The 249,026-nt window shown below is 42.5% G+C and overlaps 2 protein-coding genes and 3 long non-coding RNA genes across 12 annotated transcripts; 2 read left to right on the top strand and 3 right to left on the bottom strand.

Moving 5' to 3' along the window:
- Window positions 1-41,400: 41,400 nt before the first annotated feature.
- Window positions 41,401-71,548, bottom strand: LOC127044097 (uncharacterized). 3 transcript variants are annotated; one of them, XR_007772394.1, is made up of 6 exons: window positions 71,062-71,548; window positions 65,142-65,290; window positions 53,490-53,624; window positions 48,063-48,301; window positions 42,707-44,351; window positions 41,401-41,646 (listed from the first exon to the last, which is right to left on the bottom strand). It is a non-coding gene; the product is annotated as an uncharacterized LOC127044097 (long non-coding RNA). The 3 variants fall into 3 exon arrangements; XR_007772396.1 differs by lacking the exon at window positions 48,063-48,301; XR_007772395.1 differs by lacking the exons at window positions 48,063-48,301; window positions 53,490-53,624.
- Window positions 71,549-71,660: 112 nt separating this feature from the next.
- CMC1 (C-X9-C motif containing 1) lies at window positions 71,661-152,521 on the top strand. Of its 4 annotated transcripts, none has more exons than XM_050938560.1 (6): window positions 71,661-72,009; window positions 78,175-78,323; window positions 88,018-88,104; window positions 96,766-96,858; window positions 149,727-149,817; window positions 150,332-150,415. In XM_050938560.1, coding segments are annotated over exons 2-6 (357 nt in total). In that variant the 5' UTR covers window positions 71,661-72,009; window positions 78,175-78,238; the 3' UTR covers window positions 150,333-150,415. The 4 variants fall into 4 exon arrangements, with proteins under 4 accessions (XP_050794517.1, XP_050794515.1, XP_050794516.1 ...); XM_050938558.1 differs by lacking the exon at window positions 150,332-150,415 and adding an exon at window positions 151,964-152,521 and having other exon boundaries at window positions 71,682-72,009; XM_050938559.1 differs by lacking the exons at window positions 78,175-78,323; window positions 150,332-150,415 and adding an exon at window positions 151,964-152,521 and having other exon boundaries at window positions 71,689-72,009.
- LOC127044106 (uncharacterized) lies at window positions 125,906-141,268 on the bottom strand. The gene is made up of 3 exons (XR_007772409.1): window positions 140,602-141,268; window positions 130,511-130,584; window positions 125,906-127,149 (listed from the first exon to the last, which is right to left on the bottom strand). It is a non-coding gene; the product is annotated as an uncharacterized LOC127044106 (long non-coding RNA).
- Window positions 148,159-217,257, bottom strand: AZI2 (5-azacytidine induced 2). 3 transcript variants are annotated; one of them, XR_007772391.1, is made up of 9 exons: window positions 217,014-217,257; window positions 206,739-206,968; window positions 201,260-201,385; window positions 200,794-200,893; window positions 192,869-193,005; window positions 185,082-185,143; window positions 168,038-168,156; window positions 162,100-162,943; window positions 148,159-150,398 (listed from the first exon to the last, which is right to left on the bottom strand). XR_007772391.1 is itself a non-coding variant. In XM_050938486.1 (8 exons), the coding sequence occupies exons 2-8, from the start codon at window positions 206,961-206,963 to the stop codon at window positions 162,537-162,539; spliced, it is 1,176 nt and encodes a 391-aa protein (XP_050794443.1). In that variant the 5' UTR covers window positions 206,964-206,968; window positions 217,014-217,257; the 3' UTR covers window positions 159,631-162,536. The 3 variants fall into 3 exon arrangements, 2 of the variants coding, with proteins under 2 accessions (XP_050794443.1, XP_050794444.1); XM_050938486.1 differs by lacking the exon at window positions 148,159-150,398 and having other exon boundaries at window positions 159,631-162,943; XM_050938487.1 differs by lacking the exons at window positions 148,159-150,398; window positions 217,014-217,257 and adding an exon at window positions 216,667-216,792 and having other exon boundaries at window positions 159,631-162,943.
- LOC127044103 (uncharacterized) lies at window positions 174,161-189,817 on the top strand. The gene is made up of 3 exons (XR_007772404.1): window positions 174,161-175,221; window positions 175,355-175,434; window positions 188,650-189,817. It is a non-coding gene; the product is annotated as an uncharacterized LOC127044103 (long non-coding RNA).
- Window positions 217,258-249,026: the final 31,769 nt, after the last annotated feature.

Consider the following 249,026-nt stretch of genomic DNA (forward strand, 5'->3'; position numbering starts at 1 on the left):
TGTTCTCTGCCTTGGTCTCTGATTAGTTCCTGAGGTAGAGTTTTTCTCTGGGAGTCCAACACTGGTGTTGAGCTGAGATTCCTGAAAGAAGGGATTGCCTTGCATGCTGTTTGAACACCTTGTTCCAGGACTGGTGTATGTGTGTAAATAAAGCAAGTTACATTTAGAATATACCCAGACTCTACATCTCTGATTTCTCCTCCACTGGGATTTCAGGGTTGCCAACTTTCTAATGGCATAAAACCAAACACCCTTGCCCTGCCTCTTCCCTGAGGCTTCACCCCCACCCTACTCATTGCATTCCCCTTCCTTCTGCGCTCACTGCAGGGGCGGCTCCAGGCACCTGCACACCAAGCGCGTGCCTGGGGCGGCAAGCCACGGGGGACGCTCTGCTGGTCGCCAAGAGGGTGGCAGGCAGGTTGCTGTCGGCGGCATGCCTGTGGAGGATCCGCTGGTCCCACATAGCTTCGGCGGACCTCCTGCAGGCGTGCCGCGGAATCCGTGGGACTGGGGACCTCCCGCAGGCAAGCCGCTGAAGGCAACCTGCCTGCCGTGCTGGGGGCAGCAAAATACCTAGAGCTGCCCCTGGCTCACTGTCCCCCACCGTCACTCACTTGCTCATTTTCATCAGCCTGGGGCAGGGGGTTGAGGTGTGGGAAGGGATCCGGCTGGGGGTATGGGCTCCAGGGTGGGTCCAGAAATGAGAGCTTCAGGGTACAGGAGGGGGCTCCAGGCTGGGGCAGGGGATTGGAGTGTGTGTGGGGGGGTGAGGACTCTGGCTGGGGGTGCGGGCTCTGGGGTGGGGCTGGGACTGAGGAGTTCGGAGTGTAGGAGGGGGCTGAGGGCTGGGGCAGGGGGTTGGGATGCAGGAGGGGGTTTGGGGTGTAGGCTCTATGAGGGAGTTTGAGTGTGGAAGGGGGCTCAGGGCTGGGGCAGAGGGTTGAGGTGCAGGAGGGGGTTTGGGTTGCGGGCTCTGGATGGCACATACCTCGGGCGGCTCCCTGGAAGCGGCAACACATCCCTTGGCTCCTAGGCATAGGGGCGCTAGGCAACTCTGCACACTGCCTCCACCCACAGGCAGTGCCCCCATAGCTCCCATTGGCCACTGTTCCTGGCCAATGGGAGCTGTGGAGCTGGTGCTCGGGGCGGGGACAGTGCATAGAGCCCCCTCCCCCAGCCAAACCTATGCCTAGGAGCTGAGGGACAAGTTACCGCTTCCCGGGAGCCATGCGGAGCCAGGTAAGGAGCCAGCCAGCCCCACGACAGCCAGACTTTTAATGACCCGGTCAGTGGTGCTGACTGGAGCTTCTTGGATCCCTTTTCAGCCATATGTTCCGGTCAAAAACCAGACACATGGCAACCCTAACTGACTTGGGAAGCTGACCTGAAAGGCCCCATACATCTGTCAAACTTCTCACAGAAGGGCGACATCAGAATCAGAACAAGACACTGGTGTTGAATGAAAGCATAACAATATGTTGGTGCAATTATGTAGGCTGAAATGTTGATTCATATGCAAGGAGGACACCACAAACTTTCAGTCTGAATGATTTCTTTTAGACTCAGAGGAAACAAGCTGAAACAAACAAAGGTAATGAGAGAACACTCTATAACAGAGTGTATCCAACCAGAATACAAAATGGCAGCTTCCTCCAGCAGACTCCTAGAAATTTAAAAGCATTGTATGCAAAAAATATTCATATCCATAACATAGCTACATATATTGCATTTTGTCATCTTTCCAGGGCACGATGGCATTATATCAGCAATGTCAGTCTGTATTCACATTAGTCGAAGAATATTCCAAGTTGGAAGGTCCACAGATATAAGAAAAGATCCTGTACTGTATTAAAGATTGACAAGTGGGCTGCATCTAGCACAAGGCGGGAAAAAATGTTCTTTTGACCTTTAATGTCTACACCAGTCATACTGAACTCAGGCTTTTAAGGTTTCATCTCAAAGCATCCGCATACGGTTAACTTTATGAAACTCAATTTCTCTGTCACAGAAGAAGTTGAACTAGAGTCTAGGCATCACATATTTGACATGTGAACTAAGTTATCTGTATATAAGTCCCATAACAGAGTCATCTGTACTACATGTCAATTGCTTGACAAATAGTGGGTGAGGTAGGGGATCCAAACTATGGTAGGAGAAAAATTCACGCGGTTAAGAACTAGGAACTTGATCCAAAGCTTATCAAAGTTTGACAGAACAAGAAGCAATGGTTTCAAGTTGCAGTGGGGGAGGTCTATGTTGGATATTAGGAAAAACTATTTCACCAGGAGGATGGTGAAGCACTGGAATGGGTTACCTAGGGAGGTGGTGGACCTCCCTTAGTGGTTTTAAGGCCTGGCTTGACAAAGTCCTGACTGGGATTATTTAGCTGGGGTTGGTCCTGCTTTGAGCAGTGGATTGGACTAGATGACCTCCTGAGGTCTCTTCCAACCCTAATCTTCTATGATTCTATGAAAGTTAACAAGACTATGTTCATTGATTTCTGTAGGCTTTGGATCAGGCCCTATGTTTTTCTTCTGTCTATCCTTTTATCTTCTCTCCCTTTCAGGTTTGTTTTTTTCTCCTTTATTTCTTACAAGAGCAGTAGTGACTGCTGAATCAGACAATGCTTCACTGACTGTCGTTCTCAGATAATTAGACTGAGTCTCAAACACCTGCCCTGCACATCTTTGGATACCAACCAGAGACCAAAGTACCCAATTACCCAGGAGTATTAAGGGGAAGGGTGGGAGGAGGAGCAAATGATTTGACTCTTGAACTCCTATCTGGCTGATGCTGTACCTGCTGCTTCTTCCCCCTAGCTTTTAAGACCCAAAGAGGGATCAAAGGACAAATCCTGTCTGAGCTAGCATACAATTTCTTCATACTGCTTGAGATCTTTGACCTTTAGAAAGTCTGCAGCATTCATAATTATATCTAAAGCAGGTCTGATGGTGTCCCCTTCTATAAAGGATTCAGAGACATGAATAAAACTCCTTAATTTTCAAGTATTACTTTTTTCTTTCAGATATTAATTTTAAAAAAGAATCTTGCAAAGAAAAAGATTTTTTTTAGGGTTGTAGCACTTGCATAGGAGGATACAGTTTGGTGGCCTCTCTTGTTAAAAATGTTCTAGTACCCAGCTGATGCCCACTTATTTATGGATTTTAGACTAAAAGCTCTTTTTTGCCAGTTTTCTTCACAAGCACTTATCTCAACATCCTCATTAGATGGTTTTTCTCTTTTCTTTTTTTCAAGGCCTATCCATGCCCTTGGTACTTTCCTTTGTTCCATTCTGCAAAAGGAATGGCTTTAAAGGATCTCTTTCCAGCAGTTCCAACTTTTTTTTTTCTTTTGTAATTAGCCTTATTTGAGGACTAGGAAAGTAGAAGACTTGGGGAGAGGGGGAGGGAAATCATCTGTTGAACAAAGGAGATGTTCTTCATTTCAGCCATATGCTGTACAGCCTGGGTCAGATAACTTGCATATCTGGTTTTAAAATTATTTTTAAAAGAATCTGAGTCTCACAGTAGCCACAAATAAATGTAAATGGGGATGGAGGAAATTTTACAGCTAAGGGAGAGAAATACTTTATACAATTGTTAAATAATTCCAAAATAGTAATAGCTAACAATTTTAATTAAAGAATATTTTAAATTATTTCTGATAGTTGTATTTTTCTTGAAGTGAAAGACTTTATGAACAGCTTCCATTAAAAAATATTAACAGTATTAACTGATGTGTGTATAAATATGGATATTTACAAGACAGACTGGAAAACTGGCAGAGATGGCACCAAGCTATGCATTATTGCAATGACACTGTTTAACTTCTCAATATCATTACTCCTCTAATGTTAATTTTTGGCAAAAAAATACTAGGTAGAATGTTTAACCTCTATATTTTCTGTTATTTAGTTTTAAATGAAGATAAATACCCAGAAATATTGGAGTTCCTGAAGGATCCTAAAACCTACGTTTTTACTGCACACCTGCAGCTTCTATGGAGAGAGCATGTATCTGAAGCAGCGATGGCTCAGGGAGTTATTTTAATGGTGAATTACAAAGGAAGAAAAATCCTTTTGTGCCCTCCTTTGGTGATTTTTTATTCATTATGGAAGTTTATTTGTTTTTACATTTTTCTGGCTTTTTTATTTACCTTAGTCTTGCTTTCCTCTTTTTGCTAAAGGATTGCTTGGAGGATGAGAGCACGGGCAGGGGGAGAATTCTCTGCCATCAACTGAAGGGTGTTTGGTACTTTGGCAGCACTTGTCTAACAAATATTTGTCAGACACTTGAACTAAATAGGTTTAAATAATTTTACACAGATCCTGTCTTCTTACTAATCGCGGTCTAGATTTCAGAAATTCTTAACTTTTTCTGTCAAATGTTTAAAGGATATTTGACTACTAGTGTCACTATAATTAAATGCATTAAAAATATTTTGACAGCAACCAACTTCTACATATTCGAAGATGAGATTGAAGATAGTGGACCAAATTCATGCCTTCTGTAAAGTCACTGAGTTCAGTGTTTAAATTGAACCGAGTAGAATTAAATCAGAGCTGAATTTCCCCCATATTTTATAATCTTCTCAAACATATACTGTAGGGAGAATCTTGCAGAGATATGGAGTGGACCAGATTATTTACTTTGTGTTTACATTTCTAATTTTTATGATGTCATCCAAAATTAGGAAATAATAGTGACAGATGCTTCTCAGAAAACTCTGCTTTTCAGTTCAGTTAAACACCCAGAAGCCAAGGTGTTTCTGTAAACTTTGTTCAAACTGCATAAACCTCTTGTATCTACAAAACTGGACTGAAATTTGTATGGGAACAGCAGCAAAGAATCCTGTGGCACCTTATAGACTAACAGACGTTTTGGAGCATGAGCTTTCGTGGGTGAAAGGATTCTTTGCTGCTTTTACAGATCCAGACTAACACGGCTACCCCTCTGATACTTGTATAGGAACAGGCAGTCTAGCAAGACTGAAAGTACTTCCTGCTTCTGTTCAAGTAAGACATATTACAAGAACAGCCTTGCTTCCACTTCCAGTCCTGACCAGATCTAAGAAGAGTTATAGGAAATTAAAAGTTTAATTTGAAAAGATTGGCATATATTTTTTGAACCTCAAAAATGTTTGGTTCAGGTTTACTTATAATTTTGGCAAGGATTTCAGACATGTTATCTGTATAGGTTCATCCTTCCCTGCTCTTCATATCATAAACCCAATCAACCCACTGATTTTATGCATCCTCAAGATGAGCAGTTCCATACATAATGTGGGCTGATTTATCAGTGTGTGTGCTGTTTCACACACAAAGTCTAAGATGGCTAAACCTCACATTATCTCTGTAACACAGCCAGATGTCTTCCTGTGGTCTCTGCTCATTTACAAAACTCTTTGCTTCAGTTTATGCAAAAACATTATGTAATTCATTCGCATAGGAGAACTATCAGATTTAGAAGTTTGTGGCTTCTCTTGTTTAAGAAAACAAGTTCATTACAGTGTATTAGTTACACCAAATATATATTTATTAAATGCTTTTCAGCATAATCCAAAAATCAAGGACATTTTAAAGCTGTCAACAACAAAAATAATGCACCATAAACCTCAGTCATAAGAAAGGAAGAGCATTCTAGAGAGCAGAGCTGTTCAGATCTCAGAAAGTTTAATGTGAACAGTTCAAGTCTGGATAAAATTAAATTAGAATGAATTCTTGAAGGACAGGTTTCCATGGAAAAAAAGGGAAAAAAGGGAATTAAGGCTATATGATATTTATTTATATTTGGCAATTTGTCTCATTTGTTTACTGGGAAAGGACATTATTTAAATAGAGACGGATGTTCAAAACTAATACATTGAGTGCAAACATTTTTATATGCCAGATGAATCATGGAAAAGACATTTGCATTGGGAAGACAGTTTAAGAATATAAAACCATAGGAATGGCTATGTCAGAACAAGTCAACAAACAGTGTATTTCTGACATTAGCTAATGCTGAATGCCTAAGACACCTGATTGCACAATACTATAGCAAGTAAAATACTTCCTTCCTAGCCCTATATCGAGAATAAGGGAGATAATAATAAAAACTATTATAGCTATTATATGTGCCTCAGTTTAGCTACTCAATTTTGTATAGCTATCTATCCACGCTCCAAGGGTTAAATCAGACCTGAGCTGGGTATGGCCATATGCAAGAAGTGAAGACAATGATCTTAGATAAGCCCAGTCATTATATTGTAAATACAATACACAGTGGATTCTTTTGAAGTTCACCTCCAGCTGAAGTCTGGCGAACAACCCCAGGGGCCGTTGAAAATTTCTCTAATGCAGAGGAATAAACCAGTTCTGCCCAGACCAAAAGCAAACCATGGGACTTGGGGAGTGGAGTCTTGGGGGAAATAAGGAACAAAGATATTGGAACTGGATAAAAGGTGGGTCCCTGGCATATGGGAAAAAGAGAGACTCAGACGGACACAGAGAGCATTCTGCAGGAGAGCAGTCTGCATCTCCCAGCTCAGAGATGGAGGTAATTGGTCTGAGTGGGAGTCAATAAAGCTGGCAAAGAAACATTAAAGTTTAAAGTAAGAGGAAATATGTGTACAGACCTTTATTGTTTTTACCTGTTGCTATGTGTGCTATGTACCTTTGTGCGAATAAATAACACTTAGTTTTGAAGAAGCTGTGTTTAAGCCTCTTCAATCATCTCACTGGTCACAGATCTCTCCAAGAAAAGGGTTTACAGATGCCAAATCTGGTTGGGTTTGTCGTGTTAGCATGGTTGGTAAACTGGGGGGCTGCAGCCTAGAGACGCAGTCAAAAAGTGGGAGGACCACATGGTTCTATCCAGAGAAGATTAAAGGTAGCAGCAAAACCTTTCCCCAAAAGGTGCACTCAGGAGAGACTGTAACCATAACCTTAGCACTATATACTATCTTATATTCTGAAGTATGAGGTTTAGCTAGCCATTGTAAATTTATCCTGGAAACATAACAGGATAGGACTTATTCCCATGACTGTGTAATTTAAGTCACTTCAGTTATATGCCACAAATAAAAATCCTGTGGAAATTAATTTGTTCCTCTAATTAATATGTTGCATAAAAAGTATTTTTATTCATTTTAGACTTGCTTCTAATTTCTTTCAATGGTGAGTTGCCTTTTGTATAATGGAAGAGGGGAAACACCAGACTGACATTTTTAACAACTTATTTATACCACTATCACATCCTTCTTACTCGCCTCCTTTCCAAACTCTAGTTCTAGTTTTCCTTCAGATATATAATTAGGACATTGGAGAGAGTGTTAGGTAACAAAGCAAGTCCTCACTTACCTCTCCAGCACCCGAGTTCATGCGGAGTTGGTATGGGGCACACAATTCTGTCAGAGACCAGACACCAATGCGTTGATCAACGGGCTCACACTATCCTTAGCTCTCAAAGCTTTAGATTAAGTGTGGCCCCTTTATTAGGGGTGAGCATCAATATTTATACACAGAAGTAAACAAAGTGATTAACAAAAGATAATGGTCATGCATAATCAATTAAGATTTTACAGGAAAAGCAAGTTTAACAAGTAAATGCATAGAGATAAAGGCTAATGGCTACTTGAGAAAGGGGGTGTCATGAGTAGTTTGCAGGTCAGTGCTTTGTTCGATAAAGGGTTCAGAAAGGATTATGCAGAGACGGCCAGTCTGGGTGTGTTTTGGCTCCCCAAAGTTCACCAAAAGTTTAGACCCAACATTCCTCCATTTGTAGCTTTGAGATAACTATTAATCAAAAAGCTACACCCTATTTCAAGATCTCAAGGGCCGCTTGGCAATTTCAGCCTGGGCCAATTCGAAGAGAGTAAGGCTTTTAGCTGAAGTGGGAAAAGAATAAACTGACTTACATGAGTTTATGAGGGAGGGGACACACTGAATACAGCAACACAGTATTATAAGGACTACTATGGCCCCAACAACACCCACCAAGAGGTTTTTAACCCACCCAAGTCCAGGCAGCCAATTTCATAAGGCTCCCCACCAATTATAAGGTGGCTGGCCAGAGGAGTAGTTTTTAGCCATTTCCCTTAGGTGTTTGGTACGTTGAAAAGTGTCAGAGTAGGTGTCATTTACAAAAACACAGCATTCTTCATTTATGAGGGCGCAAGTTCCTCCTTGGGCTGCTAACATTATATCTAAAGCCATTCTGTTTTGCAAAGCTAACTGGCGCAGCTGGGACATTTCCCCGGCCTGATTTTCAAATAGGGTTGCAGTTTCATTTGTCAAAGATTCTAATAGTCCCTGTAGGCGGATGATAGCACCCTTCAAGCTAGTGTGACCAGCCCACCGCTGCCAGGACAAACCATCACGGAGATTAATATCTCTGTCAGTTTCACGGATGTTACGAACGTGGGGAAAATGAGGGGGAGTGAGGGAGATGCGAGAAGGCGGTGCTAGCCATGCCAAATAACATGACCCTGCCCAATCAGGGGAGAGAAAATAATAAGCCTTGGGCCCGCACACCCAGTATGTTCCATATAATGCGTTTTGGGTATTCCATTTCTCAAAGTAGGAGGTAACCCACCACCCGTTGTACCACTGTTCCCCTGGTAACGCAGAGGGGTCGTTGTGTGAACTGCAGAGGCACAATTTGGTAGTGTTGTTCTCAAAGGGCAGTGTAGTACTGCTTGTGCAGTTGTAGAAGGCAATTGTGTATCCTTTAACAATTAGTTGGACACCCTCGAGATCTGAGCAGGGCTTTTTAAAAACTGACTCTGAAAACCTGCCCCTCCATGAAAAAGTTGAAAAGGTTGGATCGGGGTGAGGGATCCACATATGGGATAAGTGGGATGCGCAAGGCTTGAAGCCAAGATTTTTACTAAAGGCGGTGCCATTAAAATATATGTTGCATTTACTTGTTCCCACAAAAGTTGACCCTTTTTCTTTAACAAAACACAGTGATCCTGTTTGATTGGTTACCCTGAGATATTTGTTAATTGGCACTCCTGTTTTGTCCCATGTAAGACTGGGTTGGACTGGATCTTTTATTTTAGTCGGTGGCATCCAAGTCATATTAGCAGTGGTTAGGGGAATGGGTGTGAAGGGGAGTCCCTGTGCTGCATTTACTGGAAATTGAGTACATACCCAGCAATCACTTCTATTTCCTAAAATACGAGTTTTAACCTCGTGGGAATATCTAATAAAAGCATTATCTTCATAAGCAGAAAATAAACTAAAAAAGCATAAAAAAAAACATACAGTTGTCAGAATAAAGGGTCCTCTTATTTTTTTCGAGTCAATTTAAGTCTAATGTCTGAGAGAGGTAAGCTGGTCCACTGGTCGAAGGCAGTGTCCTCAGTGGTGACAAGAGCTGCTGGTCCGTCACTGTGGTCCACTACGGCTGGCTTGACGTGGGAGTGGTGGATCCAAGATTTGCGTCCTTCCAGGAACACTGCAGTCTGGGTTGTCAAAAGAACCTGGTGGGGTCCAGTAAACCTTGGCTGGAGGGTGTCGTCACGAACGAACTTTTTGGCCCAGACGAAGTTCCCTGGTTGGAACGGGTGGATTTGTTCCTCCAGCGGCACGGTCTGGGAAAACTGCGAGGCTTTCCAAAGGGTACGAAGGCGAGCCTGTAGGGAGAGAAACTGACACGCGGTCATATGATCCCCTCCCAATAGTGAAACATCAGCACGTGGTAGCGCCCCGCCTTTGAAAGGGGGGTGTCCATAGAGCAGTTCAAAGGGGGATAATCCCAATGCGCGGGTTGGGTGAGTACGAAGGTGAAACAGGACCAAGGGAAGTACCTGAGGCCACTTTAATCCTGTTTCCTGACAGTATTTAGCCAATGTAAACTTAAGTTCCCTATTCATACGCTCAACTTTCCCGCTAGACTGGGGGTGGTAGGGTGTATGAAAGGAGTGTGAAATGCCCAGTCCTTGTTCTAAACGGCCAAGGACATGACCAGTAAAGTGAGGTCCGCGATCTGAGTCGAGCACAAGAGGGATGCCAAAACGGGGTACAATTTCTCTAAGGAGAATCTTCGCCACTGTGGCAGCAGTACAATTAGCAGTAGGAAAAGCTTCGACCCAGGAAGTCAGAGGGCAAACCAAAACAAGGAGGTGCTTTTTCCCAAAAGCCTTTGGCATATCTGCAAAGTCAATTTGAAGATGTTGAAATGGAGCAGCAGGCGGAGGTTTTCCACCCTTAATTTTGTTAAGAGGCGGAGCAGGTCCATTACGCTGACATGTGCTGCATGCTTTCACTATTGATAGGCAATAGGGTTGAATGCCTGGAGCATACCAAAAGCGAGCGATAGTGTCCACGAGGGCGTGCGTGCCGTAGTGACCCCCTTTATTATGGTGCCAGCGAACTGCCACGGGGTATGTGGAGCGAGGGAGGCAGGCTCGGCCATCTGGCATAAGCCAGGTCCCTTTGACCAGAGTGGCCCCGAGGCTTTCCCACGATTGTAGTTCAGCAGCGGGTACTGGTACGGGGTGCGGTGGAGTAAAGGAGGAGGTTGCAATAGCCAATGTGGGCATGGCTAAAGGTAAGGTGGCAGCCTTTTTGGCGGAGGCGTCAGCCAGGGCATTTCCACGGGTAACGGGGCTACTATCTTTAGTATGGGCCCGGCAATGAACTACAGCCAGGACAGAGGGTTTTTGGAGGGCGTCCAAAAGCTTGTGGATGAGGGGGAGGTGCTGAATGGGTTTACCGGCAGCTGTCTGGAAACCTCGAAACTTCCAGAGGTGGATATGACAATGCACAACTCCAAAAGCATATTTGCTATCAGTAAAAATGGTAACGGTCTTACCAGCGGCCAACTGGCAAGCTCGGGCCAGGGCATAGAGTTCAGCGGCTTGGGCTTTCCAGTTGCCTGGCAGTGAGGCGGCCTCTTGAATGTCCCATTCAGAGGTGACAGCATAACCAGTGAAACGCTTGCCATCAACATAGAAGGAGCTTCCGTCCGAGAAGAGGATGCAATCGGGGTTGTCCAGTGGCACGTCAAACAGGTTGTCTTTTATCTGTAAGATGCTGTAAACTACTTTCACACAGTCGTGCTGATCCTGGAGGACTGGCAGGTCAGGAAGCAAGGTAGCTGGATTAAGGGGTCCACACCTTTTAAAAATTAGGTTAGTGTCTTCTAAGAGTTCGGCCTCTAGCTGTTGCTGACGATGGGCCGAAAAGACTTGGGTTGTGCCCCTACGCAGAAGGGCTGACAAGGCATGAGAGGTCCAAACCGTGGTAAAATGACCCAGGGTTAGGCTCTTTGCCTTTGTGATCAGCAGGGCAGCTGCTGCCAGAGTCCGGGTGCAGGATGGGGTTCCCTGAGCGACAGGGTCGATTTGCTGAGAGTAAAAAGCAAGCGGGAAATGGTGGGGCCCGCTCAGCTGGGTAAGGACACCACTAGCAATTTCGCCCCTCTCGTGGACAAAAAGGTGAAAGGGTTTGCTGTAATTGGGGGGGCGGAGAGACATGGAGGAGGCCACACTGTCCTTGAGTAACTGAAAGGCTTGAATAGTGTCCGGGGACCACTGCAAAGGGTCAGGAGCAAGGTTAGCAGTGAGTCGGTGGAGCGGTTTGCTTAACTCCCCGCAGGACGGCAACCAGGGGCGACAGAAGCCAATTAATCCTAAGAAACCTCGAAGTTGTTTCTTGGTGTTCGGTAGAGGGCAGTTTTGAATAGTCTTTATGCGGGCTGGGTCCATCTGTCTTCCCTCTGGGGTTAACAGGAAGCCCAGATATCGGACCTTCTGTGAGACCCACTGAATTTTTTTAGGGTCTACCTTGTGGCCTCTGGTGTGTAGGTATAATAAAAGTGCCTTACCATCGATGCGGAGGGCAGCTTCTTCGCGATTACCTAATAGGATGTTATCTACGTATAGGACCAATGTGGATCCCTGCGGACTGGTGAAACCTTCCAAGTCGTGGCGGAGGCACTGGCTGAAAATTGTGGGGCTGTCTCTGTAGCCTTGAGGAAGTCGTTGCCAGACATAACTTTGTTCCTCCCAGGTGAAACCAAAGAGATACTGAGAGTCTGGGTGCACAGGAATGCTGAAAAAAGCTGATTTTAAGTCAATAACAGTGAACCACTCAGCATCCCAGGGGATTTGGCTGATGATAGTAGCTGGGTCAGGAACTACTGCATGAAGAGGGACCACATACTGATTAACAACTCGTAGATCCTGTACAAAGCGCCAACGAACAGGGTCTCCGTTCTTTTTAGGAGGCTTTTTGACAGGCAGTATAGGGGTGTTACAGGGAGTGCGCTGAGGGCGGACTAGCTTTTGTGCAATGAATCCCTCGATAATGGGGCGGATGCCCTCCCGGGCTTCCAGCGACAGGGGGTATTGAGGGACTGACGGGGGGGTTAAGGAAGGCTTCACCTGAATCCTTACGGGCTCTGCCGAAAGGAGCAGGCCAACATCAGTGTCAGAAATTCCCCAGAGGGTTGAAGGCAAGTCAGTGAGGTCAGGGGAGAGAGAGGGGGGTGTTTTCCAATTACCCTGAGTAGGGGCCGAATCTCCTAACACAGTCATCAATAATCCTACCCCTTCAGGAGTGCAGGTTAAAGTAGCCTCAAGCTTACAGAGTAAATCCCAGCCCATCAAAGGGATCGGACAAGCTGGGGAAAAAAGAAAACGGTGAGGAAAACATTTATCAGCATAAACAACATTCAAAGGCAAAGTGAGTTCCAGAGACTGTGGGTTGCCCTCCACCCCAGTCGCAGTTTTAACCTCAGAGGATAGCCAGGGAGAGGGGGCATGATTTAAAAGAGAGAAAGTAGCCCCAGTATCATTAAAAGAGAGAAAGTAGCCCCAGTATCAATGAGGAAAGAGACAGGCAGTCCCTGGACTGAAAGGGTTAAACGAGGCTCTTTGCTGGGAGGGGAGAAAGTGAGAAAGGAGCCGGCTAAAGACATTAAGGAAATAAGACCATCACATTGTTTGCCTTCGCCCCCGGGGTACCGTCATTGAGGAGGCTGAGTTTGCTGCAGCTGCTGCTGTTTCCCGTAGTTGATCCAGGCCTGGGGAATGGGCTGAGCTGGTGGTGCAGGGGTGTATTCCTCACTTGTGTAAGCATCTGCGGATGCAACCAGACCCTCTGGGCGTCCCCAGGGGCATTTACGTTTAAAGTGACCGGGCTGTCCGCACTGAAAACAATTTCCTGATGGCTGGGGTCGCCAGGACCCTCTTCCCCGAGCACCCTGGAATCCCCTGCCACGGCCACGGCCTTTGCCTCGAACACCGCCGTGAAAAGCTAAAGCCATCAGCTTATATTCTTCCTTTTTCTCTTTCTTTTTACTACTTTCCCTTTCTTTCTCCCAGGCAAAATCAGCTACATCCAACACTGAAGTGACTGACTCACCTCCCCAACCAGGGCGAAACTTTAAGAAGTAATTCCTTACAGGGGGCACCGACTGATTTACAAAAAATGAAATAAGAGTAGGGTGGTCTGCTTCTCTCTCAGGATCCATCTGAGTGAACATTCGGGCCCCCTCCAATAGCCTCGACCAGAACTTTCTGGGCGGCTCATCAGATTCCTGCCGAATCTGCATGAACTTAGCCTGATTAGGCGAGCGGCGAGCCATTTCCTTGAGTCTTTCTAACAATCGCTCTTGATCTGTTCGCAGCTGAGTCAGCCTTGGCTGAGTCCAGTCTAGGGGATTCCAGCCAGCAGCCAGATCCCGGCTATCCATCCAAGTACAATTAACTGCATTGCTATTTCCCCATGTCCTTTCTGCCATCCACAATCTACTACGTTCCTCTCCGGTCAAAACTCTACTTAACAACTGATCCACATCCGTATAAGTAGGATTATAACTTAAAAACAATCTTTCTAGAAGTTCTATGATCTTTCGGGGATTTTCCCCAAAAGACCCTGACAACTGTCCCCACTCTTTCAAGTCCCATTCTAGCCATCCTTTATATTTCACAATATTAGCATGTTGTAACCGTCCATCATTGCCCATATAAGGTTGATCGTGCACCTGTAAAGGCATCTCTCTAACTATACTTTTATTACTCGCAAGAGATTTGACGGGGACATCCTCTGGGCTATCCTCAGGGGGGGGGCATGCACCCTGCCGTACCTGCTTGGACATTAGCCTAGTAACCACTCCTCCCGAGGTTTGCCCCTCCATTTCCTCCTCATCCTTCTGCAGACATTCCAATCTGGTATCCTGCAGATTCCCCTCTGCTACAAGGAGAGAGTCCCCCTGCGGAGGAATAGGGGCAGGTGCAGAGGGGACCAGCTGACGAGTCAAAACACGCCGTGGTCTACACCCTTCATCGAAATAACCTGGAGGGGGTTCACTCTCGGGAGAGTACCTGACTGCCATAATTTTTAAAGATTTCCACAGCTCTGCTGCTGTGTCCCAACAAAACCAGTAACATAACTGTCCCGGATGGTCTTTTTCGATCTGGCTCTTTACTCCTCTTAAGGCAGCCTGTTCGAAAGAGCCATACGAAGGCCACCTCATCTCCCGGTCGGCCAATACCGCGGTATACCCAGTCCAATTCCTTACACATAGTGTGTACAACTTCTTCCTAGACATTCCTGTCTGTACTGGGAGTTTCCCTTTGTTCCATAACTTATTTACAATCCCCAACGGACTCTCAAGAGGCACGCTAGTCCCTTGACCCATGGTGTCTGACAGGAGCCCTCCAACTGGCGTTTACCCTGCTGTCCAGTACACGACCCCTCAATATTGAATTGGCTGGGAGAAATCTCCTGTGGCGCCTTGCCAATTCATATATGAGTGGTCTGACCACTGGACAGAGGTACCGCACCAGAAGGAATCCCGGACGAGCCCCCAAATTGTTAGGTAACAAAGCAAGTCCTCACTTACCTCTCCAGCACCCGAGTTCATGCGGAGTTGGTATGGGGCACACAATTCTGTCAGAGACCAGACACCAATGCGTTGATCAACGGGCTCACACTATCCTTAGCTCTCAAAGCTTTAGATTAAGTGTGGCCCCTTTATTAGGGGTGAGCATCAATATTTATACACAGAAGTAAACAAAGTGATTAACAAAAGATAATGGTCATGCATAATCAATCAAGATTTTACAGGAAAAGCAAGTTTAACAAGTAAATGCATAGAAATAAAGGCTAATGGCTACTTGAGAAAGGGGGTGTCATGAGTAGTTTGCAGGTCAGTGCTTTGTTCGATAAAGGGTTCAAAAAGGATTATGCAGAGACGGCCAGTCTGGGTGTGTTTTGGCTCCCCAAAGTTCACCAAAAGTTTAGACCCAACAAGAGCAAGTAAAAAAGCAGTATCAAAAATCAATTGCTTGGTAAACTACTACACTTCAAAGTACTCCATAAAAATCAAAGTTACATGGGAAAGATTTAGGTGAAAGCATTTTATAATCAGAATCTGAAGACATTTGCTCAGTAACACAGCTTTAATTTGTGCACATCATATTCATATGCTATATAAAAGCATTCAGAGGTTATATTATACGCCATCTAAGAAACAGAATAGATTTCATAAATAACCTAAATTGCCCTGAGTGTACAACGAATCAACACACACTACTATACACTCTCTGGAGCTGAGCATATTTAAAGAAGTTTGGATTAAGAAATCATGCAGCTATTGAAGCTATTTGACAAAAACAAGATCAACACATTCCCTGTCTGAAATTTAGTAGGATTTAATAATAATTCCATGCTAAAAAAGCTAGTGTCAGTACACAGAGATCCCACACAAGGAGCCAAGATTTGGCCACTGGGGATACGATTTGCTTCTTGAGGAAGCAAGAGACCAAAGTTATCTTTTTGTTTCTTTTTTTCAATTTAGAACAAACAGAAAGCACTCATTCTGAGCACCCTATCAACTATTTAAAATCTCAAAGAAAAAATGCAATCATCCCTTCTAGCCAGCATCAGCACATAATCAAATACTTACCAGCTCAACAGTACTAGTATTTAACATGTAAAAATGTAGATGTGGACCATAAAGCAGCAGGGAAGATAGAAATTCTGCTCCTCAGTTTTGGTTTGGGGCTGACTGAGAAGAGGCGGAGGGCTATTCATTGCCCAGTATAGTCAGTGCCTATCAGTTTCAACTTCAGCCCTGGGTGTTAGGTACCATTGGTCCTGAGTACTATATATATTACTGAGAAATCCTTAATGCCAGCTGCATTGTCATTGTCAAGAAACTGGAATGGAGTAAACCATTTGCAAGAAGTTTGAGATAAATATGGCCGTTACCAATTGGGGCTCACCTCAACTTTAGAAACCTGGTAGGCATCTAAAAGGTTTACCTCAAATCTTCCTCTCAGTAAATAAAATATTCTTTAAAAGGCTTTTGGGGATCCTCAGGGCATTCCAGTATTGCTAGTAAGATGCTTTATCCTACCTAGCAGAGAAATACATAACAATGTTCTTTAAAAATTAAAAATTCAACAGAATCTGAATATATGCCCCCTGTCGATCCTCTAGGATGGCCTCATGTTAGTCTTGAGTGCACCATCAGAGTGAATTCATTTTGAAATGTCTACATAGCCTGTGGAAAAGCTGTTTGCGTGTACAAGATACAGCACATAATGAAGATTACACTAGCATTTGGTTTGTCCTGGGGAAGATACCCTTTCAGAATTATTGTATCTGTCAATGTTACTAGTCAGAGTATGCAGCCATCTCCTATTCTAAGGCTAGAACAAAGATTTGAATTAAAAAGGGATGCTGTCAAAGTTGATGGACCCAAATTTTAGTCATTCATCTCCATAAAAATTACTTGTTAATCTGTTCTTCAGATAAAGGAATTAACAGGTTAACCACTATTTTTATTCCAGTTGCAGACCTGGACAAACCATAAACTTAGGTTTTTATTCTATTTTGAGTACAGGCATATGTCATATTGTCTTATTCTCCCTTGCTGCTCTGACCTTATGAGTCAATGGGGATCAAGCTGAGAGGGATCTAGTTTTCTGAAGCACTCAAAGAGCCTTCAGTTACATGTCTGCAACATGGAGTTGCTAACTGGGGTTAAATTTAGCTGAAAGAGAGCAAGAATCTTGTCTATTTCAATACCTCATGGTTCTTAAGAATAGAAGAGACAAAGGAAATGGAAGCATGGCACAATTTACATGCATAATGTAATGAAATTTTCATAAGCATGTGTGAACTACAATTTGCAGAGACTTATAATGTGACCAATTTTGGGTGAATACTTTTACAGGCACAACACATCCCTACTGAGAGGGTGATCCCCCTGCCAAATTTCAAGTTCCTGCTCCAAAACATGGAGGCACTGGAACTTCTTAGTGAAAAACTTTTTTTAACATAGACAAAACATTTTTATTCTCTAACTTCATTCTAGAATAGCTGGACTGGTTTGGCTACCAATTAAAAAATAAATAAATAAATAAAAATCAGCCTGAGGCAGGCACCCAGCACAGAAAATTTCACGAGGAATGGTTTAAGTTCGGCAAAGTTATAAACAACTGAAAACAAAGTCTTATCATATAAACTGTCAGGCAACCTTAACTATAGACATCACTATCAGTGGAATCTATGTATGATACATATAGCACGTAGCATAATAGAGCCACAATGGAACCTCTTGGCACTACTATATTATAAATAACAATGACAAGAACTTCAAAGACTGGATAGAGAATACTACAATTCAAATTCAATATGGAAAAATACAGTTATACACATGAGGACAAGAGTGTAGCCATTTAAAATGTGAATGCATTCTATCAGATCCGTTGTCCCCTTCTTCAGTATGGTCAGTCTCCCAGCATAGATGTTTCACGAATTTGTTCCCACTGGGGACATAACTTCCATTATTAGCATAGATTCAAATAGATTTTAAGGACAGACGGCACCATTTTGATAATCTAGTCTGACCTCCTGCATGATATGCCTAGAAAGACCTACAGTTTTGATTTACGTACCAAGCCTATGTTTATACCACAAGCACTACAGTATGGAGCTGTAGCGTAGATGCTTTCTACATCCACAGAAGGGGGGTTTCTGTAGACGTAGATCAGGGAGGGCAAACTACGGCCCATGGGCCAGATCCGGCCTGTCAGGGCTTTTAATCGGCCCACAGGACTGCCAGCCCCATGGCACAGCGGGGCTAAGGCAGGCTCCCTGCCTGTCCTGGCCCGCGCCGCTCCCGGAAGCGGCCGGCACCACGTCCCTGCAGACCCTGGGGGAGAGTAGGGCAGAAGGCTCCATGCACTGCCCTCATCTGCAGGCACCGCCCTCCCCCCCCCGCAGCTCCCATTGGCCAGGAACGGGGAACCACAGCCAATGGGAGCTTCGGGGGGTGGTACCCACAGACAAGGGCAGTGCACTGCTGAGCTGCCTGCCCCACCCCACCCCCAGGAGCCACTGCTGAACATGCTGACCACTTCTGGGAGCAGCACGGGGCCAGGGTAGGCAGGGAGCCTGCCTTAGCCCCGCTGTGCACCAGAGCTTCTCAAGGTAAGCAGCACTGGGCTGGACCCCACACCAAACCCCCTGCCTTGAGCCCTCTAATCCCCTGGCTTAAGCTCCCTGCCACACCCCTCCAGCACCCCAACCCCCTGCCCTGAGCCCCCCCCCAGTCTGCACCTTCTCCTGCACCTCAACCCCCTGCCCTTAGCCCTCTGCTGCACCCCGCACTCCTCCTGCGCCTTGCTCCCCTTCTGCACCCCAACCCCTTGCCCTGAGCCTCTTCCTGCACACTGCACTCCCTCCTGCACCTCAACCCTACATTTATGGCCCTGCATACAATTTCCCCACCCCGATGTGGCCCTTGGGCCAAAAAGTTTGCCCACCCCTGATGTACATAGTCCACCTCTCCGAGAAGCAGTAGCTAAGTTAATGAAAGAAAGCAGTCTTCTACCCCAGGGATAGTTCAACCTAACCATGACACGTTTTTCACATTGCTAAATTAATCTAATTTTTAAGTGTAGACCAGCCCTAAGTGATAGGAAAAAAGACCACTTTCCTTGGTAAATTGGTCCAGTAATTAGTTATCCTTATTATTAAAATATGAGCCTTATTTCCAGTTTGAATTTGTCCAGCTTCAACTGGATCTTTTTCTGCATGTATCTGCTAAGTTAAAAAGCTCTCTCACATCAGATACCTTCTCCCCACATAGGCATGTATGAGCCATGAAAAAACCATTTGTTACCTCTTCTTTTGACAAACTAAACTGATTGAGCTTCTTAAGACTCATTGTAAAGCAGGTTTTCCTAACCTCAAGTCATTCCTGTGACTCTTTTTTGAACTCTGTCCAATTTTTCAACAATCTTTTAAGATCTCTGACACCAGAACTGGACACATTATTCTAGTAATGCTCTCAGTAATACTAAGACCACCGCTTCCCTACTCCTACTAAATATTCCCTGTTTAAACATCATTGAAGGATTGTGTTAGCTGACCCATGTGAACTCATATTCAGTTGTTGATTTACCATGAACCCTAAGTCCATTTCAGATTCAGGAGTAAGGATTGTAGGATTTGGCCCAATGTGATTTTCTAACTGGACTGCTATGGTAGCAGAGATATTGGGCCAGATTCTGATTCCTGATTCATCCTCTATTTGCTACCCTATTTTTAAAATTAAGGCAGGAAAATATAACCCATGAAATCCCTTCCACTCTACTTCTATGAATATATTATCCTGATCTATTTATTTCAAGCTTTTACTTTTTGTTTCCCCCTGTTTTGTGACTGCTTCTTAGCAGACAGGAGAGCAGGATGTTTCCCAGAACTCAGCATAAAACTGACTAGAGGTCAAAATATCCCCACAGATCTTCATGCAGCAAGCTGGCTGTATAAAGTATGCTTCATTCAGAAAAGACAGCCCCCTCAACCTGAAGCAAATACTCACCAGCAACTACACACCACACAACAAAAACACCAACCCAGGAACCAAACCCCGCAACAAATCCCGATGCCAACTCTGTCCACATATCTATTCTAGGGACACCATCATAGGACCTAATCACATCAGCCACACTGTCAGGGGCTCATTCACCTGCACATCTACCAATGTGATATATGCCACCACGCGTCAGCAGTGCCCCTCTGCCATGTACATTGGCCAAACCGGACAGTCTCTATGCAAAAGAATAAATGGACACAAATCTGCCATCAGGAATCATAACATTCAAAAGCCAGTAGGAAAACACTTCAGTCTCTCTCTAGTCACTCAATAACAGATCTAAAAGTGGCAATTTTTCAACAAAAAAACTTCAAAAACAGACTCCAATGTGAAACTGCAGAACTGGAATTAACTTGCAAACTGGATACCATCAGATTAGACCTGAATAAAGACTGGGAGTGGTTGGGACATTACAAAACCTAAACCTATTTTCCCCAATACTAATTTCCCCCTACTGTTACTCACAGTGAACTGTCTGAAATCGACCACTGTCATTACCACTTCAAAAGTTATCTTTCCTCTCTTTGTATCCTGCTGTTAAGTGAATTGTCTCATTAGACTGACCTCACACTTGGTAAGGCAACTCCCATCCTTTCATGTATTTATATCTGCTCCTGTATTTTCAACTTCATGCATCTGATGAAGTGGGTTCTAGCCCACAAAAGCTTATGCCTAAATCAATTTTTTAGTCTCTAAGGTGCTACAAGGACTCCTCATTGTTTTTGCTGATACAGACTAACACGGCTATCACTCTGAAACTTTTCAGGTGACATTTTCCTTCTTAAAGCGCTTTGACATAAAAATCAGAAGCAACACTTAAGAGTCAGTATAAGTGTCACAGAGGGTTTTAAAAATGGGTTATAAACATTCCAAAAAGTGTAAGAGGTTTTGAATAAAGAATGTTATCTTTAAATAATCTCCAGCTCATAACTTTACATCTTGATGTTGCTGTTTGCTAGGTTAATTCTAGGTCCATAAAAGGGATAATGCTAACTAAGGGGCAGGAAGTAGGGAGGGAGAGGAAACTACTTTTTATGAGCCAGATTATCCTCTCTGATTTTGTGGGAAGAGGGAATGAAACCCCAGAGAGACCTTTGCTGGGGAACAGCAAAAGAACATTGTTCCCACCTTGTTCTTTGGCCTCACAGAAGCATTTCAGAAGGGTGCAGGATTCCTGGATACAGAGCATCATCATCTTTCGCCAACAAATCTTGGGGAAAAAAACCTATTAATAGTGCCTGAGTCAGTATTACTTTAGACCTTTCCCCAGTATTGCAGAACCCCTCCTTACTTAGGAGGATAGTTCTGCAGTACCAGCTGGCGTTAGAGTTCCATTAGACCAGTGCTGTTGGTGAGCTGGCCACTGGGGAGGCAGTTCATATAGAAGCACTGTACATCTTTGTGAGGAGGCTGGTATTTCCCCAGATTCCCCATGATCCACTGGTTTTAGAGTCAAACTTTCATCTTGCAATTCCTCTGCAACGGACAAAATTGAAGTCATTATCAGGTCTAAATCTATGAGCCTGATTCTGAGCTCACTTATACCAGTGTAACTCCATTGACTTCAGTGGAATAACTTCTGGTTCACACTTGTGAGAGAGAAGAATCAGGCCAAAAGTGATTAAATGTTAGCATACGCGCACACAGCCATGTGTATTTTATCAATCTGGAATTCTTCCTAGAGTACGTTATGAGTCACAGTTAGTGTTATTTGGGTTATTCCCACGTAGGGGAGAGCTGAGACCTGAGAAAAGACCTCAAGATTTAGGACCAATTCAAGGGAGTACTTATGCCTGTGCTTAATTTTGACAAGGCTGCTGAGGTGCTGAGACAACGGCCTGTCATGCTAACCAACACTGTCTCATTTTGTTGTACACTTCCCCATCTGTCTGACTCTGTATTCATTTGTTGTGTCCTGTTTTATATTTAGATGGTAAGCTCTTTAGGGCAGGGACTATCTTTTTGTTCTGTGATTGTACAGCACCTAGCACAATGTAGTCCTAGGCACTATGGTAACACAAATAGTAAATGATAATAAATAATAATAATAATACTTAAGTACATGATTAAGCAATATCCTGAACAGGGATTCTTTCTTGAATCAGGGCATATGTTCCCAGACAGTAAGGCCAGAAGTGGAAAAAGCTGATAGACTTCCAGCAGATTTAAACAAAATTTCAAAAAAAATTTTTAAAACACAACAAAATTCAAGTTTAATTATCCGCTTTGGGGGGAATAGTCTGAAAAACCAGTGTAGCTCAATATATTTGAAACTTCATGCAGACAGAAAAAACTTGAGACAATACCTCTTCCAGAGCTTATAAAAAGTGAAGTGTTAAGGTCTGATTTTGAACTATATCTATATACTTTAGCAGATCAGAGGACATGGCTTGACAAAAAGACAGTTACTCACCTTTGTAACTGTTGTTCTTCGAGATGTGTTGCTCATATCCATTCCAATTAGGTGTGCGCGCGCCGCGTGCACGTTCGTCGGAAGATTTTTACCCTAGCAACACTCAGTGGGTCGGCCGGGTTGCCCCCTGGAGTGGCGCTGTTATGGCACCGGATATATAACCCTGCCGACCCAACGGCCCTTCTGTTTCTTTTTGCCGGCTACTCCGACATGGGAAGGAGGGCGGGTTTGGAATGGATATGAGCAACACATCTCGAAGAACAACAGTTACAAAGGTGAGTAACTGTCTTTTCTTCTTCGAGTGCTTGCTCATATCGATTCCAATGAAGTGATTCCCAAGCCTTACCTAGGCGGTGGGGTCGGAGTGAGATGTTGCAGAATGCAAAACTGCTGAGCCAAATGCTGCATCATCTCTGGACTGTTGAACCAATGCGTAATGTGAGGCAAAGGTGTGAATCGATGACCAGGTAACTGCCCGACATATTTCCTGGATGGGAACATAGGCCAGGAAGGCAGCAGATGAAGCTTGAGCCCGAGTAGAATGGGCAGTGGGGTGGCTAGCCGGAACGCGAGCCAAATCAAAAAAGGCACGGATGCAAGACGTCACCCAAGATGAAATTCGCTGGGAGGAAACCGGCAGATGTCTAGGGAGTGCAGCTGTTGTTCCTGATGTGATGTGTGCGGCTTCGGGAAGAAGACCGGAAGGAAGATGTCTTGATTGACATGAAAGGCAGACACCACCTTAGGGAGGAAGGGTGTGTGTGGTCGCAGCTGTACCTTGTCCTTATGAAACACCGTATATGGGGGGTCCGCTGTCAGGGCCCAAAGCTCAGATACTTGCCTTGCCAAAGTAATAGCGACAAGGAAGGCCTTCCAGGAGAGGTACAGCAGCGAGCAGGTGGCTAGCGGTTCAGAAGGAGGACCCATAAGCTTGGCTAGAACCAGATTGAGGTCCCAGGTAGTGGTAGGGCATCTAACCTGCAGGTACAAACATTCCAAGCCCTTGAGGAACCTCGAAACCATGGGGTGAGAGAAGACTGATCGCCCGTCCTCCTCTGGGTGGGAGGTGGAGATGGCTGCCAGATGCACTTTTATGGAAGAGACCGCTAGGCTGTGTTCTTTCAGGGACCAGAGGTAGTGCAGGACAGTAGGAGCTGGTACCTGCGTGGAGACAGTGTTACGTTGAGTGCACCAGCAGGAGAAACGCTTCCACTTGGCCAGATATGTCAACTTAGTGGAAGGCTTCCTACTGCCCAAGAGCACTTGTTGGACTGAGACAGAGCAACGTAACTCAGACCGGCTTAACCATGCAGCAACCATGCTGTGAGGTGAAGAGACTGTAGGTCTGGATGGTGAAGTCTGCCGAAGTCCTGAGTTACGAGATCCGACCAGAATGGTAGGGGAATTGGGTCTGCCACTGATAGGTCGAACAACATGGTGTACCAGTGCTGCCTCGGCCACGCTGGAGCGATCATGATCAGGTGGGTGCTGTCCTTGCGGAGCTGGAGAAGGACCCTGTGGACCAGCGGGAACGGTGGAAAGGCATAGAGTAGATGGTTCGTCCACAGTAGCAGGAATGCATCTGAGAGGGAGCCTGGGGAGCGCCCCTGGAAGGAGCAGAACACATGGCATTTCCTGTTCTCACGAGAGGCGAAGAGATCTATGTGGGAAAACCCAGAGATGACGCGTCCGTGGTTCGGGCCATCGAAGGTTGCTGTGGGTTGAATGGCATCCCTGCACAAACTAGGGTGAGAGTCAGCCACCAGGTTAGAGAACCTAAAACATTCGGGGGAACAGTGAGTATCGAGTCCAGGCTGTCCTGGCCCAGCCAGTATACTGAGGCAAGCCAGGTTTGAAATGGACAGAGACCTACCCTGGTGTGTTTGGTCACGAAGGTGCAGGTGGCCATGTGACCGAGTAGGCTGAGATAAGTGCGAGCCGATGTTGTCGGGAAGGTTTGGAGGCCTTGAATAATTGTAGCCAACGCCTGAAAACGAGGCTGCGGCAGGCAGGCTCTGGCCAGAGTGGAGTCTAGAATCGTCCCGATGAAGTCTATTCTCTGCGTGGGTATCAGAGTAGACTTCTCTATGTTGATCATTAGGCCTAGGCTTCTGAAGAGGTCTTTGACGATGTACAGGTGATGTCTCACTTGTGACTCGGAGGTCCCTTGAATGAGCCAATCGTCGAGATACGGGTAAACATGCACCCGACGACGCTGGAGAGACGCGACAACTATGGCCATGTATTTTGTGAATACTCGCGGAGCCGTAGAAAGGCCAAATGGAAGGACCGTGAACTGAAAATGTTGATGGTTGACCACAAAACAGAGGTATCATCTGTGTGGTGGGTAAATCGCGATGTGGAAATACGCATCCTTCATATTGAGGGAGGTGTACCAGTCTCCGGGATCCAAAGACGGGATAATGGTCCCCAGGGATACCATGCGGAACTTCAACTTTATCATGAATTTGTTGAGTCCTCGCAGGTCTAGGATCGGTCGTAGACCTCCCTTTGCCTTGGGGATTAGGAAGTATCGGGAATAAAAACCCCTTGCCCCTCAGGTCTTTTGGTACCTCCTCTATGGCTCCAATGGTTAGGAGCGACTGGACCTCTTGTAAGATGAATTGCTTGTGAGAGGGGTCCCTGAAGATGGACGATGAGGGAGGGTGGGAAAGTGGAGTTGAAACAAACTGAAGGTGGTATCCCAACTCCACCATGCGCAGGACTCAATGATCCAAAGTTAGGTGAGACCACGCAGGGAGGAAATGGGAGAGGCGGTTGTAAAAGGGAGAAGGATCCAGGAAAACAACTGGTGGGCCGTCCTCAGGTGTCCCATCAAAAGTTCTGTTTGGGCCCCGCCGGTGGTTTGGGGGGGGGCTGATTTTGCTCCCCTTGGGGGCCAGACGGCCTCCGTTGACTCCCTCGGCCACGCCTTCTGTTGAAGTCCTGTTGTAGCCTAGGCGGGGGGTAAGTACGGTGAGACTGGGGCCGGAAGGTCCTGCGTTGGGTCACTGGTGTGTGCATCCCCAGCAAGTGCATTATTACGCGACTGTCCTTCAGACTTTGTAATCTGGGATCAGTCTTGTCTGAGAAGAGACCCTGGCCTTCAAAGGGCAAGTCCTGAATAGTTTGTTGTAATTCAGGAGGGAAGGCTTGATACCTGGAGCCAGGAGATACGCCTCATCATCACTCCTGATGCCAGAGTCCTGGCCGCAGAGTCTGCTGCGTCCAGAGAACCTTGGAGGGAGGTTCTCGCCACCTTCTTACCCTCCTCAAGTAGGGCCTAAATTCCTGGCGGGACGTCCATGTGTTATAGTTATACCTACTTAGGAGGGCTTGCTGGTTTGCCACCCTAAGTTGAAGGCCCCCAGCCGAATATATTTTGCGGCCTAGCAGGTCCATGCGCCTAGCATCCTTGGGAGCAGGAGCTTGCTGGCCATGATGCTCCCTCTCATTTACCGATTGAACTACTAGGGAGCAAGGAGGTGGGTGTATGTAGAGATACTCATACTCCTTGGAGGGTACCATGTATTTTCTCAATACTCCCCTGGCTGTTGGGGGGGATCGAGGCTGGGGATTGCCAAATGGTGTCCGCGTTTGCTTGAATAGTGCGAATAAATGGCAGGGCCACTCTACTAGGTGCATCTGCAGATAGGATGTCCACTATAGGGTCCTCTATTTCAGGGACCTCCTCCACATGCAGATTCATATTCTGCGCCACGCGTCTCAAGAGGTCTTGATGTGCCCTTAGGTCAATTGGGGGAGGGCCGGAGGAGGATGTTCCTGCTACAGCCTCGTCTGGGGAGGAGGAAGAGAAGAGGCCAGGGACAAGAGGGCCCTGTGGGGGGTCCTGTTCTTGAGGAGTGGCGTCAGACTTCGATGGGACCTGGGTGTCTGCAGGTGGTACCAAAGCCTCATCTGTACTCATGGGGGGCAGGGCTTATGGTTGCCTCTGGTGCCCAGTGTTCTGACAGGGCAGACCGTGGTGCAACTGAGGGAACACCTTGGGCTTGGTGGTAGGCCCACGGTGTCCAGAAAGACCACTGATGGGGTCCTTGCTCGTGGCTCTAGCTCTCAGGAAACATATGGCTGGGGACATCCAAGTCACGATCCTGTGGATAGGAAATGTACCAGCCTGTGATGACACTGAGGTGTGTCTCGACGGCCAAGGCAGCGCTGATAGACCCTGAGAGGGAGCCACGTCTCAGGTTGGTCTTTCCCGGGATGGTACCCGGGAGCGGTACCGGGAGCTGTAACGGTACCGTGAGGGAGACCGGGACCTATGACCGAAACTGTGCTGGGAGGTCGACCGGGATCTTGAGTTCCTTCACCTGGAGCGGCTGCGAGATGCACAGTGCCGTGAATGGTGCCAAGAGTCTGATCGGTACCGTGAGTATCTGGCAGGTGAACAGGAGGTTGAGCGATGCCGTGAGTGCTACTGGTACCGTGATGGAGAGCGGTGCCGGGACTGCGAGCGGCGTCGGGACTGGGATCGTTGGCGGGACCGAGATCTTGAATGATGCCTCTCAGCAGCTCCCACGGAGGGCGGCCTCAGCAAGGCAGGCTTGCCAATAGATTGGATGACCCGCACCGGCGGTGCCGGGGGTTGAGGCAGCACGGTCTCCGTCATCGCGATCAAATCCCGTGCCGTGGAGAAGGTCTCCGGCGTGTATGGGAGAGCGAGCTCGACCACGGCGTGAGCCGGGGAGCTTTCGGGCACTGGACTCAACGGCCCTTGCGGGACCGGGATCAATGGTGCCGCACTCGGCAGTGCTGCGGCAGATGACGGTGCTGGGCGATCCGTCATTGACGGGCGCTCTTTCTGTGGTGCTGAAGCAGCCAGAGCGCTGTGTTGCTTCCTGGGCCGCGGAGACAGGGAGCAGTGCCGAGCAGACGTCGGTGCCGGTGAGGGTCAGTGCCATGGCTCCTTCATGGTACCGGACCAGTCCGGAGCCGAAGGGGTGCTCCTCACAGATGCAGGTTGAGCGCTTGGTACCGACGTCGCAGGGCTAAGTGCCGCCTCCATAAGGAGCTGTTTCAGTCAAAAGTCCCACTCCTTCTTCGTCTTCGGTTTAAATGACTTACAGATGCGGCACTTTTCAGGAAGGTGGGATTTCCCTAGGCACTTGAGGTAGGAGTCGTGGGGATTCCCTATTGGCATCGGCTTTTGGCAGGCCAAGCACAGTTTGAATCTCGGTGACCTGGGCATGAGCCCAGCACCGGGGTGGAGGAAAGGGGCTAATCCCCGATCTCCCCTCAACTAAATACACTAACTGTACATATGCACAACAACTAACACTAACTACAACTGTAAAACTCGAACTATAAACACAATTAACAGTAAAGAACAACGAGTAAGCTAGGGAAGTGGAGATCAGCAAAGCCGCGCTCCACAGTTCCAACGACCGTCACGGGTGGTAAGAAGGAACTGAAGGGCCATTGGGTCAGCAGGGGTACATATCTGGTGCCATAATGGCACCATTCCAGGGGGCGACCCAGCCGACCCACCGAGTGTTGCTAGGGTAAAAATCTTCCGATGAACGTGCACGCGGCGCGCGCACACCTAATTGGAATCGATATGAGCAAGCACTCGAAGAAGAACTGGAATATTTATCCAGACTAAAATAGTCACTCATCTGTGCTTTAGTGCCATTTTCTGTCGCACCAGCATGACAGCACTAAGTGTTTAGTTCAAATAAGTGGTTCCATGTCCTCTGATAATACAACATAGTTCCAGCATTCTGTTCACTACAATTTCAGCTCCATTGGGGTGGCATAAGGCAGCTCAGTATTCCCAGAGATTTTCAAACCATAGTGCATGTGTTCTATTATGCACTCAACCCGTCTGGTCCATTTGGATTGGATTCACCAGGGAATACAATTAGCTGGCCATTTTATTTACACACTGTCGCCTGCCAACTGGTTTTGAGTCTCAATTATTTTGATTCCCCTCCACCCTTCCTGTGATTTAAAATTACTTCTGATTTGGTACTTAACTGTAGTCTGGATTTTTTTGCACTTCACACTAGTGTATAATATAGCCAATGGTCCCAATATGAGTCTTCAACAATTAGGTTCTTAAAATAATTGCAAGTTATTTATTTACTGAACAAGCAAAAGGATATTTTCACTACAAACAAGTCATCAATCATGTCTTCATATTATGCTCTGAAAATACAAATAATAAAAAATGTGGAATGAAATAATAAAGTGGGGTTCTACTGCTGTTATGGAGAACAGAATTTGACCCAGTGTATTTGTCATTTTGGGACATAAGGCTAATGATTCAAAGAATAGTTTAGAAAGCAACTTGTCCAAGAATGGTTCAACATTTACAATATAAGGCTTAGTATGCATCATAGAACCTCCTTTGATCTTGATCACACTTAAAGTATGTGGGCACAGTAAAAAATATATTTCACATCAAGAACTGTGGATGAATACAGCCACAGGACATACACATAGGTCATCCTTGTTAAATGCCATATATTTCAAACAACTGTAAACCTAAAACAACATTTTGTGCCTATCAAGATTGAGTCACAAATATTATCAGTCTTAACATGCCAGATGTTATCTGTTTCCAATGCCTTCATTATTCGTGGTATACCCTCACTACCTCATTGTCCTTCCTCATTTATTTTTCCCAGTAAACTTTTCTCAGGTTGAGAATCTATGAAAAGATGTTTTCTGTCTTAATTTCACCATTAGTTTGGCTGATACAACAAAGTACTGTAAACAAATTCACTCATCCCTATGCAGCACCCTCCTCCCCCCCCCATTTCTTGGTGGCCAGGTATGGAGAAGCACAGCGGTGGGCAAACTGCGGCCCGCAGGCCACATCTGGCCCCCCAGCTGTTTTAAGCTGGCCCTTAAGCTCCTGGTGGGGAGCAGGATCTGGGGCTTGCCCTGCTCTGGCGATCCAGCTGGGGCTCAGGGTCAGGGGCTGCTCCACACAGCTCCAAGAAGCTGCAGCAATGGCCCCCTCTGGTGCTTCAAAGGGAGGTGCAGGGGTGGTGCCTGAGGATGGAGCAGTGTGCAGAGCCGTCTGGCTGCACATTCACGTAGGAGCTGGAGAAGGGACATGCCACTGCTTTTGGGAACTGCTTGAGGTAAGCGCCACCTGGAGCCTGCACCCCTAAGCCTCTCCCCATGCCCCAAACCCCTGCCCAGCCCTGATCCCCCTCTCGCCCTCCAAACTCCTTGATCCGAGCCCGGAGCACCCTCCTGAACCACAAACCCCTCATCCCCAGCCCCATCCCGGAGTTTGTACCCCTTCTTGCAGCCCAACTCACTGCCCCAGCCCTGATTCCCCTCCTGCCCTCCAAACCCCTCAGTCCCAGTCCAGAGCACCCTCCTATACCCCAAACTCTTCATCCCCAGCCCCACAGCCAAAGCCCTCACCTCCCCCACACACCTTCAGCCGGAGCTCCCGCCAACACCCTGGACTCCGCATTTCTGTCCCCACCCCAGAGCACACACCCAGAGCCCTCACCCTCTCCTGCACCCTAATCTCAATTTTGTGAGCATTCATGGTCTGCCATACAATTTCTATTCCCAGATGTGGCACTCAGGCCAAAAAGTTTGCCTAATCCTGCTGTATCATTTCTTTTGGTGGGCTAGTGCCCTCTGTTCATGGTCACATCGGAGGTTCCTCTTCTAGTGACTCACTGCTCCAGCTGAGTCACCATCTTAAATCCACCACAGCGAGGGTCACAATTATCTAAATTAAAAGTCCCCAAAATATCTTTAACACAAATAAAAATCTTCCCCCCGTTTTGGGGCTCTTCCTCAGCCTATCTTAGGTTCAGCCTCTACCTCCCTTGCTGGGCTCGATAACCCTTGTGGTGGGTTTGTATGCTTCCTTCCTTGGAGTCGGAAATGAAACCCAGTCCCACCCTCTACTCTGGGTTCTGGCCCAGGGCCTTTACTGAACAGCTACACTGTAGTTTTCCCTGGACTGCCCTGTCCAGCCTCTTAAGTTTTCCTGAGGGTCTCTCTGTCTCTTCCCAGCATTAGACAGGGTCTCTCCCAGGCCTCTGTGCCTGCTGAGGTTTTCAATCCCCTTCTACTTAGACAAGGACTCTCTCAGGCCCCACTGCCTGGAGATCTTTCCTTCCAGGCTCTCTCTCCAGCTCCTTCCCCAGATGGGTTTTCTCACCACTTAAACCAGGCTCTCCCCCATTCACTGCAGCCACCTTCTGCTCTTTATGAGGAATTACCTGATGCCTCTCAGGTGGGATTTATTCTGAAATCAGGTTGGCTTAGCCTCGGGCTTTTCAGCTCTTTGGGCAACCTGCCCTGTTACAGGTATCTTCAACGTTCCCCATTTGGAAGGTATATTTCACAAGGATAAAGGCCAAGAGGCAATGCGTGAAAGGAGTATGCGGGGTCATGTCGTCCCCTTTCCCCTGCCCCGACCCTGATTTGCTGCTTGGCTTGTAGTGAGCATGTAACATCTGCTGAATTTGCTGCTCTCACCCTGCCACCCGCCCTCCCCTTGCTATCTTCAGGTACAGTTCATTTCTGGCCCATCTCTTCATAAGAGTAGTGAGACACACATCAGGAAAAACTGCATGTGTTCCCATAAGAGAGTGTTGTTTCTCCTGTGTTGTTTTCAACATAAGGAGCGTGGTTTACTAATAATCTTCCTAATTAACCTGATTTATCCAAAACATCCTACCTCTGCGCAAGTCCATAAAATAAATTCTAAACAACCCTCCTGCCAAAAGTCCCTCCAACAAGCTTTGCTAGTAAATTAATTTTGTGTTAGTTTTTTGCAACATTATTTAATTAGATTTTTGTAAGGTGTTCAAATGCCTTTGGCCATAAGACGCTGCGCAATACAACTTATTAAAATTATATTATTATTATGTAGTACATTGAAAAAAGAAGGGACTGATCACATGCACTACATCTTTCATAACTCTGAATACCTCAAAGAAGAGCCATCTCGTTCTTCTCTTTTCCAGGTTAAATAATCCTAATTTTTGAATCTTTCATAATAGCTAAACCCAGCCATATCTCTGACAAATTTTGTTGCCCTTCTCTGGACCTTTTTATTCTCAGATACAGGCCCAAGTAAAGAATTTTGGGGCACAGTGCACTATGGAAATTACAGTCCGCCCCCATCCTTAAATCACCCCCACTGCACACAGACCCCCAAATGCCTTTCCCAGGCCAACAACCCTCCACCAGCCCCATCACTCACCCTGACAGCCTCCCCAGCAGCCCTGACATATAGCCCAGTCACTGCAGCCCGCATCAACCCCCATTCACCTGTAACATTGCAGCCTCCAACCCCACTGTCCCCAACATCACCATTCCCCCCACAGCTTCTCCAACTCACCCCACCCCATCTCCCACTTACCCTCATATCCTCCCATTGTAGCCCCAATGTTCCCCGATCACCCCATAGTCCACCAACAATGCACCCTCAGCCCCCTCAACCATTACTCCCAGGATCTTCCTGGCTACTCACTGATGCCCCCATGGCCCAATGCTCCACTCCCATCCTGGGCTAGGTCAGCTCCTCCCTATCCCAGCCACTCAGCTCCAGTCTCTCTCAGTACCCACCCTGTACTTACACAGTCCCGCACCACTCAGTTTTGGTTCAGCCACCCGTCTATCACAACAGAGAGGCAGCCATACTAAATTTTAGTGACATTGTGACCTGCTGCACTGAGTTATAGCACCACCACCCAGTTTTTTTTCTGGTAGTTGGGGGCCTCCCTCGAGATGGGGGCCCTTTTTAAGTGCGCCGAATGCTCAGATATTTTTTGTTAAGGCAAGAAAATCAATTTTACATGGTACTCTAAACTAAGGTGTTCCTTCACTCAGTATAGGATCCCAGGAATTGCCATACTGGATCAGATCAGTGTACCATCTAGCTGAGTATCCTGATGGAGCAATACCAGTTGCTTCAAAGTAGCATGCAAGAAACCCTGCAGCAGGCAGTTATGTTATAACCTGCCTATAGAAAAAGTTTCTTCCTAACCCCCATTAGTAAGAGTCTCTTGTTTTTTGCCCTGAATCATGGGGGTTTATAGAACTTCCAAATCTCTAGTTTTAATATCTTTATTATAACTCTGGATACTTGTTACTCATCGAAGTGTCCAATATTTTAAATCCTCTAAATTTGTGGACCCATCCCCCTCCCTCTCTGCACTTATATTGCTCCCAAGCCCCTCCTCCTGTGCTGCCCACCCCTGGCCCCTGTAGGCCCCTCTCCCCCTACTTCTGTTCTCCCCACGTACTGCAAATGTTATTCCTCTTCCTTCCATATTCAAATCCGGCTGCTTCTCCACCTTCTCCTCCTCCTCCTCCTCCATGAGGCCTGGGTGCCTACAGTGGGGTCACTGACACAGCAGAGGAGACAGCCATCCTGCTCTCAGTTCGTATGCCTGTCAGCACAGCAGCCACTGGGAACTCGGAAGAGCAATTACTGGGAAACTTCTATTCAGACCCTGCAGCTCCAGGAAGAAGCATGCATGCTCATTGCAGATGGACCCTGGAGAATTTAGCTGCCAAATTCTAACAAGTCTCTATTGAGCATGTGTGAACTGAGATTTTTCAGCTGCTCAAAACTTGGCCAAGTTTGAGAACATTTTCACAGGGATAGTAAACCACAGTTGCCTTACACTAGGGTGAACTTCTGTTAAAGGTAAAGTTTCTGTTCCAGAGCATGGAGATGCTACAGCCTCATTTTCTCAAGAAAAGGGTTTTAATATTTTTTTTTACATGGGCAAAATATATTTTCCCCTAATCTTATTCTCAAAAGTGGCGAAACCACTTCCACTGAAACTTTCCCAAAACAATTCAGCCTGAGGTAGACAACCGGCATGGGAAATTTTAGCCCAGTTAAAGTTTTTGCAAAGATTTAAGATATTCAGATCAGGGTCTTATAATGGAAAGTGTTGAGCAAACTTAGCATAGCAACACTACCATCTCCACCTATGATGCAGGCTAGGATTTTTAAAACAGGCTGAAGAAGTTAGTTGACAAAGCCCATTACAATTCCCTTGAAAATTCTAGCTATATACAATAACGTCATCACAGGACTTTTCATGTAATTTTATTTCCATTTTTAAATGCATCCAGTCTTCAGCTGCTGCTGTACACTGATAGATCTCTTCAGTGAGCTAATCACTGTAGGTATGTCTACATTGCAATTGGAGATGTGATTGCAGCATGTGTAGACATACCTAAGCACTTTAATCTAGCTAGCACATGTAGTAATACCGGCAAAGCTGCAACAGCACAGATTTCAGTGCAGGCTCTATAAGCTCACCCAGCATTCTGGTACTTACTTAAGCGGCTAGTCTGCTCTAAAGTCAGCGCTGCTGCAGCTTCACTGCTACTGGTACTCACACTAGCTAGATTAACACTAGCTGAGGTATGTCTATGCATGCTGCAATAGCACCTCAGATAGCACTCTAGACATACCCTGTAACTCTTAAGGATGAAATCCTGGCTCCATTGATGTCAGTGGCAAAACTTCCAGTGACTTCAATGAGGCAATGAGATTTCATCCTTAGTCTTTTTTTACAAGAATCCTGCAGGTTCAGAGCCCACCAATATATAGGAGATAATGAACCTATTTTTACAATGTGAAGTAATTACTTGCAACTTAGTCAAGTTGAACTGCCACCAAATTGTCTTAACACAATTTTAAATCCATTTGGAGTGTCTTACAATTCTCCATAATTTTTTCTAACCAAAATATTGTATAAGATTTACAATTCAATAAAAGATAGTACCATTTTCTAGTAATATTAAGATATCAAAAATTTTAGTAAGTGAAAAATCAAGCTCCTTCTTTGAAAATACATGTTTTCCAAAACTGGGCTCATCCTGTGCAATCAAGGCTGGGCAGGAATCAGAGGCAGTTCTTTGAAGATTCTCATATTACTGGATGATTACTCAAAAATGTATTATTGCTGAGTATTCTTGTTTCAGATTTATACAGTTTTGTGCATATCTGGAAGACATTTTGTATCATCATTTCTACGTGACGGGGTTTCCTACAAGAATATTTGGCTGCCTCTCTTTCTTTCTATTTTTATGTCTGATATTGGTGACCTCGATTTTAAAATTCCAGGAGTCCATCTGATCAGGTTCTTACCAAAATAGTACAGGAAATACCTTCTTTATAGGGCTTCTATTAGAAATACTAAACAAAACAAACAACAAAAACAAAAAAATCTCCAAACCTTTGAATTAACATTTTAAAGATATTCTATCACCATTATGACATTGGAAAATTAAAGCAATAGGGCATTTCCGATCCCTCCGTTACTTGATACTCAAACAAGCATAGGTAAAATTACCTGAGTTTGTCCCTATATAACAAAAGTACTTTTTAACCTCAATTCATTATCAATACCAACATAAGAAAAGACCAAAAACTGGGCAGTTAAACAGAGATTGTGTGATAGGCCCACAGAAATCAATTAGAGCAGTGACCTGCTTTCACATGAAATGCATGAAGAATCTCTCCCAGGGGCCCAAAAGTCTTATGTGGTCTCTTTACTAATCATCACAACACCAGAAGAATGCTACAGAATGGAAAGAACTAAAGAAACTTATTTTAAAGAAGTACTGTTCATGTTTTACATAAAGCACAAAACTATCACATGATCAGATATCAAATCAAAGTTGTTGAAATTGTTGATGGAAAAGCTGAGAACAGTAAGAAAAGCTAGGCGTAGGGGGGCTCATGCCAAGGCAACATTTCCAGAGCAGTGCAGCACTCTAGAGTTCTAATCAGAAGAGACTACAATTTGGGGAAAAAAGGGAGGGTTTCTGAGGCAGATTAAAGCCAGTCAGAACTAGAGACCACCAATCTCATTTTTCCTTATCACCCTAATGAGGACAGAAATTCAGGTCTGCAGAAATAAAACCACTATATCATCTATCTCTTCCCCTGAGGAGGGTCTTACGACACATTTCCTAGTTCAAGTTCTTTTACCACAGCACAACCTTTACCCGTTATGAACTGTGACAAACATGTAGTTGTAAAATAAAATATAACACTTTCTTATTTTTTCCCATTAGCAGACTATAACTCCTGCCCTGAATCAGAAGGGATGTGTGACAGGTTAGATCCCCTTTCCGGGGTGCCACCTGATGTGCTGGGATCCCACCTGATGTGCTGGGATCCCACTGAGCCCGCCTGCACCACCAGCCTGGGTTCCCCTTACTCAGTGCTGCTGCGAAAGGCTCTCAAGCTCCCTTCCAGCACACACACAGCTAGGGACACACCTAGCTGCAGAATCACACAGAGTCTGCAATCAGCTCTGAGTCTGCAATCAGCTCTGTGTGGGAGGACTTAGCTCAGGGATTGCCCAGCACTCTGATGCACATACCCTCTGGAGGGTAAACCCAAAATTATATTGTTTTGTATTCTATAGAGATCTATACAGCACAAGCTCATGAAATTCGCCAGCTCCATCAACATGGAGGGAGATATGCACAGTTTTTTGCCTCCCCTTGCCCCCCAGTTATGAAATATAAAGGAGCATAAACTCTGGCAAGTCAAGTGTCAGAGTATAATTAGGCAGGCCAAAAAAGAATTTGAAGAGCAACTAGCAAAGACTCAAAAACTAACAGCAAAAAATTTTGTAAGTATATCAGAAGCAGGAAGCCAGCCAAACAATCTGTGCGGCCACTGGACGATCAAGGTGCTAAAGGAGCACTCTAGGAACATAAGGTCATTGTAGAGAAACTAAATTAATTATTTGCATCAGTCTTCACTGCAGAGGAAGTGAGGGAGATTCCACACCTGAGCCATTCTTTTCAGGTGACAAATCTAAGGAACTATTCCCAGCTTGTGGTGTCAATAGAGGAGGTTTTGGAACAAACTGATAAATTAAACAGTAATACGTAATAAGGACAAGATGGTATTCACCCCAGAGTTCTGAAGGAACTCAAATATGAAAAGCTACTAACTGTAGTATGTAATCTATCACTTAAATCAGTCTCTGTACCAGATGACAGGAGGATGGCTAATGTGACACCAATTTTTTAAAAAAAGCGACAGAGGTGATCCTAGCAATTATAGCCAGTAAGCCTAATTTTAGTACCAGGCAAATTGGTTGAAACTATAGTAAAGAACAGAATTATCAGACACATAGATTAACACAATTTGTTGTGGAAGAGACAAAAAGTCTTTTGTAACGGGAAATATTTGATTGGGTTAACAAATATGTGGACAAGAGTGATCCTGTGGATATAGTATATACAGTATATTGCAGAAGGCCTTTGACAAGGTCCATCACCAAAGGCTTTTAAACAAAGTAAGCAGTCATGGGATAAGAGGGAAGATCCTCTCATGATTCAGTAACTGGCTAAAAGATGGGAAACAAAGGGTGGGAATAAATGGTCAGTTTTCAGAATGGAGAGAGGTATATAGTGGTGTCCCCCAGAAATCTGTACTGGGACCAGTGCTGTTCAACATATTTATAAATGATCTGGGAAAAGGGGTAATCACTGAGGTAGCAAAACTTGCAGACAGTGCAAAATTATTCAAGATAGTTAAGTCCAAAGCAGACTCCAAAGAGTTACAAAAGGATCTCACAAAATTGGGTGACTGGGCAACAAAATGGCAGATGAAACTCAATGTTGATATATGTAAAGTAATGCACATTGGAAAACATAATTCAAATTACCCATACAAAATGATGGGATCTAAATTAGGTGTTACCACTCAAAGAAAGAGATTTTGGAGTCATTGTGGACAGTTCTTTGAAAACATCATTGAAAACAATGTGCAACAGCAACAGTCAAGAAAGCTAACAGAATGTTAGTAATCATTAGGAAAGGGACAGATGAAGAAGACAGAAAAAATGATAATTCCTCTATACAAATCAATGGTTTGAACCACATCTTGAATACAGTGTGCTATTCTGGTTACCCCATGTCAAAACAGATACATTAGAAATGGGAAAGGTACAGAGATGGGCAACAAAAATGATTAAAGATACAGAACAGCTTCCATATAAGGAGAGAAAAAAGACTGGGATTTTCAGGTTGGAAAAAAGATGCCTTAGGGGGGATATGATAGAGGTATATAAAATCATGATTGGTGTGGAGAAAGTAAATAAGGAAATGTTATTTACTCCTTCACATAATGCAAGAACCAGGGGCCACCCAATGAAATTAATAGGCAGCACGTTTAAAACAAACAAAAGAAGTATTTCTTCACACAATGCACAGTCAACATGTAGAACTGATTGCCAGATGTTGTAAAGGCCAATATTATAATAGAGTTCAAAAAAGAATTAGATGAGATCATGGAGGATAAGTCCATCATTTGCTATTAGTCAAGATGGGCAGGGATGCAACTCCATGCTCCGATATCCCTAGCCTCTGACTGCCAGAAGCTGAGAGTGGACGACAGATGATGGATCACTCAATAATTGCCTGTTCCGTTCACTCCCTTTGAAGCACCTGGCATTGGCCACTGACAGAAGACAGGATAGTGGGCTAGATGGACCACTGATTTGACCTCATATGGCCATTCTTATGTTCACACTGTTGCTGTTCCATTTGCGGATGGCAGTTTCTGATCACATCTCCTCTCACAGTTACTCCTAACCAAACTGAGTGGAAGACATGGAGCAATAGGAGGATGATGTGGTTCTGCTCCTGCTCTTTATTGTGGGACAAATGATTATGCTGTGGAGTAGGTGATCAGCAAGAAGCTGGATGGAATTTGGACAGAACTTTCTGACACATCAAATATGGCTGACCCTGAGGGTCAATGACAATTCATTCAGCTCACATGGTACATATATGGTGAATGCCAATTTTGCCATGATATAACCTTCGGTGGACTGTCATTTTCATGCAGGAGAGCCAGTATGATGTTGTGGGATTGCACTGTTTTGGAAACCTGGGGTGACATTAGTGGCTTGAGAACTGCTGAATGAGGAAACAGACCTTCATGGAGCTGTGTGAGGAGTCTCCACCAAACTTCCAGTCCCACAACATTCAATTCAGGGAAGCTATGCCGGTGCAGAAGCAGGTGATTATTGCACTGTGGAAGCTGGAAAGCTGTGGAAGCTCCAGACATTTGCAGGTCCACTGCAAACTACTTTGGGACTGGAATTGTCCATAGCTGGAATCACAGTTGTGCAGGTTTGTGAGGCAATTAACACTGTGATCTATCTGCAGCTGGTGTCATAAGAAAAGTCCCAAAAGTAACAACTGGATCTGAGAGGATGGGAGGTTTCCAAACTGCGCAGGGACCACTGATGGCTTCCATATCTTAATACTTTGCCCCCTGCAATGGCCAATTGAGTATGCGAACCAAAAAGGTCACTCACTATTCACTCATTCTGAAAGGATTAGTGGGCCACAGAGAGAGATTCATTAATATAGATGTGGGAAACACTGGAAAGATTCATGATGCCAGGTTGTTGATTGTACTTAAAGAGGGAAGAAGAGACTTTATACCCAGAAACAATACTGGTCTGTTTGTTGTGTCTGTGCCCACTGTTATTTTGGGAGACTCCATATACCTGCTCCTAACTTGGCTCATGAAACTGTATCCCAACATCAATGACCCTGGAAAAAAGAGAATTCAACAGCTGCAGAACTGTCATGCAGTGAGTATTTGATAGATTTCTTGTTGGTGCTACCTATGCACTGGTCGGGATGCTAATGTGGCAAATGCCATTCATATAATCATCTCCTGCTGCATACTCCATAACATTTATGAGGGTAAAGGGGGAGTGCTTCCATCATGAGTAGGCACTCTGTACAGACAGCCATATACCCCCCATTGCACACTGGTCCTGGTTCCCAGCAGGCAAGGGAAATCAGGGATGCCATATTCTGATACTCAGGCTCCAGGCACCCTAGGGGAGGGGAAAAACACGGGGGAGCTGAACCCCAAAGAACAAGCAACTGAATCAACTGATTGTATAAAACTATAAAAGTGTATTTAATACGGTATTTTATGAAAGCAGATGACACTGGTGATTAATATCATTGTTAAATATATATATTAAAATTATATGAGAAAATATAGATACTAATTGATATTATGCTTTAAAGTTTGTGACCAAACAAAAGGAGAAACAAGTTTTTTCCCAGATAAGAGACAGACAGATTGCTACCTTCCCTCTTATGTATATTAAGCAGTGTGGAATCAAAACAATGGAAGTCTAATTTACATACCAATCAGCAGGGGAACAATAAATCCACAGGAAGGAAAGAACAGCAGGAAGCCTTCCTGGCTCTTGAAACAGACACAATAAAGTTTGGGGTGATATAAGGGAGGTAAAAAGACATTTGAGCTGTCTGTGACTTGGGGTATTCAAGGGGCCAGAGATCAAGCTTGCTGAAATTAATTTTCAGTCTTAAGGGTATGTCTATACTACCTGCCAAATCAGTGAGTAGTGTTCGATGTATCGGTGATCGATTTATCACGTCTCGTCTGGATGCGATAAATCAATCCACTAATCGATGCCCATACTCCACCTCAGCAGGAAAAGTAAGCGCAGTCAATGGAGGCGCTGTGGAAGTCGACTCGCTGCCGTGAGGATGGCCAGGTAAGTCAAACTAAGATACTTCGACTTCAGCTATGCAAATAGTGTAGCTGAACTTGCATATCTTAGTTCAAACCCACCCCCCCACTGTAGACCAGCTTAGACCAGCAAATTAGAAGCTTATTTTTATTTCCTTATAACTATTTCTATCATTTTTCCTTATACTTGGTATCACTTAATCCTATGTTATTTTGTTAAATAAACTTGTTTAACTTTTACTATAAACAAAATCAATGCTGTGATTGAAATAAGAATGTTTGTAATACCCCAGTTACATTATAAGCTGAAGTGTCTTGTCTCTTTAAAGGAGCAGCAAGCTTAATAACTTCTGTGACTGTTCCAGGAGAGGGCTGGATGCTACAGGGAGATGTATCTGGGGAACTCAGAAGTTGGAGTTTACTGTTTATGACCCACAAGGCAAGGTTTGGACTGGCAAAGCCCTGAGGAGTTTGCTGGCAAGGCAGACAACCTGGTGAATTGTCTCACAGAGTAGCAGTAGCAAAACTCTCACCAGTTGAGGCTGAGAGGGGTGGGTGACGCAGTAACTCACAATTCTGGGAACCCTAAAAGATGGTTTTGGGAAATTTGGCAGTCAGAGGGCATTGGAGTCACCTTGTAAAGAGTAAGTAGGCAGTGGAACCCAGGGAGTGACCTGCATGCTAGTAGGCTGGCTGTTGGTCAAGGTATAGGGATTCCAAGTGACACTGACCCCCTAGTTTCACCAAGTACAAAAATATTTTAGTTCTTCTGTTAAAACTTGTAAGCTCCTGTCTGCAGAAACTATTGATTGTATCTGTCCTGTGAAAGATACTCCATTACTATGTAAAACTTACAAACAAGTTAATTGACTTTGTTCTTGAAGTAAACAGTATGCTAGCCTTAAGCTGTAATTGATACAATGTAAACAGACCCCCACCCTCTGTGATTACAGGGCCGGGAATCTCATAGGAATTAAAACACACCCCAAAAGTGGTGGAGACAGTAAATTAAAATATGGTTAAGATATGGAATGTATGTTGATAAATGTTTGATGTATGTGAATGGTTAGGGAGGTGCCAGCCTAGAAAGGATCCATTGGCCGAAGAATGTGTCAAGTGGACCACCAGACAACCCCCGGAGGGTAAACTGGGATCCACCCCAAACACCTGGAAGGAACGCGCCACTTTAAACAGTGTGGAGCCACCAGGAATGTGCCATCTGCTGATTGAGCCAACAACAGCAGGATGAAACGGTTCCCATAGACTAACACAGGAATTAATTCCTATAAATATGGACTCTAAAAACTGAGGGCTTTGAGTCCCTGGTTCTGCTGCCAACCTCTAGGAGCATTAGGTGCATCTGACTCAGACTCAGCTCCATCCTCATGACCAAGATACCTGGCCAGTAAGTTGGCATGAGCAACCTCTAGGCTGGTAACTATAACACCTATTCAGAACTTGAATGGTTTGTGTGAATAAATTGTGTGTGTGTGTGTGTGTGTGTGTGTGTAAGGAATAAACAGTAATAGAAATTAGTCAAACAATGTTGTTTACTTTTGTCTTTTGCTTTATTACTATATTTACAATAAATGTAGCATCTTTGCCTTATCCCTCTTAATAAGATCCTGCTGGTTTTTATTATATTGGTATAACAAAGGCTGTTAGCAACAGCAGAATAGCATTTAAAACACTCAGGGCAGGTACAGATCCCTTATTAACTCCTTACCAGTCCGGATTAAACCCCAAAGCCTCACACATACATGCACATCCTGGCACAGTAAGGAGGCAGATGATATTTGCCCATGCTGAGTCACCTTCTGTCATAAACAGATAGCTAAGGGTTAATGTCTCTTTCACCTGAAGCACCTGACCAGAGGACCAATCAGGAAACCGGATTTTTTCAACTTGGGGTGGAGGGAGTTTTGTGTCTGAGTCTTTTGTCTGTCTGCCTGCTTTCTCTGAGCTTTGGAGAAGTAGTTTCTACTTTCTAGTCTTCTAAGTGTAAGGACAAAGAGATCAGATAGTAAGTTATATGGTTTCTTTTCTTTGGTATTTGCATGAATATAAGTGCTGGAGTACTTTGATTTGTATTCTTTTTGAATAAGGCTGTTTATTCAATATTCTTTTAAGCAATTGACCCTGTATTGTATCATCTTAATACAGAGAGACCATTTGTATGTATTTTTCTTTCTTTTTTTTTATATAAAGCTTTCTTTTTAGACCTGTTGGAGTTTTTCTGTACTCACCAGGGAATTGGTGGGAGGAAGAAATCAGGGGAGATCTGTGTGTTGGATTTGCTAGCCTGATTTTGCATTCCCTCTGGGGGAATAGGAAAGTACTTTTTGTTTCCAGGATTGGGAACAGAGAGGGGGAGTCACTCTGTTTGGATTCACAGGGCTTGTGTCTGTGTATCTCTCCAGGAGCACCTGGAGGGGGGAAGGGAAAAAAGATTATTTCCCTCTGTTTTGAGACTCAAGGGATTTGGGTCTTGGGGTCCCCAGGGAAGGTTTTTCAGGGGGACCAGAGTGCCCCAAAACACTCTAATTTTTTGGGTGGTGGCAGCAGGTACCAGGTCCAAGCTGGTAACTAAGCTTGGAGGTTTTCATGCTAACCCCCAGATTTGGACCTTAGCGTCCAAAATAAAAGAAACCATATAACTTACTATCTGATCTCTTTGTCCTTACACTTAGAAACAGAAGACTAGAAAGTAGAAACTACTTCTCCAAAGCTCAGAGAAAGCAGGCAGACAGACAAAAGACTCAGACACAAAACTCCCTCCACCCCAAGTTGAAAAAATCCGGTTTCCTGATTGGTCCTCTGGTCAGGTGCTTCAGGTGAAAGAGACATTAACCCTTAGCTATCTGTTTATGACACCTTCACACTGTGCAACTGTTGGAAAAGCACAGGAGGGAACACTGGTACCAACTTGTGCATCTACATATCTTTGTCAGTGTTTTGTTCCTGTGTAGCCAAGGGTCGTTATACCCATTTGTTCCTGTGATAAGTGACACATTACAGACAATTATAACAGGGCGCTTCCTCTGGGTTATCATTTTAGGGTTGGGTTTTTGTGGTAGGTGGTGGTGGCCGAGTTGTGATTTGGTCATTGTGGAATGTTTTAATCTTCACTGTTCACACTTGTATACAAACCAATGTTATCAGGAGCATTCAATCTCTTTTAGTCACCTTATCAACATTTGATTGGGTGAGGGGGATGCAGCCATTTTAAAAAATTGTTTATTGTCAGCAGTGCTAGCTGCACTTAGTGGCTGTTACAAAGAACTAATACCTACTACTACTGAAAATGATCAAGGTTTTTTGGGGGAAGGATGGGCTGTTTAATCCCAGGGTAATGGCAGATGCCTGTGTTGCTACTTGAATTGGGTTTTGATTTTCTGCATGAGACTTAAGCTATAAAGATGTTTATCTGCCCATTTTCTATCTTGTGAGTTCTGCTGCATTTAGAACTAGCAGTGTTTTCTGTTTGCATACATCACTAACTGCACTTTCCCCATCCATCCCACGTATTGTGGGGAATTTTGATATTTCTGAACCTCAGGGGGGAAGGGGGGGAGGGAAGGGAAGGGAAGGAGGTTATGGGTGTAGGACAAAAAAGTGTTTGAAGTAAGATGGCACTAGACAGTTGCACCATTCCAATTCATGTGCTCTGAATTGTGGGGCCCAATCCCGAACCTGAAAAACATCTTATATTCATCGCATTTATATTCATCACACAAGTCAAGGAAACTATAATATTTATTAAAAGTACTACATAGAACTCAAAAGTAAAATATTTTTTAAAGAAATGTAAAGCAACAATATTTAAAACATAATGGGTCTGAATCCATCAACCAGGGCAAATGTTAATGTCTCTGCACCCATCTCCTTGCCCACCTCCTGATAAAGAGGAATAACATGGTAAAATCGTTCTTGAGGACAAAGAAAGATGTCACCTAGATGGGGCTTGGAGGGTGGGCACTTAGTTGGATTCAGAGATTCCGCAGGCTCACTGTTCCCTGCCTGGGAGCTCAGGGAGGCCCCTCCAGCAAAGGGTATTGGGCATCAGCGGAACGTCTAGTCTGGGGAGTACTGCAGGCTCCATGTTCTCCTCCCAGTCAGTTGGGAGTGTTGGCTCCCTCACCTCGGCAGTGCCCTTGGCAGCAGATGGAGGAGGAGCAGATGTGGTAGTGATGGCAGTTCATTGACAGGTGTAGTTGTCATGGCAGCAGGCAGACTCCCAACCTGTTTGGCCACCAGTTCTTTGAGCCTCTCCATTAGGGAAGGCTCCCATTCCCTAAGACATGCCTCTTGCTTCAGGAACCATTTCATCAGTGTCTCTTTCTGAATCCTCCCTTTCCCTGAGGAATTCAAACTGATCCTGGTTCCTCCTGTGCAATGAGCAGATTCCCCCACGCAATGAGCAGATCCTCCAGGATTCTTCTCTGTCTGCCTCAGCTGTCTCTGGGGTGTTGCTACTGTCCTCCCAATGGAAAGGTTTCCCTCTCAGGAGCTGAAGGTCCTGTCAATTCAAAGACAAGGGTAGAGCTTTATATACTTTTTTCTTTTGTAAGAAGCCAAGAAATCCCCTCTGATAACCACTTTGCTGTAAAAGTTTTGAAACTTTTCAGTTTTTCACCAGTGACACTGTTAGATTAGCCTTGGTTTTTGGACAACTTTTGCGGCCCATGGGGAAGGACCAGAGGCTATTAATGATAAGATAAATGTACTCACGTTTTTAAGAATTTAAAATGTTCATTGTATTACAAAGGGGGTGGCAGTTCTTTTCATGGTCTATGATACCAGTTTGCAATTTCTTCTTTAAAGGCTGGACAACATATATTTTCAAGATAGCAGAATGGAAAAGAATGGAGGATATTCAGCAGTCGATGCCAGAGAAATGTTTCCGCTAATCGTCACTCCTCTTAATACTGCTGAATGGAGGGGTTTGGACCAAAGCAATCAATAGGAGGACAAAAAGAATGCCACCATGTCCAAACAGCAGAGCGATGGGGGTCATTACAGGCAAAAAGGCATTCTTTAAAATTAGGAAGTCAAATCCTAATGAGGAAAATAGGAAGAAGCACACACTCTGGAAAGTAACATGTAAAAATAAGGCAGGCCAAGAAATAAATTAACAGTAATTTTTTAAAGAAAAGCTGGAAGTCTGCCACAAGGCAGTAGGGCTACCAGATAATAAAGGCATTAAAGGAGCACTCAAGGAAGACAAGGCCATTGCAGAGAAGCCAAATGTTTTTTTCCATCAGTCTCCACTGCAGAGGATGTGGAAGAGATTCCCACTTTAGAGCTACTGTTTTTAGGTGACAAATCTGAAGTAACATCCCAGATTGATGTGTCAGTAAAACAGGTTTTAGAATAAACTGATAAATTAAGCAGTAATAAGTTACCAGGACCAGATGGTATACACCATCTTCACTGAGTCCTGCCCAAGTGGAAACTTCTATACTGCTATTTTTAGCCCTATACCAAAACAGCTGACCTGGACTCTACTTGCTGCTATGCTGTGTATGTGTACCCTATGTGGCCATGGGATAAGAGGGAAGGTCCTCTCACGGATCAGTAGCTGGCTGAAAGATAGTAAACAAAGGGTAGGAATAAATGGTCAGTTGTCACAATGGAGAGATGTGAACAGCAGGGTCCCCCAAGGATCTGTACTGGGACCTCTGCTGTTCCAATATGTTCATCAATGCTCTGGAAAAGGGGGTAAACAGTGAGGCGGCAAAGTTTGCAGATGATATAAAATTATTCTAGATAGTTAAGTCCAAAGCAGGCTACAAGAAGTTGCAGAGGGATCTCACAAAACTGTGTAATGGGGCAACAAACAGATGAAATTCAACGTTGATAAGTGCAAAGTTATACATATTGGAAAAAATAATCTCAACCAATCTCAGTCTATATATATATAGATGGGTTCTACATTAGCTGTTACCACCCAAGAAAGAGATCTTGGAGTCATCATGGATAATTCTCTGAAAACTTCTGCTCAAATGAGAAGCAGTGGTCAAAAAGCTAAAAGTGCATTAGGAACTAATAGGAAAGGGATAGAATATAGGAGAAAATATCATAATCCTACTATATAAAGCCATGGTGCACTTACACTTAAATACTGTGTCCAGTTCTGGTTACTGGATCTCAAAAAGGATATAGCGCTGTGGTCCCCAAACTTTTTACCTTGTGCCCCCCTTACCTCTGTCCATGGCTCCTGGAGTGCGTGTGTGTGGGGGGGGAGGGGGGTAGGGCACGATGTAGACAGGAGTAAGGCCAGGGCCCAAGGCTGGGGCAGGGTGGAGGGGAGTGAAGTGAAGTGAAGATCAGGGGCTAAGGTTGGCAGCCAGGGCTGGGGCAGGAGTGGAGCTTGGTGGTGCTCCCTCCCCACCCCGTTGGGGCTGGCTTAGGCCCCAGCTATGTCCCCCAAATATTCCTCCATACCCCCCAGTGGAGGTGTGCCCCACAGTTTGGGACCTCATATATAGTGGAATTGGAAAAGATTGAATGAAACTAAAATGATCAGAGGTATTAAAAAAGCTTCCATACAAGGACAGGCTAAAAACATCAGGGTTGGTCATCTTAGAGGACTATAAAATCATGAATGGTTTGTAAAAAGTCAATAGAGAAATGTTATTTACCCTTTCACATAATACAAAAATGAGGGATCACTCAGCAGGTTTAATATAAACAAGTACTTTTTCACATAATGCACAACTAACCCATGGAACTCATTGTCATGGGATGTTGTGATGCCCAATAGCATTACTGGGTTCAAAAAAGAGCTAGAAAAGTTAATGGAGGATAGGTCCATCAATGGCTATTAGCCAAGATGGTCAGGGATGCAACCCCTTGATTCAGGATGACCTTAAACCTCTGACTATTAGAAGGCATGAGTGGAAGACAGAGGTGGATCACTCCATAATTGCCCCATTCTGCACACTCCCACTGAAGCTCTGATAGAGGCCACTGTCAGAGACAGGATACCAGGCAAAATGGACCATGGTCTGACCCAGTATGGCAGCTGTTATGTTCTTATGACCAATCAAAATTGCACTTCCACTGAACCTCAAGACCCAGCTGAAGTTGTTGCTACACCAAAATTTGCTGAAATATGCTTACAGGACTGGGAGGCAATTTGACTGGAAATTTATTACATCCTCAACTCACATACAGAGTTTCCGTGTAAAGGGAGATGTGAACCACAAAAATCACCCACCCACTCCCAGCATCATGAGAAAATCCTGCCCCTGTGCCTGCCTAACAACAGTGCAATGAGAGGGAAAGACACATTTGTCATAAACAGATAGCTAAGGGTTAATGTCTCTTTCACCTGAAGCACCTGAGCAGAGGACCAATCAGGAAACCGGATTTTTTCAACTTTGGGTGGAGGGAATTTTGTGTCTGAGGTCTCTGTCTGTCTGCCTGCTTTCTCTGAGCTTTGGAGAAGTAGTTCTGCTTTCTAATCTTCTGTTTCTAAGTGTAAGGACAAAGAGATCAGATAGTAAGTTATATGGTTTCTTTTCTTTGGTATTTGCATGAATATAAGTGCTGGAGTGCTTTGATTTGTATTCTTTTTGAATAAGGCTGTTTATTCAATATTCTTTTAAGCAATTGACCCTGTATTTTGTCACCTTAATACAGAGAGACCATTTGTATGTATTTTTCTTTCTTTTTTATATAAAGCTTTCTTTTAAGACCTGTTGGAGTTTTCTTTTCTGGGAAATTTCAGGGAAATTGAGTCTGTACTCACCAGGGAATTGGTGGGAGGAAGAAATCAGGGGGAGATCTGTGTGTGTTGAATTTGCTAGCCTGATTTTGCATTTCCTCTGGGTGAAGAGGAAAGTGCTATTGTTTCCAGGACTGGGAACGGAGAGGGGGAGTCACTCTGTTTGGATTCACAGAGCTTGTGTCTGTGTATCTCTCCAGGAGCACCTGGAGGGGGGAAGGGAAAAAGGATTATTTCCCTTTGTTGTGAGACTCAAGGGATTTGGGTCTTGGGGTCCCCAGGGAAGGTTTTTCAGGGGGACCAGAGTGCCCCAAAACACTCTAATTTTTTGGGTGGTGGCAGCAAGTACCAGGTCCAAGCTGGTAACTAAGCTTGGAGGTTTTCATGCTAACCCCCATATTTTGGACGCTAAGGTCCAAATCTGGGACTAAGGTTATGATAACATTACAACCTTATTTCATTCCCTGAAGTTTTAGATCAGCACCACAAAACCCTCACCTCTCCATTGCAAAGGGACGTGGCACTGTTTATCCAGCCACCAGATTGTATCCTTCTCCCACCTTCTTCCACCCAGCTTGTGCAGCATGGCTCAGTGCTGGGACAAGCCAGACACCATGGACAGAGATGGTAATAATTTTGTAATCTTCCAAGGGAGAAAGGATTGCTGTGACTAACTTTTCCTCAGACAGCCAAAGTGTTCCTTTCCCAGATCTAACCTCCTCCATTCCATGTGGCTCCTATTTGTAAGGGGATGATAAGATCAGAGATGTGTAGTAGAAGCACTGAAACAGTATAATTTTCCAAGGGACAAAAGGCAGCTGTTACTAACATTAAACAAACAACTATAAGGTTTTGTTGTTGTTGTTGTTTTTACAACTGTGCCATCCTCAGCCGGAAGCTTTTTAAATCTGGACTCTCCCTTCCTCTGGTCTATGTGGTCTTGCAACCATTGTTGTCTCCTGGCTAAGAAATGCACAAACACAGGGATATAATGATTTTTCATCAATAATCTGTTTTTAAGCCAAAGCATCTGCTAAATGAGTAATAGTGCTTCATCAGAAAGCAACAAAATCAGTGATTTGTAATTGCGTCATGCTCAGGGACCATTTTGTTGAGGAGCAGAGTGGGGGCTGGATGGAGGGGAAGGAATACTGGAAGAGCTTGGTAAGGGACGGTGCATGACAACGGTGTGGATTCAGCACTGCAGTTCAAACTCAGGGAGACATAGCAAGATACAGCATATTATCCCTAGAGGAAAATCAGTGCACAGTATTTTAAATGCCCTGGGGATCTTAAAATCAGGAATGTAGTGCCAAAGCAAGAGGCGATATTTTCAGGGAGGGTGGGGGTCCTTTTGTACTTACCAGCCTGGGGTTTTGGCTCCTGCTGTGGCTTAGGGGCCTCCATGCAAAACCACATATTCTGCATCCTCTGCAGTCCCTGCTGCCTTCTTGCCCTGGCCCTCACTGGCATCCTGATAGACAATGAGCCAGTGGTGCTGAGGATAGAGTCATGACTTGTGAGCCATGTCTCTGAATGTCTTGACATGACCTGTTCCAGCTCACTGTTGAAGGTGCATGTATGATTAGCCCTTTTACAGCAAGAATTCTACCACCTCTTTGTTTTCAGAATCCTGACACTCCTTATAAATCAGCATTGCTACAGACTGAACTGCTTTATTGGGCACTATTGGTTTATCAAAACAAATGTGATAGTTTCACCTTAACAGCACCATATTTATCTAATCCTTATTGTTACGCAAGTCAGCAGCCACTGATAGTTCTTTTAATGACTGTATCCTTTGTTCTCTTTGCAGGACCCACAAGGACTTGAATGACAGGAAGTTCATTTTCCCCCTCACTGAACATCTGATCAGAGTAGCCCATATATTACTCCCTTTAGTAGCCATGCTGCCAGCAACCAAAGCCACTGTTGTGGTAACTATCACTATATATCCAACAGCTGCTCTGTTACACATTCCCTAACCTGCCAATGACCCTGCCACTGAGGTTCTGCCCCTTTTATCAGAGCTCCCACTTTCTTCCTCCCAGGCTCTCTGCTGCCATAGTACCCCACCTCCAGCTTGGCAGGTTGGCGAGCAGCATTCTCTGCAGCTGCTTTCTATGTCTGGTTCACAGAGTAGCCATTACTAGGTGTCTTTAATGTACCATTTGTGGCCCCCCCTATCCAGGGACTGAGAATGTCACCTCTGCGATGGAACCAGATCTCACTGGCAGGAAATCTGCAGTGGCCTAATCTGATTTGTGTTCAGGACTTCCAGATGGCTGTGCACTGCACTGCTGCTGTACCCAGAGAGCTAAATTACAACTAATAGTGATGCCTTAAGAATTACCTATGGACATTATTTTCCACATGTGAAATATCTGGGCTCAAAGACGGACTTTGAACTTTGTCTACTGTATTTAACTTGAGCAATAAAATGACTAGTTTATGTTCCAGTGGTAGAAACACAGTTATGTCTGGAAATTCATGATTTCCAGCTGAGTTTAAAGCAATCAGAACTAAGGCTACATAAAGTCTAATTTAATGTAAATAATGTTTAATGTTGTTATAAGTCTTTTCCTTTGAGCGGATATGCATGTTTGTTAAAAAACAGGTTATTTTAAATTCAGCTAAGTATCATTTATCCTAGTTTTAACTGACATGTGAAGGAACCTGAAGCTGGGATTTTTGGTTTTAGAACATCTTTAATACGCCTACTCTTGTCAAAAACATTTTGGGAATAAATGGTGCCTGAATTAGACGTGTGTTGTAGCAGCTAGTTGCACCTTCATTAAAAAAGTATGCAACAAACCTCTTCCTCTTCATTTAAGTTGGTCCTGCTATGAACTAGATTCTAATTCCCTTACTCCCACTGAGTAGCCCTTGTCATGGTATAATTCCCCACTCTGAACCTTAGCGTCCAAAAGATGGGGTACCAGCATGAATTCCTCTAAGCTCAATTACCAGCTTAGAACCTGTAGCGCTGCCACCAACCAGGAATTCCAGTGCCTGGTACACTCTGGTCCCCCCAAAACCCAGACCCTCTGGATCTTAACACAAGGAAAGTAAACCCTTTCCCTCACCGTTGTCTCTCCCAGGCTTCCCCTCCCTGGGTTACCCTGGAAGATCACTGTGGTTCAAACTCCTTGAATCTTAAAACAGAGAGGAAAATGCACCTTCCCATGCACCTTCCCCTCTCCTTCTCTCTTCCCCTCCCAGATTCTCCCTGAGAGAGACAGTAATCCTAACACAGAGAGAAATTAGCTTCTCTCTCCCCCTTCCCTCCTTTCTCCCCACCAATTCCCTGGTGAATCCAGACCCCATTCCCTGGGGTCTCAGACCAGAATAAAAAAACAATCAGATTCTTAAACAAGAAAAGCTTTTAATTAAAGAAAGAAAACACAGTAAACATTATCTTTGTAAATTTAAGATGGAATATGTTACAGGGTCTTTCAGCTATAGACACTGGGAATACCCTCCCAGCCTAAGTATACAAGTACAAATTAAAATCCTTTCAGCAAAATACAAATTTGAACTCCTTCCAGCCAAATGCACATTTGAACTCCTCCCAGCCAAATATACATTTGCAAATAAAGAAAACAACTATAAGCCTAACTCACTTTATTTACCTAGTACTCACTCTTCTGAACTTATAAGAGCCTGTATCAGAGAGATTGGAGAGAAACCTGGTTGCACGTCTGATCCCTCTGAGCCCCCAAAGTGAACAACCACCAAAAACTAACAGCACACACAAAAACTTCCCTCCCTCAAGACTTGAAAGTATCCTGTCCCTTGATTGGTCTTCTGGTCAGGTGACAGCCTGGCTCACTGATCTTGTTAACCCTTTACAGGCTAAAGAGAGATGAAGTACTTCTGTTCTATTAACTCTTACTTATCTGTTTATGACAGCCCTATACTCCACAAATAGTCTAACTGAATTCAGAGGGCCACTTTGTGGAGTCAGGTGCTGTTCACTGTGCCTCAGGGTATAACAATCTGGCCCTAAATGGGGAATTTTTTAAACTAGTGTATATTTCTCTTTTATGTAAATGAAGAAAAATCCTCAAAATTTCCCATTTTTTGTCAAAACATCTGACATTTTCCAATCAGCTCAAGGAATAAAAGAATAGCAGTATGTGGGTTTTTATTTGCGGTAGAACTAAGGATAAATTTTGCCATCATTGTCACGAGTGTCCAGATTCTGTGATATTCATAGAATCATAGGGTTAGAAGGGACCATAACAGTCATCCAGCCAAATACCTACCAAGATGCAGGATTTGTTGTGTCTAAGCCATCCAAGACAGATGGCGATCCAGCCTCCTTTTGAAAAACTCCAATGAAGAAGCCTTCATATCCTCCTGAAGCAGACTTTTCCATTATCCTACTGTTCTTACAGTTAGGAAGCTTTTCCTGAGATTTAATCTAAATTGGCTATGCTGCAGTTTGAACCCATTGCCTCTTGTCGTGCCCTCTGTGACAAAAGAGAACAACTTTTCTCCATCTTTTTTATGGCAGCCTTTCAAATATCTAAAGACTGCTATTAATTCCCTCTTAATCTCTTCTTTTCCAAATTAAAGGTACCCAGTTCTTTCAGCCTTTGCTCATATAGCTTACATTTCAGCCCTTTGATCATCTTTGTTGCTTGCATCTCTGGATCCTTTCTATACATTAGTGACCAAAACTGGACACAGTACTCCAGCTGCAGCCTTACCAGCACAGAGCAGAGCTGTACTATCGTCACCTGTGACTTGAATGCTATGCCTCTGTTAATGTCACTTAAAATTGCATTTGCTTTTTTTGCAACAGTATCACATTGCTGACTCACCTGGAAGTTGTGATCCAACAGAACCCCCAGATCCTTCTTTGCAGTGCTGATGCCAAGCCAGTTTTACCCCCATTCTGTATTTATACATTTGGTTTTTCTCCTCTAAGTGTAGCACTTAACATTTGTCTTTGTTGAATTTCATTTGGTTGTCTATAGTCCAGTTCTCCAATTTATCTAGATCCCTCTGAATTTTAGCTCAATTCTCCAAAGTACTGGCAATCCCTCTAGCTTTGTGTCATCTGCAAACTTGATCAGTATGCTCTCTATACCTACACCCAAGTCATTAATGAAGATGTTAAACAAGACCAGAGCCAGAACAGATTCCTGTGGAACTTCACTTGAGACCTCCCTCCAACTTGATATCATTCCATTAATAGTTACTCTTTCTTTGCAGTTGTTTAACCAATTATTTATCCACTTAATGGTAGTTCTGTTGAGCCTGCATTTCCCCAGCTTATAGGAATGTCATGTGGCACTGTGTCAAAAGTCTTGCTGTAGTCCAGGTATATTATGTCCACCGCATTCCCCTTATCCACCAAATCAATTACCCTGTGAAAGAAGGAAATCAAGCTGGTCTGGCATGATTTGTTTTTGGTAAATCCATGCTGGCTGCTAGCAATTACCCTTCATCCTCCAGGTACTCGCAAATTGAATATTTTATAGATTGCTCTAGTAGCTTCCCAGGTATTGAAGTGAGGTTGACTGGTCTGTAGTTTCACAGCTTCTCCTTTTCCCCCTTTTTAAGATGGGCACTATGTTAGTCCTTCTCCAGTCTTCTGGGACCTCTCCTGTCATCCATTGAATTTCTAAATATTATTGCCAGTGGCTCTGAGATTTCTTCAGATAATTCTTCCAGGACCCTTGGGCGAATAGCCTCCGGCCTTGCTGATCTGAATGCATTCAAATTGGTCAGAATATCTCTGATGTGTTTTTTACTTATGATCTGCATCCCTTCCCCTTTATTGTCTATGGTAACTTTGTATTAATGTGTATAATCATTATATGTTAATGACTTTTTGACATATTAGGATTTTTTTTTGGGGGGGGGGCGTAATAAGCAAGTTGTAAGTAAATGAGTATGGTGGATTAAACTTACCTCTTGAATACACCCTTGCCATCCAGTTGCAGTGCTGTCATTCTCTTTGGCTACCAACACCTCCTGCAGGCTGTCAGTAAGCCTCTGTGGGTCTTCTGTATCTCAGCCTTCCACCAGGTCACACAATCCAAAACCCTTTCCGGAGTATAACAAGCAAAACCTGAAATTGTTTCTTGCCCTTCAGGGTCAATTATAAACAAAATAATCTCTTACCCTTTCTGGGTTAAATTTTCTCTCTGGGATAGAAACAGCAGAGGTTCCCCTTCTTAGTCTCTGCCACTGAAGGTGGCCAGTGATAGGTGCTGGCTCAGCCTGGGTCCTCTGGCTACAGCATAGGGAGCTCCCTCCTCACTCCTCTGGCTCCAGTTAAGAACTGACTCACCTGTATGCTGGGGCTTGATTGGCTGTTGCTTGTCCCCAGCCCTTCTGGCTGCTGGACAACCACACCTTGCTAGTTTTCAAAATGGCTGCTCTTTTCTTCACAGATAATTATTTCCTGGACTGGGGTAAAGCAGAACAGTGGGGCTTCAAGCAAGGGGCCATGAAGACCCGATATACTCCATCATAATGGGTGAGTGAGAACGCAGGTGTATGTGAAGGTGAAGAGCTGGACACACAATGTATGGGTGTAGACAACAGTGTGGTTGGGCGGGGACTTTAGTCACCCAAAAATGTAGAGATTGCATTAAGAAAAAAGACACTGATCTTGGAATAGAAGCTCATTTATCTCATCTTATGGAAGGTGGACAAATTTAATCATCACTAAAGGAATATTCAACAGCTATCATTTTATTATTTTTTAACTCTATCCCCTCTCCCCATAAAAAAAAAAAGTTGTCTATGCCACTGCACTGGACCAGATTTTCAAAAGCAAGTGAGAAAAAGTACACATACAGAAACTCCAATGCATTGACATAAACTTATTTGCATGCATACATCTTTATATACCCATGCAGATCAGGGGTTTTGCATGTGCACTTTTGGAAATCCGTTCCTTTGTTTAAAATCTTATGACATCTACAAACTTATAAAGCAGGTGTGGCCAAAATGTGGCTTGTGAGCCTCACGTGGCTCTTACAGTTCAAGTGCGGCTCCCGGAGGCCCCCATCACCCTCCCCCTGATCCTCCGCCTACAAAACTGGGCAGAGGTCACTCGGGGCTTCTGCCCGGCAGGGAGGGGGGGAATCTAAGGACTTTAGCCCTGTGGGCGGGCATCGGGGCAGAAGCCCACACCCTGGCAGGCGCTGCCCTGTGGGACAAGTTGTGCAAGTCTTGCGGCTCTCGAACTTCTGAAAATTACTGTATGTGTCTTGGAGGGTCAGTAAGTTTGGCCACTCCTGCTGTAAAGGATGGCGGAGGAGGACAACAAATAGGGCAAATTCAGAGAAGATGTAAATTGTGGGGTAAGTTTTACATTGGTAAATCACTGTAGGTGTAAATTAGTGTAATTAACAGGACAAAGGTGGAAAGGTGGGGTGATAGCAGGAAAAATAATTGTCAAGAGACTAATAAATCATAAGATAAAGCATTGAGCCTGAACACCACTGACTTAGTGATGTGTAGGTTTACACTTTCTTTGAATTTGACACAATGTAAAAAGTAAAGACAAAAAGGGCCAGACCATGAGGCTAGTAATGGAGGGTAAAGCACTGACAAATATAAGACTACAGAAGTTTTGGTGAAAGAAATATATAGTGGCAAGGTATTCCACAAAATTGTCACAAAATATTTGTGGAATGAAAAATTAGAAACCTGAGCACAAAAGAAAAGAGGGAAACAGCACTTGGATACTGAAAAGAACCCCCAAACCATCTTCAAAAATATCTTTACAAGTGTGATTCTGCAAAGGTAATTAGATTTCTCCAAAAGGTCTGAGTTTTTTCCATTATTTTTACCATGGTTTTTGTGACTTGCGACACCAATGCCTCCGAACTACTTTCCAATCCCTAACCCTCTAGTTTATTGGCACGTACACAGAGAAAGTTTTCTCAGAACAAAGGCCCTACTCCTAAACTTTCAAAGCAGTGATGAGTTAGGTAACTCGCCTTAAAGTGAAAGGGAGCTACTTGGTTACAAAGCCAAATGTCACTTTTAAAAAACATAGGGGTTAGAATCTGGATGTTATCCATAATCTGATGTTACATATCAGACACTGATGAAATTCAGGCATCAGCTTCCCCATTCTGCAGCTTAGGTCTCATCAAGGGAATTGATTCATCACACTGCAATCAGTCCTTTTGGTACTTATCTGAATACAAATTAACATACTGAAAGAGATTTACATGTTTGTGTTGTAGAAGACAGCGCTCAGGAAAAACTGATTTATCATGTGCAGTGGATTTAGTACAATACAGACTTCCCTTAAAGTTGAACTAAGAAGGAGTTTTTAAAAATTGAGCTCATGCTCTTCTTTACTTCTTTATGCTGCATACAAAGGATAAACACTAAGAGGGATTGTTTGTTTGGTTTGTTGTAATTTTTTTTTGTTTCCCTCCCCCGCTTGTTTTTTACCTTCCAATTATCAGGAATATCAAATTTGGTCTTCCCTAGTTCTGCTGAAGAACCTGTAATAGGTCTTGGAGATGTTATTATCAGCTCTAACATCTTCACCGAAGGGGTGACGGTGTTAAGCTTTCCTTTCTCTAGAATATTAATTAGTTATTGTAATTAATTAAAAAAAACAAGAAACAAAATATAAATAGTCCAATACTTTTAGTTAGACTGAAAATCTCTTCCCCTCTTAATTTTCATTCTCTTAGCTCTTTCATGTAAAAACATTTCAAAAAAGCAAAGCCTCAGTTATACATCAAGAGCAAAAAAGGGCAAATGCTCAATCATTTTTTTCTGGTACACATCACTTTTAAATGATAGAACTTTGGGTCCTTTGCTCCTTTCCATTCTGTGGTGTGGAGGGGAAAAGAGGAGGGCTAATTACACCTTCAAACATATATATGATATAACAATAGCTAGGCAGTGGGTATACTGTGACTGCTCCTTATTATACCAGATATGATCATTTAAGTGTTACCTTGCCCTCCTTTCCATTTGTTTAACTCCATTGTGTCTTGTTACATGATTAAACTGTAAGATCTTTGGAAAAGAGATGTTCTTTTGTGCATAGCAAAAAGGGGCCTTGATCCCTTACCGCAGTCAATACCATAATATAATTAATGTATTTATTTATTTCTAACATACAATGATTGAATTGAGGAAAGCTGAAGTGAATTAGTGTCTATGTCAAATCTTCAGCCTTCACAATGCTGCTAGTTGGCTAAAAAGGAGAACATTTTGAGTATACCATCACTTTTCCACTCCTATTTAAGTACTATTTATTTACTGAGAGACACCAAGTCACAGTATCTTTACTTATCCCCTAATTTCAGTTTGTCACAGATTAAGTTTTTGTCACCATGACTCAAGATACAAAACTGTTTGGGCCCTTCCAAAACCTCATAATATTCTTTCAATAATTCCTACAAGGATTTCCAAACGGTATTGATTTAGTTAGCTTCATTCAAATACGCTTCTTGATGCATAGTTCTGGGTAGAAGTAGAAGTGGATTTTACCCATTACCCATTTAAAGCAAAACACTTGATGAATTAAAGAATGTAACCGTGATTTAAGCATTACAGCAGCTAGGATCTTAAGACCTTATTTAAAGCCCACTGAAATCAATGGGAATTTTTCCATTGAGTTCTTTTGGGCTTTGGATTAAGCTCTTAATAATGCAATATGCCTTTAATGGGCTACGGCGGGGTGGACAACCTAAGCCTGAGGAGGAGCCAGAATTTACCAATGGACGTTGCCAAAGAGCCACAGTAATACGCCAGCAGCACCCATCAGCTCCCCCTCCCCACCGCTCCCAGTGCCTCCCACCCAGCAGCCCTGATGATCAGTGCCTTCCCTTCCCTCCCCGCACCGCCTGATCAGCTGTTTTGCAGTGTGCAGGAGGCTCAGGGGGAGGGAGGAGCGAGGGCATAGCAGGCTCAGAGGAGGGCGCGGGAAGGGGTGGAGTGGGAGCAGGGCCTGTGGCAGAGCCAGGGGTTGAGCAATGAGCATCCACTGGCACACTGGAAAGTTGGCGCCTGTAGCTCCAGCCCCAGAGTTGTTGCCTATACAAGGAGCTGCATATTAACTTCTGAAGAGCTGCATGTGGCTCCAGAGCCACACATTGGCCACCCCTGGGCTAAGGTAAGAAGGCAAAACAGCTTAATTTGTCTGAGCTTTCTTTAGAAATAAATAAAGTAATAAATACTACTACTACTAAAATAAATCTAAAGGCTTATAACCTAGAGGTCCTCGGGCCCCAAAGAAGCTTTGAATTTTTAGATACAGTTAAAAGTAATCTGAACAGTATCTTGATATCTGTTTTTCCAAACAGTACCATTGTTTACAACACTAGTAACAACAACTAAAGACAGTAATAATAATATTAATTGGGTTTACATAGCACCTACATTAATTTTCAGAACATCCTTATGAAGTAAGTAATTAGAAATGGGCCCAACGCTCTGAGGAAATACAGATTCTGATCTGAGTTTAACAGCTCAGGCACATCTGTATCATGGATCACTTTACTTATTGCTCAAATGCAGCAGCTGCTAGAGTGGAACACAGCAGCAGTTTTAACAGCACAGGGCAACACTAAATAAAATGTTGAGATGAGAAAAAATAGAAATCATATTCAGCTGAAGATACAGGGGGAATTTAGTCCCCAGTGCAGCAAGGTACTTAAACACTTGGCTAGCTTTAGGCTCATGAGGAGTCTCATTGACTTCAACAACATTAGTCATGTGCTTAAAGCTAGAGTGCTTCAGTACCTTACTGAAAATGGGGTCTTAGGTATGCAGAAAATAAAACATCCTAGCCAGTGAAACCTCAATAGGTTCATTTCAAAAGCAAAGGTTGAAATGTTCTCCTCAACAGAGAAGTACACAGAAGCAGAAATTATTTTGCCTAGCTGTGACTAAAATGATGTGGTTTTATGATTATCAGTACTGTCTCTTGATGAGATTCATGTTCTAGTACGCAAATATGCAGAAATTATTGCTGATCAGCAAAGGGTCATAGGCAGAAAGATGCTGAATTTAAGTCAGACTAAATTTTCCAGACTGGTGAATGTGAAGAAAATAGGTTATTGTTATTGTTGTATCACTTTTTGATACACCCAAAGAAAATAGAGGTGGGAGGGAAGGCTTTATAAAAACAACATGTTTTGATCAACCACAGTAGGAAAAGAGTCTTCCCCTGCTCACATCCTGTTTGTTACTTTTCTATCTCGGTATCGGGTTTAAATATGGAACACATAAGATGCAGTGAGTATATCTAATCAAATGTATAAATAAATAAATAAACGAACAAGGGAAACCAAACCATAGATTGTTCTTTTGATGATAGGAATGAAGGAAACAGCAATATCTTTTTTTCAAATATTAAATCTACTGAGATGTGCATAGGATGAATTATATGATGCCACAACCACTAACCTACTGTAAGATCAGATGTGGATAACAGTGGAGATTTGCTAGATAAAAGGCTCCCTGAAGTTCTACACACTAGGAAAAGATATGGTGTAAATTTGTATTCATTCATCCATCCAAAAATTCACTTGATATAAAAGAAGTCATAAGGTAATGGAAAGAAAGAGACTTTTGAGGAATACATCAGAGAAATATCCAATTACTGAAATCACCAAGTCACTGGACTTGTGATAGCTTCCTCAAAATTCTCTTGCAATCAACCAATGAGCTGCTTCTGTTTTATCACATTTATTTTCTGTTACTGATAGCTGATATTTACACCACCATTCCTCTCTTCCAGGGATAGTAAACCACCCTTCAGAACCATATTCAATGGCCAAGATCACACTAAATTAGGCTTTTTCGGTCTTAAACATAGAGAGGTGGTATTGCCTAGTTGCTATTGCAGCAGCCTATAAATCAGAACACCTAGATTTGATTTCTGCCTCTGCCACTGACATGCTCTGTGACCTAGGACAAGTTATTCACTATGAACTCTTTGTTCCGTAGTTTACTTAGTGTAAAATGAGGAAAACAGTGCTTACTTCTTTGTAAAGCACTTAGAGATCTACAGATGAAAAGATTATTATTAATAATATTATTAAAATCAAGGGACAGCAACTATTCCAGACAATGGGGGCTCCATGTTAATTATACATCTAAATAAACTGCAAATAATCCTCAGAAAACCATTCAGCAATAAAACAGAATTTAAAGCTCTAAAGAGGGATGTACTGCTTTTAAAAAAGTCTGTTTGTTTTGTTGCTGATGAACTCTGTTGTGTCTGTTTTTTTTTTCCATTCAAGGAGGAGTCACTATACCCTGTGTTAGTCATTCAGGACGGTACCCTGCACCGACCTCTATGATTACAGAGATTCTTGACCCAGAGAAATTAGAGCAGTTCCACTGCAGAATGGGTGCAGAGACCATGGTGTGTTCCTCAGATCTATGCTTCATTGGGATTTTCGGTGTCCCAGTACAAAGGAGGTTTTTGAGGAGTGGCTTGGCAAGGGAAATAGTATGGATGATGCCAGTGGATTCTTCTTTAAGTGGCTCCATCAGTCATTCTCCCATACTGAGGGGGTGTGGATCAGCCAGACAGATAGGAATAAATATTTGTAGGAAAGAGCTTACAAATATTTATCAGAAACTGGCCCCTTTCAAGACTGTGCTGTCACCTAGGAAAGAACAAAATAAAGGAATAGCTAGGGGGTCTATTACATGAGAGCATGTTGTAAGATGGGAGAAGTTTGGGGACTTCATTAGGGGCAGGAAGTAGGGAAATTCTAAAAGTTTGGAGCTCCAATAATGGTTCAGATACATTTCCAAAACGAACCTCCAAAGTGAGATTCACCCATCATTACTCTAATTACTTGTATAACAAGAGTCCTCACTATGAAGAACAATTTCTTTTGTAAGCAGAGGAAATCAAATTATTGTTGGTGGTTAGGTTTGTTTCTTTTCAGAGCAGGGAGAGAGAGTGGTTAGTAGTGGCCTGACCTCCTCTCATTTGCATTAATGAACTACTACAATTTTTAAAGCCTAATTTTACCCCTTTTTCCTGGATGCCCTAGTATTGAAGTAAATATGTGTAACTCTGTTGGGGTTCAGAGAACACAGCCCTTTAAATATTTTTCCTGAAGGGGGAAGTGCTGAATGTTCCAAAAGGAAGAAGTGCTGTTGGGGAGAGGGGGAGCAGATATGCCAAACCCTCGGACAAAATGCAGAAATTGGGTTTGGTTTTGGCTTAACTGGCTTGTGAGTTGCTTGTTGGCTAGTTTCTGGCTTGTAGCTTGTTTGACTTGCAGCTTGTTGCTTCTTTTTTTTGATTGGCTCCCAACAAGCAGGGGCAAAGGGGGGAGAGTGTCAGGGTGCACAGTGGGGCCAGTCCCAGATGCACACCAGAGGGGGGATCTAGTCACAGAGTGTTGGGGTTCTTAGGGAATGGCTTGTTTTGAAATGGGATTAGCTTGATTTTGGGTTTATTGTGAAAGATGAGGTGCTTATTTACCACGTGACAGTTGGTAACTGTGAGGGGAAGCAGAGAGAGAGGGGAGAACAAGAGGGTGTGTGTCAGGAGCTCCAGACAGAAGGGCTGCAGCAAGCAGGCCATCGCAGAGCGAAGCAGCCAAGAACATGCCTGAAGCCTGGGAGGGACAGAGCGATTGATCTTGGAAACCCCAGGACAGGAGTCAGGAGGAGCACTGTGCCAGGGAGGAATCGCCCAAGAAGGACAGACCTAGTATCACTTCTGCCCAGAGCTGCATGGGGCGGTGAGTACTAGGGCTTGTGACTTTGCATTGGGAATAAGGAGGGACGCTATTAGCTAATTAAGTGGGGAGGCTGTTGCTCTGAGTGGCTTTGCCGAGAGCACCAGAAGAGGGCACCAGAGGGGTTTGTTGGAGAAAGTTTACTGGAGCCAAAGATGACCAGGAGCACCCAAGACTCACCACTGGACTGGAATTTTGCCCAGGATTCTTGATCTCTGTGTGCAGACATATTGCTCGGTGCCTGCCCTTTCAAATTGTGGTACCACTGGGCCTGTGGGGCCTTGTTTTGAATGCAACCCTGTTTTACTGCTCCCCCTATATTTCCCTTGTTGTTTTTCCCTCATCCCTCTGTGAATGAATATTTCCCTTTCCTATATTCAGTGTACTCTTCCAGTGCTTGTGTGTTCACTCGGGGTGGGGGTGTTGGAACAGGTGCCCCTGGGGTGGAAGAGACTTTCCCTGCTGCATTCCTGCATGCACTTTCTCTTGGCCAGAGCTGCCTGCAGAGCAGATTCCACCTTGCCCATGAGGGCACTAAAGTTACATATGAAAATATTTGAAATGAAGAGGGAAATGTCAGGGAATCAAAAGCCAGTGACAGATTGTTCCTGAGCTGTAGGCTGGGGTGACGGGGTGGGGGGAGATGGGGGTTAAGTCCCCATGAGTTCCATATCTTCTCTGTGACATGGTCTGTGTTGGTGGACCACAGACTATGATTTAAGAACTATTACACTAGATGTTTCATTTTAATTGGTTATGCCCCGATACACAATATTCAGGTGGGCTTCTGAAAACATATTCAAAATGGGCCCCCTACAGAACTCTGTAGGGCCACTCCACTCCATGCTTGTTTTGTCCCCCACTCAAGATGTCCTTATTCTCTCCTTTACCCCATATGATGTACCTGGTAGCTCTGCATTCCTCACTTCTTCTTAAGCTTCTGACTCCCTTATACAGTAACTCTTCACTTAACGTTGTAGTTACATTACTGAAAAATGTGACTTTAAGTGAAACAATTTTAAGTGAATTCAATTTCCCCATAAGAATTAATGTAAAGGGGAGGAGGGTTATGATTCAGGGACATTTTTTTCACCAGACAAAAAACTATATATGTTATAGATATACAAACAGTATACGTTTTAAACAAACAATTTAATACTGTTCACAGCTATGATGATTGTGAAGCTTGGCTGAGGTGGTGAAGTTAGAGGGTGGAAGAGGATGGGATATTTCCCAGGGAACGCCTTGCTGCTAAATCAGTGGTTCTCAAACTTTTGTACTGGTGACTCCTTTCACAGAGCAAGCCTCTGAGTGTGACCCCCTCACAATTAAAAATACTGTTTTATATATTTAACACCATTATAAATTCTGGAGGCAAAGCAGGGTTTGGGGTGGAGGCTGACAGTGCACGACCCCCTATGTAGTAACCTCATGACCCCCTAAGGGGTCCCAACCCCCAGTTTGAGAACCCCTGTGCTAAATGATGAACCAGCACATTTTTGTTAATGTAGCCTCTCACTCTACAAGACAGCAGGAATGGAGGGGAGAGGAGATAGCATAGCAGACAGAGACAGACACACACCTTATGTGTGGGAGGGAGAGAGAGAGAAATGCACACTGCCTCTTTAAGTAAGCTGACCCACTCTTAAATGCACTGTCTTTTTAAGTGGATCAGGAAGTTGAGACAGCAGCTGCTGCCCCAGGCTCTCTGTCTCTCCGTGGGTGTCCCCACCCAGCTCTATATGGAGAAGAAGGGGTAAGCAAGGTGTAGGAGCAGCAGGGAGGGGGACACCTTGACATTAGCAGACAGCAAGCAGGAGGCTCGGGGAGCAGCTCCAAGGCAGAGGGCAGGAGCAGCACATGGCAGTGGCGGGGAGGGATAGCTGCAATTGCTAGTCTGCTGGGTGGCTGCAGCACAGGGAACTTAGGGGAGCGGGGAGCTGATACGGGGGCTGCCGGTCCACCCTGGTTCCAAGCCCCCATCAGCTAGCTGCAACAGGCTGCTCTTTCTGCAAGCAGTGGGCAAAGCAGGCAGCTGCCAAACGACATTAGAAGGGAGCATTCCACAACTTTAAACGAGCACGTTCCCTAATTGATCAGCAACATAACAATGAAACAACGTTAACCGGGATAACTAAGTGAGGAGATACTGTAATCCTCAATGTCCCAGGTGATGTAGACCTTCTATCTCGCACCTCCCATTTATCACATCTGCTGGTGGTCGACACAATTGACTGTTATTTGGGGCTACCTACCTAAATGAGCAGAAAGCTGCTTCCCCATGTGCTGCCTACAAGGATGACTAGTACAGGGGCTGCTTTTGGAACTCAGGGCAGCAGGTAGACACAGAGATCAGTGGCTTCAGGGAATCACAAAGCATTTTTACTCTCTCCTCAACACATACAGCAACTTCTTGCAGTGACGACGGATCATCTGCTCTCCCGTCTGGTGACCCTGTTTCTCCTAACTACACGTTAATCAGACAAGGGAGACCCAGCTCTTCAAGCCTGACTTCTTCCACCACTAACAACAATTTCTCCTGTAAAGACCCTGAACTTGTGGGCCTCCAAGAACCAGAGGCAGTTGGGTTAGGATTTATTCTCATCTGGGTGGGTAAATATTTCGTGACATGGACAGCATAAGAGACTAGCTACTAACTCAGTTTTCTTCTTTTGAAAAGGGCATCTCCAGAAATCTCAGAGGAAAGTGCAATAGCCCCATGAGCAATTTTAGAGTGGCTTCACAGCAGTTTTTCCTCCCTTAAAAGAGAGAAGCCATCATTCTTCTTTGATTCCATTAAATGTTAATTCTCATTTTGCTCCCTCACATGTCACCTATGAGTGGATATACTTCACACAAGTAGGCTTAGTCAAGAATCACAGCCTTTAACTGGAAATCAAATATTTTATGAAACAAGATCAAAAGGTGTCAAACATAGTTTACATTTTGAAGAGATGACATTTGAAAATATTCCTTTGAACTCATTTGACCAAGGTTATTTGGGGTTTTCTAAAAATCACACTTGTGTACAGACATACTCTCTCTCCCTTTATCTGGTAAGAACAAGGTGTGGAGACTTGTGCAATAGATAATTAATCTCTATTGCTATCTATAGTTTCATAGTTAACACTGTCTTGATAGAAGTGTGAAAACACATTCACACCTTAGAAAATGGGTGATTAATCAAATGACAATATGAATCTCAGACAGAAACACAGAAATGACTGCAAGCTAGAGCTATTTATGACTATATTTTTCTTTGTAACGTTTAGGAAAAAAACTCTAAAACCTGCACTTTTAAGTCATCTCAAGCAGTTTCTCAAACTTTTTGAACAGCACAGTTCCTCAAACATATGGGGAAAATTAGCAGGTTTTTCCCACTGTAATCTACACAAAAGTGCTGAAAATCAGGGCAACAGCCAGCTGCCTATCTATACTAGTGTTCCTAACATTGCTCCACCAGAGGAGCTAAACTGGTGTTAGAAAACATTTTTCTACCATAGATGAGTGCCACGAGACAGATGATCTCAGCACCGTCAGACCACCAGCAGACGAATGCTATTAAGCAGCAGTCATTGCCCCATAGAGACTCTGTTAAAACAGTTGTGCTATTAAGTATCATTGATCTTAAATCAGTTGCCTGGGAGATTTCCCAGTTAAGCGGCTTTCCTGGAAAAGTATGTTCCAGTTAAGTGGAGCATACCGTAATACCTTTACATATGAGTTTAATGCAGCTAGAACCCTACAGCTTTTAACAGGGCTCCACATGGGTGCAGAGCTCGTTGGCGGATTCACATTCAAATAATTATTTACTACATTTAAAATATATACTTCAAATATGATTTTCAAAACAATTTCTTACCTAATAATGTTCCAGTAGCTCCATACAAATGAATAGTGCTGATCTCTCTTAGCAAGAGTTGCCAATTTTACTGATAATTTCCAGCATGAAGTCTGGGCTGACGAGATAGTTTGAAACACCGGAAATGCAAGTCACCATTTGGATGCACGCTAAAAGCAAGAAAATTACAAAAAACGGTTTTAAGATAAGTTCTGCAACAATTCAGAAATAAATTTTGGTTAACAGTTGTTAAGCTATATAATCAGATTGTCAAGATAGCAGCTTGCTGTTTGATAATTATTTCTTTTTATACATAATTATTTCTTTTACATACATTTACATTTCAGAAAGTGACTGCGTGAATTTTTGATTTTGTGAAAGCAAAGGATCATAATGCTTTGCAACTTTACATCTGACTGCAACCAAGCACCTGGTATAATTGAAACACTAGGATCACACTATTACAAACATTATGCTGATGGTGGGGAGAAGTTACAGTTGCTGTGGAAAGCATCTGCTGAGCATATAAAATCTCTTCCATTAATGTAGATTTTTTGTACTTATAGTATTTAAGGAGACATTGTCAAATTGATTTTTTTTTAATTCCATTTTCTAATAGTTCATCCTTTAAATATGATGCATTGGTATTTGTAATCCTTACAATAAAAATTGTAGGTGTTTTTCAGTCCCCTTGTTATTTTTTGTAAAGCTCATTAACAGAGGGAGAAACTGACTCACTATATAGGAGAAACAGTAAAAAGTAATACACATGGGGTTCTGTCAAACAGTACAAAACCTGTAGAAAAATATTTTTTCTTGCTAAATTCTTTATGGTAATTTTAGGTGTTACTTGTAACTCTAGTATGCACAACAGCATAAGTTTTCAAAATGGTGAATAATTTGGGTGCTGAAAGGCTTCCAAAAGGACTTGGTTTCAGATAGGGTGACCAGACAGCAAATGTGAAAAATCGGACCGGGGGTGGGGGGGTAATAGGAGCCTATATAAGGAAAAGACTCAAAAATCGGGACTGTCCCTATAAAATCCGGACATCTAGTCACCCTAGGTTTCAGAAAGTGCTGAGTATACACACTCTGAAAATCAATCTCTGCTAAGGCATCTCAAATTGGACACACAAGAATGAGGGAATCCAAAATAACCTGACACTTTGAAAATGGTGGGCCAACATTTTCAGACCAAAATCTGATTTTTTCAAATTAATGTCCCTTTAACCTACCACAGTGGAAATTCCAGTAGAATCCATTAGATCCTTCAACTAGACTCTTTTGGTTTCTTTTAGTACAGGGATTCTCAAGCTTCATTGCACTATGACCCCCTTTTGACAACAAAAATTACTACACAATCCCAGGAAGGAGGACTGAAGCCTGAGCCTGCCAGAGCCCCGCTGCAAAGTCCAAGCCAGGGCTGAAACCAAAGCCCAAGCCCTCCACCTCCCAGGACTGAAGTCTTTAGGCTTTGGCCCCGAGGGGTGCAGCTCAGACTTCAGCCCCAGGCAGCAAGGCTCAGGCTTTGGCCCCAGGCTCCAGCAAGTCTAAACACCAGCCCTGGTGACCCCATTAAAATGGGGTCCCAACCCACTTTGGGCTCCTGACCCACAGTTTGAGAACCGCTGTTTTAGTCTCTGCTGGTCTCTCCAAGGTCTATGAGTCTTCCAACAGAAATGAGCAATCAGTGGACCAATAGAACAATGTATTTATCCAAAATGTAAGTGCCAGCTGGAGACAATAGGAACCAGTTGGAAATTTTCATCTAGGGTTACCACTAGTGTACAGTTGACAATTATTACAATTAACAAGAGAATTCCAATGTGAGCCACCTTGTCATGTGATTCAAAAAGACCTATTGGGTATTTGTAGGGAATTTAGATGTGATAATTCTGAAATGGAGTATTACAATATTATCTTATAACTTTCATATACCTGAGGTGATTATTTGAATTCAGAATGCAATTATTAAGACACAGCCTATTGTCATTTCCAAATATATTTAGTTGGATGTTATCAGCAAGTAGTCTTTAAGCAGTGCTTATCTTAAAAAGATAAAAAGAAAAAGACCTTCACTAAAGCAATCATGTTTTAATCAATGACACAAATTTCTTGTAATTAATTTGTCTACCAGGAAATATTGTAAATGCTGACAAAATAATCACAGTTCAGTTAACTTTCATGTTTTAGTGAGGTGTCTCAATGGATTCAATTAAAAGCTTCCCCCAATCCTGATTATGTGAATCATCATCGGTGCTCATATGGGTTTCACTGCAAGTCAGATTTTATCAAACATGGGTAGTGCTAAAACTTTTTACTATGTTCTTTATCTGGTTCATCAGAAGTTGGCAACCGTTATTTGACCTACTTAGCTTAGAGGATAATACACCTGTCATGCTCCAGTTTTTGTATTGCTATTTGAGCCAAAACTGGTAAGTCACATGTTGCTAAAGCCTTGGCTAAGCTATAACTTAACCAGTACGGAGTCTGTTAGTGACATCTCATTATCCCTAAGCATGGTTCGTGACCACACACAATATAGTTAATACTCAATTAATTATAGCACCTAATAGTGTTTCATCCTTGCTAGTGACACTGGCTGGCATGTGGTTGATTCTGGCAAAAAGCTGAGCACACTCACTTTTTGCAGTGTAGATGTGACCATTTAATCATGCCTGTGTACATAATGTAGCTGTTTTCTTTCCACCCACTGAACTGTAGGACATTCACCTTTCTCCTATCCAAATTAACATTTTGGTCTGTCTTTCTCATACCAGCCTAAGGATATCAAGTTTATCTGTTTATGCTTAAAAACAGAGCTCTTATTCTTTTCCGCCTAAGCCTGCCCCATCTTGCTTTTCATGGTCACTATGTACAACATCACTCTCCTTTGGGTCACCTGGGCCCGTAACCTGGATATCCTCTTTGACTCAGACCTCTCTCTAGACCCCTGCATCCAGGCCATGTCTAAACCTTGCTGCTTCTCCCTACAAATATCTCAAAGGACTGGCCTTTCCTCTCTGTCTAGGCAGCTAAAATGCTTGTTTAGGCCCTCACCCTCTCATGTCATGATTATAGCTACCTCCTCCTCTCTGACCATGAGAAATGCCATATTATCTTATAGCATCCATTCAAAATGCTGCTGCAATTGTCATGTTCCTGGCTTACTGCTTCAACCATTGCACTTCACTGGCTGCCCCATCTACAGCAAAAACATACTACTTATCTTCATTTTTAAGGCCCTTTCTGGCCAATCCTCAACCTATTGTCTCATATACATTATCAAGATGTCAACCCCATGACTCTGCTCCCCAAGTGATGTCAATCTTGACTGCTCATTTGTCAAATTTGCTGTTGAGCACCTTTGTACACTTTCTCCCATACTGTCCCTTATGCATAGAAGGAGCGCATAGTTAAGTATCTGCAAAGCTGCTTACTCCTGAGGGCAGTTTGCACAAAAAAAGTTTAAAATTTTGTTCCAAAAATGTTAAAATTCTGCAAATTTTACATGTCAAATAAATGTGGAGGCTCCAGCATGGAAATGGGAAGCACAGGCCATTGGCTGCAGACGTGGGAGATCGCTGTGCAGTTCTCCCCCACCCCAGGACATGGATTCAGCAGTGAGGCTGCACCCAACCCTGACATAATGCAAGGACCCTCCTGCCCTAGAAACACCTAAGGGCCCTGCCACTCTGTGTGGGTAGATAGGCTCAGCAAGGCAGGATCCAGGTCGCGGAGAGACTTAATGTGGGGGAATCCAGGTGTGGGTTGAGAGGGTTCTGTGTGCGGCAATCGGGGTGCAGGCAGCTCAGTGGGGGAATCCAGGTGTGGGGGGAATCTGAATGCATAGGGGCTTGTTGGGGGGTTCTGGGTGCAACAATAATGGGGCTCTGCAGGGGGTTCAGGTGAAGGTGGTTGGGGCTCAGTGGTGGTGGGCTTTGGGTATGTGGGGGGGTAGAGGTTGGTAGCGGGGTCTAGGTGTGTGTGGCTCAGTGGGGGTGGGTTCAGATGCTGGGGAAGTGCTGCTCAATGGGATGGGGATCCAGGTGTAGCTGATTGGGGCTCAGACAGGTGGGGATCTGGGTGGCTCATCTGGGTGGTGCAGGGGGAGTTGGGCTCATCAGGGGGATTCTGAGTGCAAGGTGGTGGTGGTACCATTCTTGGTGGGAAATTCATATTTTACAGAGACACATGAAAAAGTCTATTCTACTCAACTTAAAGGACTATGCTCAAATTTGTGGATGTAGAAAGTGTCAGGGAACATAACAGTCTTAAAAGAAATGCTCTAGACCATCAAGGCCATGCGCAATCAGCTGGAAGATTTTGTCTACCTCATGCTCTGCTAATTACTGTGAATGCATAAGCATGAGGAATTTGATCCTCAATGTGGCCACAAAAGTTGAAAATCTACTTCCAAATAAAAGGACTTGATTTCTCATAAGAGGAGAATGAAGTGGGTCTGGAAAAAAATAAGCTGTTCCATGCCTCAGATCTTTTTTTCCTTAATGAACATTAACGTACAGAATAGATAACCCTAACCTTGTGTTCTATTTTTCCCACATGATTCCTCAATCAAACATGATTCCCCAATCATCTGCTCCCAGATCCCTTTCAGAAGCACACAAGGCCTCTAATCAGGATGTTTAAAGAAACAGAAACGGCTGGATTCTCCCAGCTGTGACAAGGATGGAGTGGATCCTCCACAGCAAAGATAAAACAAAACAAAAACCTCTGAAAACACAGGTTGTCACAAAAATGATCCTTCATCTTCATCTATTTTGGAAACTTTTTGTTGGGAAGACGCTTAGATTTCCTGTTTACCTCAAATGTAAAGCCTTCAGAAATACAGTTCTTCAGCTTGGACTTTCTATGTGGATAAGCAACCAAAATAATGGAAAAGTTGCTAAGCGAAAATCCACTTTTGAAGCACTCCCCAAGTACTGTATAGTATTTTTTCCTGCCAATTGGTCTATTTGCTATTGGGTGGGGTGAGATGGGGGTCACGTAGGATGGAAGGAAAGTGACCTGTTTTTTCTAAGTGGCCAGGATTTTATATGTTGCAACAATTCCTGAAGTTTCAACTCTTGCCCTGTATCCCTAATATCTAATTTTTCTGAATGTTGGGGGTGTTATGTTCATGCCATGGATAGAGAAGTTGGACAAAAACATAAAATACTCTTGCAGGCAGGTTGCAAAATAAGTTGTGTAGAATTCTGACTGATAACACACAAGAACCCAAAACAGAGACACACAAAGCAGGCTTCTCCCTAAGGCCGAGGGGCACAGCTCACCCTGCCTTGTTTTAGGCAGGCACTTTCTGAACTGCTGAGACTCTGATCACATGCTTCTCTATAGAAGGTAAGCAGCCTACCAGCAGGACCCGGGAAAATGATAGCTTGCAATTCCAGCACACTCTAGGGTCCGGGCCATTCTTGCCCTTAAATGTTATATTTTATAACAGCTTATTGTTCCACATTTCATTCTCCAAAAGTTGGCAATCCTAACTCATGCTTTCAGTAACTAAAGAGCAGTTTTTGACACTAGTGAGGTCCCTTTCAATCCTACAATTCTATTATTCTGATTCTGTGAAGACAACCTAGCATCACTTTTGTTTTGTGTGCTACCCACTGCGTCAAAATCATTCATTTCTCAAAAAACTATGGACTATCCCAAAGATACTTTTAAAAGGCACACGGGGCCAAACTCAGCCCACACAAGATACAAGAGAGTTTGAACAACTGTCTATGCTTTTTAAATAACCTAATTTTGAGCTCTTGTAAGGGTTAATTAATTAATTTTTTCCAACAAGCCTTTTAGTACTATTTTTATATGCCTTCCAAAATGCATGGAAGAATTCCCTTCAAATATGCACATGCTCCACCTCAAATCTTGCCTTAAAACTCACCTATGCTATAATGCATACAAAAATGGTTCTGACCTCTGCTTGAGACATATCTTGATCATCTCCATTTCCTTGTTATCATCTGTGCATCCATGGCTCAGCGTATCCTTAAACTGTAAACTCATTGATCCTTTCTCTTTCCATTGTGAGACCAGTGCTCAGTACAGTGGGACCCCAACCCCTAATAGTACAGGTACTAAATAATAAGGGGGAGGGTGCTCCCAGGCTTTTGTGCTCAAGTGCATGCATTTGAGAGTATCTCTTAAACTCTGACTAGTCATAAGTGGTAATAATTAAACACGCTTCAGTAACTCCCTCTAGCTGGCATCGCCACCCTCAGGGGAGCTGTGTTATTATCCCACGGTACAGATGGGGTACTGAGGCACAGAAAGGATAAGTGACTTGTCCAGGCTCAGATGGGGAATTGGTGGCTGTTGTGGGATCAGCTCCCTAAGGCCCAGGCATTACTCAGCGACACCCCGCTCCAAGACACCACCGGGGCCACAAGTCCCTGGTACTTTACTGATTCGGATTGGGCGACCTTCCTAACGGGCTGAGTCCCCCTCAGCGGCGCACAGCAACCGCCTGGCTCCAGACGCCGCCCGCCTCCTCACCGCACGCGCCCCCGCACCCGCCTTCGGCGCCTCGGGGGCTGTCGGCGCTTGCGCCCTTCTCGCGTCTCGCTGGCTAGGTGCTGGCACACACGCGCTCTTCCCCATCTCCCTTCACCCGCCAGGGCGCGCGCGTCTACGCGCTGCCGTTCTCGCGCGCGCTGCTCCGCTCTCTCCGCGCCGCCGCTGGAGGCCAAGTGTCTTGCGCGCGCCCGCTTCTGGGTTCTTCTGCCCCCCCGCGCTTCGGCGGCCTGCAGCTTTCTCGTAGTCTTCTGCGCCTGCGCAAAGAGCGTGGGCTCTCGGGAGTGGTTATTTTGTGGCGGCGGTTGCTGTAGTGAGAAGCCCCACATGGAGCCTCCCTCAGGCACAGCAGGTAGGGGCGGTTGCCCCCCTCCCCCTCCTGGTGCGTGCGGGGAGCAATAACAGCAAGCGCCTGGTGTCGCCGCCCGCCCGCCCGTGCCGCTCCGCTCCGCTCTCACCGCCCCAAGGTGTGCTGTGGCACTGGGAAAGCCCCGCGCCTGCCCTGCGCGCCTCGGGGGTCGGCGGTGGTGGGAGGGAAACGTGCAGGTAGGCTGGCCTGTGGTGCTGCCAGCTGACGTTAAAGGTCACGCTGAAGGGCGCCCTGGGGAGTGAAAGTAACCTTGCCGTTTGCCCCGCCCTGGGGCCATGTGGCCCAAGCTGGGTGGTGGTATGAGCTTGCTCCCTCTCCCTGCCTGGGATTTTGATGCAATCGTTGACCCTGGTTATGCTAGACATAGTGATTCACAACCTGTTCTACAGCAGGACCCCCTCCCCAGCCTAGAAATGCGGGGAAGGCAACTCTGGCATGACCTCCTGATACCAGCCTGTGAGTCTCCTGCTGCCACCCTGCTGGACTTTCACTTGCCACTGCCAACAATAACAACTGGGGTCAAGTTTTACCGTAGACAAGGTGCTGGCAGCGGCCAGCCTCTTAACCACTGTGTTGTGTAAACCAGCTTTGGGTGGGATTTGATGACATTTCAGCCACCTAGTCATCATCTGATCTATGTTAGCATTCCTATTGCTCCACCAGAGGCAGGGATACTGGGGAACGTGAGGGGGGATATTGAATGTAAACACAGTTGATGACTAAGTGCTTGTCTACATAGGAAAATTATGTTGGTACAAGTTAAGGTGTGAATTTAAACCTGTATTGATATATTTAAACCAATATAGTTATACCATAATAAGCCCCCATGTGGATGCTCTTATTCTGGCATAAGAGGGCCTTTTCTCAGTTTAGTTTATATTGCTTGGGAAGGGGTTTAAGCTAAACAAACACAAAGCCATTTCTTATACTGGAATAATAACTTTCACATGGGTTTATTTTGGCATAACTATATTGGTTTAACTATATCCATATAAAGCTATGCCTACAGTAGGAGTGCTTTACCAGCATTGTGTGTGTATATATATTGGCTTATACTGGCAAAGCACTCCTAGAGTAGACACAGCTAAACCAGCAAATCTACACTTTTTACTAGTATAGTAAGGCAATTCTCCACAAGTAAAATAAGTAATACTGATAAAAGTGTAGAATTGCTGGCGTAACTGTGTTTTCAGTACGAATGTCTATCAGCATAGCTGTGTTGGTCAGGAATCACACTTCTTCACACCCTGCCCTGACTGATGTAGCTATGCTGGAAGAAGTCTGTAATGTAGACATAGCTTCTTTGGCAAAATTTTCCTGTGTAGAAAAGCCCTAAGGCCTTGTCCATGCAACAGAGTTCATAGTTCTTGCTAGAAGTCTGACTTCCAATGCCCTACTTTTGGTAAACACATAGCTATAAATCAAGTTTAAACTCAGCAGAAAGCACAGAGTAAATGGGTTTTAAGCATGTTATAAAAATTGCTGTACCCTTCTAGGTGGTGGTAGTATTTGGTGGTAGAATAATGCTCAGGAAAAAAACACCTTTGTCACTCATTGATCATAGAAAATGTTTTAGAAACTAGGTAGGAATGCCCATGTTTAAGCATTGTTGCTGGCTCAGTTTCAACTATGGTATGATCGATGTATGTGAAACAAGGCCAGTCCCAGGAGTTAGCATTCAGCAGCACTCCACTGCTATTTATATACATAGACACATAATTTTTAAAATGAAGAATCAATGAAAATGGTGATATACAACTATATCTTCATTGTTAGATTAATAAAATTGTTTCTTTGCATTCATCAGTAATGAAAACCTGCATTTGATCTATCCTTATTCTACAGTTACACAGATTGGATGACAATTAACGCATTTTAGAATGCCTCAGGCTGCAGTTGGGGAATTGCTATGCTGTAGGAGGCTGGGTCCTGGATTCAGCTGTTATGCAATGTCACCACATATTGCTACCTCTCAGTTTATTGCTATTTTGTTTTCTAGTATCTCTGCTTTACTTTTTTTTAAATAAAACTCAGGCTTTATCTACACTACTCTGCAGTGTGGACTACAGGGGTGTGAATAGCAATGTGGACTAAAATGCTGCAGTGGAACTCCCCTGTGTGGACACTGTGGGCTTGGCTACACTTGAGTTGCAGTGCAATAAAGGAGCCTCGGCTCACTACACATCCACACTGGCAAGGCACATAGAATGCTCTGACTCTGCGGCTACAGCACTGTTGGTACTCCACCTCGGTGAGTGGAATAAAGTTTGCTGTGCCCCTACTGGAGCGCCATGGCGTCAGTGTGGATGAGGTGTTGCATTAATGTGCTCTGATCAGCCTCCAGAAATGTCTCATAATCCTCTTAAGTCAAGTGGCCACTCTTCTCATTGTTTTGAACTTGCTGTTGGAATACGGATATGCTGTTTGAAAGCTCTGTTTCTGACAGCCAGCTGCTTATCTGCTCTGAGACAGATAAGTGTGGAATGCGGTGTGTGAGAGAGGCGGGGCGGGGAGTCCTGCTGCTGTCTGAATTTACAAGTTAGCATGCTGACCTGCTCTCTCCCCAGGGCCAGCTTTAGGGCATGCAGGGCCCAATTGAAAAGAGCTGCCTCCGAAGATAGCGGCGGCAGTTTGGCAGCAGATCAGTCGGTTGCCGCTGGTTCCGGTGGCACTTCGGCAGAGGGTGCAGGGCCCGATTCCCATGAATCAGTGGAATCGCCCTAAAGTCAGCCCTGTCTCTCCCCCCACATACACACAACACACTCCCTGTCACCCTCCACTCCCATTTGAAAAGCATGTTGCAGTCACTTGCATGCTGGGATAGCTGCCCATAATGCACTGCTCTCAATGCCGCTGTAAGTGCCTTAAATGTGGCCGTGCAAGCAGCTGTTGATGTGGAGAGACTACAACGCTTTCCCTACTGTGCTCTCTGGAAACGGATTTAACACACAGCGCTCTACATCTGCAAGTGTAGCCATGCCCTATGGGTGTGAATTAAAAGGTTTCTACTTCGTATTAATGTGGTACTATTTGAAGAGGACTGTGTTAACATGAACTAATAAGTCTAGTTCTTGTCCACATGGGGAAGTTACAGGGCAGCACTTTGATCTACACTGCTGTTCATTCTCCTGTAGTCCAAAATGCAGGCAACATAGGCAAGCCTTGAGTCGCTGTTTGTTAGGTTGCGAAGAGAACCTCAAAATGTGAACCAGATGTAACCAGAGCAGAGATATCTCTGTGAGTTTGAAGAGAGACTGGAGCAATAGCTGTGAGAGGTGTGAATTGCCCCATTCATTTCAGTGTGTTAACTCAGATCCCAATGTGGTACTTTAAATGTCAACATAGTTAATTATTTAATTTTCCATGTAAAAACGGAGATGAATGTTTTTATGAGCGATGTCTTGTTTTAGTGCCACAAGTGCTGGTTGTGGTCTGTCTATATCACTGTATACTGCATTTTCCCCTATTAAGAAGAAACTAAGTCCAACTTGCCCAGCAGAACCCACAGATGTATTGAAGCCCTTCTGAGGGGGAGAAAATAGGCAGCAGGTTTAAAACAAATAAAAGGAAGTTCTTCACACAGCGCACAGTCAACTTGTGGAACTCCTTACCTGAGGAGGTTGTGAAGGCTAGGACTATAACAGTGTTTATAAGAAAACTGGATAAATTCATGGTGGTTAAGTCCATAAATGGCTATTAGCCAGGATGGGTAAAGAATGATGTCCCTAGCCTCTGTTCATCAGAGGATAGAGATGGATGGTAGGAGGGAGATCACTTGATCATTGCCTGTTAGGTTCACACCCTGTGGGACACCTGGCATTGGCCACTGTCGATAGACAGATACTGGGCTAGATGGACCTTTGGTCAGACCCGGTACGGCTGTTTTTATGTTCTTAAAAGCTCAAGGAGACAAGTAGAGATCCGATTGCAGCACAATCATATTTTGAACAACTGCATAATTTGTTGTGAGCAGTGTCTCATTATGGTGACTTGGAGGGGTGGAGTTTGTTTTGTATGCGGAGCTTGAAAGAATATCATTGCCATTTTTTCCCTAGTTCAACCACTATGTGAAGTGATCTGCTTACACAGAAATTTTTCAAGGGAGCCTCTTGCCTTTGTTGATAGTCATGCTGCACTTCAGTATTAGGTTCTGTTAGCAAGTCTCTTTTTAGGGACTCAGTTTCTCACTATACACTTGCAACCAGCCCTCTACAAATCAGATTTTGTAAACACTCTAGTACGGGGGTGGCCAAACTGTGGCTCACGAACCACGTATGGCTCTTTTACCGTTAAAGTGTGGCTCGCAAGCTCCCCCATGCCGCCACCCACTACTCCACCTGCCAGACTGGGGGAGAGGAGCTCAGGACCACTGCCTTGCAGTGGGGTGGTGGGTTTGGGAACCTGCTGGAAGGGATGGTTTTGATTAGCTGAAGTGGTGTTTCATGGACTGTTTTGGGAACTGCCCTGGGAAGTAAGAGAACAAACAAATGATATAAACACCAGGGACAGAGACTACAATGGTTTGGAATGCTGAATAGTTTAAAAAGATTCTTCACAGGTGAAAATAATGTAACCCAGAATTCTCAACCTTTTCTATCTTGGAATCATTTCCCATGTAGCAATATGTGAAGAGTAGGCTGGTCACAACCAAGTGTGTTTTGAGCATTTAAATATTGTTATATAAATAGTACATATTTACTGTGGGCAGCCTTGATTTTTAATTTTTTTGTGTGTGGCTTGTAATCGGCTATTCAAGGTGGTTGTGCTTTATTGAAAATGGAAGTCTGTGTAGGTGCAAGCAAAGTTAAGTATGAACTAGTTAGGCACATAGCTAAGAATTTCCTCTCTTAGGCCTTTCTCTTGTTTCTAGGCAAAAATAACAGGATTAGGTTCCTCAGTACTCGCTTCCTTGCTCTTAATTTTTAAAATGCATGCACAGCACTCCTTATCTGTGCTGTGAAAGAATATGCTGTAAGAGGGCTCTCTCATTAAGCAGCATCTTACTGGATCTTCAAAGAAATATATTAGTGACAAAACTATTTAAAAAAATAAAGTATCCTTGAGGTTTTGGACTTAAAGGGTCTAGCACTCAAATAGTTCTTCAGACGGGATTTCTTTGTACAAAAAAGTATTTGGAATTTGGATTAAAAAGTCATCAATAAAAGCCACCAATAAAATAAATGGCATAAATCATAAATAATTATGTATGTTAGGAATGAAGTGCATACAACATTACACTCAGTCACTGATTGGATTTATTGTGTGGTGATACCTAATCCAACAATACCCCATCTTATTTATATTTCTGATTTAGTGCTGATGCCGTTAAATAGTTTGGTTTCTGTTTCCTGCAAGTTAGTTTTTCTATTTATCCAGATGCTGTTTGTTTTTTGCTTTTCACTGGGATGTTAATTTTATGCTGCATTCTCATTTTGTTCCTATTTTCTTTGTTTTTCATAAACATATAGCCTTTCTCTTGAAGAGTTAGTCACTGATTTAAAAGGCTGTATTCCAGGTTTTTCTGTTAGTTTCCATGCCTGTTAGGAGCAGAATGGCTTCATGTTTTATGTACACCAATGAATTCATATGACTTGCATACCTCCTTTTTTCCCCAGTTATGCTGTCATACTTGGGATGTAGAGCATCTTGTTCATATTTTCAGTTGCACTATCAAACCATTGTCTTGTCTTTGGGGAGTTCTAAATGCCATGTTCTGCCAAGAATTTCTCATCTGGGCCTGGTGATGAGCTAATAAATGCAACAGTAACTGTGGCAAGTGTATCAAGGGTATATGGGTAATAGGGAGGTTGCTCTTGGGACTGCTGTTCTGGCAAGAGAAGCTGAAGTGTTCAGGTTTGACTTCAGGAATGTTAAATAGTGTTGCACTTGGGACCTGGTCTGCACTGTTGCTGTCATTTTATTCTTGCTGTTGTATTTGTGTATATCTGTTGACTGTAATATCACCTATGTAGAGTGTGTGTGTCATACATATAACACAAAATATATGTTAAAAGAATTTTAAGTTACAAAGACAAAAGTTATCAAATGTCAGAATTAAGTTGCCCATGCTACCTTAATTCTGTCTCATTGTGAATATTCATTATGATAGTATATGATCATGTAATTAAAGATTGGTTTTTTCCACAGGATACCTGCCTCATTTGATGGATCTGTTAGCATTTGAGATTTTCTTCTGGTCCCAGTGTACTCCATGGTCCTGCTGTCCAGCCTGTCTCTCTGCTCCCTGTCGCTGCTCCTCATAGAGGCAAGAAGAGCAGAGGGGCCAAGGAGGCAGTGTGAGAATGGAATTATATGGTGGAGACCTGTTCCAGTGCTGTACTCCCCATAGGTTCCCTGCCATATATGTGTGGCTTGTAGGCTGGATGGGCAGTCTTTTTCCAGGCTGCTCATGCAAACTTCAGCCAGCCACTTGACACTCCTCATCACCTCTCAGCCTTCAGGAGGGAGTCCTGACCTGACAGATCTGAGCAACTCCATCAGCCTAGGACAGCTGTTGATGAATCTGATCAGATGGGACTACTCACAGTAGTAACCATTATGCTGTGTAGTAAATGCTTGCTGGATGAGGCCCTTAATTATTTCCTCTCTGTTAATAAGAAGCAAATAGAGAATGGCTTCAGCTCTGGCAGTTCTGTAATCTCTGGATTATAAAGCTGTCTTGTCTTTTTAGAATCTTCTTTGAAATATGTTTGGCTGTATTAGTTATTAAGCAGATACCTGGGTATCTGAAATCCACATAATTAACAAAAATATGGCACTTTGCCTTATCTGCCTTTCCTTTTCTTTCCAAGTGTTATAGTATTGCTGAAACTGATTTCTGATTTACTGCAGTGTAGCCATTGTGGATTACTAGGAAACATGCTTGTCAGTATTCTTATAATCCAGTACTGCCATATTGCAAGAACACATGAGCCCCAAAGCAAAATGTAAGATAACAAATTCAGCCAGTGAAAAAGGTGAAAATTGACTTCGAGGTGATGATAGAATAGTGAGAAGTTAGAGCTTCAGAAATTTTCCCTGGAGTTGTCATCCTTGTACTCTATCTTAATTTGAATTGATGTGAATATAGGATAGAGAAATCTCAAAATCTGTAACTTTTTTAATACAAATATATATACTACCATCGGTTTTAAGAAAATCCTAAATATACTGCTGTATAGAGCACTAACCAGACTGTTGTTTAATTAGGATTTCAGGGTTTTCATGTCAAATTTACTGTTAAGAACTTAAGCATGGCCATACTGGTTGAGACCAAGGGTCTGTCCAGCCCAGCATCCTGTCTGCTGACAGTGGCCAATGCCAGGTGCCCCAGAGGGAGTAAACCTAACAGGTAGTGATCAAGTGATCTCTCCTGCCATCCATCTCCACCCTCTGACAAACAGAGAGGCTGGGGACACCATTGCTTACCCATTCTGGCTAACAGCCATTAATGGACTTAACTTCCATGAATTTATCAAGTTCTCTTTTAAATCCTGTTATAGTCCTAGCCTTTACCACCTCCTCAGGCAAGGAGTTCCGCAGGTTGACTGTGTGCTATGTGAAGAAGAAATTCCGTTTATTTGTTTAAAACCTGTTGCCCATTAGTTTCATTTGGTGGTCCCTAGTTCTTGTATTATGGGAACAAGTAAATAACTTTTCCTTATTCACTTTCTCCACACCACTCATGATTTTATATACCTCTATCATATCCCTCTTTAGTCTCCTCTTTTCCAAGCTGAAAAGTCCTAGCCTCTTTAATCGCTCCTCATGTGGGACCCATTCCACCCCCCGAATCATTTTAGTTGCCTTTTTCTGAACCTTTTTTAATGCCAGTATATCTTTTTTGAGATGAGGAGACCACGTCCGTATGCAGTATTCAAGGTGTGGGCGTACCATGGATTTATATAACGGCAATAAGATATTCTCCGTCTTATTCTCTATCCCTTTTTTAATGATTCCTAACATCCTGTTTGCTTTTTTGACTGTTGCTGCACACTGCGTAGACATCTTCAGAGAGCTATCCACGATGACTCCAAGATCTCTTTCCTGATTAGTTGTAGCTAAATTAATCCCCCTCATATTGTATGTACAGTTGGTGTTGTTTTTGTTCGTTTTGTTTTTATATTTTTAGGTAATGAAATCATCAACATTTAATTAGTAAAGAGCAAGCTACTTAGGAGCCCAGTCCTGCAACATTTATATATAAGTGGGCCCTCTGAACTCCATAGGATTACTCACATGCCTAAAGTTGCTCACTTAGTAAGTGTCTGCAGAATCAGATCCTAAGATCCCAGTTCTGCAATGAGCTCTTCACAAGTAGACTTCTGTACTCAATGGAGCCCCACCACCTTCAGTGGGACTGCGGGTAGAGTTCACTGCAGAATTGGGGTCAAAGGCCCCAGCCTTGCAGCCGATAGCACATCGGAGGACCTTTGCACTCACATGGAGCCCTTCTGACTTCTGGCTCTCTGGGGATACACCAATCCTCCCACAGACTGTAGGATTGGGGCCTTGGTGTGTCAACTGTGTATTCAACTAATGTTCAAACATAAATGGTTTTTTATGATTATCTATTGTGGGGTGAAAAAAATCCTAACTTTAGAAATGTCATTTTCATATTCCATATCTTTTAGAAATCTGTGTAGTCTATTCAACATACTCATTTAAAAAATCTATTGTACCTTATTTTTCGCAACATTAATTACTATCAGTAGCAGAGATTTTTTTAATACAACAATTTACATGTTTTTAAATCGTGTGTGTGTGTATGTATGCACATACATACATATACAAATTACATGAAAATTATAATTTCATAACACCATCGTGCAGTTCCCCTCCAATATTTTAAAGCAATTAAATATGGTAAATTCTCCAACATAAGATCTGACACACAAATTGGTAATTTTAAGACTATAGGCATAAAATAGTAAGCAGGAGATTAGGATTTTGGAGGAACGCATTATTTCCCTTGAGGGATAGCAAGGCATACTCCTCCTTGTATATTCATAAACACTGTAATGAGAATATTAAAAGAAATCTGAGTTTGGTAGCTTTAAAATCCCCTCCCCCTAAATTTAAATATGTTAATACTGCAGATTATGTGTTTTAATAAAAATAGAACATGAAGGACGTACCCACTAGTATGTCTGTATTTAACGTGCTATCATTTTTATCAACAAACCATGTATTAAAAGATTTTTAACTAGAGTATAGTAGCAGTGGTTAAAAAAGCAACAAACAAAGCTTTGGGCTGAAACACAATATTGAGTCTTATGATTCAGGAATTATTTTAACTGAGTCAGTTTTCTAATAATGCAAAAGCAAAAATTTATCTAAAAAGCTTGTGTAACTCAGCTAAAAATGGAACAATTTTAACATAAGTAGTTACTATATTTCATAATTTAATCATTTTAAATGATGTATATACTATGTATTCTTATATAATATATGAGATGCAAACACAATTAAGGGAAATGGCATGGGAGGAAGATGAAGTCAAGCCCTTCCTCCCAGCTTTATAATCTAGAGTTTAAAATGTGATATGTGTTTGTCGGGACTTTTTCCATTTTTGTTTGTAACAGGTAAGCAGGAAAATGAATCTTACTTCTTTTAATGCAGCCGTTTTTAAAGTCTGTCACTTTGTAATTAACCTATTTAGCATGCTTTGATTCTTGGATGGCTGCAAGAACTGGATGAAATGCAGTTTGTCCTCTGGAAAACTAGCTACTAGCAGATGTACATCTTGGATGCCAGTTGATAGGCAGCAGGGAATGGAAAGGTGTGGAAACAGTGTCACTTACCTTTGTGCTACAGTATTGCCAAGCCCAGGCATTCAGCAATCCTGACCCAGGTCCCCAAAAATAATGAAATTGACATAAAAACAGATTTTGTAATACAAATAATGGTGGGTTTCTTTATTACTCTTATTGCTTTTTTAACATTTTAAGGTTCATGTTATCAAGCTTTTCTCTGCAACCCCAAATATTAGAAACTTACTTATTTTTAAAAAATGAAAACTGAAATTCGCACATCATCAAATGAGTTCAGGAACTGGGGCTTCAAGAAAAGCCTCAAATATTAAGACTCATGAGAAAATCATGAGAGTTGACAACACTGGCATTCTCTTTCCTCATTCCTCTTACCATGATACAAAGTCATCTGAAATATTCAAAACACCTCTCTGGTCCTCTTGTTTCCTCCTAGAGATTAATTGATTTAGTTTTCTCCATTCTGTTTATCTTTGTCAGCCATTTTTGGCTGATGCTGTGAACTCTTAATTTCATTGTGAGTGAGTGTTGTTAGAATTTCCCCCCTCTTTCTTCCTTCCTCCCCCGCCCCTTTTACTTTTCGATACTCCAGTAATGAGGACCATATAAATACTTGCATAGACGGATCAATATTTTCTTCTCATTTGTCCTTTATAGGAGCAAAGGAAAGAAAGATGTGAGGTTACTTAAACAGCAGCCCATGAAGCCAGTTTTAACTAAGCAGGAAGAAGACAACAATTAACAAGATGTATTTCCAATAACACACCTTCTCTTCCACCCCCAAAACCCTGCCAGCCAGAGGTTGATAAGAAAGGCAGTAGTAGGTTGGGGGGCCATCAGCAAGGTCCAGGGTCCACACCCTGGTGAGTTGCTCCAATGCAACCGCAACAGCCATGAAATGGGGTCAGGTATTGACGTTTATTAGGATGCTGTTCTTGCAGGGTCTTCATTGTCATAACCAAGGGGAGTAGTGGGGGCAAAAGACATATCTGGCTTTAAGACTAAGCTTGATAAGTTTATGGAGGGGATGGTATTATGAGATAATTGCCAAAATCAGGTTAATCAAAGATCAGTTGCCAGATAATCAGCAGGTAAGTATGCCCAGTGGTCTGGAATGGGATGTTAGATGGGATGGGATCTGAGTTACTACAGAGAATTCTTTCCTGTGTGCTGGCTGGTGAGTCTTGCTCACATGCTCATGATTTAACTGTTTGCCATATTTGGGGTCGGGAAGAAATTTTCCTCCAGGGCAGATTGGCAGAGGCCCTGGAGGTTTTTCGCCTTCCTCTGCAGCATGGGGCACAGGTCACTTGCTGGAGGATTCTCTGCAGTTTGAGGTCTTCAAACCACAATTTGAGGACTTCAATAACTCACACATAGGTTAGGAGTTTGTTATAGAAGTGGATGGGTGAGATTGTATGGCCTGCATTGTGCAGGTCAGACTAGATGATCATAATGATCCTTTCTGACCTTAAGGTCGAGTCTATGAGTCTATAACAGCCTTTGGCTAGTAGTAGTTGTCTAAAGTCCCCTTTACTTTAGCTGCTAGAAGCAAAAAGAAGCTTTATTTTGTCTCCTCTTCCCCCCTCAAGAGCCTTCTGACTGTTGCAAAGGTCCCCTCTACAGTATTCTTTCCTTCGTAGCTTCCTGGCTTCTGTGAGGAGGGAGGGTGGGGGATGTTACCAGTATGCCATGTTTTGTGAATTCCATGTGGTTTCTATTCTTCTCTAGAATTTAGTCCTGATACTCTGGTTCTTGTTGATGTATCTATTTCCTCTCCCGTCCCCCTCCTTCATAAAAATAATGAAAACCGTTAAACCAAATGGCTATGGCTCTTTGCCATCCAAAGCAATAAATAGTTTTTGCAGCTGAGGCTTTTAATCAGCCACAGAAAATTATTATAAATGTTGTCTTGTGCATATGACAAGAGAACCGTTTCGAGCAATGAGATTTGACAAAACTGATGGCTTTTCTTTTGTGAAGAAAGTTATGTGCCTGCTTAGGTGTTTTGCTGAATAAAGTTAGGCCCTGACTCAGCAGTACATCTGCTTTCCCCCTCTAGAATTAAAGGAGGGGAGTCCCTTTCTTTAATTCCTTACATTGTATTCTCTTCCAGTCTAGGCTATAGTTTCTGTGTCTCCTTTCTCCCCTCTACACATTGACTTTATTTTTCTTTGTCTCCCTTCTTTCGTTTACCTCTTTACTTTTATGCCCTTGCTCTCTCCTCTCTCTTTCTCTTACCATCTCTCTAGGTGAAGTAGTAGTGCTTGGGTCCTCTGTTGAAAGGAGCCAACACAGTTTCCCTCAGGTGAGGGAGGCAATGGTGCCACTCACCCTGTTTTTGAAGCTCTAGTATTAGTTTTCTTAGTTTCTGAGTACGTATGGTTAGCTTTCTGCAGTTTGTTTCATTGACACTATTGTGGGATTTCCCATGTCCCTTTGCAAAGGAAACATGTAATGCAAAACAATAATATGTTGTCATAGTTATGAACGGACTCTTCTCTAATGAACTTCTTAGAATAAAAAGTGATGTCTGGCTCTCAGTGTTGAACGGTAAACTCATAAAATAGTGAACGTTTTGTTTGAGAAAGTGTAATACTGTTGGAAATGGCAAAAGACACTGCGGACTTAACAGCATGGGTTGTGATTCTACCTTCAGGTATCCCCTTATGAAATCCTGCATTTGATACGTGGCAGCAGTTGTCACTGACTTTCTGGATGTTAATGGTCTTCTGAGTAAACAAGGCTTAGCGAGAGAGTGGCTACAATGTGGGGGAAGAGGTGAAAGGAGTGGAAATGAAGTGATCTCAGAGGGCATAACCTTTTTGATGGTAAAGCTCACTGTAGTTATTGCTGGCTATTCTATGTGGTAACTTGTGACCAAGATCACAATCTATATTTTTATTGTATTTGTCAGACTTGAAGTGGAAAAACTATTTACATTATATATCAGTGAATATTTTTTCTAAGCATTGTTCAACTGATTTTTATTTTCTTAACTGCTATCTTGGTTGATACTAAAGTGGTTAGTATTGCCTTTTGGTCACTAACTTGTCTAGAAGTGCACACTGTATCACACATTGGGGCAGATCCTCAACTGGTGTAAATGATCATAGTTGATTTAGGACACCTTATACCAGCTGAGGATCTGCCCCAATAGGTTTACTGTGTTGAAGGATGTACTGTATAATGGGGTAGAACTGGAGACAGAGGTCTGTGTTGTATGTCTAGCTCTGCTACTGACTTGCTGCGTGACATTTGCAAAGTTACTGAATGCCTGGTTTGAAGATCCTGCTGGGCTTAGGAATGAGAGAGACAGCTGTGTCCATGCCCACTGTCAGAAACAGAGGCACTTAGGGGACTTTTAACAGTGGAAATTTGGACACCTCAGGACTTTAGGCACTTCCATGGTTAGGTGGCAGATGAGTGGAGGTTTAAGGTGCCTAAAATGGTGGTTACGCATGTAGGTCTTTTTGCAGATATAGCCATGTCTATTTACCAGAGTCCAATCCAGAGTGACAAGGGTTACAGCTGGGGAGATATGTGCACAATTTTTTCTGTCAATTTACTGGGAAGGACTTGTTGATCAGTGTTGTCACACTGTTCATTTCCTGTTCAAAGAAAACAACTTCATTTTCTAATAGAACAAAGAGCTAAATATTATGGCATAATGTGTGTAAGATTGGAGTAACGTGAACAAATTATTCTTTTGAGTAAAAACAGTTTTTCAAGTGTAATAGTTATGACAATCCTTTCTCTTAGACCCTGTCACAAAATATGAATTAGGTGTGTTCTCTCAGATACTTTAAACTGCAACCTTTTCTACCTTTATACTCTAACTTAGGCCGTCCTTGATATACACTCAATTTGAGCACCAAAACTAAAATGGTTTAGGAACTAGTTTAGGGAAATCAATGCGATTCCTTGGTGCAGACACTCAAATTATGGGTTAAGAGTCTCCAGATCTAAGGCTATGTCTGTACTACCGCAGTAAGTCGACCTACGCTATGCAACTCCAGCTATAAATAACATATACCTTAGATCGAGTTACCGCAGGGTCTACACCGCAGGGGGTTGACAGGAGAAACTCTCCCGTTGACTTATTTTTACTCTTCTCTGGGGTGGATTTGATTAAATCATGATTTAAATCACTAGTCAGGAAGACTCGACTTAATCATGGATTTCTAGATAAAAGTGCATTCTTGTTGTTATAATCTTAATATTTATTCTTCACAACTCAGAGATAGATGTAGGTTTCATTTTTAGAAGATACACACTATCCATTTTTAAAGTGATTTATTTTGACAACTTTTCAGGTTAGTTTTACAGCTATATCAGAAAATGAATGATTGTTTGGTTATGTCATTTACCAAAGATAACTGAAGCAGATATTTATGAAGTCATTGGGAGGTGAACTATCTCCAATTCAACAGGTTAATCTTTAATATTTGGAGGATTTTCTTGCCATGCTGTATTAGGAGGCGAACATCATCAGACAGACATTTAAATTGTTGTATTTAACTAAAACGACGTTATGTATTCTAGATTTTTTCTTTAACAGTAAACATATAATATTTTAACTCAACAAGCATATGAATTTTTTAATTAAATATTCAAGTTTTTTAAAATAGGTTTGTTCTTGTTAAAATTGTTTTTAACTAAAATATTTAAATGAAATAGTGTTTTTTAAAAAAAACAAAAATTAAATTGACTGTTTCAGCCTGGTCAACGTGAGAAACTTAAAATATTGGCTTCTGCAGCTAACTCAGTCATCTTCACCTTCATTTTCCTGTTTGTTCATAATCTGGAAAAGAAAAACAAGCTTTCCTGCGTTTTCAGGTCCCAAACAATTTCTCAATTTGGAATGAATTAGTCCAAAGGAAGAAATTCTTCTTTCTAAACTGCAGAAGAAGCTGCTGCTGTTAAAAGTGAAATTATCACTTCAACAGTCTCTGAATCTAAGTGCTTAAGTGACTTCTAGTTCACTGGTGTGACTTCCTTTAAAACATCATCAGCAAACATATTTCTTGAATGGTTCACCATTAGCTCTGAAGTTTATTATAGTTGGCATTATGGAGGGATGACTGCTGGACCTCCATGTCATAGTCAACTCCTCTTCTTCAGCAGTTAAGGTTTGAGCCTGGTACCGAGTATTGGGAATATTTGCAAGAAAATGAGCTGGAGATAGTGCTTCTCCAATTCATTTTTTTAATGCTTGTAATTTAATTCTGTCATTGCATATTTCTCTTTTTAAGATCTCCCTCAGTTCCTTCCACATTTCAGCAGCGTCAGCAATAAAACAGCAATTTCCCTACATTTTGTTCAAGGCTACAGAAATAGGCTTCAGGGTACTCGGCACGTGTTCAACTTTTCTCTTAAGCACAATGTTGAGAACTTTGGCTGTGGCAGTGCCATCTATTTTTTCACGATTTTGTTCACAAACTGTCATCAGATTAGGCCAGTTCTTGATGTAATGCTCAAAAGTGTTCACTACTGAGTTCCATTGCATTGTGGAGAGTTAACTTGGTTCCTCCCACTATTTTCAGAGCAGCTGCTGCAAAATAGTTGTTATGGAAGTATTTAGCAGTTTCAACAATATTGGCCTTTATTTCTGGAACACTGAAGTCTTTGGCTAGGAGGTGCATCAAATGAGCATTGCAACCTTATGTTATTAGCTTGGGACTGTCTTCTAAATTTCTTCTCATCTTGGACACATTTGTAGCATTGTCTATAGTACACAGGTTGGTCAGACATTTGAATTTTTTTTCACAGTTTGTTATAGCTTTTACTGCTACTTCTTGTAAGTATTCCCCTGTGTGTGTATTTCCTAATATATCAGTTGTTTCTGTAAGGAAGACATTCCCTTCATTTGTTCTCACACAAGTACATACAACAGGATCATTGTGGACATTGCTCCACCCGTCAAGATTCAGGTTAACAATTTCACCCTCTAGACCTTTTGCACACTGCTCAATTTCTCTTTCATACACTTTATCCAGCAATTTGCCTGCAACATCTGCTCTGTTGGGTGAACTGTATCCTGGTCTTAATGACTGAACAATGTTAATGAAGTGTGAGTTCTCAGTCATACAGAAAGAAGAGTTTGTTGCAAAAACAAACAGGGCAATTTTTTCATCATTTTTTGTAATCGGCTGGTTTTTATCACAAACTTATCAGGTTGTTTCTGGATGATGGAGATTTTTTTCTCCTTTTGCTACAGGGTGGCTATGTGACATACATGATGTGACTGAAACACTATCATTGGCAGATAACTCTGAAACTATAGAAAATGATGGCGATCTTGAAGGTGCACAGTCTTCAGAATCCTGTATGTTGAGGATGGATGCTCCTAAACAAAATAAGTCAATGCAATTATTTTATTATTATTACCATACTGCTCATTTAATATTACTCATTGCCTTCACTGACACTCAGTGTGTCTACACTACGGGATTATTCCAATTTTACATAAACCGGTTTTGTAAAACAGATTGTATAAAGTCGAGTGCACGCAGCCACACTAAGCACATTAATTCAATGGTGTGCGTCCATGATCCGAGGCTAGCGTCGATTTCTGGAGCGTTGCACTGTGGGTAGCTACTCCGTAGCTATCCTATAGTTCCCGCAGTCTCCCCCGCCCCTTGGAATTCTGGGTTGAGAGCCCAGTGGCTGATGGGGCAAAAATCAGTGTCGCGGGTGGTTCTGGGTACAGCCTCACCCCTCCCTTCCTGAAAGCAGCAGACAACCATTTCACGCCTTTTTTCCTGGGTGAACTGTGCAAACGCCATAGCACAGCAAGCATGGACCCTGCCCAGATCAATACCGCAGTAGTGGACGTTGTAAACACCTCGTGCATTCTCGTGCAGTCTATGCTGAACCGGGACCTGCAAAGCCAGGTGAGGAGGCGACGGCTACGGCAGCGCGGCGACGAGAGTGATGAGGACATGGGCATAGAATTATCTCAAACCGCGGGCCCCTGCGCTTTGGAGATCCTGCTGGTAATGGGGCAGGTTCTAGCCATTGAACGTCGATTTTGGGCCTGGGAAAGAAGCACAGACTGGTGGGACTGCATAGTTTTGCGGGTTTGGGACGATTCCCAGTGGCTGCGAAACTTTCGCATGCATAAGGGCACTTTCATGGAACTTTGTGACTTGCTTTCCCCTGCCCTGAAACGCCAGAATACCAAGATGAGAGCAGCCGTCACAGCGGAGAAGCGAGTGGCAATAGCCCTCTAGAAGCTTCCAACGCCAGACAGCTACCGGTCAGTCGAGAATCAGTTTGGAGTGGGAAAATCTACTATGGGGGCTACTGTGATGCAAGGAGCCAAAGCAATAATTAAGCTGCTGCTACGAAAGGTTGTGACTCTGGGAAACGTGCAGGTCATAGCGGATGGCTTTGCTGCAATGGGATTCCCTAACTGTAGGGGGGCAATAGATGGAACCCATATCCCTATCTTGGCACCGGAGCACCAGGGCACCCAGTACGTAAACCACAAGGGGTACTTTTCAGTGGTGCTGCAAGCACTGGTGGATCACAAGGGACTTTTCACCAACATCCACGTGGGATGGCCAGGAAGGGTTCATGATGCTTGTGTCTTCAGAAGCACTGCTCTGTTTAAACTGCTGCAGCAAGGGAATTACTTCCCAGACCAGAAAATAACAGTTGGGGACGTTGAAATGCCTATAGTTATCCTGGGGGACCCAGCATACTCCTTGATGCCATGGCTCATGAAGCCATACACAGGCAGCCTGGACAGTGGTCAGGAGCTGTTCAACTACAGGCTGAGCAAGTGCAGGATGGTGGTAGAATGTGCATTTGGCCATTTAAAGGCGCGCTGGCGCACATTACTGACTTGCTCAGACCTCAGCCAACCAATGTCCCCTTTGTTATTGCTGCTTGCTGTGTGCTCCACAATCTCTGTGAGAGTAAGGGGGAGACCTTTATGGCGGGGTGGGAGGCTGAGGCACATCACCTGGCCGCTGATTACGCGCAGCCAAACACCAGGGCGATTAAAAGAGCACACCACGAAGTGGTGCACATCAGAGAAGCTTTGAAAATGAGTTTCATCCTGGGCCAAGGTATGGTGTGACTGCTGTGTTTGTTTCCCCTTCATGAACCCCTCCCCTTTATTGACTCTTTCCCTGTAAGCAACCCACCCTCCCCCTTCGATTACAGCTTGCTTAAGGAAATAAAGTCACTATCATTTAAAAATCATGTATTCATTATTAAAAAGTAATTATAAAAAGAGGCAGAGAACTGACAAGGTATCCCGGGTGTGGTTTGGGAGGAGGATAGGAGGGAAGGAAAAGGCCATTAAGCACATTTCAATGTAATGACAGCCTTTTGGTTGGACTGTCCACGGGGGTGGAGTGAGCGGGTGCACGAAGCCTTCCCCCATGCATTCTTACACGTCTGGGTGAGGAAGATATGGAACATGGTGAGTGGTGAGGATGGTTACACAGGGGCTTCAGCAGCACTCTGTGACCCCACTGCTCTTCCTGAAGCTCCACCAGACGTCAGAGGATATCAGTTTGATCACACAGCAGCTCCAGCGTTGCATTCCGCCACCGCTGATCTTCCTGCCTACACCTCTGATCTTCCTGCCACCACCTCTCATCTCGAGCGTCTCTCCTGTCCTCACGTTGGTCCCTCCTGTCCTCACGTTCACTGGCATCTTTCCTGTACTTTGCTACCACGTCCTTCCACTCATTCAGATGAGCTCTTTCATTGCGGGTCACTTCCATGATTTCCGAGAACATTTCATCTTGTGTCTTCTTTTTCCTCCGCCTTATCTGAGCTAGCCTTCGGGATGGAGTAGGGAGACTTGAAAAATTTGCAGCTGCATGAGGGAGGGAAAGAAGGGAGAGAAGTATTTAAAAAGATACATTTTACAGAACAATGATTATACTCTTTCACAGTGAACAACACTATTCACCTTACATAGCACGTGATTTCACTACAAGGTCGCATTCTGCATCTTAATATTGAGTGCCTGCAGCTCTGGTGTTACAGATCTCACAGACGCAGGTCTGGGCATCAGAATTCAGCTTGCATGCGGCCATGGTAAGACATTGTCTTTCGGCTTCTCCAGCCTTCATATACACAGTGCCCTCTGATGCTTCTTTCCTGTTAACATGCAGCAGCAGAAGCCAACCCCCCCATCCAATTCTCTAGGATGATTGCTTTACCCCTCCCCCCACCGCATGGCTGGTATCATGGAAGATCACTGCTAATCACCTCCCTTTCCCCCCCCTCCCCCATCGTGTGGCTGGTAGCTGGGAAGATTCCTGCTAGTCAAACACAAAAAAGCTCCCCTCCCCCCGCTTGGCTACATGCAAGGAAGGATTTCTTTTAAGTAACAGCCCAGGAGGAAAATGGCCATCTCTGTCCCCTTAATTAAATTCCTGAATTTCAACCAGGTTACCAGGAACGATATCAGTCTGCTGAGGATAACAGAGCGAGATAAAGAACGGATGTTTCTTGAATGCCAGCAATCACCGGGACCATACGCAGCTATGCTTTGTCATGCAATGATACCCGATTACTTGCTACATGCATGGCGTGGTAAAGTGTCCTACCATGGTGGACGGAACAAGGCTGTCTTGCCCAGAAACCTTCTGCAAAGGCTTTTGGAGTACCTCCAGGAGCGCCTCTTGGAGATGTCCCTGGAGGATTTCCGCTCTATCCCCAGACATGTTAAACTTTTCCAGTAACTTTACTGGCTGCGAATGCATCCCAAGCCCTCATGGCAAATCAGTCATTAATAAACGCTTGCTTTTATACCATGTTTTATATTTACAAAGGTACACTCACCAGAGGTCGCTTCCATGGCTTCACTGTCTGGGCTAGTGGCTTGTGATGGCTGGGAGGGTAATTCCGTCTGGGTCACAAAAAGCTCCTGGCTGTTGGGGCTGTGTGCTCGCTGCAAGCTCCTCCTCCTCCTCCTCATCTTCCCCGTCCGCAGAATCCTAAGCGATGGTTGAGATTACAACCCCCACCTCGGAATCCATGGACAGGGGCGGGGTAGTGGTGGCGCAGCCCCCTAGAATTGCATGCAGCTCAGCGTGGAACCGGCATGTTTTCGGCGCTGCCCCGGACCTTCCGTTTGCTGCTTTGGTTTTCTGATAGGCTTGTCTGAGCTCCTTAACTTTCACTCTGCACTGCACTGAGTCCCTGGTGTGGCCTTTTTCCATCATAGCCTTGGAAATTTTTTCAAATATTTTTTCATTTTGTCTTTTGGAACGGAGTTCTGTTAGCACTAAATCCTCTCCCCATATAGCGATCAGATCCAGTACCTCCCATGCGGTCCATGCTGGAGCTCTTTTTCGATTCTCAGGAGACTGCATTGCTACCTGTGCTGATCAGAGCTCCACGCTGTCCAAACAGTAAATGAAATTCAAAAGTTCGCGGGCTTTTCCTGTATACCTGGCCAGTGCATCCGAGTTCAGATTACTGTCCAGAGCGGTCACAGTGGTGCACTGTGGGATACCGCCCAGAGACCAATACCGTCGATTTGCGGCCACACTAACCCTAATCTGATATGGTAATACCGATTTTAGCGCTACTCCTCTCGTTGGGGAGAAGTATAGAAACCGATGTAAAGAGCTCTTTATATCAATATAAAGGGCCTCGTAGTGTGGACGGGTGCGGGTTTAATTGGTTTAACGCAGCTAAAATCGGTTTAAACGCGTAGTGTAGACCAGGCCTCAGTACTACTTTAAAGGTGAAATTGTAAGAGGAAGATCTTCATATTTCAGCTATTTTTTTTTATCACAGCTGCATCTAAAATGATAGTACCATAGAGTAACAACTATCTTTTTTACTCAAACATGAGAATTCAAGAATAGTCCAGAAGGAAGACAGGCAGTCCTTAAGAAAGAAATATGAAATAAAAAAAGTTTACCAACCTGAAGATCCTGCATGTTCAGACATGTTCCTTTCATCATCTTCAAGGCAGCTTCCTCCTGAGAAGGAACACTTCTCATGATGCTTTTTCATTCGGGTAACCAGGCCTTGCATTTCTTTGTTGCACTGTTTGCATTTTGCATGCATACCTGTCTTACCCACAGGTAGAGGAACTTCAACAAAATATTCCCAAACTGGGTCTCTCTTACCGCCTACTGCCATTATAGGTTTTCCCTTCTAATGAGAGAATGGTATGGTAGATCTCAAATCAATGAAGGCTACACTCGGAAAGACCTCGAGACTTCTGGAATATGCTGCTCAAACAGTTTCACTTTTTTTTCTGCTGCCTGTTCCTCCCTTCTCACATTGATCTCCAGACTTCTTCTTGTCCAGATCTATTCTGCCCCCAACAATCTTCTATTCCTTGAACTTTTTGAAACTTTGCACTTTGAGAGAGGTAAAGGATTGACTCCGTGTACACAAATTTGCAGAGGGACAGTAGGGTTGAGGTCTGTTTATTTCTTCCCTCTATATTTTATTTATTTATTTATTGTATGTATGTATGTATTTATTTAAAAACATTTTTGCTGTTAACAAGCATGGTATCTCTGGAGATACAAATCCATAGTTTGAGAACTGCAAAATGAAGCATCTCTGATGGTATCTTCTAGACTGAGCACTGAGTCCCATTGGGTAGATAGAAAGATTAACCTAAATAATCTATACAGAAGCCCCTGGAACCCCATAAGATTGGGTCCCTAATCCATGAACTATTGGAACTCATTCACAAAACACTTTTTTTAAACGTTACATGAATATATTGTCTCATACTGTAGAATTAGAATTTGTAATCCCTATTCCATGATGAGATATCTTTGAGCTATAATGTATCTTACTTAAAACTATCTTCAGATAGGCTTTTTCCTCCAAAAGCATTTATTTTAAAAAAAATCTGATTTAAATGAAAAAACCAATTTTTTTAATCATTGATTTTTATCCTCTCTGCTCTTCTCATCGGGGGGTAGAGTACAGGAGTCGACTGGAGAGTGATCTGCTATTGATTTGGTAGGTCTTCACTAGACCTGCTATAACAACCACAGGTGGATCAATCTCAGAGTGTTGATCCTGGGTGTAGTGTAGATGTAGTCTCAGGGACTGCCTGGTCTACAGATTTATTTAAATGGGTGCTCAAATTGTGTGTAGATAAGGCCTTAAGTTTTTATTGGAGAGACAAGTGATTTAACTGTCTTTGTGCAATGTCCATGGAACTTAAAAATATGGAAACTGCAGTTGAAGGTCAGGTTGACTTTGAAATTAATGACACCAAGAGAACAAGTTGTGTAATCAAGAAGAGACAAACCCTAACAGAATGAAGGACTAGTTATGTAGGGATCATGTCCTGAAAAGGAGGGTGAATAACACTAACATATCTGTCATTAGTTGGTACATTTCGTAGTCAGTTAATATACAGCAGCTATGTTTACTGGTTTGTCCTATGTCTTTGGCTTAATAACTCAAGCCTGTGTGTGTGTGTGTGTGTGTGTGTGTTTACTGTAGTTCTATTTAAAGGTTGAATCTATAGACTTTTAGTGATTCTTTGATCTCACGTGATAATGATTTTAGGATTTTCCTTTTCCTCTTTTCATTCATATGCAGCACACACTTCATAACTTTGGTCACTGTACTAAAGTTATAGAGTTTGAATGTAGTACGTAACAAGAATTTTTAACAATTAATTTGATTGCTGGCAGTTCAAAAATACAACGTGGAGCAAAACCAGATAACATCTGGCCCTTAGTGGTCATGATCTCCTCCATGTTTGCTGCTGTGTTGAATTTAATTTGGGGAATCATAACTAGACCATTTAGCTTTCCTATGGCCTATAGAAAAAAAGGAGTTTTTTATTTGTTTGAGTTTTTTAAAGGGGAGGGACAGGGAGAGAGAGAAAAGACTTAGAAAGCTGAGAGGGAATACTTGTTCTCCTAGGGCGAAATCTTGGCGCTATTGATGCCTATGGAAGTTTTCCCATAATGCTTGAAGTTACAGATTTTATTCAAATTTGAGACACTGGGCCTTGATTTTCCATTGCTTTGCATTTGTATAGTTATTTACAACTGTACAAAGTGAGTATTAAACACTATAAAATCAGAGTTAGTACCATTCTTAGCACTAACTGACTTGGTAATATTTTTTTGATGCTGAAAAGGGCTATGTTGCTTCATGTACACTTTATCCAGCAGCCAAATGTTACATTGATAGATTTTGATTGGTTGAGACTCGTCTACACATGAAAATTAATTGAAATAATATGACATATGAATTGATAGCAAATTAACTATTCATGATTAATTCCATGAGTGGATGTTCCTATTCCAGAATAAGAGTGCCTTATACTGAATTAGCTTAATCCACTTCCAAAGTGGAGTAGTTAATCAACAATAGGTATTCCAGAATAACTTCCCATGTAGACAAGACCAATATGATTGCTCATGGTGCCTAAATATCACTTTTGTACTGAGTGACATTATAAATGGTCTCTATATAGAATAATAATGCTGGTATATGAAACAAAGTTAAAATTGAGAATATTGATTTAGCTAAAATATTAGCTGTAATGGTGATCTTTGTCATGAGAACTAGAACATAAACTCAAATCAAAATAAAGGGTTTTCACTTCCCTCTTCACCTCTGTAGAAGGTTGTGTTGGGGGTTGTTTTTATGCCTGCCCTAGAACTGCAAGGTAAGAGTGCTTTGTGAGCAAAAGGATAACTCTCTTTATCTTTGACTCTGTATATTGCTGTTTTATAATCCTCTGTTTCATTGCCAAATTCCCACAGTAATATCACAGATTCAGTACTCTGTAACTGCATGGTGTTAGCAAACTTCAAGAGATTGTAAGAGAGGAATGAGGGGAGCTTTTAACAAATGTTGATCTCTGTATTGCCCTTTAATCTACAAAGTAACCAAGGATTCTATCTGAGAAGTAAATCAGTTGATATTTGAAAATCTGTATAATATGATGTTTGATCAAGGATGCGTATTCTTGAATGCCTAATTATTTCACTTCTTTTTCACTTATATATTCTAAATCAGATGCACTCACTTGAAGTATGAGCGCATCTGGGAAGTATAACAGTGTAATGTGAGTTTTACTGTTCTGGTGTTCTGAAAAATAATCTATGCAGACTGAGAACTGTGCATTTAAGGAGACAGACTATGATGGTCTGTAGAACAGTGGTGGACAGTAGGCTTTTCTTGACAAATCTCTTTCAGTTAGTCACTCAAAGATTGAAAAGTGTATCTCTGCTTGTTAGATGAATGCTAATGTCTTTTTCAATTTGAGGATGAAAAGGAGTATAGTATTACTAAATGGTGTATGTTGAATTAATCATGGTCCGAAATGCTATTTTTATTTGGAGCTCTGAATTCCATCATCAAAGAGAGGCAAATAAAACATTGAGTTCCGGTCATTTGTATTTATTCCCGTTGATTAAATTAATCCAAAAAAGGAGATTTTAGGTTACGCAGTCTTTTTAGAAAACTAATATCATTAGAAGAGTAAACACAGTGAACTGAAACACAGTTTGAAGTTGTGTGTATGTTATATTTCTCCACTCTCAATTACCCTGAGTGAAAAATCCACAGGATATACACAATGATGAAGTATGGAAGTAAATGTAGAAAATAATGTTCTGTTTCAATTTACTAACTTTTTTCTGAACTACTATGCAGTTTATCTTCAGACTATATTGAAAAGCTAGCTAATAAGAAATAGACACCAGCCTTGCCAGCAGTTATTTCTGGTTCCTTATGCACAGTAAATAATACCAAAACAAAAAAAGTTCAGAGAATATTCATATTTCTATCTGATATAACTTGGCATCTTTTATGATAATCAGATTAGCTTGCCTCTTAATTTTAATATCTTCATGTGCTTCTCCTACCTCACTATTCTTTTGATTTTGTGCCAGATTTAGTGTGTCATCTATAAACAGTTATGTTGTTTCTGCAAATAGAAATATGGCTTTCCTTGAAACATAGAAATGTTTTTGCTCTCTTGCAGAGGAACCTGAGCTAAGACATGTAGAAAAAGATGTGTTAATTCCAAAAATGATGAGAGAGAAGGCCAGAGAGCTATGTTCAGATAAAGTGCAAGGTAAGATTCAAATATTTATCAGAAGACCGGACTTCAATCCTTCACCTCAGTCAAATCGTCAGTGAATTATTATGTATAATTTGCTTCTCATCCATTTTCTGTGAGACCACTATTGTAGCTTACAAAATGTCAAGACTGGCTTTAGTTGATTTACAGTGTGAACTGTTTACCAACATAATGTAGTTACAAGGCACTTGGATAGAATCTGAGTTAGGCTGAGGGAAATATTTCCAAGCCTTTGTCTGGAGGGTGTGATGGAAGAGGAAGACAACAGCAATAGCTTCCCCAAAACAATCTCTTCAGTGTTCCTTTAGTGAAAGTGGAATTCCCACATGTAATTGCTTTACAAGGGGGCTTCCCAGCGGTAATATTACATACCTCTGTTTAAAAGAATGTGTTTCTTGCAGATGTTCTCTACTTTCCATGTGCCTTGGAAAAATTAAGTTTTGACAGATGGGAAAGAGAGAGGAATATTTTCTCGTGCTAACAATTGGATTTATTTTTCTATGACAAATATTTTTGAGTGGTAATACTGGCTAATAGTTATAAAGCAAATTTTTCTAGCTATTTCTTTTGCTAAGGGAAGGGAAGAACAGGAGACAAATCCCGACTTGTGTGGGTAGCCCGCAGAGAGATTCCGCAAATGCTGCAAACTGGGGGGAAAAGAGAGGATAAATGATGGACAGTGAGACCCGTGAGGGAGGGGGTCTAAGGAGCCTGCACCCCCCAGAGCCTGAGCATAGCTCTGATATACAGTACATCTGGCATGAGTGTTCATGGTGTGAGAGAGAATAGATCTGAACAGAGAGAGCTCACTGTCATCAAGTTCTATAACAAGAAGGAATTGACTAGGAGGAGACCCAAAGAAGAATGCATTGTGTAAGGAGCCCTGGGAACCCATGAGTTAGAGAGAGACTACACACAACTTATCCAACTGTGCTGGTGGAGAAGTAGCCTGGTCTGATTTAAGGGGAGAGAAGTAAACATTAGAATATAAGAAATGAATAGGGTAATGGATATCTCAAAAACAAAAACAACCCCAAAGCATGCACAGCCACTCTCTCAGTAGATAGGATCTGCAAGAAAATGAACTTTGAGAACCTGCACTAGTGCTACAAAGATCTGGACACACCAGGGGAAATACAGCATTGCTTTAGGACATGGAGAATCATGGCAGAGGATATGTGGCCACTCTTGGAATAAGTCTTCTCCAGAGTCCAGCTGATCAAAACAACAGGACAATACTTTCTGAGGTGATGTCCCTTTTAAGGTAAAGAGGTTCCTTTAATGGAGCATGGCAGTTAGGAAAAAACAGTTGAGAAAAGGAAAGGAACTGGCACAGGCCTCTCACCTCTGTCAGTTTGGCCAAACACCTAACCTGAGGAGCTACTCTGTATGTATTTTGGAATTATAGAGAAAAGGGGAGGGATGCTGTAAGAAGTGCAAGAAGAACCCAAGTTCTGCGAACAAGAGAGGAACTGAGAGTACGTGCCAAAGGGAAATGGGATCATGTAATGGGTAGGTTCCAAATCTACCAGGATTTATCTTTAGAAATGAAGAAAAGTGTCACAGAAAGAGAAAGTGAGAGTTCAAAGTAAAAACTTTTCAAACGCTGTTAAAGTATGATTGATACCCTCACATTACACCAATATAATAATTCAGTGTGTTTGTGATATGAGTTTTTTAGGGTTATGTTTCACTCATGAACTAGTTGTCATGGGGTGATTTTTAATATGTTCTTCCCAAAGAGAGAATCAAGAATATTTCAGATAGGAGCTGCTTTGCATTGTTTTCTTTTAGTTAATCTTGAGTGTTGGGGATAAACCAGAGAAACGATGATTTTGTAGAATTTGCTCTATGTAAAATAAGGCAAAGCTTCAATTACAAATAGGACCTTTCCCCCTGCCCCCAGTATAGTTTCAGAGCCCCTATAGTATGTCCAGTAGCTCCTCCTTTACTTTCTTGCCTTTATAAGTCATAAAATAAAATGCTAGAAGAGGTGTATTTTCATTCTCATCGTTAAGCAAAACAAATATAATTATTTTAAATTAATATCTTCTGTGGGGACTAGTTTTTGTTTTTAATTCCATTGTGAAATTAATTCTTGGACAGAAATATGCCTTGTAAGGAGAGGTGCTAATCAGAGTAAATGGTACTTGTAATAATAAAAAAAAAGCATAAGCTCTATTTGAACAGAAATTGTATCATCAAGCACTCAAAAGTCCTCATGTATGTATTAGAGAGACAAGGTGGGTGAGGTAGCATCTTTTATTGGACCAGCTTCTGTTGGTGAGAGAGAGAAGCTTACACGGATCTGGTCTTCACATCTGGGAAACTTACTCAGAGTGTCACAGCTAAATACATCTTGATCTGAATCACAGTTAAACTGATGCCCCATCATGGTTATCAGGCTTAATGTTCTTGGAGTTGCCATCTTTTGAGTGAGAGAAAAAACAAGGTCCTGATTGCATTTGTAGTTTAACAGCTTTTTGTTGAGTCTAGTGGCATCTCACCTGGTCACGTTTTGATTTGGTTAATTACATTTGCCTATCTAAATGTCTCTCTCACCAACAGAAGTTGGTCAAATAAAACATACTACCTCACCTACCCTGTCTCTCTAATATCCTAGGACTGTCACAGCTACTGACACAGCTACGACTACACTGCATATCTAAATTTCTGGCATTGAAGAGTTTGGCATTGCTAACATTGTTTTGACTGCTGTGTATCTCTCCAGAGCTGGCTACGTTTCAATGGTGGGTTAAAGTGATCCCTGTATATAACTAAAAAGAATGTTTCTGGTGAAAGGTGCTGTATGAATTAATAAGTAATATTTCACAGCTAAGATGTTCTGAATGTCAGAAATATACATACGTACATTCTCTAAACCTAGTCACTAATGGTACACTCTAATGACCAACATCCATCAGATAAAGTAGTTAAATCTATGGGTTTGTCATCACGTTGAATATAAATATATTCATAATGGAACATTATCACACAAGTATTGTATCTTACTTTGAAAATAAATCCCTCATCATACACGTACCATTAGGGAAACTATTTTCATGCGATATTTTATTTCATTGACATTGCAAACAATAGCATGTGACATTGTGTGAAGTTATATAAGATCAGCACACCTCTGCCTCAATGCATTCTGGGTATCATACAGAAATCAGTGATTTCAGAAGACTTTTTAATGACTGCAGCTATTGCTTTTATAAAAAATGGTTTTCTTAAGCAAAACACACTTATTTTCTTAAATTGAAATTCAAAACAAATTTTAAAAGCTAATTCTACAACTTAAAATGTTTTAAATGTTTTTCAAAGTTTAATCACTACAGATTTCAGGAACTCATTAGCACCCAGAATCTGTAAGTGATATTGGAAATGTTATATTTGCTCGTAGCCACTGAAATTGACAAGAGTTCTGACAACTTCAGCTGCCAATCGCAATAGTTCCTGGGACTTTGAAGCCTGTTTTTTTGTCAGAGCAGGAAACACCTTCAGAAATGGTGTTAAAACTTTTATAAATTTCAGTGGCTGCAGTCTGTGAACTGCTATACCATTTTCTCAAGATCACTTATTGTACAGCTGTCATAAACAGATAGTTAAGGGTTAATGTTTCTTTTACCTGTAAAGGGTTACAAGGAGTGAACCTGGACCACTTGACCAGAGGACCAATCAGAAGACAAGATACTTTCAAATCTCGGGGGAGGGAAGTCTTTGTTTTGTGTTGTTTGTTTGTCTGTTGTTCTCTCTGGTTCTGAGAGTAACCAGACATACCTACAGGCTCTCTAATTTTCTGTTGAAATAGTAAGTATAAGTAGAAGGCAGTTTAGTCCTTTTGATTGTTTTCTTTATTTGCAAATGTATATTTTGCTGGAAGGATTTTAATTTGTATTTGTGCTGGGGGGAAGGCTTCTCTCTAGTGTCTATAAGCTGAAAGACCCTGTAACCTTTACCATCTTAATTACAGAGACAACTTTTTACTTTTTTCTTTCTTTTATTAAAAGTTTTTCTTTTTAAGACCTGATTGATTTTTTTCCCCTTGTTGAGGCTCAAGGGAATTGAGTCTGTACTCACCAGGGAATTGGTGGGAGACAGGGAGAGAGAAGGGAGGGGGGAAGGAGGGAATCCCTCTGTTTTAGATTCACAGAGCTTGAATCTGTATTACCTCTTGGGGAGGGGGAAAGAGGAGGGGGCAAGGTACACTCCTCTCTGTTTTTAGATTCAAGGAATTTGAATCACAGTGATCTTCCAGGGTAACCCAAGGAAGGAAAGTCTGGGAGAGGCAATGGTGAGGGAAAGGGTTTACTTTCCTTGTGTAAAATCCAAGGGGGTCTGGGTCTTGGGGTCCTCTGGGAAGGACCAGAGTGTACCAGGCACTGCAAGTCCTGGTTGGTGGCAGCACCACAAGATCTAAGCTGGTAATTGAGCTTAGAGGAATTCATGTTGGTACTCCATCTTTTGGACGCTAAGGTTCAGAGTGGGGAATTATACCATGACAACAGCTAGGACTAGATTCTGCACTGTTATATTTACACCAGTGCAACAGAGAGAAGAATTAAGTCCTTAGGTTCTTAGGCCTGGTCTACACTGGGTGGGGATCGATATAAGTTACGCAACTTCAGCTACGTGAATAATGTAGCAGAAGTTGATGTACTTAGATCGACTACTGAGGTATCTTCACTATGGTGAGTCGACTGCTGCTGCTTCCCCGTCGACTCTGCCTGTGCCTCTCGCTGAGCTGGAGTACAGGAGTGGACAGGAGAGCACTCGGGGATCGATTTATTGTGTCTAGACTAGACACGATAAATCGATCCCTGCCGGATCGATTGCTGCCCACCAATCCGACCGGTAGAGAAAACATACCCTTGGAGTTTGAAATTCTTTAACTTGGTGGCAGGGATGGACATAAAGAGTTCTAAAGACAAAAGTATTTGAATAGTTATGTGTGTAGGATACGTATTATATATACCTACATTTTGTAGTGTTTTTTTGGGGGGTGGGGGGCGGGAGTTGAGTGTCCATCTTGAGAAAACTTGCAGGGGCCTGATTTTCAGAAGGTGGATGCTCAGCTCTTAAAATCAGGCCTCTGTTGCTGGAAATTGAGAACCCGAAAACTGTCAGTATACAAAGTCATTAGTCTCTTTTGAAAATATAGGCCATAATTCATATCATTTGTGTGCTGCATGAAACAAAATATGGACTTCTTTCTCACCCCCAGTCTCAAGGGGCAACAGTCAAACTTTGTCCCTGCATTTTCAGTGGTACTCTCTTGTACACAGCCACTATGCCACAGGTAAGAAATAGAATAATTTTTTTGTTGCAATCCACTTCAAAACTGTTGAGTTCAGTAAGTTATGAGATATTGAGTATAGGTGACTATGTAATTATGATACATAGGTAATAATCACAGTGTTCAGTTAGGAATAAACTTTTTGGATGCAGATCCAGCTTGCAACAGACTAATCCATCCAGACCTGATATCTGACAAGGCGTTTTTTCCATTAGCAAGGTACGCTCGTGAATATATGCAGACAGTTTGGATGATGTTGGGTCTTGCTTGTATTGGCAAATTTTGAAGATTGGACATGTGATTAGTTTTCACTTCAGAGTGTTGCTGGGAAACCCTATTTCTTGTCTGACTTGGACTATTGAAATTAGAATTTTCTTTGCCTACCACAGAGGCTTGGCTTTGTGAACTGGACCTTACATTCATTTTTGTGAGAGGTTAGAGCAACCTGTAACCTTTTCTCCAACCTTTTTCATCTGGCTGGCAGTGGACAACAAGCCACCGAGGACTGTGGCCGGCGGACAACCATCTGCCGAAATGCCGCTGAGAAGCGGCCACATCGAGGTGTCACCGCTGAAATGCCACTGAAAATCAGCAGCATTTCAGTGGCGGCGACTCTTGATGTTGCCGCTTTTCGGCGGCATTTCGGCGGATGCTTGTCCGCAGGCCAGTATGCAGGTGAAGATAGATGCCCCAGCAGGCGCCATGGCATCCGTGGGAACTGCACTGAGGACCACTGGGTTAGAGTTTATTTTTCTGGAGAAGGGAAGGAAAGGAGTAGTATCACAGGGGAAGATGTGAGGAGATGTTTCCACCCATTGTGATCTTAAGACTTTCTTGGGACAGACTGTTGTTATGTGAAAAATCTCAAAATGATTTCTTTGGTCAGTAAAAAGTGTGTAATTAGAAAGATCAACTGTAGATCCATATGGCTGAATAAACTCTTAAAAACACTTGGCAGTGCTATCAAAGAAGAATTGGGAAAGTGTTGTTGGCAAAGGGCATTTCCTAATTCCCCTCCCCCAATTTCCCTATTAGCCCTCCTCTGCCCAGGGCCCATATTGATACTTAGTGAAGATGATGGGATGCAACACTACTGCAGGCTTCCCTACAGTAGAGCATGGCCAGTGTCAACCATAGTTTTAGTTATATGCACTTACTCAACAGTCCTGTCACAGGGATAATTTCTGTCCCTCTAGGGGCCACCTGCTCCAGACCATGACCCTTGCACCTGACATATCAAGACCCACAAAAGAAGAGCAATTCCTAAGCTTGTACAACACCGTGGTGCTGTATATTTAAATGCCCAAGGACACCTTAAGTAGCACTTACTTCCATATAAATGAGTGGCTTATTATGTTCTCTTACAAGAAATGTAGATAAGAAAATGTGTGAAATACTTAGTAGATCTTAGCTTGATGCTATTCATTGGCATTGCTCATTCTCTTTTTGTAATAAAGAGGACCAAGTTCCATTAATCAATTCAAACACTCTCCAGGTGTTGGGACAAATTAACCTGTTGGTTCCTGCAGTCAGGGTTTTGAAGCACAGCTTACATTTGTTGGTTGATCCATGACTGACAGCACCAAGAGTTTTTTTTTATGATACATTTGCCCAAAGCTAGCATGTCTGCAATTTTATTGATCATGTTTCTCTTGGGAAAATTAAAGCTATATAATGACTTTAAAGTTAAGGAATACACTATCCATTATCATAAATGGAATTTGCTCACCTGCCTTGTGTAGTGTGAAAATGCATTACTAAAACTGAATTGCTGTATAATCATTAAAATAGAAATATTGGAACTATTCAGGAACTATTTAGATTATTCAGTAAACTGAGTAACTTGCATATCAACATCAGACATTGAGGTGGATAAAATATCTAGTTAATTATTTAATGAAAACTGAGCCAGCTGACATTGCCACTTTTTGATTATGCAGCTAGAGCTCTTTCTCCCTCTCATTTTTTTTCCTTCTTTTTTTTATCTGAAGTTGCTCATTTGTTGTTTTGACTGGTTGGAAGACACATAATTGAGATTAGGATGCAAAGTCTGGTTGGATAAATTAGACAAATCATGGATTATATGATTTGGTATAGCCTTCCATGTGAAGATGAAGAGTATGCTGTCTTATTATCTGCAGTCTGATTTTTGTGAGAAAAGAAAATCAATGTAATTTGAGAACTTCATTTCAATCCAGCAACAAAGCTGCAGGTAGAGAGAGGGAGAAAATCTTTATCCTCTGCTGCTCTATTTATTACCCAGAATATTAAAATGCCTGTATTATAATAATGTTTAATATGGCCATTCTGTTTATGTATGTAGTTATTGTGAATGGTATTGTCCGTATTGTATTGGAGTTTTATGTGTATAATTGAGATTCATTTTGATTGTTAGTAGTGTCTAGTCTTATTTTATGTGTCGTTATAAATTAGCTTTTTTCTTTTGAACATTGTTATTGAGAATACAATGCTGAATCTTTATAGTACCACTTTATGCAGAATAGTTTCTATTTTACAAATACTGAGTCAGCCCCATATATTTCCAATGAGCATTTACTCTCATCCCATTTAACTATGTGAATTAACAGAACCTCTAGAGGGATTATTGTTATTGAGTTTTGTTCCAACAAGCTAGGCAAACAGAACAGCTATATGTAAATTACAGTTTGAAGAAATTGGACCTAGTTCTGTTGATTTACTTCTGATGCTTTTAGGCCTAGCGCTGTTTAACTAATTAAGAATTTTTCAAGGAAATATGAGAGCATATTATTTATTAATGAACATTTAGATATTCTAACTAAATGACAGGACTTTCATGAAGGCTTGCATAAAACATAATTTAGGGAGGGAACTTTTTCCTATTTGATTTCTCATGTCATTTCAACCCAGTTGGTCACAAGAAATGGGTCAGACTGCTAGCTTCACCACCGCAACTTAGGTGTTTTTTTCTTTTTTTTGAGGGGAAGGGGGGAAAGAAAGGTGGGGGAATAGAACAGCTTTTACCAGGACAAAGAGAAATGAAATCACTTTCAATGAAAGAAAGAGGCCTCATTATAGCCACCAACAGCAGTTATTGACAGCTACACTTCCTATTAACAAGGAGCATTTAAGAGTTTGGCTGTTGGATCTTTGGACTTGATCTAATTTGCTAGCATTAATTAGTTTCTTTTGAGCACAGACACTTGGTGTTCACAGCTATAGATTTGGAGGACTAATTAGGACAGAAAATTGAACAGAATGGGGTAAGGCATTAACCTTCAGCCATTACCAGCTGGGGCTCTGATAAAGACCACAGAGTCCAAATGCTCCCTATTCATGCAAAGAGTACCCTAATGAATATCAATTTCAGCCAGATTGCCGTATTCCTACCAGGACTGTCTTCATTTTGATTCTTTTACCTTCTATCATATTTTAATTATCTATACCTAATTATCTGTATTGATAGTTTAATGCCCATAGATAACACATTTGATGTCAGATTATTTACATTCCATTTATTAAATCTTTCATTTCAGCTTTCTTAAGAAGTTGATCTTGGATTATACTTAAGAATCAGAATCTTACATAATTTTCTGCCTACACAACATACATACTGTAAGTTTGGCACTGTAAATAGTTAAGCCATCATGTTAACAACTACCCTTTTACTAGAAGGTATTATAGCCTGAGACATTGCTCTAATGTATTTGCATTAATGCCCTGGGCAGGAACTCTGACCTAGCTGGGTTAAACAGTAAATTTCTTATGAATGCATTTTCTTCTCAGCTTTTGCGATGATATACAAACAATGTGTTGAGGTGTTAACTTGGAGATCCAGTTTCAGGAGGGCAGTTGTTCTTCCAGGTCGTAGACTGATTAAAAGTGCCTGGACTCTGGCAGAACTGATGCATTTTTATCCTGTAAAAAGAGAGGGAGAACATACTGGTAGTTGTTTGGTTTTCATAACTTTCTCCAATGGTTGGATTGGTAGAAGGCATAAATATCAGAGATGAAGTTAACAATTACTAAACAGTGAAGGGAGATTGAGAACTGGGGGAATATTGCTTTCATTTTACTCATTATTCCTGGGCAGTCATCTTAACTCAACTACTCACACAGGCTCAGCAACTACTTCTATATTGATGATTCACAGGTCTTGCTTCTCCACCCTGATCTTCCTGCTTCTGTCCAGTCTTTCAATTCTGACTGTCTTTCTGTCATCACTTGGATAGCTCACCACTACTTTAAATCAACGCGGTGAGAGCTGAGGGCCTTGCATTTCCCCCTAAATCACTTCCCTTATTTGTCCATTGTTATTGACAATGCTACCATTGCTACACAGCAACTAGACAAGTGCCATCCAGCTCAGACTGCAGGGCTATTTCATTGTTCTGTAGACTTTCAGGCTTGAGTTGAAGCCTGGGTTTTGGGACCCTCCCATCTCGCAGAGGGGTCTGCACCTCCATGTGAAATTTTATAGGGGCCGGCAACTGAAAAAAGGTTGAAAACCACTGTCTTGTACTAAGGAATGCTCTTGTGGCCAATTAAGTCAATTTTAGGACAGCTTTGCGCAGTGGTGGAGTGATGCAAAGCTGCCTGAGTGTGCTGGAGGATCTGTTCCATAGAGTGTGTGTTTGTTTGTGGTGTTTTTTTATTTGTATTACTGTAGCGCCTTGGAGCCCTAGTCGTGGACCAGAATCCCATTGCTGTAGGCACTGTACACCTACACAACAAAGGGTTTGCAATCTAAATATAAGACAAGACATCAGATATCTATAGATAGACAAGGGACTACAAAGAAGCATTGAAACACTGTTGGTCAGCATGATAGGAAGTGGTCTGGTTTCAGCACCCCAGTGGCCTAACCACTGTCAGGTTTATTTAGGCATCACAGCAAAGGAGGGTTTTAAGGAGAGATTTGAAGAAGCATAATGAGATAGCTTATATACAGTGTTGGCTAATTCCTCATAGTTTCCTTTCCCAGAAATTTAGTACTTGATTCAGGTCTTGTTTATATCACTGGTAGTCAGTTGTCTGTCACTCTTACCACTTATTTGTGAGTACATGCTTGGTTTTCTTTCAGGGTAATTAATATTACACCTTGCATTGGTGGGAATAGAAATCTACAGATACTCTGACATATGAAGCATATGTCACATATAGCTACTTTGCAAATAACATTAGAATAACGTGTTACTATGGAATAGCTGCACATGGTAACGAATATTGTTAATGAGTGCTTGCTACAGTACTATGGAAATGCAACATATGACTTCCACAGTAACTGCTATCTTAACTGCATCTGCTTAACCATGTAAAACTGTTCCTTGGCAACTTAAACAGTAATTCCCCCCTTTCACTCTACATTCAAGAATAATGCAGTTAGTACTTTGTAAATAAACCTAAAATTTCAAGAGGTCATACTATATTCCCTATGTATCTGCATAAATATTTACATACTGTATATGTTATTAATATTACCCTGGGGTTACTTTCACGCTGGAAACAGGTTACTTTTCTCCTGTTGAAGTCAATGTATCTGCTGTGGAAATGATTTGTTTCAACAGTGGAAAATTGACTATGCTTTTGATCAAAAGAACCACTGGTTAAGTGATTCTTATAGTATAGTCAAAACTACAGACCAGTAGCAGAAGGGCTCTCAAATAGCTAACAAGTTGATCTCATAAAGCAGGTATAATGCACCCAAAGTCAGACTAGAAATAAAAAGGATGCTTCCATCTACAGCTTTTACCTGAAAATCCTGGGATTCTTGGGTACCCAGAAGCATCAACTTGATTGTGAAACCTCCCTTACAAAAGGTGGGCCAAACTCTCAATAGCAATGGGAAGACACTTCAACATTACCACCCTTTTCAGATGTTTCTGCCTCCCCACCAGCATCAGCTACCACAGCAATGAAGCCATATTAGAGCCTAGATAGATAAATAGATCTCACTTTCATGTAGACTGAGCCGTGACTGTAACTCGCTTTCATTCAAGTCTCAGTCTCCACTAGACACACACAAAGCAAAGAGACTCCACCATTCAGGTCAAGTGAAAAAGAATTGAGCTGTGTGTCATCCGCTTACTGATAGTATTTCAGCTTGAACTGTCTCCAATCTTTCCCCTGCAGCCCATTTCATTTAACAGGATGGATGACCCAACAGAACCCTATGGAATGCCATATTATAGAGCCCTTGGGGCATTTAAGTAATTGCCCAGCATCACCTCTGGGATTGATTAGGTAAAAGAAAAGATTGGGACTAGAATTGGTTGGGAATTTTCTTCAGGAATTATTTTCCTGTGGAAAATCCAGTTATCTCAAACTTGAAAATTTGATTTTTGTAGAAAATTTTCAAACCTCCACCAGGACAAAAAAAATGAAATATTTCATTTCAGGCCTGTTCAACCCAAATTGGAATATTTCATGTCCTGAACTGACCTAAAATGCTTGGTTTTGAATCAGTTCAAAAAACCATAAAACTGCATTCCTTTGTGTTGTGCATTATTACACGTCCCTGGGCACATTATAGGAAATATAATCTAGCCAGGGACCTTGGCCCATAGGAGAGAATAGGAGTCAGAATTACAACTCCCATCAGGCAACAGGGAAATGCAGTTGAGTTCAGCAAACTGAAGTGAAACATTTTTATTCCACGAATGTCAGATTATTTTGGTTCTGTTGAAAATGTTGAAATGTTTCAGTGTTTCTAAACTGACAATTTTCAGAATTTCTGTTCCATCAAAAATTTTGACATTTCAACTTTTTGTTTAATTTAGGGGTGTAAATAAATGCAAAATACTGGAATTTTCTGTGGGACAGAAATCCTGAATTTTGTGCCTGAATTTACTGTAAATCCTGAATTTACTGAAGGGTAAGGCCCTTTACCCCTTCTAGGGTCCCAAAATGCTTGTCCTTCTTCCCATAGTACTTAATGGAGCCCATGGCAATGAGATAGCTACAAAACGTAATGGTTTATTAAGAAAATGTGTTCTATATTATTAACTAAAAGCCCATTATACTCCCATTTATAAAAACCCCAAATACATTTATCATAATCATTGTTGTAGTTATTGTTGTTCATATGATACAGTAGATGTATATGGCACTTTTAAGAAAAATAAAAAGACAGGTCTCTGGTCCAAAAAGTGTACAGTCTTTCTCACAGGTATGATGGCTAGTCAAGGTGGGGGAGTATAGAGAGGACAAAGTTTACAGGAGTACAAGATCCATGAGAGCGTTATGATGCATAAGCATATGGTTAGTTCATCATTTTTTTTATAAAGAATATTTAATTTTTTTAAATTAAGATCAGAAGACTCGCCAAAAATTAAATAGAAGGAACTGAAGGAGTGCAAGGCTAGGTAGTGCACATAATCAGGATGGATACCACCAGCTTGGGGAGGGAGTGTGACAGGAGGTGTGGAGTCATTTGGGTGAAAAGGAGCCAGGGACTGCCAAGTTGGCAAGATGGCGTGAATGAGTGGGGGAAGTTGGTCTGACAGAAGTCGGGCTGTGAGGGTGAGGTATTACAATATTGGAGTGGGAAGCATGAAAGATGATTTTAGATATTAGATAAATTTGAAGGAAATGATGCAAAAATCAGGTTAGCCATAAAAGAGGAGAGGTTGCAGAGGTTCAGATGACTAAGGCAAGAACCTGAGGTTTGGTAGTAGGAATAGGGAGGAAGAGAGAGATTTTGGGGAAGATGAAGGAAGAGCCCAGCAACATCTGACATTGATAGCAATAAGAGGGTATATAGAGAGAAGAGTCAGTGTTGGTGAGCAGTTGTCCAAGGTTGACTGACAGGCACATGCTGTTATCAATTATAATAGAGAAGGGACCAATCTTTTCATCTTAAAATTATGAGTTGAAACATAAACATTTCATAAAGTTTAGCATGTTTGTTTCCCACTCTGATTTTCAGTTTCAGGACATTTATGATATACTCTTTACCAGATGAAATGGCACACACCTGTCAATGCAGTCCTCTGTGTGGGTTAACTGTTATTTCATATTTATGCCCAGCATCTGTCAAAGAATATAGTTACTACTTCCATTTTCTCACTTGAATGAAGCCATTTTAACAGGAAGCAGTTCTGTTCGTCTCTGATTCAGGAAGGTGCTTAAGCATATGCCTAACTTTAACCATGAGAACGGACCCATTGTGGTATTAAATCAATTAGATTAGTCAATCCTTAAGTTCAGATATATGCTTAAATACTTTGCTAAATTGGGATCTTAGTTTATTTGGGGAGGATTACTAGCCTATACTCATTGATATTGACACTGTTCTTTAGCTTGTACTCATGTTACTCGTGGACTTCTTTATGTTGATCTGTGTTGATGCCTAATTTTTGTCAAAGCAGCAAAGAGTCCTGTGGCATCTTATAGACTAACTGGTGTTTTAGAGCATGAGCTTTTGTGGGTGAATACCCACTTTGTCGGATGCATTTTTGTCATCACCTACTGCAAGAAGAAGAAAATAATTCTGTTCAAACAATACAAATTTAAGTTTTTTGCGTATCAACTTTTATTACACATAATTCATGGTCTACATACTATGTTAGTGTATTAATCTTACAGTTAAAATTTGTGGATGAATATTGGTGACAAACAGTTAAAGACAACAGGTAGGACTTTCAGAAGTGCTCAGGATTGTCCTAATTGTCCACTCTGCTGTTGATTTCTGTGGGAGCAGAGTTATGCCAATTCAGCTTGCTTTGGAAGATCCTGCCCTGCGTTAGTATGATATGCTAATTGAACAGGGTCAATAACTGTGTATGTCTAATATCTGGATTGCAGTATTAAATAGACTTAAATGCTCTGCAGCATGTTTTAACAGGCAACAATTTCCTGTAGAGAGTAATGTCCTTACAAGTTATAAAAATTCCACTAGTAACAGATAATAGTAGCAAATCCCTGTTCTACTTTACTGCTGCAACAGAAGGCCCTCTTCTTTTAAAAATATCTTTTTGTTATTCCATTATCAAAAGAATGAGCAAATGTTTTATTTTCAATAAAACAGTCAGTATTTCGGCGGGGGGGGGGTGGAATATGAAGCAGCTATGATGTGAAAATAAGTCAATAGAAATACTTTTAAACACTCCTGTGCACCTGGAGGGCTCCCAGTAATGGTCTGAATAAAAAACAAAAATTTAAAAGAAAAGTTTGGGACAGTCTGTAAAAACATCAGAAATTGTTCATTTAGTTTTGCAGGATAGCTGCTAGTGATGTTACTGCTCATTCCCCACTATGGTTTAGGAGAAGCATATGACATTGTGACTTTAAAATAGAGAAGTTTTAGCAGGATATTTGAATTTGTAGCCTGCAACTTCAGGTATTAGGCTTCAGTTACTTTTTTCAGGCTTTGGGGTAGTAGTTTTATGTGTGAATCTGAACTCTAGTCAAAATAATTGGTAAGGGCTACAGTGAAAACTACCTCCCTGCTCACACCCCCTGTTAATCTTTGCCATCCCTTGTTCTGGTTTCCTCCTTCATTTCTTCCTTCTCTTTGCTTTTGTCTCACTAATATTTTTTTAAACAATCCTTGCTAACATATATAAACTTTCTTGATAGTCTTCTTTCCATTCATCTTGCTGTGGGGGGGATGATGATGATGACCAGGTATTTCATTTAGATCAGTGGTTCCCAAACTTTAACAGCCCGTGAACCTCTTTCACGAAATTGTGAAATCTTGTGAACCCCCTCCTAAAAATGAATATTTCCAGGGATTTAAGTTTAAAGTTCCTCAGTGTGATGGATGCGCTTGCCTTGCTTTGCTTTGCCATGTTAGTCTGGATCTGTAAAAGCAGCTGCTTTTGGAGAAGAAAAATGTCTCAGGTCTGGTAACACAAACTGCTAACAACCAACAAACTAGAAAATGAGAAGATTCACTCAAGTCTCACTGAAGCAAAACAGCACTCCAGAGACAATGATAATTACTGAGGCACCTTAACACTGCTACACTGGCCACAACATGCTTCTGCCTGGTTTTGATCACAAACAGCTTTACTTCCGCCACAAGGGTTCCCTGCGAGGGACAAATTAGCTTGGCCCATCCCCCACGTGCAGCATGGCCCCTGCTCACTCTGCCCTCGTTGCCAACTTCCCCTGTCCGACAAAGACAGGGGTCTGAGCAACCACCTGTGCATGTGGGGTCTCAGCTGCCGGTCTGCCCACCACGGGGCTCAGGCTACTGGCCCCATGCCAGGGTCTGGGCTGCTGGCTCTGCAGTCTGTGGGGCTTCTGCTGGATGACCCCGTTGACTGCTCCAGTCCACTGAGCGTGGGCTGCAGGTCCCGCTGACTGCCTGGGCTCGGGCTGCCGGCCGCAACTGCCCAGCCCAGCTCTTCTTGGGGCTCAGGCTGCCAGCCCTGTGCGGAGCGCTAGGGATCGGGCTGCTGGCTCCCCTGCTGACGGGGGCAGGTCTCGGGCTGCCAGCCCAAACTGCCCGGCCTCGCTGTCCCTGGGGTTCGGGCTGCCAGCCCCTTACAGAGCGCTGGGGTTCATGTTGCTGGCTCCCCTGCTAACAGGGGCAGGGCTTGGGGTGCCAGCCCTGCACGGAGCGCTGGGGTTCAGGTTGCCGGCTCCCCTGCTGACGGGGTTCGGGCTGCTGGCAGGGCCGGTGCAACCATTTAGGCGAACTAGGCTGTTGCCTAGGGCGCCAAGATTTGAGGGCGCCAAAAAGCGGCGTCCCCAAAAATTTTTTTAAATGGTTGCAGCCGCTGCTGCTGGAGAGGTAATCTGAGCTGCCCGCGGCAGCAGCTGCCTGCAGCCGGCAGCGCAGGGCACCCCCGGGGTCAGCGCGCTGCCGCGGCAGCCCGGCAGCCCAGGGCGCCCCCGGAGTCAGGGCGCCAGCGTGGCAGCCTAGAGGTTCGGTCTGACGGCGGCTGCGCTGCCCCAGGGGTATCCCTGAGCTGCAGGCAGAGGCTCAGAATCCCTCTCCCTCCCAAAGCAGAGGCTCCAGTCTCTGCAATTTTTCTAGTTGCCGGCGGGGGTGCCGGCGGCTGGGCAGAGCTGCGCAGCTCTGCTTAGGGCACGTGGCAGGGGCCCTGCGACAGCGGCGCAACACCAGGGCTTCGCTTCTGGAGGAAAGACGCAGTTACCCCCTGGCTCAGCCTCCACGTCAGCCCCGGCGAGGGGCACGGAGAAGAAAAGAGCCTCAGCAGTGGTCTGGTGGTGCGGAGGAAGAAAGAGGACCCCAACGCTCATGCATTGGGCAAGGTAAGCAAGTGCCTCCCCACAGGTCGGCCTCAGGTGCCTGTGCTCCTGCTCCCTTGGTCCTTGGCTGGTCTCTGCTCCTGCTGCCGCTCCCCTTGTGCCTGGATGGCTGGAGAGAACTGCAGCCTGCAGAGCTGAGCTGCCCCAGTGCCCCCAGGCACCCCCTGACCCCATCCCCCCCCACAGCCCTGACCCCCAGCTCCGAACCTAGTCCTTCTGAGCTGGAAACCCCCTCGACCCCATCCCCCCCACAGCCCTGACCCCCAGCTCTGAGCCCAGCCCCTCTGAGCTGGACACCCCCCGACCCTATCTCCCCACATCCCTGAGCCCAGCCCCTGTGAGCTGGGCACCCCTGAACCCAGAGCCCAGCTCCCCACCCAGCCGTGGGCAACAACAGCACCACCCCCAGGCAATGACAGCCCATTGGTACCAACTATCACAATCACCCAGCAACTGCCCATTATGTAATTGCAAATGTATACATACCATTACAGCTTTTAATGTTTTTAAATAATGTATTTAGTTTATTTTCAAATTATTACAAATTAATTTTTGAATGTATTTCACTAGTTATTTTTTACATTTCCTAATACATGTTACTATAGTATTGCAAATGTTTTATGGAAGGGGCCCCCGAATTTGCTTTGCCCAAGGCCCCCTGAGTCCTCTGGGCGGCAAGGTCTGAGTTTTAAGTCCTGCTGCTGTGTTTTACCTGCAACAGGCAGGCCTAAGCCTGTGAGTGACCCCCATAGCAGCTGCCTGAAGAAGTGCTTGGGGGAATCATGCAGAAGGAGCGTGATATTTGTTTGAGTTCTCTCCTCATGGAGGCTGTGCTCCACTTGGTGCAGGACAGCAGTCTCAGCAGGACTCTAGGCCCAGCACCTTGCCTCAGTTTGTAGATTTGTAGTGCACCCATCACCGGGCTCAGTCTGGCACCGCTACCCCTCACCAGTGCCCAAGAAGCAGTCAAAAAAGTTGGATGGACTGGTTAGGTTAGTCGTCATGCTGTTGCTTGGCCAGTGTAGAGACCACTGAATGCATAGTATTCCTCTGTGATGTTCTGTCCTGAGCAAAATTGGCATGTTATGAGGTAGTGCCTGTGAGGGACAGGTGTCTGTTTATGTATCCAGCCATCACGTCTTAGGTCTTCTTGGGGGGGGAGCTTTTCCATCCTGCTTTCATTGGTGACATCTGTGATGCTCTGGTAGACATCTATGAAGACAATACTCTGACAAGATCATCTGGCAATACATCACGAGTTGATGCAAAGGCTCTTACAAAAGCCATTTCTAGTTTCAAGTTTCTTGTTTCTCTTGTTTTGTGGTATGACATATTGTTTGAGATCAACATAACTAGCAAACAACTTCAGGCAAAAGAATTTGATATACGTGATGCCATTAATCAACTTGGAGAAACCAAGAAGTTTCTTGTGGGCCGCAGAAGTGACGCAGCCTTTGAGAAAACATTGGTAGATGTAGGTGAACTTGCGGAGGAGTTGGAGGTACCGGCACTTTTTGAACCAGATCCAATCTGTATTAGAAAGAAGAGGAAGCAGTTCACATATGAAGCAGATGACGAACCTATTTATGATCCGAAAGAAAAATTCAAAGTGAACTTTTACTTTGTAGTCATTGACACAGCAGTACGTTCGGTTGAAGAAAGATTGACATTGATGCAGCAAATTAGTTCAGTATTTGGCTTCATATATGATGTTTACAGTTTGCAAAATAAAACACCAAAGCAAATTATGGAACATTGCTTGAATCTGGAGAAAGCTTTGCACCATGGTGAATCCAAAGATATTGATGCCTTTGACTTGTGCAGTGAATTGCAAGCTATTGCAAGACAAGTCCAAAGGAGTTCATCACCGCAAGATGTATTGAACTTCATGTGGGAAAATAAGCTGCCAGTGTCCCTAACACAGTTATTGCTCTTCGCATCCTCTTGACTCTCCTAGTTTCTGTGGCCAGTGGTGAGCGAAGCTTCTCGAAGCTCAAGTTGATAAAAACATATATGCGAACATCAATGTTGCAACAAAGACTTGTTGGGCTATCTACCTTGTCAATAGAACATGACATTGCTCACAGCATTGACTTGGAGGAACTTCTTTCTAAATTTGCTAAACTTAAAGCGCGGAAACATAAATTCTAAATTATAACATGTTACTCTGTGACCGTGTATTGTGTATAATGTATGTGATTGGGGGGGGGCAAGATGGAAGTTTCACCTAGGGCGCAAAATATCCTTGCACTGGCCCTGGCTGCTGGCCCCAACTGCCTGGCCCCGCTCTTCCTGGTGCTTGGGCTGCCAGTCTCATGTGGAGCGCTGGGGTTTGGGCTGCTGGCTCCCCCGCTGACAAGGGCAGGGCTCGGGTTGCCAGCCCCAACTGCCTGGCCCTGCTCTCCCTGGGGCTTGGGCTGTCTTCCCTGGAACTGGGTCCCACCTTCTGCCTCCAATGCCCAGGGTCCTCTGGCTGCCATTAGTGAAATTTTTTTGGCGAACCTCCTGAAATGTTTGGTGAACCCCTGTTTGGGAACCACTGATTTAGATACAGTTTTACTCCTGGGGGAATTCTGCGGGACTGCATGCCTGCAGAAAACACCCTACTCCCTGCAGAACTCCTGTGCTTCCGTGCCGAAAATGGAAGGGAAGCAAAGGGAAGCCATGTGGGGCTGGAGGGTGACCATGGGTGCAGTTTGGGGGGAGGGGATTGTCCCCCCCTCAAACAGAGGCAAGACAATAGGGGGGATACATGGGGTTATGTGCCACTGCTCCCCCCTCATTTCTGCAGAGCTGCCCAGCTGAAGGAGGCTGTATCTCAGCTAGCTCACTTTGCAGCTAAACGCTGCCTCCTGGGTCCCAGTGCCAGTTGTGCTCTCTTTCTGTGTGCTGGGAGCCTTCCTGTTTTCTGTGCAACTGAGTGCCCACGGAGGGGCTGGGTAATAGAGTTGCCCATTTTGATTGGACATATTCCTGGAGATTTAATCACCTGACATAATCTTTAATTCCTGGAGACTTCAGGTCAGTCTTGGAGTGTTGGCAACCCTACTGGGTAAGGGGGCGGGGAAATGAGGAAGGAGGGTGAGGGGGTGAGGAAGGAAGGGGGGTGGAATAGGGCAGGAGGAGGGGAATGTGGGGTGGGGGATGAGATGGGGAAGAAAAAGGTGATAGGGGAATCACGGGAGAAGCGGGAACCTGGCATGCAGTGTTCCCTCGGCAGCAGCTGAGACTCCCCCATTAAGCAGGCCCATTGAACCCTCACCCTACCTCTACACCTGGACCATGCCAACGAGCCCCCCACACGCCCCCACTGAGTCCCAACCACCTGCACTTGGACCTCCCCATCAAGCCCCAGCACCTGGACCTCCCCACTGAACCCACCACACTCAGACCTTCCCCCGCTGAGCCTCATCTCCCCTTACCCTGCCACCCCCAGCGCTGAGCCCTAACCACCTTCATCTGGATCCCCTGCACAGTCCCATTGCCCCTGCACCCAGATCTCACCCCCCAGTGAGTCTCTATGCATCCAGATCTCCCATTGAGCCGCCTGCACTCAGATTGCCCCACACAGAAACCAGTCATCCCGTGCCTGGATTCCCCAACACTAAGCCCCTCCACACTTGGATCCTGCTGGGCTGATCCTGCCCATCCACACGTGGCGCAGAGGGTCAGGGCCCCGGGGTGTTTTTGGGGCAGGCTCAGCCCTTGCACTGTGTTAGGGTCAGGTGCAGCCTCATTGCCGACTCCTTGTACTGGGGAAGATGTGGGGGCTTCAGGGTGATCTTCCACCTCAATGTAGCCAGTGGCCTATGTTCCCCACTGTCATGCTGGAGCCACATTTATTTATTGACAAATAAAACTTTCAGCATTTTAAAATATTGTGTGCATAAGTTTTTTATTTTTTTGGCATAGAATTCCGTCAGGGGTAACAATTTGTAGTATGTAATATTAAGGTCAAGAAATCGAACACTCAAGACAGGGAGTTCCAGAAGTTAGGGCCTTTGCCACAACATTAATTTAGCCATGTTTTCCTTTCTGTAAATTTTATGGTATAGATTAAATAGCATAAGACAGCTATCTAGATAGCTAGAATGTCTGGCCCTTATGTGGATGGAAGTGGAGAGCTAATGAGGCCTTCTGTTTCACCTCCACCCAGTGCAGCCTAAAGGGGAAAGCAGAATTTCACTCCCTCCGTTCAAGAGGTGCTGGGACTGCTGCATCCCATTTTTTCTCAGGAAGCGTGGCAGCCCAAATGAGGCAGGCAGTTGGAGATGGATGACACCCTAAGTGGGGTAGAATGACCATGACCCAAACCCTCCTACCCCCTTCCTTCCCAGTGTGGGGAGGCCCACAGAGTGGGAGCAGCACACTGTAGACTAGACCATAGTGGGTTGTAATAGTAAGTGTGCCCTCTGCATGCCAGGGGATTCAGGGTGTTCCTCTGCCAGGGCAGAATGTGTCCTGGTGCTCTCCCTGTTGTGGTGCTACTTTGTGTTGCCCCATTAACATGGGCTATGTGTAAATTGCATAATCTAATTCATAAACAGTAATGCCCTAAGGTTTTAACATGGCAAGCAAGACTACAAATGATACATACTGTATGTGCATTGTGACTAAAGATGGAATTTTAACTTTTGGAATTCCCTAAACCTCGAGTGCTTGATTTCTCGTATTCAGTGGCATATTAATGTCTTCTATCTAATATCCTGGATTTTTTTGTTTTGTTTTTCATTTTCCCTTTTCAAATGATAGTGATTCCAAATCATTGTAAAGATGCTTCAACTCCATTAAATCATTTTATCCATGATCTTTAAAATGTGGTGTCCTTAATATAGGCATTGACTGAAGGGGTCCTTAGCATACGGGTCCTTATCTGCACCTCTCAGCTTTGTAAACTACTGTTGGTTAAATGTGTCGGGGGTGGAATATAAAATTCCAGCAGATGTGCACAAACATGCTAATTTTAAACATTGAAAATGACTTGAACAAGTTTTTCTCAACTCTTGAATTGTTTTTCAACTCTTGTAGTGGGGACTTCAATACAAACTGATTTTGATGTCTATTTCTTCAGCTATGCTGGAATTATGGGAATGCAAGAATTTTGGAACATATGGATAAAGTGTGATGTTTCTCTCCCCCAGATTTTCACGTAACTCAAAATGGCTGAACTGTGTTTGCTTTAACTTTCCAGAAACGTTCACTGTTGGGCTGAGACCAAGCATGGACACTGCAACTCAGATGGAATTCTTATGGCATCACTAGAAGATGTTTACTTAGTGGGGGTAGTTTAATTCAGGGTAGGCAACCTATGGCACGTGTGCCAAAGGCAGCACACGAGCTGATTTTCAGTGGCACTCACACTGCCCGGGTCCTGGCCACCAGTCCGGGGGGCTCTGCATTTTATTTAATTTTAAATGAAGCTTCTTAAACATTTTATAAACCGTATTTACTTTACATACAACAATAGTTTAATTATGTATTATAGACTTATAGAAAGAGACCTTCTAAAAACATTAAAATGTATTACTGGCACGCAAAACCTTAAATCAGAGTAAATAAATGAAGACTCGGCACACCAGTTCTGAAAGGTTGCCGACCCATGGTTTAATTGTTTACCCCTCTCTCACAGCAGATTAATAATAACCCTAACCTCCTCTGCTGTTTGCCTTTCTTCATTTAGGCCCCAATTTAGGGAATTTCTTAGGGATGAACTTAAGCACATATTTATTTGACATAGTTCTTAAGCACATTCTGAACTTTAAGCACATGAGTAGTTCCATTCACTTCACTGGGGCCACTCACATGCTTAAGTGAATCAAGGCTCTAATTGGAATATCCCACTAGTGTCACTGGTGACAAAAAGTGGAAGATTTTTATTATCATGAGTAGGGAAACATGGAAATGCAAAGATTGGAGAGCAGGGGGATGTGTTTATTTCGCTGATGAAAGTTGCCAGATTATCAGCGCTAGAAAGTCTTCTGTTTATTGACAAGAGGTTAACCTTTGGAAACTGAAATGCAAGCTTTACTAGGCTGTCCCACCAATGTACCTCAATTCTGACCTCAAGGGATCACCTCTAGGGGTTAGAAGGAGTTCAGTGTTGGCAGCTCTCCATTCAACATTGGACTGTTTCATCAGTTTGTTTCCTATAAGCCATTAAATGGGCATTTTGATTTCAATTATTTCTGTAGGATGATTTATACAGTACAAGTGGTCCGCATGGCAGTAACAATACTCTGAACTGTCCAGTCCTCTTGCTCTCAAGGGCTTTGAAACCTGCACTGATTGAAGCTTTGTATGAATCTCTGGCACCAGTTCAGAATGTAATGAGGATTAATTTTTTTTAAAATTAATGACTTATTTGGCAATAATTGATGCTCATGAAATTTTGTAAATCTCTTAGTACCTTCTTCTCTCTTCTCCAGTTTCAATGTGATGACCTCGTTAAGGGTATGATCCAGAGCTCCCTTTTTTGGCTTTTCTTAGGCTGTTTGGAGGAAGTCTGGTCTAGTGGTTATGGCACTAGTGTGGGACTCAGAAGACCCATGTTTAGTTCCCTGCTCTGCCATAGACTTCCTGTGTGACTGCTGACAAATAACTTAGTCTCTCTGTGCCTTGGTTCCCCATCCGTAAAATGTGAATAATTGTACTTCCATACATCACAAGGTGTTCTGAGGATAACTGCATTAAAAAGATGGTTATGTGCTGTGATATTATGGTAATGAGAGCCAGATAGAGTGGAGGAGGTTTTGCCCTCCCATCTCTTCCCCATCATAGACCTAGACATCTGCACTTTAAAGAATGGTTTCAGAGTAGCAGCCGTATTAGTCTGTAACCGCAAAAAGAACAAGAGTACTTGTGGCACCTTAGAGACTAACAAATTTATTACAGCATAAGCTTTCGTGAGCTACAGCCCACTTCTTCGGATGCATAGAATGGAACACACATCCGAAGAAGTGGGCTGTAGCTCACTAAATCTTATGCTGTAATAAATTTGTTAGTCTCTAAGGTGCCACAAGTACTCCATCACTTTAAAGAATGTAATTGAAATATTATCTATGCATCCTGTTAGAAAACTACTAGCAAAACCTGCGTTTTTATAATTTAAACAAAGAGATGGTATAGCTTTGTTTTAGAAGAGCATTCTGGTTACGTCTCTCTCCATAGCTCAAACACAGACCTAGAAAGGGTCATAGAATCTACAGAATCCACAGAGGGGTCCTTGAGCTCTGGGGACACCTGCTGCAGACTCCTGAATGAGCTGCCTTTTTCTCCCCACTTCAGGTATCTTCCACAGTGTGAAAGGGGGCTCCAGTGAAATGTTATGCATCTCCCAGCTACATTAATGTCAGCGGATTCCTTGCAAGGTGGATTGAGAAGACAAAATGTCCCCTTCTGGCATGCTTCCCCCTTGTGCAGCAAGGTCTCGTGGAAAGTGGAGACGGTGCTTCAGAGACCGATGAATCCTCCTACTGTCTTCGTAAACAGAGTTTGCATGTGCACAGAAAGAATTCACCCCTCACCAACCTCAGGAGAATGCTCTGCTCCCTAGTCAATAACAGAAACCAAACTCTACAAAGTAAGGGTATCAGAATCTGACTCTTCATGATCCCAGATCTTTAGAGTTATTTCCCCCAAGTGTTTCAGTTCACCTTTAATGATGGGACTGTTGAGTTCACTGTGTGGCTAGCCCTCAGTACATCACCTTAGTACCTTCCCCAGACCTGAAGGAAGAGCTCTGTCTCTCACCAACAGAAGCTGGTCCAATAAAAGATATTATCTCACCCCACCTTACCTGTCTCATCCTGCGACCAACATGGCTACAATAACATTGCATATGTCATCTAAGACAATCTAAAGAAGAGATTAATCTGTTTTTTCTAGATTTTTATTTTAAGACCTGCTGCCCCCTCTTCCCTTTCAGTGCTCACAAAATAATTGCTATATAAAACTTAAACCATGGATAGTGTGTGAGGAGGGCCAGACAAATATCCCAGCATGTCCTCCATCTGTTCCTTTCAACTGTATATCATTCCAAGGCAAACCCATCATTATAGACCCAAATTCACTCTTGTTACAGTCTCAGGCAAATATATTTTCACCCCACTACTGCCTTTTAAAAAACCACAACAAAACCACAGAATAATCTGAGCTGAATAATAAATTTCTTATTGTGGAAACATTTATATTGAAGAAGTGATGCCGATATGACTTCAGTCTTGTGAGTTTTTGTTTAAATGAGGTCCTTGATATTGTGGCTCACTATTGCAGTTGAAAGGAGTTTGTTCCACATTTGAGCTTTGTTAAATTGAGAACTTTACTGCCCAGCCAGAGACAATGATTAAACTATATTAAATGGGCAGCGGTAATGTGATTTGAGCATGAAAAGGGCTCACTTTTAAATGAAAAAATAGAAGGTTGAAGGAAATAGTTTACATAATCTGTAAACTAGTTAAGCAGCTGAATATTTAAGATGGTTGAAATTGAAGCTTAGTTGCCCTCTAGGGGTTTTATGTTAATACAGCACGTTAGGTTTTGATTTTGAAAGGAAAGGTATGAGATCGTTGAAATACGTACCGAGTGAAGAGGGTGTTCTGTTTTTGTTTTTTTAGTAAATAATAGTTTATCTGGTTTGGAGCCTGGAAGCAGTTAAGTAAAGACTTCGTGCTAGATTCTGAATTCGTTTCCAGGGGGGAACACATCCACGGTAATTATACTTAAATCATTGGAGTTACCTCGTATTATCCAGCTGTAAACAAGTTCAGAATAATGCTCTGTTTTCAACCTCTAGTGGGGCCCAGCTATTCTCTTGAGGCTCCAGTCTAGTGTTCTGTCCGTTAGATACTGCTCTCTCATTCTACAAAGATCTGAGTACCCTCAACTCCCACTGACTCTGAGAATTAAAGGCTCTCCGCTTTCCAGAAGTTCATGATCTTGTTGCTCAACAACCCCTTTCACTCATGTCTTTTAGTTCTGTTTTGGGTCATTCTCCCTCCCCTCCATATTTGCTTCTCATCTTCATCTTTCTGACACCCAGGTATCAATTCCCACCTATAGTCTACCAAAAATTAAGTCTCAGATAAATCTATTGCAAACTATCAATACCTTATGGTTTCAGAGTGAGGTCATTATGTGGAGAACTTTTTCTGAATCTTTCCTCATAGGAGCACCTAGCGCTGTTAAAACTGTGATTGAACTTGCATTCATTTTTGTAGTTTAATTGCAGCCTGGGCATCATTATGACTGACTTTTCATTACCAAACTGCTTGGAAAGCAATTCATTAGAGTTGAGCAGTCCTATCTCATTTTTGTCTGGTGTAGAATGTTTGTGCTGTGGAAAGAGAGATGACCAAAATGCTCTTCTAAAACAAAGCTATACCATCTCTTTGTCTAAATTATAAACATGCAGGTTTTGCTAGTAGTTTTCTAATGGAACACACAGATAAATTTCAATTACATTTTTTAAAGTGTAGTTGTATGTTTTAAATATTTAATGTTTTGTTTATGCAAACATTTTTAGGTCTTCCAGTCTCATTACTCTTATGAAAAGATATTATATCCTAAAAGGAATACATATTTTTAAAAACTATTTGTGTCATTCAAATTAAAAGCTTTGGGGGGAAAAAGCCACCCTTCAAATAAAGATTTCAAAAACCTAATGGAATCCAACATTTAAAACACATACTACAGGTGCACTCACAATAAATATGCAAGCACTTGTCTCCTTCCAAACCCCAAATGTGTTTAACATACAATTATCTCATCTGCATACAATGTGGGGGTTTAAGTGTGTTGCAGCTGTAGGCCCTGATTCTGCTATTGCCTCTATTGGTATAAATCAAGGGTATTTCTATTAGTCAGTGGCACTTCGTAGATTTTATATTGATGTGAGATCAGACCCAAGTCCACTGTGCCATGATTTGACAAACAGACTTCCGGTCTTTCTGTTTTCTGGTTCTTTCACAGTTAAGGTTTTTTTTGGCCAAAGGCTTGTTTTCAACCCCTCTGCTTGTCTTTAAGTGTTTCAGTTTACATAACTTTTATACAAGCATCTAATAACTGGTTTTATTTTGAAGACGTGGTAGCTCCTGTATAGTGAAGTTAAAACCAGGTTTTATTAATAAAGCCCTATACAGATACTCTTTTGGTTTAGTACTAACTGTTTGGTTACCATGTGCACTAATGTCACAGAAGCAGCCATTGATAGAATGTGGCATGGTATTCCCTATAAGCTTGGGCACTGTATCACAGCCTCAATTGTCTTTGTCAGTCCACCAGTCACAGCAAACAACTTCCCTCAGCAATTCTGCTCTGAGCAGTGGCTATTGGGCTGCAGACCTTGGATTTGTGGTGGCAGTCTTGCCCCTTCCTACTTCTTTCTCTCCTCTGTCCATCCCCACCTGGCAGTTCATATCCAGACTGTGGCTCTGGGACTAGTGATGCAGGAAAATCCTACACCCTGAGCTCAGCTAAGTCCCCAAGGGGACTTGCCCCTTCATAAGAAGTCTTGCTGACCAGGGCAGGTCCTCATCAGAGTCACTGAGCAGATGAGCTCAGGCTTATTCCCTATTTTTACACACGTCTATTTATTAAACTTGTTATAGAGCAGTGGTAACTCCTCCATAGTGAATTTGGTCACAAACTTCCATTAATAAACCCCATGTTGATTTGGCTTAGAAAATTGCTTTGACCTGAAAATAACCAGATTTATGTTGAATGTTTCTGAAAAGTCTGAAATAAAAATTAAGGTGTTTTAGTGACCAGTAACTCAAGCCTTACACTGGTTTGAAATTTTGGCTTTTGTCTAATGTGTCATCGTCACGCTCTAGATCAAAAATAACTTGTTATCCCTTTGAAGATTGCATTTGGTTATATCTCCTTGAAAACTCATTAGCAACCATATTTGAAGAAAATGGGTGGTGACTGAGCCGAGTGCACTGATTACAAGCAGAACTGAGCAGTATTTTGGAAAGGTGATCGAAAGTACTCTAAGAGCACTCTGATTGAGGCATTGATTCAGGAATGTACTTGACCAAATTGATGTCAGCAGGACAAACACATGCTTAGAGTTACGTGCTCTAAAGTCATTTCCTGAATCAGAGACTGAAAGTCTTGTGATATACTGCTTGTATCTAGTGCATTCTCACTATTTTCCATAACCCTTACAAAATATGAGTCATTATTGCTCATAGTGCATTTTTGCTGAAAAAATATTTTCACAACAATTTCAAAGCTACTGGGGGAATTTGGATGTTGGCTTTCAACCATTATTAAGTTGGCCAATATTATTCACTCTCTAAATAAGCTGGCTGCTCCTCCAAGCCATGAATTTGAACTTTTAAAAATTGTACCTTCGTTTTGTGTATGTAAGTGAACGAAGGAAGTGTAATTAAAAAAACCCACTACTTCAGAAGTCCCCAACCCACAAGTACTTTGTTCAAAAGCAGTTCAAATTGCTAAGCTGTGATAGTGTACTCAACTATTACTAAATGTTGAATACCGAACTATTTAAAAAATATGGAAACAAACAGCTGAGGAAATCAAATCTTATACTGCCCCGTATAATCGAACATACACATTCTTCTTTTCAAGTAGAGATATGTGCATATTTTATCTCAACATGGCAGCTGTAACAAGGACCCAAAATATTCTTTTTTAATGATAAATTTCAGTATGTAAGCACAGCATAAAATGCTTCTGAAAAAGAAACATTAAAATATATGATCCAGAGTCTGTCACTCTTACTCGATTGAGTAGTATCTTACTTCACCAGCAGTCCAGCCCTCAGCCATGTACTTTTGTAAAATGGGAGGCTGCTTTAAATATTTGGCTCTATATGTTTAAAGCAAGATAAGAATAACATGTTACACATCCTGTACTGGGGATGGAGCCATAACAATTCACAGGGAGTTCCATGCAGGACTCTGACTTGGGATGCACAGTTGCTTCCCAATAGATAGGAGGAGTTTGCGCCTCTAGGATGGTGCCGCATACTCCACAAAGAGCCTGGTCAACTGTCTGGCGGCATGTCTTCACTGGCAATGTTAAAGCACTGCTGCTGTGGCAGCACTTTAACGTGGCTTGTGTAGTCACAGCATAGTGCTGGGAGAGAGCTCACCCAGTACTCTAAAAAGCCCCACCTCCACAAGGGGCTAGCTACGCTTCCAGCGCTGGTGCATTGTCTACACTGGCATGTTAAAGTGCTGATATTTGCAGTGCTTGTGGGGGGTGCTTTTTCACACCCTGGGCGAGAAAGTTACCGTGCTGTAAAATGCCAGTGTAGAAAAGAAGCCCTGGCTGTGATTATGGTACTACCTCTTTCATGCAACACTTTAGGGTGACTTGTGGCCCTGTGAGCAAAAGGAGGATTATGATTGCCCTGTTTCTGCATGGGGGTACATGGTGGCTGGAAGCCAGGTTGCAGCCAGCCACAACTCCCCACTCCTGGCCATCCCCTGTGAAGGGACACAAGACATGATCTGGTTCCAACTCAGGAAGGTTTGTTATTCATTCAGACTAGAAACACACACTATATTATATTCTGTATGTTCCATTTAATTTTGAATGGAAAAGGTCCTTCCACAGAAAGTACAGTGACTTGATTAAGCAAAGATGAAATAGTGTTAAGCTTCAGCTGCTGTAGCTGTACAGATTTTGGTATGTGACTGCCACTCCAGGAGAAGAACAAATTGTCTGCTTTATCTCCATCTTGTGGTGGAAAGAGGTCTTCTCTTTAGACTGTGCTCCTGGCTTGTTGCCAGTGTAGCTACTCACCATGTATCTCTGCTTTTACAGACTGACTTTCTTTAGGCAGAGAGTTCAGCTAAGGAGTCAGTCACTATGAAGTGGCTGTATTTTATCAACTATGTTACACTTGCTTTCAGATGCCTCTGTAGGTGGGACAGCTTCTCCCAAAGGAGAGGGGAAAAAGCAGCACTGAGGCTACGTTGCACTGCTCAAGTCCGATGTAGATTGCTTATATAGAACCAGGCATTGACAGGCAGTAGCCACGGGGGAGCTTGCATTTGTTCCAGTTCTGCCTCTTCCAGCGCCTGATATTGTAACATTTGATGTCAAGGATTATTAGCATAGGGTGGGGAGAAAAATTAAATTAAAACCACACTCTTAAAGGTAGCACTTGTTTGAAGCAATTTTGATGAATAGGCTTGAAGATGACTACATTTGTTGCATACTATATATTTGCAACCTGACAAAGCCTACTCACTTTTTACAGCTATTTTGACCTGAGAAACCTATTTGAAAGCAGGCATTCTAGAGACGACAAAAACCCAAGCAACTAAGTGTAAAGTAAATTAAAGGAGAGTATGTGCACTTCAAAGAACATCAAGGTGTTTTTCATGATAGGCTTTTAAAAGCGTTTCTTCCTCATATTAATGAGCCTTAAAGGCTTAACACATGTCTTTTTTTTCCATCGTGGAGAGGAGGGGTGTTTGCTTTTTACACTGTTCTTTTGGTTTATTTGCACATCTAGGTGGAGGTGCTGGCACTGACTTTTTTTTTTAATTTAAAACAATATATGGTAGCATTTTTATTTTGTGCAAAAATCACATACGGAATAGAAAGAAGTCAGATCAGGTCAAATGTTGAGCCTGGTAACTCTAGACAATATACTTTGCTTCTTGCCCTCTTTATCATTTCTTCTGCCCCAACTCTCTTTTGCTACTGTTTAAGTTGAAATTCTGTTGAAATTATTGTGCCATTGAGATATGGCAGTTACTTTTTAGCAGCAGTGCGTGTCTTCCAAGTGTCCCTTGAACCATCAGCTGTAGTCAAAAAGTAAACTTCAGTTACACTTTTAAGATACAACATTGAAAAAAAATCTTTTGTTGTAGCTATGTCATTATTTAGTAAAGCACTTACCCCCACTCATGTTCAGTTTTACATTTTGATTTTGAATCAGATTGCTTTTTATGATATCTTGTCTTTTAAATATTTTGCTTTTTTAAACACAGGTGAAACTGGGCTATTCCTTTTCTTTCTTCAGAATTTGTTTAAGAAGTTAAGACCTTTCATATTTTTCAGCACCTGTGTACTGCGATGGTATGAAACACAGGATAAACAGAGTTTGCAAGTAATGTGGGAGAAATAAACATGAATTCTTTTGATATTACAGCAGTAATTAATCAGTTGCAGTTGTGCAAGGTGCTGCACCAATAGAGTTAAAAATGGCCATTAGAATTGCCCTACTGCATCACACCTTTAATCCATCTAGGTCACTGTCCAATCTCTTACTGCAGCAGTCAGCACTAGCTGAATCAGGGGAAGATGGAAGTAATCCTGCATCAGGCATTTATGGAATAACCCCATTCCTGCGAAAAGGTTCTTTCTAAACCTCATAAATCCAAGTCTGTACTGTGCCCTGAAGCCATTCCCAAATTCCTTTTTAAATCCTTACTGTTATAACTGTAGTTATTATCTATATTAATGTCCAGTATTGAGCTGTGCTTAATTATTGGCCTCAGTAATACTTTGTGGCAATCCGTTCCACAGGCTATGTGCATTGTGTGAAAAATTTCCTTTCACTGCCTTTTGCTTTTGTTGAATATCCCTTTGTTTGTCGTCCTATGAGACAAGGAGAACAGAAGTTCAGTCTGCCTTCTCTGTGCCATTAATTATTTTGCACATCTTTATAGTGGAAAAGAATATGAGTGGGCAGATAGGTTTAAAAGATCAGGACTTCCTTCTTATAAAAGTTTTTCCATGCCTCTAATCATTTGAGGCCCTATCCTGAAAAGGATAACATTTGCTACAACTTCTTGCAAAAAGGGAAGTAGAAGAGTAGTTGAATGGTAAAGTCTCTATTTCAAATGTTACTTTGTTACTCTGACTTAAAAAAACCCCAAAGCTTTATGGACATTATACTCCGTGCTTAATTTGTAACGAAAGAAGTGCCAGGGATCTGGCAATTTTTTACTTTCATAACTGATTCAGCAAGCCAGAGGTGCTGGGATTATTCACTGCCAAACCTAGAGGTGCTGGGTGCTCAGCCCTGGCACAAATTAAACACTAATTGTAGTTTCCTTTCATTGTATAAAATGCGCGTTGTATTGTAATGTCTGTCTAAAGGCAACTAGTTTTAAGACCATAGTTAAATTTAAGGAACTCCCAACAGTCAGGCTAAGAGCATTCTCCAAACTGTGTTTTGTTTTTTTTTAAATAAATCTGTTAAACCTAGTGCTTTTTTATTGGGGGAAAAAACAAACAAACTCAGGGCTGAAAACTGAAAACTTACATCGGCATAGCTTTGTCTTTCCGGGATCTGAAAAATCCACATTTAAGAAACTTAACTATGCTAACCTAAACCCTGGGGCAGACAGCGCTAAGTTGGTGGAAGAATTCTTCCCTCGACCTAGCACCAGCCTCTTGGGAGAACCCCTCCTGTCATTGTAGTGAGTGGTTATGCTGAAGTGCTACAGTAACACAACTGCGGCGGTGCTGCTGTAGCGTTTTAAGTGTAGACATGACTTAAGAATTGTGATCTTTGCATGTTTAGAAATTAAAGTAGGGTTTCATTTTACCCAGCAGCTATACAGCCAATAAGCAGAGGAAGCAAAAAGTTAACCTATCCTATTCCCAGAGCTATGCTGACATTCTAAAGCAGTGGCTCTCAAACATATTTTACTGGTGTCCCCTTTCACATAGCAAGTCTGAGTGCAACCCCCCTTATAAATTAAGAACTTTTTATATATTTAACACTATTATAAATGCTGGAGGCAAAGCAGGGTTTGGGGTGGAGGTTGACAGCTCGTGGCCCCCCATGTAATAACCTCCTGACCCCCTGAGGGGTCCCGACCCCCAGTTTGAGACCCCCTGTTCTAGGTGATGCTGGTAAGCAAATGGGGAAGTAAAGAAGAGATGCCATGTTGTCTTATGTCTCTTGTAAAGTACAAGACAAAGAAACAAAAGTCTCTTAGCATGCCGGGAGAGGACAGATGGCATCAATGGCATGTCAAAAGAGCTTTGAGATCTTACTTGGAAATGATCAAGCCATTTCAGGAGATTGTGTCCCTCTTGGGCTTTTCTTCAAAGGCCAAGAATAAGCCGTCTCAGCCCAGAGGTTATCCAATAATCCAAATATGATTCTGTCCAACCGTGCTATGAGCTTTTAGTGTAATGCTACCAGACGTTAGAGTCCTGTCCATAGCTGATCTCTTAGATTCATAAAGGCACCATTAGAGTTCAGTTTACTCCTTTACTCAACACTGTTATTTCCGATGTAGAGCCAGACTGCGTTTTTATTCCAGGAGGGCAGTCCTTTAGTCTTCAGTTAACTTCTCAGCCCTCCTCCTGGTGGTTACTACTGCTAATCTCCTATGGTGGGGCTTCACAGAGGCAATTAGATGAGAAAGTTTATCAGTCACCTGAAATATTGTGAATGTGTTGCCTCTGCAGATCCATATGGGATCTCTCTTCTCCTGGTTTCTTTGCCATTTTATCGCTACTTTAAAGAACAGGCAGGGAGGAAGTGAATATGATCGTACAGGCAGGGATGTTCTAGAACTTTGAGTACATCTTTTAGGCCAAGAGCCGAGCAGGGTTCAAAAAAGGATTTGACATTGATATAGATAAGGATTTAAAAGACCACCACCAAATAGCCAAGGGCCAAATTCTCTGCTGATGTAAATCAGCCTAATTCTGTTAACATTAGTGGAGATATGCCTATTTACACCACCTAAAGATGTGTTCAAGTGTTCTGGAAGAGACAGAAAACTTCATGCATCAGGGCATAAGCCAAGCTTCTACCAGATGAGTGTAAAGAAGAAATGTCCCCTGAGTAGTGGTTATTCCATAGGTGCCTACTGCAGGATTTTTTGCATCTTCCTCTGAGGCAGCTGTTACTGGCTGCTGAGGGAAACAAGTTAGTGGAATAAATGGGTCATTGGTCTGATCCAATATGGCAGCATTTTTGTCCCTGACAGTTCAACTGCTTCAGATTGGTTCCTGAATTTTGACACATGCAGTTGCTATACTGTGGATTTGAAGAAGCAGTCTAATTTAGAGGATTCCAGCAACTTTCCTCTACACACGGATTTAGTCCTGGTTTTCCCTCTACCAGTTTTCTCTGTGTGTATTCCCCTTTCAACTATGAGACATTTTTCAACATTTCATACTGGAGAATGAGACCTTCAACTTATTGTAGGATCCACTGATCAAGTTGTCACTTCAAGAGGTGGCTGCCATTCCATGCTGAGAGAGCACTGTTGGGATAGGAAAAGTGGCTTTTGATATTGTGAATAACCCCCCTTAAAAGGATTCTTGGTTTTCCCCTCTCCCACGGAGCGTGTTGTGAAATAATTGTCTGCCTGTCTGCCACCCCCAGTTTGGAGGTGTTTATCTGGTGAAGCTGGTATATAGTTTGGGATATTCGTGTGTTATAACATGAATATTGGGAGGCAAATGAAATATTTGGTCTGGTAACAGTGAGATTTATTTGAAAAGAATCAGGGTTTATTTAATGTAATTTTTGTTTTCCCTATATAAGATGTATTTAATTACTTCATTCCATCTTTCTGTATTCAAATTAATCTTATTCTTATATATATTGGTGCCCAAATTAGAATAATTCTTTAATCAGCTGTGTTATGCAAGCCATAGTAGACTAGAATAGGAAAGCCACTCTTGGCATACTGAGATGCATATATTTTATTTGTTATTGTAATTTAAAAGTAAAATCAGAAATATTGATTTCTACTTGACTGGAGAGATGATTTAGTTTGAATATCAGTCTGATCTTAATCAGGTGAGAATTAATTGAGTTGGAGGTATTAGATATTCAGTGATGTTAACTGAACCATGATCAATCTACAGAGAAGCTTTCTTTTGTACTGTGTTAGAAATATCAAATAGCTCATGCACTACAATGTAAAAACAATCTTTTCATGTTCATCCTACTACCTTCTTGGCTCATTAAATGCACCAGTAAATCCGTTCTGTGCACACTGAGTAATCTTCAAAGTAACAAGCTAATAAATCACAATTTAATAGAAAATTAAAAGCATAACTGTCATAAAATAACTATTGATATACAAAGTTTATCATTTTAATATCTTGTACACATTTTACAAAGGATTTAAAGCCCTGGCTATGTACTCTAAATATCAACTAGATTCTGCTGTTTTCCTAAACAACATTGCTGCTTTGTTGATTTTTCCTCTGTTGATAGTGCTAAGAGAGTGATTAAAATCTTAGAAATATGTCATTTCTTATTTTATTTTTTTCCCCAAAAAAGAGAACATTAAACCTGGTCTGGATCATGATACAGGCTTTTTTTTATTTTAAGAGTGTGACAACGGTATCATAAGTGTTGAAAAAATATAAATGGTGAGATAACACCTCAATAGGACTTGCTCTTAAGTAGTAAAATTATAAAGTCTTTAAATAAACTACAGCCAGAGTTGAGGATCGATTGACCTTGGTAATGGGTAATACTACATATATCGAATGGATATTAAAAATGGGTGTACAATTGCCGATTGCAATAAATTAGTTAGCTTGCACAGCACTTTGACAATACAAAGTACTCGTAAGTGTGAAGTAATGGTATTATAACAATTATTAGCAAGGTATTTTAATAGGTTCATTGTCATGAATTTGCAACAGAATGAATTTTCCAGACACACCTGTAATGTAACTTTTGATAATGCCTGTACACTAAGAATAATGTTATTCTTTGTGTATTGATATATGGGCATAGTTTTTCCATGCTTATTGTCCAGACATGATAAATTGTAGTAATAAATATAGGTAATTGTCTCAGTATTCACCATCTTTGTACATGGGAGCTCTTCAAACCATAATATTGTTCAAACATGAACACTTCAAAAATAAAGAAAGCAACATTGTTCCCCTGAAATTCATTTTTAGCTTTCTGAATGGCCTCCATTTAAAGCCAGAGAATGCTAATCTTCTGTGATTAATTTTAAAGTTATTTTTGGGTGGAAAGGATGGTTGACCAATTTTTTTCCTATTAAAAATCCTTTTGTTGTGTATCTAATACAAAGTGAACATTTTAAAAATAAATTAAAATCCAATATTAGAACACCACTTTATATATAAAGTGTTGGGAAAATCCATCACTCCTGGATTTGATAGGGCAGATAAACAATTAAAAGAAAATACAAATACTTCATTTTATTTTCCCTACTGCGCAGCTGTCATTCTCTGCTGTGTTATTTGGTTATCTGCCAGTCAGTCAGTAAGAAGAGAAATACCTGTGACAGCAAATTAATCTCACATAAATTCAAGCTGTGCCTGGTTTAAAGATTTTTGAGCAAATCCTCATCTATTGTAATGTAACTATGACAATTTACACCAGATATGGATCTGCCACATTAAATTGAAGTCCAGGCAGTTCTTCGTCTTAGTGGAGAGCACTTCGGTAAATTCAAAGGATTTTTTTTCTATATGATCAAACTAAATAACTTATATTAAACTTTTATAAAATATTTTAATATTTTATTTGTCCCACTGAACGTGACTATAAATGGAGTAAATGTTTGTAATTCAAGTCTGTGTTATATAACAGACACACCCACCCACCTCCACCTTTAGTGTGTTACTATGAATTTTTCTGCATCTATCCAGAAACAAAGGACCAGTACTTACTGGGGCTCAAAGTTTAGGAAATATGTTCAAATTCTGTTTAAATGTGATTCCATTCAAACCAATTTCTGATGTGAATCCCAAGCTAGGCTACAGCACTGTTTAACACAGAGCATACTTTGATCGTACATTAGGTGGCAGTCAATTTAGTTGGAACCCTTTTTAAACAGCATTAAACTACATTTAAAGCCTTGTGGAGATGGGACCAAAAGGTCTCAAAATCATATTCATTTTACATGATATATATAAAAAATGTTCAGTATCTTGATCTTTTTTCACCTGTTCAAGATCTCACATGACCTTGACACATCAATCATCTTTAGAAAAATAATTCAGTGGGTAGGGGATTCTGTTACATGCCACTTGTCAACTGTTCAGAGAGCTTTTTTTCCATCCGTTGGTAGAAATTTAAGCTTATAATTCAAAGTGGACTATTAAGACTCACTTGTATTCACTTGTTAATGCATTTACTGTGTGTCAGAACTCTTTAGTGTACCTATATGTACTGCAACAATATGTAACACAAGCCTTTCATTTTGATGTAGCACTGAAGAAACTATAAAATTATAGTTGCACGTACTTTATCGCCTCCTATCCTTTAGTGTCACATCAGGCCAAACTTTCATATACCAAATCTGTCTATCACAAATGCAATACAGTATGTTAACAAACCTCATAAATAGGCCAATTTTTTATAATTTGTTACTAGAAATAATGATACTCTATAAAGCTAAACAGAATGTGCATCTTGTGCTAAAACAGATATTTTGGCTAGAAATTCATATTTTGTATGCATTTCTTTCTGGCTCAACTTGGATCCTGGCTCAGCCTGTCTCAACCCTTCTGAAATAAAATGTACTTGCACTATATACTAGGACTATCCATATTGTAATATTTTCATTCTATCTAAAATAAACCAAATTGAGGACATTTAGAATGGCGTACTAGGTTACCTATTTTTAAAACTGTAAGATAAACAATGTTTTCATAATCATTAAAATGCTGATTTGTTTCAGTGAAGTAACTGTTGTGTAATAGATGTAAAAATGAAATAAGGGAATCAGGAAGGATATTAAATTGGACAGTACATTTAGCCTAGCATTCAAGATCATATTCCTCAATGTGATGAGGGCACAGATGTGAGAGAGAATCAGAATGAAGTATACATGAGAAATGTGTCTAAAGCTTTAGTTAATTTGGGTTTAATTTCTTTACAACAATAAAAATGTGGTAACTCAGCTTTGTCTGAAATGGAGAGAGGTGATAAATTGGTGTTGAAAATGAGAGATGGCCCTTGTGCCTGTGACGAAGAACTTCTGAAAGGCATATTTAAGAGGAAATACCTTTTATTATTCTCGTATGGCTTCACTACTTTTGAATCAGAGATGTTATCTTTGGATACATATCAGTAAAACTGGAGGTGGTTACAGTTTTAGTAACTCGACTAAGCATGACTAAGCAAACAAATGCTACCAAAGTCAGTATGCCTCAAAGTGTCTTTGCCTAGGATAGGATAGCACACTAGAAATGGAGTTTTATATCATATTTAACAATGGTCTGTTTCTGTTTTGGTGTTGCCACATGTTGTGAGGCTATTTTTCCCATAGTTTTGAGGCCTATCCATCCTCGCTTTTTGGAAGGAAGTCACATCTTTCTGATTACTTACAAGAAGCATCTTTTCTTATATTCTTGTGTATTTTGTGCAGCTAAGGTCCAACAAAGCAATGACTCTGCAATTTCGCCACCCAGTTACTTGCCAGAAGGCACAGACGGGGGGTGAAACTGGATGAATTCACCTTGCTTTGGTGTTCCTCCAGATCCAGATCTGGAAGGATAGTGGAGAGGAAGAGGAAGTAGGGGATTCCTTCCAGGGCTGCCCCCATTTGCTCACTCTTTGCTTGTTCCTCAAAACAAAGTCTTAATTCCGGAGCCTACATCATCTCCCTACTTTCCCCTTTGAAGGGAGGCCTTTGTTCTCTTCTACTTTCCTCCCTGAGAAACTCTAAGTGGGCCCCTTTTCCACAGGTTCTCTCAGGTTGGATTTGATTTAAATCAAATTGATTTAAATCACTAGTCAGGAAGACTCGATTTAATCATGGATTTCTACATAAAAGTGCATTCTTGTTGACTGTTATAACCTTAATACATATTCTTCACAACTCAGAGATAGATGTAGCTTTCATTTTTAGAAGGTATACACTATGCATTTTGAAAGTGATTTATTTTGAAAACTTTTCAGGTTATTTTTACAGCTATATCAGAAAATGAATGATTGTTTGGTTATTTCATTTACCAAAGGTAACTGAAGCAGAACTAATAGTTAAATGAAATATCTTTTTTAAAAAACAAAAATTAAATTGACCGTCAGCCAGGTCAACATGAGAACCTTAACATTTTGGCTTCTATAATGTATACAGAAGCCCCTGGAACCTAATAAGATTGGGTCCCTAGTCCATAAACTATTGGAACTCATTTACAAAATGTTTCTTAAACATTACTTTAATATATTGTCTCATACTAGATTATTAGAATTTATAATCTCTGATTATAATTCCATGATGAGATTCTATGAGGTATAATGCATCTTAATTAAAACTATCTTTAGGTTTTCTCCTCAAACATTTTTTATCAAAAAAAAAATCCAATTTTTTTTCTTATTTAAGTTTATCCACCCTGAGTTCTCTCCTCCCTCACTTTCTCCAGAGAGTTTTCCACTACCTCACTGCCAAAGAGAGTTTCTCCCTCTCTTTCCTTCACCCTGGAAGCAGAACCCCTCAAGGAGGAGGATAACTTGGAGTCCTTTGCACTCATCCCCCCCATCCAGGCCAACTTGCCCTGACACAGGAGTTCAGAAGGTCCTATCCCCCATTCAGACTCTTGAGAGAAACCTATAATGTTCTCATCTGTGCTCTCCTCCCATTGGATTAATTCCTGAATCTGGTTTACCTGTGCCTCCGCAAGCCTCTCTAGCCTGATCCATTTAAATCCTGTTGCCCAGAGCCATAATCCTTGGACTAAGAGACCAGAAGCCTCCATGGCCAAGCTCTGCAGATCAGATATCTGCAACTCTGTCTATATCTTCACCAAGCTTCACTGGATATGCCCTCGTCAGTAGGTGTAGCATTTAAATATAAATCCTTCCAATCATTATGCCACAATCCTGCCTGCTTTCCTAGTAGGAAGGAGCTGTTGTCCCATTAACAAGGCACTCTTTTCTCCCACTTTCTGTCATTGTTGCCCACCTAGCTTGTCATTCAAGTCCTCTCTCTCTAGGCTCATCACCCACATTGGGGAGAGAAGCCTCAGACAAACAACATTTCTTACCTTCTAACTGGCTTTCTTTGGCTTGGTGAGCAAGCATGGACACTCACCCAGGCAGCCCTTTGGGATGAGGAGTTGGGCAAAGAGTGATCAGTGTAGGCCAGTGGTCTCTAACCTTTTTATGCCCAAGATCATTTTTGAATTTAAGGGCAACCTAGGATCTACTAGGCCCCTTCCCTGAGGTTGAGGCCCTGCCCCTTCCCCAAAGCCCCGACCCACTCACTCTATTTCCCCCCCCCGGTCATGCTCTTACCCATCCTCAGTCACCTTCACTGGGCTTGGGTACGGGTTTGAGGGGGGAGCGGACTTGGTGCTGGGGCTGAGGGATTCGTAGTGTGGGAGGGGACTCTGGGCTGATCCTGGGGAAGGGGGTTGGAGTGCAGGAGGGGGTATGGAGTGCAAGCTTTGGGAGGGAATTTGAGTGCAGGAGGGGGCTCTGGGCTGGGGCAGAGTGTTGGGGTGCAGGAGGGGATATGAGGTGCTGGCTCTGGGAGGAGAGTCAGGGGTGGGACTTGGGGTGCAGGAGAGGATTCAGAGTGCAGGAGGAAATATGGGGTGCTGGCTTTGGGAGGGGGCTCAGGGCTGGGGGTGCAGGAGGGGGTTTCGGGTGCTGGCTTTGGGAGGGGGCTCAGGGCTGGGGGTACAGGAGGGGGTTTCGGGTGCTGGCTTTGGGAGGGGGCTCAGGGCTGGGGGTTTGTGGCCTCTCACCAGGCAGCATTTACCTCCAGCAGCTTCCTGCCTGTGGCTCAGCGTGGCTGCCATTAAGGTAGGCTCCCTGCTTACCTCGGCCCCACGCCACTCCTGGAAAGTGCCAACATGCCTCTGCGGCCCTTGGGGGTGGAGGGGTGGGCAGCACGTGGCTCCGCACACTGCCCCTCTTTGCAAGCACCGCCCCCGCATTTCCCATTGGCCACAGCTCCCTATCCCGGCCAATGGGAGCTGTGGGAGTGGTGCTTACAGGAAGGAGCAGCATGCAGAGGGAGACCCCTGTCTCCTCACCACCGGGGTCACGCTGGCCACTTCTGGGAGCAGCATGGGGCCGGGACAGGCAGGGAACCTGTCTTAGTGGCAGCCCCGCTTCAACACTGGAGATCACGATCGATCATATGATCACGATCGACCGGTTGGTGACCACTGGTGTAGGCTAACCAGGTTCGTTTGACAGCTTGGAAGTCATTAACTGGGTATTCTGAAAATGGAGAGTGAAATCCTGCTCCATTGATGTTAGTGGAAGCTTTACAATAGACTTCATGGGGCCAGGATTGCACCCAGAGTGTCTGAAATGGGAGAAGCTTAGTTTGCCTGGTCTTTTGATGCATGGTTGATACCCACAGGAGAGGGAGTATCCATTAGCTGCACACACAAACCAGTGGGTAAGTTTTAAAAAATGTTCTATTATACCAACAAAATGTCAGATTTTTGACTTTATTTCTATAGTCCGGTGCCTCTCATCACTGGAGCTGAGATCATTATTGAAAGAGAAACTGTTCCTCACTCAGCATGTAATATCAAGAAACAGGCTGCATTCTGTTGAATGTGAAAGGTTCAACCCCTGGAGTTACAATCTACATTGATAGCTGTTAAAAATGTGAAAATATTAAAACTATTTTGAGTTTAATCAAATCTTATGTATTTACTTTTTTGTCATAGCCCATTATGAACCTTGAAAGTTATTGGTCTGTAGTATGAAAATAGCTAGAACCAGAAAATTGTGATGACAGCTAAACCTAATATCTGTTTCTGTAGATTTTGAAATGAGATTACATTCAAAAATACTGCTCCCAATTTGTGCAGTTATTCCCCAAAGCAGATTTTTAACACTGGAATTTTTGATGTTCTGCATTTAGAGATCATAGGATATTTCATAAAAAAAATATAAAATTGAAAATAACTAAAATTAGAACAATGCTCTCCTGGCTGCTGGAGAGCTTCTGGTAAATATTTCTAACTCAAATGGTCTTGCACCGTAGTCCCTTACACCATTATCAAAGGGATTTTAAAGTGCTTAGGGTGAGTAATTAAGTAGTGAGAGTTCATGTGGGGATGTCTAATATGCTCTAACCTGCTCCTTTTTTTCCTTCTGTGTTAAGCTTCGGCAACATTAAAGCTATATAGCTTGAAGCGGTTTTATCACTTTGTAATGATGCTTTCTGTTTGCATGGCCATATACCACAAGCAGGGCCTTCTGAAGCTAGGGAATGCTCGCTATGCATTTTCAGATTTGTTCACTGGGACATCACGTCTTTAACCAATCAAGACTGGTGAGCTAACAAGTGAGAGGGACCTCCTGTTGTCTTCAGCTTTTTTTTTCTTTTTTTTTTTAAACTTCGCTGCTTCCAGAAGGACTGATTGTTACAAAAAAAGCAGCACAGCGCTTAGGCATGAGCCTGTGGGGACTGGAAGTCAGATTGTTCACTATACAAGTCTTAAGCTTTAGAAGGCTTTTAATGAGAGAACCACATTTTATTTATTTTCCTTATTATAGCTGTCACATTGCTATGAAATGGTGACATAGGGCCATACTGTACAAATCTCCAAGAAACAACAAAAAGCTATACATTTTAATTCAGTAATAGTATTATCTTAAAAAGAAGCTAAATAAATACTTGGGTGCTATTACAGCACATTTTGCATATCTTATATTGCTCTGATTTTTACTAATAATACTAGTTTATAATACATGTAGGTCCAACTGCTCAAAAGCATCCTTAAAACTTCATTTTTGTGGACTTTTAAGTTTTTGCAACTTGCTAAAATTGAAACTAGTGTACATATATCAAGTAGTCTGACATTTTAAGACTGTATTCAGTTTCTGCATGAAAGTGTTCCCTTGGGCACATGACATCTTCTTTTCACTCAAATCCCACTTTAAAATACACTTATTTTGGAAAGTTTTTCAGGGTTCATTCACCCTTAAAAAGTGCATTGTATCAGTATATCGTGTAGACGTGCGGGACTTACCCCTGTGGTGCCTCCTGCTGGTCATCTCAGGAATTAGCTTCTCCAGACTCTGGAGCACCCTGTGCAGGCCGGAGTCCCGCTGCTGCTGGCCCCCGTGTCCCTCCCAGGACCCTTTACCCTGGGACAGCCCCCTGGCAATAACCCCACCAGTCTCTATGGGTCTCCCCTCTCTGGGAAACCCCCAACCCTCTATCCCCACCTTGCCTCAGCCTATGGGCCACTGCTACTCACCATCTAGCCCCCTTTCACTGGGGCCAACTGCAGTCTGTATAAGCCAGTCATCACAGGCGAGGGAGGTTTTGACCTGCTGCCTTTCTCTGCAACCCAGTACTTCCAGGGGCCTTGGACCAGGCTCTGCAGCCTGGTGAGTTGCCATCCTGGAGCTCCCCAGCTCCTCTGGCCTTCCCCAGCCCTGCTTCACTCCAGTACCCTTTAGCACTCAGGCAGCTAGGTCCATCTCCCTCCTCAGCTAGTGGGAGACCCTTCGGCCTCTGGCTCACAGCCTTTTTATACAGGCTAGCAGTGGCCTGATTGGGGCGCAGCCCAGCTGCAGCCGCTTCCCCAGTCAGCCCAACTTTTCCCCTGCCACAGCCCTCTCCTGGGCTGTTTCAAGCCCCGCAGGGCAGGAGCGGGTAACCACCCCGCTGCAATAGCCTGCACTGCCTTTAGGTTTGACCATCCTCTGGTGATATTCGTACATTATACATCTGAACGATATTGTTCATGTAACTTCCTTAGACATGAATACTTTCCCAACTTACAGGGGAATTTTGAAGATAACATAGTGATGGGTACTGTGTGGGCAGATAAAATAGTGATTTGCATACGCACTTCTGAGTTTTGCCCAAGCAGAAATTTGCCTCAGGAAAACTACAGAACAGCATGTGACATTTTAGAAACCAGTCTGAGGCCCTTTAGAAAATTTCCCCCCAAATGGTCAGAATAGGCAGTGCATCATTCCTGTATTTTTCATTCACAGGTCTTTTGTAAAGAAAAAGAAAATGTAAAGCTTGACTTTACCTCTTCTCAAAATGAGCCTGTAAAAAGATTCCAGTCAATATTTGGGTAAATTTCAGATAGATTCTCTGCTTCCCTGTGAATTGGAGAAGTCCTTCTGATTTCAGTACACAACTAGCCTGCTCAGATGGCTTGAAACCATTTAACTGGCAGCCCGCTCCCTCTTTAGTCAGTATATAAAATGATAGGGCTTCAACAGAATCAGGATCAAACCCACAGCCAGCCCACTCTTGAGCAGAACAGCAAGATTTTGCCCTGCTACTTTTGTGGAGACAAATCTCCCTATGTGTAAAGCCCTGCAAATCTGCAGATACCTGCTTTATATCCATGAATATCTTCATCTGCAGATACGGTTATCCGCAGACCATGTTTGCAGATCGGATGCGGATACAAATTTTGTATCTGTATAGGGCTCTGTCTATATTTACTCCGTTTGTACCAGCATCGTGCAGAGCTGAGCTTGTGGAGGGTACATAAACAGAATAACATTGCTCTAGCAACTGCTCAGTAAGTCAACATGAACCACTGGAAATAGGGTCCTGGCAAATATGCAGGGCCAAATTTTTTAAGGAGTTACGTTGGGGGTCTGCATGTAAATGTACACCTATATTAAAGAATGTGATTACTGTGATTATGCATGCAAATGAAGAGATATTCAGCTACATTTGCACTTACAGTCAATGACTTGAGCCTGGCCCTAACCTCGAGCTCCCTTGTCTACTAACTTGTCTCCCAGCATCAGCCTACCCAAAAAAGTATCTAGATGTACACTGAATCTGTAAAATGTGTATGATCTAGTGACTTGCTATTGAGTAACTATTTCACATTGATCACCATTTGCAAAAAAACATAAGAGTAAAAACATTAGTGTACAAATGTGGAGGAGAAACATGGAAAATCCAAGCAACAAGATAAGAACATAAGATTGGCCGTACTGGGTCAGACCAATGGTCCATCTAGCCTAGTAATCCAGTCTTCCAACAGTGGCCAGTGCTAGAAGCTTCAAAGGGAATCAGCAGGATAGGGCAACTATCAAGTGATCCATTCCCTGCTGTCCAGTCCCAGCATCTGGCGGTCAGAGGGTTAGGGACCCCCCTGCCCCCGGAGCATGGGGTTTCATTCCTGGCCATGTTGGCTAATAGCAATTGATAGACCTATCCTCCATGAACTTATCTAGTTATTTTTTTAACCCAGTTATAGTTTTGGCCTCACAACGTTCCCTGGCAAGGAGTGCCACAGGTTGACTATGCACTGTGTAAAGAAGTACTTCCTTTTGTTTGTTTTTTAACCTGCTGCCTACTCATTTCTTGGTTGATCCCTGGTTCTTGTGTTACGTGAAGGAGTAAATAGCACTTCCTTACTCACTTTTTCCATATCGTTCTTGATTTGATAGACCTCTATCACATCCCTCCCCCTTAGTCGTCTCTTTTACAAGCTGAAAAGTCCATCTTTTATAATCTCTCCTCATATGGAAGCTATTCCATATCTCTAATAATTTTTGTTGCCCTTCTCTGTATCTGAGGAGATTGTGAAGGTTAGGACTATAACAGCGTTTAAAAGAGAACTGGATAAATTCATGGTGGTTAAGTCCATAAATGGCTATTAGCCAGAATGGGTAAGGAATGGTGTCCCTAGCCTCTGATTGTCAGAGGATGGAGATGGATGGCAGGAGAGAGATCACTTGATCATTGCCTGTTAGGTTCACTCTCTCTGGGGCACCTGGCGTTGGCCACTGTCGGTAGACAGGATACTGGGCTAGGTGGACTTTTGGTCTGACCCGGTACGGCTGTTCTTATGTTCCTTATGTTACCTTTTCCATTTCTAATGTACCTTTTTTGAGATGGGACAACCAGAACTACACTCAGTATTCAAGATGTGTGTATACCATGGATTTATATAGTGGCATTATGATATTTCTTGTCTGTTATCTTACTAGCTGCAAGGGTTCGTAACATTCTGTTTGCTTTTTTGACTGTTGGGTCACATTGAGTGGATGTTTTCAGAGAATTATCCACAATGACTCCAAGATCTTTCTTGAGTGGTAACAGCTAATTTAGAACCCATCATTTTGTCTATATAGTTGGGATTATGTTTTTCAATATTCATTACTTTACATTTTTCAACAAAAGAGTTTATTTCCAATTTTCAGCAGACATAATTTGGTTTATTCTTTCTTGTTTAGCTTTGGTAGATTTTGCTGTTAATGAATCAGCAGTATATTTATTATATTGTTAAACAGTGTCCTAAATTCATCTGGCATGAAATAACTGTTTAAACTTCAGTTTAAAAGTCAGTTTACCGATTATATTCACTAAAATATCTGCACACATTTAGCTGGCCTCTAAAAATACATCTAATTGTTGAGCATAAAAATATAGCTTAAAAATGGCTTTAATTTTTGCAATCATAGTAGCTTTCTATTTCAGCATTTAAAACAAAAACACTGTTACCCAAAATTGGGCCAGCTAGTAAGCTTAGGGAGGACTAATGACCCACCAGAGTTTGGCAGAAAGCAGCACATTTATTATACTCATAGCTAAGCTCAAAAGAAGGGCGGGGGATCACATTCACACTCGCATACTCACGGCCCTCGGACAGGCACAGCACTGGAGATGTCAGGATCCTTTAAGGTAAGTGTCCCACAGCACAGCGATGGATAGTGTGATGAAGGTATGTCTTCCTGAGGCACAATGGAATGCAACGCAGCAAACCACTGGCAAGGTGGTCCAGGCGAAGGGCCTTCATGGGAGGTGCAGGCTTGTGAGTGCACTGCTGAGCACATGGCCCCTTCCCCTTTTAAGGACCTGCTCCTCGTGGCCTGTGACTAGAGATGACTTGGCCATGCCTGGTTGGTCACACTCTACCTTGGGCAGTGTCCATGCATTGAGGGTGTGAGTGCTGCCTAATTAGAGTCCTAGGGCTTGGCTACACTGGAGAGTTGTAGCGCTGGTGGTGGCTTTACAGCGCTGCAACTCACTCACCGTCCACACTTGCAAGGCACATACAGCTCTGTATCTCCCTGGCTACAGCGCTGACTGTACTCCACCTCGGCCTGGGGAATAACGACTGCAGCGCTGGTGATGCAGCGCTGCTCCGCCAGTGTGGCCACCAAAAGTGCTGTTGTTGGCCTCCAGAGATATTTGGAGGTATCCCAGAATGCCTCTTCAGCCACTCTGCTCATCAGTTTGAACTCTACTGCCCTGGCCTCAGGTGACCCGCCCTTTGAATGCCCCGGGAATTTTAAAAATCCCCTTTCTGTTTGCTCAGCCAGGTGTGGAGTGCAATCAGTGAATCTTTCCAGGTGATCATGCCTTCATGCGCCAAACGAGTCCCAGCATGGAGCAATGGCGAGTTGCTGGACCTCATCAGTGTTTGGAGGGAGGAAGCTGTGCAGTCCCAGCTGCGCTCCAACCGTAGGAATTACAGTACCTTTGGGCAGCTATCAAAGGCCATGCTGGAAAGGGGCCAGTGAAGGAGCTGCGGAGTGCCTGTTGCAAAGCCTGTGAGGGAAACTGCTGCTCCGGCACTGTCCCCACGACCTGCCGTTTTAACAAAGAGCTGGACGCGATACTTGGGGGTGACCCCACTGCCAATCCGAGGACCACGATGGACACTTCAGAGCAGGGGGGGAGGAGGAAACCGAGAGTGAGGGTACTGGGGTAGGGGGTGACACCCCGGAGTCCCAGGAGGCATGCAGCAAGGAGCTCTTCTCAAGCCAGGAGGAAGGTAGCCAGTCGCAGCAGCCGATACTTGGTGGAGGACAAACAGAGATAAGCGGCTTTCATTTTCTGGATGGAAACTTTTCGGGAGAGGAGGGAGGGTTCTGCATGCATGCATGCATGCCTAGATGTGGAATAGCGCATTGATGTGGTCTATCACGTCGCAGTAATCGGCCTCGGTAATCTCTTCAGAAGTTTCAGCCAGAGCGTAGGCAATGCGCTTGCGCAAGTTTATTGGGAGAGCCACCATGGTCCTTGTTCCAGTCAGGCTAACACGTCCGCGCCACTATGCCGCAAGGGTTGGGGGGACCATTGCTGCACACAGGCAAGCTGCATAGGGGCCAGGGCAGAATCTGCATTGCTGTAGAAGACCCTCCCGCTCTTCCCAGGTGACCCGCAGCAGCGAGATATCTTCCAGGATCAATTCCTGTGGAAAATGTTGGGAGAGTGTTCAGTGTAGGTGCCCCCTGCAGCTGTTCGCTTTCCCCAACGCACAGAAACCCAGTACAGCCCTGAAGCAATCAGTCCCTCTTACTCACCATTCCGGGGCTCCTCTGGGTTGTGCGCGCTCTCTTTGGTATGGGAAAATTATGCTATTGTGAAGAAAGTTATTCCCACACAGTGAAGGAGTAACAATCTGAGATATAAACAGTGCTGCCTCTGTTAAGTGTTGCCTCTTTTGCCTTTCCACAAGCAACCTTGAATTTTCAGCTGCCCGTGTTATCAACAGCTCAAAGACTCCAAAACCTCCAGAAGAAGCCACAAAAAAGCAAAGAAGACCTGCTGCAAGCAGTTATGGATCACTCTGCCACAGAGAATCAAAAAGGAAAGGGAAAGGGAAAGCAGGATCCGCCAGAGAAACGCAGCGGCCAGGAAGAAAAGCACAAAGCAGCTGATAAGCATCCTGGCGCGCCAAGCGTACTCTATCCAGGTGCTCGTAGCCATGCAGGCAGAGCACTACTACACCGCCCGCCCCCGCCACAAAGCTCTTTCCCTTGTGCCCCAATGCCAGCTCCAAACCCCCTTCCCCAGCATCCAGGTTCTTACCACCACCAGCTGCCTCCCAACACCTGTACGTTCACCAACCAGCCCTGAGAACTACGACCCTTACCCTCTGCACTCAACCCCCATCACCATGCAGTATAGGCGTCCTGAAGTGCAGCAGTTATTGCACAGCACTCCAGACAGGACATATTCAAACCTGTGACTGTACAGTTCCCCACCCCACTTCCTTGCCCTTTTAGGTTCCCAAAATGTTGTGTGTCTGTCAATAAAGTTATTTTCTTTTCAATAAGTGAATTCTTGGCTTTGAAAACAGTCTTTATTATTGCAGAAAGTCAAAGATACCTTAGCCCAGGAAAGAAACAGGCACTGCAAATCAGCTTAGGAATAACAGATTCCTACTAACTTTGTAACCACTGCACTTCACTCCCGTGCAAGGCACCAAACATTACTGTTGGTTTTCAGCCTCAAATTCCTCCCTCAAGGCATCCCTAATCCTTGAAGCCCTGTGCTGGGCCTCTCTAGTAGCCCTGCTCTCTGGCTGTACAGATTCAGCTTTCAGGCTTTGAACCTCCGAGGTCCATGCCTGACTGAATGTTTCGCCCTTCCCTTCATAAATATTATGGAGGGTACAGCACGCGAATATAACCGCGGGGATGCTGCTTTCCCACAAGTCTAGCTTCCCATACAGAGATCGCCAGCACCCCTTTAAACGGCCAAAAGCACACTCCACAGTTATTTAGCACCCGCTCAGCCTGTAGTTGAACCAGTCCTTGGTCCTGTCAAGCTTCCCTGTATACAGTTTCATGAGCCAAGGCATTAACGGGTAAGCGGGGCCTCCAAGGATCACAATGGGCATTTCAACATCCCCTACTTTGATCTTCTGGTCTAGGAAAAAAGTCCCTGCCTGCAAGCCAGTGTTCCGAAAGATGCGTGCATCATGCACCTTTCCAGGCCACCTGTGTTAATGTCAATGAAACGCTCACGGTGATCCACAAGCAGCTGGAAAACCATAGAGAAATACCCCTTCCGATTAACGTACTCAGATACTAGGTGGGGTGGTGCCAGAATAGGAATATACGTCCCATCTATCGCCCCTCCACAGTTAGGGAAACCCATTTGTGCAAAGCCATCCACAATGTCCTGCACGTTCCCTAGAGTCACGGTTCTTCTTAGTAGGATGCGATTAATGGCCCTGAAAACTTGCATCAACACGATTCCAACAGTCGACTTTCCCACTCCAAACTGGTTCCTGACCGATCGGTACCTGTCTGGAGTTGCCAGCTTCCAGATTGCAATAGCCACTCACTTCTCCACGGCAGGGCAGCTCTCAATCTCGTGTCCTTGCGCCATAGGGTGGGGGCAAGCTCAGCACACAGTCTCATGAAAGTGGCTTTTCTCATCCGAAAGTTTTGCAGCCACTGCTCATCATCCCAGACTTCCATGACGATGTGATCCCACCACTCAGTGCTTGTTTCCCGAGCCCAAAAGCGCGTTCCATGGTGCTGAGCATTTCCGTAAATGCCAGAAGCAATTTACTGTCATACACGTCAGGCGACTCACTATCATCGTCAGACTCCTCATCACTTTGTATCTTAAGGAATAGCTCAACTGCCAAACGTGATGTGCTGGCAAGACTCGTCAGCATACTCCTCAGCAGTTCAGGCTCCATTACCCACAGAAATCGCGCTGCACAGAAACTGTTGAGAGAGTCAAGATGGCGCCAAATGTGGACAGAAAAACAGGGATTGCTGGGATGTGAGGCGATGCATCACGAGGTGTTGGGACAGGAAGCAGAATGACCCGCATCCTCTGCCCCCTTCCCACAACCTACGGCGCCAAAATGGGACGAGGTGCTCTGTGGGATAGCTGCCCATAATGCACCACTCCCAACACCGCTGCAAATATGGCCACACTGCAGCGCTGGTAGCTGTCAGTGTGGCCACACTCTAGCGCTTTCCCTACACAGCTGTACGAAGACAGCTTTAACTCCCAGCGCTGCACACCTGCAAGTGTAAGCAAACCCCCAGACACCTTGTCTATCTGGGAGCTCTTCTGATCTTCCAGCTGTTTAAGCAGCCCATTCATCCCACAAGCATTCCAGGAGGGAGGGGTGGGGGAAAGCCTCTTCACAAGTATTCAAAGAGGGAGAGGAGACAAGGGGGAGAGTGGGGAGTGTAACAGACCTTTTGAGCATACAGGTTATATGTAGCATACAGATCATTGCTGCTCCTACAACAACCACCACCTGTTGTAAGCAACGTATTATTAGGCTAGTCATAAGTACTTTTAAGCAAATGCCAATTAATTTTAATAAAATCTATTCTATTAAATTATTTACATTTTTTTTTAAGTACAGTAATTGAATGCAAAGAAAATGAATTGCACACTACACAGGGTAACTAATTAGTAGGAAATTAGTTATAGGGTATGTGTTTTTAAATGTTGATATTTAAAAAACTTCATACATTCCATTTCTAGTTTGTGTTATACAAAATAAAATATTTTTCTTAAGGCTGGATGGTTCCTTTCACTGTTGTAAGTAGATGGAACTGGGATCCATCATCTCTCTCTCAGGAAGATGTATCTACTCTGTGTTCTCCCCTCTATGAGACACCCCGGAGAGTGATCGGTGGGATTTGGGGATAGGGAGCAGAGCAATAGATCAACTATTCTCCTTGGCATTACCCCCTGCTGACTCATGGGATTTTAAAGAGGAAATGTGTTCTGGATTCAATACTGCTACATGCTACTGCACAGTCCAAATGAGATACAGCTAGTAGTAGCAAGACTCCTTTGAGCTGTGCTGCTATAGAGAAGAATCAGCAGGGCAGCATATTTTCTCCATGGAACTAGTGGTTTCCTTCTTCGTGTAGCCCCAGGAGCTATAGGAGTGGGAGATCATGCCCACTGTATGCTCCCAGGGCCCCTAGGACCTGTCACCCAAGGGGAGGATTGCTTGGAAACTCCACCGCGTAAACCACACCTCAGTGTTTCCCAGCTCCTCTCCGAAGGGCTCTTTCACAAGAGGAAATTATCCAGCCAGTGGTATTTAATTGGTTTAGTAATTACTGTCATTACTACACTAGATTGTAGTAATTATTATGCTTAGCAAATTTTGGAAGCCCTAATCGTAGAAGAAAAACAACATTAACAGTCCTAACTTTTATTTAACAACACTAATGAAGTCATTGATTTAGTATTTTAACATACACAAGCTATTTCACCACAATAACACTGACTTATCAGTATGAAAGGCAGAGAGTAGAGTTTCAAATGGGATTTGTTACAGAATACACAGCTTCAGAAATTGGTTGGTGGTATTAGCAACATCACTGTATATGAGAGTATTAATGTGTTATACAGTATGAAGGAAAGATCCCAATTAAAATCTTGTTGCTAAACAAGTGACAAAGACCTTATAAACAGCTTAAGGCTCCAGGCTAGCCGTTGTTGGGCTTGAAGATCAGACTCAGTCAGTGAATGGGAAAATGTTTATAATGTGGTTTGTTTTGTTCATAACACACACAAAAATATAACCAAGCAGCATTAGTGGGTTTATTCAGCTTAATATACATACTGCAATTTCTGGATATATTTCATAGTGGCTTGGGGAGTGAGCCATATCACTTAGACATTATATAATATCAGAACAGGTATATCTGCATGGCATTTGACCCAATTAAATTACTAGTTGGATACTAAAGGTCTCTCACTATCATTCAGGCTGAGTGTTTCTGAGGTCTGCATTTGGCAGAGGCCCCTCCGGTATTCAAGAGCTCAGAACCAGCCTTTGCTCAAAGAGCACCCTGGCCAAGCAGCACATAGTGCTCCCAAAATGTGTAGTTTGGAATACATAGTCCTCTCACTTCCAGCAGCAACAATCAGGTGTAGCCATTAAAATAAATGGCCTTAAACTGGTGTACAACTGGTTTGAGAGGTAAATCAGGCTTTGATTATTTATCATCTACATCAGAGGTAAAGATTAAGTTACATAGGTATGTCTACACTGCACACTAAGCACAGGCTCTCACTCAGGTTTGAGCTCAAGCCCACCTTCTATCCACACACATACATCAGATTGACTCGGGTCAGTAAGCATTCGAGACTCAGATCCTAGGATGCTGCTCACGAGGTGGATCAGAACCTGAGTCTCACTCTGACTTGGGCCCAAGGCCTGCCGTTTTGTGGTGTGGACACAGTTCATGTTGCAGAGCCGAGTCAGAATGTATGCATAGTGTAGTATGGACATGTTAGTATGGCTGTGAGACCTGAGGCCAGCAATTATAAACCTGGTACGGACACTCAAACGCAGGCTTGGAACCACCAAGTCCACAAGCCTGTGCCCCATAGACTCAGGTTTACAATGCGGCCCAGACATACCCATAGTCACACAATGTATGTGCTTGCCTTTGCAACAGCTAAAAGAGGAGTAATCTGGCAGTTTAGCATCCGCTTTTAAAATGCTCAGCTAAAATCAAGGAAAAACCCTGACTTCTGCCAGCCTGCAGTTGTGTCTTAAAAAAATACATGAAGTTCATCACTGACCTACGTGTAATGCTTGGATATACTGAAGTTACAAAAGTTCCAAGCTTGCCATAATGCCAGAAACAGGTCAATTTGGGAGTCAGATAACCTTTTAAAATACCTTTTGTTAATGTGGGGGAGCCATAGTAAAAGAATCTAATCTTTAATTTTTTAATTTTTTTTTATTTCAGCTTTTACCAAATGCTGCCAAGAGTCTGGCTTTCTTATGGTGGTGAAATGTCAACAGGAAAATGCAGCATTGAAAGAATGTCTGACTACCTAGTAAGTCAACATGAGACTTTAAAAAAAAATGTATATTGCTATTGAGAAACTGGGAAAAAAACCAACAACCCAAGTCCTTTAGACAATGCCTGAGTCCGTTATGTAGTTTTAAGGTGTTCTCAAAAAGGTACCACGTATCTTCAGATGATTCCAGAAGTGAATGGAGATGCTAAGCCTCTTCAGGTTTGCAGTCTCATGACTTGGGCCTTCCACTACTGAATCTAGGTTGGGGTATTTTCTGAAGGAAAGCAATTATATCTTCCGCTTCATGGATCAGGGAAAGCAAGGCATCTTTTACACTAGCATTTTTTCTGAAAAATTCCCCATGGTTGTGAACACTGCTGCAGCTCTGTTGGTGGTAGCACTGTTTTAGGCAAAATGCTGGTAGATACTAATATTCTACCATGGTGTCAAAGAGACCTGTACTGAGCCCTCTTTTGAAGCTCTTGTTTGTCCAATGAATGTGATCAATGACTCTGGACATTTCTTTAGTCTCTCTCTTGTACTCTATTAGGTGTCAGTATCTGCAGCCAGGCTGTTTTGAAGATTAATTATGTCACTCTAGGGCCGAAAGTCTGAAACTGAAGGGGAAAAAAAATTACATTAACATCCTTACCAGGAACTGTAGCAATTACTCTGTTGGTGTTCAGAACAGTCAGCACTGTTTTATAACAACTTTATATCAAAGGTATGTGTTGCCAGGCACAAGTTTATGTAGTGGAAGCTTGCATTACTGTAAATATTAATCTGTATGTTAATTGTGGACTTCCTTGTGGAAGTTGTATAAAATAAATTTTGACAGCTGCCTTCAGAGGTGTGTGTATGTATATATCTGTATAAGCACTTCATTTCCTGGGGTCTCTGCAGCACACTGTGGAGAACTGAGACCTGAGTACTGGGTGTATAGCAGATGTGCTACAGCGCTAACCAGTATAGAACAAATATGAAATTCAGATTATTGCTAAATCATAAGTGGTATTTCTAAAAAATTAAATGAAGGTAAATTGAAAAAGTTAGTTAAATCTGCTGTTTATGGGCCCTATCCTATTTGTACAGGACCAAACACACTGTGCCCTTCACCATAACAGGGCAGGTTTGGTTACTTAAGGTTTGTCTACATAATGGGGTAATGTGCTCTTCAGGGATATGATTTCTAAAGCACACTGAAGCGTTGCACATTAGCTGGTCAGTGTAGACCCTGCTAATGCACTCTAAAGGTTCTCTTTTGGGCTTTAATACGATACTGCTTGAAATAGCACTATGTTAAATCACACCAGCAGGGTCTACATTGACAATTACTGTGCACTTTAGAAATCCACTCTCCAGTAGACAAGCCCTTAGTTGAAAAAAAGGCACAAATCGTGTATTCCTGCGGATATAAAGGGCTTGTTGACAAGGGGAAATAGCCCCCACTAGCAGTTCTGCACCAAGGGTACCTTTGTGCAGTTTAGCTTAAATCCACTTCCAAAACTAAACCTCACAAAATGTCTTCATGAGCAGTAAATATCCACTAGTGCAAAACATCTGTCGCATTTTGAACGCAGACCCTAGCTTATTTTGCACTAACACCCCTTTATAGAGAAGCCTACCCCCTGATGAAATGATCTGCAGTTGTCGTTTTTTAATTAAACCATTTTTAATATGTAGTGATTAGGTTATTAGCAATAGATTGTATACATGAATCACAAATCCTACTTTTGAGTAAAAAGGTATTTGTGTTCTGCTCCTATTACAAATAAGTATATTGTTCCATGGAACACAAGTTCTCAAAGTGGTTTAATTTTAAGATAAGCAACTGTACAACTATAAATGTTGAGAAAATAGCAGCTGGTATCCAGGAAAAATGCAGTGGTTAGTGGGATTGTGATATCAGAAGTAATTACTCGGCTTTGTCCTTCAGCCATAGTGGCCTACTTCAGGTCTGAAAACAACATACTCTCCAGCAGAAGGCAGTGTTGGGGAGGAGACGGACGTGCAAATTTAAGCTAAGTGCTATTGCAAAGAGGCAAATTCAAAATCAACTTATGTATGGTCATTAAACTCAAAACGTAAAGAGTTATTAATGCTGCAGGTAGCATCTCAGTTCCGCAAATGTTAACTTTTTTGATTAAGGTAGAAGTCACAATATTGTTTGTTTTTCTTGTAGCTATAATGATCCAGCCTTTTATGAAGAATGCAAAATCGAATACTTGAAGCAAAGGGAAGAATTCAGAGCTACTGGAATTCCTGCTAAACAAAGACAACAGAAGCTTCCTACAAGCATGTAGCTATATCCTAAAATGAAGGTTGGAAATTTACTTCAGTTATCAACATACGTTGATTTGATGGAATAAGTAAGTTAATTGAATAAGCAGACTCAATTTTGTTTAAAAAAAATAAATTTGTCTGAGGCAGGATTTAATTGAAATAACTGTATCTCATGTTGTATTTTGTGTATTAGGAATAAACTCTTTTATGAATGAATCCAAAATAAATAGGATATATTTTTGACCAGCTCCAAGGGTTTGAGGAACTCTGTTATGTAGTATATTTTGAGTAAAAAGTTGTTAGACCAATCCATTCTTACTGAACATTCTCCTGACTTACCCTCCCTCCACTAATATTCCTCTCTGTAGAATTTAGATTTTTTTTGTAATCAGGAAGACATTTTGCTTCTGTTTACCCAGGGTAATAAATTCAAGCTACTATCTATGTAAAAGAACAATTTAAGGTGTGCCTTTGCTTTCTCATTTAACATTGTTACAGCTGCTGTACAACACTGTGTATGTGTGAACCAGTTAGGCTTGAAAAAATATTCTGTACTTATCTTGGGAAAAGTGCCCTATCAGGAATTGTTCAAACACGATATTTTTAAAATTTTACTTGTGACTAATTTAACTCTGATCAAATGATTTTAATGTCTCTGTTTCTTATTACTCAGCTAAAGTGTGATGATGATATAGCTCACTACTGTATCATTAAAAGGACTATGTAATATAATAACTAAAGGTTTAGTCAGGCCTGCACAGAACACTGGTAACTTTCTGTTCCTGAGAACATGCTATCTCAATCTTCATTACAGTCCCTTCTGCCCAATTCTATAGCTCAGGCTACTGCCCCATTACTCATTACTTTAGAGTAGTTTTTTCTGCTTAGGAAGCTCACATCTTAAGGAAACCTCTTTCAGAGACAGAATGCAGCCGAGACACTGCCAGGAGCATAGTTTAAGGAAAAGGTACTCTCAGTGTAAGGTTTCTTTTTAGTGAAAGCTGGATTGTGAGAAAAGGCTTATGGGAAGAGAGGAAAAGAAACAAGAACATACTAGGCTAAAGAAGTCTCCAGAAGAGAAACAAGGCACGAAGTGTCATGGGAATTTTAACCATCACTTAAAGAAAAAGCAGACCATGCCCCAAAAAAGATAGTGCTAGGAGGTAAGAAATAGCAAACAACAGGCAGTAGGGTTTATTTTGAAGTTTTCATAATGGAATGATTGGTCCAGCCAGTAGAGGGCGGAGACTGGTAATCAGTCTCTTCCTCCCAGGCAGTGTTACTCCATTTCATTCATTTTTAAACTCAGCATCTACGGCTGAAAGAGAAAGTGTTAGCAGACCAAGATATTGCTTTATAGAATAAGAAAATGGCTGCCACAATTTGAAGTTGGCCTCAGAAAAATTTAGATCAAGACCAAGAGCACTTCTGTCTTTTGAAGGGGAGAGGGTGCTTACTGATGTGTAAAACAGCTGCAGTTAGTTTAGTATCATTCCTCCTCTACCTTCCTATTTCAAAAGAAGTGATAATGCTTATATCATTAAAAACCTAGTTTACACAATAGAATTGAGTTGCTGCACTTGTGAAATTATTGTGGATGGTTGTAAGTAAGCAACCAAACAACATGTGTATACGAAACAAAACGGCAAAGGTCTAGTAAGAAACCAAGGAAATGAAAGTGATAGACAAAGCCAGAATTGTTTCTAGATGTTATATAGCATTTTCTGTCTTTGCTTACTGTTTGAAAGAAGCTGTTTCTTTAAAATGCTGTTTTACACTTGGATTACTGAATCTGAAAAATCCAAGAAGGGAAAAAAAAACCTACACAGGTGTGTTAGTTAAAAAGATAAAACTTGAAACTGTAGTGTCCTGTCTAAGCATTAAAGGGCAGTTTGGGGGTTGCTAAGTTTTAGGGAGTTTGTCTGTCCTGTAAATAATTTGCTTGTAACTTTATTTTGAAGAGAATACATTTCTTACAGCAGGCGACTTGCATGCACTGTTAAAACCAGTAAGTACGTTTCAGATGAACAAATTACTTGAGTACGCAAGGCTCAGGGAAGCTTCTACTGCTTTTCCCCCACTGAAGGGATTTGTTCAGTGATTTTTGTATTTAATTGTTGCCTGTCAGTACCTTTTTATCACCACAATTGCTCCTGAATTATTGAAATGGAAAGTCTGCTTGGTGATGTGTGTCCTTGAAATTTGGAAATGTGAATATCTTAAATTATCGGCAGAAATTACAGTCCTGTCCTTCTGAAGTCTATGCCTATTACCTGAATAATCAAGGACACCACGCTTTTGTCTCAGTGGCATTGAGCTTACTCAAATCAATGGGGTGTAGGTGTACCCTAATGAACTGGGAAGCCTGAGAACATCTGCAGATAGGCAATACTTAATAGGTGTCACTGCCAGCTCTATCACTTTTTCTATTTTAACACTCTATTTTCAGTTGCCAAGTTAACTATATGCTAAGGTTTTCTACATTTGCTGTCTGCCGCAAGCAGATCTTTTGGGGAAGTTTCAGCAAAAGAAGACAAGCCATTTCTGAGGACAGGGAGAGTTTTTTTTCCAGTGTTAATTCCAACCATTCCATTGGAGAAGGAATTTTAAGTTTAGCAGTAGGATGGCCTGAGAACAGATACTTTTTACTGTCCCTCTGAAAATCTATCAAGATTTGGGCCAGTTATAAGCTGCTGAAAATTACCATTTGCACATGTTCAATGTGGTCTTCAGAGGCTTGCTGCTAGTCTCCAGCAATTAACTCTTGATCATTCTTTTAAGGCCTGTGAGACTTAGCCTCATCAGTCACCAAATGCACAGGAGTTCTACTAACCAGGTGCCCTGGGCATGCTCCCAGGCCCCACTCAGCCTCCTGCATAGTAGGAGCTGGACCTTCAGGGGGACACAGACACACTAGTAGCAGGACTTTCTCCTGCAGCCTAGGAGAAGATATCCCAAGCTGAAGGCCAAAAGATGACCTTCCATTCACTAGTTTTAATTCTGTGCAGTCCATGGTTTAGATGCAACAAGCCTTTCCACTCCTATGTGTACCATTCTCCTTCTGTTTTATAGATATGGAACCTGAGCGGTTGTCCAAGCTCGCTGCTGGCAGAGCTGGCACTTGTTTCTATGCTGGCAAGCCCAAATCTCATTGAGTGAGCTATACTGATTGTTCCAAACCTTGGCTTGACTGCCCTGTCAACCACTAGACCCTTGCTTCATTTAGTGTCCAGGATGGGATGACAGCTGGGTTCTGTTCCAGTGCAATGCACACACAGCTTTAACTTAGGCATCTGCTAAGTTTTGGGCACTTTGCAACCTTAACGTTCTTTTAATGTATTGTTTTTTGTGTACTGGAATATATTTTATATAGCCGCTCATAGAAATCGTGTCACTTTATCCACTAAAGTAGCTGTCTTTTATGAAAGAGGGTCAAACTCTCATCAGCAAGTTTAGTATTGTTTTAGTCACTGCCCCTCCTTCCTTCTGCAGTTAACAGGAAACAACTTTAGATTTTAATCAGTATAAAAATGTGACATCTATAGTATTACCATTGCTTGCAAATTGCATGTTAGTGGTGACATTGGGAATAGTCCTAGCTTGGCACCTTACATCTTTTAAGGATAAGGCAGGTTTTGTCCTTGTCAGAAGTTATTCAGGAATGCGGGGAGGCTGGTGCATTTTAAGTCAGCTGTCCTGAAAAGTTTCAGAATCTTAAACATAGTGGGAGCTGCCATGTAAATGCTCTAGGAAAAACAACATAACATCTGCTAAAAAGATTGTGTAAGCAGAGTCTAAATGAGCCCTCCCCTGACAACTAGTGATCTTGTTTACATGGGCACACCGACCCTGCCTAGGGGCTCAGCATGATGAGATTGCTTGTCCAAATGATCACTTTTGGCTGGTGTTGGATCCTCAGTCTCCTTGTTATTGGGACAGGAGTAATAAAGAGTTGTTATCCTTGTTGTGTGACTCAAGGGCAGCAGAACTGTACTTGGTATATCCTGATTGAGGGACTCACCCTCACTTACTTGCTAGGTAGAGGTTCCAAAGCCCAATGAGTTGAGAGAGGGTGGGCTCTGCCTAACAGGCCTCAGACACAATTTGACCCTTTCTCCCTCCACTGTGTAATAACAGCTAATTTAGACTCAATTGAGAGTCTTGATACACATCACAAAGCTGAAATCACTGATACCTAGGTCTAAATGTTAGACCTGTTTTTGGACAGTGTGTCTAATGCAAGAGACTGCCCAGTATGTACCAGCAGTGAGGCTCCCCCTACTGACAGCTGAAATCACAGAGCTGTGTTAAGTGGTGGGACCTGAAGACATCCCAGCAGATTAGTATGTGTTCGGCAGGGTGGCATGGAGATCCAGTGGCAGGGCTGCCAGTGAAAAGGAGCAGAGCGCTGATTAGCTGGCAGGGCCGTGAGCAAGTGAAGTGCCTTCTTACCCTACCTCCAACCAGGGTGGGAGGTGAACTCTGTGGATGTACCTCTGGACTCTGGGTCTGCACTGACCAAGGACAACTGGGAGTAGGGTGCAGAGACAGGAAGGGCACATGAAAGAGACTTTTGGTTGCTGGCCTTAAGAACCTGACTGAAAAGGACCCTACCCAACTTATTTGAGGGGGGTCTTTTGCTGATGGTTTATGAACTATGTTTGTGGTGATGTTTGCTCAACTTAAAGCCAGGTTACTTCCCTCCTTTTAATAAAAGCTTCTTTTCTACATTCACATTCTGTATTTCTGAGAGGGGAAGTACTGCCTCTTAGTGGTGCCCATGGAGTGATCTGTAATTGGCCTAGGTTACTGGGTGAGGACTCGAGCTTGTTTTGGGCTGTATTGTTGGAGAAACCTCTAGATATTGAACTTGGCTCTTGGTGCTCTCAATTCTAACAAACAGGCAAAAGTGGAATTCAGGCAGGTAAATCCTTAGTGTTTTGAAAAGATAGCAACTAAGTTGAGAGACACAATGGAGTTTGAATATAAAGCATTAAAATGGAGACTAATACATTGATCTGTATGAGATCAGCAAGTCTGGAGTACGTCAACTTAAGGGTCTTAAATCACTGAGAGAGCAGAATCAGGGCCACTATCCAAAAATTGGCCTCATAAGGAGTTTGAAGCCTTCAGTTTTTAACATTGTAGGTGCTGCAACCAGGTGGTAGTGATTGAATATAGATAGGTCATTGCTGCTCTGTAGTTATGTGGGTCAGAACCACTAATACCAGCAGTACAATCAATGGAATTATGCTGACTCACATTAGAGAAGGAACTGGTTTTGTAGTTTACTTTCTTTTGCCTACATCGCTGCAGTAGGCCACAGAATGTCTCCTGTACAGGACTGAAATGACATGCAGCCATATCCATCTTTCTTACCCTGTCAAGTTCAGGATAAAAGTGTTGGAGAGATTCAGGTTTCCCCCTTCACCATGGAAGATTTAGTTGTACACTTTTCCAACATGTTAATTTCACTTAGAAAACTTCGCTTAAGATGTCACAGTGCTATCTTAAAATAAGAGGTAGCCACCACACCAGCCATGTCAAGAAGCTGTTTTGAGCACTTATAGCAGAGAGATGCAAGCCTCCAATGCAGTGGGGGCTTAGGTTGAAATCCTTTTAGGACTGCTTGAGGAGTAAGTAGGGGTGGCACAGTTAATTTTTGCCTGTGAAAGTTTCCCCCAAGTTTTTCCCACTACATTGGCCATGGTGCTACTCCCAGCATTAGCTGTTAAGGTGGGACTCCAGTTATTTCATAAGTGCTTCTGCCTTTCATCCCCCATTAGTATCTTTACAACTTGCTCAGTTCCTGCAGGCCCAGGAAGGAATTAACAGGCACAACAGCCAATCTCAGACTTTGTATGGCAGTATAGTTCCTGCCCCTGTACAGCCCCTTCCATTATTTAAGATTGTTTAACACAACTGTTTGGGAGAAATCTGACCTGGTTAAGTTTTAATGGAAGATGAACATATTGAAATGTTTAAACATTAAGGCTGAAATGGTTTTTGTCTAGCATCCCCTCTTCCTACACTCGCTCAGCAGTGAATCCCCGCCTACCAGGAAGTAAGGAAGCAAAAAACATGTCAGTCAAGAAGACAGATTGAAATAGATGCCTCCTTTCTCCCCCTCCTCCAGAGTTTGCCGACCTCCAATGGAAGCAAGGAGCAATGCCATAGTCCTCCTGGGCTTTTTTCCCCCCTCATAGTTCCTGTTTTGAAGACACTTCCATTCTTTCTGCCTTGCAAGTCAAAGATGAGCCAAGCACACTCCAGTGTGTCAGGGGAAGGTATATAAAAATCATGTTTCCTCCTCAGCTTAAAGGGGCCCCAGGCTTGCTTACTCCGCCACCCCAGGTAAGTTGCACCTTATTTCTTCCATCCCCTTAATTGTAACTTTCACTCACATTTCAGTTTACACAGACATGTTTACCTTCCAAATTTGGCTGGTCTGAGCAACACAAACAGTTGTATTTATCAAAAAATACTGCCCCTCAGCTGAAGAGATTTTTTTTTTTTTTTTTTTTTTTTAAGCACATGATCTACATCTTGCTTGCCCCAAATCCCTAATCAACTTAGCAGGTGTTTCACTCCATAGCTAAATATACTAGATCTACAGCAGAGCAGTAGTGTTAAAGCTGCGTAAAACCTTCCCACAGCCATTGATCAGCATTTGGAAGAAGACTTCCCCATAAATATAAAGTAGGGAACAAAGTACGATTTTAGTTTGTATTTGTACTATTAATTGAAAACAAAAAGGGACAATCAACGTAAAGGGACTTTTAAAAAAAAAAATCTACTGTCATTGCAACCACTACCAAGCTTATTGTAACTAGAAGAAATGAAAAAAAATCTGTTCACTTTATACATTTGGCAACCTGTTAGAGGAAGCTAGTTTTGGGGCTCACTTCTCGTCCCTCCTTGGCCTGGATATTTCACACAGCAACAAGGGAGGAGAAAACCACAGTCAGTAGACTCAGGACATAAAGTTACTGAAACTGTTACTACCTTTTGAATTTAAAATTGACAGTGCCTCTAAGTTTATACTATGCCAGTGTTAACAATTAGTAAAAAATACCTGGGAGATAAGCGACTTTCCAGGTACTTAATATGCAGTCATCTTGCTTTATGTTCACTTGATATGAAAAGCAACAAACCGTGTTTAGGACTAAGAATTCTAACCATGTCTTTCCAAGAAAAGTTCAATATTCTGTAACATTTTCATACTACTTCCATCAAGGATGAATAGGGCTGCGAGTCACAGCACTGACCAGTTCACATGAAATTTAACAATTTGATTTTTCAAAAAGTGTTTAATTTATACAATTTACCCAGTTTCAGAGGAAATTTTTACTTGTGTGTTGTGGGGATTTTTGCTTTCTACCCCCACTTACACATTGATCAACTGGACTGAATTTTGATTTCTTATACAACCCCCCCTCAAAAAAAAATAAACCCTACAGCCATTCTTTACCCTTTGTGATGGCATTAGCATGCAATTTATGAGCATGTGCAATAAGAACCTTTGATTTTTGAAAATGGAAAAATTCTTACAAGCCACAAAAAGCGTGATTTAAATTGCTCTTTTTAATCAAGATTTGATTGTAGACTTTAGCCCAACAAATGCCTCCCCACCTCAGAAACTGGCCAGTTCCCAAATGATTCCAAACCCAGAGCTTCTCTTTTCAAGGGTTATGGTAGAGCTGCTTGTTGCTATTAGTGGACTGCAACTCCAGCCTACAGCAAGCTCCACCTTGTCTCATCTGTCAGAATCTAGCAGTCCCCCTCACCTAGTGCTGCTTTTCCTTCCTCAGCACATACCTGTAGCAGAGGCCTAGGCCCAGGGACTTCCTTGCACAGATAACAGAGCGGCTTCATGCTGAAGTGCAGCCTAGCTGTTTACAAAAAGGTGAAGAGTAGGACAAGATTGGAAAGGGGCACTTTTGGAAGAGGAGAGGGAGAATCTACTTTCATGTGCCCAGGAGGAGAATACTCCTCCTCCACATGTCAGAACAATCTGTGGAGGTGTACACTTCTCCTAAGGGCTAAGAAGGGACCTTGAATTTAATCTTTTATATTTTCACTGATCTGTGCTCAGATTCAAATTCTTCCCTGTTTTGCACACAACCTAAAAATAAGGAATTTAGAGAGCAGCAACAAAGGAAACACTATGCTTGCCAAAGCCCATAGAGATTTATAAGTGAAGCCAATTTCAAACAAAAATAAATTTATTTAAAATTTTAAACAACAGGATTCCTTCCTTGCATAATTCTAACTGTTAATCAGGTTGATGGCTGTTGAATACATTAAAAACTTACCAAAAATCTTTGTAACCAAGGGAGTAAACCCAGTAAATTACATTAGAACTAGATACAATATAGTGCAGCCACATGAGAAATAGTTTCTGCTGCTTTGTTATTACATAGGTAGTTGGTTCTATCAGCTAAAGCCTAGTGACTTGGATTTGTTTTATGCATATTGGGGTTTGTTCTATTACTTTGCAAGAGCTTGTACTCCCTTGAGTCAGCCATGTTCATTGGTCAGAATAAATTCCAACATCTGACACTATTTCCATTAATCACAGACAAACCAGTATACGTGAGCAAAATAACAAAGATAAAAACATATCTAGTGAAAGGTAGGCATATTATTTATGTATGCTGTTTGCTAATCAAATAGATGGTATCAAAGACATTCTTTTGACTTCAAGATAGACAAAAGTCCAGTACATAAGAAGGAGATGGCTATCATATGAAGTACTGAATGCATGGGCGGGGGGGAGGTGGAGGAGTGAGTGGACCCACATAAGTCACGTAGTGCCCACATTTCATCACACTTTTAAAGTACATCACTGATATGGCTGCATTACAGTCATAACTTTCCTACAGAAGTTACTGGCTTTTTTTTTTTAATATATATTTTACTGCTTAACTGTTGTGAAATCCATTTTTTCTTTACATTGACCTTAAGGTAGACCAGTGAATTTGGATGCTTGTTCCCTGTATACAGAGAATAATTACCAGTACTAATCATTTTACTTCCAATTAAACTTTATATTCACTGAGAATATGAATACCCAATGTAGGATTTTCCTTGTAAGTATTGTACATTTCAACCATTTCACTTTAAACCTGGTGTATAAAGCCAAATAGTTCTAAAACTGCTCTCCCAAAGAGCAAGACTTAAATGCCTAGAACAGTGGTTCTCAAACTGGGTGTCATGACCCCCCAAGGGGTCATGAGCTGTCAGCCTTCAGCCCAAGCCCCAGTTTGCCTCCAGCATTTATAAGAGAGTGTTAAATATAAAAAAAGTGTTTTTAATTTATGGGGGGGGGGGTCTGATTCAGAGGCTTGCTGTGTGAAAGGGGTCACCAATACAGAAGTTCGAGAACCTCTGGCCTAGAAGCTTCCTTGGTTTAAAGAGAAATTGGTCTTTATACCAGTTAACCACATACATCAGTATATGGACACAACTGTATAAAGTTGGCAAATTCATAATTTGAAACACTTTAGTTTTCTACAAAACAGAAGAAAAACCCCATCGATATGGCACGGTTGTGTATTTCGAACACTAATACTTAACAGCCAAGCTGCTCAAGTTAAGGCTTCTGTTCTTGTGACAAAAAAATATTGGTGGCCTTAGAAACGATACAGTTAAAGTGAAGATTGTGGTGATACACATATGAGGCACACAAAGATCATTGCATTTTGGTTAGGGTGATTCTATAACAGGCACCAGTGTGCGTAGAATGCAATTAATTTCCTTTGTCAGTGGAGACAAATAAAAACTATGTCCGTGAATTTCAGCTTTCGGCAGCATCTATTTATGATCTTTAAATACTTACAGTAAGGCCAAAGAAAAAGTGCTGTCTTAACAGTGTATCCTAGCAGTATTGGTTTATACATGTTACATAAACATGATTTTGGAAAAAAACTTATAAATCTCACCATTTCTTCCTGACATATATCACACATTATAAATCCAGTGACTATCCTAAACCAGAGGGGGTAAAAACAACATTCCAATTCCATTCTTTACCTGAGAGTTTTATATCTGAAAGACACTTCTGTCAGAGGTAAGCTCACAGCTTTCAAGAAGTTTCTAACACAGGATTCCAAATGCCTTTATGAGCAGTGTTATGGACATACAGCTAACTGAAATGCAGAGCTGGATTATTTTGATTTAGTCCAAGAGTTCAATATTCAGTCTGTGTAATATTTGCAAGTGTGTGTCATGTTCAGTATAAGAGGACCAAGCATTTAGGGGCTGATTCTGATTTGCTTACACCTGTATTATGAGTATAGCTCCTTTGATTTAGTCCTGATTTACAGCAACGAGTAATCAGGTCCTCCCCCAATCTTGGAACAAGACAAAAGTAGTTATCTCCACATTTCAGCTAAACTATTTTTCTCTTTAAAAAATTCTAGTACTCAGGTACCTATTCAGAATCAGCCCCAGTCTGTCTCAGGAACTACTTAGCTCTTGTGCAGGCAGTTTTGATTACACTGATCCAGGTAATCTATTGGGTAGTTGGACAAAGATGATTTATTTTTCATTTCCCAAAACATTGTCTCGCTAGGTTTTGGAGGGCTTGGGAACACCCAGGAATTATCTTCCAGAGAGCTCTTTCCATACGAGTTTTGTTCATGACAGGTTGTGCTGCTGATCTGGATGGGTCTCTCATCTGTCCATGACTGGAGATTTGCCTGTTCAGACAGGATTTTTACATCTCTTGGGAGAGGGGAAGCTATGGCATTGCAGAGAAGTTTGTCATTTTGTGAAAGAGAGGGTTTTTTGTAGACTGCCCCAGAAGAAGTCAAATATAACTTTGTGAGGTTCTTCTGCACGTCTTCAACACATTGTACTGGTGCACTAGTAGAAGCTGAAGAGAGAAGACAACTAAAATGTAATTCTTAATTTATGTATCTAGAAGATATAGTGTACATACATTCAGAAATATGCCTAGTGTAACAGGACAACTTTTCAGCTAATGGATTGCATATCCTGCTTCGAAGTGCTCATTAATCCGAGTTAACACAAATTTTATTCAAATATATTTTTCAAGTTTCACCATAACTCAATAAAATAGCACTATCTCAAAAACCAAATCAACTCGTTCCCACATAGATGTAGGAGGGACTGGTGAATCTTTGGGCGTTTGGTAAGGCAAGTATAGAGTGCTGCACCAGGATGATCTACTTGGGCTGAGAAAGATCTACGATTCACAACCGTCCCTTCTGGCCTTGGAATCTCTGAATGTTGCTTGCCTGCAAAGAATCTATTTCATTGTCTCTGAATGAGCAGCCTCCTGCTGCTGCTAGGTCCTGAACTCATCCTCAGTCCATGAAGCAATAGTGGGGAGATGGCATGGAGCTTACTGCTTCTCTGTTCAAGGACCAGGTTTTAAACAGGCAGCAACTATCCAGAAGTGGGAATGGGACTGACCACATGTTGGGCGAGTATGTGACAAGGAGTGGGCGGCGCTAAATTGCCCATACCACCTCTACTTCTCTTTAGCATTTCACTACAAATTTAATGAGGATTAGTAAATGAGGACTGTCAGTTAGATACTACAAGATAAATTTCCTACAATAGCTATGAAACTAGGATACAAACTCTGGTTTACAAACACAACGCTCATAAGGGACAAACAGAAGAGTCAGTGCCCTCTCAGCAGGATGTAGTATCACCCTGCCAGGGAAAGTGAAAAAATGGTGACCAATTAGCAAATTTCAGTAAAAAGCACTTTCCAATGGCCGGTTGTCACATCCGGAAGATATAGTTGAGAAATTTGTGACTCACCCAATCTGTGCTGATAGGTGTAAAAAGCAGTGCTTGAGATGTAAGCGATTCATAGGTACAAGGACAAATGGCAACCACATACTGTAGTCCAAATGCTGTGAATACTGGAATTGGAGAAGCTTTAGGGCAGATGAAGTGCTATTCAGTTAGAAGTGTAGGAAGGGAATTGTATTATTACTCCTTGGATACTTCTAGTTAAATTGAACCTTCTATTGACAACCAAGCTATTAGTAGCATAGCTATTCATCTCAAAAATTGTGGGACAATGCAACCTGTCTATTGTCTGTGACCAACAGTCTGGGTTATAACTTAATAAAAATTTCAAGGTCAGTATTTCTGATGTTCAACGTGAAAGTACTTTAACATCCCAAGTTTCTACACTCTAAAAGACTACGATTATTTGACAAGAGAAGCACACAGGGCCACTCAGGCAGCCTTGTCCTACTATTGAGTAGTCATATACACAACATATACTATCTGTTTGTTTTGTAGCAGTGAGTAGGCCCAAATCAGGACTGGTGCCCTGTCGTACTAAGTGATCCCTGAGGAGCTTGCTGTATTTTGCTTATGAGCATGTGTATATTTTATATCTATCACACACATAGGGAGAGGAATACTCACATTGAAGGAAATGGCCTACTGAGAAGTAGATGAAATTGTAAGGATGAGAAAATGCATCCAAAAAAACTCCATGCACTTTATGATGATTGAGTCTCAGTGGGCTGGAGCTAGTTCAGGACAGAAACAAATGGCTGAAATATTGAGATGAATTCTGAGGAAAATTTTTGTTTCCACAGACAGAGGGCATTCGAAGTGACAGCAGCAAAAGAGAAACCTTCCATTTCATCCTTTCTATGAGGCGGTGAGAGAACTGAATAGTAAACAGTATAAGCTGGTTGTAGTCAAGATTTGACCAACTGTATCAGCCAAGCAAGAACTCAAAACAAGAATGAACTTTGTCAATTTTTCTGAGATAGCAGCTTCCTTATTTAAGAACATTTTTGCTTCTAAACACAAACAGCAAAAGTGTGTCAATTCAGATAGCTTCCTACAGTGGATCTCTCAACATTTAAGAGTTATATAATGCCCAATTCATGTAAGAAGCTACAGCATTATATAGGCTTCAATCTTAAATTTGTTCATGTTCTACTTACTATATGTTAAGGTACTGCAAAGCATCAGAGAACAGCCCAGTTTCTCATTGTTTTTCATCCATTACACTTAAAGATTTCCAAAATGCTTCAGGAAGTGATGAGCTGCTTTTTGTGAACAGTGTCTTGTATGTGGATTCCATTAATCCATATACCTGTTGCAACTGACATTCTGTTGGCAAGATTGAAGTGTCGCATCAATTATTTTGAACTCTATAAATTGCTTACCCTCTCGATTTCTCTGAGGAGTATGAACCAGTGTTGAAAAGTAAAAAGGATTTCTGAAAAAAAAGCCTCACTTCTGTTATAGAACAAACTTCAAGGTGCTCAAAAATGGAACTTAGAATAGTGAGTAAAACACCATGGGAAGGAAAGGAAGTTTATTCTACTTCTGCCCAAAATTTTTTGAACAAAATTCAATAGACCTTGACTCATGACTTTCTCCAAAAACATTCCAGATTCTACCAGCAACTTTTCCTTCAAAGTGCCTGCTTGGGAACATACTATTCTACATGTGTGAAACATTCTGAAAATACAATGGTCCTTGTAAAAGAAAGCAAATACATTCTTTGCTGTTGTCACAGGTTTTCCATTATATTAATTCACAGTCTAGTCATCTTTACTTGCCCAATTTGTGACTCAAGTCAACCCTAAAATATGCAAGGATATCATTTTAGAAGGTCCTGGAATATTTGGAAACATTTGTTAAAGTGAGGATCAGGTTTGTCTATTAGCTCTCTTAATTCTAGAAGTTTCTTTTATCATCATGACCCCTAAAAGCCAATTCATGTTTAGAAGATGAGGATTGCATGAACACAGTTAGTAGGCAAACTGATTTTCTCCCATGAATAGTACAAGACCATCAAGGTTATACTCTGCATGTTAACAATACAGGTGCATCATAACTGCACTGCATTAATACAAGACATTGATGAATCAGTAAGCCAAGTCCAGCTTTAAGATTGGAAGCTTGCAACAGGAAATAAAGCCAGATGCTTACATGTGTCAATAAATGATTGTGGGCAAAGAAACCTTCAAAATAAGCCTTGCAAAAATCCAGACCTCAACAGACCAATTTATGATGCCACCTTCTATATCCCTTGATGCATAACTCCACTACTGACTGCAGAAAATGCTGCTGCAATGAGTTTTCTGGTGGGGAAATGAATTGTTAGCACTTGTGCAGATGAGAGAAAGACAACAGCCACAGAACCACTACAGCACAGCAAATGCATACTTCCTTACACAACCATCACACACCCTGACCAGAACAGACTTCTTAGGACTAGAGAATTATTCAGAGTCCAAGCAATCCTTGATTTCTCCTCTGAAACTGGATGTTAAATGTGTCACTAGTGTACTTTTTCAATGTAGACAGACACGCATCCAGTGGGAACTGGACTGAAGCTACCAACTCATTTAATAGAATACCTCAGATAGTAATCATCAGTCACAGACCAGGACCAAAGTCAAACTGATGCCCTAGAGGTTAATCCCATTATCAATTCCTTGAGTCATCCAGTTCTGTATTAGCGAAGTGTTCCTCTAATAATTTAGCCTTTTGGGTCTGCCATCTGAGCTCTCTAACCTGTTATATCTTATCAAAGAAGTGCACCATCAGTCACCAATCATCAAACATACTATAAACAAGTGACTATCGCTTATCCTATTTATAACCTACATTTTGGAATTTCCTACCCAGTGAAAAATAGGGATGCTACTACTCACTAACTGAACATTCTCTTCTTTAAAAAGAACAGGAGTACTTGTGGCACCTTAGAGACTAACATTTATTTGAGCATAAGCTTTCGTGGGCTACAGCCCACTTCTTCGGGTGCATAGAATGGAACATATAGTGAGGAGATATATACACACACAGAGAACATCAAAACACCCAACTCTAAGAGGCTAATTAATTAAGATGAACTGTTGTCAGCAGAAGAAAAAAAACTTTTGTAGTGATAATCAAGATATTAACTATCTTGATTATCACTACAAAAATTTTTTTCTTCTGCTGACAACAGTTCATCTTAATTAATTAGCCTCTTAGAGTTGGGTGTTTTGATGTTCTCTGTGTGTGTATATATCTCCTCACTATATGTTCCATTCTATGCACCCGAAGAAGTGGGCTGTAGCCCACGAAAGCTTATGCTCAAATAAATGTTAGTCTCTAAGGTGCCACAAGTACTCCTGTTCTTTTTGCAGATACAGACTAACATGGCTGCTACTCTGAAACCTGTTCTCTTCTTTAGCTTTCAGTCATTAGATCACAGGTGACAGTGCCAAATATTGGTCTTTTGTAAAACCCCTGCGATTGGAAGGAAATGTTGCATACAAGAGTTGAAATAGAAATAATTTCAGTCAGCAATGTATAAAATCTGCAGTAACCCCACAGCAATGGAAATGACCAATTTTGTCAATTGTTTTTTAGAGGGTGGAGGAGGTAAACCAGCTTTGCAGCATCAATATTTCAATTACAGGAAATGTCATCATCTGGAGTTCTATTTCACTGGGAGATAAGTTTTCAGAATGTTTTCATCACTAGTAAGAAAAATTATAAACTATAGGGAGAGTTCAAAATCTGTTCCTGAATTTTAAAATGCTACCAAAATGTTTTATATATTTGATACTGTTAAAGTAAGAGATTGCATTTGAAAAGTGAAATCTTTGTTTTGTGTTTTTTTAAATATGAAGTAGTTGTGGTAAAAGGTCAAATATGAGTAAAGTTAACACCTCAGCCTTGTACACATCAGCGACACTTGACTGAGAAAAAAGCCACAAGGGGAACAGAATACAGTACTGAAGAAAAAACACATCAGCAACACCTTTATGTGTGAAGCTGACCAGTATGAGACAGAAGCCAAAGCAGTAAATGGTTAGGCTGGAACTATAATACACTCTGGCTTATCAACTTCAATTGATGAGATTCTGATAAGATATGATAGTTAGTTTCTCTTTAAAATGGTATAGCTTGGATCGGTGGTTTGTACTTGTAAGGTTCATTCCTACAAACACGGACTTGCCTTTCTTGATTGCAGTTGGGGTTTTCAGTTTTCGTAGAACCTCAGCTTGCATTTCAGTCACCAGGTGCAAGTTAGACATTTCCCTCTTCAGTTCCCAGTATGCTTGCTGCACATTTTCACTGAAAGACATTTTAAAAAGTTAAATTTCTTCAGCCCTTGCAACTGGCTGTCCCGACTCTATTGCAGTTCTTAAGAATTACAAAAAAAATTATTAACCCTGAACAATGCCTGTTTTGCTTAATGAGTATTTTCTTTTCAGTTTTACTGAAGAATCATTTCAACCTGACATTGCCAATGGACAGTACAGCCAGTAAGGTAGAGGCCATCAGATTATGTGGCTCTTAATGCTGAGCATACTAGTACTTAAAAAACTCTGAACACACACAATAATTCCAAACCTCTCCAAATGAAAAATTAATATTAAGAATACTCTGCTAGTTTCACATCTGAAATTAAGTTATGATCCTGATGTAAAGCCTATACCCTCAAAAATATTCTAAGTGCATATTTCAAATACACACAGTGGATACTATGAAATAGACATGGTAAAGAAATCAAATATGAATTGCTTTGTTTGTAACTTAGCAAACTGCCACACACTAACACAATATTCCAGATCATGTTAATGGAGCTACAGTATTAGTCAAAAACTAAGCATCTGATATTTCAAACTTGGTATTTTAGTCTTCACACCACTCAGCTTGCCACAGTGATTTCAGGATTAATTAGGTACTCGATACCCAAATTGCTAAACACATGCCCAGGCCAAATTAAAATAATGCTTTATGTCTGACTGGGCTGTCTCATGCTGTTGAGTCTAAATGAATGTGACAAGACAGTGTAAGTTATCAAGAACTAGTTTTCATTTTTGGTGATGGACAGAAAAGGGGGGTGGGGGGAGAAATGTGGTGGGCAGAGCTGTTTTGTCCTCTAAAGATTCCTGTTATTTAAGGCAATTATTATCCATGACGACTTAACAGGTAATCAGCAAGTCAGATTTTGCCAAGAAAGAGTTATGAGAATGTCTAAGCAAAATATATCAATTATGAAGAGCTATTTATTAATCTAAGCAATAAGAAGATTATTCAGTCTTCAGAGTATTTTTCTGATATTTAATAAATGCCTAAGAAGGTACACTTTCGTGCCCCACTGAAACACATTATTTCAGAACATAATTCTATGTACCACATTTTCAGAAATGCTTAACACCCACAACTGGGGCCAGATTTTCAACAGAATCTGTTTCTGTTTATGCAAGTACATGAAGACTATTTTAAGAGTGCTCAGTACCTTGCAGCTCCTATTGACAACAAGAAGAGCAGCGGAGAGCCAACCTGTTTTGAAAACCTGTCCTTGTACTTTCAAATGAAATAATTAGATAGCATCATTCATGCTTCTACACATACTGAACAGCAACTGTGTATCAACTACCGTTTTGAAAGACCTACTGGACTATTTAAAAATATGCATGCACTGTTACCTTTGATGTAGAGGCATTGGGCTACTACTGTTTTGTCAGCCAACTGCTGGCCACAGAAAATCCCCAGCTTTTTTTTTTTTCTCTCTCTTTTTTGAATTAAGAATCCTGCTCTAACAAAATCCTTGGATCACCACAAATTGCTCAGAAAGAAAGCTGCACCGTTACTGTTTATAACTTCCTTTCAGAACAGAATATGACCAAAAATACCACTTAACAGTAAATATACTCCCAAGGCAATCTTATTTGTGGGAATTAATTGTTATTTGTATTATCATAGCATCTAGGAGTCCTAAGTCACGGACTGGGACCCCATTATGCTATACAAAAATCAGAATTATACAAAATTTATGAATCCACATTCAAAATTGCTTTACAGATGCGATAGCACAATTGTTTTCACTTCAGCTCTAAGATTGTTGGGTATCAGTGATGTTAGTGGGTATGAAATTTATCAACACAACTGTAAAAATGTAATAAGAAAAGCCAAGAAGGCATTTGAAGAACAGCTAGCCAAAAACTCAAAAGGTAATAACAAAATGTTTAAGTACATCAGAAGCAGGAAGCCTGCTAAACAACCAGTGGTGCCCCTGGACGATCAAGATAAAAAAAAGGAGCACTTAAAGATGATAAAAGTCATTGCGGAGAAACGAAATGAATTCTTTGCTTCAGTCTTCATGGCTGAGGATGTTAGGGAGATTCCCAAAACTGAGCTGTCCTATGTAGGTGACAAATCTGAGGAATTGTCACAGATTGAAGTGTCATTAGAGGAGGGTGTAGAATTAATTGATGACTTGTTACTGTTAAGTTTATCGGGACCAGATGGCATTCATTGAAGTTTTAAAAGAACTCAAATGTGAAATTGTGGAACTATTAACTATGGTTTGTAACCTGTCCTTTAAATCAGTTTCTGTACCCAGTGACTGGAAAATAGGTAATGTTACGCCAATGTTTAAAAAAGGGCTCTAGAGGTGATCCTGGCACTTACAGACAGTCTAACATCAGTTCCGGGCAAATTAGTTGAAACAATAGTAAAGAATAAACTTATCAGACACACAGATGAACATAAATTGTTGAGCAAAAGCCAACATGGTTTCTGTAAAGGGAAATCATTTCTTACTAATCTATTAGAGTTCTTTGAAGGGGTCAAACATGTGGACAAGGGGGATCCAGTGGACAGAGTGTACTTAGATTTCCAGAAAGCCTTTGACCAGGTCCCTCACCAAAGGCTCTTACGTAAATTAAGCTGTCATGGGATAAGAGAAGATCCTTTCATGGATTGAGAACTGGTTAAAAGACAGGGAACAAAGGGTAGGAATAAATGGTAAACTTTCAGAATGGTGTTCCCCAAGGACCAGTCCTAGGACCAATCCTATTCAACTTATTCAAAAATGATCTGGAGAAAGGGGTAAACAGTGAGGTGGCAAAGTTTGCAGATGATACTGAACTGCTCAAGATAGTTAAGACCAAAGGAGACTGGGAAGAACTTCAAAAAGATCTCACAAAACTAAGATATTGGACAACAAAACGGCAAATGAAATTTAATGTAGATAAATGTAAACTAATGCACATCGGAAAAAATAACCCCAACTACACATACAATATGATGGGGGCTAATTTAGCTACAACTAATCAGGAAAGATCTTGGGGTCATCATGGATAGTTCTCTGAAGACATCCATGCAGTGTCCAGCGGCAGTCAAAAAAGCAAACAGGATGTTAGGAATCATTTAAAAAGGGGTAGAGAATAAGATGGAGAATATCTTATTGCCATTATATAAATCCATGGTACGCCCACATCTTGAATACTGCATACGGATGTGGTCTCCTCATCTCAAAAAGATATACTGGCATTAGAAAAGGTTCAGGAACGGTGTCATAAACAGATAGTTAAGGGTTAATGTCTCTTTTACCTGTAAAGAGTTAAACAGTGAACCGGACACCTGACCAGAGGACCAATCAGGAAAACAAGACACTTTCAAATCTCGGTGGAGGGAAGCCTTTGTTTGTGTTTTTTGGGTTTTGCTTTGTTCTCTCTGGGTCCTGGAAGGGACTAGGCGTGCAACCAGGTTTCTTGCCAATCTCCCTCCTACAGTCTCTTATATATTCAGAATAGTGAGTATTTAGTAGAGAAGGCGGTTATAGTCTTTTGATTGTTTTCTGTATTTGCAAATGTGTAGTTTACTGGAAGTATTTTAAAAATTGTATTTTTGCTGGGGGGGAGGCTTCTTTCTAGTGTCTATAAGCTGTAAGACCCTGTAACTTTTACCATCTAAATTGCAGAGCTGCAAAGAAAGAAAAAAGTAAAAGTTATTAAAAGTTTTTCTTTTTAAGACCTGTTTGATTTTTTCCCCTTGTTTAGGCTCAAGGGAATTGAGTCTGTACTTAACAGGGAGGGGAGAAGGGTGGAATCCCTTTGTTTTATATTCACGGAGCTTGAATCTGTCTCTCTCTCTAGGAGCCCAGGGAGAGAACACCTGGAGTGGAAGAGAAGGAGGGGGAAAGGGTTTATTCCCCTGTGTTGTAAGACTCAAGGAATTTGGGTCTTGGGGTCCCCAGGGAAGGTTTCTGAGGGGACCAGAGTGCCCCAAAACACTATATATTTTTGGGTGGTGGCAGTGTATCAGGTCTAAGCTGGTAATTAAGCTTAGGGGTATTCATGCTGGTACCCCAACTTTTGGACTCTAAGGTTCAGATTGGGGAAAGACACCATCACAAAAGGGAAACTAAAAATTAGGGGTTTGGAATGGGCCCCTTTTGAGAAGAGGTTAAAGAGGCTAGGACTCTTCAACTTGAAAAAGAGGAGACTAAGGGGGATATGATAGAGGTATATAAAATCATGAGGGTTGTAGAGAAAGTGAATGAGGAAAAAAGTTATTTACTTAGTCCCATAATATAAGAACTAGGGGCCACCAAATGAAATTAATGGGCAGCAGGTTTAAAATAAATAAATGGAAGTTCTTCTTCACACAGCGCACAGTCAACCTGTGGAACTCCTTACCTGAGGAGGTGGTGAAGGCTAGGACTATAACAGGATTTAAAAGAGAACTAGATAAATTCATGGAGGTTAAGTCCATTAATGGCTATTGTTATAACCTTAGTCCCAGATTTGGACCTTAGCGTCCAAAATATGGGGGTTAGCATGAAAACCTCCAAGCTTAGCCACCAGCCTGGACCTGGTACCTGCTGCCACCACCCAAAAAATTAGAGTGTTTTGGGGCACTCTGGTCCCTCTGAAAAACCTTCCCTGGGGACCCCAAGACCCAAATCCCTTGAGTCTCACAACAAAGGGAAATAATCCTTTTTCCCTTCCCCCCTCCAGGTGCTCCTGGAGAGATACACAGACACAAGCTCTGTGAAACTACACAGAGAGACTCCCCCTCTCTGTTCCCAATCCTGAAAACAAAAAGTACTTTCCTATTCCCCCAGAGGGAATGCAAAATCAGGCTAGCAATCCAACACACAGATCTCCCCTTGACTTCTTCCTCCCACCAATTCCCTGGTGAGTACAGACTCAATTTCCCTGAAGTAAAGAAAAACTCCAACAGGTCTTAAAAGAAAGCTTTATATAAAAAGAAAGAAAAATACATCCAAATGTCTCTCTGTATTAAGATGATACAATACAGGGTCGATTGCTTAAAAGAATATTGAATAAACAGCCTTATTCAAAAAGAATACAAATCAAAGCACTCCAGCACTTATATTCATGCAAATACCAAAGAAAAGAAACCATAGAACTTACTATCTGATCTCTTTGTCCCTACACTTAGAAACAGAAGACTAGAAAGTAGAAAGTACTTCTCCAAAGCTCAGAGAAAGCAGGCAGACTCACAAAAGACTTAGACACTCAATTCCCTCCACCCAAAGTTGAAAAAATCCGGTTTCCTGATTGGTCCTCTGGTCAGGTGCTTCAGGTGAAAGAGACATTAACCCTTAGCTATCTGTTTATGACAGCTATTAGCCAGGATGGGTAAGGAATGGTGTCCCTAGCCTCTGTTTGTCAGAGGGTGGAGACAGATGGCAGGAGAGATCTCACTTGATCATTACCTGTTAGGTTCACTCCCTCTGGGGCAACTGGCATTGGCCACCGTTGGCAGACAGGATACTGGGCTGGATGGACCTTTGGTCTGACCCAGTACGGCTATTCTTAATGTTCTTAACACATGTGCACTGAGAGCAAAAAAGTGTATCCTAAATTTGTGGATATCTACTGCAGAATATGTGACACCTGAAAACTCAAACTAAATAACTAAATAACTAAATAACTAAATAACTAACTAACTATCTCAAGTTTGTTAAATCCTTTTAAAAAAAAAAAAAAAAAAAGGACAAATAATCATATTTATGCTTCACTCATTCAGAAGCTCTCACCTTTGGTAGAATGAGCATTGATCCAGTCATTTTCAAACAAGAACTATCTAGTATCCAAATTATATTAAAAAAAACAAAAACAAACTTAAAAATAGCTCCAAATCTGCCACAGACTAAGAGTAAAATGCTCAGAAATCCCTAAATCCCATTTTCAAAAGTCATTTAAAAGCTTAAGTCTCACTGAAAGTCAATAGGACTTACGAAGTCCCTATCACTTTTGAAAATTTCATGTCATATGTACAATTTTTCCTCCAGATGAGAATGTACAACATGGAACCTTGCATGTATTGGTTAACTATTTAATTACTACAAGCCTTTTCTTCATGGTTAAGTATTCTATATACCCAGATTGTAAATTGTAATTACTAAGTAACAGTGGCAGCTGTATTGATATACATAAACACACCTTTATTTTAATCTTCTCAGATCTGTTAATTTAGCACACGGCTTCTCAAACTGGGGGTTGTGACTCCTCAGCAGGCCATGAGGTTATTACATGGAGTCGCATGCTGTCAGCCTCCATCCCAAACACCACTTCACCGCCAGCATTTATAATAGTGTTAAATATAAAAAAAAGTTTAACTTATTGAGGGGTGGTGGTCATACTCAGAGGCTTGCTGAAACAAGTGTGCTTGCTGTGAAAGTACAAATGTTTGAGAACCACTGAGTTAGCATTAAAAAAAATTCTGATCCACTCACTACACATACATCCCACTACTGCAACATCTTAAAAAGATACGTTAACTGCAAACATTTGTGAAATACTGCAGCTATTTTACTAAAATATTCCTCTCACCAGTAAAATAATCCACCGCTATACAATCCTTTTACAAACACTACTTGGCAAGCTCTTAGCACCAAACACAACTGTTTAAGTCTTCAGCAAACTGGATTTCTAAAAGAGGTATTATATTAAATCACAGAGATTTTTGCAAGCGGTTGACAAGTGTGAAATAATTACATCAAAAAAAAATTGCTTAACGGCATATGCCCTCCCCCAGTAAACAAAGTTCTTTGCTACAGTAAATGTTTCACATAGGAACCTGTCTAAGGGTGTGAAAAGAGTTGCTGATTGCTCTGTACGTTAATATGCATTACAAATAGTTATTCACATTACAATATAAAACCACAGTGCACATGTGCTAATTCCTGCAGAGGGCTGCTACCTGGATGCTGCTTTTTAAAACCAAAATTTACTCTACTAGGCTGAAGGACAGATGATTACTTTATCTTGAGATAACACTTCTGCTGTCAGACATGCAAGATCGACTATCATGCTGCAACTGGAACCACAAGAAAAAACAACTGTTTGCTATGTGACAAGTTTAAGATGAAGGGTGAGTAGTAGTAGTTTGGATACAGCCTGCCCTATATTATAGTCATAATAAAAATACTATAGAGTAAATGAAAAGAACGCCCGTAGCACTACTCATTCTTTAAAATATGTTGTTTCCTTCCCCCTCTCAACAGGCAAAGCAAGACTCACACAATATGACTCCATAATAATTTCTTATTAGGAAGTACTATTCCCCCCTCTTGTGGAAAACTACGTAAGTACACAATTTGCCTATGTTGGGATGAGAGGTACAAATAAACTCACAAATTTATTGGTATATCCACTACATTCCTTTAAACCCAAATATTTTCTTGAAAGGGCATTTTCCAAAGCATTTTTTAACTCTCCCCCATACTGTATTCCCTGTAGTCAAGCAGGATAACAATGTATCAGATTACAATACACACATGATTATGGCACAAAGATGTTCTAGGGCTATTCCAACAGGAAAAGCAGTCATCTGATTTGCCAACACTTTTCAAGAGGACTACTATGTGTTTTAGTCAAGTGAACAGAAGGAATAATTTTTAAACATCTTGCTTATTTCCTGTTTGGTGAAGGCAGGCAGCGCAGCACAGCACAGACCAGTGGAAGCAAGGTTAGGCTGGGTCACTGCATTCTCCACTTCTGCTTCCATCTTCTATGATGTCAGCTTGAAGATATCTCAGTGTTACACATTTGAGAAAAGAGTAAATTTCAACTGGGAGCACATTCACAAACAGCTGTTTCTGGAGTACTGAGAGAAAACCTTTGAGATCCTCAAAAGCTTCAATACTACTAGCAGGACAACTCCTTCCTGTTAGCAGCTGCAAATTTCTTTTACCCTTCTTCAAGCCTCTTCTAGTGTCTGTGAACATCTTTGGGAAGTTGGAGAAGAGTAGATAGGAAAGCGAGGAACTATTTTAGTTGATGTCTTATGCCCTTGTTATCTACAGGTTGCAACGCACTATGAGGGGCAAGCCACAAAGGTCAATTAAGCTTCAGCCAATGCAAACTCCAGTGGGCCACATACTTAAGTGGAACAGGTCGCCATCATCCATGAATTTTTGCTGGCTTCCATCTCCTTCCTGGAATGATGCAAGGTGTTCATCTTTTAAACCCTATATTAGCTTGGAGTCTAGCTACCCAAGAATCTTCTACATACTTGACTACTATTAAAAGATTTGGGAACTTCCAGATGTAACTTCCAGATGGCCTTAAGGGTGCCACGTGAGATTCAATCTTTTTGCTCAAAAGTTTGTTTTACCTTTTGATAAAACTATGGAGATTAAAATCAAGTGGCAGGCAATGGTAGTTGATGGGGGTGGCTATCGTTGCTCCACAATATAAGACAGTTACTCACCTTTATAACGGTTGTTCTTTGAAATGTGTTCCTCATATCCATGCCAGTTGGGTGTGCGCGCGCTGCGTGCACGTTCTTTGGAAGATTTTTACCCTAGCAACACTCGGTGGGTCGGCTGGGCGCCCCCTGGAGTGGCACCGCCATGGCGCCGGATATATACCCCTGCCGACCCAACCGCCCCTCAGTTCCTTCTTGCCGGCTACTCCGACAGTGGGGAAGGAGGGCGGGTTTGGAATGGCTATGAGCAACACATCTCGAAGAACAATAATAGTTACGAAGGTGAGTAACCGTCTTTTCTTCTTTGAGTGATTGCTCATATAAATTCCAGTTAGGTGATTCCCAAGCCTTACCTAGGCGGTGGGGTCGGAGTGAGATGTGGCAGAATGCAAGACTGCTGAGACAAAGGCTGCATCATCTCTAGACTGTTGAACCAGAGTATAATGCGAAGCAAAGGTGTGGACCGAGGACCAGGTAGCTGTGCGACATATTTCCTGGATTGGAACATGGGCCAGGAAGGCAGCCGATGAAGCCTGAGCCTCTGGTAGAATGTGCAGCGAGATGGCTCGAGAGAACATGAGCCAAGTCATAGCAAGTGCGGATGTACACCATCACCCAAGAGGAGATCCTCTGGGAGGAGACAGGTAGGCCCTTCATTCGGTCCGCCACTGCAAAGAAGAGTTGGGACGATTTACGAAAGGGCTTCCTCTGTTCGATATAAAATGCGAGCGTCCTACGGACATCTAGGGAGTGCAATTGTTGTTCCCGTCGTGATGAGTGTGGCTTCAGGAAGAAGACTGGAAGGAAGATGTCCTGATTGGTATGGAAGGCCGATATCACTTTAGGGAGGAACGCTGGGTGTGGTCGCAACTGTACCTTATCCTTGTGAAACACAGCATACGGTGGGTCCACCGTGAGCGCCTGAAGCTCGGAGACTCGTCTGGCTGATGTAATAGCTATAAGAAAAACTGTCTTCCAGGACAGGTATAGCAGCGAGCAAGTTGATACATACACCAGAGACTCAACAAAGATCCTTCCACACCCAACCTCAATGCCCTTACCCCCCCGCCTAGACCAAGACAGGACTTTGGCAGGAGGCGAGGGGGTACGCCTCGACGGCTCGAATGATGGAGACATAAGTCTGGTTAAGACTAAGCTGAGGTCCCAGGTAGGGGCAGGGCGGCGTGCTTGGGGGTATAGGCGCTCCAAGCCCTTGAGGAACCAGGAAACCATAGGGTGTGAAAACACAGAGCGGCCACTGTCTCCTGGGTGGAGGGTAGAAATGGCCGCCAACTGCGCCCTCAATGATGATACCGCTAGGCCCTGCTGTTTGAGAGACCAGAGGTAGTCCAGGATGGTGGGGATCGAGACCTTGGTGGGAGTAACATTTTGCATTTCGCACCAGCAGGAGAAACGCTTCCACTTGGCCAGATACGTAGACCGAGTGGCAAGTTTTCTGCTACCCAGGAGTACTTGTTGCACTGAGGCAGAGCAACGTAACTCTGACTGGGTTAACCACGCAGCAGCCATGCCGTGAGGTGAAGGGACTGCAGGTCTGGGTGGTAAAGTCTGCCATTGTCCTGAGTTATGAGGTCTGGACGAAGAGGCAGGGTGATTGGGTTGGCTATCGACAGGTCGAGCAACATGGTGTACCAGTGCTGCCTGGGCCACGCAGGGGCGATCATGATCAGGCGAGCTCTGTCCCTGCAGAGCTTTAGTAGGACCTTGTGAACCAACGCGAATGGTGGAAAGGCATAAAGTAATTGGCTCTTCCACGGAATCAGGAAGGTGTCCGAGATTGAACCCGGGGAGAGACCTTTGAAGGGGCAATACCTCTGGCATTTCCTGTTCTCGCGGGAAGCGAAGAGGTCTATGTGGGGAAATCCCCACTTCCGGAAAACAGAATGTATAATGTCTGGATGAATCGACCACTCGTGAGACAGGAAGGATTTGCTGAGTTGATCTGCCAGAGTGTTCTGAACTCCTGGGAGAAAGGACGCTACCAGGTCTATTGAGTGGGCTATGCAAAAGTCCCACAGTTGGATCGCCTCCCGACCAAGGGGAGAGGATCGTGTCCCTCCCTGCTTGTTTATGTAGTACATGGCCGTTATGTTGTCTGTAAACACTGAGACACAACGGCCCTGTAGATGTTGCTGGAACACCTGGCACGCCAGGCGGACTGCTCTTAGTTCTCGGACATTTATGTGTAACACCAGCTCCTGAGATGACCAAAGGCCTTGAGTGCAAAGATGTCCGAGGTGAGCACCCCAGCTGAGAGATGACGCATCCGTCGCAGGGACGTGGAGGGCTGTGGCGGATGGAATGGCAGTCCTGCACACACCAGGCAGGGCATCAGCCACCAGTCGAGGGAGCCTAGGATGCTCAGGGGAATGGTGACTACCACCATGTCTATGGCGTCCCTGCCTGGGCGGTAAACCGAGGCGAGCCAAGTTTGAAGGGGACGCAGAGGTAGTCTGGCGTGCTTGGTCACGAACATGCAGGTAGCCATGTGACCGAGGAGGCCGAGACAAGTGCGAGCCAAAGTTGTCAGGAAGTTTTGAAGGCTTTGTATAATTGATACTATTGCCTGAAATCGGGGTCATGGTAAACTGGCCCTTGCGAGACTGGAGTCCAGGATGGCCCCAATGAACTCTATTCTTTGTGTGGGCACTAGAGTAGATTTCTCTACGTTGATCATCAGGCCTAGTCGCATGAAGAGGTCCTTGACGACGCCCACATGACTGGTGACTTGGGCCTCAGAGGTCCCCCAAATGAGCCAATCGTCGAGGTACGAGAAGACATGTATTCGACGACGATGGAAGGAGGCAGTGACTACAGCCATGCACTTCGTGAATACCCGAGGGGCTGCAGAGAGGCCAAACGGAAGGCCCGTAAACTGAAAATGCTGATGGTTGACCACAAACCGGAGGTACTGTCTGTGCGGAGGGTAAATGGCAATGTGGAAATATGCGTCCATGTTGAGGGCAGCATACCAGTCTCCGGGATCCAAGGATGGGATGATGGTCCCCAGGGATACCATGCAGAACTTCAACTTTTTCATGAACTTGTTCAGTCCTTGCAGGTCTAGGATAGGCCTGAGGCCTCCTTTCACCTTGGGGATTAGGAAATACCAGGAATAGAACCCCTTGCCGCTTAGGTCCTTCGGCACCTCCCCTATAGCTCCCATGGTAAAGAGCTTCCCTACCTCTTGCAAGAGGAATTGCTCGTGAGAGGGGTCCCTGAAGAGGGACAAGAAGGGGAGTTGGGAGGGAGGGAGTGAAATAAACTGGAGGTGGTATCCGAATTCTACCGTGCGTAGGATCCAACGATCCAAGGTTAATTGGGTTCATGCAGAGAGGAAAGGGGAAAGGCGGCTGTAAAACTGAAAAGGATCCTTGGAGACAACTGGTACACTGCCCTCAGGCGCACCTTCAAAAGTTTGGTTTGGGTCCCGTCGTTGGCTTGGAGGGACCATTATTGTGACCCCCTTGAGGTCCAGACTGTCGTCTGCGGTTGCCTCAACCTCGCCTCCTGCCACAGTCCTGTCTTGGTCTAGGCGGGGGGGGGGTAAGGGCATTGAGGTTGGGTGTGGAAGGATCTTTGTTGAGTCTCTGGTGTATGTATCCCAAGCGAATGCATAATCACCCAATTATCTTTCAGACTCTGTAGCCTAGGGTCCGTCTTCTCGGAGAACAGACCTTGGCCATTGAATGGCAAGTCCTGGATAGTGTGCTGAAGTTCAGGTGGCAGGCCTGACCCTGAAGCCATGATATACGTCTCATGGTGATTCCAGAGGCCACAGTTCTGGCTGCCAAATCAGCAGCGTCCAGCGAGGCCTGGAGAGAAGTTCTCACCACCTTCTTTCCTTCCTCCAATAGTGCCTTAAATTCTTGGCGGGAGTCTTGTGGGACCAGCTCTGTGAATTTCCCTACCACCTCCCAGGTGTTGTAATTATACCTGCTAAGTAAGACTTGCTGGTTCGCCACCCTGAGTTGGAGGTCCCCCGCGGAGTAGATTTTACGGCCCAACAAATCCATGCGCCTAGGCTCCTTAGATTTTGGGGCAGGGGCTTGCTGGCCATGGCGCTCCCATTCATTTACGGACTGTACGACCAGTGAGCAGGGAGGAGGGTGCACGTATAAGTACTCGTACCCCTTAGAGGGCACCATGTACTTCCATTCAACTCCTCTGGCTGTGGGCGGAATAGATGCTGGGGATTGCCAGATGGTATCTGCCTTAGCTTGAATCGATCGAATGAACGGTAAGGCCACTCGAGTTGGTGCATCCGCCGACCATATATCTACCACCGGATCCTCAACCTCTGGAACCTCCTCCACCTGCAGGTTTATATTCAGGGCGACGCGCCTCAGGAGGTCCTGGTGTGCCCTGAGGTCAACTGGAGGCGGGCCCGATGAGGATGTCCCCACTACCGCTTCATCCAGGGAAGAGGAAGATGAAAGGCCCGGGACGAGTGGGTCCCGTATGGTCTCCTGATCATGGGGGACATCAGGAACCGGTGGGACCTGAGGGTCCTGTGCATGGATGGAAGCTTCCTCCGTACCCGCAGGAAGGGGGCGGCTGATAGTGGCCTCTGGCACCCGGTGTTCTGATGGAACGGAGCGTGATGTCACTGCGGGTCCACCTTGGGCTTGGTGATATGCCCAAGGTGTCCAGAAGGACCACTGATGAGGTCTCTGGTCTGGGCCGTGGGTCTCTTGGAAGACTTGGCTGTGTGTCTCCGAATCACGGTCCTGTGCATAGGAAGCACTGTCTGCATGTGATGATACAGATGTATGGCGAGACGGCCACGGAGGAGCTGAAACCACTTGGGAAGGGTCTCTGTGTCTGGTTGATCCGTCTTCATGCGGCACCAGAGAACGGTACCGGGCGCCGTACCGGTACTGGGAATGAGACCGGGACCTGCGACCGGAGCGGTTCCAGGAGGTTGACTGGGATCTCGAAGCTCGACGTCAAGAGCGGCTGAGAGAGGTGCAGTGCCGTGAACTGGATCAGCGTTGAGAGTATCGCATTGGCAAGCGGGATCTCAAATGGTGCCACGAGTACGACTAGTACCAAGATGGAGAGCGGTACTGGGACTGCAAGCGGCATCGGGATCGGTGACGGGACTGAGAACGCCGGCGGGATCTCGATCATGACGGGTGCCTTTTGGCGGTGCCGACCGAGGATGGTCTCAGCAGGGCAGGCTTGCCTATTGACTGGATAAACTGTACCGGCAGTGCCGGGGGTTGAGGCAGCGCAGCTCTGTCAGGGCAATCAGCTCCCTTGCCGCAGAGAATGTCTCCGGCGTGGAGGGAACAATAAGCTCAACCACGGCATGTGCCGGGGAGCTGTCAGGCACCGGACTCGACGGCTCTTGCGAGGCCGGAATCAACGGCGCTGAAGTTGTTGGTGCCGCGGCAGTTGTCGGTGCCGGGCGGTCCGACTTAGGCGGGTGCTCTGACTGCGATGTAGGCATGGGAGTCGCAGGAGTCTTGTGCTTCTTGACCTGCGGGGAGAGAGAGCGGTGCCGGGCAGGCTTCTGGGCTGGCGACGGTTGGTGCCGAGGGGCCTTCGCGATGCTGGTGTACTCCGGTGCCGAAGATGCACTTCTCCCCGGTGCGGACTGTCTGGCGCTCGGTGCTGAGGGCAAAGGAGTAAGAGCTGCCTCCATCAGGAGCTGTTTGAGACGAAAGTCCCGCTCCTTTTTCGTCCACGGCTTGAAGGCCTTGCAGATGCGGCACTTGTCTGTGAGGTGGGATTCCCCCAGGCACTTAAGGCAGGAGTCGTGAGGATCTCCTGTCGGCATCGGCTTGTGACAAGCCGAGCACGGTTTGAAACCTGGTGAACCGGGCATGGGCCCTGGCACCGGGTGAGGGGAACGGACTAATCCCCAACCCCTCTTAACTATATACAATAACTACGTTAAAGAAACTAATAAAACTAACAAGAAATATAGAAAATTGAACTATATACACAATAACGATGAAAGAACTACAAGAAGCTAGGGAGGTGGAGATCGGCTATGCTGCGCTCCACTGTTCCAATGACCGACACGGGCGGTAAGAAGGAACTGAGGGGCGGTTGGATCGGCAAGGGTATATATCCGGTGCCATGGCAGCGCCACTCCGGGGGTGCCCAGCCAACTCACCGAGTGTTGCTAGGGTAAAAATCTTCCGACGAACGTGCATGTGGTGCACGCACACCTAACTGGAAGGATATGAGCAATCACTTGAAGAAGCAGCTCAATTCTGGCTGATGTTTTAGTTTACATAATGTGCTTAGATGACACAGCATTTTGTGCATAATTGATATCACCACTAGAAGCATTTAGTCTACTCTTATCTCTGATCACAGATTCCTTTTCTCACTCTGATATCAGTGTGGCTTTTCAGGTGTTGTTCACGCTATCCTTTTCAATGGCACTGAACAAGCAGCTAAGTTCTCTAGCATGCTCATCTCCTGCCTTGAATGCTCCTTTTTCAACCATGCCCTTTAAGGTTTCAGGTGGAGACTTTACACCTTCCATAATAGAGCACCCCACAACTGATTCCTTGATCCTTTATCTTCTACCTTCACCACCACTTATATGTGGCTTCACTTAGTTATGTCTGTTGACTCACATTCCAATGTCATCTCATATCTGCTTGTCTTGAATGTCTAACTACAGCTAAATATGCCAAAAACTGAAGTACTTCTAGACAGAGCCCTAATCCCATTTTGTGACTCCACTATTGTTCTCCTTAATTAAAAAGGTAACATTGCTCCCAAGCTCAGAAATCTTGGCATCGTCCTTGACACAAGATCCTTTCCCTCATCTCTAAATCAGTATTGCCATCTTCAGAATTAGTCTTTACTGCCACCTTGCCTCTACTGAATTCCTTTTTCTTGATTTGATCACATCTGTAACACTGTTGGCTTTCCTTGTCCTAACGTCTATGTCTACTCCTGGGGGAATTATGCACTAAAAAAATTTAAAATTCTGCAATTTTTTTTTAAAATTCTGCATATTTTATTTGTCAAAACACCACAATATAATTACACCAGTTTCAATTATTTTTGGTCATTTATTTAAAAATACCTGTCAGCAAGTATGTCTGTAACGATATAGACAACAAAAAAGATTCAGGAAATGTTTTTTGACAAATAGATTCCTTAATAGGCATATTAATACAGAACTCAGAGTAAGAATTCATTTAAAACTACAATCAGAACCATATTGCCCACACCTGTCAGAAGGAGTGCAAAGGCTTGTGGGGGAGGGAAGTAATTGCTGGGAAAGAGCCTGGGTGTGAACTTGGAGAGTGGTTTGGTATGGGTGGGAAAATTATGGATCAGGGGTTTTTTTGGGGTGGGGAGGGATTGTTAGGGAGCTTCCTACATGCAGACCCTGGCTGACCCCTAGCCTCTCCCATTCAGTCAGGCACATCTGCCCTTATCCTTGTGTCCCTGCATCCCCATGTGTCCTTGAGCCCCCTGTCCACATCTGTCCCTCCACTTCCAGTCAGACACATTCCCAACTCCTCTTCTGGATAAGCCCTTCCCAAGCCTGTTGTCTGATCACTGTCAAGGGACTCACCCAGAACTTTTCCAAAATCCTGGTGTGTCTCAGTGTAAGAAGACAGTCTTTTCTAGCAGGCTCTTCTTCCAACCTAGGCATCCAACCTTAATCAGGTGACCCTTCCTGGTCACATTCTCCCTCCAATCAGATGCTTCACCCAAGAACACCTCAGATCTAGGATTCAGAAGAAACCAGACAAAGACAGAGCTGGGCCCACTGCATGTAAAGGGCCAACTCATTCCATGAGAGTGTTCCATGTTGGCTACTCAACAGTGTACAAAAAGGAATTGCAACTCCATGTCACAAAACTTGAAGGAATCCAGATATACTATTGAGATGTAGAAATTAGAACCACACATCTCATCCTCCACCACATTTAGCCTTGAAGCCACCAGCAAAGCAAACTCAAAATGTGATACAAAATTTGCAAAAAACTCCATACACTTGCTACACTATCCTTCTCACATTATAGTCTTATCCAATCCCTTACTCCCTCAAATCAACTTCTCATCTTGAATATCTGTCTACTCAGTTTATTTTTGGGTGCTGGATCTCTAATTTGTACCATCTCTTTGAGACACATCCATTTCTCTTTCTGACTCTAGAGTGTCACACATCCTTGACTGTAGTAAGCTTTATTTTTTCTTAAAACTGCCTATTAAATCTGGTATTTAACTTACGTGATCTGGAAACAATCCAGAAGATTTAGACACTATCTTCTCTGTCTTACATAAGTAGATTTAACTTTCATCATAGTTTATCAACATGAATTAAAATAATAAATCTTGTCAAATATCAAGTGCATTTGAGTTGGTAACTATTTATATAGCAAGCTACCTTGGTAGAGCTAGCATATTGTTCAATTAAGTTCACGCACAGAACCATCTGCCACACCAGTTCAATGCATCATTTCTAAATCACACACTAACAAAATGAAACACAGAAGAACCACAAATATTCATACCTCTGAATATTTTGTTTTTGGAGGAGGTCTCCATTTAACAGATTTAATTCCTGACCCTGGTCCTGAAAAGAAAAAAAGTGAACAGTTAACTCTATTTAGTGTCCAAAACCTTTCTAACAAAAATCTAATCTTACAAGCATGAGGGTTCTTCAGTTTCATTAGCTCACATACATTGGGAAGCAGAGCCAGCTTTAGGAAGTGCGGGGCCCAATTCGAACAGTTTCGACAGGGGGCCCCAGCAGGGATGACTTAAAAAAAAAAAAAAAAAAAAAAGAGAGAACACACGTGGGGCTTGTACTCACTGGATGGTGCTCTGAGTCTTCGGCGGCAGGTCCTTCACTCACTCCAGGTCTTCGGTGGCACTGAAGGACCTGCTGCCGAAGGGCAGCAAAGACCTGAAGCGAGCGAAGTACCCGCTGTCGAAGTGCCGCCGAAGACCTGGGGCGCCACCAGGTGAGTAAAAATTAAAAAGGCGCCTCTAGCCAGGGAAGGGATTCTCACTGGGCGCGGGGCCCTCTTAGGCGCGGGGCCCGATTCAGGGGAATTGGTGGAATAGGCCTAAAGCCAGCCCTGTTGGGAAGGGATTGATGTGCCATTTTACAATACAAAGTTTGTAAAAATTCACTAGTTTCCTACTAATTGTGACTACCTGAATTAATGTGTGAACAAGATCAATTGTGTTGAGAAAATGAGTTAAATGCAACAATACTATCCCCATACTGAATGTTTCAGAAAGTTATGGGGTCTAGAGATTTCCTAGTGAATTGTTTCACACAAAAGCTTATCTATACAGAAAAAGACAAATCCAGAGTCTCATTAACATTATTTCTGTGAGAATAAACCAACCACAAAATTGGTAACTAAATAGTCCGGACTATACTTCCGGACACCACCTTTCAATATATCCAACTTCCACAAGACATGTAAACTCAAGTGTTTCAACCAGGCTATACTCCATCAGTTTTTGCAGAATAAAGTCAATGGGATTTGTGCTCCTGCGTCACTTACGTGCTTTGGAAAATCCCACCTTTAGGTACCTAAGTATTGGTTTAACTTTGGACATCTAGATTTGAAAAATTCTGGATTCTGTATAAAAAATGCACAATAACTAACTTATTAAAGAAGTCTAAATGACATTTTTCTATTAACACTGAAGCAATTTTGTTTTCATGTGACTGATTTTATCCCACTAAATTTTTTTAAAAATAAATGTTGCATAAGTAATGTACTTGCTGTAGTGTTTACAGTATCAGAGCCTTCATTTTTAAAAAATTGTTTTTTGCTTATAGCAGTTTTGTAGAAGTAGGATACCCTATTCACAGTGGCATTAAAAACAACATTTAAAATATAATGCAGAATTACAAGAGCAAAAAAAATATTAGATTCTGGTAAACATGCTATCAATTGTAATTGTGGCTTTAAGAAACCCCCCTCTATTAGCATACCTTTTAGTTGATGCAAGATGAGCATCCCAAACACCTACCATGTAAATATGAAAGGAGAAAATCTAGAATACTAAACGTATAGAAAAGACAGACAACCAGAATGTCACGATAGCAGCCATTTTTCTTTAATTCTAGGTTTTAAACTATGTTTGCTAAGTTGCTCTTTGTATTAAGAAATCCCACAGCGCTCTCAATATTTAAACTGGCTTTTTCCTCTTCCTCCAAAGCTTTACTGTTCATGTGCAAGATATTCAGTGTCTGTGCTATAAAAATAGCTACTGTAAATTAGTGTACACTAGTTTAAAATCTTGTTCATATGTGCCTCCTTTCTTGATCTGTTAGTGGATTTGAGGGGAAGATGCAGTTTCTTGTATTTCTTCTTTAAGACAAAAAAGTTACTGTAACAATTATTGATTCAGAGTTCTGTACACCATCTACACAAAACATGCCTCCTAAGTCTTTTAGATCTCCCAGCATGCATCACACAAACAATAAATCCCTTTATGTAAGTTGCCATTATTCAAACTCAATGTGTCAAAAATGTTTTGAACAAAATACTTTATTTTGTTTGCAATTTTTTTTATTCTTTAAATGTATGAAGTTAGTCAGAAAAGGCACCTACAAGAACCACCTGCTTAAGGAGAGGAAAGCTAACAGTGAATAAATGCTCAATTCAAGATAATCAATTCCATTTAGCACCATCTAGTGGATATACTATATATGACCATGTAGATACAGAAGAAATACAACACTTTTAATAAGAAGAGCTCAAATGCTCTTAAAACATTAAACGATGTCATGTTTGCACAAAGGTGACTGATGACAGCAATCAGTTGATCAGGCTGCCCAACAAAGTCTCCAAATACTGATAGCCAATATTTATTGTGTGTATCTTAACAAAAAAAATGAATGCTTGATCTCTAACAGCTAGGGCTAACCTAATAGTGTTAACAAATACTAGAAAAACAGAGAACTTACTCTACTCACAAAGGCAGCATATCCTCTGTTTTCAGTAAAAGAGTCAAATCATTCCATCTGCCTCTTTGTTTTCCCCCCTTTTTTTTTTTTTTAATTATAGGTGCATTTTAATATCGGGCAACATGTAGCTGCATTTAGCAGACCAGTAGCTTAAATTTGGGAGCTCACTCATGACTGCAGTGTGCTACGAAACAGTCTCTTTATGAACAGCTATAAAAAACTGTGTGCAGAAGCGACTACATCCCTTCCACATGAGCCAAGTTTTAAAGACCAGAACAAACAGTAACAATACATCTACAGCAAATGTTAAAAGTAATAATAATAATTATAGTATTAATTAATGGTGCTCTTACAGCACCAAAAGAAATCAGATTCTGGGCTCTGGTTTTAATCCTGAAGAAAAACCTCAAAGTCAGCCTTCCTAAGAGGAAGGTACTAAGAGTATGAAAAATTGTTACATGAAGCGTTCAATTCCTTGATTCTCTCCTAATGAGATCAACCAAAGCTTCCGCACCTGTTGGCTGTTTCTGGGATGTCTGGGCATAAAAAACAGGTCTAAATATTACCATTAGTTCCACAGACATTTCTAATACAGTCCTGTATTAAAAAAAAATACTGGAAAGTTGTAGCTTTCAACCGGAGACCTAAAATGAGGCACAATACAGATGGAAATTAAGGTGATGTAAACGTCTTTCCTTTAAGATGCATGAACTGCTTTCTCATTTCATTAACAAGATTGCATTTCTGGAGTCATCTTCAAGGAAAAGAACACTAAGATACCTTCAGTACGGACTTGCTGTTAATAGTTTATATAATACTGTTTGTTAAGAAATTATGCTTGCTGTCCCCCCTGCCTTTTCTGGATGCGACACATCTGATATAATAAGTTCAGGACAAGGAATATGTCTTACTCTAAGAGAGCTGTGTAAATGTACAGAACTGTACAAAACAAACCTTTTAATAAATATACTGCACTATGCACAAAAAACTACATTAAAAGAACATTTAAGGTTGCACAATCAAACTCTCAAAAGTTAGGAAATAGCAGAATTAAGACTGCCTGTGCAATCTTAACTCAGCCTCCTTATGCTTATATGTCATGATACTGTCTTTAATTACATGATCACTTACTTTCTTTTCCACAGAGCCCCTGCCTGTGGATGACTCAGGGTTGTATGGTGAAGGAGGCTGTTGTCTGTGGGACCCCTGCCTCACAGAACTGGAAGCAGTAGAGTGAATGTGGCAGGGGATTGCAGGAAGAGGAAGAAAAGTCTCATGGTTAAGGCAATTGAATGCTGTCCTGGAAAAGTGGATTCCATATTTGCCTTTGCCACAGAGTTCCTCTGTCACTTAAACCAAGCTTTCCGTAAGTGGCCACTAACTGTGTTCTTCATGTTTTGGGGGCCAAACTTGATACTCTGGGGTCTGATTTGCTAAAGTATGATGAACATGCACAACTGCAACCGAAGTTGATAGGAGCAGTGCTTTGAGCATACAAAATGCTAAATAATGTAATGTTAAGTACTTTGAGGGAAAAAAAAATAGTCAGGCCCTTGACATCTCAAATTAGAACCCAACATTGGTGGAAACTTTTGACCTTACTCTCTCTGTCTCAACTTCCCACATGTAAACTAGAGATAATACCATCCACTCACTGCACAGGGATGTTGTGAAGATAATAAATTCATGTTTGTGAAAAACTCAGATACGATAATGATAAATGCCATAGACCAGTGGTTTTCAAACTTTTTTTCTGGTGACACAGTTGAAGAAGATTGATGCGGCAAAGCAGGCATGCTAAGGCAGCCTTCCTGCCTACCCTAGCACTGCAGACTGCGCTGCGCCCTGGAAGTGGCCAGCAGCAGGTCTGGCTCCTAGGCAGAGGCATGCAAGCTGCTCTGTGAGGCTCTCGCCCGCAGGCACCACACCCCCACCTCCTGGTTCCCACTGGCCAGGGGCCAGTACTTGGGGTGGGGGCAGCGTGCGGAGCCCCATAGCACCCCCACCTATGAGCTACTGCTGGCCACTTCTGGGGCACAGCGTGGTGTCGGAACAGGTAGGGACTAGCCTGCCTTAACAGGGCAGCACCGCCAATGGGACTTTTAACGGCCCGGTCGGCGGTGCTGACCAGAGCCCCCATGACCCAGTGCCTTACATTCTGTGACCCAGTACTGGGTCGCAACCCACAGTTTGAAAACCACTGCCATAGACAAGCCCTTAAGGAAATTAATAATTCTGTCTTCAGAGCTGAGTTTGAATGTGTGCATTAAAACTGGGTATAGAGTCATGCAATAAAGTATTTTACTTCCTTGATCATGAGACTGTCCTTTTCCTTCCTGCAATCCCTGCTTCATTCACTATATACCTTGCAAATTATGTGAGGCAGGGGTCCTATAGATAACAACTTCTTTTACTGCACAGCTTTGATTCATCCACAGAGCAGGTCCATTCTGTGTACTAAATGAGGCAGAGGTCCTGGGGGAGAGGGAGGGAGAATCATGTGTTATCATGTAATTAAGGACAATTGTAATTCATACTTTTGAGCGCTTAACTTCGCAACCTTAATAGTGTTCTTAAAGTAGTTTGAGTCTGTCACTTGGGTTGTTAAAATAGCAAATGAAAAAAAGACATTCTATTTTGTGGCATCATATTAACATCTACATGATTCATCAGTAGAGTTGAAACTTTTAGATCAGGGGTCTCAAACTCAAATGACCAAGAGGGCCACAAGAGCGCTAGTTCATTGGCCTGAGGGATACATCACTGACACCCCCGCCCCTCGCTGCCCTCGGCCCTGCTCCCACTCCACCCCTTCCATGTGGCCCCCCCCGGCCCTGCCTCTTTCCACTCCTTCCCTGCCCCCATTCCAACCCCTCCCCTGAAGTCCCCACCCCCACTTTACCCCCTCCCTGCCCCCAGAGGGGGCAGGAGAGATGTGGTGGGGGCTCAGGGCAGGGAGTACAGGAGGTGTGCAGGGTGCAGCAGGGGGCTCAGGGCAGGGGGTTGGAGTGTGGGGTGCAAGAGGAGTGAGGCAGGGGGTCAGAGTTCAGGTGTACAGCAGGCATGGGGCTCAGGATAAGGAGCTGGGGTGCAGGATGGGTACGGAGTGCAGGCAGAGGGATCAGGGCAGGGGGTTGGGGTGTAGAAGGGGTGTGGGATGCATCAGGGGACTCAGGGCAGGTGGTTGGAGTGTGGGATGCAGCAGGGGGCTCAGGGCAGTTGGGGGGTGGGGTGCAGGAGGGCTTCAGGCTCTGGCCCAGAGCCGCTTACCTAAAGTGGCTCTGGGGCGGCAGCGGCACACATCGGGGCCGCGCTGCTCTGAGAAGCAGCCAGAACCATGTCCCTGCAGCCCCTGGGGGAAGGTGGACGCAGGGCTCCGCGCGCTGCTTGCTGCTCCTCGAGGTATCTCCCCCGAAGCTCCCATTGGCCGCGATTCCCCGTTCCTGGCCAATGGGAACTGCAGGGGGAGGGGGGAGGGCGGGGCGGTGCCTGGAAACCAGGGCAATACAGGGAGCCCTCTGCTCCTTCTGCTCTCCCCCTGGCTGCAGGGACACGATGCCAGCTGCTTCAGGGAGCAGTGCAGGTTCGAGGGGGGCAATCTTGCGGGTGTAGTTTGCCCAACCCTGTCCTGGAGGTAGGCTGAGGGGGGTGCACGGGCCGCTTGGTGGGCCACAGGAAATGGCCCCATGGGTCCCATGTAGCCCGCGCGCCACATGTTTGAGATACCTGCTTTAGATCCATTGCACAGCCTCTGCCCCTTGAACTAACACAGTAACTGATACAACCTCTGTGGACCAAAACTAGATGGGGATGAAGCACACAGATTTCACAGATATTTGCTGACAGAAGAATGGTAAACATCGTGGGTTTCCTTCCAGGCTCTGGAGGGAAGCAGGCTCTAGTGGGTAGACTTCTGCCAAATCCCCTAACTATAAAACCTTCCGACCCACCCCCTCCCTGTCCTCGTCCTCTCTCTTTCCCATTTCTGGCTCTTTGTCCCACTTCCATTCTCCTTGACTACCGTGTTCTAGCATCTACTAGTCTAGTTTCTAATCTCAATCCCAGTCTCCTTGCCCTGCCAGTCCCAGTTCCCCCACCCCCAGCTCCTCATTCAATCTACCTCCCTCCACTGGCTCTCAGTTTCCCTCTCCAGGGTTCTCATCCATTCTCAGTCTCCCCCAAACTGCATCCACATTTCCATGTCCTAGTCTCTCCCATTCCCTGGCTTCTTGTTCCAGTCTCCTTGCCCAGAGAGTCCCAGTCTCCCCACTCACTACCAGCGCTCCTCCTCATGCCAACTGTATCCTACTTCTCACACCTCATTTCCTTCATCAGCCTCCAGTCCCAGTTTCACCTGACTCCTTTTCCCAATTTGCTCCTTTCCTGCCCCCTTGATCCAGTGTTTGACCCCTCTCCATAAAACTCAGGTGGTTTCCTAGTTCAGGTTGCCTAAATACCAAAAAAAGGGGTAATTGAGAACACAGGAGAAACAGGCTCCCAGTCTCAGAGTTCAAGTCCTGGACCCACAAGACCCAGAGCACGCGGGAGCAGCCACTGCAGGGAAAGCCTAGCTTTACCCCTGGGTTAGTGCATGCTCAGTTGTTCTGAGGGAATGGTGCACATACAGTCTGGTGAGCACCAGGAGCTGAGAGACTCAGACATGCCTAGTGCAGTCAGAATCTTTGGGAATTTTGCTGCTAATAAATCTTAAGTCTCTACCAGCAAGTGCAAACTGCAGTATTTCGAAGGCTTTGAAGCTTATTTGGGTGGATTTTCATAGGGACAGCACAACACATCCCTGATACAAAGCCACTGCTCTGCCAAGTTTCAAGTCCTCACATCAAGCATGATGATAGAGGTGTTCAAATAAAAAGTCATCAGTCGTTTTGTGTTTTGTTTTAAAGATGGGCAAAACATGTTTTTCCTCTAGCTTTGTTGTCTGAAACAGCTGAAGTGTACTGGCTAAAGTTATTATATATGTATATATTTTCAACCTGAGGCAGATACTGGGCATGGAAAATTTCAGCTCACACGGTTGAAGTTTGGCAAAATTCTAAGCAACTAAAACAGGGTCTTATAATCAGGTTTTTGGCAACCTTAACAACTGGCAGTCCTACCAGCCCTGCATATAATATAGTATTATTTACAAGAGATAAATAATTTCATGGGAAGATAATTACAGTTTTACTATGAAGAAAAAAGGTTTTCATTTTATATTGTAAATATGCAACTATATATATATATATATATTTATTTATTTCTCATGTGAACATAAGAATTGGGGTAAATGTCAAGGTTCAATATTATATATTCATTTTAATTTTACAAGTCTATTAATGTTTCAATTCCATAATTCAACAGTACCTTCTGCAGTTCTTTTCTGAGACTGTTGCATTCCTTTTTCAGCTTTTCTAGTTCCTGTTCCAGACTGTGAACTTTCAGGTCACTATTCAGCTTCTCTATTTCCCAGCTAGATGGAGTAGAGTTTAGATTCCTCATCACTACAAAAAGATAAGCAACATACTGATCTCCACTTCCATTATAAGGTTTCAGAGTCAGACATCATGTCATGGCTCAAGATGAGTATCTGCACCAGACAAAATAAAAAGGTCTCAAAGATTCAGTTTGTTTTCATCAATAAAGTTAATTTAAAAATATTTAGTATCACTATTTTAATATATTTGACAATATCTTGCTTTGTGTAATACGACATTACTTACCATCTGATATTTCATATCTCCTTTCCTAAACAGTTTTCTTGACTAGCCTGCCTTGTACAAAGATCACGTTCAGGAAGTGAAAGCAATAGGCTTCCCAATGGTTATTTATCAAGACAGCTAACAGAAACTTGTTGACAGAGGAAAGCTCAAAAAACAGATTGTCCCTTTAATGCATGTAGCCCCATTTTTCTTTAACATAACTTCTCCAAAGCATATTATAAAATGCCTTAATACAAAAACAGGATTGAAGGAAGGAAAAAAAAAATAAATCACACCGAAAACAGATTTGATACTGGGAAGTAATCAGATCCAACTATTCAAGCTAGTGCATGCCCAACTGGCACGCATAGGAAAATATTGCTCCTTTTCTCTCAGTTTTATACAAGCTAGGTTTACTAGAAGTTTTTCCCAATTATGCCTGCTGGGAAGTTTCAAATAGAAGTGCACAATACACTACCATGCAATAAAATGAGCTAAAGAACCCTAAGTCATGTTTCCCTCTGATTTGGAAACAAACAATATATTTTTATATCTCTCTATATATCAGGGCCGTAGCAACAAAGAACGTGGCCCCCTCCGAACATATGTCCAGGGCCCCTTACAATGCAGAAATTGGAATGCGGTATTTATTTTATACAATATACAGGGTTCATATTATGTATACATAGGCCTACAGTGTACATGTATTCCGTATTTACGCAAAGGCTTCTTTCGAGCCTTGTTCTCCGCAAATTGGTTAATCAATGCGTCATAGTCCAGAGATCTGGCAATCTTGTTTTCGATTGAGATAACTGCAAGCACAGAAAGCCTGTCATCTGTCATGGTTGAGCGCAGGATATTCTTGATCAGTTTCATTCTGCTGAAGCTCCTTTCAGCACCAGCGACAGTAACTGGTGTGGTCAGAAGAGTTCTGATGCAAATGCAAAGATAAGGATATATCTCCTGAAGGCTGTTCTTGTATATGTACGTTAAAAAATTGTTTGCTGTGACAAGTCCTCTCTCTCTCGATGACATAAATAAAACGATTCAATTCCATTATGAGTTCGTTGGCATCAATGTCTCCCATTTTTCTTTCAAAAAGGGCACTGGCTTCTGTTGCTGTATTGCCATCTTTCTTTTCGAGCACATATTCTCGCAAAGACGACAAAGGATTGCACAATTCTTCAAGGTGATAACGCAATGGCTTCACAGCATCAATTCTCGACTCCCAACGAGTGTCCGATAACCCTTTAACAGATATTGGCATATGTTCTTGAAGTATATCCCAACGTGAAGGTGAAGAAAAGATAACATATATTCTGTTACTCAGACCGAAAAAGTCAACGGCATATTTCGATGACTTTGCCGCGTCTGAGATCACAAGATTCCAAGTGTGAGCTCCACATGGTACATACAAGGCACGGTCATTTATTTCTAGCATGCGGGCTTGAACTCCTTTGTTCTTTCCTCTCATATTTGCGCCGTTATCCTAAGCTTGGCTTCTCATGTCAGCAATGTCTATTCCTAAGTTGTTTGCCTTTTCAAGAAACACTTCCAATAAGCCCTCGCCAGTTGTATCATGAACATTAAGAAAACCAACAAACGCTTCACGAATATTGACACCATCTTCACCGTTGCATTCAACAAAGCGTAACACCACAGACATCTGTTCTTCATGTGACACGTCGGGAGTACAGTCCAAAATAACTGAATAATATTTTGCTTTTTTAAGCTGCGCTATGTTGGCCTCTTGAATGTTATTGGCAACAAGTTGAATCAGCTCGTTTTGGATCTGTGGACTGAGGTACTGAACATGTGTCTCTGCCTTCTTAATCCTCTGTAAAAGTTCGCTGAGGACATTATCATACTTTGCAAGCAATTCAAACAGTCCCAAAAAGTTGCCATTCGAAGGATCGCCGAGCTTTTCATTACTTCCTCGAAATGCCAAGTTTCTTTCGGACAAGAAAATAACGACGACATCAACCATGTGTTTGACAACATTTCTCCAGAAACCTCTTTCTTTCAGAAAAGCCTGCAATTCGAGTTGGTCAATAGATGTACGGTTTACTATGCCTGACCGAAGGTCAAACCATTTCACCATACAGTCTTGATGACCTTTGCCTGTTTCATGCTGCTGAAGTCTTTTTGACAGTGCTTTCCAAGCAGATGTTCCACGACGTAGTGGTATGTCGCCAGTGCCAAATAATTTACAACAAAAACAAAAAAATGGCATCTTTCTGAACTGAGTACATTAACCATGAACGTCTTATTTTCTCGCCATTTGCCATGGTTCGATAGAAATGAGTACTTGTGAACCTCCGTCTTTCCTCGTTAAATGGAAATTCGTAACTTTCATTCTGCTGCGGTGGGCCACGTGCAACCATGTCACACACTTGCCTGTCCAATATTATAGACGGCCAATCTCCTGGATCATCACTCAGTGGTTCAGATTCAGATACTTCTTTCCCGGCAGCAGCTGGGATATCTGTCACAGTTTGTTTGGTAGAACAACTGTCTTCACCTTCGACCTCACTTGAAGCACTTCTGGATACGATTCGTTGCTGCTAGCGCTGTCCGTTTCACGTGCCTGTACCTGTACGTTGGATTGCAGCGCAAAATACGTTGACAACTTTAGAATTTTCTCAAGTTCCTTCTCAGCATCTTTTGCTGCCTTTCGTTTACTAGCTCCGCTCTTATACATCCTCTTAGACATCACAAAGCACGCTTCTGCATTGGAAACGATAAAAAACTAAACAACTAAATTAATAACATTTATCCGCCGACCGCCATTATGAACGCAAATACACATTCTTTGAATGGGTCCAACTAAAATTCGAAACTGACCGACAGACAACTGATGTAGCCAATAGCATTATGATGTATCATAATGACTTCATGGTTTTGTCAGTAAAACCGACATGGATTGTGCAATAGCGTCAATAAATGTCACTTACCTAGTTATACCTTACATTTTTTTTGCCACTTTTAGGGGCCCCCTTCCTTGCGGGGCCCCCTCCGGTCAGAGGGCGCTCGCTACACCTCTGCTATATATATCTATAGATCTCCAGAGGTGGCCTAGACATACAAATAAGACTAATATACAAAGGTTTTTTATCCCAAGTAGAGATCATCCCAGTATCAATGCAATTCAATGCAACGTTTTCCATAGCATACAGGCGCTCACTGCAAGATTAGCTATCTCAATAAGTTAACACATAACACTGATCCAAACTCAAGATAAACAGAATGATTTAGTTTTTAATGAATTACCATACAGTGTATATGATAGGATGTTCACTCCACACTAGTCCTGAAGGGGTTAAGGTAGGCTAGATGGGCCACTTAGCCGCAGTAGGCTGATCCTGAGTGGGAGATAGGGATCAAGGATGCTTAATTAAGGATGAAGCTCACCTAGGCAGGAACAGTGGAGACCAGGAGGAGGTTTCAGGGGGAAGCAGTGTGCAGTCACTTCCTGACAGAAGGGAGGTGTGTTGGAGACGACAGGGTCTGGCAAGAAGAGGAGCCCTGGGAAGTGGAGGAAGCTCAGATGGGTGGTAAATCCAGAGGATAGTAGGTCAGAGTCCAGGGAAGTAGGAAACAAGTCTGGGGGTACACAGACCATAGTTGCAGACCCTTATCTAGTCCCTGGGATGGAACCCAGAGTAGATTGTGGGATCCCCTTCCAGCCACTGTCTGAGCAGCACTGTGTGTGGACGGAGAATGGAGTGCTGTCCTCAATGGCAGAGGGACAGCTTGTCTTGAGAGACTGACATACCCTGGAAGGGGAGGACTAGAGAGTGACTTGTCTGTAAGGCAAAGTCAAAAAGAGGGAACAGCTGAGTCACAAAAGAACCTAACAACTACCTAGAGTCCTGAAGGGTCAGTGGACTGAGCCACTGCAGGAGGGGGGCATGCATCTGATCAGTGGCGAGCTAATCCCCAGATAAGCCACAAGGAGGCGCACCAGCAATGACCAGTGAACTCCAATACAGTGCAATATAAAAAGAATTCACATTGAGACCCATTCTACACTTGAAACACTGACGGACATAGCTAAGGCACTCAGGGGTGTGAAAAATCCACACCTCTATGCCATAGCTATGGCTACCTAGCCCCCAATATAGCTGCAGCTAGGTCAACAGAAGAATACTTCCCTCAACCTAGCTACCATCAGTCAGGGAGGTGGCGTTTCTATAGCAATAGAAAAAAACCCTATATTCTGGGGTTATGCCAGCATAGCTATGGCACCGTAGCTATGCTGTTATAGTCTCCATAAATATAGATATGGCTTTCGTAAACAACTTTCTTAGGGTGGAATCTGAACTATAATTCCCTAAGCACAACTTAAAAAAAAAATACCCTAAAATGTTCTTGATTCTCCATAGAAGGTAGCATGATTCAAATATGGAAGAATGGAGCACTCCCACATTTCATGTATATGCCGTAGGTATTTTGATATACATTAGAACCTCAAAGATACAAAATACCAGAGTTACAGACTGCTGGTCAACCAGACACCATATGGAACTGTAAGAAACCAATCAGGCAGAAGCAGAGATTAAAAAAAAACAAAAAACAGTACTGTGCCTGTATTGCATCTTAAAGGTAGGCACATCTGAGTTACCTGTACTCACCCCACCCCCATGTGCAGGATTGCCATCTACAGTTAGCTAGGAGGTGAAGATGCAGGGGCTGCCAGCCCCAGCAGAACAGGAGCAGAGTTGGGGTCTGCACAGCTTTCTCCCCTCCCACTCCCAGCTGGGAGGGGGATGCACTGTTTTCTCACACACACACACACACACACACACCCACCCACCCACCCACCCCCGCCAGGAGGAGGACAAGCATGCAAACTCATTCCAGGTGCTGAGTAGAGAGCTCAGCTGTTTCTGAAGCCTGGCCTGGAGTGTCAGCTGCTGGATCTGGAGCCCGAACTGTGCTTTGTTCAGAGTTACAGACAACCTCCACTCCCGAGGTGTCCTTAACTCTATAGTTCTACTGTAAGCATTTCAAATGTTTGTACAGGGTACATCTTTCTATACCTCCATCTTCTCATCCACTCTCAGCCCTTTTCTTCCTTTCTTCCACAGATATGGCTGTTTCTCTCCAAGCTTTGTTTTCCTCCACCTCTTTTGTCCCTCTTTCACATCACGAAGTCCACCTTGGCAACCCTGGCCTGGCTTACCCCCCAACATCCATGTCCTCCGCTTCTGCTGCAAACCATCTCTGGCAGAAATCCCATCACTAGGTTGACCTCCTCCTATACAAATCCAATCTCTCCTTTAAGTTCTGCCATATTCCTAGCAAAACAACTCTACCTCTCCAACTTAATTGAATCCCATGCCCACATTCCCAGACAGCTTTGACTCACTACTCAAATCCTTACTTCTTCCTCTACACAGGATCTCACAAAATTTCTTTCAAGAGAAAATTGACAAAATATAATGTAGCCTTTCCCCTCCTCTCATCTTACCTTCCATCCCCCTTTGCCTCCTATAACTCTCTACTTCAGCAGTCAAATGCAAAAAAGATTCTCATCTTCTCTCCTCTAACCCAACCACTTTCCCCAGTGAACTTCTCTCTTTTGCTCTCATCTCCCTGTGCCCACTCTTATCCCATCCTATACTCTTCTCGACTTCTTCTGGCTCTTTCCCCTCACAACACAAGCATATGTTAGTCTCTCCAACCTTAAAAAAATCCCACCTTTGACTTCACTTGCCTCTCCAACTACCACTCTTTATTTTACAACTGCTGTCTGCAATTCCTCTCCTCCAATTCCACCCTAGACTTTCTCCAATCCAGCTTTCACCCCTTTATGCCTTCACTCCACCCCCCTGAAACTAAAGCCTCCTCCTTGCCAAGTCTCAAAAGCAACACTCCATCCTCATCCTCTTTGACTTGCGAGTGCTTTTGATATCATCAACCATGGTCTTCTTGAAATCTTGCCTTCCCTTAGCTTCTGTGATGTCAACCTCTCCTGGTCTCTTCCTAGCTCTCTAATTGTTCCTTCAGTGGATCCTCCTCATTCACACACCAACGCTTTGTGGGGGTTTCACAGGGGGCTCAGTCCTTGGTCTCCCTTCTCCACCTTATCATTAGTGTAATCTCATCCACCAACACAAATTCAACTACCATCTCTATGCAGACAATTCACAGATCCATGTCTCTATTGCAGACCTGCCCTCTTTTATCAAAACTAAAATCTCAGCCTGAAATCCCTTTGTGGAGGTCTAACCATCAGCTCAAGCTCAGCAAGACTAAAATATAGGTTAGTGTCTTCCATCCCGCCCACCCCTCAAAAAAATAAATAAAAAGAACCCCACCAGACTCCCTGCTACCTCCTTTCTTGATCATTAAAGGACAATACTATCACCATTCAGGCCTGAACTTAGATGTCATTTTTGACTCTGACCCATCTCCAGATCTTCACATCCAGGCTATGTGTAAGTCTTGCCAATTCTTTCCGCATAAGGTCTCCAAGTTACGGACTTTCCTACCGACCCATTCAGCTGAAACTCATCTTGTCTTGATTATTGCAATGTTCCTTTCTCTGACTTTGACAAATGCACTCGTCTCAATCCATACAGAACGCTGCTGCATAGATCATTTTCTTAGCCCATCACTCTGACCATGTCTCCACTTTCTTTGATTCCCCTTCTGTACTGCACCAAACCAAAAAGACACTTGTCTTCACTTTCAAGGTCCTTCACAACCTATCCCCACCCAACCTTTCCTTTATCATTCAGTATCGAGAGGTTGACTCCTGACTTTGATCAGCCCATGAGGTTAGCCTCCAATCACCCACTTGTTAAATTCTACAGCAAGTACCTTCCTGCTTTCTCCCATGCTGCCCCTCATGATGGGGAGAAGCTCCCCACAAACATGCACAAAGTTACCTCATTATCCGCCTTCAAATCTCTTCTTAAATCTCTCCTTTGCCATGTCTATTAAAAACTGAACAGTTATGCAGTATGTATCTGCCACTGATTTGTTAAACCTGATTTTTTTTTTATTCTCTGTACATAAAAGTTAGAACAATGGAGGAGGTGACAAAAAGTTTGTCAACTTCAACTCTTTCACACAAGTACTTGCCATACAACAAAATAAACTGATGACCATGGGCAGACACACAACATGATAACCCAAAGTTCTTCCACTATTATAGTGCACTACAATCTTATTCATTAACACATCAAGCCACCACTATGTAGTGTTAAAGCTCTGAAGAGTCTGCACGGCATATGCTGAGACACTTAGTTACAGTTGTATGCTAAGACATTGGGCCTGTCTACACAGCGTGTCAGCCTGCGCTAGAGCACTGAATTCTGCTCATTTAGCATGCTGTGCACTAACTGGCCCAATGCGGATCCTGATGGTGTACATTAAAAGTTCCCTAGTTCATGTTAACGTAGTCCCAATGTAGTTTCAAATGGGATGACATTAACATGTACTAGGAAACATTTACTGCATGCCAGTAGGATCCACCTCAGATAATTAATGAGCAACAATCCTGTGCACACTAGAATTTACACCTCTCCAGTGCTAGCTAATATACTGTGTAGGCAAGCAGATAGTGATAAAACTGAATACCTTGTTGAATTTCCACTTCAGTTCTTAGCTGTAGGAGCTCCACTTCTTTAGACTGCAGCTGCTCACTCAAGATTTTGAAGGACTCTGTATTCTCTTTTATCTAGTTTAAGAAAAAAATTGTCAGGGAACTTTCTGCACTTTGCTAGTTATAATGCTAACTCTTATTTACAAGACTATTTAAAGTTCCTGCATTCTTTTGGAGATTAGCCACAATATTAAACTAGACCATGAACAATGGTGGCCCACAGCCAGAGGCATTATTTAAGAACTTTCTCTCTTATTCCTATCCGAAACACCATCAATACGTATTTAACACGGATGCTCACTTGTTGAGATTTTTAAGCAATACGGGTCTTCAGCAAATCAGTAAAATAAATCCAATAATCCCCCCTTTATTATATAGTTACTCTATAATATACTTGTATGATGTGCATCTGTTTTTAATTCATTATGCAAATAGACATACCGTTTTATCCAGTTTGCTTTTCAGATTATCTCTGTCGATGCAGGCCTCTCGATAGGCTTGATAGGCCTTGTTTACTTGCTCACGTCCAACTGAGCTTGTTTCTTCTTCCAAACGGGAGCCAAGAAGCTGTGTTTAGTAGGCGAAAGAAGTAATCCTCACCTTTTATATTTGAAATAGCTTTTAACAGTCAGTGTTGTCCGCTTATCAAACTATTGATATTTTACAACCAGCAACTGTAAACTTTAGTTTGCCAGAATGTGAAACTGCAATTAAGTCATGTCACACATGTACATTTATATGCACCAAAATTTTGAGAGCAATAAAAATTACTTATGACTTCAGCAGTCTATTCTTAGTCATCATTAGTGATGGTTAGATTACATGTAAGAATGATCCTTTTAAAAATTCAGTTCAAGGATAATCCAGAAGTTTCTGTGTCTTATCACAAGTAGAGCTGGGCAAAAGTTTCCAGTAGGAGAGAAAGAAAGAGAATGCATGTGTGCAAGTTTGAGTCCCTGCTCTGGAGCAGGGTCTTGAATTCAGCTCTTCCCACTCCTCCTGGATGAGCATCCTAACCACGAGGCTATTCTGGGATGAGTTGCTCTCAGTCTCTCCTGTTGAAGGTCCCATGAATCCATGCATGAAGCTCCACATCCCTTCTCAGAATCAGGCAGAGAGAAGATGTGAATCCACACCTCCTTCCACCCACATGAGCAAATTAATCACTAGGACAGAGTCACTCACTCTCTCACTTAGATCCAAAGAATATTTAAGTATTTTATACACAATGGAACACTTTCAACAGGAGAGACAGAGAGTAACTGACCCCACATTAGTCCACTGCCTGGGGTTAGGATGTGTACCTGGCTAGGGAGGTGCGGGAGTTGAATTCAGTTCAGGTATCTGCTCCAGAGTGGGGATTCAAACCTGGGTCTCCCACATCTCAGGCAAGTGCCCTAATCACTGGAATAAAGTTATAAAGGAGGATGACTAGACAGGCTCAGACACACTTTGCTGGTCCAAAACAGATTTTTCCAATTTGCTGACAAATTACAAACCTTTTCAAAAACAAAAAGTGAACATTTTCTGCCTTTTTTTGTTTTCCAGCTGAACCAAAAAAAGAAAAATCATTTGCCCAGTTCTAGTTACATAAGCCATAACACCTTTACAGTATAAAATTAGACCAAATGAAGTTCAGGAAACATCAATTAGGTGCATTACACAATGACTTCTTTGCTTTAGCTTTTACTAACATTAACATTTACATAATCCCTTCATGTCTTAAGTTTTTAATGGACTTGTAAGCCACCTCTTTTGGGCAAATAGTACTTCAAAAACTGTTTATGCAAATGCCTAAAACTAGGCACAAGTTGAGAGCATGAATTTAGTTTCAGAACCCCATCTTAAGCTGATTTTCCTGTGTGTATACACAAGAGGAGCCCAAGCAGAGAGTTAACTCACAATCTATTCCATACTATATAGAAGAGGCAGCTGCTGAGGCAAGAAAGAAAGCACTTCATGGGGCACTAGCCTCTTCTGCAGATGCAGAGAGAATATTTTCTTCATTTCAGTTTATTCAACTAGTTTGGCTCAATGACTAGTTCATTCTAAGTTAAAAAAAATGGGAGCTGAAAACAAGGTTTCCTACTTTATCTTCTGTCAATGTATTAATAAAAAACTAGGTAAGAGCATGAAATCAATTAGTTCTAAAATCTTCAAGGACATAGTGACCACAAATAATCAGTTCAAGTCAGTAACGACAGATAATATTGCCTTTGTTTAATAAATCACTTAGTTTTAAACATGTTTTGGTTATCTTTTTTAAGCTTTTTTCCATATGTATCTAGTGCATTAAAGTAATTTCATTTAATTAAAATAATGTTTCTATGCAATTAAGCTGAATTTCCATCTAAGTAGAGCCTAACGCAAATCACAAGTAAAAAATGAAGGATTATTAGTAAATGAATGCATTATTCACCATTATCTAATAAAAATGTAAAAATTAAGAATTTGTAGAGTTTAACTCACATTTATTCAATTACACTATAGCTATACACCTTTATTTAGGTACCCTTCTGTTTAGCAAGAAGCACCAAGTTTAGTGTAAATGCTATATTTGGTGGATAACCATTAAAATATGTTGATTTGCAATTAATAAGTATCAAATCAGAATTAAAATCAGTGATTTAATCAATCCACCTTGCCTCCCTATAATGAATCAGCACCACTATGGCTTCCTTGTCAGTTTGACAGTGGACACCTATTGTGCGTATTGTATTGGTACATACAATATTTAACCTGACAGAGCTATTGGTATATTCTAACATATGTGGACAAGACTGCATGCCCACCATGGCTGGCACCCAGGTACAGTAATTAAAAACAAAACAAAACCCAACAACAGTGAATTAAGTATGCACGTGCACTCAAGATTAAACTGAATACCCATAGTTTTGATCCTGCAGGTTGCTAGGCAGATGCATAACTTGCTTTAAGTGGAATTGTACATGCATGCACACATACTAAAGAAATGCCCAGCACCTCACAGAAAACAGTCATGTTTCCAGAGTTGCATATGGGCGTAGTGCCTTTAAAACCCTTTCATGAACAATCAAGTCTGTTTTTAAAAATTTAGCCGTTTATGGGTTATTACAATAGCTTGTTTTGTGAAAAGTGATGGCACACAAAAGATAGGGACGTGTAGTTCTGAATGTTTCTACCCTTAAATGATTTCTATGTTTCACTAGCATCCCCACAGCGCCACACAATAGGAAATGGTGACAATATATCTAATACAGATGGCATCGTTGCAGCCAGCGTTACAAGATATTTATGTGCCGGATATGCTAAATATTTGTGTGCCCCTTCATGCTTCAGCCCCCATTCCAGAGGACATGCTTCCATGCCGATTGATGATTATCCTTAAAAAGGATAATGCATTAATTAAATTTGTGACTAAACTCCTTAGGGGAGAATTGTATGTCTCCTAATCTTTTTCATCTCATTCTGCCACATATTTCATGTTATAGCAGTCTTAGATGATGACCCAGCACATGTTGTTCATTTTAAGAACACTTTCACTGCAGATCTGACAAAAACGCAAAGAAGAGACCAATGTGAGATTTCTAAAGATAGCTACAGAACTCAACCCAATGTTTAAGTATCTAAAGTGTCTTCCAAAATCAGAGGGATGAGGTATAAAATATGCTTTCAAAAGTCTTAAAAGAGCAACACTCTGATGCGGAAACTACAGAACCCAAACCACCAAAAAAAACAAAAACAACAAACAAAAAAAATCAACCTTCTGCTGGTGGCATCTGACTGACTCAGATGATGAAAATGAACATGCATTGGTCCGCTCTGCTTTGGATGCTTATCGAGCAGAACCCGTTATCTGCACGGATGCATGTCCTCTCAAATAATGGTTGAGGCATGAAGGGACATACAAATCTTTAGAGCATCTAGCACATAAGTATCTTGTGACGCTAGCTACAACAGTGCCATGCGAAGGCCTGTTCTCACGTTCCGGTGATACTGTAAACAAAAAGTGGGCAGCATTATGTCCTGCAAATGTAAACAAACTTGTTTGTCTGAGCGATTGGCTGAACAAGAAGTAGGACTGAGTGGACTTGCAGGCTCTGAAGTTTTACACTGTTTTATTTCTGAATGCTGTTTTTTTGTGTGCATATTTCTACATTTGTAAGTTCAACTTTCATGATAAAGATATTGCAGTACAGTACTTGTATTTGGTGAACTGAGAAATCTCGTTTTTTTACAATCAAAAATATAAAAAGTGAGCACTGTACACTTTGTATTCTGTGTTGTAAGTGAAATCAATATATTTGAAAATGTAGAAAACATCCAAAAGTATTTAAATAAAGGGAATCCTATTATTGTTTAATCATATGATTAATTTTTAATCATTTGACAGCCCTATTTTTTAATATAAAACTTTTCTTATACATTCAGCACATTTAAAGGTAGTCTTATATAAGAAAAAATTTAAATATTCTGTTTTGTGCATTTAATTGAATTTCAATCCAAATAGAGCTTGATTAATTTTGGACTGAGATTTATCATATAGTAAATAAGAAATGCACCATTCACCATTTTCTAACATAATAAAAATCTAAAATGTAGTAATTTGAATACAATGTAAATTAAGCCATATAATTGCTTAAACATGGATAGATATAGTGTACCCTCCTGGTTAGCCAGAAAAATAAAAGAGCACCAATTTTAGTGTAAAAGCTATATTTAGCTGCAAATCAATATCTTTTAATGAGATATTCTTAACCTATAAGAATTAACCTCTCTTTAGGAAAATAACTAAAGTACAAATCCATAACAGGATTAAAATAAATTATTTAAATCATGGTTTTCTGCCTGCTTATTTAAATCATTATTAAAATTGGTGATTTAAACTGCTTTAATTTAAATCAATCCATTATGAAATCTGTATGAATAAATTAAGTATTTTACAATTTCTCAAGAAGTTTACACAAATTCAGGGCCAAATCATAATGACCTTACTTGGTCAAAAAAATATGAAGTAAAAGTTTTGCCAGCATAACTATTTCAAGAATTACCCTTTGAGAAAAAATTACTCTTTCAATAGCTTGAGGTATTTTGTTTTGTTTCTACGAAGCCCTAAGCACAACTCAGTTCTTTCTTCCAACACAAATCACAGTGACGTGAGGCTTTAAAAGGTTCTGGGTGTCAGCAGTCCAGACTAGGTCTACAGTGCCTTATAAAAAGATGGATAAAGGTAAATGAGTGTCTTTGAATACATCATCAGGTCACTCCTAACTCCTAACTCATTTAGAAACTACCTGTCATTAACTAATGTGAAGACAATCTTATTTGTCTATTCATATCTAGAACCCATCTGGCCAGTGAAACAAAATATTCACTAATGTTTACATTATCGTGACAATGACATTCCCCACTTGCAACTTTAGAGTTTTATAGCGAGGTAGAGAGATGACTAGATAATATACCTGCTCAAGTTGTATGGAATTCATAGCCTGTGTAGTTTAAACAAACTTAACACAAAAACACACAAACACAGTAAAGTTTTACATTCTTAAATAAAGAATTAGAAGACCAGGATAAAAATAACTTGTTTCCCTCTCAACATCAATTGTGGCCCTTTTTCTGAGGCTCTGAACCTGTGAGTCAAATATTTTTAATTTTACATTTCTAGTTAAATTTTTGGTTTTGCTATTTACCAACTTTGTTAACAGAAAAGTGGGGTTATAGAACTCAAGAGCCAAAGGCTATTTAACAGTAAACTAGGCTGTCAGAGGAAAACAAATTGTGTTTTAAAAGACTATCTATATAAAAATAAATAAAATTACAAAAATAGTATTTCCTCTTTAAAGGATATATGGATTAATGATATTATGAACTGACATCCATCTATCCAAACATTAAGGGAAAAGTCTTACTACAAAGTAGCAAAAAAAATTGCACTTACCTTTTCTTCTAAGAGTCTTACTCTTTTCTTTAAGAAGGAGTTCTCTTTCTCTGTCTCCTTTAGTCGTTTTTTGATATCTTCATAAGCAGTGACAAGTGCAAAGTGTGAAGCAATGGACTCATCCCCTGCATATGCTGGAACAGGAATCTCTCTCTCTCTTCTGTGAATACCATCTGCTTTTTCATGATTCAAAATATATATGTCATCTTCTCCCAGCTCACCCATGACAGCTGTTTGAAAAGACATAATAGTGTTAAAAAAATTCTCACTAAGATACATGCCAAGAACACTACAGTTTAAAAAGCCTTCAGGCATAATGCCATAGGCACTTAAAAAAATATTTCCTTCTTATTTATCTTTGCCATGTCATCATAAGTTTACAGAGAATCTATGACACCCATTTTTCATCAAAATGCTCAAGTTATACAGTTAAATGTTTCCATACTCTTACTCTTCTCATTTCCTATTTATACTCTTCTGTACTTATAAACTTCACCAACTTTCACTGTCTGCAATATTTTCCACTGACCAAAATCCATAATCTCTTATGTGTTTAAAGAACACTTCTGTAATATACACTTCTACCCCAATATAACGCTGTCCTCGGGAGCCAAAAAAAATCTTACCGCGTTAGAGGTGAAACCCCGTTATATCGAACTTGCATGGTAAAGCGCGCAGCCCCACCCCCCTGGAGCGCTGCTTTACCGTGTTATACTGGGTCACTTTATATTGGGGCAGAGGTGTAATTATTAATGTTGTTTTAGCGCTTGACTTGTTCCAAGTTATATCTGGACCATAAGGAGAAACAGTTTTTGGAGCTTTTGCAAGTCAATGACAGAAACAGGGCTGACATCTCTGAACTACATCAAATATGATAATTTTCAAAAAGGTATACATTTAAGCAATCTAGTAATTTGTTTAGTGCCCCTCCCCATCCGTTACCATAGTACTGGAGCATCAGTGCCAAAAGGAATGCACGCTTTTTTGTCCAGAGAGAACTTTTATTCTAGAAAAACCTAAATACACATTCTCAACCTAAAAATACTACCATCTACAAACCCAAATTTGAAACAATCTACTATAGATCTACTATAGACCACTGAAGCAATAGAATGGCCACAGTACTCAAGTGCTCTACTGCATAGCGGTTCAAAGCCGTTCTTTATTTTGCAACAGCAAAAAAGATGCAGAACACACTTATATGCGTGAGACAAATGCAAAAAAAAAAAAAAAATGCTGCTGTGCTGTTTGGCAGAAGCGCACTACCCCACCACCCAGAGCGCTGCCAGTGTAGCTGTGGGAGAAGGGGAACAGCAGGGGAGGGGCTGGGGCTAGCCTCCCTGGCTGGGAGCTCAAGGGCTGGGCAGGACAGTCCCGCGGGTCGCATGTGAGCCATAGTTTGCCCACCTCTGTCCTGAGGCCAGCCGCTGCTTGGGTGGCCCCGGAGGTCACCCGAGCAGTAGCAGTCCCAGGGTCAGTCCTGGAGCAGTGCTGCCCTGGGGCTCCCCAGAGCAGATCAGGGGTATCTACAGTAAAAGTCATGGACAGGAATCTGTGTTTACTGACCGTGACCTATCCATGACTTTTACTAAAAATATCCCTGACTAAATCTTAGCCTTACTCATACTTAATCTGGAAGAATGACTGCAAAGACTAAATAGATTACTACTACCTTTTGTGCCCCATGAGAATGTCCACCCCACAAGCTTCTTGTGTGCCACCCTCTCGTTCTCCCCTACTACAGAGACTTCCCACAACCACCCTAGCCACTCCCTCATGCCAGGGGCTCTATGTGCCTCTGTTCCATTCTCAGGTCTTTGTCTCCCTCCATGTAGAATTGGTGTTTCCCTCCTTAGGCCCCACTTTCCCCATCTCATCTCCACTCTCGGTCCCTGCTTTCACACTCAACAACCCAGTTCCCCCACTTCGAGTCCCTTCTACTCTTACCAGCACTTCCCAGCCTCATTCCCTTGCAAGTCCCTGCTTAGCCCCCTCCAAACCCTCCCAGTAAGGTTCACTTATTTCTAATAGAGTCCAGGCTACAGCTGACATCCCCACACAGCAAGACAAGCTGCTGCTTGAGATGTGTTGGCACAGCAGGGAGTAGAAGAAAGATTCTACCTCAGCCTGCCGCTCCAGAAAGTCTGGGCCCCCTGTTTTTCCTGTGAATCAGCCTTTTCTGGTGTTCTAATTTGCAACAAAATCAATAGGCTTCTATCCATCAGTGTCTAGAACATTCTCTAAAATGTTGCAATTGATAGGATGTGGCATTCCATAGTTATTGGCTTACAGACAAACACCACTGAGTTGAGTGCTAGACCTTTGCTTGGCCAATAAAAGGCTTTTGTGGTTATGAAATTGGCTGTTAGAGACAGAAAAAATTATTTGATCATCCCATGGGATATGGACTTTCGGAGCTTGCCTGAGATCAGCTCCTTTCCAATAGCCATCAATTAGCAACTGACTTGGGCTAGACTCAAATTCAGAACAATTTCACATCCAATTATCAATCTCTTTAGGAAAAACCAGTATGACCGGATAACTACGTATATATATTAGTCAGCTTTTAGTCCTCTTTCTCTCTGCATATTCAAGTTGTCCTAATCTTCAGCTCTGCATCTTCCCTATTCCTTTATTAGCACAAATTCTGATAACCTTTTACTAACTTCAGATATCGTCTCCTGTTTTTTATTATTGTCACTGTGATGCTAGCTGACCAGGTCACGCTAGAATGTATTTCGGTCAATTTACTTGCGTATTAGATCAAAGCGATTTTAAATATGTTAGTGTTTTGGGTGTTTAAACTTCATAAAACTAATGGAAGGTTACTTGAATTGTTTTCATTTATCTATTCCTGTCATAATGTAATAGCAAACATTTACATGATATGTACCCTGACAACTAAGTTACCCATCAAAGAAATCTTGTGAAATGATTATGAAGAATTTAAAGGCTTTAGTATTTGCTGTTAATTTCACAGAAAGTAGCTATTGTGGTCAGAGGTCAAAAGTCTAAGTGTCTTCCTCAATCGCTGTCATCAAAAGAAAAACCCACTAAAACCCCACGTGGGTAGAGAGACTGCCAGCTTGTCTTCTGTGAGAAGAGATAAATATGGAATTCAAAGAAAGATCCTTTCTCTCTGGACTGCTGGGATTCTAACAGGGAAGAATAACTGAATGAAAAGATAGAGAGTCCCAAAAGTCTTTTCCAGGGCTACCCAGAATATTTTTGGGAAACTAGCAGTCTATTACATCACTGTCACCATTTGGAGTTACAAACAGTGGTTTACCTATTACATTTTACCTTCTTTAAAGTCTCAAACACACTTTTTTTAATTAAAGCTATAAACCTTTAATTAGTTTATTAAAGAACTGGCTGCCAGTGTTGTCTTTGCTGTAAGATCTGGAATATCAATTGATCTGGGTAAGTGGCTGGTCCTTTGGGACTGGGAGAAACCTGATGTGGCATGATTTTAGGTTTAAATTACCTTTTAATCACAAAGTTTGGTTTCTCTAGGTAGCAAGACAGGCTGGAGAGGTTAAAGGGAACTGTCTATGACTTCACAGTAAGACTGGTATAGTGATCCAGGAGTTCAAATATGTTACTGGCTTGGTGAAATCTAATTACAGAACATGCTACCAGTTTGGGGTGTCTATCACTGTTTTCTGACAGTCTGCCCTGAGATAGTCACTCACAGAGGAGAACCACTCCAGTCAGCATGACAGTCATATCCTATATTTATTCCCATGTTATTCTCTTAACTAATTAAATTTTGTTATCTTTGAGCTCTCTTTCAAAAAGTTTATGACCTGACTCTGCAGCCTAATAAGAGACATAGCACATACAAATGCTGCTTTATAAATTCAGGGATTATACGTTTCTCCTGTGCATGTCAAGAGTCTTTTGAAACAAATTTTTAATGCAGCAAAAAGATCTTTACTTTAAAAAAATATTCTCAAAATCCTACACTAGATTCTTCTGGTAACGTGGTACCTCATACACTTACCCTGGTGCTTTGTCTTTGACTATTATATGGAAGCACACTTGTGGTTCTCTAGTTAGCCAAGTGGAATTTTACACTTAATGAATCCCTGCCTAATGTAGGAATAGAGTATACCCTTCCTAAAATTACAGAATCATTAAACTCTGGAAGAAATTAACTTTAGAAGTCCAAGCCACAAACAGCAGAGAGTTAGAGGACAGCCAGCTTAGCCTCCAATTTTTTTTTTTGGAAAGGCTACATGTAATTTAAAAAAAAAAAAAAATAGCATAGGCTTGGTTTCAAATGCAACCACCATTATAGTCAGATCTGATACTGACCAAGAGGGTGAGATATTATCTTTTATTGGACCAACTTCTGTTACTGAGAGAGAGAGAAGACCTGAAGAAGAGCTCTGTATAGGCTTGAAAGCTTTTCTCTCTCTCTCTCTCTCTCTCTCACCAACAGAAGTTGGTTCATTAAGAGATATTACTTCACCCACCTTGTCCCTCTAATATCCTGGAACCAACACAGCTACAACAACAGATCTGGCACAGAATGTTTTAGCTGGGTCTACATGGCAGATGAAGACAACCCATTCATGAGAAAGATCCTGCTTACGCTAAATTAGAGGTTATCAATCAGGCACTCCCCTCTCCCACTTCTCAAGATGTTAGGATAGCCAACGCTAACTTCGTCGGATGCATGTAGGGGATGAAGCTGAGGAAGTGGGTATTCACCCATGAAAGCTCATGCTCCAATACATTTGTTAGTCTATAAGGTGCCACAGAACTCTTTGCTGCTTTTACAGATCCAGACTAACACAGCTACCCCTCAGATATTAAAAACCTTATTTATAATATTTCAATTAATCCAGAGCATATTTAACTACATCCCTGCATCATCAAAAAACAAAAAACAACAAAAAAAACCCCACAACACAGTAACCAGGAAAAATACCAATCCTTTACAATGTGAAAGGAAGCAGCACAAGTGAGGTTCCAAACTTGCACATTAATGTGGCAATATCACAGTGCTCATGCACATGAACTGGAAATAGAACCAAGATATCAGAATGACTCCATTTTCAAAGTTAGCAAATAGGTAGCAATCTACATAAGCAGAAAACTAAATTCAGTTTAGTGGAATCTGTTTAAGAATTCTAAAAACATCCACATAATACATATACATTGATTTGTAAATCACTTGATTTCATCTAAGTCCAACTTTAATTTACTGTTGCACTATTGAAATGTTTGCATACACTGCATGAGAGCTCTGCAGGCATCTGTTTAAAGAAAAAAAGATAGGTAGGAAAGTGAGTGTCACAGTTTCAAGGTAACTGCACCCATATTTCCCCATCTGTGGCCTCTCTAAGGCACTCCAGCTCCTAGCTTTCAACTCTCCTAGATGGAAACTCAGGTCTCACTCCCTTCTGACCAGGGGTTTTAAGTCTGAATAGCCCCCTGGATTACACTGTGAGATCCCTAGCAAGCCAGTCCACTTAAAAAGGCTAGTGCCTATGCTTTGACTTTTCTCTGAGAACAACAAACAGAGAAATTGCCAGCAGTTACAACAGAGCTCTTTCTAAGCAAGCACATTTATTCTTCAGGTAAAAGTATTACAGAGACAACTATAAACATCCCTGTACACATGTTAACAGTTTACCAGAGTGAGTATCATCCATCAGTCTTATGGGCCCCAATAAGCCAAAAATTTTCTAATCCTTCCACAAAGGTTGGGCACCCTGTTGGATACCCTGTTGAAGGTCTTGTCTATCTGCTGGACCAGGAAGAAAGCTCTTAGTCAGTTTAGCCTTGGGCTATTTATCCCAAAGTCCTTTGTCTGTTGGTCTCTGCAGAATCCACTTTGAAGCAGAATATGGGAGCCTCCCCAGGAGGTGGTTCCTCTCTCAAGGTGTTATAACCTGAGTCATTTGCCTTAATCATCCCCTATTGTTTTCACTTCCTGGAGGAGCTGTGGAAATCCTCCCCCAATGGAGTGCATACAAATCTGACCCAATATGATTCATAAACCATTCATACACTTAATAAAATATTGTCTCCCAAAGATATTGCAGGAAGTTGTCTGTTACAGAGAGTCTTCTGATTTTGAAAATTAGCAGGATACCCACGAAAAATGAAGTCCTCTTTATCCACTGAACAGATACACTATTGACAGTGGTAGCATCAGCCTCCCTGAAATCTCAAAGGAACGACCTTCTTAAGATATACCTATTGTTTCAATTTTCTAAGCATTGTTTGAATACAAACAGAACACACACAGGAAGATGTGGTCACTGCCCCAAACAGCTTACAATCTAACTTAAGAAAAGATGCAAAAAGCGAGTAACAAATTATAGGCAAAAAGGGAAAGAAAAAACAAAGTAAGAGGCTATATCTAAACACATTTTTGTCTAACAGTGGCCATAATGTGATTCCTTTAATTGCAAATGTAGGTCAGTTCCTGTGCTCACAGAAAATTCTCTCTTTACTTAACCTGCCAATAAAAGTGCCTACTGTGAAGTTGCATGTGATATGCATTCCTGCCCAATAAAAATGATACTGAAATCAATGATTCATTTTATATTAAGCAGCTGTCAGGCAGCCAAGAAGTGCACTGTACCCCATTTATGTTTCTAGCTGTAGTATATGGTAGTTTGGGATAGGGAAGGAATCATAATTTAGGAATAAACTGACACTATGAAAGATATCAGAATATTCACAGTTGGCAAAATCAACTGTTTATTAATTTATGTCTACATTATGTGAATTCATGAGAAAACTTCTAAAATAACTGACAGAAGGGAAAAAGATTTGGGATTGAGTTCTACCCTCAGCTAATACACTAAGCTCTTACTAAAGAGGATAGGAACTACAAGCATATACAAGGGCAACATTTGTCCTTTACACAGTACACAATTAGCTACATTAGAAAGGCTATTGCTGAAACAGCACAACAACGGGGCAGAGGGAGCTGTGTCTCTCAAAATGAAACCAAATCCATGCTCTGAGGCGGTTTCATTTTCATGAAAACAGTTGAGGTGGAGATAAAAGACATCAGGTTTAAAACCAACAAAAGAAAGCACTTAATACAACACAGTCAACCTGTGGAACTTGTTGCCAGGGGATATTGTGAAGGCCAAGAGTATAACTAGATTCAAAAAAGAATTAGATAAGCTCATGGAGGATACGTCCATCAATGGTTGTTAGTCAAGTTGGCCAGGGATGCAACTCTATGCTCTGGGTGTCCCCAGCCTCTGACTGCCAGAAGTGGCTAACAGGGACTGGATCACTTGACTGCCTGTTCTGTTCATTCCTCTGAAGCACCTGACAGAGGCCACTGTCTGAAGACAAGACATTAGGCTAGCTGGACCATTGGTCTGTCCCAGCATGGCTATTCTTATGTTAGTCCAGTTTCTCAAATACTATTTTTGAGGCAATAAGATACATTTAGGATCTATGAATAGGTGATAGTCACAGAAGTGTTTCATGAAGTCTAATATATGTATTATTTCACAGGTCAGGAGTTCCAAAACTACAGTCCATGGACTATTGAATGCTTGCTGGTGGTCTGCAAAAAGTTAATTGGTCAGATGATGTTGGTTCTCCTTGTGTTCATCTGCTATATCTCATTAAAATATGATACAATGCATTACTTTTATTTAGCCATGGCACAGATTTATGCAGTTTATATCAGTTTTCAGAATGGTGTCTATTTCATGAAAAAGTGACTAAATGTTAATACTTGTTTTTTTTACTCTTACTTCCAGAGATAAGACAAAGCAAGCAAAACAGAAGTGTTACTGTACATCTATGGCCCTACCAAATTCGTGGCCATGAAAATTGAATCACAGACTGTGAAATCTGGTTTCCCCCTGTGAAATCTGGTCTTCTGTGTGCTTTTACCCTATACTGTGCAGATTTCATGGCGGAGACCAACATTTTTCAAAGTGGGGGTTCTGACCCAAAAGAGAGTTCAGCGGGGTCCACAAGGTTATTTTAGGGGGGGTCATGGTATTGCCACCCTTATTTCTGTACTGCCTTCATAGCTGGGAAGGGCGGGGGGGGGGAGGGGGACTGCAGAGCGGCAGCTGTTGGCCGGGCACCCAACTGTGAAGGCAGCACCTGAGCAGCAGCAGCACAAAAGTAAGGGTGGCAATACCATACCATGCCATCATTACTTCTGCACTGCTGCTGGCGGTGGCTATGCCTTCAGAGCTGGAATCCTGGCCAGCTGCCGCTGCTCTCCACCTGCCCAGCTCTGAAGGGAGCACCGTCACCAGCAATTGCCCAGAAGTAAGGGTAGCAGTACTAAAAAATCCACCCCCTCCAAAACCTTTGCAATCCCCACACAACTCCTTTTTGGGTCAGGACCCAAACAATTACAATACCATGAATTTTCAGATTTGAATAGCTGAAATCAGGAAAATTACAATTTTTAAAAGCCTACAACCATGAAATTGACCAATATAGACAATGAATTTGATAGGCCTTATGTATAGCCCAAATAAGTGTGTGTCTAAAAAACACAGTCCTATTTTACTGTTCTCCACTCTTACAAGTAATTAAACCAAATAGTTCTAAGAGCATGTGACATTAAAATGTTGCCCACATACACCTACAGATCATACACTTCATATGCCTCCCTAGATTTGCTGTTGGCTTATAGGAAGCATTTTTGGTTGTTCTATAATTTATATTAAATGGTAATAAACGGCTTTTGAGATTTAATGTTACTTGTCTTAGGACATAATCATTTCCCCTTTGTTTAGTAATAATACCTGGCACTTACACTGTTCTTGTTCAAAGGTCTTTATAAACATTGCACAATTATCAACTCCATGTGAAGAAGTTAAGTATAATACACAGGAAATTGAAACTGAGATTAAGCAAGTTGCTCAAGGACTCAGAGGACTTGCGCGCAGTCAGAATTAAAACTTTTTAGAGTTCCTGGTTCCTAATCCTGTACTTAGACAAGACTTCCCTTTTAACAAAGGGCCCCACTTCCCCATCATCAGATCTGAACATCGAACAAGAAACTATCCTCTCTCTCTTTTTTGAGCATTCCATCACATAGATGTGATATTAGTGAAAAAACAGAAGATTCATTCACCAATTTCCAACATCAAAATTTTTGATCTTGCACATGATCTCCATGTGGGGGCAGGGTTCTGAGTCTTCCAAGTCTCCATTATTCCTCCTGTGAGAATAACTCCAATGACTGCCTTGGCTGCTGCTGCTTATACCTTTCTCCGAACATTAGCAGTGACATGCACATTATTCTTTTCAGTTTCAACCCAGCTCACAGGACTCTGAAGGGCAGCAAAGATCTCACACACCCTTGTTAATTTAATTTTGCTGCTGCTGGAGAAGAGTTAGGAGAAGCAATGGAGAAGCTGTAGAGATCTATCTGCAGACTCAGAACCACACACTGCATAGGCTCACATTTAGGTGGTTATCTTGGCAACCAGAAGGACCAAATACGAAATTTATTAGAACGTTTAAATTCTGCACAGAAAAATTACATCCCCCTAATCCTTCACACATGCTCATTCCCCACTTGCAAATGAATTTTTCAAGCCTATTACAATAAACACTCCTCTACACTTATGAGGTATTACACCCACGCTTATAATGCACCAGGACAGTTGTATTTGTGTGTGCGTTATATGACTTAATGGTGCTTGATAACATTTTTCTCTCCCTGAACAGTTTCTCCCTTTCACTATCAATGTTATGGAATTGTGAGCATGAGGCAGCTACGTCTGAAAGGGCTTCGTTTGCAGGGAGCCTTCTCCTGGTGCCATTCTGATGCAGCCACTTTCCCTGCATAATCCCCGGCCACCTACCCAGTACCGGGGGCAACCAGACACAGCAGTCTATTCGCTGCCCCTGTCCCGTCACCACGCCAGCTTCCTCTCTACGGGAGAGAGCTTAAAATACTCACTGGGTGGATTTAAAGGAAACTTCCCTGAGGAGGCCCGGGGCCATCTGGTCGGCACAGACACCGCTGCCCGTGACTGTGCGATCAGCGCGGGTCCGGGCACGGCGCCCCGCATCGCGCCGCTAACTCGCTGGAGAGACAATAACCGCCCCGATGCGGCCAAGATGCGGCGGGGCCGGAGCAGGGAGGAAGAGGCGCCCCAGTTGCAGGCCGCTGCGAGCGTGGAGCCGTCGGGAGCTGTGGGTCCACGTCAGCCCGAGTCACCTGCCGAGAGCGCTTGTCACCGCTATCCCCTCCCCCCGCCCCCGGCCCATCTGCCCCATCCCCTCTGCGGAAGGGCCGGATCTGACCTGCCGGGGGATCCGCTCGACTCCGGTCACTGGCGGGCGGCGGCCTCAGCGAAGACGAAGCAGCAGCCGCGGCCGCCGCCGCAGTCTCCTCCGGGCTCCCATCACCTCCGCCCAGGGCCCGGCCTGACGACGCCGTTACCAGGACCTCCCGCCCGCTCAAGGAAGTCAACAAACCCCTCACGTGACACCAACGGCGCTTCCCCCGAAGGGCACCGGCGGGTCCCGGAAAACAACGGGGCGGGACTACACCTCCCGGCATGCAGTGCGCGGCCAGGACGTGAGTGGGTATAGCGCAGCATGCCGGGACGTGTAGTCCTGTCCTGTTTTGTAGCCACTGAACTACTCGGTCTTGCTGCCTGGTCGCCGCCCCTTCTTTGCGGACCTCCTGCTCATGCAGGCGCCAGCGCCGCCGCCTATCCGAGTGCTGGAACAGCTACCCCCTTGCACAGCACACGTGGCCCTTAGAAAATATTGCTGCTCCCTGGGGCATCGGGACAGTTTTGTGTTCCTGTGCAAGCATTGGACGCGGCCTAAAGTCATGCATACCTCTTCTCCCTTTGTATGTCTTTCCATATGCTTCCCCCCCCTTAAATATTACTCTTCAGTTTTCACCCCTCTATCACATGTGACATTACACATATGCATAGGCAGGGGTAAATATTAAAAGGAGATACATGAGGATATTCATAGAATTAGATACACTCAAAGAAACTACCTATAAATTCAGAAGTATAACAAAATTATTAATTGGCTACCTAAACACAGCCATTGAATACAGGTATTCAAGGGTGCTGGAACTAGAGGTATGGCTTGAGGGGGTCTGGTTCAATGGCTTTCAGCAACCTCACTATAACATTTGTTCCAGTTCCACTGCCTGTATGCAACGATTACAAAGATTTCTCTCTGATCAATATCCTAAGTTATTTTTAAAGAAATTGTTACATCCACTTGGTCTCATAAAGTTTAAACTATTTCTAAGTACTGCTCCAGGTCCCTGATTCTGCAGACATTTTATACAGGTGCTTAACTCTGAGCATGTGAATAGACCTAATGAAGTCAGATACACAAGTGTTTGCAGGATCAGGTGTTAGAGCATCTAACATTGTAAAATGGGCCTTGAGATATATATATAGAGAGTGTCATGGTATCTTTCCCCAATCTGAACCTTAGAGTCCAAAAGTTGGGGTACCAGCATGAATTCCCCTAAGCTTAATTACCAGCTTAGATCTGATACATTGCCACCACTCAAAAATATATAGTGTTTTGGGGCACCATGGTCCCCCCAAAAACCATCCCTGGGGACCCCAAGACCCAAATTCCTTGAGTCTTACAAGACAGGGGAATAAACCATTTCCCTCCCCTGCTCTTCCCCTCCAGGTGTTCCCTCCCTGGGCTCCTAGAGAGAGAGACAGATTCAAGCTCTGTGAATCTAAACAAAGGGATTCCCCCTTCTCCCCTCCCTTCCCCTTCCCTGTTAAGTACAGACTCAATTCCCTTGAGCCTCAACAAGGGGAAAAAATCAAACAGGTCTTAAAAAGAAAAACTTTTAATAAAAAGAAAGAAAAAAAGTAAAAGTTATCTCTGCAATTTAATGGTAAAAGTTACTGGGTCTTACAGCTTATAGACACTAGAAAGAAGCCTCCCCCCCAGCAATAATACACTTTAAAATACTTCCAGCAAACTACACATTTGCAAAGACAGAAAACAATCAAAAGACTATAACCGCCTTCTCTACTAAATACTCACTATTCTGAATATATAAGAGACTGTAGCAGGGAGATTGGCAAGAAACCTGGTTCCACGTCTAGTCCCTTCCAGGACCCAGAGAGAACAAAGCAAAACCCAAAAAACACAAACAAAGGCTTCCCTCCACCAAGATTTGAAAGTATCTTGTTTCCTGATTGGTCCTCTGGTCAGGTGTCCAGTTGTTAACCCTTTACAGGTAAAAGAGACATTAACCCTTAACTATCTGTTTATGACAGAGAGAGACTGATTTATATATATATATATATATATATATATATTTGTTTTTGCATGGAAGCTGCTGCTTGTCAGATGAGCATTTTGTAAGTAGCATTTCTTGGCTGACTGCTAAAGCAGAACAGCTTGTGCGTTTTTTAAAATTATTATGTAGTATCTTAATCACAATGATTCAATGTGGCCATCATTTTTACTGCTTATGCACAATGTTATAACAATAAAGGAAATGGAAATGAAGTATACGGTACAACAATCACTTCTTTTGTCAAGCAACCACTGAAATATTCCAAACTAAATTCTGCCTTTGGTTTGGACAATCAGGTACATCTCCTCATGAAGTGAATGGAAAGTTCAGGGCATTGTTATTAGAGATACACAAGTGTTATTCTTTGTTAAAAGAAAAAATTCCCTTCCTGAGATTAAGATTTTTTTTTCTAGTGACTCAAAATAAAATAATCATGGCTGAGAGTCAGAAAACCATATTCCCCTTTATACAATTAACAATTATTTAACAGAAGAAAAACAAACCACCTAGGTAACAATAAATCTAATCAACATCTGCTACTTTCTAATCCAACTACTCAAGCTGTGTAGACCAGGCCTGAAAAAAAACAAGGGACCTGTTCTCCACCACTTTTCACCTTTTGTAATCATTTACATCTATGCAAGTGGGTATAAAAAGCTGCAAAAATTGTAAGAGTGGTTTTTACACTCACTTTGCCACAATGTAAATGACTACACAAGTAGAGGTAAAAAAATGAGAATCAGGTTCCAGGGTGGGATCCACAAAGGTACTTAGATACCTAAACCCCGATTTAGGCATCTAAATCTGAGGTTTAGGTGCCTAAATCCCAGTTTAAGAGTTTTGTGATCCACAAAACTCATGCCAAACCCTATAGGCATCTAAACTTACTTGGTACCTACGTTTTTGCAGTAAAGAGTTTCTTAGGTGCCTACATTTCTTTCTCTGAGCATGCCGATTGCTGTCTCACTCCAGGCATCGGTATTGTCAAGCTGTCTGGAGTGGAGCACAAGCATGAATACCAACTTCAGGGTAGATTCTTAAGAAATAGGGCACAAACCCCAAACTGGTTGTGTGTTCTGAACTTAGGTTTCACCAACCAAGTATCCAGTGTAAACTCCTCAAGCACTATAACAGCCTTAACATGGAGTCACAGACAGATTGGAGTACCCAAGAGGACTATCTTGCCACTCAGGCAAGCTTGCCTTTGTGATAGATGCTCCCTCACACCAAAAATCACAACAATATTTGAGTTACTCCCAGTTCCAAAGGATGAGTCACCCCAGGTCAACTGCACCTTCGAACCTATACCAAAGACAATGCTTGTAACCAATCCTATAAGAAAAACTATCTAAAGATTTATTAACTAAGAACAATAAGTGAGAGTTACTTCCAGAGTTAAAGCAGGTAAACATACACAGACAAATGAACTACAGTGTTAAGTCTCAAAAGGTAATAGAAGCTGTTGTAATATGCAAACGCTATAAATCCCCTAGGGCTAACCCAGCCCAAGCACTGTGGAACTCTTACTCATGCTTAGAAATTTTCACCCCTCAGAGTTCAAGCAGCATAGAGAGATCCAGATTATTCTGGTCAAGGATTTTTATTCCCTACCCTAGAATTCAAACTGATGGGGACAAGTCCTCATGCACGTCTTCATGGCAGACATGCCAAACCTATGGGAAAAAAACACAGAAATTGGGCTTGTTTTTTGCTTAATTGGCTTGTGAGTTGCTTGTTGGCTTGTTTTTGGCTTATGGCTTTTTTAGCTCCCATTAAGCAGGGACAAAGGGGGGCAAGCAGGGGAGAGAGTCAGGGGCATAGGCACCGACTTCTGCTGTCACCGGTGGGTGCTCGATCCCTCTCTGCCTCTGGCCCTGCCCCAACTCCACCCCTGCCCTGCCCCTGCCACCCTCTTCCTCCCCCTATTCCAACCCCTTCCCCAAATCCCCTCCCTGGCCCTGCCTCTTCCCCGCCTCCTCCCCAGAGCTCACAGTGTTCCCGCTCCTCCCTACTCCCTCCCGGAGCTTGTTACGCCACGAAACAGCTGTTTTGCGGCAGCAAGCGCTGGGAGGTAGGCAGAGAAGCGGGGACACAGCGCACTCAGGGGAGGAGGCGGAGGTGAGGTGGGGAGGGGAACTTCGCTGCCGGTGGGTGCAGAACACCCACCAATTTTTCCCCGTGGGTGCTCCAGCCCTGGAGCAACCATGGAGTCAGCGCCTATGGTCAGGGATGCACAGCAGGCCCACCACAGTTCCAGACTGCACGCCAGGGGGATCTAGTCACATATCGTGTTGCGGTTATTGAGGATTGGCTTGTTTGGCCTTGTTTTGAAATGGGATTAGCTTGATTTTTGGCTTATTGTGAAAGTTGGGGTGCTTATTTACAGTGTGAAAGTTGGCAGCTCTGCTTCAAGGGCATGTGTGTGCAGGTCAATCAACAATTTTTTTGTCCTTTGATGTTCCACAATGGCTTATTTGGTTTCAGTTGGCCTTGTGCGCAGGACCTAGCACCTTCTATAGGAAACCAGCATATTACATTATTTAATGCTTCTTTCCTGTTTAATGAGTTATACAAGTTACAGAGGTTCAAAATACAAACAATATAACCTTATAACATGGGGTACAGCTCTCAAGTGAGATTAATACATGCAACATCCTACAACCATTTTATAAAGTCTAAACAATAAATACATTTTTATAAATCTAATACCTATTTTAATAATACTAACCCACACTGGCTTAGAGCTATACATTCATCAGTGTTTCACTGGGGCACTTGGTCTGCCAGCATCACAGATGTACTCAGAGACTGCCTACTGGATCAGGTCCTAATCAAAATCAAGCTACCATAGGAGGTAGAACTGCTCCCTACCTTTTCCACTGATTAGAACACTCTCCTGAATGACTTAGATACAATTCCTCCCTCCTCATCAGGATGGGGAGAAATGATTTGAACAGGGCTCTCCCACAGTTCAGAAAAATGCTCAAACCACTGAGGTACTGGATAATCTGATACAGGACCCTCTCAATCTATCCTGTTGAATCTGTGAAAGAGTGATTGGAATAAGGGAACTGGATCCTGGCTCTTCCATGTCCCAGGTGGGTGGCATAACCACTGGACTATAGAAGCACTCTCTCTCTCTCTCTGAATGACTGTTCCACTGTGCATAAATATTTAAATAATCAGGAAAAGGCACCTGCACACAGCCTGGTTTTAGGTGTCTATCTCCATGAGAAGGATGGGACTGTCACCAGCATCTCCCATTGCCTACCTTAGGCAGATCCCCATCTAGCCATGGCTTTTGTGAATCCCCATCTAAGGCACTTGTCTCTCCCCCATCCATTTGTATAGGGACCCTAGGCACCTCATGCAGACTTTGTGGATTGCAGTGTTGTTCCTATGATTTTCTAGGCACCTAAAAGTTAAATGCCACAACACTGATCATTGCAATATCTACGTCCCTTTGTGGATCTGGACCCAGCTGTTTATATCTGGTGCTAAGTTAGTTGTAATATGGTTCACCTGTCCTGACGAAAGGTACGTCTATACTACCCGCCGGATTGGCGGGTAGTGTTCGATGTATTGGGGAATGATTTATTGCGTCTCGTCTAGACGCCATAAATTGATCCCCAAATCGACGCCCGGACTCTACCTCGGAAGGAGGAGTAAGCGGAGTCGACAGGGGAGCCGCAGCAATTGACTCGCCGCTGTGAGGACAGCCAGGTAAGTCGAACTAAGATACTTTGACTTCAGCTGCGCTATTCGCATAGCTGAAGCTGAGTATCTGAGTTCCAATCTCCCCGCCCCACTAATGTAGCCCAGGCCTTTGTTAAGAAGAAACATGACTGCTTTTCCTCAGTCCAATTCAAGATGAGGAGGGACTAATTTCCACCTACTCACTATGCAGGAGTTTCCTTCCAGGTACCAGAAAGCCTTATTCAACAAACTCAATCCATATACATTCCCTGGGGAGGGCAGCTGGTTGCCTAGATCACCACTTTGTCCTGTACTATTTAAAAGATTTATGGAAGTTTTCTTCTGTGTCAAAATCAAGGCAGAGTGCTTTGGTCCCTTTTGAGTTCTCCAACTGAGGCCGAAAGGGACTGTACACCATGTCACAAAGTGAACTAGAGAAACGAATATGCATCTGAGTACAGAAATTGCTCCGTATTATATGTATAACTGTACATACCTAACTTTCCACCACAAAATCTCACTACAATGTGAATAGAGATAGGGAGAATAGCTGGAAATAAGTGTCTCAGAGAGCAGTAGTGTGGTTACAGAGTTTCTTTTGTATATAGGCCTGTCGCATCTTACGCACATTTAACATGCGCAAATTCAGCTTTACGCAGTTGGCAAAAAAAAAAAAAGAGAGAAAAATAACAATTTAAATACTGTTCCTGTAGTGGCAGGCGATTCTGCCCGCCATTCAACTCAATGTAATTTTGACTATATGCGGTTTTCACTTTACGCGCTGAACATGGAACGTAACCCCAGCGTAAGATGAGACAGACCTGTACATCTGTTGGAAAAAATGTCTCATTTAGAGAAAAGTATCTGAGTATTCTAAATGAGAAAAATCTCCTTTGGAGAGAAGAGAAAAATATTTCAATTTTTATTGTTCATTTATCTTTAAGAAACTTCTTAATGTTGTGCAAGAATAGTTAGAAATATTTTGTTATATTTGAGTTAGTAATATCGCCAAAAATCTAGGTCAGAATAATGCCTGGCTTTTTTATAAGCTCAGAGAAGAATAGACCTCTATTTTCAGCTATATCTAGAATCCATTTTTCTATGCTATTAAACCACTGCACCAAATCCTGAGATCAGTTCTTAGGCCCCTGTCCTTCAATTCACACTGTACATGCAGATGTGCTAACATCAGTAGAGCCCCACGCAGGTGCAGAAGTCCATCTGTATGTTCTAAATCGAGGATCAGGGCACCATCAGGCAAACTACCATTGACTTCTATGGGAACTGGCCAGAATTAAATCTGGGTAAAGACCTAAGGATCTGACCTGTCTACTTTAATATGCCAGCTTTTTTTCAAAAATAAAATTTTCAACATATAAGACAGTTAACTTTACAGTATTTCCCCTCACCTCGCCCTATTTTTTCTGTGTATCGACTTAGCATAATTTTATATCTATTGTTACTTTCACATATTTTTTAAATTTTCAGTCTTCCTTTAAAAAATTAATCAGGAAAACATATGTTGATAGAGTGGGGACTAAGGGCCAGATTTTTAAAGATATCTAGGTGCCTAAAAATGCAGGGTTTTTTTTATCAGCAGTTAGTGGGATTTTCAAAAGCACCTAGGTGTGAGGGAGTTAGGGAGGTAGGCAGGCCTGGATCCACAAAGGGTTTTAGGTACCCAGCTCCCCACTTAAATGCCTAAATCCAAAATTTAGGTGCCACTAAGATCCTCAAAACTTCTACTCAACTGCCACCTAACACTGTAGGCACTTAGAATTCCTTGGCACCCAATTTTTGCCATGAGAGACCCCTGGATGCCTACGGGTACGTCTACACTGCAGTTAAAAACCCAGAGGCCTAGGCTAAGGGGCTCTTTAATTGCAGTGTAGAGGCTAAGGCTAGAGCCCAGGCTCTAGGACTCTGTGAGGTGGGAGAGTCCCAGATCTTGGGCTGCAGCCTGAGTCTGAACATCACCACAATTGAACAGCCCCTTAGCCTGAGCCCTGTGAGCCTGAGTCAGCCAGCGCAGGCCAGCTGTGGGTGTTTAACTGCAGTGTAGACATACCAGAAGTTTCTGCCTCAGGGCATATACATCATGTTTCACTCTAATGTTTCACTGCATGCCTAAGCCTCAGAGGAACCCTCAAATCAGGTAAAAATAGGTGTTTCCCTGCCTATCTCACTTGCAGGGCCTGATCTAACAAGCATTCTCAGAGCATGCCTATTGAATTGGACCCTGCACAAAATCCAGTTGGAGGAGGGGCTTCTCTTATAACTTTTAGCCTGGTGGTTAAAAGAGTACTCACCTAGGATATTGGATACCCAGGTTTAATTACCCCTTTGTGAAAGGAGAAGGGACATCCCTGTTCAGATCCTTTCTCCCCCTCAAGCAGAGGGGGGAATTTAACCTGGATCGCCAACATCCTGAGTGAGTGCTCTAATGACTGGGCTAAAAGTTATAAGGGAGGTACTCCTCTACTTTTTGCAAGCAACCCCCCTTCCTCCAAACAAAACAGCTTTGGCACCTAACTTCAGGAGAAGGAGATGCCTACCTCCCATCCACATTTACATGTCTAAATCCATGAAAGGAGCGGGGCTTATAACACACCCCTCTTAATGGCATCTGTTATTGGCTATCTTAGACAGCTCCCTGCCTTACATGTAGGCTTTTGTGGATCCAATTCTTAGACAATAACCCTCCCCAGACATTGTATAGGGAGCCTGGGGGCTTAACTCAGGCTTTGTGGATTCTAGTTATTTTCTAGGTGTCTAAGTCCTTTTGTGGATCTAGGCCCTAGATACTTTTGAAAGTCCCACGAGGCTCCTGACTACATCTTTAAGCACAAAAAATATCTATAAAAATCTGGCCATAGATGACTCAAGGAGGTGGTAATGGCAATCTTTCACTTCTAGGTCACTGGCTCAGGATCAGCTCTGGTCAGATAGGGTCAGAATGTCAAAAGCTATGTGGGCATCTAAGAATACATGTTAAGAATTAGGTTAACCTAACCTGCTTAAAGTGCTTTTAAAAATCCCACTAGGTATCTGCTTCTGTACCTTTAGGTGCCTAACTACCTTGAAAACTGGCCCTAACTGACGAAAAGTTATTAAAAACTGATGTCTGTTCAATAGCCTATATAGTTTAAGTTTGCTTACAAATGGACATGAAGGACTGTTATTTTCTTTTGGAATCAGCCCCTCTCCCTGTGCGAGGCAGGCATACTGATACGGCAATGTGATGAAGCTTGCACTGCTGCTGCCAATGTTGTCCTTATATTTAGATGTGTTACTTCAGTTATTATGCATGATCACTAAGTTCACGGTAAAGAAAACCCATGTTAGACTCCTATTTTCACTCAGTTATGTTTTTCTAAAAGACCTCATCATAGTCATAATGAATACTGCTAGCTTAACGCTATGCTGAACACAGATGTTGCAGATGGGCAAAATAATCCACCATCTGTGCAGTCTCTCCTCTGCAACCAATGAAATGGCTGCATGCGATTTAGCTATAGTGTGATTGGTTGAGTTAATTCTGATATCACAGTGGTCTAAACCAGGGGTCTCAAACACGCGGCCCGCAGGCCTAGCTGCAGTCCGCCAAGCTCCCCGTGCCCACCCCCCCGTTACTTCCTGCGGCCGCCAAGCTCCCCTCACCTGCTGCCCCCCAGCGTGCCACGTCCCTGCTCCTCTGCCTACCTCCAGGCGCTTCTCACTGCCAAACAGCTGTTTGGCAGCACTTAGCACTTTCCAGGAGGGAGGAGGAAGGAACAGAGAGCTGCGCGCTCAGGGGAGGAGGTGGAGAAGAGGCAGGGCAGGGGTGGGGATTTGGGAAAGGGGTTGGAATAGGGGTGGGGAAGGAGTGGGAAGAGGTGGGGCAGGGGCAGGGCCTCAGGGAAGGGGTGGAGTGGGGATGGGGCCGGGGGCAGCAGTGGGGGGCTTTTGTACCTTTATATGAAAAGGTGTCAGTGATGTGGCCCTCGTAGTGATTTGAATTTAATATCCCTGGTCTATACTACTGGCATAGATATGTGCTTTATGGTAGCTGTACACCACACAGATGTAATTTGTAAAGTCAAAATTACTGAGAATTTAAAATATGCAGAATAACAGACCGGCAATCTCAGCAATAATTGAATCTGGTGATATTCTAAAGAAAAGAAGCTGTTTCTATCGCTTCACACTGACTCAACAAATATTCTAGGCTTCAGAGTGAAACACACAGTAACAAGCATGGAACCTTATTAAATCAATATTTTTATTAACTAGAGTATAAAATCTATGTCCAGTCTGGAACCTGAGTTTGGCCAATATTGGCAAAGGTTGTGGTAGAGGAAAGATCTATATGGGTTTAAAAATATCCTAAAGGAACTGATCTATGTAGGGTGACCAGATTGCAACAAGAAAATATTGGGACACATTGGGGTGCCATCAGCCGCCCCCCTCACTCCACCCCTGGCCCTGACCCCGCTCCCACTCCACCCCAGGCCCCACCTCCTCATCCCTACTCCCCCCACCCACCCACTGCTGGCTTGCTAAGTCCCTCCTCACTCCCCCTGACAACTCCCCTGCCTATCAAGACAATATAAGTGATTCATGATGATAATCCCTTAAATGGGCTTTGGATCAGGTCCATAGAGTGTCCTGGCTTTCCCCTAGTACATCTTTCCCTTCCCCTTCCCCTTAGCCCATATCCCCTCTTGGTGTCCTTGAGGGCCACATGGATTTGAACAGGCTATATTGTTTCCAAATCACAGTATACCCTGGGAGCCTAATCATGCTAGCAGGTTACTACCTGTGATCCCAAGAGAAGATTGTGTATCAGTATTTTGCCCTAAATATCTTGAATCAATCGCACAAGCAAACCCCACAGAGCAACTCCCCACTGCTGACAGTCATACCCCAGCCTGTGCCCTGGGGTTGGGTCAGTGTGTTAGAAATATTTACCTTCACTGGGAAGGACTTTCCAGGAGTTTGTAATGACCCCACCAATTGTAACATCTGAGCTCACCTCCTCAGTGTGATAATATGTCTTTCATCACAAATCCCACACTCCATCTAGGCTGGGGAATCAACTAGAGGCTGAGGCAGCACCCACTCCTGAAACTTCAGATCCTACCCTCATTTACACCAGTGCAAATTCAGAGTGACTCCACTGAGGCCAGGGCGATAACTGGTGCACACTTGAAGCCCTTCCTCTGGAATGGAGCATTCAGAAGGAGACAGCAGGAGTTTGCCAGAGGTGATCACAGAGACTCCTGTTGCAGTAAAATAATTCTGGGGAGGGGGCTGATTTCTGAAAACTCTGGTTCCCTTTAGAGCAGTCACGTGTGCCCAGAGAGGCAGTGACTGGATTGCCACTCACGATGTCAAGGCCATGCAATTTGTGTGTCTTTGGGAATGGCTGGGGTCAGGGAGCTAGGCTATCAGCAAGGCTGCCACATGCAGGGCACTCGCACCGAGTGGAGTCAGGTGCACGCCCCCCAGGTGCAACCCCTGCTCATCAGTGTTGGTAAGTGACCTGGGCAGCTGCTCAGCAGAATTACAAAGTGCACAGCTGTAGCAGAAGCCTCTGCAGCCCTGGTTCCATCATGAGCTCAGTGAGCCTGTCCGCACATGCTCTGTTGAAGGTAGATGCAGCTATTACCAAGGCACCTGCTCTTCCCCAACCCCCCAACTGTGTAAAAATAGGTCAGGAAAGAAAAGCTTGGAAATGGCAATGCTCTGCTTCTAGCAGCCTCCTCAATTGAACATGGAGCTGCATCTCATTTCAGAGCTGGCGGTTCTAGCTCTTCTTCTGCATCCACAGAGCTGGCCCCAGGGGACTCTCTGCCTGGCTCTGGGTGCGAGCTGCCCTACCCAGCCCTGGGTGCCAAGAGCCATTGGAATGCTCCAGCCCTGGGGCTCGGCCAGGAGTCAGCAGCCCCCCCGGGCTCATTTGGCTGGCATGGGTTTTCCTCTCTGTTGTCGCTGCAGAGTGAGTCTCTCAGATGGCAGAGCTTTCTGCAGGGTGCTGCCCCATCCCTTAAACTAAATGTGTGACTTCAGTTCAGTTTGGATTGGATCCCACATCTCATTCGCAAAGAGCAGATTTGGATCCAGCACAGTACTAAGCCTAGTCGCAAATTGCTGGCAGGTGACAGCTGAATTGAAGCACGACTTTTGTTCCCAGCCTCAAGGAGAGGGCAGCCCCGCTCTCTCAGCGACCGCCAGGAGTCGGGACTCTGGGGGGCACTCTGGCCTGGGGAGAGACCCTCTCCCAACCTCCCCTCCCCTGCGCCTGTCCCCCACTTGCCTCCTCACTCCTTCGCCAGACCCCCCACTTGCCTCCTCCCACCTATGCCAACCCGCTGTTCACCTCCTCACTCCCCTGCTAGACCACCCCCAACCCGCACAAGACTCCCTCCACCTGCTGCTGGCTTGCCGCTCATCTCCTCACCCCCGCATCTGTCGCTGGCTTGCTGTGTCCCTCCTTACTCCCCCCTCCGCCTCCTCACCTGAATATCAGAACAAATGGCATCCCAATCGTACATGGGCTGGGAAGTGGGACAAATGGTAAAATATCGGGACAGTCCCAATTTTATTGGGCCATCTGGTCATCCTAGATCTACGCTAAATTCAAATCAAATCTCTTGTTCTGCTTAATATGACAGGTTAGCTCAGTGATACTCAGACCTCAGTGGTTCAGGAGTCAAATTAGCAACCAACATTACCCAAAAGAGCCACAGTAATGTGAATTCATTGTTTCATTTAATATATATATTATTCTGACCAAGTATTATTTTATCAACTACAATTGGTTAGTGACATGGTAAAAGCAGCCTGATTGGTTTATAATTAAATCGCACCGTGTTTTAATATTATGTGCTGCAAAGAGCCACAGGAGACACATTAAAGAGCCACTTGTGGCTCCTGAACCTCAGTCTGACTATCACTGGGTTAGCTAATTTGATACTGTATACTTTTCTGAAAAAATATTCTTCCAATATTGACTTAATTTTGAATATATGGGAACATAAAAGAACTGACCAGTTATTGCTCCAGTCTGCAGGAGCAGAGATAAATGCAAACTACTGGAGTGGGATATAGGTAAAAAACATACAAAGTAATAACTGGATATAAAAATCAGATATAATGTTGCTGAAAGACTACAGTATATTCAATTTAATTACAAACAGAAGCTTCCCATTTATCCCAATTGTTTTTCAACTTTGATTTCCAATAATGAATGTGCCTCAGAAATTTTGAAAATAAACATAAACAAATCAAAATTCCAGGACTTTTATGTTGTAATGTGAGAAATTATCAGTAAACATAATCTGTAGTTTTCATGTGTATTTACATGCATTCAGAATGTCATTATCCTTGCTACCCTGGAGTTTGTTCATTGAGACCTGATTATTTTTTGAAAAAAATATTTTGTTCAATATTTATGTATCCAATCTCAGAGTCAGCAGCACTAGATACAGACAGCAACATGTTATGTTGAAGTAAGGGTCTCACAATGCTCTTTGGGCTTGATCCAACAAGTTACTGAACACTCTGGTTCTGAGTAACACAACACTTAAGCACGTGCTTAATTTTAAGCATGTGAATAGTCCCATTAATATCAACTGAGTTTCATATTGTTTGAATTTAAATGTTTTAGTGGATTAAAGCCAGAGTACTCAGCACTTGCAAGATCATGTCTTATTATTTTAACTCAGTGAAACTACTCACATATGTAAAGTTACTTATGTGCTTAATAAGTGTCTGCAGGACCAGGTCATAATTCTTATCTGAAGAGAGCAACTTTATTTTTTTATCTTTTAAACAAATCTAATAAATCATCAACATACTCAGATTTTAGTATGAAATTAGGCATTTTAAATGCAACAATAAGCATTTAGGGCCCAATCCAAGTAAGATGCCTTAGGCCAGGACCTCAACTTTGTTATAACTCAGTTGAAATCAATGAAGCTATGGCAGTTTATACCAGCTGAGGATTGGGCCCAATTTATATATATTCCTTCACAGTAAAGAGAATACAAATAAAGCAAAGTAAAAGGTTGAAAAAGTAAACAGGAAGATATTTGCATTCCAGGTTTTGTACAGGAAGGTTAGCCATACAATTTGATATTTCCTAACAGCTACTGTATAATCTCTGAAAAAGGCTTTGTATTATTTAATCAACAACTGTTCTAGAGGAAAAACAAACAATTTTTGGGTGATAAGAGGGTCAGAGATGTTTTTTGTTATTATTAGAGCTGGTATAGGCTCCAAACAAGATCTCTCTCATTCTTACTGTATTAGATTTCATAAAATAATTAGCAATGAGAATATTAAGGAGCATAATTCATACAAAATGTATAATCATTATAAAATTGTGCACATATGTTAAAATTCATTAAAGTCTTTATCTTAAATATGTCAATAACCCAAGTAACATGAATTATAACTGAATCATATGTGAAGACTGCACGCTCACAAATGCTACAAAAATTAGTATGGAGTAAAAACACCATCTTACTATGCCTCCTAATTAATTTTAAATAAAGCAGCTAAAATCTTTACCATGCATTTCTCTAGGCTTTTCCTGGAATACTTAAACAGCTACAGTATTTAATGATACCTAACTGTACACTTGCTCTGCCATGTGAAATACAGGGTTTCTGCAGTAACACTGTGTGATCTTGTGCCTGTGGAAGTAAATGGCAAAACTTCCATTGATTTCAATGGTACAGGATCAAGCCCACTATGAGGCTTCTATAGCCATTAGCACAGACCCTAGGAAGTCCACTGACTTTAATGGCAATCTACATAGGAACAAGAGTACATGCTAGCAGTTCAGGATAAAGGATTGGGGACTATAGGTAGATTCTTCAATTAATTTCAGCATTTTTTTTTTGTACTAACTGCTTTCCAGATAGATGACACACAATGGAACACAGTATACTAATAGAGACTGACACAACAAATGAACTGAAAAAGAGCTTCCATATTATGCAACCAAACGAGCTGCGAGGGGCTCCCATTGCTCACAGTGGCTGAGAGCTGCAGGGGCCCCTGCCAACCACCCCAGGGTTGAAGTGGAAAATGTCACAGAGCTCTCTGGAAGCCATGGATTCTGTGACTTCTGTGACAAAATCTTAGCTTTAAACATAAGCAACATTTAAATAGTAAGTATATTCGATGATACCTGTTTGTGCACTTACTATTTAGTGTGAAATTAAATACAAGTTCTGCTACAAAACAAGGAACACATTTGTTTCCTAAAATATAATACTCAAAATGACAAACTAAATACAAGATGTTAAACATAAATATCATTTTCCCCCAAATCTTTATTAGCATTCAGTTAGTGTAATGTTAAATTTCTCCCAGCCATCCTGTAATTTACAGAATTTTCACAATGAAAATGTATCAAATGAGTTTCAGTCTCTTAGAGATAAATGGCATATATGTAGACCTATGCAAAATGAGAGATAGCAATTCTATTAACTGTTCAAAGGCAAAAAGGAGCATTGAGTGTGATCTAATGCTTAGCACAAAGTTTTGGAATTATAGTCTAAAGACTCCATCTTCCAATAATTAATATGTGAGCATACCCCTGTATCCCTGAAGAGCTCATTACAGGATCAGGATCTAAGTGCGTTTGGATTTTTAAAAAAAAGTCCGTAGCCACTCAAGTAAAGTAGCGAGATGTGGAGTGGTGTATGTTTGATGCTCTTTGTTCCATTCTTATACACACCAATAATTTTCTTAGATGTAAAAAATAAATTCAAACAAGTTATCCAGAGTTACACTCACAGTAAATATAGGTTTTAATATGAATGAGCTCATAGGCCAAAGTAAAAAGGTGGACATAACAGGGTGGCACCGTTCTTATGTTGAATGACCCTATTAGCTGGAGTTAGAACATACCAGACTGATTTCTGCTGACTCACTGAAGTAGGTGTGGCTTGATACAAGTAGATATAAGTGAGATGAGAGCACCCATGTAACTAGAAAAAAAGGGGGAGGGGCAGTTAAATACAGTGGTTGAGGGAGGAAAGTGATATGGCTGGTTATGATTAGTAAGATATTTTAGAATGAGTTTAGATTTTATTGACAAAGTGGCTTGTTTAAGGATAAGAATGGTAGGACTCTGCTCTAGTACCAATCAGTAAATTTTAATATTAAAATAGAATGATGCAATAGTGTTAAAACTAAAAAAAGCAAATAGTTATGCTGAAAAAAGGAAAATGACCTAAAAGCTGAAGATTTAAGAAACTTTAACACAAGTTTTGAAAGATGATGCATATGTTATTCCAAGTTACAGTTATACTCATGTATGCCCTATTAAAACACAGAAGTGTAGGTGGCTTCATCGAGACCCAATTGGGGTCATGTTGGCTCAATTTTAAATTTTGTATTATATCACTCATTAAACTGTAATTGTGAAATACAGCATAAGCTTTATGATAGAGCAATTACTATAGCTATCAAATCTTATAACAGAGTTTCAGAGGAATTAGTCATGAATAAGTTTCTAGCTTGCAAAACACTGGGAAATTGTAGAAGTGTACTTTGTCTCTTTTCAAAGTGCCTATATTTCTTTTCACAAAGGCCCATATCCTCTAAGGTAGTTAGGCATAGTTCCACTCTGCGGTGCAATGCCTAACCCTTAGGAAGTCTGCTGTCCCTTAGGGAATCTTCAGTCCCAAGTTAAGTGCCCAAGTCCCGATACAGATATGAGGAATGTTAAATGCCCAAGGAAGGGATTTTCAAAAGCCAGCAACTGGAGTAGATAGCTGCCTAAACTAGTCAGTTGTTAAATGCTGAGGACAGCAGCTTTGGGGCCACATCAGAGACAGGCACATCTCTGTCAGCTTGGGATCCTCAGCTGTGAATGGTGTCCTGCAATTATGTGTCTAACCCAGGTCAGCTGCTTAGGATGCCCATGCTTTAGCAACTTAAACCCATCAGAATGAAACTTGAGTTTTTTGTGAAAAAAGAGAGTCAAAGTGGTTAGAATAGCCTGGTGGTTAGGGTACTCAGGCTGTGAGAGAACTGGATTCAAATCCTTGCGATAGCTGAGTTATAGCAGGAACTTAACCCCACATTGCAGGGAAGTGCCCTAACCGATGGACCACAGGGTCAGTTTTTCTGACATGATGAATATTTAATTATTTATACAAAGTTGAACAGCTAAAAAAGAAGAGATGCAGAAAGGTCCACTCCAGAATAGCCCACTAGTTAGACGACTTCAACTGAAAACTGGTTCAAGTCACTTCTTTGAATGAGGCAGGTATTGTGAACCTGGGTCTCCTGCATCCTTGGTGAGTGACCTACACTGGGAAATGCACCGTACAGCTCATTACCTGGGAGACAGCACCAGCATTTAGGCAGCTTTGTGAATGCTGATTTGTGGAAACTTAGATGCCTACAGGGTCTCTCCTCTCCTCGGAGAGTTGTGTTGCATACATAAAACGTGACTATTCTTGGACTGTTTAAGAATTTAGCTGTCAGAACCAGGGATGCTTCCATTTAATCTACTCTCCTGTCATGGATACTAGAATTTAGCCCTTGTGCTGAGCATCCTGGCATAATTTCAATCTTCATTAATAAAGAAAAAAAGATCAATTGCAAATATGTGTAAATTTAACACCAGCAGAATGAAAGACTGTTGCTGAGGTTCACTTTTTGATAGAAGTAAATTGTGAAGCTAATGGTCAGGGCTTATTTTTTAAAAATAAATGTGGGTAAAAATCTGGCCCCAATGAAGTTCATGGCAAAATGCCCATAAGCTTCAGTGGGGTCAGGATTTTACTCTACAGTTGTTAGCTGTAAAATAAAATGTTAAACTCTCTCTCTATAAACAATATTATATAAAGATGGTGACAAGTCCTTATTCTGAGTACATCTGGTTGTGGTAATCTCCTCTCTACCACAGTACAGCAAAAAGAGGTTTTGAAAAGGACAACAACAATTTTTACAGGGTTATGGGAGGAAGGCTTCTTTTTACTTTAATTTTTGAACAAGATTGTTGGTTTTACTCGAATTGTCTGCTTATGTCAGTAGTACTGGGGTGAGGGAAGGGAAATTTCAGCTCTAAAAAAAATAAAAATAAAATAATGAATGTTACAAATAGTTATTTTGATGTTTCTATTTCCCTTTGCTAACTTACAAAAAGAGGACATATGCTGAAATTAAAAGATAGAACATTTGAAATTGATAAGAAATAGGAATACCGCTTAAACAATTTATTACTGAATGATGTACTAGGTAAGATTGCATAGTTTGTTCCTATATTACAGACATGCTAGCAAAGGTTCCACTAGAGAAGCAATTTAAACACAAAGCATATGATGAATGGCATCAATTAGCTTAACTGATTGCCATATTGGGGGTCAGGAAGGAATTTTCCCCTGGGTCAGACTGGCAGAGATCCTGGGGGTTTTTCACCTTCCTCTGCCACATGGGGCACAGGTCACCTGCACATTTAAACTAGTATAAATAGTGAATTCTCTAAAACTTTAAGTCTTTAAACCATGATTTGAGGACTTCAGTAACTCAGTCAGAGGTTAGGGGTCTCTTTCAGAAGTGGGTGAGGTTCTGTGGCCTGAAATGTGCAGGAGATTAGATTAGACTAGATGATCACAATGAGCTCTTCTGGCCTTAAAGTTTATGAGTAACTTCAACAACAGAATGTGGGCAGGAATCAACCAGAGTCATTCATGGTCGATGTGCTAGATAATGCCTTTACCTCCATCAAATAAGGCATTGCGGTGGGGAATGATAACATCTTGCTGGAATGGTCCTTAAGCTCCTTGGACCAAAGGTATCACTGTGGCTCACTAATTTCTATATACAGCTCATTAATGAGAAGAAGCTACCATGCACTTGGTGTCAACCAAAGATTATTGCCATTCTCAAACTGGGCAAGGACCCCTACAACGTGGCGAGTTACCACCCGATATCCTTGCTATCAGTGTGTTTCAAGATGTTTGACCATTTGATCCACGTAGCACCTGTGATCAAATCTTGGCTTTGACCATCTTTATCAAAAATGGTTATCAACAAACTCTAAAGACAGAAGCCATCTTCCCAGATTTGGCTGCCACTTATGAGACAGTTTGGCACAGAGGCCTTCTGTAGAAACTCCCTCAAGTTGCCCTTCATTTGGTGGTCTAAGTAGTAGAGCTCTTCTTCCAAAATAGGTGGTTCAGAGTACACATGGGCGACTGCTGCAGTACCTGGAAGTGTCAGATTAACGGTCTTCCTCAAGGATCAGTTCTTTCAGTACTGTTCAATGTGCACATCAATGACTTGCCAGCAACATTCTTGTGCAAGTTTATCTTTGCTGATGACATCTGCCGCAGTTACCAAGCTCAGTCCTTCTCAGAAATTGACAAGGTCCTGAATGATGATATGAAGCTCATGGCAGACTACTGTACTCAATGGCGCCTGCAGCTGAGCTTTTCAAAGACAGTTTCTAGCATATTCCATCTGCATAATGCCAGTGCAAGCCATGAGTTAAATATTTTCTTAAATGGCCAACGCTTGCAGCATGACCCAAACCTGGATTATCTCGGTACGACATTGGATAGGTCGTTGACGTACTGCAACCACTTGAAGAAGATAGCAGTTAAAGTTAGCACTCAGAACAACTTGCTCAGAAAACTGGCTCAACCTGGGTTGCAAGCGCCTGGATGCTTATAACATCAGCCTTTGTCCTGTGCTATTCAACAGTAGAGTACTGTGCTCCTGTCTGGGATCACTCATCTCACACAAGGCTGGTCGATGTAGAGCTTAACAAAGCTATGTGCATTGTTACCGGGAGTTTACATGCAGCTCCTTAGCCATGGCTGCCAATAATTAGTAACACAGCACTGCCCATATTTGCTGTGAGGGGGACTCCATCATGCTCCTGGCCAAGATCCCTAAAAACAGCAACTTGTCTCTGTACTCAGACCTCTTCAACCGTCTACCAGTTCGCCTGTCTTCTAGACACCCTTTATCGTCACTTATGCCACCACAAGACACGATGGTGGAATCTGCTTGGTATTATGAGTGATCAGCGACAAGTCATTAGGTGACAAGAGAGTGATTATCTGCCCACCAGTTTTAACCTACCAAGGCACTTGTAGTCATCTCTGAACTGGTGTCAAACAGGACAAAGCGATTGTGTGGCCAATCTTTTCAAATTAGGTTTCTCTAACGACCTGATGTAGATACGATCAACTTCAGACTATGTCGCATATCCTTGATGAGTGCCGGCTGACTTACATCAGTGGCTGGCTACCGGCTTTTCACTTGGCTGATGACAATGCTATCAAATGGCTAGGCACACTGTGCATATGCTGAGATACGGACATGGTTTATAATAGCTATTCCCATATGTCCTCTAGTCATTATAAAAAACTATTGCTGGAATACATACATGCTTCACAAAGGAATAAAGTGAAGGTTTCTATAACAAGGCTTCTTCCCATCCATATACCTCTGCAAAATGATAAAAGCTATACTGAATTTTTACCAAATTATCCATATGAGCTACCTATGAGCACTGGGGTAAAATAATGTTAATTTGTGTAAATATTCCCAGTTAGCCAATGAGTTGTTGCTGCATGTGGTATAGACTAGCAAGTTTTTAAAGGACTGGTGGTTAAAATTGCAAATAATGCCCACATCCTACAACCCAGAGGATAGATAGTTCCTAGCATGTCCCAAAGCGGAAGCAAACTTTTATATATTATTATGCTCAAAGGTTGGATGAAACTTTATTAAAGTTGGTGCGCTTCATCAAGATAAATGTAAGGAACAACCAAGCTCCTTTATGGAACCAGGTGACTGAAACAATAGGAACAAACACCCCAAACAAGGGCACATTGCAAGGCTTGAGTAGAAGCATGTGCCCCAAAGAATTTCCCTGGAGACTGATATACAAAATTCCAGGGGTTGGGTATTAGTTGGTGGAAGAGAGAAGCAAGACTCAGGAGCTATACACAGAAACAGACAGAGACGGAGTAAAGAAGCCTATACGTGGTCAAAGAAACCCTGGCAGCAAGACCCTAAGAAAAAAGCTACGAGAGAAAAAGCACTAGGGTAAAGAGCTCTTTGAAAGAGGCTCGTAACTGTGAAACTGAAAACTATCTCCTGCTGTTTGATTTTTACTGTGTCCAAGGAAACAGGACTTCGTAAATAAACTTTTCATCAAAAAATTACCCAATTAGGAGGCTGCTCAAGGCAATCTGCCACCCTAGACAAAAATTCAGTATGCCATTCCCCACAGCCACTCAAATTTGGCCAGTTGGCTGCCCTTCTGTGTGTTCTTAAAGGTCCTGTTCTGGTTTGTGACTTAGGGCTCCTGCGCGTTTTCTTTCACCTAGCAGAGAACGAGGCTGCGGGGCGGGGCAGAAGCAGGTCCCATCCGAAGCTTGTCTTGCCTGAGCTGAAGGCCAGTCAGCCCTGGGTAGAGCAGCTGCAATAATAGTGGGATCTGCGCTAGAGATTTCAGGTTTTTGCAGCCTGGCGTGTATGGGAGCTGCAGGGACCCGGTGCGGACGGGTTTCTCCTGCTATCTCCCAGGATGAACAATTCCTGAAGCAGCGGGATGGTTCCCCAGGCGGCGTTTATCCTGCGGTGACGCCGCGCAGAAGGCGTCGATTCCCGCCAGGGCGGAAGGGGGTGCTCGGCTCCGGTACTTGTACTGGGCGGGAAGCCGGGCTGAAGAAGCGGGTGCAGCGAGCGACGCGCTCACAGCGTTGGAGTTACCCGGCTGTGCACGTGGAGCCTCGCGCCATCTGGCCGCCTGCGGCCGTTTTTTCCCGCCCGCTGTAGGTGCCCGGCTGGGGCTACAGTCCGCGCGCGCCGCCTAGCCGAAGCCCTGGCCAGAAATTCCGTTGGTCGGTTTGCCCTTTGGCCCCGAGTGCGGCGCCTCCCTACCCCCACCCCGGCACCTTCTCTGACGAGTCACACACAATATCCCCCTGTACTGCGTACATGGGGAGGGTCCGTCCAGTATGGGGGTGAGCGGTGGGACTGCGGGGGTGCGGCCCGTACGGCAGGGGGTGACCTGGAGCAGCGCCTGTGTGGTACGGGGGTGGCTGTGGAGGCAGGCGGTCCAGTCTCTATGGCAGTGGGAGGTGGGTGGTCCCCGTGGCAGTCGCTGCAGGGTGAGGGCTGGTTTTGGGGAAGGAGAGAGCTGAGTGATGGGGGAGTAGGGCTGGGGAAGAGGAGTGTGTGTATGGAGCATGGGGGAGGTGACACACGACTACCTAGCGAAGCACACTTTGCCCCACACGTTTTCATCCAGTCTAGGTTTGTGTCTCAGGTGTTATGAGTCCGCTCGGTTGCACAGACAAAATTTTAAGTTTGCATCTTAAAACTGCCCACTGCATCTTCATGAGAGCAATGTGCCATCTCCTCTGTCACTTACTGACCCCACAACTCTGAACCAGCTTGTCACTAATGCCTATTTGGATAACATTTTAAAAGTGTGTGCTGTGTTCCACAGTGTTTTCTTCTTTATCTTAAAAAACAAAAAATACTGAAAACAGTGTAGGCTTTACCACCTACAACCAGATCTTATATTTTTCTACCACCTTCTGAAACTTTGTTTTGAACAGGTCAAAGGAAGAAATAATTCCATAAATGAGCTGTGAGATCTTTTCACCTAGCGACTAGTACAGAATTGTCAGTGACTCTTCTGGTTGTTGACAATGAATACTTCTTTGGGTGTAAATGGATCGTATACTGTATGTTTAGTTGTAGTGCTGCTATTTGGAAGTGGCAGATTGTAGAAAGTGGTTGTTTCATGTCTAAGTCTAAAATAAAGGAAAGAAAATATTCCATTGTTATAATGGAACAGTTATTCCAATGCATCTTTATAATACTTTAAAACTCTGTTCTTTACCACCTCGTAACTAAACAATTACATTTCTTACAGGGATATTCCTAGTTATTTTGCTGGGCAGGGAGGAAAACATTTTTAGCACCACCTGAGGGCCCCCATCCTGGTAGCAGCAGAGCAAAGAAAAAAAGCAAAACAGCCAGCCAATTGGCAATGGCACAACAAAACAAAACAACCCCCAAAAAGGCCAACAGCAAAAGCTGAGCAGTAAACTGCCCCTAAAACTGCCCCTAATTTCTTGGGGGAAATCATTGCCTCATTGAAATTAATAGCAAAACTCTCAGCGACTTCATTCCTTGTATTTAGTCACAATCCAAAATTTTTTAAAAGATTTTTTTGAATATGTCAGCAAAATTGAATGAGCTTTGTTGGGAATTAAAATACTTGACCTTTTAAAATAGTGATGAGACTATGCATAGCAAATTTCAGTCTAAGCAGCTAAAGTATGGCAAACTTGAAAACAGGGTTGTATAACTGGAAGCATTAGCCTTAGTATACACATTGCTACAAACTCTTACTTTATAAGTAATGTCTGTGTGTTCCTGTGACAGTGTACCCCATAAGGCTTTATGGGGGGTGCTTACAAAGGTATATATGATGTAACTGGAATAGAGTTTTGTTACATATGCCATGTAACATATCAATGTAAAGGTTATGATCTACTGGTTATGTTCATCCTAGTTGTATGCAGGCACCATTTGTGTGTTCAGCGTTATGAACTTTGGCTGTATAATTGCTTGGTCACTTCTTGGGAAAGGAATGTGCTCAATCAGGAAGCATTTAACAGACAAAAGAGCTTGGAAGACTCCAATCCACATAAGAAGTCTACCTGAGGACATTCAAGGTAGCATGTGGGTAATGGCTGCTCCCTGCAAGTCCTGAGTCATGCGTGGGCAAGTGACTTGCCCATGTGCTTCCAAATCTCCATTTTGTGACTGGATTTTACACAGGGGGAGAAGGAGGTCTCCACCCTCAAGAGACAGACTATTTAAATCCGTGGGAGACCCCTTCATGAAGTCTTCAGATGGCTAAAGAAGGAACCTCTCCACCCCCACAGGATACTGAAAGGAAACTGAAACAAAGGACAGTGTGCAAGGGGTGTGAGTGATTGCTGGACCCAGGCTAAAAGGAGATTAGCTTGAAAAAGGGAGCATTCTGGAACTGGTGAGGAACTTATCTGTATTTAGACATAGATTTGTGCATTTTATTTTCTTTTGCTTGGTGACTTACTTTGTTCTGTCTGTTGCTACTTGGAACCACTTAAATCCTACTTTCTGTATTTAATAAAATCACTTTTTACTTTTTAATTAACTCAGCATATGTATTAATACCTGGAGGAGCAAACAGCTGTGCATATCTCTCTATCAGTGTTATAGAGGGCAAACAATTTATGAGTTTATCCTGCATGAGCTTTATGCAGAGTAAAATGGATTTATTTGGGTTTAGACCCCATTGGGAGTTGGGCATCTGAGTGCTAAAGACAAGCACGCTTCTGTTAGCTGCTTTCAGGTCAATCTGCAGCTTTGGGGCAGGTAATTCAGACCCTGGGTCTTTGTTGGAGCAGGCAGGAGTGTCTGGCTCGGCAAAACGGGGTGCTGGAGTCCTGAGCTGGCAGGGAAAACAGGAATAGAAGTAGTCTTGGCACATCAGGTGGCAGCTCCCAAGGGGGTTTCTGTGATCCAACCCGTCACAGTGGCGTAGTCGGCAGGATATGTGCACAGCTGACTGCTTTGAGGTACTGGTAGTGATTTTAAGTGAGTTTTAGGTGTGGTGGCTGGAGAACAGACAAAGTGGTTACTGGTTTGTTATTTTCTGTTTGCTGATGTAAGCAGAGTCAGGATAAGCTCTACACTGACATCTGGTGGAAAGAATTTCAGAGAGTGTATTTGCATAGGCACGCCTACCCTATCCCAGACTCCCAAGCTGTGGGACTGCTTGGTGACAAATTGCTCACCCTCAGTTGGGTGGTACTGGCTAGACATGGGACATGGGTTCCAAAACCCAGAGAATTGAGAGAGGCTGGGGACAGGTATCTGTGCCTGGTGGTGCAGTCTCCTTGTGGAGCCAGAAGCACCAGTTGCACCCCCTCCTCTCTCCACTGTGGAATGTCAGAGTTGATTTTTTTATTCACTTAAGAGTTTAAATACAGGTTACTGAGCTGAAATCACTTTGAGCTAATGGTGCACTCGCACTGGGGCTCCCCCACTAAGAGCTGAGATCACTAAGAGTTGAAATCACTAAAGAGCTGAAATAACTGAGCTGAGAGTACTGAGTACTGTGCTAACTAGTGGGGGAGCCCGAAGATATGCTGTGGAACAGAGCGGCTGGCGGAGTGGAGCAGTTGTGGGGATGGCTGGAGCGGATCACGGGACAGCTGGTGGCAGCAGAGCGGAGTAGCTGTGGGACGGGTGGAACGGCCCACAGAGCGAGCGGAGCCGAGCAGTTTGCAGAGAGAACTGGAGCAGCTCATGGAGCAGAGTAGCTGGTGGAGTGGAGCAGTTTGTGAGAACAGCTGGAGGAGCAGAGTGGAGCGGCTGGTAAAGTGGAGCAGTTCGTGGAGAAGGCGGAAGCAGAACCCACGGAGAGGCAGGGCAGTTGGCCCCGGACCACGTAAGGTGCCCCTTTCTATCCAGGCTGGGGGGGGGACCTCTACAGATAAACTCTCGAACTCCTGGGTGGCATTGACCAGAGACTTTTGGGTTGTTGGACTTTGGGGTGATTGGACTTAAAACCCTAAGGGGAAAAAGGACAGTGCCAAACGTACTTGGAGGTGGGTTTTTGTTTATGGTTTGTGTTATAACCCTGTTTGTGGTGTTTCTCCAATGGGATGCCGCATTAATTCCTTCCTTTATTAAAAAGATTTTGCTACACTCAGACTCCGTGCTTGCGAGAGGGGAAGTATTGCCTCCTAGAGGCGCCCAGGGGGGTGTGGTATGTGAGTGTCCCAGGTCACTGGGTGGGGGCTCGAGCCGGTTATGCATGGTGTTACTGAAACGGAACCCCTGGATACTGAACCCGGCCCTTGTTGCTGCCAACTCAGAGGGGCAGAAGGGTTACACTTATTTTGGGAAAGGGAAGTAGGGACAGAAAAGGAAGCAAAATAAATAGGATTGAAGGTCAGAAGAAGCTAAAACTGCACTGGTTGCAAATTATCCAGAAAGGCTGAACACTGGGCACTGTGAAAGTCTCTGTTAACTAAGCATCCCCTGAGCCGAGTGCATCTCAGTTTCAGTGAACTGCAGAGTTGTGTGGCCCAGCACAAGAAAGCAGGAAAATGAGTACTTTGATGCCGCTAATAAACTAAAGTTGGCCAAACTGGAAGCAAAAGAGAAGGCTAGAACTAAGACAATTAGAAATTAGTCTTTTGGAGGCAAAAAATACAAGGGAAGAAGCTGCCCACAAGAGGGCTATGGAGGCCCAGAGGGAGGCCCAGAAACATGAACTGGCTGTTATGGAGCTGAGCAGACAAACCCCTCCACCTGCTGGCTCCATTTCCCCAAGAATCCATAAATGGGAGCAACTATGTCCACAGTATAACGAGTCCAGTGATATCGCTGAGTATTTCATCACCTTTGAGAGACTGTGCACCCTCCATGCCATCCCTGAAGATCAGAAGATGACCACATTGATAGCAAAATTGACTGGCAGAGCTCTGGACATATTCAATAAGATGCCTGCTGATGATGCTTCAAACTATGGTAAATTGAAACCCGTCACATTCTATGAATCTGAAGAAGTGAGCTGTAGCCCACGAAAGCTTATGCTGAAATAAATTTGTTAGTCTCTAAGGTGCCACAAGTACTCCTGTTCTTTTTACTTTATAGTATTTCCTAATTGAGAATATTAAGCAGTGTGTTTGTAGCTTTGTCTTTTGTCACATTAGGTTCAAAATCAGAAAAGAATGGCAGTGTAGTCACTAACATTATCTTGCAAGGGGAGAATTTAACTTCATCCATCTGATGGGATTTAATGGGCAAGGCTGATGTCCATATTTGGTAAATGTCATTATTCCTTTCAAACAGACATGCCTATTCCTAAAATTGAAGATAGGTTTATGCTGAAACAAGTGTTAATTATAGAACACTTTTACTTTGTTCTTTGTATTTTGAAATATAAAACATTAAAAATTAGCACCTATCCGTCTGTCTGTAGTATACAAGTTATTTATCCATTCTCAAAGCATTTTACTAACAATTCTTAATACTTGCAGCTCAAACATTTACAATTCATGAGTTTTGACCTAGATATCATGCTATAGCAGACTGGAAAAATGTTTTCTACATTGAGATTCTGTGCAATTCTGTCTTTATGCAACATCACAGTAATACAAAGGAGTGAAGAATTCTACTTTCGCGCAAAGAAATATCTAATTTATTAATTAGAGAGATACAGAATAGGAATATCATTGAAACCCAAATTGATTTAATGGAATTTTACAAGTGTGACAGTTTTTACAGGCAATGATCTGGAAAGATTCTTGCAAGTTAAATTTTCATAAGTTTTTATGGTACTAGCAGATAAGCATGTAATGTGTGGGCTTCTCCACCAAATTAATCCAGCAGTAAACCTGATGTTAAAGAAAGTTCAGTCTTCTTGGAGGAAATGGTACTCCGAAAAATAAATTAGACCTAGACAACAAAACACACAGGGTTCATAAAGCATTATGGTATTTCCACCCTGTAGTTGGTGTTCATGCTTATTATTATTTCCCTTGGGGCAGTGGCTTTTGAATTACAAACATTTTAGCAGAAATTAAGATCTGATTCTGCACCATTGAAGTCAATGTGAGTTGTCGTGTTCCCTTACTTAACATTCTTCTTAGTCTGGCCTCAATTTTCCTTCTTTCTCTCTGTGTCCATCAGTTTTTCTGTGTAGGAGCAAAAGTGAGACAAGAAGGGAGATAAGCATTTAAATTTTGGTTCAATACAATAATTAGACAAGTAGTCAATTTAGCACTTGTAAGGATTTAATTTTTTTTTAAAAGAATGTGTGTATTTTCCTGTATTCCTTTGTCTTTAACCAGTTAGATCATAAGCTAGCTGTTGCAGGCAGAAACATGTAAAGCATGTGTCAGAGTTTTGGGTGTGCGTTCTGTGTAAGCAATATGAATCACAAATTAGATAAACTAACATTACCCCTCGCAAGATAGTAGTTAGCTTTGGCTCCATTTTGTAGGCAAATATGTCTAAGTTAAAGGTATGTCCATCTCTTTTCAATTACTAGAATTTCTTTAAGGAAATCTTAAAGCAGAGGTGAGGCATAAAAGTCTAACAACCTCCTTTGGCTAATTATTCTATTGTTTGACCTCACTGTCAGAATTTTTTTCTGCTGTCTAATTAAATTTGTTTTTTTCTTATAGCAGTACCCTTATTTACTTAAGTAATTATTTTCGTTCCTTTATGATGTCTGTCTTGTGCTTATAGATAATTATATCAACTGTCATTTTTTTTCCTATACTTTTTCCCCCTTAATCTCTCTGTTTAGCTCATGCACTCTGAACCTTTTAGCATTTTCTTGCGGCTGCTCTTGCTGTTTCCAGCAGTAACACATACACACGGTACCCCTCTTTGGTATGCTAGTTGAATCCCTAGAATCTGATAAATGTAACATCCAGAACCAGCAGCATTGTCTAATTAGGTCTAATGCTCTAAATCAGTCAGTGTCCAAATCTACCTATTCAGCAAGTCAAATGTAGAACAAGAGGTCTGAAGCTGCTCTTCTTTCACTTATCTGAGTACTTAGACTTCGAAACGTACCTCACTTTTCAGCCACAGGGCTCAAAATTTACTTGCCCAAATTTAGGCTGTTCCCACTTTGTATCTCATACTGTGTTCTTCCTTTGTCACAAAATGTAGGTGAAGTCTTAGGGATGGCTTAAGTGAAAGGAGAACTTCAGATTTTTGGGGGGCACTGTTCTGCTTCTTTCCATAAGTTTCCTCTTGGTGCCATGATAGCTAGTTGACTTGGGGCTACTCAGCAAATGACATCCCTTTTTCTGCCCAGGCTGCTCCAACTGGCCTGTTTCTCCGTTTCTTAGTCAGCAGTCTCCAGTTAGATGATACAATATTTTGATGACTTTGACTCTTCAGAGAGCAGTCCTCACTAACCATTCTCGTCTACTTTGCAGTGATCAAATTCTTGAGTCAGCTTCTCAGTAGACTCAAGGTACTGGTGGGCCCTCAGAAGAGGGGATTTATAAACTGTTCCTTACCTATGGAGTAGGTATGTTATGAACTTTAGCATAAAGCATGTCTGCTCCTGCTGCTTAAACAACTCCCCCTTCAGGGAGCAGAGAGGTCCATTGGTTCCCCAATAATAAAAATCAAGAGAGGCACATGGCTAGTGCTAGATCTCACAAGGAGGATAAGGCTCACCACCCCAGAAAGCATAGACAGGAGAATAGGGAAGCCACCATCTCCTCCCCAGCTGGACGTGGGTAGCTGTTTAAAATCAGCTTTCCTCTTTTTTTTCTTCTCCATGTACTTGGCTTAGTCAGGGCTCCGAAGATAGGTCATTGCACTTCTAGTAAGAGCAACATCCTTCCGGATTTTGCTTTGTTTTTCCTCATTTTCTGAGACAGGTTGAGAAGGGCACAGAAAAGAAGCTATCTGTATTGCATTGCAGTTGGGCTTTATTTCTCAGTGTTCCACGTTCTTAGAGATTAATTTTTTGAAGGCCTAGCCTGTCAGCTCCAAAGCCTCTTCCAGTTGAAAGGAAGGACATTGATCTCTGAAGGGGCCCCTCATCCTGAGGAAATTGATAAAGACAAAAAAATAATAATCCTGGTTGGTGTTTCTTGAGTTTTAACAATGCATCCTGATTGTCCTGGATTTGGTCTCTGCCTGTTATTTGATAATATCTCTGCTGCATCTTGCTATCAGAAAAGAGGCAGAAACTTTGACAACTACACTGACCTGACATTATGCGCACGAGGATCTCTGCCTGTCTGAGAAGAGAGTAATTTTAAGCTTGAAATAATATCACAACAGTTTATCTATAACTAGCTGTAACAGTGCTTTTTCCTCCACTTAAGTTTTCTTTTTTGGTTTAACAAATCAGAAACTTTGTAAGCTGAGAACATTTTTGTTGCTACCATGTTAATTCTTTCGTAATTCAAAAAAATTAAAATTGCATTTGTTTTGCAGTTTTCCTACACACTTGAATTAATGAAGTAGGAGGTTTGTATCGTGGCTTGTTACTCAGTGTTAAACCTTAGCCAGTGAAATGGACAGAAGATCAAATGTGTTATTATGGAATGCCTAGGGAATCACAACTGTAATATTCAAGCATATGTCTCATGCTAATCAGAGACATAAGGGTGTATCAGAGTCAAATCATGAACTTTAGCCTTCTCTGAGCTAGTTTAGAACTATACAGTCTAAGTAAGACTATTGAACAACAGCTAAGTTGAAACTAATAGTCTTGCTCTTTAAAGCTTCCAGTTCCTTGTAGAGGTCTTTGAAAGGTTACCAAGAAACTGTCAGCATCATGGTGTTGCCTTCTTGTTCTCCAGTCTATAGTTTTTGATGCTCTTGCAAGCTAGGAAGAGAAGATATGTTGTCTGCCTCCTCCAAAAGGAAAAAGAAGAAATGGAATGAAGTGTGAGGAACTTGCTTTTTTTCAGGCTCATTTCACTTGAAAAGTAGGACAAGTTCTGTCAAAAACATTCCAACTATCTTCCAATCAAACAGTTCTGTTGAAGAATTCCATGCCTGGGCCTGTGGGCTCCTACCTTTGTAGCTCAAGAAGTAGGTTGAACATTAATGTATTTCTCATCAACATGACCCTCTGTTTTTGGTTTCTATTTTGTTTACAGCGTCCTGGGAATTTATCAGTGTTTCTTCCAAAAATTAAACAGGTGAAAATCAGTGTAAAAATTAGTTTCACAGTGTTTTGGGTAAATATTCAGATTAATATTTGGGCATAAGAGGACAGAAAAGAGCAACAAATAGAGAAAAGTAAGAATATTGAAAATAAAAGCAGTTTAATGTTATGGTTTATTTCTGGAACTGTGTATTAACAATAGCTATACATATGTGCATGCATGTGTGTCTATAGCTTTTCCTCCGTTGCCTTACTCTGACAGACAGCCTTTAAATTTACACTTAGACTAATTTAGTAACATAAGCACATCCACCTAATGAATGTATTGGATTTTCTTAACATAATCAAGATTTTCATGAACTTGAATGGTCTAAAATTTAGTTGACAGTCAATAAACACTGAATAATACCTTTTGTAAAACCTGTCAAGTATCAGAGGGGTAGCCGTGTTAGTCTGGATCTGTAAAAGCAGCAAAGAGTCCTGTTGCACCTTATAGACTAACAGAAGTTTTGGAGCATGAGCTTTCGTGGGTGAATACCCACTTCGTTTGATGCATCCGACGAAGTGGGTATTCACCTATGAAAGCTCATGCTCCAAAACTTCTGTTAGTCTATAAGGTGCAACATGACTTTTTGCTGCTTTTGTAAAACCTGAGGGTTTTTCAGTAAAAACTGAAAACAAGGGGCCTTACTTATTGAACATCTGAGTAATTAAAGTGATATTGAGAGGTTTTTGGCTTCAGGCTTATTCCGGTGCCAAAGACACATCCTGGCTTCTCTGATTCTGTTTAGTGCCTAGCTTTGGAGTATTTCAAGCCAAGAAAATCATCTTTCTTTTCTACTGACTAGAGCAGAATAAATATTTTCTGTTCTTACTACTTCCTGATAAGAGGATGGGACCTTCAGACCCATCATCAATCTGCAGGTGCTGAACAAATGTATCTGGAGGACCTGATTTTGATTTGAGATTTTCAGTATTTTTTGTGAGCATTGATTTGCTCCAAAGGTCTTCTGATAATACACATTCCAATATGACTGAGAGATTGGTCTTTCTTGTGCTTCACACTAGGAACCAACCATTTCTACACTCTGTTTCTGGGCTGGCCTCTGGACCGTAGGTCAGGGCATCATTATAATTCTGTACTAAAAAGTTTGTGTTTTTTTTCTTTTAATGAAAAATGAAAAAGAAAGCATCAAAAGTTTATGCTGCATATGGTTAGTAAATGAGGTGTTAATGCATGTATCTTAATACACCTCTACCCCGATATAGTGCTGTCCTCGGGAGCCAAAAAAATCTTACCTCGTTATAGGTGAAACAGTGTTATATCGACCTTGCTTTCATCTGCCCCCCCCGAGCGCTGCTTCACCGCGTTATAACAGAATTCGTGTTATATTGGGTCGTCTTATAGTGGCATAGACATGTAATTACTAATTAATCTTACAGACTGGATGTGCTTTCAGATGCAAAAGCATATTTCAACCTGTCTTTTTAAGAAAACCCACCATCATGTTTTATTATTCTTGTTATATCTGTTTTTACCTCAGAATGTTTCCTTTGCAGGATGGTGTAGAGGAGATGTACAATAAGAGAGAAATATATTTGGTTTGGT

Source organism: Gopherus flavomarginatus, chromosome 2 (genome assembly GCF_025201925.1).
Source record: "Gopherus flavomarginatus isolate rGopFla2 chromosome 2, rGopFla2.mat.asm, whole genome shotgun sequence".
Taxonomy (NCBI): Eukaryota; Metazoa; Chordata; order Testudines; family Testudinidae; genus Gopherus; species Gopherus flavomarginatus.

Bases quoted from the DNA above. Each gene is read 5' to 3' on its own strand.
- CMC1 (XM_050938558.1), top strand. From the start codon at position 78,239: ATGGTCCTGCTGTCCAGCCTGTCTCTCTGCTCCCTGTCGCTGCTCCTC. The intron at 88,105-96,765 runs GTGCACAGTCTT...GCTCTCTTGCAG, and splicing joins AAATGATGGCGATCTTGAAG to AGGAACCTGAGCTAAGACAT. The intron at 149,818-151,963 runs GTAAGTCAACAT...TTTTTCTTGTAG, and splicing joins AAAGAATGTCTGACTACCTA to CTATAATGATCCAGCCTTTT.
- AZI2 (XM_050938487.1), bottom strand. From the start codon at position 216,778: ATGCGGGGCGCCGTGCCCGGACCCGCGCTGATCGCACAGTCACGGGCA. The intron at 206,969-216,666 runs GTGAGTATTTTA...CTTTTCAAACAG, and splicing joins GTTTCCTTTAAATCCACCCA to CTGTCATGGGTGAGCTGGGA. The intron at 162,944-168,037 runs GCAAGTCCGTGT...TTCTCTCTTCAG, and splicing joins CCCAACTGCAATCAAGAAAG to CTTCTACTAGTGCACCAGTA.